The following is a 279,380-nucleotide window of genomic DNA, read 5'->3' as shown; positions in this document are numbered from 1 at the left end:
ACAACTTCTTCGAGATTTTTTAAAACTTTATTCAACAAGTAGTTGCCATGCAAGATACGCCCACATTTTGCAAGAGATGGACAGAAAACAAGCTAAAAAAGAAGCGATTTTTCCTACGATCAGGGGACATAATTCGTCAAGTTATGGTGCGATATGTGCGAATATCAAAAGGAATCGAAATCTGTGGGATATAAACATATATATTTAGGTTTCATCAAAATCAGATAAAAATTCTGACCTCTACAGGGCCAACAAACTTGGTATGACATACTTTTACACTATTTGTGTACAAGAAGCAGTCATTTCACGAAATTCGAACTCAACCGTCATTAGGTTGTAACACTGATATATTTAAAATCGGATAAAAATTGTGACCTCTAGAGGGCCCACAAGCTAAAAACGGGATTTATTGTGCAATCAGAGCCATAATCCAGGAAGTTACGATCCGATATGCGTGAATATCGAAAGGAAACAAGATCTTTGGGATACAAACATATATTTACTTCAAGTGTTATCAAAATCAGATAAAATTAAAAATTGTGACCTCTAGAGTGTCAACAGGCTAAAATCGTGATTTTTCGTACAATGCCAATATCGAAAGGAACCGAGATCTTTTGGACACAAACCTTTATTATAAGTTTCGTCAAAATCGGATAAGAATTGTGACCTGCTGTAGAGTGTCCACAAACAAATTGTGAACGGACGGTCAGGGGCGACGGCAATATACGTCCACAAAATGTGGGCGTATAAAAACGGTGTACAGAATTGTGTCCACAAGTGTTTATAAGTTGGAACGATGATTTTCGGCAGGATCCACAGAACGATCTGATTTTGACAATATACATCCACATAAACACTGGCAATAGGGGTTGCATGGTCTAAGTTTAAACTCACTAAATTTAACTGTAACAAGTAAAAAGTGTTTGTAGCCCCTGGGTGAATTGTCACTGGGTCGTTTGCATCAACAGTGAACTCATACAAATGCAATTTGAAAATTTTATGCCCCTCTTGTAAACCCCTACCGTAAAAAAATGACATAATTTCGGGGACCTTTTAATATTGGGTCCCCTGGCTGCATCCGGGTCAGCCCCACCTTTAATCTGGCCAGTCCCGGGCACCTTTATAGTATTATGAACACAAACATGCAGGTTTTACGATATTTTGGATATACAAGATTTCTGATATAAAACAACACACTGATCACATTATACGTTTATGTCTGTTTTGTGTGCAATAACAAAGTTTAAAGGGGCTAAATCGCTAACATTCTGGATCTAGAAATTGACACAAATGTGTCGCAACGTATATACATGTAATAATGTAATATGAACGAATATAAACTGATTTACATTCAATCGTTTCTGTTTTTACTGTAATTTCTAAACAGTTGTGTTCAGCGAAATACGCCGGAAGTCTCAATCGAATGGCAATCTCTAGCGTCAGGTTATTTCAGTCTACACAGATAGTATTTATTGCGCATGCTCTCAAGGGCAGAATATGACGTCACCGTTTGACATGACTTGTGGAATAAATGTCTAGCCTCGTTCTTCGAGTCCCTTGTTACAAATGGCGCTGACACGCATTATGGTACACGAATCGTGTACCAATTGTAAAATGTTTATTTTTTCTTAAATATTGGATATCAGAAGCCCATCTTTTCCCGGTAAGGTCACAACAGCAATGTTGATTTAGATTGACAAATAATTTGTGTTTTCATTGTCAAAGATTTTGGATGATTTTGAGTTAGAGACTTAGCTACTTTAAAGATGAATTCTTACTTTAAATTGGCTGTATATCGTATTACGCTGATCTAGAGAATTTAATTGCGTGTATTTTATATTATTAAAAGTGGACTAATGGCTGCATATACTATTAGTAACAGGGAGAACTCGAGATAAACGAGATCACTGATCTTATTTGATTTTACCATTGTACTAAACTTGGATAAGATTAGTGTGTTTAATCTGAGACCAATCCATTAATGAGATATCCAGGTTTCTTTCACTCTCAACACAGAGCCAACTTTACTTCCATTCGGATCCATCTTTTTTTCATCCTCTGGTAGGCCACACCAATTTGATTTTCAGTCCTTCAGTCAGTACAGCACAACCAATTACATTTGTTTTTAAATAATTCTTTTCTGGAAGGACAGGGTTTCACCAAAAAAAGAAAATGAAATTAGTGTGGCCTAGTGGAGATTCAGCAGGGTAAACATTGTGCAATTAAATTATGGGTGCCCAGGAAACCTTACCTTCCACGAATTACACGAAAAATAATACATCACGAATAGCGTGGGACTCGTAATTGTTTAGAAAATACTTTGTATCAGGGAAAAATGCCAAACAGCAACTGTATCAATTCAGGTGTTCCAGAAAAAAATGTTTAGTAATTATAGTTACACCATATGCTCTCTGCTAAAGTGGAATAATTCCTGGTAATAGAACTGTAATAATTGAATTCTTGCCAACACATTGAAAATATGCACTTAAATACAGATCTGTTTCCAATAAATTACAAACAAATGTTCAATTTTCATTACAACAGATACTTAAAGAGACATCACAGAAATACATAAAATGTTCAAGACACACCCATGTATAGTAAGACATGATTTTATAAAATGCATTTACTTATTTACTTTCATCTCTTTTTTCGATGTTGTTTACATTTACAGTAAACTCTAACAAAAATAGGAGAGAGAGAGAGAGAGGTCCAGACACAAACTAGGTCATTTCAGGACTAACATTGTTCAATTTTATTTCAATAATTCGCTTGCAAGTAGGGGTCTTTAGCAGTGGGAGGAAACTGGAAGAACCAGAGAAAACCCACAAGGCAGGACAGGCAACCCTACTACTCCTTGTCAGGTTCACGCAGGGAATTGAAACCATACCACTTGACTCAATGACAGACCTTATGATTTCATGTGCACACTTAAACCACTAGACCACCCAACCCAAAGAAGATGTCATATTGTGTTTCCTCCCCTACCTTCTCTTTGTCAAATTCCAACGGCCAAGGGTTGTTTTTTTTTATGTGCAGGCCAACATTGATATACATTGGACGTCAGGTTGGGTTGTTTTTTTTTTGTCTCTTCCATCCTGCATCCCAAGGTCCTCATAAATTGTAGGCAGACCAAAATTTTAACTTCACACACGCAACAGTAATTGTATTAAGCAAATCTAGTGATACATTCTAAACAGTGGCAGAGCAAGGATTCTCAGCTCCTACGGCTGAAGACATTCTTGGCACTCCCACATAGTTAAATGTTCACCCTATTTTATTAAATTTTGTTATGAAGAAAAAAAGCAATACAACAATATTTAATATTTGTATCAAAAATGTTTTAGAACTTTTAATGGGAGAACTGGGCGAGGGCATAAATATTAATTAATAGATATTTGTGCCCCTCCCCTCAGGGGCAACTGCCCCCAACCTACTATGCCACACTTCTGAGCTTAAACAAGATATTGATGTTTACTTTGTATAAACCACATTTATCAATGGATGTAAGAGAGCTGCAGTGACTCAGTGAGTAAGGTGCTGGCTCATTAACCAGGTCTCTGGTTCTTTCTCAGTGTTGGCAAAGAAAGTTCCTCCGGATTATCTGGTGTGAGTTTCTGGGACAGAGGGCCTGACAAGGATGTTTCTGGGACAGAGACCTGGCAAGGATGTTTCTGGGACAGAGGGCCTGGCAAGGATGTTTCTGTGACAGAGGGCCTGGCAAGGATATTTCTGGTCATTTGCATGGGACATATGCACATTGGCATGCAAGTAAAGGACACTTGACAAAAATAATAATTTGAATTCAAAAAAGGGGAAGGCCATGGCGCCACTATTCCAAGCAAAATTTCTCTCATAGCACACTGTATTTCCTATGCCTGTTATCATTAGCCCAGTTGGTACAGAAGAGTACAACGTTAAACCCCATTTCTGTTCATTTCAATTCATGAGACCTAACTAATTTTTATTTATTTATAGCTATCCCTGATTTTAGAAGGTAAACCACCATTACCACCAATGACCCCACCAACACCAGCTGCGAAGTCAGCCATTAAATTTCCACCAATCAAATCAAGTAAAATTAATAAAAGGCCTGATCACTTTCCAATGAGCACGGCTCAACAGATTGGTTGGCTAGTTGACAGTGGTGTTAGAGACATGAACAAGAAATGTGATACGAGAACAAAAGGAAAAAATGGAATGCTAAAAATGTTCAACTGGTCTGTGGAGTGCGTGTCTTGATTAAAATATTGTTTGGAAATTTGTTAATTCAATAATTGATTCCTTCTAAATAAATATAAAAATTATGAAAATAAATATTTATTAGGTTTATTTACACACAGAGTTTTATTCTATTATTTAGAAAACATTACCAAACCAATTTATGTCAATCCTACAACAGTACATGTTATATAACTTCTTTTAAAATGATTCTAATAATTTGAGAGTGTGTAATAATTTGAATTTAATCACATCCAGTTATATTTTTCCTCATTATGTGGATATTGAATAAATAAAAATACCAAATTTGTCTGGTTATTCCATGGACCGTATGGTTATTTTTAAACAGTAGAAGCTCAGTTAGATGGTAAGCAGGGAAGTTGATATACCCATACAAAATAAAATACAACTAATGTTATTAAATGAACATAAATGTAAATTTGCTGTAGTGTCTCCTTTATAACATTTGAATAGAACAAACAATTTAACACAGCCATGCAAAGCATATAAATATGTCCATACAGCAGCTATGTCTCGATAGCAGCTTATTTAAAAGGAAAACTTGGATGTTGACCAAATTTGATTAGTATGATCCCTCAAGAAATCTTATCTGTTAAAAATTGTTGACTCACTGGGTTTGGGGAATATGGGGGGTAACTCTGGAACAGAATATTTTGAGGGTTCATCGGATCAACTACATTCTCTCATGACCCCAATGCTTTATACCAGATTTGATACAAATACATTAAAGATTGTATCCTCTATCAAGTTTTTGGAAAAGGGGCTGTAAGTCTGGAACAGAAGGTTGAATAACACTGAATATTGATAGGATTCATCCTCTTAAGACCCCTATGCTTAACAATTATAGCCTCTATCGCGTTGCCGATAAAAACGGACGCATTCACAAGATTTCCGGCAAAGGGATGGTAACTCCAAAATAGAAGGTCGTTGAACCCCAATGCTTTCCATCAATTTGAAAAAGTGCTGTTATAAACTATAACCTCAATCACATTCACAAGGTTTTCAGAAAAGGTGCATGTTATAACTCTGGAGCGGAAAGTCGTGGAATGTTGAATATCAATAGGGGTTGTCCCCTCGTGACCCAAAAACTGTAACCTCTATCGGGTTCACAAACCGTTTGTTGACAGTAGGACGGACAGATTGACGGACAATGTGACCACATAATATACTCAAACTGAAAATGTGATGAATTTAGAGATAAATTATATGTATATTGTGTTTATTCTTCGCTAAAATATTAACACTGTTTAGAGCAAGAGGTCATGTGACTTTTCAAAGCTACATAAGCTTGAAAATGGTGGGATCTACAATATAGATATTTTATATAAATTAAAAAAATGTCTAATTAACAAAAATCTAGTAAGAGCCCAACGGTATACATGTTGTAGTAATCAAATTTAATGTACCTACAAAAACCTGGTAAGTAAAAACAGTAAGCATATAACTTTTATAAACACTGATATTGCCCTGGATTATCCCCCTCCCACCCCCCCCTCCATTTTCCACATTGAAATCATAGGTCATAACTTCAGTAATAATATGCAGCACTTTGATCATGCCATGTGCATGTGTAGAACTCACAGATTATAATATCACCATCAACTTGTATTAACAATATTTATACCACATGTATTTGTATTTCTATACACTTCCATGTATTTCAACATCTGAAACCTTGCATTACCCAGGATAAAAGGGCTACACATTCTTTGATTTGTGCTTTTTTTTTTATGCACACTAGAATCTCACGTCACAATGACAGCACAGAACTCAAGTAGAACCAGTAGACATGGGAGTGTCAGCATCGATGAGCTCACGTTTGGTAGTGATTGGGGTCTGGGGGGGGGGGGGATCTTCCCCCATGAAAATTTTGAAAATTGACAACCGCAAACCCATTTTTCAAGCATTTCAACCCAAAGCAGAAGAAGGCAAATTTTTGATTTCCTGATACAATTAGATAACAGAATGACCTAAGAGCACTATCATTAGATAAATTTGAGAATTCTCTTCAGTGTCAAAAACAAAAACCTTTTATTCTCCTTTCTTTATAGGCTTAGGCCCACTTTTTTTAATGAGCTTAGGCCCACCTGTCACGAACAGGTGGGCAGGTGGGCCCAGTCCAGCACTGTTTTGAACGTTATAATGACTGTCCATTGATTTAGGGTGGTATATACTATTAGAATATGTGATATCTATGACTAGTTTCTACATGCTGTCAGCTGACATCAAGGAGAGTAAAATGTCCGACAATGGAGAAAACACACGGTAATCACATAGACTGAGTTTTTAATTAAAAGTCCAACAAAGGAGAAGCAACAACTTCTTTTCAGGAATGGATTGATAATTAGTTAATCAAGGTATAGGTTGATCACTTAAATACCTAATCAATCCAGATTATTATAAACCATAGTCCATAATCAACATGAGTAGTAGTTATACATGTACATGTACACTCAGTACAGTCAATATATTTTGGAATTTTGAATATTATTCACCATATCTTGATGTCTGATTGGACATATTCTTGGTCAAACGTTTGGAAAATTGTGTAGAACATGTCCGGAATATACAGGCAAAGTAGCATACCTGCATCACATTAAGTTATATTAGATAACTTAATTAATTGCAATCTAATAGAAGGCATATATATGGCACTGATTATCAAAGAAAGAAGACAACCATCTCTATAACATCACCATTAACTCCAGCATTTTATCTGCAGTGAGCTTCATGTATCCTATACTCCAAGAAAACAAAACACTGGTCCTGTACAAGCAAGCTTTGAAATAAGCTTTGTCAAGCAAATTATCTCTTATGACTGTCATTCAATTTCCTTTGGTTATATTCATGGTTGTTATTCATATCCCTTACATTGTCAATTTGCCTGATATTTACATTATTTCCTGACCTGTATATAAGTCAAATCCCTAATAAACAGTTGAATATTATCCATCCTCTTTCTCACTATCTTCATCAGAGTCTGATTCATCCTCTTCATAATAAACTTGAGGTCTATTTACATTACGTACCATGTCACCAATCTCATCATCGGAATCCCCTGAATCACTCGGTGGTAACATATCATCTTTTAAATCTTCATTTTCTTCTTCATTAAATTGTTCAGGCCTAAATAAAAATAATGAATATTTTTGTTTTAAATAAAACAAACTTTTAAAAACATAAAGTATTACTAAAACAAATTAAGAAAAAAAACCAAATAGCCATATTTTTAAAACATTATTTGAAAAAAACTAAAAACATATATTTTTTAAAAAGAAACTAATAATAATATATATATTTTTCAAAAAGCTAATATATATATTTTTCAAAAAGCTAATATATATTTTTAAAAACCTAATCTATATCTTTCATATTTACAAAAATATAAATATGTAAAAAAAAAAAAAAATCAAAAGATATCATTCAAAATAATTTTTCATAATTTCACACTCATCCTCAAAGATCGCTGACATACATGGATGTCTTACAGAATTTTAGTGGACTTCATCGGACCCACAGTACTTGTAATTAGGTGAGTCTAGGACCCTGTTGAATATGACATTATATAAAATGAATTACTTTATTTTCGTATTGTACATGTGAAATGATAGTTCTACATTAAAACTGCTGATAATCATTTGAGGAATTTTGAACACATTGCAAATTATAACATTGTGAAACATGAATCTCTAAAAGTAATATCAGTCCAAAATTGGGTCAAATGCGCCACATTTGGTATTCTAGGCAGACAACAGATACAGAATATGGTCAAAACGGACATAATCCAGAATGGACAAAATTCATGTTGGTCCAAATCGTCTAAAATCAATCTAATTAAAATACAGATCTATATTTCGTTTCATTTTTTATACTTTCGGTGACAAGTAAAACGAAATTTTGAACTATAAGAAACGAAACGAAATACGGTCTGTATTTTAAACAGATTGGTCTAAAATTGGATGAAAATTTACGAAAATTTAAATATTACTGGTAAATATTTAACCGGTTGCTTTTATTTTTTGATGAATGCTATGACCGATCTATGGCTGTTTTCACTAAAGGTTATGACCAAATTTGAGTTTTTAATACTTCATCTATAACCCATATAGACAAGCCAGGGTCTACTATAAGTCTTAGATAATATGTTCTGATGGGCCTCTTCCTAATTCGATTGAATCCCAGCCAGGAGATTATCTGTCATTGATATTTTGATCATGTTTTCTTAAAACAATCAATTTGGCCAAGAGTATTCAGTAAAATCAATAAGAAACTGAAAAGTGAGATAAAAATTGATAATATCTTTTTAAAAATTATAACATCACAACTAAAACAGCTTCTCATCCAAGTAATAAGCACAATTATGCAAAAAATTGGTGAAATTCTCAATTTAATTTTACAACTTTACTTTCGTCAGATTTCTTGTAGATACATGTATTACTAAAATTACTACAAAAATACAGACTTTTCTGCTTCTTGTTATTCATAGATTCATACAGAATAAGATAAGTTGTAATTTGATTGACAGTAGACTATAAATGACACCAAAATAAAGCCATATAACACAGCTATAATTACTGATTGGTATCAATGAGACTTGAAGCCAACATACAAGGGGAGATAATTGATGAATAGGTTGCAATGATATTTCAATTCCACATAGATCTTAAATCTGAGATCAAGTCTTGAAATAAGGCACTCCTTACAGACATTGTTAGACACAATTCCTCTGGTGTCTTTCATATTGTCCACAACAGATATGGCTTTTCAATTTTGACATTTTAATACATATCTGGCATTAAGTTTAAAATGTCTGGCACAACTGCCTAAGCTACTAAGGTATTGATGTAATTTTAAAACTTTTTATAAGGAAGATGAGGGATATAATTTGACACGTACTTAAGGGATAGAGATATTTGACGTCAAATTTATTTAAATATTACAATAATATTACTTGATTGCAGACAAAATCAGTGATAATTTTACCATCAGAATTCAATATCGTGATATTTAAATAAAACGATTAGGAGAATCGTTACTAAAGGTTTCTTTTCCACAATTGTTTATACAGCATTATAAAATTATTGCCCATCTCTAGTCAATTGGGACGACAAGACCAGTGCTACAGTGAAGCCTACATACATTATAAATAAACATTAATTATTACCATTTTCCTTCTTGCTTAATATATTTGATTTGATCTTTATATAATATTGTTACTATTTCTGCCTTAACTCGATCTCCTTCTTCTATAGGATTTACTATAATAAAATCACCTGGAATACAAAACATTTAAACGCTTTAATGACAATATTCCTTTTCAGATTATACTAAGGCCAAAAAAGAAAATATCTGTGTTTATGGTTGCCTGACTCTAAATTTCCCCTCCTAATTTACCACGCCCAATAACTCGGTCTGGTTGTGATTTTCTCTACTAGACAACTTCCAACACTGCAATTTCTGTATTATTTTCAAGAATGTTACTCAGTAATACAGCTATAAATGCTTGAAATAGATAGAAACACCTAAAAAAAGAAACAATTAAAAGATTTTTCGACCAACTGACTATATTTTGTTGAGCCATGTAACCGTAAACACAGGTATTTTATTTCTTTGCCTAATAACACATTACTTGCTAAATTATAATATAATAATAGTAATTCATATTATTTGGACAAGTGTGCCAATTTTACGTGATAAGTAGTATGAATTTTCTGAATATTTTAGAAGCCTGTGATAGCCAATGGTTTCAGTGGATTTCAGAGAAATTTTACATATCTTCCTTGCCACTAAGACAATTATCTCATGCCTATTTGGTGTTTCAGGAAAGAGTAAAAAGGTCTGGGAATAGAAGCTCATTGACCCGAATTCAGGTAACTGTTAATCTCAACTAAGAATGTCAGACGAGTAAATTTTTAAAATGGAAACATTAATCTGGACTAATAGGAGAGGAACTAAATCTCGGCAATCCTTGGAATCATTATGATATGCACAAATACAGCACTGATACTAGCAACGGCTAATAGGAATCAAAGAAAAATAATAAACCAATTCAAGATTCCAGTATACTGTCACCACCACATGGATTACAAATCGCAATTTTTCTTGCACAGTACTTTAAAACTATAGATAAGACAATAATTATGAAAAAATGTATTTTTGTATTTTTATTCACTTCCCATAGCTCCATTTTAACATTTCTGTAAGTGCTGTATTTGACAGAGATTTTAGTCCAAAGCAAGTTAATGTTAAAACGTAATAAATCACAAGGCATATAGTATTCATTAAACACATTTATGATTCTACTTAAAGGGGCATTAAGGTAAGATTAGATAAAGAGCTGACAGTTCTCGCTATAATAGTTAAAAAATTGATAATGAAAAGAGAATATGCTTCACTCTCAATCTAGATATATTAGCGATTCAATTGTGATTACTATCGTTGTTACAATAATAAACAAAATCTCGATAATCCATTTGTACAGTCAATTCATTCAGCACAAAACGTATTCAAATCCACTAAATATCACAGACATCCGATGGCATCGAGAGTTGATTATGGTCTTGTAATATAAGTAAATTAATGTCTAATAGTAATTCTACTTATAGGGGCATTAAGGTAAGATTAGATAAAGAGCTGACAGTTCTCGCTATAATAGTTAAAAAATTGATAATGAAAAGAGAATATGCTTCACTCTGAATCTAGATATTAGCGATTCAATTTTAGGCTAGAATTGATTGTGATTACTATCGTTGTTACAATAATAAACAAAGTCTTGATTATCCATTTGTACAGTCAATACATTCAGCACAAAACGTATTCAAATCCACTAAATATCACAGACATCTGATGGCATCGGTCTTGTAATATAAGTAAATTAATGTCTAATAGTAATTAATAATTTAGATAACATTAAGGGCTAAAGAAAGACCTGCAATCGGCAGATTTAGCTTGTGCCTAATGCATGTTCAATATCTTTTATATCAGAAAATAATAATTTATTAAATTTCGAACAAATCCAGCTTATTGTTTTAATTAATTATGCTCACCTCTTTTTATCCACACATTCTTTCTAAATTTAGTTGGCATACTGACGAGAAATTTTTCACCAGTGGCATTTTGAACTTCATGTAAATTATTTCCTCTACCAGCTGTAACCTGATTAAAATAAAAACAAAGGTTGACATAAGCAGCTATATTGTCCAATCAGCTATGAGCTAAATTGTTTCAATGGCATTTAGTAATTGAACTATGAGCTAAACAACTGCTAAAATTTTAATGGTTGGATCATAATTGAAGTCTATATGGTGCTAAAGAGATTCTGTAACAAAGAGATATTATCCAGGAAGTTATAATGAAAATTGGTGAAAATAAACATGATGGTCATACTCATTCCTTCAATATCACAGACAACCAATATAAATTTAATAAATGCAGCCTATAAAGTGATGATAATGTTTCTGGGAGTGATTATCGATAGGATTCTTCATTTCAAATAACAATCTTACAAATGGCATTCAGTTTGAATGGGGCTTGAAAATTTCTATTTTGTGAAATCTTTTCTGTTAAGGCTAGTATGAGACACAAACCTAAAATACTTATTGTCAAAATATTCAATAAGAGTGAAAACTAGTTCAGGAACAGAAGAAAAAAAAGTGACATATTTAGGTTATCTGATCATGAGGACCACAAAATGTCCCCAAGAGTATTATTTGGCTGATTACAATATGTTAAGTCCCAACCGAACGACAAGACACTATTCCTTGCCAAACCCTTTGTTCTGCACAACTGACAAAGGGAAAGCATTCTACAAAATCCCAAGGAACTTTAAATAACATTAGACCTACAATGCATAGAAAAGAAGGAAAATGAGAGTTTACAGAAAAACCCAGCAAAACTTGGAATGTTAGAACAACAGACAAAGGACCAGGTCTTATCACTTTCAATCCGATTAAAACACAGACCTTATTTCGTTTTGTTTTTTATAGTTCAAAATTTCGTTTTACTTGTCTTCACAACATTAGGATCTGGAAGAGTTGTTATACAACAGGTGTTCTAATTAATGTGAGGAATTAGCCAACTGACTATTACAGTGAGTTCTTGGCGTGCTCTACACGGAACTTTGGGTAAACCCCTAGAAGCGTCAACGCTGATTGATTAATCAATGTCTGACGTCATAGGGTCAAAAGCCACTTGTGTGACCCCTGATGTGACCTCCCAGTACAAATGGTCAGATCTTCATGTTGCGTAGGCCATCGAAAGTATAAAAAAACAAAACGAAATATAGATCTGTATTTTAATCAGATTGTATCACTTTGACTTTCATAAGAAAAGCAAAGGAACTGGCCTAACATTATGGACTATCCACATTTTTTCCGCTCCGGACATAGAACAAGATAAAAAGGGGGTTAAATCAAGGTCATTTCGGGACTAACATATGGTTCAATTTTTATTTCAATATTTTGTTAGCGTGTATGTACAGGTCTTTAGCTGTAGGAGAAAACCCACAAGGATGGACAGGCAACCAAACTCCTTGCCAAGGTGTGGGAATGAAACCAAGTCACTTGATTCATTGACAAACCCCATGATCTAAAGAGCATGTGTAACACCATTCAGTCACCCCCATTTCGGACATAGGCCTACCATACCGTAATTTAGCTAATGACATATATGTAGCATATGCTCGATTGTCAGTCTCGAATTGACAGAAGTGCAATCGAATGATACAGGATCAGTCCTGTCACATGGTGTGAGTAGAATCGTGACGCAATTAAAGACAATGAATATGTTTGCGCTGTTGTGGCTTGGTTGAGCTATTTTCTTATACCTTATACTTGAGAATGAAAAAATTCAATTCCGGAACGTTCATTCTAGTAATATCAGTAATATTCCTCAATAATTACTGCCTTCGTTTGTACAATAGAAAAAGGAAATACTTGTAGTTCATAATGTCTAAACATTGTTTACATTCTTTATAAAATAGTATTTTAAAATTCATCAATAGCTAAAATCACTCGTCAAATAGCATGACAATCAATTTCCATGTATTATCCAGTCTTGTTTGTTATTCACTCTTGTGTCAAATTTTCGTGCCAAAATTAACCGTTTTACCATTTTTGTAGTATGAAATGCATGTATCTAGATCCCTGGTGCCTTATTATGGTAATCAAAGCGTAGTATTTTCATTTTCATGGGTCAACTAGCTAATAATTGAGAGCGCTTTCGAGTTGGTAGCCTATATAGTATAGTGTTGGACTGTTGGTGTGTTAAGCACATTTAGTTGCCCAGTGAATGTTTCTTTGGGTTCGAAATTATTATTAAAATAGCATGATGACGACCACGTAGGTGACCCGATCTTACAACAGAAAATAATAACAAATTAGAATATTGTGTATTGACATCGGTACTGAGCTAATTATTGGGAAGTAAATACAAAGTAAACATGAACAAATTTCTAACAACTTTTTTGGTAATAAAATACGCAGTTGGGAGAGGGATTACGGATGATTGAGGAGGGCAATCAAATATGCACCTAAAATCCTAGATTGGGATTTAGGTGAGCTTGGATAGGACTGAAATGATACGCTGTGCCACAATATGATACAGTACCATGTCCTAGCCCAACGATCAGGTACATCACGATACACAGCTTTTATTGTGAAATTGACCAAATATTGCTTGAAGTAAAGAAAGAATACATAATGTTTCAACGTTATATTGTTTATTAGATCTAATAGGTAAAACAATATGAAGGTAGTTTTTCAATGTTAACTCACCCAGTGTAATACTACTGGACGTGGACATAATAGTCAAAAGAAAAATACCGCTGAAAGTTAAACAAAAATTTCAACACACTTTTCGTAAGGGCCACCGGCATCGCGAAGATGAAATGACTGTAAAATGCAATTTAACTGGTGTACAATTGATAGCTTCAGGTATTTTGCACGAGATTAGTAGGTCAGTTTTTGCAATTGTGTAGTGCGGACATATTATTCTACTGCAGTTTTCTTTACACGTAATTTCTATACGTCCCGTCGCCTAATTTATTTAATAAATATTGTGATAGAGTATGAAATATATCGTGAACCTCACATTGAAAAAAAAATTGCTGTTATCAATTTTCTTATAAAAAGTATCATTCATCGTTTTTATGGAAAAAATTGACGTACACCAGTGAATCGTTTCTGCCCTAGTGATGAAGCACGAGAGCGACAGGGCATTTCAAAACTGAAGGCTTGGAAATGTGCAAAAGTCTATTAGTGTAGAAAATTAAACATCATTTCAGTTATGCTTTAAGGATTAATTTCGTCAGCATGAAGGAATACCTCAAATTTGAGGTCCATATGTGAATTATATCATATCTTTGACGCCAATTAACCAAATTCGTTTTATTTTTGCATGTTGCAGACACTTTACTAAGACAAATAAATAATTTACCCCTAATTTGAAATTCCAACCGTTTGTGAATTGTCGGAAGGATATTTCCTGAAAATTTGATGCACCATATCGGTACTATTTCAGTAACGTACCTCTACCAGTTCCCATGATCGTAGAGACTTGAAATTTTCAGGGGATATTCATGGGGCCTAGCCATGACCTCACACCAAATTTCAGCCGAATCTGTCAATAACTTTTTATTTTACCGTAGTTTAGCTTATAACGAGAGAAAGTTTATCCGATTTTGACGCCATTTTGTTTGTTGGCTATTTAGACTCGAATAACAAGACAGGGTTAGGGTTAGGGCTAGCCCTGTCTACATCTTGAGACTATGACGAAATCTACAGGTCCTAGCCCTTAGCCTAACCCTTATCCTAACCCACAATCCACATATGACGTCATTCTAGCCTAAATAATCAACAAACAAAATGGCGTCAAAATCGGATAAACTTATCTCTTATAGAAGCTAAACTACGGTAAAATAATCAACAAACAAAATGGCGTCAAAATCGGATAAACTTATCTCTTATAGAAGCTAAACTACGGTAAAATAAAACGTTATTGACCGATTCGGCTGAAATTTGGTGTGAGGTCATGGCTAGGCCCCGTGAACACCCCCTGAAAATTTCAAGTCTCTACGATCAAAGGAACTGGTAGAGGTACGTTACTGAAATAGTACCAAATATCTTCAATAGTTGCTGAGAAATGGTCTTTGGTCACTTTTTTTTTACAAATGAAATTCTAAAAAAAAGTTTTATTTCTTAATCGATTTTGAATTTTTTTTTTAGTTTCTTAAATGGGAGGAGGGTTGGAATGCTAGTAAATATCCAGTTTTAGTCTAATTCAAATTTTTAAAAAAAAACCTGCATGGGCTCTGTTAGAAATGGTTCCACTACTGATGTCTTCGGCCTTACTCCAGCCACAGTAGTGGCTTGTCCTACAGAGTTCCTTTGCACAAGTTTTTTAGTGAAATCACTACAAAAAGATTACTGACCTATAGCTCCCTTAATTTACACATAAACTGACCCAAAACAGTACTGCACCTAGCTTAACATATAATAAATCAATTCCTATTGAAATAAAGGTGAAGCCTAACAGCATAATTATATGATTTGATGAAACCCAACTGCTATGCGAAATTTCAACTGGCTGGTGTCATGGCGGCTTGTGTAAAACGTCATTACAAGAAACATCGCTATGCAAATGTAGAACGCATAACCACAAAGAAAAACTGTTCGGTAACTATTTTAGTGGTCCAGTCTTCACTATTTGTCGTAGAATTACTTATTCCAATACAAACTGTAATGATATGTGTTGACAATTGTGCGTTTGAACCTATTTGAACTTGCGTAAGGATTCTTAGACTGTATCAATTGTAACGTTAAACACACAGTTTAACGTTACAAGTATAGTAACTAGGGCTCTGTCTGGTCACTCTGGACAGATCGCAGGCCGGTGTGATAGTTTGAGTTGACTCCTGGTGTGTGTTTTCTCCTGGACACTTGCGCATGTCCGAAACTGATGTTTGCCTTAACAACGAAACTATATCTACTTCCTGCAGTGCGAGTTGGTTCCTGGTCAGACAGTCCAGGAAAAAGTATATCATGTACTTGATTAGAGTTTTGTCATTAATAAACATACTTGTTATCGTGATTAGCTGTTGTTTTAGTGATGAGTAGTTACACGATCAACGGATCTAAGTTGATTGGCTTGAAATTGATACTTCTATCATTCGTGATTTGTTGCCGTTGTTTTTTTTTTAGTGATTAGTCGTTCTACACACATACGATCAGTGGAAACCATACAAATTGATGATTGGCTTGAAATTATCAATTAATTCACCTTCAAAGGAAGATTAAGGTCTTTGATATTTCGTGGCTTCATTTATCACAAATATAAAAGTATGGAATTTCTTATTCCGATTTCTTTAACATAAATATAGATTTATTATACCATCCCATACATTCCAACATGCATGTAGGACAGCCCAAACACAAGAGAGAATGTTCGCATTGTGGACGGGTATATATACTAAATAATAATAATAAAGATCGTCAATTTGCATCCTCTCGTGGTGGTAATACTGTAAATATCGGTACATAATAATCTGATTTGACCGTAAGAAAATCTTAGGGGAAATCCTATATGAAACTGCCACACCGGAGAGAACAAACATTCGAATACCTTTACAATAAATTCATTTTCTTCAGGCAGAACAAAGTCGTCTAATACTTCTTTCGTGACATGTTTCTTTTTTGTAGCTTTTGACATGGTAAATAGTGTTAAAACGTATAAATATAGACAATAACTTCTAGTGCAGTAAAAAAAGAATTATTTCAATTATTTCACCATGTGCAATCATCAACAAAGGGCAACTAACTCTAAACACGATATTTACCAACCCGACCAAAAAAAATATTTCTTTCATTAAAAATTAATGTACCGGTAGATCAAGCTGTGAAACATACTTCGCGCAACCAAAATAAAAGTCTAAAAATTGAAAAGTAACTTTTCGATCCAAGGCAAGGTCAAATAACCATATCTTTAACTTGGCTAAACAATTTTAGAAAGTCTGGATAATTAGAGATATTTTAATTCAAAATTTCCCCCAGGATCAATCATAAATCTGCAAACTCTTTGACATTACACTTACTTTCAAATATCCTTGACAACTGCTGAAATAGATAAAATAAAATGTTGACTTTGATCATGTATGGTTTTCTCTTGATACGTTGTCTCTTTCTTTTCCGTATCGAAATTAGTCTATATAAAAAAAAAACTAAACCAACAGTTGTGTCCAAGTACATAATTTGTATTAAACTTTGGTTGATTCGCCCATGACCTTGCCTCAATTGTGACAACTGGCCGGAAAGACCTTTTATCTAAACCTGTGTCCTAGTAGACCCAAGTTTACCTTCAATTTATTGATTAGTCACGGCAAATATAAGCCACAGAAGTAATTAAAATGGTAAATTGTATATTCCGAGATTACTCCACATTATTTATGTTGAATCACGACATTAGAATTGATTTTACTCATATTATTTCCGTAGAAAATCTAATTTTTGATCCTGTGCTGTAATTTACTGTAAAAACGATTAAGACGTAGTGTTAGAATCAACGCCCTTTACCATATCCACGCCTGTGGGGTACATTTTCTAGAGAAGACTTTATGAAGGTCATGTTACATCCTTATTTCCCTTATATAATCAACATGATGTAATACCATACAGTCTCCACCAATGGATTACCCTACAAATTACAACAGTACAAGTTCATGAAGTTGAAAGTTGAAGTGAGAAATGTAGAATTTAGTGAAATTAGATTGACGCCACAGAGAAAATTGTTGAATGTCACTTAGTATTTAGTATTAAATAGTAACTGTAGTTCACAGAATTGATTCCTGTGTATTACATGTATTTAAAAAGTGGTGTTAACTGTTAAAGATAAACATGTACTAACCTGCATTATTCTTTCATTATGTATTCCAGATTACAAAGAAGTAACTGATGTGGAACAGCAATGACTTAAACTACAGTAATAGTGATTTAAACATTTGTCCTCATTACAATTGTTTGGCTCTGGACTATATCAATGTCTACAATGATAAATGTAGATTAGCTTTTTTTTAGTTAATTATTTACTCTTTATTTATCTGAACTGATCAATTTCAAAACTTGTACATTTCGCACAACGATCACAATGAGTTACGAAATAGATGAGATAAGAGTCATAGAACTCAGTATGATGGACAAAAGAAAGTATTTTCCACTCACAATGTTGAGTGGATTTTGTATTCGTGGCTTGCTGTATCCCGTAACTTTAATCAAAACCAGACTTCAGATCCAAAAGAGTCAAACAATCTATAAAGGCACCATGGATGCATTTTATAAAATTTCCAAACACGAGGGTGTTATTGGATTATATCGAGGATTTTGGGTCAGCTGTTTGCAGTTATTTCCTTCAGTGGCTTATATTGGAACATACGAGACTATTCGACATCATTTAAAGGAACACACTACAGTTAAAGACAGTAAATCACGTTCTTTCATAGCTGGTGGATGCGCGTCTGTGATTGGTCAAACTATGTCTGTACCTCTAGATATTATTACGCAACATATTATGTTACTTGGTCAAGAAAGTTCGGCACGAAGTAAAACTGAAGTACCATTAATCAAAGCTATCGACAATAAAACCAGTAATAAAAGATTTGGTACTGTTTCTGCTGTTATACGAGAAGTTTATAATAAGAATGGTTTAAAAGGATTTTATAAAGGTTATTTTGTATCATTAACTGTGTTTGCTCCAAACAGTGCATTATGGTGGTTTTTCTATGATACATATTCAAGTAAGTAAAATTTCTACAGACAAAAAAGGAAAGATTTTTTTCTCAGACGTTCAGGTTTGTTGACATGCATATTTTATAGATTGAGTAGATGCATGAATAAAGTGAAGTCAATGTCTCAAATAGTTCAGTCGTTTTTAGGTCTGCCAAAAAATCAGGGGATTGTGGACTGTGTCCAAGAAATAGAAAAAAATTGAGAGTAACATTACATTTTATAGACGTGTACATTAGGTAAGATTTAGTTAAAGAGCTAGCCATTCTTGCTATAATAGTTAGAAAAATGATAATGCAAAATGAATATATCAAAAATTTCATTGAAAATACTCTGTGGCAAGCGAAGATGTAAGCCTTTGAAGGTTTGACAAGATATGTGCTTTATTTCTAACCACAATACTGGTTGTTTGAAGCTAACCCCTTCTCCATTTTTAGATTAAATCAAAATATGGGTGAACCGTTCAGATCTACTTAAAAGCAGAGATATCCAATGGCATCAAGAGTTGATTATTTACTTGTCATGTTAATAAATGTCTAATTAATAATTTAGATAACATTTCAAGCCTAAAGAAAGACATGCCAGCAATAGGCAGATTTAGCTCTTGCATAATGTATATTTAATAGACTTTGTATTCTGAAATGTTCTGAGAAAATAAGTAGATTTATTTCAATTTTATTTGATATATTTCAGATTTATTTATGGATGTGGTACCATCAAATTTACCTCGTCTACTTATACAATGTGTGGCAGCTCCATTAGCGGGTATATCTGCAGCAGTTATTACAAATCCTTTAGATCTTATTAGAGCTCGTATACAGGTAATAATTTAAAAATGGAAGTAATAAATGGAATAGGTTTTAATGTCTCGTCAACACATTACTAAACTCTATTTCTATGTAACCCCTCCCACGCCCCCAAAAAGAATTTCATTTCAAGTGATTTGTTAATCAATCCGTTTAGTTTGTCTACAAATTTTGTATTACATTACAAGGAAAGTATTCATGATCTTTTAGAGGCATTTAGTAACTGGATAGAGCAATAAACTATAACACATACTTATGGAAGAACAATTACTGATTTATTTGGGCGACGTTTCGAAGAGTATTCTCTCAACGTTTTCAAGCAAGTACAGTAACAAATGTGTAGAGCAATTATATATAGACAAGCAATAACAGCAATTCAGAAACCATGCATGACAACAACAAGATCAGAGGATTAAAAAACAACATGATCAAAGGCAATATACATATGACGGATTATAGGGGTAAATAATTTTAATTGGACAGCCAATCATGACAAATGAGAAACCATACATGATGTGATTGGCCAGGTGAGGGTACATCAAGGGAGTAATAAAAGACTGATAATAGGGGTAAACATACCATTAAACCAAACAAAAGGGAAGCCATACATGTTACGAAAACATCAGAGGAGTAGTGAGCTACATAGGGATTAAATGTTTAAGCCATATTTAAGTGAATTACAAAATATTAGTATTAAAATGCACACAACATAGCACAACTAATGATAGTCCAACATTCTTTCTTCCGACAGACTCACACATACATTTATTCCTACTATAAGTACAAGAGACACTTAACTGTTTACAAAGGATAATTACATAAATGACCATAAATAAGTGGTAAATTATAAATATTGGAAAGCCACACCACAGTCCTATCCACAGGCTTCTAAGTAATTATGTCCTGCACACTCCTTCCCATTAGACACACACACTTATTAAAATTAGTTCTACAAATGGATAACAAGAATAAACAAGTAATACACATGATACGCGAACTGAGTAACTTAAGCACGTATGGAAGTCTAGGCATGTACACATTAGTTAAGAATTAGTTCATCATAGGCTCTTGGGAGGAATATTCCTGTGTCGCGATTGAGGTCTGGTTTGGATCTCCTGATGTGTATTGCTTCCATGATTTTCCGTGTCTTTTCGTTGTGTTGGTTGAGGGCTAGGGTCTTAGAGGACTGGATTTTGTGGCCTGGATTGGACTGGAGGTGCTGGGCAACTGCTGATTCTGCTGTGGGGGACCTTGAGTTATACTGGGCGAGTCTTTTAGGTAGGGGTTGTCGAGTTTCACCAATGTATGTCATATCACACGAGCACACAACTTCATAGACACATCCTTTAGGTGGCAGTGGAATGGTGGGTTGCAGTTTACCATTCGCTTTCAGGTGGTCTTTAAGTGTGCGTCCTTTGGAAAAAATGACTTGGATGCTCTACACATTTGTTACTGTACTTGCTTGAAAACGTTGAGAGAATACTCTTCGAAACGTCGCCCAAATAAATCAGTAATTGTTCTTCCATAAGTATGTTATAGTTTATTGAAAGTATTCATCATGACTAAGAACAGAATGTAACATTATTTTCTGTATTAAAGATACATTAGGGAAGATTAGTAAAAGAGCTGGCAGTTCTCGCTATAATAGTTAAAAACTAGATAATGTAAAGGGAATTTGCTCAATATTTCTGTCAAATTGATCCACTCTGAATCGAGATTTTAGTGATTGAATTTTCGGCCTGGCCTTGATCGTCATTACTTAAGTCGGTACGTTAAAAAACATAGTCTTGATTATCCATTTCATGATTAAATTAAGAATGAAAATGGAACAGCAAATGGTATCCTAATCCAGTAAACATCGCATTCTAGCGTTGACATCGAGTTGATTGTCTGGATACGTTAATTAATGTCTAATTAATAATTTAGATAACATTTCAGGCCTTAAGAAAGACCTGCAATAGGCAGATTTAGCTCTTGCATAATGTATGTTTAAGTTACCAATACAATAAAATCAAGATAAACTTGAAGGCTGTTGTGATTACATTGTAACTGTTGGAGATTAAGATTAGTAATAATAATATTAATGCTCTGTTTATATGATAAGAAAAAGAAGTTTCTATTGACTGATAATAGGACTATCTAATTGTTTTTTATTCTAATTGATTGAATGCTACCACTCTGATCAGCAGTGAATATTGGCTAGGCCGCTACAATCACTGATAAGGATGACATCGATGTAACTTAATGAGCCCCAAATATTAACTTTTTTCCTCCGACAAATTAAATTCTAAAACATTTTACTTTTTATAATGTATGTATTCGTAGGTAAAAATTATTTCCTATTTAGTGTAAATGGGTATTAAAATGAGTAAAATGCACCATTCTGCCTGAACAGTAATGTCTTATTTAAACAATGCACGTGCCATTGAGCCAATGATTGACGCCGTTTAATGTGTTAAAGACAGTCATCTTTTACAGAGATATTAGAAGACTTTCGTAACCCTCTGTGAAACAGATTGGAATGCTACATGTATAATTAACACTAATCTTTGATTACAATATTTACAATCTACATCTATTCAAAAATGCGCTTTGTTTAAGCATACATATCTAAAAAAAAATGGTCCTAAATAAAACAAATAATAAATTATTATTATGTCTTGATTATTATACTTTGTAATTCTAAAAAAAATTATTTTTTATTTCTGTCAGATATGCATAATTTATTCCTTTAATGCTAAAATAAGAGGCTTGACATAGTTGGAAATATTGCTATTTGCTATAAAAAGTGATTGCAGTGTAATTTGACCATTACCATTACATGATTTTCAGAATGTAATTAATTATATAACCATTACTTTTGAAATCTTCCATTATTCATTATGTAATGATAATATTATTATTCCATTACCATTACCCTGGGTAGGAAAACACTTATCTAATGTTTTCAATATCGACTTTCAGGTGTACCAAACCAATTTACCACAAACAGTACAGCTCTTATGGAAAGAAGAAAGATACAGGATTCTTGTCAAAGGACTTTCTGCACGTCTTCTTCAATCAGTCTTATTTTCATTCTTTATTATCTTAGGCTATGAGACAATCAAACGTTTTAGTGTGTTAGATAAACATAAAAATCAAATACGATGGTAATTATAAGGCAGTTAATTAGTTTGTTTAGGAGATTCAAGTGATCTGTGGTACCAGTAAATACATACCCTATTTGATTTAATCATAATCTTTAAGTGGCATTTAGCAATTTGGAAACACATCAAAACATAAAAATTGTGTTATGTTAATTGATTTAATCAGTGCATGTTTTACCCCAGTGAATGTATTTTATTTCATTATCTCCCTTGAACTGTGCAGACCAATCTGATTAAAACACAGATCTTATTTCGTTTCGTTTTTTTATAGATCAAAATTTTGTTTTACTTGCCTTTACTACACTAGATTCTGAAGAAGTTGTTATATAACCTGCGTTATGGTTGATGTGAGAGATTAGCCAATGAAAAGGTCTGTTGCAGCGAGTTCTTGGTGTGCAATACACAGAACTGTGGGTATCCCACTAGAAACATCAATGCTAATTGGTTAATCAAATGTCAGATCTTCATGTAGTAGAGGCCATTGTAAGTATAAAAAACGTAACGAAATATGGATCTGTATTTTAATCAGACTATATGCAGAGAAGAAACCCCAACAAAATTATAAATTTTTGATGTCAACCAACTGAATTCTACATGTAGCATTTATGGTACATTTTTATATGTTATGGTATGTATGGATATGTATATGAGGATATTAAATGATTTTAAATGTTTTAATTTTTTACAAGATGATTATTTATTTATTTTCATTAGTTGATATATTCTTTATTAAATGTATATAATCATAATTTTAATATATAGCTCATTAAACTATCAAGATTATAAATATGATTTGCATAAAAATTTAATTAAATATTTTAATAGTTGTATATAGAATGAGAGAAATAATTCTTTGTGATGTCCAGAGAAAATAGTGATGGGTCAACAGGATGCGGTATACTTTGTGAACTGGTTGAAATATCGCAGACAAGACATAGGAGAGCCGAAGCTGATTCCTGTTTTTTAGAATATGATTTTGCAATCTTTCCATTTGGCATTAGGCCATGGACTTTGTTTATTGGGAAGGTCTTCCCTTTATTTAATATAAAACATATCGTTTGGTAGATGATTTCGTCTGCTTCTGGATTGGTAGATGTCATTGTTTGGGGTTAGTGTTTAGGTGCCAGGCCCGTCTTATCGTGGCCTCCCCTTACTCCACTATCCCACTCTTTGGGCTTGGTATCAGTTTTATTTGCAGAATAGTGTTTAGGTGCCGAGTTCGTCTGGTCGTAACTCCCCCTTACTCCACTATCCTGCTAGTTTGGTAGATGTCATCTTTGAGGGGTTTGTGTTTAGGTGCCAGGCCCGTCTTATCGTGACCTCCCTTTACTCCACTATCCCTCTCTGTAGGTTTGGTGTCTGTTTTGGCGGAATAGTGTTTAGATGCCGAGTCCGTCTGGTCGTGACTCCCCCTTACTCCACTATCCTGCCAGTGTGGTATAAATCGCCTTTGTAGTTTAGTGTTTAGATGCCGGGCCCGTCTAACCGTGACCCCGTCTTACTTCACTATTCTACTTAGTCCAACTGTCCATTAGGGCGTGGATTTGTTCGAAGATTTGCAGTTTCAAATCTGGTCTCGGGAAGAGTAGATTCTTAGTGTTGAATGGTATGTTGTTAGTCTCCATTGTTTTCACTAGTTCCCTTCTCTCCTCCTTGTATACCTCGCAGTCTACCAGGACATGGTTGGTGGTACATTCTTCTCTGCACTCACAGATGATGACTTGGTGTTTGTAGTCTCGCAGCCGCTCTTTCACCCTTAGCTTCGATATAAGTCTACATATATCTCTTCTAGGGTGATTGAGTGTTGTCTTTGTATAGATCTTGTCATCCAGCCGGAATCTGTATGTGTCAAGTTCAACGAGATTTAATTCCCAGATTGAATTGACCTGTCTTTTGACCATACTGTAGATTTCCGTGGTGCTGTAGTCTATGGTGCGGATTGGTGCTGTGTCCTTGAGACCTTCATTGGCTAGTCGATCTGCCTCCTCAACTGGTTGATTGAGACAACATTTCTTATAATACATGTAAGTCCTTGTGCAAACAGTGATCAATAGACAGTAGGCTACTTTTTCCAGACCAGTATTCTTTGTACTTGTAGTCTCAGCAGTGAAACTTGGCCAGAGATATTCAGTAAACTGCTTACTTCTAAAATAAAATACTATGCAAATTTGACCTTATAATATGATGTCATTTGTTTGTCAAAATATCGCTGCTTGAATATTTATGTCGTATCATGGTTTTCTGTTTACAGTTTATTTAATGGTTGTAATTCCATACAAATATTTCAATACATCTGTTCAAAATTGTGGGTTCTTCCAATAAACTATAGATTAAAATCTACATGGGGCATTGTTTATTTGGTTGTGGTTCTTTAAAACTACTGAAAATAACCGAAAAAGATGTCAAGATTTTGTAATGTGATTCTCCTAAAATTTCGAATGTATTATACCAGATGTTATAATATGTGTATACAATTTTCGTATATATTTTAGGAATCTGTTATTGAGAATTATACATCGATTATTGTTATTTATTTTGGAATCTGTTATTGTGAGTAAAGTTATACATCGATTACTATTATCTGACTGTGTAAAGACTCTGTTATTGTAAGAAACTAGTCTAAAATAATTTGATATATTATTATATATAAACGCATGGAACACTCTTATGGACAGCTACCAGAATTTATTATCTTCAGAAATGATGTCACTATTTCAAGTAGTTAAAACCGGATCACAGCCTAATCTAAAGTTAATAAATGCAAATTAACACAATTTAAACCTATGTCTAAAGTTTGTATTCATCGATTCAAAAACATGATACAAATGGTTGTGTATGTGTGTAAATGGTGTGCGTTTTTAAATATTTTGTTTTAATGGTGTTTGGATCCTACAAGTATCATTTTTATCTGACTTTTTGGTATGATATTCATATGTGGTTAATCCATTTATATATAGGTTGGAAAAATTGGTCTCCTGATATTTAAATTCAGTCAAAATAATACTATGCTTGTAATAGAGGTCTTAAATAAAGGTGTTGAATAATTCAATATCCAGGGTATACAAATATATATCTATATTAATCATATTTTTACAATGAATAGTAATCATTGATGATATAAGTGAATTAAAAAGTTGTTATATGAAGAGATTCAACTTCACTAGCTTAGTGCTTAGTTACCATTGTTTACCTGCATTCTTAAAACTCAGGAATAAAAAGATCAAAGAGCTTTATATAGGTATTGTACTCCTTTATTGTCCTCTGCCTTTCGAAGAAAGCAGGGGACTATTAAAATGGGTTCGTCTGTCTGTCCGTCCTTAGGTATTTATTAGAGTAAGCAGAGATAAGCAATTTGTTTGGTTGATGCTTTGGGACACGATAACTTTAGTTCTAATTAAGTGAGAGTGATGAAATTTGTTGGTGTATAGTTTTATTACATCAATACCTTGAATAAGTTCGATAATGAGTATTTTTTGCTCAGGGTAAGCAGAGCGATAAGTAATTTGTTTGGTCGAGACTTTGAAACACAATAACTCTCTTTCTAACTGAGGTAGAATGTTCAAACTTGGTCATTCATTAGGTGAATGCCTTGATGGAGTTTGATGATAAACATTGTCTGCTTACTGTAAGCAGAGATAAGCAATCTGATTGGTTGATGCTTTGGGGCAGGGCAACTTTGGTTATTATTAAGGGACAGTGATGAAACTCTGAGTATAGATTCATTATATCATTACCTTGACTAAGTTCGATGATGAGAATTTTCTGCTTAGGCTTAGGAGCGATAAGCAATTTGATTGGTCAAGAAATTGGAATGTAACAACTCTGCTTTTAATTGAGGTAGAATGTGTAAACTTGATGTAGAGGTTCATTAGGTGAATGTGAATGTCTTGACTGAGTTCAATGATTAACATTTCGGGCTAAAGCTAAGCTGAGCTAAGCAGTTTCATTGGTTGATGCTTTGGGACAAGATAACTTGGATTCTATCTGATAGAGAGTGATGAAACTTAGTGTATAGTTGATAATCAGTTTGATTGCTTGATACTTTTGAGATAAATAAATGTGCGATTAATTAATATGTGTCATCTTTTTTGGGATTTCGGTGGGGGACACCAGCCTCACTGTTGGCTTGTTGTAATATGTAATGTTGGCTTTAATACAAATAAATATATATTTGTAATTTTTGTATGCAGACCAAGGCTCTCGTCTCCATCAGATTTGCCAGTCAAACTTACTGGCAGGGAAATTGATCAAATACATTTAAATGTATAGTTTTTATCTGCATGCCCTTCTTTTATTTCCAGTGTCTTTAGCCAATCTAATTAAAACAAGATGTTATTACTGTTCTGTTATTTTAATTGTCATTTCATTGACATCTAGAGACAAGTTGCCTATTGCAGGTCTTTCTTTAGGCCTGAAATGGTATCTAAATTATTAATTAGACATTAATTAACTTATCCAGACTATAATCAACTCTCGTGGTCATCGCTAGCCTGCGATTAGGATCTGGTTTGCTGCTCAACTTTCATTCATGATTTAATCATTAAATGGATAATCAAGACTATGTTTTTTATTGTACCGACTTTAGTAATGATGACCGAGGCTATGCCGAAATTTCAATCGCTAAATTCTCGGTTCAGAGTTGATCAATTTGACTGAAATTTTCAGCAAATTCCCTTTACATTATCTAGTTTTTAACTATTATAGTGAGAACTGCCATTTCCCATAATGTATCTTTAATATACTATTCAAAAAAAGTAGGGGATATTTGATTTTTAAGTGTTATTAAAGTCACCTAATGAAACTGATGAAGAAACAAATGACAAAATGAAATGAAGTTCACATTCATCGATTTATTCCAAATGATCGTTAGACTAAGTAAGGCACAGACTGACCATTATAAGGGTAAAATGATACCCGGGGTCAAACAGCAAAGTTACCACAGCATCACAACCAAGTCAGTAACGGGTAAATCCTCCTCTGTTTGCCAAACAAGCATTGATCCGACGTGGCATACTCCTAATGAGACGTCTAAGGTCATTTTGGTCCAGATTGTTCCATTCCTGTTGCAACGCAGCAGCAAGTTCTTGGACATTGGCAGGACGTTGTTGACGTTGACGTAACCTCTGTCCAAGCATGTCCCAGACATGCTCGATGGGGGAGAGGTCGGGACTCAGTGCTGGCCAAGGTAATGTGGTGATGTTCTGTTGTTGGAGGTAACCTGTAACGATCCTGGCCCTGTGACATCTTGCGTTGTCATCCTGGAAGATGAAACGGCGGCCATGACGTCGTGCGAACGGCACAACATGGACTGCCAAGATGTTGTCCCGGTAGTACTGGCCTGTAACACGCCCTGCAACAACATGTAAAGCCGTTCTTCCAGCAACAGTGATGCCTCCCCACACCATAACAGAACCACCTCCAAATCGATCATGTCTGATGACGTTAACGTCTTGGAAGCGCTCGTTTCGACGACGCCACACCCTCCTACGTCTGTCCAAAAAATCAACAGTGAACCTTGACTCATCTGAAAACATCACATTGCTCCAGCGTCGATTATCCCAGTGTTGATGATCCCTACACCAACGACGTCTTGCCTGAATGTGATGATCTCTCAAACAAGGGATCACGCGAGGACTTCGGGCGCGAAGGTGACCCCTATGCAGTCGATTCCGAATCGTCTGGCCACTCACTCTCACACCAGTGTCTGTTTGAAGACGAGCGCTGATCTGATTTGCTGTGATGACACGATTTCTCAAGGCCAAGGTACGGATAAATCGATCCTGGGCTTGAGTTGTCGCCCTTGGTCGACCTGAGCGTGGTCTGTCCTGTACAGATTGTGTATCACGGTATCTGGACCATAGCCTGCTTATGACAGACTGAAAAACATTCATCGTCCGCGCCACAACCGCTTGTGTTGTGCCGATCTGTAGCATGCCAAGGGCACGTAACCTTTCATTTTGGGTAAGCCGACGCATATCAAAATTTGTTTTCTGGTCACTAAAACAATTAAACTGATGTTTCCACCCTGGAATTCAATGCCACAATGACTGTAACATTCAAAGTCAGAGTCGTGCAAATCTTGGGTTGGACCCCCATGATGATCCCAAGCATCACCTGCATTCCATGCGGTAGCTATTGGTGCGTTTGGGCGTCACATGTAACTGGAAATGTTTCTTCTGTTAGGTTCTATAGTGACTTTTTTCGTAGTCATTTGCATATTTTAGTATTATGCCCCCAAAATCAAATATCCCCTACTTTTTTTGAATAGTATATATATCGAAATTTTCATTCAAATTACTCAGCTAAGTTATGACTTTGAATATGTAGTGTAGATTGTTTATTATTGTAGCAGTGGTAATTGGCAAACGAGACTAAGTCTCAATTATCGATTTTATCGGTAAATTTTTATATGCCCACATTTAAGTGTGGTCGCATATTGTCGTCGCCCCTGTCTATCCGTCCGGCATCCACATTTGTTTGTGGACGCTATAGAGGCTAAAGTTTATATCCTATTGATTTCTGATAATTACGCCAGTGTTATGGCTCGTGATCACTCTAAAAAATCTTGTGGACGCTCTGGAGGCTAAAGTTAATATCCGAGTTATGGCCCTTGATCACTTTAAAAAAAATCTTGTGGACCCTCTGGAGGCTACGGTTAATATCCAGTTGACTTTAAATTTATACACAGTGTTTAAAGTCATGAGATGAAGAAGCCTATTGATTTTCAATACTTTCTGACAAATTGACAAAGGGGACTAAGTCTCGATTATCCATTTTATCGTTAAATATTTATATGCTCACATTGAAATGTGGTCGTACATTGTCGTCACCCCCATCTGGTCAGCAGTCTGGTGTCTATAATTGCTTGTGGACACTCTAGAGGATGAAGTTAATATCCGATTGACTTTAAATTTATACACAGTTTTTAAGGTCATGAAATGAAGAAGTCTATTAATTTCTGATAATTACTGCCAGAGTTATGGCTTGTGATCACTCTAAAAAATCTTGTGGATGCTCTGGAGGCTAAAGTTAATATCCGATTGACTTTAAATGTATACACAGTGTTTAAGGTCATGATTTCTGACAATTACTGCCAGCGTTATTGGTCCTTGATCACTTTGAAATATCTTGTGAGTGCTCTAGACCAGTGGTTCTCAACCTTTTTTTGCCAACGGCACAATTGGAACACATGACAAAATAGCGGCGCACCTGGCTAAATATATACTATTCAAAAAAAGTAGGGGATATTTGATTTTTAAGTGTTATTAAAGTCACCTAATGAAACTGACGAAGAAACAAATGACAAAATGAAATGAAGTTCACATTCATCGATTTATTCCAAATGATCGTTAGACTAAGTAAGGCACAGACTGACCATTATAAGGGTAAAATGATACCCGGGGTCAAACAGCAAAGTTACCACAGCATCACAACCAAGTCAGTAATGGTAAATCCTCCTCTGTTTGCCAAACAAGCATTGATCCGATGTGGCATACTCCTAATGAGACGTCTAAGGTCATTTTGGTCCAGATTGTCCCATTCCTGTTGCAACGCAGCAGCAAGTTCTTGGACATTGGCAGGACGTTGTTGACGTTGACGTAACCTCTGTCCAAGCATGTCCCAGACATGCTCGATGGGGGAGAGGTCGGGACTCAGTGCTGGCCAAGGTAATGTGGTGATGTTCTGTTGTTGGAGGTAACCTGTAACGATCCTGGCCCTGTGACATCTTGCGTTGTCATCCTGGAAGATGAAACGGCGGCCATGACGTCGTGCGAACGGCACAACATGGACTGCCAAGATGTTGTCCCGGTAGTACTGGCCTGTAACACGCCCTGCAACAACATGTAAAGCCGTTCTTCCAGCAACAGTGATGCCTCCCCACACCATAACAGAACCACCCCCAAATCGATCATGTCTGATGACGTTAACGTCTTGGAAGAGCTCGTTTCGACGACGCCACACCCTCCTACGTCTGTCCAAAAAATCAACAGTGAACCTTGACTCATCTGAAAACATCACATTGCTCCAGCGTCGATTATCCCAGTGTTGACGATCCCTACACCAACGACGTCTTGCCTGAATGTGATGATCTCTCAAACAAGGGATCACGCGAGGACGTCGGGCGCGAAGGTGACCCCTATGCAGTCGATTCCGAATCGTCTGGCCACTCACTCTCACACCAGTGTCTGTTTGAAGACGAGCGCTGATCTGATTTGCTGTGATGACACGATTTCTCAAGGCCAAGGTACGGATAAATCGATCCTGGGCTTGAGTTGTCGCCCTTGGTCGACCTGAGCGTGGTCTGTCCTGTACAGATTGTGTATCACGGTATCTGGACCATAGCCTGCTTATGACAGACTGAGAAACATTCATCGTCCGCGCCACAACCGCCTGTGTTGTGCCGATATGTAGCATGCCAAGGGCACGTAAACCTTTCATTTTGGGTAAGCCGACGCATATCAAAATTTGTTTTCTGGTCACTAAAACAATTAAACTGATGTTTCCACCCTGGAATTCAATGCCACAATGACTGTAACATTCAAAGTCAGAGTCGTGCAAATCTTGGGTTGGACCCCCATGATGATCCCAAGCATCACCTGCATTCCATGTGGTAGCTATTGGTGCGTGTGGGCGTCACATGTAACTGGAAATGTTTCTTCTGTTAGGTTCTATAGTGACTTTTTTCGTAGTCATTTGCATATTTTAGTATTATGCCCCCAAAATCAAATATCCCCTACTTTTTTTGAATAGTATATATGAGAAATATTTAAATTTTACAAAATAAAAACATGGCAAGTCATAAGACAGCATACAACAGCAGACACAGACTAGTCATAGACACATAGAATGACGCAAACTTAATAAAACAAAACACAGCTATTAAGTTATTTTTTTGCAGTCAAATAGCTGGCTTCTTTAGTGAGAAATTTTCTGAGTGTGCCGTTCAAAATTTTGTGGCACACTGGTTGAGAATCACTGCTCTAGACTATTCAAATTCATTCCTGATAATTACTGCCAGATGATGAGCATACACTTAAATGAAAATAACATTTTTGGTCAAAACAATTTAATATTAGTTTTATTGCACTGGTAATTTTATGTATAAAGTACTGCATATTATTTTTTTTGTCCCCCGCCTTTCGAAGAAAGCAGGGGACTATTAAAATGGGTTCGTCCGTCTGTCTGTCTGTCTGTCTGTCTGTCCGTCACACTTTTTGGGACACAATAACTCTCTTCCTAATTGAGCTAGAATGTTCAAACTTGGTGTATGTGTTTATTAGGTCAATGCCTTGATGGAGTTCGAAGATGAGCATTTTCCGCTTAGGGTAAGCAGAGATAAGCAATTTGATTGGTTGATGCTTTGGGACACGATAACTCTCTTCCTAATTGGGCTAGAATGTTCAAACTTGGTGTATGTGTTGATTAGGTTAATGCCTTGATGGAGTTCGAAGATGAGCATTTTCCGCTTAGGGTAAGCAGAGATAAGCAATTTGATTGGTTGATACTTTGGGGCACGATAACTCTCTTCCTAATTGAGCTAGAATGTTCAAACTTGGTGTATGTGTTGATTAGGTCAATGCCTTGATGGAGTTCGAAGATGAGCATTTTCCGCTTAGGGTAAGCAGAGATAAGCAATTTGATTGGTTGATGCTTTGGGACACGATAACTTTAGTTCTAATTAAGTGAGATTGATGAAACTTGGTGTATAGTTTCATTACAGTAATACCTTGACTAAGTTTGATAATTGAGCATTTTCTGCTCAGGGTAAGCAGAGCGATACGCAATTTGATTGGTCGAGACTTTGGAAAACAATAACTCTCCTACTTTGATTGTCCCCCGCTTTTCGAAGAAAGCAGGGAACTATTAAAATGGGTTCGTCCGTCTGTCTGTTTGTCTGTCTGTCCGTTCCGCTTATGGTAAGCAGAGATAAACAATTTGATTGGTTGATCTTCGAATTGAGTAAATGTTCATGCTTATTGTCCCCCGCCTTTCGAAGAAAGCAGGGAACTATTAAAATGGGTTCGTCCGTCTGTCTGTTTGTCTGTCCGTTCCGCTTAGGGTAAGCAGAGATAAACAATTTGATTGGTTGATGCTTTGGGACACTATAACTTTAGTTCTAATTAAGTAGATAAACAATTTGATTGGTTGATGCTTTGGGACACTATAACTTTAGTTCTAATTAAGTGAGAGTGATGAAACTTGGTGTATAGTTTCATTACAGTAATACCTTGACTAAGATCGATAATGAGCATTTTCTGCTCAGATTAAGCAGAGCGATAAGCAATTTGATTTGCTGAGACTTTGGAACACAATAACTCTCCTTCGAATTGAGTATGTTTTCCCCTTAATATGCTATAATTATTCCATCAAAAACATTGTATGCTTAGACTATAAGTAAAGATATACTGTTTGATTGTTCAATACTTTGTAAAAGATAATTTGTGATAAATTTATATGTGTCCTCTAATTATTTTCCTATTTCGGCGGGGGACATCAGCCTCACTGTTGGCTTGTTTTATCCAAACTGAACTCATTAAGATGGAATATTTTTCATTTTGAATAGCAGTAGGTGTAAAGTACTATTTTGTCTTACTTTTAATATAATATATTAATTATTTGTGATAAAAGTAAAATAGATACATTTCAACGATTATTACATAGTTTTGTGAATAAAATTAATTGAAAACCATAATGGTGTTTTCAGTTCCTAGTATCTTTCGTGTAAGTTATTGACCCCCTCTTCATTAGCTCAGTTGGAGCAGAACAGTAGTACGTTAAACTCAATTCAATTTCATTTCATTTCATTTGTAAGTTATTGGGAAGATGCGGTGGCTCAGTGCGTAGGCAGTAGCCTGCTAGCCTCGAGGTCCCTCGTTCGATCCTTGTGTTGTCCGAGAAAGTTCCTTGTGATTTTGCAGCCTGGTTTCCCCTTGTCTGCGGTGCAGAGCAGGAGGTCTGACAAGGAACAGTGCCTAGTCCTTCAGATTGAATGAAAAATACACTGCATGGCATACGCCCCTTTTCATTAGTTCGATTAGAGCAGAATAATAGGATGTTAAACCCCATTTCATTCATTCATTCATTTATTAATTCATGTAAGTTACTGGACTTGTTTATGGTTAATGAGCATGTTTGGTGAACAAAAACTACATCCTTTTTAGATGGTATTAGAAAGCACTCAGTCACCAAACTGAACACTTTTGAACTAAATTTATTAAAATAGTGTTAAATATATAATTTGATGATAATTAGGATTTCGAATATCAACAAAATTTAAAAATAACCATTGACTGGAAAATATATTCAAAGTTCCTATGTTAAACCCCATTTCATTCATTCATTTATTCATTCATGTAAGTTACTGGACTTGTTTATGGTTAATGAGCACGTTTGGTGAACAAAAACTACATCCTTTTTAGATGGTATTAGAAAGCACTCAGTCACCAAACTGAACACTTTGAAACTAAATTTTAATAAAATAGTGTTAAATATATAATTTGATGATTATTAGGATTTCGAATTTCAACAAAATTTAAAAATAACCATTGATTGGAAAATATATTCAAAGTTCCTGACGAAAATACAACTGTTGCCCAATAAAATATACAAATGAATCTACAATTTTTTTAAGGATATTCTGTTATGTATACATGCTAGCACACATGCAAGACAACCCAATGATAAATGCCAATTTTACCAAGTAACATATGAATAGGCCTATGGCACACACTCAGGATGGCACACAAGCAGGTATCAGTAATAGTAGGAAATGAAATGGAGTTTTAAACGTCCTACTGTTCTGCTCCGACTGGGCTAATGAAGACGGGCATATGCCATACAGTATGCTATAGGGGAAATTTTGACCGGACAGAGGCGCTATGGCCTACTCTTATATCAAATTCCAACTGCCAAGGGATCTTTTATCTGCATGGCAATGTGCATGCGGAACCTATCTGAATGACTATACATGTTGACACTTGACAGGCCCTCTGAAATACTAAGCATTGCTATACGTCGCTGGTCAGATGTAGAAAGGTCGCTGGTTAGATATAGAAAGTACACAGGAAATCTCCCTACAGCCGACGGGTGGCGCATACTCTCTTCTGCTACTTATTTTAATACCCATGTGATCGTCTAGTATTGTCTTTGGTTTTATTTTTCATTCTCTTCTTATGGCTGGGACCCTTTTTTACATTTTGTATTTTCTTCTTACTATCTCAGTAGTTAAGAAGTTTGTCTACTAGGTACATCAATGCAGCAGTTCATTTTAACATTTTATATCAAGCACTGGATACATAGGTTGCAAGCATAGGTTGCAAGCATAGGTTACATTACAATGCTTAAAATTAACATGTCTTTCTCTCCACCTCTTTAATTCGCAGATCGAGTTTACTGACGGAACACACTATATCATATGGCTCTCCTACGACCTAACAGAGCATTCTGAATCCAGATGGTGTCTCTTCAACCTCAACTGTATCTCTTAACATAATATCTCTCTCTAAGAATCTAGCGGCTGTCTGTCTATTGCCCAGAGCTCTGATGGTTTTCTACCCTTGGGTTTCAGTTTTCAATTATCTAATTGGTCAAATATGACGTAATTAATTATAATGATTGGTTACTTAGCCAAATGATGCAATAGTAACTTTCCTATCACAAGTGATCTGGTGATATTTTGTTTTCACACAGAACCAGCTATGTCTTGGTTTTATAAATCTTTTTATGTATCAACCCATGACTCATTCAATTTAAGTGCGTGAGATATGACTTCTCTACAAAATGAAAACCCACAAGAATCTAGTGTCTGTCTGTCTATGTCTTAATTTTATAAATCTTTTTATGTATCAACCCATGACTCATTCAATTTAAGTGCGTGAGGTATGACTTCTCTACAAAATGAAAACCAACAAGAATCTAGTGGCTGTCTGTCTATGTCTTAGTTTTATAAATCTTTTTATGCGTCAACCCATGACTCATTCAATTTAATTGTGTGAGGTATGACTTCTCTACAAAATGAAAACCAGCAATTAGTTAAATTGTTTTGTTCCTTATTTTGACCTGAACAGTAATTGCAATTTCCTTACTGGGTTATAGTGACCCCAATTAAAAAAAGATCGGTTGCCAGGCAATGAAACATACGCCCACAGCAGCTAAATCGTCCGACGGTCGACAAGTGTTGTCACATATCTTTTCTTTTGTAGGTAATAGGGTCTTTTACAAGACAATTTCATACAGATCAGATTATAATTTTCATCGTTTGAGCATTTAAAAAACGAAACAAGGGCTATAACTCTAGAAGTAATTAAGTGTTTCACTAATTTAAATGATGCATGTAAATTTCACATAGGATCGGATGACAACTTTTGTCATTTGAGCATTCACAAAGTCCAACAAAGTTTCACTAATTTAAATGAAGTATATAAATTTCATACAGATCGGATTATAACTTTTATCGCTAAACCGTTCACAAGGTTCAACAACGTGAAACAAGGGCCATAACTCTAGACATTGTTAACGACATTTGCTGAAGTTCAGTAGGCGTCTTCATTTCACTAATCTTAATGACGCCTATAAAATTCATACAGATTGTACTATAACTGTGCATAATCTTCACCTTTTAAATAGAGGCAGTCTTAATTAATTCTTTGCAAGGTAAAGACATTTTAAATTTCGAGTCCAAAACGGTTGGAGCACTAAAAGCCATGTAACGATAAGAATGGACCGTTAACAGTTAGAGAAAGGACCGCTTAACTAATTCAACCAATAATTTTATCATTTGCTGTATTGATAGATTTGTGACTATACAATATATTGCTACAGCCACCGGTATTTAATTTGTCATAATTATTTTATTTTTAGAGACCTTACACAGGCTACCGGCATATATAAACAAAATCAGTTTGCATAGTGAAACTACAGTGCTCCAATTTTGGCTATAAATACAAACACAAACACATCTGTCATCTGAGACACGTTTTCACAACATTCTTGTAATGTCTGTTCTTTGTATCAGAGAAATTTCTTTGAATGAAGAAATTTTTCTCTTTGACGTCTTGATGATAGGGACTACCGTCATTATTTCAAACCGGAAGTATAGACCCGTCACTTCCCGCCAAAGTGTGTTTGGTAAACGTGCAAGGAAAGAAAATTCAAAAGCGTCGAGATCATCTTATTTTCTCCTAAAAAGGTAAGTATGATACTACGAGTATTTTAATTTTACCCATTAAGTTAAGCGGTGATGGGTGTAATTACTCACTGTAAGTTGAATGAATATATAATCAATAATCATGGAAACTATGGTCATGGATGTTATGATATAATGATGATATGATGAGTTATGTTGAATGTTCGACATCAGATTCAGTCATCCCTTCTTTCAGTTTCATTTTTAATCGCCTACGGCTTCATTCATATATAATTAACAACATGTTGTCTTAACTGAATTGTCTGTACTTTTCCCCAGTTTTTTGATACTCAGATACTGATATAGACAACTAATTACTATTCTAAAACTAAAATAAAGATAATTAGGATTAAAATGTCGATCGATAGTATCGAAACAAACTTATTTTCACAGTCAAAATCAAGACTAGAGTACGTGTTTAAAAGTCAAAACCATATGATGTTGCGATAGATATTATTTGGTCGTCTAATTAGTAATAAACTGTCGCATAACATAATACGTATGTAAATTGTTGTTTATTTTTAAAATAATATAGCCTTGGTTCTGAATGAAGAAACACTGTTGATAGGCCTATGTGGAGGAACCAAAATAAAATGAACATGAGTCGATTCAAAACATTGCAAACGCGAGGCGACAAATGTCAATGTGGCGAACAATTCGTTGTCGATTCGCATCCCACAAGTGTAGAAAAATTAATAAAGAGCTTGTTATCATGAATTCTTAAATTGTTTATTATTATTAATATAATGTACATGTAGCCTTGATTCCAAATGAACAAATATTACAAATGTTTTGTCATCCCTGAGTGCTATGATGTATTTTATTATAATAATGAGCAGACAAATTCTGAAAAGGGAAAAACTCTGAATTATTTACACATCCGGGTAGATCTCCGATTTGTCAAATTCCACGACATGGCGTTTCAACAAAAATTGTTTCAAACCCAAAGTATTGTTCAAATGCTACATTGAGACTTTGAAGTAATTAATGTAACCGATACGAAGGATTAACTCGCAGAAAACATCAAGTCGACTCCTACGCAAAAAAATAGACGAAGAGAACGATAATCGATAGCAACATACCTCTATTGATAGTGCTTTTTTTGCATGTCTAATCGATACTAACGATTTATATCAATATTTTACCCAGCTCTACCGATGATATTATAATACTTTCAATAGGGCTACAAGTACATGCCGATTTTTTATATTTTTATATTGTTGAACAATTCTTCTCTGTCTCTCTTGCAAAATGTGGGTGTATCTTGCCTGGCAACCGCTGGTTGATATGGTAATAATTTTTTTGATTCTATAGTTTCAAGATTTCTGGGTGAGTCTGAACATCAGATTACAAGTCGATATTGTATTTCTAATTAACTTTTTCTGTTCATTGAAATTTAATGAAATAAAATAATTTTTCAGATAAATAACAAGATGTCTTCTACATCCCAAAAACACAAGAATTTTGTTGCTGAACCTATGGGTGAAAAGGCTGTAACTGAATTATCAGGTATTGGTGAAGCCTATGGTAAAAAATTAGCAGATGAAGGTTTTGATAAGGTGAGTCTGATTAAAGGTTAATGGTAAGTGCATGGGGACCGAATTTTGCACACGAACAAAACTGTGGACAAGACACATGTCACAGATATTGCAAGTAAGGATGTAAATGGCTACTTGGTTAACAATTCACAGTTTGGTCGCACAGCAGGGAATATGATGAGCAGTATCACGATGAGTGGTAAACTACACTCAAAGCCATTAAAAACGCTATGCCAGATTCAAAGTTTATTTACTGCAACAACTTTTAACAAATGTACATAACAATTGACAAAATCGAGATAACAAGCATCTGTGGATAATTTCATGAAAGAATTCACTACAAATGCACAAAACCGAAACGTCAGAGAACTATGAAACAAAGCAGGGGTCATCTGAAGTCAGTATCGGGTATGTCCACCCTGAGCTCTTACACTTGCCTGAAGTCACCTTGGCATGGACTGGCATAGTGACGTCCATCAGAAAAACCAAGGTTGAATCAGGATTCATCTGAGAAGATGACATTTCACCATGGTGTGTTGTGCAGATACCCCTGATTTGCGGTCCATTGCTGTCTGGCAAGTCGATGACGATGCAAAAGGATTTGACCTTGATAAGGTCGACGGCAGCGTAAACCAAAAGAAGCCAGACGCCTTCGGACTGTTTGGGGACTGATCTGACATTGTCATGTTCCAACAGTTCCCCTGGCAGTAGCTGGCAGGAACCTGTTGCCCAGATGCTGTAGTCGGATGTGGTGATCTTGAGCAGCGGTTGTTACGGGTGGCGCTCCAGGTTAGGGCCGATCTGCAACTCTTCTAGAGGCGTGGTTGCGTTGTCGGAGGCGAGCAATGGTCGATGGGTGGACTTTTAAGTGTCTGGCGACCTATGAACCCCCCTGATCCAGCAGACATAGTGAGCACTAATCTTGTGTACTTATGTATTGATCTAATGGCTAACGGTTGTCGATGGGTGGACTTTTAAGTGTCTGGCTACGGCTACCTATGAACCCCCCTGATCCAGCAGACATAGTGAGCACTAATCTTGTGTACTTATGTATTGATCTAATGGCTAACGGTTGTGACAACATTGAAAGATTTTAACTTTCAGTAGGGACTAGGGATGGAAAAGTGGGAGTCCGCAGAGGATACTCAAGGAATTTACTTGGGCTTCAATGGTAAATGGAATCTCCTGCAGTCAATATGCAGCTTACTGCAGACTTATTCCCCCCTCCCCTCTTTTGAAAGTGATAGAGGCTATATTATTAAACAGAATTGTTTAAATTTGATGTGAAGCATTTGCAGTCAAGAGGGACGAACCTTGGCGATAATCAGCGCTCCGCGAGTACCGGTAATCCCCACTTTGCTGTTGGGGGCAACAGTTTTTAACAGAATTGTTCAAACTTGTAAACACAATAAAATGGTGAAGGCATCTTTATTTCCTTTTGTGTAAGATGATTTATTTCCACATTTTGCATGGCTGTCTTTTACTAATCGACTGTTTTCTATTTTAGGCATACACTGTACTGGGGCAGTTTTTACTGCTGAAGAAGGAGGAGGAAATGTTCAAGTGTTGGTTAAAAGATACATGTGGCGCCAATTCTAAACAACAAAATGATTGTTACACGTGTTTAAAGGAATGGTGTGATTCCTTCTTATAATTCTAAAGAGTTGTATAATATTTAATAACTGTCTATAGTTTCAATTTTATTGTGTGATACATATGTTCAAGTATGTTGTATTCTCAAAATCGAAATCACTGCAATGTTAAATTGTATTGGTATAATAATGCTTTGAATGTGTCTATTATAATGCTTTGAGAAAAACAATGTTCTAGAGATATATTATAGACATGTCATCTGGAAAAAATGTCTAGAAAATAATATATGTAGTTTTTGAAGCTTATTAGGATTAGTTCAGTTGAATGCTCATGGTTATTGATCTACATTAGCTCACACTATTATATAAACTGAAGCATAATTTGCACATACACAAATCTATAGGTATGTTAAATAAGATGACAAAGCAACAAAATGAATACAAAATTTATGGAAAAATTTGTTTAGTCAGTCTTTCTGATATGCTAAATAAAATGTAAAGTTCTTATGAAATTGGATCGAGGTTAAGCAACAAATTTTAACATTTATTATCTATGTAATGTTTTCTTTTAAATCAGTACACTGTTTGCCTAGGCTGTACTGCCCTGTAGCTTGTTGAATATTATGATCAAATATTTTTAATCTTAATTCTGACTTAAATATAATAATTTTTACTGTCACCAGGATGAGAATTTAGATGTAAATTGTTAAATTTCTGTGTTACACTAGTATCTTCATATCTTTGTTTATAAAAATCAATCATAAATAGTTTTTAATCATGCCGTTACGTGTTTTTTTTTCTTTTTTGAATAGGCACTGTCAAAAGTTGTTAATTTCTATACACCCAATTGTTTTAACGTCTACTAGCATTGCTGTTATAATTCATAGAGAAGGGTCAACATTTCTTGGGATCGGTCATCACAAACTTCACATTTGGATAAATGATGACCGAGTCATTTATTTTAGAAGAGGATTACAAAAGTCTCCTAATATCTCTGTAAAAGATGACTGGCTTCAACAAGTGACGTCACATCACGTGGGTCAATCATTGGCTCAATGATGCATACATTGTTTACATAAGACGTTACTGGTTCGGGCAGAATGGTGCCTTTTACTCATTTTAATACTTATTTACATGAAATATTTTGAACTACAAATACTCCAAACGTCTTTATTTATTTTTTTAATACATAAAAAATGTTTTAGAATTTAATTTGTCGCAGGAAAAAGGTTAATATTTTTGACTCATTAAGTCGCATCATCGATGTCATTCTTATCGGTAATTTCTGGCGGCCTAGCAAATTTTCACTGCTGATCAGTGTGATTTACTATTGCCAGTACTGCACTTTCTTCTAGTGAATCTAAAACCCTGTTTACATTAACAAACATTAAAGCACGGTTAATTTTTTAGGAAGTGGGTCAAACATAAACAGTGCCAAATTGAGTACAGTGCCAATTCAGCCCACTGAAGTGAGAGGGTCACAGCATGGCATCATGGTTAAATTTTCAAAGTGTAAATGCTGTCCATTCTGAGAACGATTCTCAGTACGGATTACTGCTCGTGCCAAATGAACCATGACCATTTTCCCCTGTGACCTTTGACAGTTCTGCTAAAATGGCTGCCCTAACTAAATCAAAACACTATAATTGTTTTCATCCTGGTATTTGCATAGGAACTGAAATTAACGTTTCTGTGAAGAGTTCCACATTTGGCATGCCTGGTACAGTTCCGAGACCGTTTATTGTAGAGTAATGTAAACGGGTCAATTTCTTGAAATTTATCGATGAGAGATACCAAGCTGAGAACCGCATGCTTATCGCAGCCAAGTGTAAACAGGGCTTAATTGGCTGTTTTAAACCTTTCCCTTGCAACATATTTCATGCCTGATCCCTGACAACTGGGTGTAACACACCCGTCCGTATACTAATTATATAGGAATAATATTTTATACCTGATTCCTGATAAAACAGCCGATTTGATGATTTACTGGGATTTATTTTTAGCGCACAATGTGAGTGATTTGGCTAAATACATGAAATTTCTGTTTGCAAGTTCGAGCTGCCATCTTGGATCTTTGTTAACCCTTATCCCTGACAACTGGGTGTAATCCACCCGGGAGCTCCGTATTTTTGTAATTACTTGAAATGCATGTTTATAACCCAAAACCCATGGTTCCTTTCGATATTCGCCCATATCGGATCGTAAAATCCTGAATTATGGTCCTTGATTGTACGAAAAATCGCGTTTTTAGCTTGTGGTCCTTCTAGAGGTAACAATTTTTAGCCGATTTAAAAAAATAAAAACGTTTGAATATATCACCGTTACACCCTAATGACGTCCATCAGGAAAACCAAGGTTGAATCAGGATTCATCTGAGAAGATGACATTTCACCAAGGTGTGTTGTGCAGATACCCCTGATTTGCGGTCCATTGCTGTCTGGCAAGTCGATGACGATGCAAAAGGATTTGACATTGATAAGGTCGACGGCAGCGTAAACCAAAAGAAGCCAGACGCCTTCGGACTGTTTGGGGACTGATCTAACATTGCCATGTTCCAACAGTTCCCCTGGCAGTAGCAGTAGCTGGCAGGAACCTGTTGCCCAGATGCTGTAGTCGGATGTGGTGATCTTGAGCAGCGGTTGTTACGGGTGGCGCTCCAGGTTGGGGCCGATCTGCAACTCTTCCAGTGGCGTGGTTGCGTTGTCGGAGGCGAGCAATGGTCGATGGGTGGACTTTTAAGTGTCTGGCGACGGCTACCTATGAACCCCCCTGATCCAGCAGACATAGTGAGCACTAATCTCGATTATCCATTTTATCGTTAAATATTTATATGCTCACATTGAAATGTGGTCGTACATTGTCGTCACCACCATCTGGTCAGCAGTCTGGTGTCTATAATTGCTTGTGGACACTCTAGAGGATGAAGTTAATATCCGATTGACTTTAAATTTATACACAGTGTTTAAGGTCATAAAATGAAGAAGTCTATTAATTTCTGATAATTACTGCCAGAGTTATGGCTTGTGATCACTCTAAAAAATCTTGTGGATGCTCTGGAGGCTAAAGTTAATATCCGATTGACTTTAAATGTATACACAGTGTTTAAGGTCATGATTTCTGACAATTACTGCCAGCTTTATTGGTCCTTGATCACTTTGAAATATCTTGTGAGTGCTCTAGACCAGTGGTTCTCAACCTTTTTTTGCCAACGGCACACCTTGGAACACATGACAAAATAGCGGCGCACCTGGCTAAATATATATGAGAAATATTTAAATTTTACAAAATAAAAACATGGCAAGTCATAGACGGCATACAACAGCAGACACAGACTAGTCATAGACACATAGAATGACGCAAACTTAATAAAACAAAACACAGCTATTAAGTTATTTTTTTGCAGTCAAATAGCTGGCTTCTTTAGTGAGAAATTTTCTGAGTGTGCCGTTCAAAATTTTGTGGCACACTGGTTGAGAATCACTGCTCTAGACTATTCAAATTCATTCCTGATAATTACTGCCAGATGATGAGCATACGCTTAAATGAAAATAACATTTTTGGTCAAAACAATTTAATATTAGTTTTATTGCACTGGTAATTTTATGTATAAAGTACTGCATATTATTTTTTTTTTACCCAAACTGAACTCATTAAGATGGAATATTTTTCATTTTGAATAGCAGTTGGTGTAAAGTACTATTTTGTCCTACTTTTAATATAATATATTAATTATTTGTGATAAAAGTAAAATAGATACATTTTAACGATTATTACATAGTTTTGTGAATAAAATTAATTGAAAACCATAATGGTGTTTTCAGTTCCTATTATCTAATTACTTTCGTGTAAGTTATTGACCCAGTAGTTAGGTCGCTGTTATAGATATTTTGCACTTGATGACCCCTGTGACCGAGTTCTTGATGACCCCTGTGACCTAGTTCAAGGTGACCTGGTGACCCAGTTCGCGGTGACCCAGACGACTTGACCTAGTTTATCGTAACCTTGCACTGAATGACTTTGTTGAGGCCATTGCACTATGACGTCGTGACCCCTGGGGAAAGAGAGGGCGCGCGCGCGGGAAAAGGAGAGAGAGAGAGAGAGGGAGAGAGGGGAGGGGACAAACTCTTTTATACATTTAAACGTGGGAGAAAAAAACAGACACGTGATATGTTGTCGACATTTTATTGAACTACGGTTACAAAGAAGTGGATTATATGAAATGGTTACGATAAAAGAAATCTTTAAATTAACGAAAAAAAAGCATGCATTAAAATTAAAATAAGCACATTTACAAAGCAAAAAAACATTGGCATCTTTGTCCCTTCTTCTGTTCCGGTTGCAATTCGGGAACATGATCTCTAGCCCATTGTTCGACGAGTGTATCGTTTACACGGTACACATGTCCGAAAACGGAAAAAGCACAAGGGGAAGGAACGTGAAATCGATGACACAGATAATACAAGCAATAATGTCCGCACACCACACTGTTGAGTCCTTGAATCCATTGGGATTGGTAGTGAAGTTGTCGATCTCGCACGAAACGTCGAAAGGCTCCTCCGTAGACATCAGGTGAATTGCCGTAGGAATCAAAGAAGGTAACGTGTTCTGGATTTTCGCACACAATCACGGTCCAGTGTTTACCGGGTTGGTCTTCGTCGTCCGTGTTGATGATGTAGGCTTTGGGGTACGAGGTCGGGTGCAGAGTATCCAAATGATTACGTGACCACACGCCCCCGAAAATACTAGCGGGGAGATGTTTTTCTAAAGCCCGTGTCAATTGTTCATTGGAAAGAGCTTCACCAATCGGTGATGACTTGTCGGTTAGCGTTGATTTCCAAGACATTGTCGTATTCGGCAAACAGAACAAGATCGAGATGAGTTGTCGGGGCCCTACCGAACTTGAGTTCCAATGACAGGTTACCAGTCACTTTCGGATGAAAGTAGTTACCATCGGCTCCGTGGTCGTTGGTCAAATCGAAACAATACAAAGTGTACCCATTGATATAGTCGTTGAAAGTGAGGTCTAGATCTTCTGTGGTGTTTAAGACGGCCACTCCTTTCATCAAATCCAGGTAGGGGGTGATGGCTTGTCGTTGAGGAAAATTCAGGTCATATTCGTCCACTATTTCCCCGTTCTTGGTCAGTTTGATGTTTTCCAACTGATTGTGTTCGAAATTGAACGGATTTCTGTTTTTTCTTCCGTCACTGGCCACGTTATGTACCAAACCCACGATTAATCTCTTCGGTAGGCTTTCGCCGTGAAAAATATTGTCTAGTACGTGACTGGTGCGATTGTCGAGGATGACCATGTCCTGGACCTCCACACGCTTCAGAGTATACTTGGCGTTAGACGATTGAAGTTGCGTGGCCACCCGTGTGTAGGTGCTGGGGGCCAGGGTGACGAACGGTATGTTCAGGTAGGCTTTGGTGAACACGACTTTGTATTCTTCTGCATCGTTGCCTTCGCCATACATCAGAAAAAATTTAGGGTCTTGCTTTATCAATTTCAATCGCATATCCACACCGTCAATCAGATACCGATTTTGTAAACACATGTCCAAGTGCAAGCATGACTGCAGTTCAAAGGTACGACTTTCAGTGATCATTTTCTGGCGTTGTTCCAATCCTTTATTAGTCGGGACCAGACGTGCATTATCCCCATCGGTGGCAACGGATCGCGTGGTATCGAACTGTCCGGCGGTGTCTTTTTCCCACAGGACTTGTTTCGACAGGTGATCGTTCTTGGCTCCCTTACCGAAACTCAGCAAATTCTCCAAGTAAGCCCGGTACGGGTAGTTCGGCAGAGAATGGGTGACAAAGGTTTCGGCATCTTTTCCCATGCGTAATTGGACTTCTCTGAACAACGAATGAAACAGGTTGTTGACGGTTGCGACTTGACTCCCTACATCCAGGTCACCCCCGTCGTTCTTGGTCACCTTGAGGGCCAAGTGCAGTGTCATGTTGGCCAGATCGATGAAATCGGTGGTGGCATTGGAAATATAAAATTCGATGGGTCCATCGTGATTCAGGTCGGGTGTCAGAGGATACTTTTTGATTTGGGTCACTTTGTGGATGGCCGTCTGCGTGTCGGGTACACTGAACAAATCCTGCAATTCGTCTCGCGCACAGGGACAGGAATCGTTACGCATTACCTGGGTAGCCATGATCGAAGATATCTGGTTTGCGTTGTTTGTGAGAGGTAACCTGTTTCTTCTTCTTCCTCTTCCGACGAAGTGAAGTGGACGGGTATCGTGGGGGTTCTTTTATAGGTGCCAGATGGGCCACCACATTCTTTAGCGTGTCAGACATCGTGTTTGCCACTGCGGGTCGAAGCGTTTCCTGGGCGACTTCCTTCCAGTTCCATTTTTTCCGACCACTGATGGCGTCGAGCACACTCTGTCCGACCGTGGGTAACACTTGGGCTACATTCTGTTTCACGGCCGCTTTGCCGGCCGACCACAGAGTCTTTCCAATGGATTTGACGGCATTCAACAATCCCGACCATCGTCCAGCACCCCGTTGTCTCAGAATTCCTCCCTTGTACACCATCAGACCGGCCTCTCGTTGTCTGAGCATACCGCTTTTGTACACCCGAATCATCGTCGACGAAAATGAAGTTGGAGTACCACCTTACCGTCGATAAATGGCACGGCTTCACCCAATCCATTCCTTATATAGACTCCAATGGTGTTTAGTATATTGTACTGCAGCGGATAGTAATGAATACTGGAAGGGCGGTGATACAGTTGATCAAAGGGAATCACATCTATCAATGGTGCCGTCATGTCACCCACAATCTGGTTTTCGATAATGTCCGTGTACAGGTAAAACAGATCGTACTTGACTTGCAAGTTTGGAGGGTAGTCGGCGTAGAATGGGATGCGACTTTTACCATCCGTGCCGGTCAAAGCTATTGACTGCAGGGAAATCAACAGTTCGCTTCCAGGCCAACCTAACATGGACACGACGGGTCCACACAGGCGGAGTTCGAGTTTCGGCAACACCTCAAAGTAGTAAAGCGCTTCTTCGTGATTGATCTGCAGATACACCCTGTCTTTGGTGGGGTCTTTCTTGAAAGATACGAAGGGACCTACTTGTTCGGCTCCTTGTCGCATCATCTCTCGAGTTTCGTAATCGCTCTGCTGTTTCTTCTCGTGGCTAGGTGATTGCGAATGGGAAACAGTTTCCACAAACCGTCCAGTTGAGTATTCAGGGTTTCCATGATATGCTCGACCGTCTCGTAGTCGTCGCTCTTGATGTGCGTTTCCATTTCGATCGATCCCTTGATCTCTGCACCCTTTACACCCTTGAAACAATACGAGGAAATCATGTCTTGGCCTTCCAGGCATATCTTTCGTTCGGGTTCTTCGCTCGGATGATCCCAGGGAGAAACGCGTAGGCCAATCGTATTGTATAGGTGATCGATGTTGTTCCATTTTTTGGGTAAGCTGGCCACGGCCAGACCCACTTCCCATTTCTGATGATCGAGACGAAGAGGAGGGTCCAAGTGTGTTTTATACGTCGACATAGTGTTGTCGGGATACCACCTACTGGAACTGTCACTAGAGAGTGTGACGTAAAACGGTAGTTCGCTGTTCATTATGTTTGGTTTTCAAGGTCGGAGAAGGTAACAGGTAACCCAAGGTACTGGAGAGTAAGGCCGTCCACAAGGTAGTCTGCGATCCGTTGGGTTTTAAGGCCAATTGGGATAAGGAAACACCCGCCACGACGTACACTAATATCACTTGACAGAAAAAGACGATTTCCGCTTGTGGTACGCGTCTCCCCAAGAGTGACCAATGGTGAGATGTCGCCTGCGATGTGGTAGACGTGGTTTCGTCTTGCATGTTGACTGACACCGGCGTCTCTCGCTCTTATTTATACGTTTTGGATACTACTCCTATTTATACGTTTTGGATACTACTCCTATTTATACGTTTTGGAGACTGGTCCTATCGATCCACGAATTAAAACTCGCCGGATAGCCGAGCCATTTCACCAATACTTTGACTTTTTTTCTTTCGAGAACTCTTTCGATGGGAAAGATCTCATCATCGTTGACTCGAACCGCTTGCAATTCTTCGGGATAGAAGGTACCCTGTATGGGTTCACCTCTATCGTCCAAAAGTTTATAACCAGTACCGACGTTGGGTGCAACGTTGAATGTTTCCAGAGTCCAGTTCGGCCAGTAACCTTTATCAAAGGCACCTTGTTTCGGTAAAGCCAAGCGCACAGTTGTCCCGGTGTCCATGGTTTTCTTTTTCTTTTTGATGGTACGTGGAGGTGTTGTCAACATCCATTCGTGTTCGGGGCGAACGTCTTTGGGTGCCATGCCGATAGTACGATGTCGTCTGGCGTTGTAAGCCCTAACTAGTTCGTCTAGCACGTCAGTGTACCGTTGTGTTTGTCGATGAGTAAAGTATCGCCACATGCGTTCTTTCAATGTCCGTTGAAATCGTTCCACCACACTGGCCTTGGTTTCGACGTTCTTCAGGTACGCTTGCATTTTTCGATTGAGGAATTCGGTACCTTTATCCGTTTGAAGTCGCTGGGGATCTCGACTTTGAAAGATTCGACGAAACGCGTCCACCAAACTGTCTCCCGTCTTGTTTTTGAGGGGCAACACCCAAGCGTACTTGGAAAACACATCGATGACGCACAGCAAAAACCGGTATCCCTCATTCTGTTTGGCCAAGGCCGACATATCGCTCAAGTCGGCTTGCCACTGGTGATCTATATCTGCCACCACCGTGGGGGACCGAGAGAATTTCCTTTTCAGTGGTTTGTGCAAGGTGTACGCCCGTTGTTGTTTCAACCATGTCTTGACTTTGTCCAAGGACACACCAGTAGCTTTGTGGAGACCCAGGGCCCCACCGAAAGCGGCTGGGTGTTTCGGGTCGTAATACACTTTCTTCAGCTTTCGTTCCATGTTTCAATCGATTGCCATATGAACAGGCTATTTATAGGTTTTGCAAGGACAGCCATCTGGGTCGCCTGGGAGGTGTACTCGTAGTAGGGGTATCCGTACTTGAGATTTTCTTCTTTCTCCGACGTCGCAGCAGAGTACGCTGCGGAACAGAAATTCGTGAGGGTGGCGTGGACAATACGTTCCATCGTTCTTGATTGCCGATGGCTTCGCGCGGTACGTTTGTGGCCTTCAAACTTTGCATCACCCCAAACCATCCCATGGGAGCCTGGGTATTCTTTCGCCGACGAACCAAATCATTTACGATGTCGATCACATTGGTACCGGGTACGGGTACGCCATTCCGAATCAATTCCAAATCCTCATTCCACGACCAAGGTGTCTTTTCCTTCATGTGTTTCAACAAAAGACGAGCCTTATGTTGATAGGCTCGGGGAATCAACTCCAGAATGGGTATCTCCGACACCACGGCTGCTTCTTCTTTGTGCTCGGGTATTTTCTCGTCCGGCAAGGGAATGACCTGTTTTCTTTTCTTTTGCATCGTTTGATAACGCTGTAACAACTGTCCATACCGTTGCATTTTATTTTCGTCGCCCAGTGTTGGGTCGTTTAGCACGCGTTGCATGTCTTGGTGAACATTCTCGACGGTCTGCAGCAGTAGATCTCGATCGTATGCGGGTTCGACTTGCATGACTTCGATGATGGGTCTGACGTCGGTGGGTCCGTCGAAGGGCACCAGTTTCATTTTCTTGGATAATTTCATCTTTTGGAAAAGACCGGATCAACCTGGTGAAGAAGCCTCCTTTTTGTTGTTTCAGAAGTCGCCGACGGGTCTTCCAAGGTGTTTTAGACGTGCCCAAACGACGTAACAAGGGGGCGTCCTTTTTCAAACGTTTGACTTCGTTCTTGGTCACAGGAACGTTGCCGCGAATCAGGTTTCCAATACACTCGCACACACCGTCGACAATGGGCTGGGTCTCGAGCAAAAGTGGGCAGTCTTTGGGTGCAGTGTTCATTAGATACCGTAGTGTCTCCATGACTGAACTCGGGCCGTTTACCGGTTCCTTTTTTATACCTTTCTGTCCAATAGGTTATCCACCAAATAGTTTTTTAAACTCGGCAAACATAGCGTTCGCTCTTTCGCTCCTTCTTATGAAGGGATGTTTACCACCCTGTTGTCCTCCCAATAGTTTAGATACCAAGGGGACTAAAGCTGGGATGGCCATAGCGAGCAAGGCACCAAAGGCACCACCCTTTTGGTTTAGAAGCCTTTGTTTGACTTCGGGTGATGTTCGTGGATTAGTCAATTTGCGAAGCAATGCTCGATGTTGATTCAACTCTTCGGCACTCGGACCCTTTCCACGCTGAGCGGTCCGTCGAACGAATTTATTTCGTTTCTTGTTTCTTTCCTCTTGTAGTCTTTCCTTTAACGCACCAAAATGCGATTCAACACGCCCCCGAAAAATCCACGTCCTCCGGGTTTCATGATCAGGGAGAGTTTTTCGGTCGTCGGCATGTTTCTCTCCGTCAGTTGGGTCAACACTTGTCGATTTCGTTCCACCCATTTCTTGTGCTGGGCGTGCAATGGTTGAATGTTACCATTCAGCAAATGGTTGGCCCCCAACTTGAACCACTGCAGCAATCCAATACGCGCCCTGCCCGTATTCTTGGCCAACTTTCCATAAGCCATTTCGGGAGTCAGGTGTTGTAACTTGCGAATGAACGCCTTCAATCCTTTCATAGAACTCTTCTTTTCTCTTCGTGGTCTTCGAATGATCGGTGAGGGGGACCGAGAAGGGGGTCTTGGTGACGTGAGGCGTATTGGTGTGACCGGAAAGGGAGACAAAGGACTCGCGGGTGGTGTTAACGAGGGTAACAATTTTGGTCTGGGTGCCCTCATGCTCGGGCGAGTCTGCCTTCGTACCGTGGGATCGCGAAGATCCGGTGCCAGGGTCTGAAATGTTGCCCTGGGAAGACCCGGAGGTGGGTGTTTCCTCTGCGTATTCTTCGTGCGAGCCATCGTTACTAACAGAGTCAATTCGAGGTACAGGTCCCCCCTTTTATACTTTTTGGACGTAGGCAACGGAAGGTTCCTCTTCGGGTAAAATGTTGGATCTCAATCGTAGAGTCTCAGGTGTGTCGGGCTTCACATCAACGAGTAAGTAACTGCGAGGGGTACTCGTCGCATCCTTGAAAGCCTCCTCCATATACTTGACATTTGAGGGGTACATCTGACGGGCCAACGTACTAATTTGCGAGGCGTCTCGAGGATTTTTGAACAAAACAAAGTAATGGGCATTCAGGCTGATGGTGCGCTGTTTCTTGTCGAACAAGTTTTGCACAATGTAAATGATACTCGTGTCGTGGTGATGACTCTTTTTCGTAAACCACTGTTGCAATATATCTGTGTCTTCTCCCATCAAATCGTCCACGATTAAACATTGGGGCCCTTTGACTTGCCCCATCACATCGTCAATATCTGTCAATCCTTTGACATAGGTGTATGGAAAGTGTTCGTAACTCTCTTGCCATTCTCCGTAGGCCCACACGATGCGTTGGGGAGGGATGTCGAACAGAGACGCTTAGAGAAATTTCTGTACAAAGACCGTCTTGCCAACTCCCGTTGGACCGCTGACTAACATGGTAAAAGGATGTTTGAACGTGACATCCATCTTGCACTGTCTCGCCTTGCATTACCCCATATCCTTTTTTCCCCCGCCTTTCATACCTTTGCACCCATAAAACAACAGACAAGAAGTAAAATATGAATAATGTTTATGTGACAATAACATACAAATTCAAGATATTCAATACACAAAAAAAGCAAGGTACAAAAGAAATAGAAAAAAACAATGTTAGTTTTGACTGTTCATCTTCAGGATCTCTTGGCTCATCCAGGGTGCTTCTCTCAGGACGCGAGGAATCCAATATACTTTGCCAAAAGTTTCTGCATCATGTCCTGTGGGTGCCAGTCTTCCACTTCAGCAAACGTTACTACAACAGGCGCCCATTCGCTCATACCGAAAGTGGGAGGATACGACAAATCTTCGGTCATATCTCTCGGACCTGCATATTGAATGAGTGCTCGGGTCAAACTTTCCACGTCCTTCTCCGCCAATAAGAGACATTGGGCAACTGGCTTGACGACGGCTTCACTGTTTGTCGGGAGAATAGTAGGCGGTATAGTAAGCTTCGTCGGTCGTTTTCTTTTTCTCTTTGTATCGCCTGTAGAATTCGAATGATTCTCCACACCAGTACCAGTATCGCTGACCATGGGCGTTGTCTCTGGGCATATCAATGTTGTTGTCGAACATGCGACTGACAAAGGCTTCAAACTTGTCTTCGATTTTGATCTCTTGTGGGCACTCGAACAGACCGTGACCGAGCTGTTCACAGTTGAGGCATTTGTGGTTATCGTCGGTGGGTCCGTAACACTTTCTTTTGACTGTCTCTTGTCTTTCTTCGCCGTTCTTCGCCTTTTGGGCTTCGGTTCGTTTGCCACACTGGGGTGACCAATGGCCTGTCTCGCCACAGATGAAACAACTTCCGTAGGAACCATAAGCTGGTCTGTCTTGTCTTGGCTGCGGTTGTCTTGGTTGTGGTTGTTGTTGTTGTCGGGGACGAGTTGGACAGTCTCTATACCAGTGGCCGACATCTTTGCAGAAGAAACAAGCTTGACTCGCCATCGAGAGAGCAGAGGATTTTCGGCTGGCCCTAAGGCACCTGCTTTACTTGCCTAATGGTTAATCCGGCACTGCCAGCTGTATGCCAAGTCCAACACAGAGACCAAGAAGGCAAGATGAAATTATTACTTGGATTTAATAAATAAATGTCCTAAATCAGTTTAGTGTTATTTCTGCTTCTTTGTTTATTTTTATTTTTGAGGTCTAAAAGAGAAAGGAAGGTATGCACATGCTGTGTGTGTGTCAATTGAATAATGGCATAATAGTTTATCGTTTACTTTACTGAGTCCTCTCCAATTTATAATACATGTATTATCACTTCTAGTTCTGTAGTCAATCCGTTAAAATAATTTGGTGTAAATGTAAACTGTATGTTATGTTCAAAATCGGTAAATGAGAGTCTTGATGTTCGAGTGTGTCTGAGTGGAAGCGCGTATTGCTAGGTGATTGACTATTATAGGATGTGAAAGCAGACGCATGGTGACCGGTGAGCCAAGCCCTCGTGTGTGTGTGTGTGTAATGGGGGTTTTGATATCGTTTTTCACGATGAATTTGATGTTGACACTCAACTTTCCTTTATTATAACGGTGAATTGTGAACTCAATATATATTCTGTGTGAATGAATATGTATGGTGAATCTTTTATAAGGTGAATTTAGACCTTTTACTTGGTCATTTGTGTGATGTGATCAAACCGTGAACTGTACTTTTCTCTGAACATTTTCCTGTTTTGTATGACATTTATTTAGTTTATAATATACTATAGTTGGAAATAATATTGGTTTGTTATTGTTGATGTCGAATCACCAGTGATACAGCAAAACTACGCCCTTAACACGACCCACGGCTCACCAGTACTATAATAGGTGAAAAACGTCAAAATCTGGTCATTTTGTAAACACGCGATCATGAAGTTAGCAAGCGTGAAGCGGTGACACTTATCTTATTGTTATGTACTTTCGTACTGCAGCAACTTTTTGTTTTCTACTTTTGTGTATGATATATGGTGAAAGTATTGACTATGATAAATTAACTTTGAAAATGTCAACACGTGATAGTGATCCTCCACCAGTTTTGGAACCGGTGATAAATATTGTGAATGTGAATGAAAATGATACTCCTCCAGTGTTGCAGAGTGAAATAAACAACACTGAATCGACAGGTAACAATACAGAGCCACACGGGGCCGGTGCGGGTGACAATACAGAGCCACACGGGGCCGGTGCAAATGACCATGAACATTCTATTATAAACATTACCCCAAGTGAAGATAATTATCAATCAGTTGCCAATTTTGTGCATCCGCGAGATGACATTAGACCCCAAGATAGCATTTCTAATGTACCTAGTAATAGATCAAAATCAACAACGTCTTCAACTCTTCGATTAATGAACATAAAAAGACAATTAGAGTTAAAATATCAATTAGAAGTATTTCAAGAACAAAACAAAATCGAAGAAGAGAAGTTGACATTAGAAAGAATACGGAAAGAAGAGCAACTGAAATTAGAAAGAATACAGAAAGAAGAAAAGATGAGATTAGACAGAAAACAGAAAGAAATCGCACTTAAAGCAAAATTGAAAGCTGCTACAGATTTAGTTGAAATACAGAGTGCCGGTAGATGTAAATCTAGTGCAAAATCATCCGTGATCCCTGAACGTTCTGTGACACATAATAAACACAAAGAAAATGTTGATAAACCCTCAGCTGTAACAAATACATCCATCTTACCACAACCTGATCATACACCTACAAATATTACCATGGAATCGGTGTTGAATAAATTAATTGACAATCAAAGGGATCAAGCCTTACCCTTACATGAAATCAAACCATTTGATGGCTTAGATGTTATGACATACAGAACTTTCATTAAAAACTTTGAATTAATAGTGGAAAGGAACACTGAAGACAGTGCACGACGCCTAGAATACTTGTTGAAATACACACGCGATGATGCGCATGAAATTAGCAAGAACAGTCCATTAATGGATCCGCCTTCAAATGCATATAAAAGAGCCAAAGCATTGTTAGAAAGAGACTTTGGAAATTTACCACTTTTAGCAGCTGCTTTTTCGTCGAAAGCTGAAAGTCGGCCTAAAATCGCGTCTGGTGATCGTGTAGCTTTAAGAAAATTCTCAATATTTTTGATAAACTGTACTAATTCAAAAATTAACAATAGCGATATGAACTCAATGGATGGATTTGAATTCCTTCATATATTAGCATCAAAATTGCCAACCGCTTTACAGCAAGCTTGGATAAATAAAGTCGGTGATATTCGTGATAAAGAAGTAAGATCTCCTAAGCTCATGGACTTTGAAAATTTCGTCAGTCATATATCTCGCAATGAAAACGATCCACGAATAACAGGCCTAGGTTATCAACAGAAATCCTATCAGAATAAACAGAATAGTATGAACCCATCACATTCAAAAAGAGCCTACGCAAGTGGACTGCATCCAGTGAACTCCAGTAGTAACAGTACCTCACAAGAACCAATCAACAGAGCTTCAATACACCCATGTTTATATTGTGGTAATAACACAAACCATTCCATATTAGTATGTCGTAAATTTGGTAGTTTAAGTCCACACCAGAAATCAGATGTGGTGAAGAAATCCGGTTTGTGCTTCTCATGTTTAAACCCAGGACATATGAAACCAAATTGCCCTAATCCCCAGTGGTCAAAGTGTATGAACTGTTCTAGGTCACACCCAACAATAATGCATGACCCCACCCGTGATTCTTTTCAAAGTAACAATAGAAGTGATGTTTGTGATAAAGCAGAAAATAAACCAAAAATTACCTCCGGTTGTGCTGAAATAATAGGAAACGAACCATTAATGGCAGTGATTCCAGTTAAAATCAAAACTACATTGAACAGTTATCCGATTACAACATTAGCATTTGTAGATAATGGTTGCAGTGCTGTGTTTATTAGTAAAGTGTTATCCGATGCACTTCGTGTTAGAACCAAAACAACTAAAGTTTTATTAAAAACATTAAATTTAGAACAGTGGACAGATACAGAAATGGTGTTTGATTATTGGTGGTGTGAACAACAATGATTATATAGAATTACCGCAGTCTTACGTTAGAACATCAATGCCAGTGAACAAGTCAGATGCTCCAAGTCAGCAAGACATAAACAAGTATAAACATTTGCGTCATGTACAGGTGTCTGAATTGAGTGGAGAATTTTGCATTCCAGAAGTAACATTAATGATTGGTAGTAATATGCCCGCAGCTACAATGCCTCTTGAAGTTGCGATTGGTGATATCGGAGAACCGTATGCAATTAAATCTCCTCTCGGTTGGTTATTATATGGACTCCCAGGAAAATTAAGTAATGTAAACAGTTTCAGTGTTAACTTTTGTCAACTTGACTCGCGATTAGAAAAACAAGTCAAGTCTTATTTTGATTTAGAATTTGCTGAGCGCCTTAATGATGATCAAGTGAATTATTCCATTGAAGATAAACAATTTATAGATATTATGGATAAATCTGCAAAACTTGTAGATGGACATTATGAATTAGAATTACCATTAAGAAATAAAAATGTAAATGTACCTAATAACAAATTACAAGCTGAAATGTATGCTGAAAAACTTAAGAAAAAATTGTTAGTAAATGATAAGCTTCATTGTGAATATACTAAGTTTATGAATGATTTAGAATCCAAAAATTATTGTGAACATGTTCCTATTTATGATATTAATGGTTTAGATAAACGATTATGGTATATTCCCCATCACTCTGTCAAACACCCTAAAAAACATGATAAAGTAAGAATAGTCTTTAATTGTCCAATTGTATATGATAATTTCTCTTTAAACAACCACTTGTTACAAGGTCCAGACCTAACTAATAGACTTTTAAGTGTATTGATACGTTGGCGACAAGAATTATTTGCAGTCATGGCCGACATAGAATCCATGTTCTACCAAGTTAGGGTAGCTAAATCTGATTGTGACATGTTACGTTATTTATGGTGGCCAAAGGGAGATTTGACAAAACCCTTATGTGAATATAGGATGCTTGTACACGTTTTTGGTGCGACCAGTTCCCCTGCATGTGCAAATTATGCTTTAAAGAAAGTAGCATTAGATAATCAAAATGATTATAATCCGTTTGTCATTGATAATATACTTAATGATTTTTATGTAGATGATTTTCTAAAGTCAGTTAGTGATGAAATTATAGGTATTTCACTTATTCGTGATGTTTGTGAACTCTTATCTAAAGGTGGTTTTAGATTAACTAAATGGATAAGTAATAGTCGTAAATTGTTAAATTGTATTCCTGAGCAAGATCGTATTGAAGAAGTGAGAGATTTAGATTTATGTAATGATTTACCTGTTAAAAGAGCATTAGGTGTGCAGTGGTGTGTGGAAAGTGATATAATTGAATTTAAGGTTGAAATTTTAAGTTCATTAGCAACTAGACGTAATATTTTGTCTGTAATGAGTTCTATTTTCGATCCTTTTGGTATTGCCTCCCCATTTATTTTAAAGGCTAAAATTATATTGCAAAACTTATGTCGTGCAAAATTAACATGGGATGAACCCATTCCTTCTGAATGGAATATTAAGTGGTGTGAATGGCTTAGTCAATTAAGTAATTTAGAACAATTAAGAATACAAAGGTGTCTTAAGCCTTATAATTTTGGCAACATTGTAAATACTCAATTACACCATTTTGCTGATGCAAGTCAGGACGGTTATGGTACAGTGACATATATACGATTCTTAAATGACAGTGGTAGTGTGCATACCGCTTTTGTGTTAGCTAGATCGCGTGTGGCACCCTTAAAGCCCCACACTATTGTGAAGTTAGAGCTTTCTGCAGCAACTTCTCTTGTAAGAATAAATACTATGTTGAATCGTGAATTCTCAATTCCAATAGACCGTGAAATATTTTGGACTGACAGTCAAACAGTGCTGAAATATGTAAACAATAATACGTCGCGATATCCAGTATTTGTGAGTAACAGAATCGCTGTTATACGTGATGGATCCAATGTTAGTGATTGGAGATACGTTCCGTCTAAAATGAACCCTGCAGATTATTGTTCAAGAGGACTTGGTGCAACTGAACTCTCAAGTAAAAGGTGGCTTGAAGCACCAGAGTTTCTACATAATCCTGAAACAGAGTGGCCTGAAAATTACAATGTAAATAATGAGACTTGTGACAATGAAATCAAGGTGAACAGTGTGAAATGTGAAAATGACTGTGTGACTCAGTTATTTCAGAAGTACTCTGATTGGGTTAAACTAAAACGTTGCGTGTCGTGGTGGATGCGCTTAAAGGCGATTCTTAAACTTAAAGCAAAGAAACAGTCAATACCCGATGATTTGTGTAAACATTCCTTATCTCATGAAGAAATTGTCAATTCAGAAAGTGTAATTTTAAGATATGTTCAAAACTCATGTAATTCAAAGGAAATAGATGTCCTTAAGAACGACAGCAGTGAGAAGTGTGTGACATCGAATAGTGATATTTCCAGTTTAGATCCCATATTAAAGGACAATCTTTTACGCGTCGGTGGTCGATTACGAAATAGTAATATTCCTTATAATGCTAAGCACCAAATAATATTACCCAAAAATTGTCATATTTCGTGGTTAATTGTGAAACATATTCACAAAGTTGTAGGACATCAAGGTATGAATCATACTGTATCAGAACTTAGACAAAAATTTTGGATAATAAAAGCTGGACTTCTAGTGAAAAACTTCATTAGAAATTGTGTGACATGTCGAAAATCTAATTCCCGTGTATGTGAACAGAAAATGGCAGACATTCCAGTGTCAAGACTTATTCCGGATGAGAAACCATTTAGTAGAGTGGGCATAGATTATTTTGGCCCGTTTTGTGTAAAAGTAGGTCGTTCGGTGAGGAAGAAATATGGTGTAATATTCACCTGTCTCGCTTCTCGTGCAATACATATAGAGGTGGCAGACACGTTGGACACTGATTCGTGTGTAAGTGCAATTCGCTGATTTATTGCTCGACGAGGTTATCCAGTTGAAATATTTTCTGATAATGGGACCAATCTTATCGCTGCAAACAAAGAATTGAAATCTTCATTACAACAGTTAGATCAAAATGTGTTAAATCATTTCTCTGCTAGATATAGTTTCAAATGGAACTTTAACCCTCCTGCCGCATCCCATTTTGGTGGCATATGGGAAAGACAAATTCGTACCATAAGAAAGATTTTACAAGCTATTTTATGTGATCAGTATTTAAAAACGTGTCAAAGTGAAGAACAATTGCGAACTTTCATGTGTGAAGTAGAGGCTATAATTAACAGTCGTCCACTTACCAAAACTTCAGACAATCCTAATGATTTAGATGTAATTACCCCAAATTCCATATTATTGTATGATAATAATGTATTATTTCCCATAGGTACTTTTAGTGACAGAGATCTTTATGCTAAAAGACGGTGGCGACAGGTACAATACCTGTCAGACTTGTTCTGGAAACGTTGGACTAAAGAATATTTACCCTCCCTTCAGAAACGCCAAAAATGGTTAAAACCCCTTAAGAATATTGCAATAGGTGATATTGTCTTAGTTGTCGATAGTATGTCGCCAAGAGCTTCTTGGACTATGGGTAAAGTAGTTGAAACTTATCCAAATAAGCTTGGATTGGTAAGAAGTGTCAAATTGAAAACACAGACTGGTTTTTTAGTAAGACCAATTGATAAGTTGTGTCTCTTGTTAGAACAAGAAAATTAGTGGTGTAATTGTAATCATTACTAGTATTAGTTATATTTATACATATACATACAAGTAAATGTCTTTGGTGAAAGGTGTAATGTGGATTTGGTGACTATAACTTACATGTAATTAGAATCAGAATTTGAATTATGCTATTAGTATTTTGTAGTTTATTTAAAGGTCAAGTGTGACAGACTTTAATATGATATATTAAAATAACTCAGTATTTGTGTGATGGTGATAAGATGTTATACATGTTCTTAAGTGTAAAATAATATCTAGTTATTATTATTATTAACTACAGTATTCATATTTAGTGTAACATTTTGTGTTAAAGGTATTAATATTTGAATTTAGTTTTAAGTTAATAATGATGATTCATTATTTGTTTATATTTGAACATATAAGTATTTGTATCTCATTATGTATAATTCGATAGGGGCCGGTTATGTTATGTTCAAAATCGGTAAATGAGAGTCTTGATGTTCGAGTGTGTCTGAGTGGAAGCGCGTATTGCTAGGTGATTGACTATTATAGGATGTGAAAGCAGACGCATGGTGACCGGTGAGCCAAGCCCTCGTGTGTGTGTGTGTGTAATGGGGGTTTTGATATCGTTTTTCACGATGAATTTGATGTTGACACTCAACTTTCCTTTATTATAACGGTGAATTGTGAACTCAATATATATTCTGTGTGAATGAATATGTATGGTGAATCTTTTATAAGGTGAATTTAGACCTTTTACTTGGTCATTTGTGTGATGTGATCAAACCGTGAACTGTACTTTTCTCTGAACATTTTCCTGTTTTGTATGACATTTATTTAGTTTATAATATACTATAGTTGGAAATAATATTGGTTTGTTATTGTTGATGTCGAATCACCAGTGATACAGCAAAACTACGCCCTTAACACGACCCACGGCTCACCAGTACTATACTGTAAGCCATTAGGTTTTTAAACACTGGGGTCTTTGATAATTTATCGATCTCTAAAATAACATAACCACACTATCTAGCTACCTAAGTAACGGTATACGGCGTACATATGTCCGGGATTCCGTTTGAATGCTCTCACCTTAACAATGCCCGAAGTGGCATCCTCCGGTTTCTAGTCCTTGTTCGTTCTGCAATCTCTGATTATTATAGCATTCTCCAATGATGTCGCAGATCATAAGACTTTGTCCAGTTGGATAAGAATAATATATTTTGTATTATCATGGAATAAAAAATGTTGTTGGATGTTACTCATCGTGTATTCTAGCACCAACTGTTGCTGCATTTGTTTACTGCTATTTTTGTTCAGTGACCCACCATGAACTTTATGACATAATTAGGCCCTCGATCTAACGAGGGAGACCAGCAAAAGTCGGAGCCTCCAGACGTGTTATACTGCACGGAGATTGTATTTTAACCTTCACCTTTATATAATAGTAGGGTGCGCTGTCATCACGTAAACAATTACATGTGGAAAAGAAGGTAGGTAGTTGTGTTATTTCTTCTACAATTGGGGGGTTGGATGGCTGAATGGTTAGCGTGCGCGCGCTGTATCACAAAGTCTGTCATTGAGTCGACTGGCGTGGTTTCGAATCCCCGGTTGTACGTGGCAAGGAGTAGGGTCGCCTGTCCAACCTCGTGGGTTTTCTCCGGGTCCTCCGGTTTCCTCCCACTGCTAAAGACCCCTACGCGCAAGCGAATTATGGAAATAAAATTAAACCATATGTTAGTCCCGAAATGACCTAGTTTGTGTCGAGTGGACGTTAAACCCCATTTCTCTCTCTCTCTTCTACAATTATGTAATGTATACGAATATATCATTGTAGCATTTGTGTATAAAAATGTATATTATGTTCTTGCGAATTTCACTTTATTCAACTGTAAATCATGCCAGTACATTTACGCAGTCGCAGTTAATGAGTTATAGTTTATCCAAGAAAATGCCAACTTTTATTACGTACCTCATGACATGTACATCACCCAAAATCAAACGAGACAAAGTTTAGTAAATCTAAATAAGTAAATAGTCTTATTTTTGTTACAGTGTGTACAACAAACTCGACATACATGTTGTCATGGCTCATTGTACATGTACTTTAAAGGCTCAATACCACTCGATCTTGTTGTAACTGAATTTATAATATGTCCCAATCTTTATTCTGCCAATTCTGGTCAACAAATTGTACTATTTTACAATATTCCAATTAATTGGTGATATAAATTTCATCTTAACACACCAAATTTAAAAAATTGGAAAAATTCAACTAAATGATTTGAAAAGCCTGACGTAAAGCTTTTCAAATGTGACTTGGATTTAAAAATATTTTTGAACCCTCTGGACAAGTAAAATAGGATTTAATGGATAATTTACACAACAGGTAAGACACTAACACATCTAGTACTTAGAATAAGGCTATTTTTTTATTTTCTGGAGCTGTCGAGCCAGCAAGAGTGTTATTGTCCCTTTAAAGCAGCATGTGTGCTGTGGTATGTTTAATTACTGTCTGAGCCATCTACATTGTATCTTAATTAGTACATGTATATTACTATCTTATTTTTTTTTAGTACATGTACTTTTACTACCTTAGAGGTTTCGATTTATTAAAAAAAACACTTCTAAAACCTTGTCAATCTGAATCGAAACAGCCTTGGGATCACATCATTGACAAAACCAATCGGATAGGTTGAGTAATGAGAATCTTCTAATGAAACTTTGGCATAGCAATAGCCTGAGCCTAGTACATTATTATTTTTTGATTACTTTAGTATTGGAGTACAAATGGCGATATCAATTACTATTCATTGTGGAGGGATTGGATGACCGGTTAGCACATGCTAATAAGGTCCGTCATTGAGTCAACTGGCATGGTTTTGATTCCCCGGTTGTTCTTGACAAGGAGTAGGGCTGCCTGTCCAACCTTGTGGGTTTTCTCCGGGTCCTCCAACTGCTAAAGACCCCTACACGCAAGCGAATTATTGAAAAAAAATTGAACCATGTGTTAGGTCCAAAATGACCTAGTAGTTTATATCGCATGGAGGTTAAACCCCTCTCTCTCTCTCTTTTCTCTTCATTGTCACAACTGGTATGGAGTCTCATTGGGGTCATGAGAGGATGAACCTTATCCATATTTATCAATCTGTGACCTTCCATTTAGCAGTTAGAGGATGAAATGAAATGAAATGGGGTTTAACGTCCTACTGTTTTGCTCCGAACTGGGCTAATGAAGACAGGCATACGCCATACAGTGTGCTATGAGGGAAATTTTGCCCGGACAGCGGCACTACGGCCTACTCTTATATCGAATTCCAACTGTCAAGGGATCTTTTACGTGAACGCCAATGTGTACACGGGACCTCGGTTTTTCGTCTCATCCGAATGACTAGACAGCTGTCCTTGTCAGGCCCTCCGTCCTGCATCACTGACAAGGGGAAACCACGCCGGAAAATCTGGATGAACTTTCTCGGCCAATGGAGGGATCGAACACCCGACCTCCAGGCTAGCGAGCCAGCGCCTTACACACTTAGCCACCGTGATCCCCCAGTTTGAGGATGAGCCCATTGATTTTTCCTGCTTTTCATCCAGGAAATATTATATTAGGTTATATAGAAATTGTTTAGTTATATGTATGTATCTTAACATATTTATCTTGTTTTTAGAACTGATAAAAATAAGTAAGAAAATGAATCAGATTACTAGAAGAGTATTGTCACATCATTTGTTCAAGAAACTGAAGTTTGTCCGACAGCTCAAGCATTCTTGTTGTAATGTCACATCCACTGGTCAATGGGATATAATCAAAGATCAAAGACATTTCTCCACGGCATCATCCAGTGACAAGAAGATTTTAAGTGTTTCTACCTTATTATTACAAGATGGTCTGGATATTGATGAGTTACCTATTATTATACGACATTCAGACAGATCAACATTTCCTTTTACTGATACGGGTAATACCCAGTCAGAAAAGACTATGAAGCATGAATCTCAAGAAGACAAACAGTTCAAGTCACATATTCAAGAGTGTGCCTCAGTAAAACAGATCTTTCAGCTTCTTGAGATTCCATCCGATTTTGTGAATGTGCTTTCTGCAACTAATGCACTTTTTAAAATTTGTCAGTTACAAAATGACAATAAAGGTTTAGATGACTTACATTCATTTATTCACAAAGCTATAATGAATGAATTGTGTGACACTGTAAGTAATGAGATTTGTACATTAACAAAAGACACGTTAATAGCAGTATTTCAGTGTTCGAAACGATCAGAAGGCATATTAGACAGATGTTTTTCTTCTGTTGTGCAAGAAATTGAACAGAGGATAGGTGACGGTAGATTTTCCATTGATGAACTATGTCTCCTCGCTGAAATTTTACATACTCCACATAAAGACAAAAGACAACGACAATTACACAAATATTTGTGGATTCACATTGGTAATCGGTATAAGGACATTTCTGAGACAAATGTTGCAAAAGTCTTACGATTATATCCCAGATCTATAAAACATGAACACTACATAAAATTGATTGGAAATCAGATTGCTGTATTTTGGTGGAAACTGAAAGGGGAAGATTTTGCTTCCGTTGTAACATCTTTAATCCAGCTCAATTATCATGACAATAGACTCTTCTCAAGGCTTGCTCGTTGGTTTTCTGTAAATGTTCATGCTGTAAGAGAAATTGATTTAATGGTTATGTTGACAGCATACAATCGTTTAAAGCATCCTGTTTTACATTTCTTTGATACACTAGAGAAGTACGTTGCTGCAAAAATAGACAAAATTGATGTCAACCTATTGGCACTAATTGTGCAGTTGTGTCGTACAAAAAAGTATTTATCACCTGTTATTTTAGACGCGGCTGCATCACATTTTAAACAGCATGGACAGGAATATACACCATTACAGTTGTTGACTATTCTCAGATGCTTTGGACATTTAAATTATTTGCCAAATGAACCAACAGAGTTTCTTTTCAAAGTAGAATCAGTGTTAGATGAAGCTTTCGAGGATCTTGGAGTTGAACGAATATGTGCTATTTTGTCCTCCTTTGCAATGATTGGCAAAGTGTCTATGAATTTAGCCCCCAGAGTATTTGATGAATTGTTTTTAATCAGAATCAAAGGTACAAATATGCACACCTATTAAAACATTAAACATTTTTATACATGTAGGTCCATATGTTTAATGTGGTTTATATTGTTGTCACCCCTGTCCATTTGTCCAAAGCCAGAGTTACTTTCTTAAGCAATTTTTCAGGCTTAATTAATATTGGGGTAAATTGTTTTTGATTGTTTTTGCAAAAGTTGTTCCTAAATGATAATACAATTATTGATAAACAAACATGCAATCCTACTTTTTTTTTTACATAATTCAATTCTTGGCTGATTTTCATCCATAAATGTAGATTACCTTACGCACACTCACTCCATAGAGTTCAATTTTCGAAAGATTTAAAAGGGGGTTGAATGGCCGAATGGTTAGCACGTGCGCGCTGTATCATAAAGCCTGTCATTGAGTCAACTGGCGTGGTTTTTTCGAATCCCCGGTTGAACGTGACAAGGAGTAGGGTCGTCTGTCCAACCTCATGGGTTTTCTCCGGTTTCCTCCCACTGCTAAAGACCCCTATGCACAAGCGAATTATTGAAATAAAGTTCAACCATGTGTTAGTCCTGATATGACCTAGTTTGTGTCGAGTGGACGTTAAACCCCATTTCTCTCTCTCTCTCTCTCTCTCTCTCCTTTTCCCCGCGCGCGCACGCCCTCTCTTTCCCCAGGGGTCACAACGTCATAGTGCAATGGCCTCAACAAAGTCATTCAGTGCAAGGTTACGATGAACTAGGTCAAGTCGTCTGGGTCACCGCGAACTGGGTCATCAGGTCACCTTGAACTAGGTCACAGGGGTCATCAAGAACTCGGTCACAGGGGTCATCAAGTGCAAAATATCTATAACAGCGACCTAACTACTGACCCCCTCTTCATTAGCTCAGTTGGAGCAGAAGTTAGTACGTTAAACTCAATTCAATTTCATTTGTAAGTTATTGGGAAGATGCGGTGGCTCAGTGCGTAGGCAGTAGCCTGCTAGCCTCGAGGTCCCTAGTTCGATCCTTGTGTTATCCGAGAAAGTTCCTCATGATTTTCCAGCCTGGTTTCCCCTTGTCTGCGGTGCAGAGCAGGAGGTCTGACAAGGAACAGTGCCTAGTCCTTCAGATTGAATTAAAAATACACTGCATGGCATACGCCCCTTTTCATTAGCCCGATTAGAGCAGAATAATAGGATGTTAAACCCAATTTCATTCATTCATTCATTCATTCATTCATTCATGTAAGTTACTGGACTTGTTTATGGTTAATGAGCATGTTTGGTGAACAAAAACTACATCCTTTTTAGATGGTATTAGAAAGCACTCAGTCACCAAACTGAACACTTTTGAACTAAATTTATTAAAATAGTGTTAAATATATAATTTGATGATAATTAGGATTTCGAATATCAACAAAATTTAAAAATAACCATTGACTGGAAAATATATTCAAAGTTCCTATGTTAAACCCCATTTCATTCATTCATTTATTCATTCATGTAAGTTACTGGACTTGTTTATGGTTAATGAGCACGTTTGGTGAACAAAAACTACATCCTTTTTAGATGGTATTAGAAAGCACTCAGTCACCAAACTGAACACTTTGAAACTAAATTTTAATAAAATAATCATCAAATTATATATTTAAAAATATATAATTTGATGATTATTAGGATTTCGATAATCAACAAAATTTAAAAATAACCATTGATTGGAAAATATATTCAAAGTTCCTGACGAAAATACAACTGTTGCCCAATAAAATATACAAATGAATCTACAATTTTTTTAAGGATATTCTGTTATGTATACATGCTAGCACACATGCAAGACAACCCAATGATAAATGCCAATTTTACCAAGTAACATATGAATAGGCCTATGGCACACACTCAGGATGGCACACAAGCAGGTATCAGTAATAGTAGGAAATGAAATGGAGTTTTAAACGTCCTACTGTTCTGCTCCGACTGGGCTAATGAAGACGGGCATATGCCATACAGTATGCTATGGGGAAATTTTGACCAAGGGATCTTTCATCTGCATGGCAATGTGCACACGGAACCTATCTGAATGACTATACATGTTGTTCTTGACACTTGACGGCCCTCTGAAATACTAAGCATTGCTATACGTCACTGGTTAGATGTAGAAAGGTCGCTGGTTAGATATAGAAAGTACACAGGAAATCTCCCTACAGCCGACGGGTGGCGCATACTCTCTTCTGCTACATATTTTAATACCCATGTGATCGTCTAGTATTGTCTTTGGTTTTATTTTTCATTCTCTTCTTATGGCTGGGACCCTTTTTTACATTTTGTATTTTCTTCTTACTATCTCAGTAGTTAAGAAGTTTGTCTACTAGGTACATCAATGCAGCAGTTCATTTTAACATTTTATATCAAGCACTGGATACATAGGTTGCAAGCATAGGTTACATTACAATGCTTAAAATTAACATGTCTTTCTCTGCACCTCTTTAATTCGCAGATCGAGTTTACTAACGGAACACACTATATCATATGGCTCTCCTACGACCTAACAGAGCATTCTGAATCCAGATGGTGTCTCTTCAACCTCAACTGTATCTCTTAACATAATATCTCTCTCTAAGAATCTAGCGGCTGTCTGTCTATTGCCCAGAGCTCTGATGGTTTTCTACCCTTGGGTTTCAGTTTTCAATTATCTAATTGGTCAAATATGACGTAATTAATTATAATGATTAGTTACTTAGCCAAATGATGCAATAGTAACTTTCCTATCACAAGTGATCTGGTGATATTTTGTTTTCACACAGAACCAGCTAGCTGTCTTGGTTTTATAAATCTTTTTATGTATCAACCCATGACTCATTCAATTTAAGTGCGTGAGATATGAATTCTCTACAAAATGAAAACCAACAAGAATCTAGTGGCTGTCTGTCTATGTCTTAGTTTTATAAATCTTTTTATGCGTCAACCCATACTCATTCAATTTAATTGTGTGAGGTATGACTTCTCTACAAAATGAAAACCAGCCATTAGTTAAATTGTTTTGTTCCTTATTTTGACCTGAACAGTAATTGCAATTTCCTTACTGGGTTATAGTGACCCCAATTAAAAAAAGATAGGTTGCCAGGCAATGAAACATACGCCCACAGCAGCTAAATCGTCCGAGCGGTCGACAAGTGTTGTCACATATCTTTTCTTTTGTAGGTAATAATGTCTTTTACAAGACAATTTCATACAGATCAGATTATAATTTTCATCGTTTGAGCATTCACAAAACGAAACAAGGGCTATAACTCTAGAAGTAATTAAGTATTTCACTAATTTAAATGATGCATGTAAATTTCACATAGGATCGGATGACAACTTTTGTCATTTGAGCATTCACAAAGTCCAACAAAGTTTCACTAATTTAAATGAAGTATATAAATTTCATACAGATCGGATTATAACTTTTGTCGCTAAACCGTTCACAAGGTTCAACAAAGTGAAACAATTAGGGCCATAACTCTAGACATTGTTAACGACATTTGCTGAAGTTCAGTAGGCGTCTTCATTTCACTAATCTTAATGACGCCTATAAAATTCATACAGATTGTACTATAACTGTGCATAATCTCACTTTTAAATAGAGGCAGTCTTAATTAATTCTTTGCAAGGTAAAGACATTTTAAATTTCGAGTCCAAAACGGTTGGAGCACTAAAAGCCATGTAACGATAAGAATGGACCGTTAACAGTTAGAGAAAAGACCGCTTAACTAATTCAACCAATAATTATATCATTTGCTGTATTGAGAGATTTGTGACTATACAATAGATTGCTACAGCCACCGGTATTTAATTTGTCATAATTATTTTATTTTTAGAGACCTTACACAGGCTACCGGCATATATAAACAAAATCAGTTTGCATAGTGAAACTACAGTTCTCCAATTTTGGCTATAAATACAAACACAAACACATCTGTCATCTGAGACACGTTTTCACAACATTTTCTCCGAAAAAGGTAAGTATGATACTACGAGTATTTTAATTTTACCCATTAAGTTAAGCGGTAATGGGTGTAATTACTCACTGTAAGTTGAATGAATATATAATCAATAATCATGGAAACTATGGTCATGGATGTTATTATTTATTTTGTTATGTCATGATATGATGAGTTATGTTGAATGTTCGACATCGGATTTAGTCATCCCTTCTTTCAGTTTCATTTTTAATCGCCTACGGCTTCATTCATATAACAACATGTTGTCTTAACTGAATTGTCTGTACTTTTCCCCAGTTTTTTGATACTCAGATACTGATATAGACAACTAATTACTATTCTAAAACTAAAATAAAGATAATTGGCATTAAAATGTCGATCGATAGTATCGAAAGAAACTTATTTTCACAATCAAAATCAAGACTAGAGTACGTGTTTAAAAGTCAAAACCATATGATGTTGCGATAGATATTTTTTGTTCGTCTAATTAGTAATAAACTGTCGCATAATACGTATGTAAATTGTTGTTTATTTTTAAAATAATATAGCCTTGGTTCTGAATGAAGAAATACTGTTGATAGGCCTATGTGGAGGAACCAAAATAAAATGAACATGAGTCGATTCAAAACATTGCAAACGTGAGGCGACAAATGTCAATGTGGCGGACAATTCGTTGTCGATTCGCATCCCACAAGCGTAGAAAAATTAATAAAGAGCTTGTTATCATGAATTCTTAAATTGTTTATTATTATTAATATAATGTACATGTAGCCTTGATTCCAAATGAACAAATATTACAAATGTTTTGTCATCCATGAGTGCTATGATGTATTTTATTATAATAATGAGCAGACAAATTCTGAAAAGGGAAAAACTCTGAATTATTTACACATACGGGTAGATTTCCGATTTGTCAAATTCCACGACATGGCGTTTCAACAAAAATTGTTTCAAACCCAATTTAAAGTATTGTTCAAATGCTACATTGAGACTTTGAAGTAATTAATGTGACCGATATGAAGGATTAACTCGCAGAAAACATCAAGTCGACTCCTACGCAAAAAAATAGACGAAGAGAACGATAATCGATAGCAACATACCTCTATTGATAGTGCTTTTTTTGCATGTCTAATCGATTTATATCAATATTTTACCCAGCTCGACCGATGATATTATAATACTTTCAATAGGGCTACAAGTACATGCCGATTTTTTATATTTTTATATTGTTGAACAATTCTTCTCTGTCTCTCTTGCAAAATGTGGGTGTATCTTGCCTGGCAACCGCTGGTTGATAATGGTAATAATTTTTTTGATTCTATAGTTTCAAGATTTCTGGGTGAGTCTGAACATCAGATTACAGTCGATATTGTATTTCTGATTAACTTTTTCCGTTCATTGAAATTTAATGAAATAAAATAATTTTTCAGATAAATAACAATGTCTTCTACATCCCAAAAACACAAGAATTTTGTTTCTGAACCTATGGTTGAAAAGGCTGTAACTGAAATATCAGGTATTGGTGAAGCCTATAGTAAACAAGAGCATCGCTAACGCAGCAATATACGTCCACATTCCTGTTTTGTTTGATATGGTCCAGTTTGCATTGAGGGTCTGTGAAATAAAACTGGGTTGTAGGACTGCTATCAGTTTAACACTTCGTTCACATTAACAGAACACAATTTTTATTTTAAAACAATCGATGTCTTTATTCCAAAAAAATGACGTTTCGAATAGGTATGCAAAGTTTCAAAAGAATCTGTTAAGAATTGCGGTCTGTAGGCAAAACACAAGACACACAAACATTAGGTGTGGCTCTGTCCCAAGGGGTCGAGCATGCACCAAAAATAATAATAGAGGTCGGCCTTAGGATTAAGGAATAAGTATAAAAAGTAGCCTTAGGCTATAAGGAATAAGTATAAAAAAGTTTTCAAGATGATCGATTAAGAAATGCGGTCTGCAAGTGACACACAGACATAAAAAAAGAAAATGGGCGTAGCTCTGCCCCTGGGGGTTGGGTATTCACCACAAATAATAGGGATGTTCCTTAGGATAGAAGGAATATGTATGCTAGGTTTCAAGGTGATACGATAAGAAATGCGATCTGTAAATATAAGGGATGGGCGTGGCTCTGCCCCTGGCGGTCGGGCATGCACCAAAAACAATAGGGATCATCGTTAGGGTATAAGCAATTCATATGAAATTTTTTCAAGACGATTGATTAAGAATTGTGGCCTGTAGGTGACACACAGACATAAAAAGAAAAGGAAATGGGCGTGGCTCTGCCCCTGGAGGTAAAAAAACAATAGGGATCATCGTTAGGGTATAAGCAATTCATATGAAAAAATTTAAAGACGATTGATTAAGAATTGTGGCCTGTAGGCGACACACAGACATAAAAAAGAAAATGGGCGTGGCTTTGCCCCTGGGGGTTGGGCATGCACCCAAAACGATAGGGATGTTCCTTAGGGTACAAAGAATAAGTATGCAAAGTTTCAAGATGATACGTTAAGAAATGTGGCCTGTAGACGACAAACAAACAAATACAAAAAATGGGGGTGGCTCTGCCCCGGGGAGGCGAGCATGCACTAAAAACAATAGGGATCATCCTTAGGGTATAAGGAATAAGTATGTAAAGTTGATACGTTAAGAAATGCGGTCTGTAGATGACAAACAAATAAATAAATATAAGGAATGGGCGTGGTTCTGCCCCTGGGGGTCGGGCATGCACCAAAAACAATAGGGATCATACTTAGGGTATAAGCAATTCATATGAAAATTTTTCAAGACGATTGAATAAGAATTGTGGCCTATAGGCGACACACAGACATAAAAAGAAAAGAAAAAGTTCGTGGCTCTGCCCCTGGGGTCGGGCATGCACCCCAAACGATAGGGATGTTCCTTGGGGTACAAAGAATAAGTATGCATAGTTTCAAGATGATACGTTAAGAAATGCGGTCTGTAGATGACTAACAAATAAATAAATATAAGGAATGGGCGTGGCTCTGCCCCTGGGGGTCGGGCATGCACCAAAAACAATAGGGGTCATACTTAGGGTATAAGGAATAAGTATACCAAGTTTGAAGAAAATCCAGTAAGAATTGCGCCCTGTAGGCGACACAAAGACACACGAAAAGAAAATGGGAAATGGGCGTGGCTCTGCCCCTGGGGGTTGGGCATGTACCCCAAACGATAGGGATGTTCCTTAGGGTACAAAGAATGTGTATGCAAGATTATAAGTTAAGAAATGTGGCCTGTAGACGACAAACAAACAAATACTAGAAATGGGCGTGGCTCTGCCCCTGGGGGTCGGGCATGCACCAAAAACAATAGGGATCTTCCTTGGGGTATAAGGAATAAGTATACCAAGTTTGAAGAAAATCCAGTAAGAATTGCGCCCTGTAGGCGACACAAAGACACACGAAAAGAAAATGGGCGTGGCTCTGCCCCTGGGGGTTGGGCATGCACCCCAAACGATAGGGATGTTCCTTAGGGTACAAAGAATGTGTATGCAAAGTTTCAAGATTATTAGTTAAGAAATGTGGCCTGTAGACGACAAACAAACAAATACTAGAAATGGGCGTGGCTCTGCCCCGGGGGGTCGGGCATGCACCAAAAACAATAGGGATCTTCCTTGGGGTATAAGGAATAAGTATACCAAGTTTGAAGAAAATCCATGAAGAATTGCGCCCTGTAGGCGAACCACAGACACACACACACACATACATACATACACACACACACACACACACACAGACAGGGGCGACGGCATAATACGTTCACATTATGAATGTGGACGTATAAAAATTAGCAGATAAAGGTTTTGATATGGTGAGTCTGATTAAAGGTTAATAGTAAGTGCATGGGGACCGAATTTTGCACACAAACAAAACTGTGGACAAGACACATGTCACAGATATTGCAAGTAAGGATGTAAATGGCTACTTGGTTAACAATTCACAGTTTGGTCGCACAGCAGGGAATATGATGAGCAGTATCACGATGAGTGGTGAACTACACTCAAAGCCATTAAAAACGCTATGCCAGATTCAAAGTTTATTTAATGGAACAACTTTTAACAAATGTACATAACAATTGACAAAATCGAGATAACAAGCATCTGTGGATAATTTCATGAAAGAATTCACTACAAATGCACAAAACCGAAACGTCAGAGAACTATGAAACAAAGCAGGGGTCAGCTGAAGTCAGTATCGGGTATGTCCACCCTGAGCTCTTACACTTGCCTGAAGTCACCTTGGCATGGACTGGCACAGATGTCTCACTACACGCTGTGGGATTGTTTGCCAATGATTTTGGAGTGCCTGTGCCAACTCTGCAACAGTTCGTGGTGACATGGCTTGAGTAAGAACCTGTCGTCCAAGTTCTTCCCTTTCTAGCACGCAGTTAGAGCAAAGCGTTCATGTCGATGTTGGTAGATACAGTGACGTCCATCAGGAAAACCAAGGTTGAATCAGGATTCATCTGAGAAGATGACATTTCACCATGGTGTGTTGTGCAGATACCCCTGATTTGCGGTCCATTGCTGTCTGGCAAGTCGATGACGATGCAAAAGGATTTGACCTTGATAAGGTTGACGGCAGCGTAAACCAAGAGCAGCCAGACGCCTTCGGACTGTTTGGGGATTTATCTGACATTGCCATGTTCCAACAGTTTCCCTGGCAGTAGCAGTAGCTGGCAGGAACCTGTTGCCCAGATGCTGTAGTCGGATGTGGTGATCTTGAGCAGCGGTTGTTACGGGTGGCGCTCCAGGTTGGGGCCGATCTGCAACTCTTCCAGTGGTGTGGTTGCATTGTCGGAGGCGAGCAATGGTCGATGGGTGGACTTTTAAGTGTCTGGCGACGGCTACCTATGAACCCCCCTGATCCAGCAGACATAGTGAGCACTAATCTTGTGTACTTATGTATTGATCTAATGGCTAACGGTTGTGACAACATTGAAAGATTTTAACTTTCAGTAGGGACTAGGGATGGAAAAGTTGGAGTATACTCAAGGAATTTACTTGGGCTTCAATGGTAAATGGAATCTCCTGCAGTCAGTATGCAGCTTACTGCAGACTTATTCCCCCCTCCCCTCTTTTGAAAGTGATAGAGGCTATATTATTAAACAGAATTGTTTAAATTTGATGTGAAGCATTTGCAGTCAAGAGGGACGAACCTTGGCGATAATCAGCGCTCCGCGAGTACCGGTAATCCCCACTTTGCTGTTGGGGGCAACAGTTTTTAACAGAATTGTTCAAACTTGTAAACACAATAAAATGGTGAAGGCATCTTTATGTCCTTTTGTGTAAGATGATTTATTTCCACATTTTGCATGGCTGTCTTATACTAATCGACTGTTTTCTATTTTAGGCACACACTTCACTGGGGCAGTTTTTACTGCTGAAGAAGGAGGAGAAAATGTTCAAGTGTTGGTTAAAAGATACATGTGGCGCCAATCCTAAACAACAAAATGATTTTTACAAGTGTTTAAAAGAATGGTGTGATTCCTTCTTAGGCTGACCTTAAAAATATCTTTGTTTCACCAAACCCGACCCACAATCGAGGAGAAGGGTCGGTAGGTCGTTTTTTTTTTCAGATTTTTTTTTTAAAGTTAGAGAAATCAAAACAGAAAACTTATTAGCTGTATACTACAGATTCATTAATTTTGTTTAATGAATTTGGGTTCTGACGTAAAAAGTAACGAACTGAAAGTCTTTTTATTAAACTTAAGAGCTAATTTGACAGCTTAACAATTTTCCGGGTGGAAACATTCGTCTTCTTTATTCAATTGGCAAAAAAATCAATGACATCGGGAATTTTTCGTGATGCCCGACTCGCACACGATTTGCCACGAACTTGAAGTGTGAAACTCCTTCAACACGTTTTTAACGATAGTGCGGGTTGTGCCTTCATTTTTCTCGAAAACGGATATTGATAATATCGTCGTTATGTTTAAAACTACGCACCACAGACAAAGAAGCAGAATCATTTCGTGGGAATGGACGTGTATTCGTCTGCAACCATTTTGTTGAGAAGCGACACCTATGACGCTATCGTCTTGATCAACCAGTTTCAATAATGAATCAAACCGTAGCCATAGTAAAGGGAAATAACTCTTGTGATATATTTCAGGTTGACGCACAAAATAAAATAAAAAGATCGTGGAAAAGTGCAATAAAATAATTTAAGTCGGGGGTGGTTTTAGTTAGTCGGTCGCGTTAGGCGAAACAAAGATATTTTTAAGGTCAGCCTTATAATTCTAAAGAGTTGTATAATATTTAATAACTGTCTATAGTTACAATTTTATTGTGTGATACATATGTTCAAGTATGTTGTATTCTCAAAATCGAAATCACTGCAATGTTAAATTGTATTGGTATAATAATGCTTTGAATGTGTCTATTATAATGCTTTGAGAAAAACAATGTTCTAGAGATATTATTATTTACATGTCATCTGGAAAAAATGTCTAGAAAATAATATATGTAGTTTTTGAAGCCTATTAGGATTAGTTCAGTTGAATGCTCATGGTTATTGATCTACATTAGCTCACACTATTATATAAACTGAAGCATAATTTGCACATACACAAATCTATAGGTATGTTAAATAAGATGACAAAGCAACAAAATGAATACAAAATTTATGGAAAAATTTGTTTAGTCAGTCTTTCTGATATACATGTACTAAATAAAATGTAAAGTTCTTATGAAATTGGATCGAGGTTAAGCAATAAATTTTAACATTTATTATCTATGTAATGTTTTCTTTTAAATCAGTACACTGTTTGCCTAGGCTGTACTGCCCTGTAGTTTGTTGAATATTATGATCAAATATTTTTAATCTTAATTCTGACTTAAATATAATAATTTTTATTGTCACCAGGATGAGAATTTAGATGTAAATTGTTAAATTTCTGTGTTACACTAGTATCTTCCTTTATTTGTTTATAAAAATCAATCATAAATAGATTTTAATCATGCTGTTATGTGTGGGTTATTTTTGTTTTTCTTTTTTGAATTGGCACTGTCAAAAGATATTAATTCCTATAAACCCAATTGTTTTAACGCCTACTTACATTGTTGTTACAATTCATAGAGTAAGGGCCAACATTTCTTGGGATCCGTCATCAACTTCACATTTAGATAAATGATGATCGAGTCATTTATTTTAGCAGAGGATTACAAAAGTCTCCTAATATCTCTGTAAAAAATGACTGGCTTCAACAAGTGACGTCACATCACGTGGCGTCAATCATTGGCTAATATCTCTGTAAAAGATGACTGGCTTCAACAAGTGACGTCACACCACGTGGCGTCAATCATTGGCTCAATGATGCGTGCATTGTTTACATAAGACGTTGAATGGTGCCTTTTACTCATTTTAATACACATTTACACTAAGTATGAAATATTTTGAACTACAAATACTTCAAACGTCTTTATTTATTTTTCTAATGCGTAAAAAAATGTTTTCGAATTTAATTTGGCGCAGGAAAAAGGTTAATATTTTTGACACATTAAGTCGCATCATCGATGTCATTCTTATCAGTAATTTGAGACGGCCTAGCGAATTTTCACTGCTGATCAGTGTGATTTACTATCACCAGTACTGCACTTTCTTCTAGTGGATCTAAAACCCTGTTTACATTAACAAACTTTAAAGCAGGGTTAATTTTTTAGGAAATGGGTCAAACATAAACGGTGCTGAATTGAGTACCGTGCCAATTTGGCCCACTGAAGTGAGGGGGTCACGGCACAACATCATGGTTATATTTTCGAAGTGTAAATGCTGTTTGATCTGAGAACGGTTCTCAGTACGGATTACTGCACATGTGCCAAATGAACAATGACCATTTTCCCCTGTGACCTTTGACAGTTCTGCTAAAATGGCTGCCCTAACTAAATCAAAACACCATAATTGTTTTCATCCTGGTATTTGCATAGGGACTGAAATTAACGTTTCTGTGAAGAGTTCCACATTTGGCATGCCTGGTACAGTTCCAAGACCGTTTATTGTAGAGTAATGTAAACAGGTCAATTTCTTGAAATTTATCGCTGAGCGATACCAAGCAGAGAACCGCATGCTTATCGCAGCCATGTGTAGCAGGGCTTAATTGTCTGTTTTAAAGAGAAAACAAGTTTAATTGTGTAAACGCACTTTAACATTTTCAGGCTTTCTCCTAATTTAATTTTCATGACTTTATGTACAACCCTGAAAACAGGGCTCTATAACAGAAATTGTCCGACACAATCTCTCTGTTGACTGCCAATTTGTCTTGAGACGAAGAAGCCTATTGATTTTCAGCGATTTCCAATAATTATTGCCGAAGTTATGGCCCTTGATCACTTTGAAAAATCTTGTGGACGCTCTAGAGGCCAAAGTTAATATCCAATTGACCTAAAATTTATACACAGTGTTTAAGGTCATGAGACGAAGAAGTTTATTGATTTTCAGCGATTTCCGATAATTACTGCCAGAGTTATGGCCCTTGATCACTTCAAAAAATCTTGTGGCCGCTCTAGAGGCTAAAGTTATTATCTGATTGACTTTCAATTTGTACACAGAGTTTAAGGTCATGAGATGAAGAAGCCTATTGATTTTCAGCGATTTCCTATAATTACTGCCAGAGTTATGGCCCTTGATCACTTTGAAAAATCTTGTGGACGCTCTAGAGGTCAAAGTTAATATCCGATTGACTTTAAATTTATACACAGTGTTTAAGGTTATGAGACGAAGACGTCTATTCATTTTCAGCGATTTTGAGGTCATGAGACAAAGAATCCTATTGATTTTCAACAATTTCCGATAATTACTGCCAAACTTATGGCCCTTGATCACTTTGAAAAAACTTGTGACATTCTAGAGGCTAAAGTTAGCATCCGATTGACTTCAGATTGATAATTACTTCATGAGTTGTTACTCTTAATCAAATTTTAGTGTATTATAAATGTTTCATTACCAAAAAAAGTAAAAAAATGCGACAACACTTGTTGACTGCCCGTATCGTTTAGCTGCTGTGGGCGTATGTTTCGTTGCCTGGCAACCTATCTTTTTTTTTTAAAGCTTGTTCTCTATATCCATCTCGCGCAAAATGGGGCGTATCTTGCCTGACAACCGCTGGTTATCCAATTTTGATGAAACTTAAAATGTATGTTTATAACGCACAGATCTTGGTTATATATGAACATAGTACCGTAACTTCCTGGATTATGGCCCCTGATTGTACAAAAAATCGTGTATTTTAGCTTGTGGAACCTCTATAGGCCAAATTTTTTTATTTGATTTAAAAAAAAAAAAAAAAAAAAAGTTTAAATATATCACCATAATAATCGTTAAGTTGAATTTGGCACGGTGGCTAAGTGGGTAAGACGCTGGCTCGCTAGCCTGGAGGTCGGGTGTTCGATCACCGTATTGGCCGAGAAAGTTCATCCAGATTTAACGGGTGGTTCCCGCTTGTCAGTATTGCAGGACGGAGGGCCTGACAAGGACAGTTGTCTGGTTGTTTGGATGGGACGAAAAACCGAGGTCCCATAAAAGATCCCTTGACAGTTGGAATTCAATATAAGAGTAGGCCGTAGTGCCGCTGTTTGGGTAGGGCGTTAAACACCATTTCATTTCATTTTGTGAAAATCGGACAGAAACTGCCTGACAAAGTGGCGCTACTTGTACGCAAGTAGTGTAAAAGTATATACCAAGGTTGTGAACCCTCGAGAGGTCACAATTTTAGCTGATCTTAATGAAACTTAAAATATATGTTTATATCCAATTCCAAACGATATTGATTCCATTCGATATTCATGCATATCGGACCGTAATTTCCTGGATTATGGCTTGTTCTCTTCCAAATGTGGGCGTATCTTGCACGACAACCGCCTTTTTAAATCATGTATCAGAGATGGATCCAGGAATTTTTGCAGGAGGGGGTTTTGCAGGTTCCTGAGACAATGTATCATTTGGGGATCCGGTGGGTTTTCTCCCCCGGCCTTGACATTTTATTTAGAAATACATGGTCTCTATCGCCATTTTGGCGAATATATGGGGTAACCAGAGGTCACTTTATGACAAAACACAGAAACTGGGATTTTACATAAAAACATACTGTACCTAATACGATTAACATTGCATGATGCCACCACTGTCTATAAATTACGTAGACGTACATATACACTGAGAATTTTAAAGAGACAAACCCATCATCCCGTTTGATTGAAATTTATAGTGAATGAAGAATCCTATGTATTTCAACATTTATTTTACTAAATTACTTATAGACACGCTGATGATATGCTGTATAAGATTTTTGAAAGATACATGGTCCCTAGCATAATTTTGGCGTATATCTGGGGTAACTGGATGTTTTAACACAAATGACATACCAAATACATGTACTACGTTTTAGTTTTACTGATGTCACTAGGTACCCACATTCAGAAAAGTCACAGGTTTTCTTCTACTTTATAATCAAGTAACAGTGTATTTTTTTTTATTAATTTACACCAACATTTTTTTTTAAAAATACAAACAAACATTACTCTGCATACTTCCGGGGCGCTCTAGGCTCTTGGTCCCTGAACAAGTGTCTCAGCGGTCTCCCGCCACCCTCGCGGGCCCTGGCCTTTTTAGAATTTATACCATTTTATATAATATAACGACAAAGCAGTAACAAGTTAATTGACAAAATCTTTGGGACATTTTCTTGTGCTTTTTAAGAGAAAAAACCCAAAAAAAACAAAACATTGCAAAGTGGACTAAAAAAGTGTCATTTTATTGCATGTTACGTATAAACAGTTTGACATTTTTATTTCCGTTTCATATGTTCGCACAATATTGTCCATTGAGTTTTTATTTCTTACCGATATGTTAAAACACCAATCATTCCCAGCCAAGGGATATAAGAAAAGAAAGAACCTCGAGCGGACCTAGCCAAATACTATTTCTCTGGTTCTTTGAATCTTGATATAAATACAAATATATACTTCTATGTTTTCATATAATAAAGGACATGTTGATTTATTGTGCCTTTTGGGATTGTATAACATTTTAATATAATAAAATATATTGACAAATAATTAGTACCGTGGATTAATTGCATATTTATATATAAAAGTCGAGTGACGCGAAACAATCTTCTTAAAATTTAAATTTTAAATTTCCAAATGATCGGTCTTAGTTATAATCCATAGCTCCAACCCAAAGACTACCCAGTTTTCTGATGGTCCTGGTTAGTTGGGTAAACATATTACGAGAACCCTAAATAAGGATAAATAATTGAAGAATACGCAATTGTAAGTTTATATAGAATTGACAAATATATTGATGGGGATAATATTGTAAACAGTGTTAATCCCGAGAAACATTTTTATTGTACTGATAGTGAAGGATCCGCTTCTGCTATTGCAACTTCTATTCCCGATATGACTATATTCCACAAACCCATTTCATTTTTATAAATCATTAATGACGAATGAGAAAATCATAATGTATTTTTATATTTTTCTGGTGTCTTATCCCTTTAAATTATAAATAAATAAATGGGAGTGGAGCTTCTTCGTTAGCCTCCCATAATATATATTTATTCAATCCACCATTCTGTTCTCGGAATGCTACACATTTCACAGAATTGAAAATATTTTTTAATTGGCAAGTAGGGCTTAATAAAATAACACATTTTGAATATATTTGGAATGGTAATAAAACTTAAAAGTATCCAGATTAGCTTCTACTCCCGCGATTTTGATTGCTCAGAAACGTGACCTGGAAATCGAGACTACAAGAAAGCCTCGCCCTTTTACTTCAAAGGGAGGTAATTTTGTCAACTAAAAAGTTGAGAAAAAGGTCAATGTTTATTGGGGAAGTAAGAATTTGGATGAGGAAGAAGGAGTATACAACATAAAGTTTTAAAGCATTTGACAGAAGATTGTTCAACTAAACTTATGATAAGTTGATTGTAACATGTATGTTTACATAGTATGAACGCAATGCCCGAAATCAATAGAGCACCGTTGCAACAGGGAGACTGGTCTTCGTCGATACAAATTCATGGCACACTGTTGAAAAGACCGCTGGGTCACCAATCGAACAACTGGTCTCGAAGGTAGTATTATTTAATATAAAAACTTTTAGTTCATATTTGTTAGCTCAAAACATAAACATTATTTTGATTATTTAATTATTGTATTATTTAATTGTTAATAAACCAAAATACGGTAGTGTAAACTTGCATCTCAAGTGTAATGTTATGTAAATCCCATGATGATCAATCTGTCAAATTTAGACATATCTTTCATTTCATGACCGTGTCAAAACATCCATTATGGTTTGATACTTGATAGTTATCATCTAGTTTATTTATATCAGTAGTAGTAAATAGCCAACCTAATGATATTAATTGAAAGGGTAATTGAAAAAAAAATGTGAGTTTTAATCGAAGGGCACACAAGATCATTTCAGGAATTAAAATTAATAAATTGTATTTTAACATTCGTTAAATATGTTCATTGTTTAAAGGAGGCAAGTCGCTAACTCAATATCAAACACGACTTAAATCAACATTGATGTTGTTAGAAAGATGGGCTTCTGATATCCAATATTTAAGACAAAATAAATTTTTTAAAATTGGCACTCGAATCGCGTGCCAGAATGCTTTCGAGCACCATTTGTAATGGAGTGACTTGATAAACGAGGCTAAACATATCCCAAACTAGAATATTACTAGTGTAGACTGGAATAACCAGACACCAAAGAATGCCATTCAATTTCCAGTCTTCGCGTTATTCTCCGAAAATAACTAATTAGAAATTACAGTAAAACAGAAATGATTGAATACATTCATTTTACATTATTGTATGCATTACGACCCATTTGTGCACATTTCTAGGTGCCAAAGAAATGGGATTTTAACTCCTTTGATAATATAATATTTTTAACTTTCAAATTAAATATAAATTATAAAGTTTGTCCAGATGGGCAATTAGCAGTCATTTTGATTATCTTTCATTTTTAATAGATTTCTATTAAAATATTTTGACAAAGAATGTGGGTAGGCAGTGGCATAAGCTATTTGAGGGTTCTGCAGGTTTGTGAGAAAAGAATTTTCAACTTGGCTTGATTTAACTATAGGCTACAGTAGTATTGGGGGGTTCAAATTAGTATGCTAATAAAGGCTATAATAGTTGACCAAATAGACATTTTAATTTTCAATTTACAAATCGCACAAATTTTTAGTGGTTTTTAAAGTGTTTAACACTGTACAGAGATGTTGCAATCTTAATACTCTGGATACCGAACCCTGTCTTGTTGTTCAGTTTGGACAAAAACCTGAGGTCAATCTCATGTGTAGACTACATGTTGATATGCACGTAAAGAGAACCCTTGATGATATTTGGAATTGGTTGAAGAGTAGGTGCTGGCTGTACACACAGCATGGAATGTCCATGTCTTCATCAGCCTGGTTAGTGCAGAAAAATAGCACAGTAAATGTAAAACACCAGACGAATACACATGTAGACATATGCCGCCGCCTCTGTCCGGATGTCAGTCCACAATTTGTTTGTGGACACTCTACAGGTCACAATTTTTATCCAATTTTGACAAAACTTGAAATATAGGTCTATTTCCCCTTAACCTTGATTCCTTTTGATATTGGCATGTATTGGACCATAACTTCATGGATTATGGCCTCTGATTGTTCGAAAAATCACGTTTTTAGCTTGTGGACACTCTAGAGGTCACAATTTGTTATCAATTTTAAAAAATATATCACCGTTGCACATCAATAAAGGTTGAGTTCCAATTTCGTAAAAATCTGACCCAAACTGTCAAACAAAATGGCTGCTTCTTGTACGCAAATAGTGTAAAAGTATTTAATATACCAAGGTTGTGGACCCTCTAGGAGTCACAATTTTTATCCGATTTGAAATACATGTATATCTTTATATCCCACAGATTTCGATTCCTTTTGATATTCGCGCATTTCAGACCATAACTTTCTGGATTATGGGCCCTGATAGTACGAAAAATCGCTTTTTTTAAATAGGTTGTTCTCTATCTATCTCTTGCAAAATGTGAGTGTATCTTGCCTGGCAACCGCTGTTTTAGGAATGTCACTGACATGAATTTAAATTCTGTACTGTAATTGAATATGAAAAATAGCGAGGTGCACCTATTTCTTTGTACTACCGGTAATCATAAAAATTATTAAGAACACCATATGTTACAATAAAACTTTATAAAGTAGTTGAAGTGTATTAAAGGGAATGGAAGTTTATTGGCCCTATTTCTTGAAGCTAACAAACGACTTCTGGTGACCTAATTCCGTCCTCTATGAACCCCAACTAAAAATGTCCCAACGAGCAAAATTTTGAAACAACATCCCTGATCTAATCTGTTAATATGCATCACATAATTATGTTTTTTTTTAAATCATATATTATCAAAGCAGGCATAACATAGGATAGTTTGTGGTAACTGATAATTACTTCCAATTGGTTATACCAAATCTCAGATACTGCTGCTCATGTACTTGGCATAAAAATGATTTTTAAACAAGAGGGTTCACAAATTATATAAAGTATTAATACCTCTATGCTTTACTTTGCTTTGCAGATTTTTCATGGTCAAAGATGGATTCCTGATATATTATCCTGAAAATGAAAAGAAAGAGTTCGATAAACGCGTGCATTTTAATGTTCATCCAAAGGTAGGGCTAATAACAATTATTTCCCTTTGTTTTTCAATTTATTTCCAAATGCCCCCATTTGTAGATTTAAAAAGAATAATCAAATGGAATTTATAGATCTTAGGAGGTTGTTAAGTACATGCGCATGCCAATTGTTTGTATTACTCCATAAGAAATTGTGTACGACTATGTTGAACATGTACATTTGAAATGAGATATGTCGATACATGTCATATTATGACAGTAAGTCATGTAGATGTAAACATACCCTAGCCAATCTTACTTTATTCATATTTAATCTGTAGATTTGTGTTAAACTAAACAAAGTTGATTTAAAACAATTGTTGTGGTGTTATGTCAAAGTGGGATTAAACTAAAGCTGCTGATCGTTTTTTTGATGGATTTTAAATCCCTTGCAAACTACAACTGTGAATGTTCAATCTGGTGACCTAACAAAAATGATTCAGTTTTGGTCAATATTTTCAAAGACATGAATAATTTAAAATTTTACAACATTCATCTTTTTCTTAAGACAATATTAAAATGCAGTTTCACCAATAATTGTTGGGTAAAATCATTTGATGAGGCTCTTTTCAATCCAGTTTACAAATTTATCAGTATACCAACCATTGATATTTTGACTTTCATATTTATACACCACATTTTCATATGGACGTATTTTGACTGCCCCCTTTCTGTCCATTTACATTTTGTTTGTGGATACTCTATAGTTCACGATTTTTATCTGATTTTGACGAATCTTGAAATATAGGTTTATATCCCAAAGATCTTGGTTCCTTTCAATATTGGCATAACTTCATGGATTATGGCCCCTGACTGTACAAAAAATCATGTCATTAGCTTGTGGAAACTCTAGAGGTCATACATTTATCCGATTTTGATGAAAGTTAAAATATGTATGTTTATATCCCAAAGATTTCGGTTCCTTTTGATATTGATGCGTGTCGGACTGTATCATCCTGGATTATAGCCCCTTATTGTATGCTTTTTTAGCATGTTCGCTGTCCATCTCTTGCAAAATCAGGGTTCCTGCGGTCCTTGAAAATCCTTGAATATCCTTAAATTTAAAATTTAATTTTCAAGGTCTTGAATATCCTTGAATTTTGCGGAAATAGGAAAATATCCTTGAATTTCAGTTGAGATCCTTAATTTTGTTTCAAATGTCTTCAATTCCTTTTAAATATGAGATTATAACGATAGTTGGTAATGTTTTGGTTATTTTTAAGATGAAAAATTGTAACTTTAGGCTAAAAAATGTCCTTGAAAATCCTTGTATTTGACGTATATTTATCCTTGAATATCCTTGTTTGACGAAGCCGCGGGAACCCTGAAAATGTGGGCGTATCTTGCATGACAATCGCTTGTTTAATTGAATGTAAGTACATTTTAGCTTGGATTAATCTGTTAAAAATGAGATATTGTCCAACAAATGCAAATGGAGATCAGTGGCTTTACAGTAAATATTTATTTTGTACGCCATAAATGAATTATAGTAGTAGCCTATAAGAATTCAAGAATAAATGTTAACTAACGTTAGGTTAGACCATAAACTTACACAATGATATAGGACTGTACAATCTGATTAAAATACAAATCTATATTTCGTTTCGTTTTTTTATACTTTTGATGGCTTACACTACATGAAGATCTGACAAGTTATAGCGATAGGTCATGTCAGGGGTCAAAAGACCGACTTATGACCCTATGACGTCAGACATTTAATTAACCAATCAGCATTGATGTTACTAGTGAATTACCCACATTTCTGTGCAAAACACGCCTAAAGCTCGCCGTAACAAACCGTTTCATTGGCTTATCCTTGACACCATTCAGAACACAAGTAAAATAACAACTCTTCCAGATCCAAGTGTAGTAGAGACAAGTAAAACAAAATTTTGTACTATAAAAACGAAACGAAATAGGATCTGTGTTTTAACCAGATTGGACTGTAAAATATTGTTTTGTAAAACATTGGTTATTTTAAACATTATTTATTGAAATTTTAGTTTTATATTTTACAACATTACCTAATCAAACATTCTAATTCCAAAATTTATTTTTTAATATTTCATAAATATGTAGGTATTAAGAATTGTTCTTACAGATAGCTAATCTAAAAAACAAAGGATCTTTTTCCTGAAAATAGTTTTCACAAAAAGTATTTTAGTTTTAGTCTAGAAATTATTCAAATATTTATTGAAAATTTACATTGCTTTCTATTGATTACACTCGGCCATCTTATTAGACAGGTATATTGAATTCTCTTGATTTGACAATGCCATCTTATTTAACATATTTGAAGTAATAATAATTCTGCTATCTGTTTCATACAAGCCAGCTCATTATTTATGAAGTATTTTATACTTGATTACGTGATTAATGACATAACAAATTAACAATCTTTATGTTAAAATAGTACATGAACAATCTAGCTGGTTGTGACTGTAATCGAGTCTTAATTCAATAAAATGCCATTTCTGGTTTGTATAAAAAATTTTTATTGAAGATGCATAATGTAAGACTTCGATAAAAGTTAAGAGCTGACTTGGTTGCTGTAATACTTTCATAATAGTTAAAAATTAGATAATGAGAAATTAATTTATTGAAAGTTTCAGTCGAAATACTTTATTCTGAGCGAAGTTAAGAGTGTTTTTGAGAAGATTGTCTTGATTGTCAAATACCATTGCTACGATATAAACAAAGTCTTGATTACCAATTTTAACGTTATTTGGCGAAGGTGTTCTAATCCATTCAGTATGTTAGGGAGAGGGGTTTTACATACACTGTAGGCTAAGTCTATTCAGTGTTCCCCATTCAAGCATCCTGAATAAAAATATTGTTTTAAAAAAAGAAACTTAGCCATCCGATGATCTAGAGAAATGATTTTTGGCTTGTCATGTGAATAAATGTCTAAATAATAATTTATGTAACATTTCAAGCTAGAAAAAGACCTGATTTAGCTTTACATAATGCATCTTAAATAGTCCATATCCCAGTTCTTTAAATTTCATAAATTCTTGAGAAAAGAGAAATTTATAGGAATAGTGGTAATTGATTCGAAAAAACATCAACCTCTCTATTTCATTTTAAGATATTTTATTTTTAATGTTCATCCAGGGAATTATACCATTAGCAGAATGTGAATTTAAAGCCATACGAGAACCAGGTCATCCATTTGCTTTTCAAGTAGAGAGTCCAGAAATTCGTGTAAGTATATATATATAGGATAGGCTAGTTGTTAATTTGATTGCTATTACATGATTATTGTTAGTGCTGGTACTCACTTGACCAGTTTCTTAATTAATTATATCCCATTAATCTTCATTAATAACTGTGTGGTAGCAGGTTTATTGTGAAGACCAGTAATAACATTTTAAAGGGACATCTCAACAAGATATTTCATGTCTAAACACCAATGCAGGCATAAAGAGATATGTAAAATAAAAAAATATGTTATGAAGTTTACACATGACCTAGACTGTTCTCATATCCAACAACATTATATTACATGTCTTAAAAGAAAAGGAGAAAGAAAGCATTACAAAAGAGTGTTTATGCTGACTAAATCCTACTATCAATGTGAATCCTAGTCTGCTGGCCAAGTGAACTTGCCATAATGTAACATTCCCCTCCCCCACCTCCATATGAATGTAAATATTTAGGATATACAGCAGTTTGCACTAGATTTGTTAGAAGAATAATAAGAGTAAAGAATGTGGATCGACTATACGTTTTTATTAAAAAATAGAGGTAGTAATTAAATCTGTTAAAAGTACACTGTCCTTTCGGGTTCCCCTTGTAATTTTCTTGAGCATCTACCAACCATGCTACTATAAAATCATGAGCAAGAAGTTAATGTGGTAAATTAAATTTAATTCTCTGATTTAAAATAAAGTAGTTATCCTATGTATAAATGAGTTCTACAGTCAAACATGAAAGTACATGTAACACCCCTTGATAATCAAATGTGATAATTAGATAAAAGATTTAGGCCACACAATTTGATTTTTCGTTTTTTGCTAATTTAAAGTAGCTATAAGTTATAAGTCTCTAACTCAATATCATCCAAATTCTTCGACATTGAAGACACAAAGTATTTGTCTATTTAAATCAACATTGATGTTGTGATCTTACCGGGAAAAGGTGGGTTTCTGATATCCAATATTTAAGACAAAATAAACATTTTACCATTGGTACACAAATCGTGTACCATAATGCGTTTTAGCGTCATTTGTAACGAGGCTAGACATATTCAATAAGTCATGTCAAACGATGACGCTATATTCTTATCTGGAGAGCATGCGCAATAAATAATTTTGGTGTAGACTGGAAAAACCAGACGCTAAAGATTGCCATTCACATGAGACTTCTGGCGTATTTCGCCGAACTTATCTGATTAGAAATTACAGTAAAAACAGAAATGATTGAATGTAAATCAGTTTATATACATTCATATTACATTATTATATGCGTTGTGACGCATTTGTGTCAATTTCTAGGTCCCAAATATTAGCGACTTAGCTCCTTTAAGTTCTGAAATTTTGAAACAAAACATCTTTCACCTGATTATTTGGCTATTTATTTATGAAAAACAGAGGACCAAATTGGTTTGGCCTTATTAATAATAGCATTGATGACATAACAGTGATGTCATTATCTGGTAAATGGTGTCTCTAATCAGATGTTTCTATTTAAACTACTGGTAGTTCAAAAATGGTTAAAGCTTAGAGTTATTAATGCATGGGCACATAGAACTTACTACCTGGCCCAAATCTAGGTAGAGCCGCAGTTTTTAAGGCAAGCTGTTAAGAAAAGCCTTCTCAAAGACAGAGCTGAAGTTTTTTGTCTAATTTATTTGCTCCACCTTTGCATTCAGATGACAAAGTTAAATTAGAGAGGGTATTAACCCACTAAACACCCATTTAGATCGACGTCTGACATTATGCAACTCTGGTCCATCAGTATTAATCAATATGTCTCCAAACATGGGTAATTATTGTGTTCAAGAAAAGCTAGACAGAATTTACTTCTTACAACAAGTGTAGTAAATCTCAAGAGGTCAATATTTCTTCAACAATTCAGCCGTGGCTTAAAATGAATTTAGAGAATAGACACTGGAGTGGACTTTTGCCAAAATATTTTTCCCAATGGTTTTGTAAATATGTTAAGCTCTACATTTTGCTCAATTTTAAACAATAGCAGAGCTCAGAAAGAGTGTGCAGTACTCTGTTAATTTGAAAAGATTCAAAAAAGAAGCTCAATATAAATAAAAGAATTGATTCAAAACCCTAGCCAAACACACTTGAGAAGTAAGATAAAATTGGACATGATATACCGGGACATACTTGTGCAGTTATCTATGTACCATATCAACAAGGAGGAAGTTAAAACAGCAATGAAATTTTTATTCTTCATTGACATTTTCTGTTGATCAGAAAGAAAAATATTAGCTTTTGATATTTTTCAGAAAGTGAAACGTGTATGACAGGCTCTCTCCACATGCTAAAAATTTGTACCTGCAGTAAATTTTCACTTGTTTTTATTTTAGTTTACGCAGTGGATATTCAGCCGTCCGACGGTTCTTTACTTTATTTACTATTTAGCCGTCACTTCCGTTTGACATGCGCAGTTGTCTGATTCCTGGACTTAGCGGTTTTCGCTTTGGCAGTGATGCCGGCTATTTCAACTTGTGGCCTATTTTACCGTCTGACATTAATTGCCGTCGGTCATTTCAACTATTTTACCGTCTTACGACAAATTTTATTTTACCGTCTCACGACAAATTTTATTTTACCCTAACCCTGCTCGAAAAGAGTCAAATTCGCTTCCAATTACGCCCGAAACATCATTTTAGTAAACGCACTAGCCGTCAACATCTTCTTTGGTCGCCATATTTAATCACGCGATAAGGGTGTGAGATCTCGCGAGAATCGGACAACTGCGCATGTCGAACGGAAAGTAAATAAAGTAAGGAACCGTCGGACGGCAAAATATACACTATGTTTATTTTAATAATAGGCCTACATCAGAACAAGCCAATCTCAACCCATGGACATTATATACATTTTAACTCAATATTCCGAAACATCCGAAAAGTAGGACGTTAAACTCCATTTCATTTCATTTCATTTCTGAAACATCCATCTAACTAGTCTATGAGAAGTTGTGTATGTATGCAATCCTTTTATACTCTATGTCAATAGAATATATTTCAAACAAACCAATGATGCTCTGTGAATTTAGTTTGCAGTTTTGGCTTTAAACGTCCCCACCATAGCAGTTAAAACTCACTAGTAATACACACTAGTTAGTTAGGAAGTCTTCATAAAATGATATACTCTAGTATAGCACATTAATTGTGAAATATGTACCCCCTAAGATGGTGATTGAGGGTATATTAGATAAATTGTCTAGCCACAGAAGGTGTGATTTGTATGGGAAGATGTTTTAGAATATTGTCCCTTTGAATAGTTAGCCAATGTTCATTAAGTAGGCCCTACTCTTTTCCATAGCATACATGTATAAAGTTTATATTATAAACACAGTGTAAACATTACATAAGGGATACTCCCACTTTAAATGTACATTTCAGAGGCGTGAGTGTATGTCACAGGTATTGATTGACAGTCATAATAACAAAAGTTATTTAGTTTTTGTCAGGTACTGCCCTTACGTAAACAACCTAAATTCTGCAAATTGTGTGCCACTGTTCGCATGCATAGACAAGGGGATTGAGTGGTTGATTGGTCTAACATGGTAGATCCAAAAGACATGGATTAGGATCACCTGCCTAACCTCATGGGTTCCCTCCCACTTCTAAATATCCATGCACATGGTATTGAAATAAGAATATAATGTCAATTAGTCCTGAAATGACCTAACTGTAGTTATTAATATGTGAATGTTAAAGTCCATTTCTTTCTCCTAAACACACACAAATAGACCCCTTTCGCATTAAAGATTGAATATTAACTTTTCATAAAAATGGATTGCTATTTGTCAGTTGTTGGTACAGGTAGTTGGTTTTCTTATATACATAGCTTATGTCATATGGAAGAGGTATAATGATTTAGTAAAGGACAGAGGTGGGAAAAATTTGCGGGACCTTGAGTCTTGAGTCGAGTCCCTAGCCTCTGACTTTAGTTCCGGGCCGAGTTCCAAGTCTTTACAAAGCCTGAGTCCTGTTCAAGTCTTCAGTTCATTACATGAGTCAGCAATACGTGGTGAATAAGGGAGGCCCTAAGTTAGAGTTATGCTCCCTAGCTGCGACTCAAATCCTAAGCTTTCAAGTTGCGAGTCGTCACGACTTCCGAGTCGAGCCTCGAGTCGCATTAAATATGTCAAGTTGAGTCGCAAGTAATCTCATAGGCCTCGAGTAGGAATCACTCGACTCAAGTTCCCACCTCGGGTAAATTATGGGCGGATCTTTGTGTTCGAAAATTTCAATAGTAGGTACATGTAGTTTGTTTATTAAAACTTATGTTATAAAAAACAAAACCAGAAAAAATGTTCACCTTTTCATTAAGTAGCTAGAGGAATTAAATATCCAACAGTGAACTATATTTTTTTTCATGGGTACTTTACCATTTTTGTTATTTAGTAGATTGACTTCAATGTCTATATTATTAATTTTAGTACGTGGTTTAAATTATTATATCAGCATGTAGCAAATAGTTAGCATTCACAAATTTTATTAAACAATTTGTGGAAATTTCATTTTATTTTTAACTTCCTTTAGTCAATGTAGAAATAAAGAATGATATAAGTTAACTTTTGAAACAGTGCTTGTTTTTGAGCCAATATTTTAAAGTCTTTATTATGTTCGTTTATGATACTGTGCCAATATTAATAGTCCAATAATAATTGTAACTACCAACATAATAACTTTTATTGCATCATAAAATGAACATTTGGCAATACTTCTCTTCTAATCTATTATTGGATATATTCCTACAATATCAGATTTCTTCAAAGTTCTTTTTTTTATTTCTTGTCATTTGGAAACCCATCATCTACAGTCAATCAAGTGAATTACATGTACATACCTACTTAACTAGCCAGAAGTTGGCCAGAAGGCCTACTTAGTTTAATATGTATAGCCATGTGTTTGGGCTATCAATGTTTAAGGATTAGTACAGTCCGACATTCCGGTGTTAATGTATTCTATATCCATGTTTATTGTAACATTTTTTTGTTACATTTAGATCTGAAATACCTTAATAAAAAGAAAAAAACCTTTTGACATCTGAAGCTGAAAAAGCCATGCACTCTAATTAAATATGACTCACCAACGAACATTTAGGTTGATAAACATTCTCAAAATTTGTTTTTCTGGTCAATGCTTGACACTTTGTTTGATTAAAAAGGTTTGAGATTAAAATACTGGTAGTATTACCAGTGGCATACATGCATATTATTCTGTAGTACCGAGAATCCCACTATAATATCATCAAAATTTACAATAAAAAACGTAAAAGTTATTTTTTGTTATAGAGAAGTTCAGACACCTTAACCCGAGTTCACAAAGTATTCTCAGATTTAAGTTAAGAATTTACTCAAAATTGTTTGCCTTAAGTTATCTAAAATATCTAAAATATAGCCCTTTATAAAACGTTTGTTATTTTAATGTATCAAATACATCAAAAAGAAACTATGTGCAAAGTTTTGTGTTTCTGGATCAAAGATATTAAAACAGTGATTGAAAGTTGAGTAAATTCTTAATTTAAGTCTTTGTGAAACCGGGGTCCAAACTTGCTCTCTCCCCATACTCAATTAGTCCTATACACCTACATGTATCAGACAGTATTAGATGATAATTCGAATGTTATTGATAACAGGGTGTTGGATGGTCTAACGTATGCTTTTGATGAGCTCATAAGGTTTGTCATCTAGTAAAATTCGTGGTTTCCATTCCCATTATGTTTGACTTCCTGCCTCATGGGTTTCCTCTGGGTCCTCACACTGCTAAAGACCCTTTAGCACAAGCAAATTATTGAAATAAAAATCAACCATGTGCTTGTCCTGAAATTACCAGGTACCTAGTTTAAACCCCATTTCTGTCTCTCTCTCTCTATTACTAATATTTAGATAAAAATTCATACAAAATCCTACAAATGCACAAAATGAAAATCAGTTATGGTATTAAATGTGTACAATCTATATACATTCATATACTATCGTTTTGTTAAAAAAAACAAAAAAAAAACATTTAAAAAACGTAAGTGGAATAACAGTCAGTGTTGTAAAAAGTGTGAACCACATGTATAAAGAGGTTAAAATAAATAGAGTTTGGTGGAGTTTTGTATTTCAAGTAAACATAACTTGTCTGTATCCTATTCATTAGTTGGTATCTGTTTTATTTATAGCAACCCCAAGTTCAGCTTATCTGCCTTTTCTTTGCACTATAAGGCGTAACAAGTTTTATTTACATTGTAAAATGTTCGATTAACCGCTGAGTACTTAGAAGGTGCAGTTGTTTAAAATTTAGAGCAGCATTTCATTGTTCCTTCTTCAAATATTGAACGTTAAATGTTTCAAGTAATGGCCTAAAACTTAACCTTTTTGACACACAGTTTTTTTTGTTGAACTGTGAACATCATTTTATTTACTTTGAATATGGAGATTTGTTTAATGATTACCCCAAATAAAACCAGATATATTTTCTGAGGACAAGAAATTAATGCCTTAAATGTGGCCTATTATTACCAATCACATTAATTTCCATAAATATTTCTGTTCTATTATATGTCAAAATTCTTGTTGTTGCCCCATAAATCAGCATGAAGTTAACACTCATCAAAACAATAAGGTAATCAACATGATTAATTAGGTGTTTATCAAATCTAAGTCATTGATAGCATAACCATAACTACATGTATTAATGCCGCCCAGCCATCATTTAGTTATAGGTAAACATGTGTACATGTGTCACATTGATTTCAATAAGCATTTATGTCTACACCCTTTAATTTCAAGATGAACTAATTCCTTGTCCTACAATAAAATAATATATGATTGGGTTTTTTTTCTAATATCAATAATTTTGAAGGTCCATAAATCCCCTTTCCATCCCCCCCCCCATCTTCCGAAAATCATATTTTTACTTAGCATTCTATATTCTTCAAAAAAAAGTAGGGGATATTCAGAAACAATACAAAACTGCGGAAATGCTCTGCTGTTTTTATTAGAGGTATCCAGTGTATGTTAATAACAGGCCAATTGCCTACACATGAACATAAACAGTTCATATGGGCGGCTTATCTGACGGCCCCATTTCTTTTAGTGTTGTCGGTAGACTTTGACGTAGACGAACACGTCTCCCGATGAAAATAAACGTAACACACTAAAGCAAAGATAGCTAAACAGTAAATCTTATGCAAGAACCGATAGGAATGCTAACATGGATAGATAAACAAGCACGCTGCAGTTTTCATCAACCCCTCCTTGAAGTGTCAAATTTGACAATGACCCCCTCCCACGTGTTCTGTTGGGGCGATAAGTTCTTCATCTGTAAAGTGTCCATGACTATTTATCATTCACAACCTGCATAGGTATTTGCATTTCAATATCCCCTACTTTTTTTGAAGAGTATATTATATATAAAGAAAATACATTCAGAACGTCATGGAAGCTGTGATATTTCGCCATCTACTATTTATACATTTTTGAAGTGAAATTTGAGATAATAAACAAGGGATAGGATATCACTTGAGATAGTAGAGTATAGATCAGTTCAAATTCCAATTTTAGAATGCTTCACTTCCTCTTTACAATCAATCAAGGATATAATTTACTTAAATGTTCTTTTTATATTACATGTAGTTGATATATACTATTCAAAAAAAGTAGGGGATATTTGATTTTGGGGGCATAATACTAAAATATGCAAATGACTACGAAAAAAGTCACTATAGAACCTAACAGAAGAAACATTTCCAGTTACATGTGACGCCCAAACGCACCAATAGCTACCGCATGGAATGCAGGTGATGCTTGGGATCATCATGGGGGTCCAACCCAAGATTTGCACGACTCTGACTTTGAATGTTACAGTCATTGTGGCATTGAATTCCAGGATGGAAACATCAGTTTAATTGTTTTAGTGACCAGAAAACAAATTTTGATATGCGTCGGCTTACCCAAAATGAAAGGTTACGTGCCCTTGGCATGCTACAGATCGGCACAACACAGGCGGTTGTGGCGCGGACGATGAATGTTTCTCAGTCTGTCATAAGCAGGCTATGGTCCAGATACCGTGATACACAATCTGTACAGGACAGACCACGCTCAGGTCGACCAAGGGCGACAACTCAAGCCCAGGATCGATTTATCCGTACCTTGGCCTTGAGAAATCGTGTCATCACAGCAAATCAGATCAGCGCTCGTCTTCAAACAGACACTGGTGTGAGAGTGAGTGGCCACACGATTCGGAATCGACTGCATAGGGGTCACCTTCGCGCCCGACGTCCTCGCGTGATCCCTTGTTTGAGAGATCATCACATTCAGGCAAGACGTCGTTGGTGTAGGGATCGTCAACACTGGGATAATCGACGCTGGAGCAATGTGATGTTTTCAGATGAGTCAAGGTTCACTGTTGATTTTTTGGACAGACGTAGGAGGGTGTGGCGTCGTCGAAACGAGCGCTTCCAAGACGTTAACGTCATCAGACATGATCGATTTGGGGGTGGTTCTGTTATGGTGTGGGGAGGCATCACTGTTGCTGGAAGAACGGCTTTACATGTTGTTGCAGGGCGTGTTACAGGCCAGTACTACCGGGACAACATCTTGGCAGTCCATGTTGTGCCGTTCGCACGACGTCATGGCCGCCGTTTCATCTTCCAGGATGACAACGCAAGATGTCACAGGGCCAGGATCGTTACAGGTTACCTCCAACAACAGAACATCACCACATTACCTTGGCCAGCACTGAGTCCCGACCTCTCCCCCATCGAGCATGTCTGGGACATGCTTGGACAGAGGTAACGTCAACGTCAACAACGTCCTGCCAATGTCCAAGAACTTGCTGCTGCGTTGCAACAGGAATGGGACAATCTGGACCAAAATGACCTAAGACGTCACATTAGGAGTATGCCACGTCGGATCAATGCTTGTTTGGCAAACAGAGGAGGATTTACCCGTTACTGACTTGGTTGTGATGCTGCGGTAACTTTGCTGTTTGACCCCGGGTATCTTCACCTTATAATGGTCAGTCTGTGCCTTACTTAGTCTAACGATCATTTGGAATAAATCGATGAATGTGAACTTCATTTCATTTTGTCATTTGTTTTTTCGTCAGTTTCATTAGGTGACTTTAATAACACTTAAAAATCAAATATCCCCTACTTTTTTTGAATAGTATATATATCTTTAAAAGTTCAAAATTTAAATCTTAAAGGTCAAAGCATTAGAGAAAATGCAAAATTTTAAAATTTGATATAAAGAATGGTTTGAAACCCTCCAGTATTGGACAAGCTTGATTAGTTTGCAAAACTGGTATTAAATTAACTACCCAGTAAGTTTGATTGCAGCTACAACCCCCTTTCCTTATCAAATTGTTTGTTCCTGTAGATTGTTAATCTGAACATAACTAAAAAGAAAATCCCAAACATGATAAATCATAAATTCCCATATTTACACGTAAAACCGTGAATATTGTTACTGTTAGTTTGAAATAATGTGAAATAATTTTGTTATTTACAGGGTAGACTAATTTTAGCAGGTGAAAGTGATTATGAAAGGAAGCAATGGATGGAAACAATGGTCAACTGTCGCAGAGTGTAAGTATTTAGCAAGTGTGGAATCAGACAGATCAAAAATATTTTAAATCAATAATATTTTTGTACCTGTTTTGACCAATGGTTTTAGAGGGAGATTCCACTGTTAGGACTACAGACTGGTTAAGACTTAACTATATTTTAAGCTACAAAAATCTGTGGTCCTATGTTTACGTTGGCAGTACACATGACTTGGTACTTCAAATTTAGTTCATATACTGGCCATATTTCACCTTGTACATGGAGCCATAGCAAATATTATAAACCATGAAATGTTTAGGTCTGGGTGTTCTTATAGACCTATGTGTGCGTTTAAGATCATAAGGTCTGTCATTGATTCGAGTAGTGTGGTTTCAATCCCAGGCTTGTATTTGACAAGGAGTAGGTTCGCCTGTCTAACCTTGTGGGTTTTCAACAGTTTCCTCTCACTGCTTAAGACTCAGCGTGCAAGCCAGTTATTGAAATAAGATTTCATCCATAATTTGTGTTAAGTGCATGTTGAATCTTGTTTCTCTTCTTCTCTCTGCTTGTCGTCAAATTTATAGAAAATTTTTAAATTTTTATTTTAGAACATGGAAAAACACATGTTTAGCTGATGAAATGATTAAAAGACTTGAATCTCAGGGATTAGAGATGGCTAGGGAAAAACAAAATTATTTTGGTAAGGAATTCTTCCTATTTTGGTTACTTATAACCATTATATTCTATTATTTAGTAAAATCTATGGATCATGGTATAAAATCTATGGATCAAAATGTATTTTGACTGATTTGATCTGTCAATGTCCTGTTTTCATTTCTGCTGGATTATTTCCAGAATTGGATTAGCATATTGACAGCCAGACATTTGTTACCCTTTTTTTAGTTATTTTCTCTTAAGTAAAATTTACCAAAATTCAAACTGAATGCCTGGAATTCTGAGAAAAAAAACTTTTTACTGGCAAATGATAGTTTCTTGAAGATTTTTCATTGTCAATGCTATCTGTTTTCATTTGAAATCATTGGTTTGGCATGCACATGGAATGCTTCTAAATGTAGAAGTAAACTCATGTTTGGCAATCCATTAATCAAAGTAGATAAAATCAATTAAAAAAATTTATGTATAAGCTCATCGAAATTTGATTTATTTTCACTTTTTTCCCCTAAATAACAGATAGATTAGTATCAGAAGTAAATGCTTTGTCTGAAGAAAAAATTCGAACAGAGGTAAGTATTTCAGATTATTGTATGGGTAATGAATATGGCCATGTGCGCAACCTCTTTGTGTTGAACTGTGTTTCAAATCAAAATAATGCTTTCAATTTTTCATGAGATCACATGTCCTTTAAAAGTCATACTTATTTTAAGCATTGTTTCATATGGTATCAATTTTAGAAGCAGATTGATAAAAAAATATATTATAGTTAACACAAGTAAACACCAGTAGACTGTTGCACGGTTCATATCTTAACAAGTAAACATCAGTGGACTGATGCATGGTTCATACACATAGATAACAACTGAACGACCATACACTGTAGCACAGTTCATACACAAACAATAAATGAACATCAATAGACTGTTTCATGGTTTTGCACATGCCTTGGTTATGCAGCTTTTTCTTTCATATTTTCACATTACCGGTACATCACTGTTTTTATACGCCAACATATATGTTGTTTACATTAGTGAGATGAAGAATCCTATTTGATTTCAATAATTTCTGTTAATTTCTTCTGGAGTTATGACCCTTGTTTCACTTTGATGCTCTTGTGAATGCTCTAATGACAAAAGTTATCAGCTGATCTGTATGAAATTTATATGCATAATTTGAATTCGTGAAACAAAGAAGCCTATTGAATTTCAGCAATTTCTGTTAATTACTTCTAGAGTTATTGTCTTGTAAATGCCCCCTTGTCGACTGCTCGGACAATTTACCTGCTGTGGGTGTATGTTTCATTGCCTGGCAACCTATCTTTGTAATTAACTTTAGACTTTAGAGGCATGTATATTTCTTTTTACAAGACCATCTTTATTCTGCTGTGTCTAAATGAATGCAATGAATTTATACTATAGACAGAAGGAAAATCAGGAATGATTGAGAGATAAAATAAGTTTTTATTGAACTGAATTTTGTTGATTACGGTAAAAATAAATTATTGAATTAGGGTGATCTGATGGATCAATACGATTAAGTTTTGGTTTTGAAAGACTAGGCAGTAGTCAGCTTTTTTTAAAGTTAATTTTAGATTTATCTATGGCACACTGTGTTGACAGTGGAACACAAAATTACTTGTATCTTAACCCTGGATTTATCTGTAGCGTAGCTGTAACTTTTTCAATAAAGATGGATTTACAATTTTTTTAAAACCAAATCAAACAAGTGTAGCCATTTTAAGCTTATTTCTGATTATTTTATTCATAGAACAAAAGGATTATTTTTGTCTTGATTTAATTGATATGTTTGTATATTACAGGAATTAGCTAGGGTAAATACTGAACTAGAGAAAGAAAAAGAAAAATTAGAAAAATTTACAGAAGAGATCAGAGAAGAGTATGCTAAATTAAAAGAGTAAGTTGATTAAAATTCTGTAGTGTCTATTAAAGCTGTTATTTGTGACAGTAAAAAAGTTATAAAAATCATTTGCCACTTTGATTTAGGTATCCTCTATATTTCAGTAGAAGCAAAAGTGTCAATATTTATGAATCCACAATCTACATTAGTAATGTGGACATCAGACGACATTCCTCGATAAATTATGAAACTTTAAATTTGTTCTCGGACATCTATAGGCGGCAGAGAGAGAGAGACAGGGTTTAACACTCACTTAATACAATCTATGTCATTTTGGGACTAACATATGGTTCAATTTTATTTCAATTATTCACTTGCTTATAAGGACAGTGATATGTTTTATGGTTATTCAAATATTGTATAAAGTCACATGGACTTGCAGGGTTGTTGCCGTTGAATTTGATAAGAAAATAAAAAGTAATCAATTTCTATCATTTCAGTGAGTTAGACGATACAAGTCAAATTATGACATCATTAGATGAAGACAGACAAAAATTATCAACATTACTTTCTGAACAACAGTCACAGTTACAGGTTAGTTTAAATCTCCTAAATTAAATCCTTTAGAATTATTTTAAGACAATTATAGTAGAAATCTCCTCCCTTTGTCTTCCAAGATAGAGCCGCAGTAGCTCAGTGAGTAATATGCTGGCTCACTAGCAACGAAGCCGTGTCATCACTCAGGATTTGACTGAGGGCCTGACAAGGACAGTGTTTAGTCATTCGGATGGTACGGAAAACCGAGGTCCCCTGTACTAGGACTGCAACGATATGCTAACCTCATGATAGGATACGTATCATGGTATGGAGTTCACTATATGATACGTATGGAGGTATTTTTTGTTTCCAAATTGACATAAAAAATAAAAACACGTACCGGTACATGATATTTAAATTATCTTTTTTCCATCTGGTATTTTTAATCTAAAATGTTCACATATCCGTGATTTGTGGTTCACTGAAAGCAAATGTAATTTCGGCAGGACACCTGTTTCAATACCGGAAGCCATCTTTCCTCCTTTTCACGTGAACTACAAGGGGACATCAAAAAACGAACTGTTAAAAAAATCTGTACTGTGTTTACCGAACCGAGGTACAGAATTTAAAGTAGCCTGAACCGAACCATGGTATACCCTCTTACGGTATATCGTTGCAGCCCTTGTGTACACATAGACGTGGACGTAAAAGAACCCATGACAGTTGGAGTTTGAAATAAGATTAGTCCATAGTGCTGCTTTCCAGGCAAAACTTCCCTCATAGCACACTGTATAGCGTATGTCCGTCTTCATTAGCACCAGTTGGTGCAGGAGAAATAGGGTATTAAACCACATTTCATTTGTCTTCGTTGGCAGATTCGTAATTTGTAAAAAATATTATATAACCCGTTTGATTTAGATCTCTTAAAATCAAATTACTGCTAGGTGTATCAAAAGGCAGTGTAATATTTACTAAAAATTGGTCAATAAGAACAAATTACCTATTTCTGTTTAGAATTATTGTAAGAGGATGTTGACTTATGATCCTGGTTTGCCCGGGGGTTGGGATAGCCTAGTGTCACACTTTACGCTCTAGCTGGCCGATCACCACTGGCTTTGGGATTGTGGTTTCAGTCCCTGGTGTGAGTGTTATGTGGCTTTGAGATAGGTTTGCTTTCTCAACCTCGTGGGATAGCTCTGTGTACTTTGGTTTCCTCCTTGCACTAAATATACTAAAATTAGATAATTTGTCTGTGATATCACCTTTGGTGGAAGCAGTTGTTCATCACTACAAACAACAACCGGGTTGACCCTGTGGGCAAATATGTGTTAAAAGTTAAAAGTCTTTATCTTTGAATTCAAGATTCTAGTAGGAAATTAAGAATTTTTTTGAAGATTTATATTGTTACTTGACAAAGGTGAAAGATTTACCTACTTGAATAAGGCGTGTAATTACTGTGTGTACAACCTTGTTATGTTATTTTTCTATTGTACTTATAGTAACTAACAAACAAGGAAGTTATTTCTATGTTTTATTTTTAACTATGAATGAGACATCACATAAATGATACAATGTCATACATTTTCCTTGTTTTAAATTAGACATTTCACAATAGTGTATTATCTTATAGCCATTACAAACAATAACTGTTTAAAGCATTTACTTCAAATATGTGTCTAGTTATACTATAGACTGTCTGTACTCTGTTCCCACAAATTATTGTGCATTATGCTATATTTATATTATGATATTCCTTCTATGAGTTAGGCCACACCAATTTGATTTTGCCTTCTTATTTCTTTGGCAGTAAGATTTATTTAAAAATCAAAAGTACGCGGTTGTGCTGTTCAAAAACTATCAGTTCCAAAGTATTATTTTTTGAAATTTTAAACAAAATATCTTTCATGAGATTCAAGTGGCTATTTATTTATCAAGAGCCTAGTCTCTATCATCCAGAAAAATATTCTACGATTGTCTGGATGAGTTGTCAACATTTGAGAATAATAGGTAATTGGCTAGATTATCCGGTCATTATCATAAACAAAGTCTAAGGGAGGTAACTAGTCCTAAAACAAGATGTTGACGCCCATGAAATTAATTTAAGAATGCCATTTCAGAAAATCCATTTGATTGCATTGCCAGTTCAGTATCCAACACTCTTAATTTTTTTTATTGTAAAATTTCTTTCTTCATGGGCCATTTCTATGTTTCTTTATATTAAAGGACAATATTGGTGCCAGTCATTATCACATATGTGATAGAACTGGTTAAACACCTTCCAAATATTATTTTATCACAGAGATCATTGCTGCGATAGATGCGTAATCAATGCTTGAACAATCGGAAGTGACGAACGCAAAAGGAAAACCTGAGTTATCCCTCTATATAACTGACTGAAGTGACGGGTGATAACAAATACATTGGCGAATTTCTGCTCACTAATAATTCCTTCGAAGACCAAAAGTTGTTGTGGGAGCCAACCCAAGATCTCTAGGTTAGCAGTTCAGTGTCTTACTAATTGCCCCCTCCGGCTCTTGCTTCAGGCGTTTCTAATCTAGCATCCAACACAGGATCTAATTATATTATAAATCTATGTTGGTAGAATTGGTGCCAAACTTAACACTGGCTCACAAATTTTAACAGGAATTAGAAAAAGACAAAGAAAAGATTCTCCAAGATATGAAGAATAGGGAAAAAATGGCTTCCCAGTTATCAAAAGAAAAGAAACGGATGTCCGATGCCAAAAATCAGCTACACCAACAATTATTGGAAATTGAAAATAAACAAGAAGAATTGTTGAATGAAAAACTGTGTGCTGAAGCCAAGTAGGTTTTCTATGTTCAATATTTAATTGTAAAATAATATTTGATTAATAGATATATTTGAATTAGATACTTTGTTTCTTAATTTGAAATGAATGACTTTAAATTTAATAATTTTAATAAACATATCTCTAAATTTGAATAGAATTAAAGAAAATCAAGAAGCTGTGAAACAAATGGAAGAAGAAAAACAGACATTGAGTGAACATGCTCAAGAATTACAATCTACTATAAAGGTATGTTGTCTCTTAATCCTGTATAATGTGAACATGCTCTAGAATTACAATCCACAGTATTACAAAGGTTTATTCTCTCTGAATCCTGTATAAATTGATCATGCTCAAGAATTACAGTCTATTATAAAGGTTTGTTATCCCTTTAATCCAGTATAATGTGAACATGTTCTAGAATTACACTCTACTAAAAAGATTTTTATCTCTTTAATCCTGTATTTTGTGAACATGCTCTAGAATTACAATCTATTATAGAAAGGTTTGTTTTCTCTTGATACTATATGAATTGAATATACTCAAGAATTACAATCTACTAAAAAGGTTTGTTGTCTCTTTAATCCTGTATAATGTGAAAAAGCTCTAGAATTACAATCTACTTTAAATAATGTAGACTTTTGCGAAGTATGATACTGTAAACAAGAAATTAATACATAATCAAAGTACAGATACTGTAAACAAGAAATTAATGCATCATGAAATTAAAGGGGCCTTCCATTTTCCCAAATTTTGTATAAAATGAAACAGTTCTTCGGGGTCTTGTTATTTTAGGAGATACTTAGCAGATACTTACGTGTGTTTTAATGGTCAAGAGTGAGACATTAAGTAATATATTGAAACAACAAGAGGGACGTCATTGCACATGCTTTGCAATGAAATACGTCACACGGGTCCAAAATTTCAACTAGTATAAATAGTGTACGCTTGGCACATTTCCTGTACCATTATTTGAAATAATGGTACGCCAACATCAAAGAATGACATCACATCTGTATTTTAAATCTATTTAATCACCTTAGTTATAGTATTGTTTTGTTGGGTATTATGTTTGACAATATGACTGATTTACAGGAGAGCAAAGTCAAAAATATCCTTTGAAATTAATGCCACTGGCGAAAGGTTGCATTTAAAACATTAATTTCTTTCTGACAGTACAGTAACCTATTTCGAAATTTGTTTTATTAACCCATTCTGCGACTGGCTTAATATATGATTGGCAAGAATTGTTTTGTGTCGAAAACCTCAGAGTCTTCATTGAGTCAAAAACTACTTGACCATTGTACTTATGTTGATATACATATAATGCTATATTTGGTTGTATTTAATTGTTCTATTGTAGGATTTAGTAGTACAGAAAGAATTAACAGAAACAGAGCTGCGAGTAAGTACATAGTCACCAATTAATAAGCTGCTTAAAACTGAATTAAAATGGAAAATAATGTTGCTAAACAGTGGCTTGTTTTTGTTTAGATTGTCTAACATGACAGGTATCCAACCATACTTAAGTGAAATGAGGATCCAGCCTACATTAAGACTAAAATGTTCCTTCATCTGAACACATTGCTAAACATATAAATAATCTGGCATCCACGGTGGGTCATTTCAAAAGGCAGGAACAACATAGGAATAGTACCATTTTGCTTAATGTTACAGAATTTAAAGAAAGCTTAAAGAGAATTTGTGATGAGAGTCTTTACTCATTGCAAAGAAAAATCTCTTCCATAGATACAAAATAAAACAGCCCATATTGTTTCCAGAAGAGAATGTGTTATGTTTTACATATTGTATGGAATTTAAAGTGTCAAACTTACTTATATTTATAAGGATTGTTGAAGTATATTCCCAAAGTCTTTTTACTAATCAAACTGTGATATGTTTTAATTGATGTATCCACACAACAGACCAACTTTAAGTGTAATTGTGTTTTAGCTGAATTAGATTATTATTATTCATTATTGAAATTTGTTACTATTACTTATAGGATGAGATTAAAGCCCGAATAGCTGCTGAATTAAGATTAAAAGAAGCAGAGATGTCACTAAATAAACTGGATACAGCAGTTAATGAAAAAACTTCATTAGTTGATGCAGAAACAAAAGAAGAAATGGCTGTTAATGTGAAAAAGTTAAAGCGTAAGTTGTGTGTTCAATATGTCATTGGTTAAACATTTTTTCGCATGACCAAGTTTGACTAATTTGTGTTCTTGTTATCTTTTTTTAAATATAGTGTTTAATACATATTAATTTTTTAAATATTAAATAGTTGATTATTGTAATTCAATGTATAACTTTTACTAAATTAACATGGTATATAAGATTTGATCCTTTAAATGTCTGCACTATTTGTACTGACTGTGGTCTAAGGGGAGATAATCAGTGGTCAAGGATAGTTGCTTCCCTTTTAAGATAGCAACTAAACATTTTTCCCCAAATTTAATATATCTGTTGTAGAATTCTTTGAAGATTTGGCAGAAGAAGCGAAGTTTGCTGCAGATAAACCAATTATTATGAGGAATGCTGTATATGCTAGGAAAACTATGGCCAGAAGGGCAAAAACTTTAAAATTTGAGCGTAGAAAAAGATCAACTAGTAAGTACATGTATTCGGATAAAACTATTTGATTAAAATGATTGATAGGTGTCATTCATCTTCTATATCACTGTCTCTATTGCTGTACATACTATATTCTTTGTCTTAAATAGCCTATGTCTATATTTTGTTATTAAAGTGTTCCACAGTTACTTTCCTTGGAGAAAAAAAAGATCAAACAAATTTAGGCAATTTGGTTAGATTTCTTTCAAATTCGATTTAATACTCTTAGAAATTATCTTTTAAGAATTATAAAATATTTGTCTGGATAATTTAGATTTATATTGAGTTCAAATATCCTATCTTAATGCCCTCTGCTTTAGTTTATGACTAATATCATACTAGTACATGTTTCTTAGATTTGTTTTTATATTCTATATATTATAAAGTGAATGACCATGTTGGACTATTCCTTGGTGGAGTGGCTTAACTAACAGGATCAAGATTTATAGCCATTTTATAGCTTCTTGATTTATCGCTAAAAGATAATTTAATTGATCTCACCCAAGCTGCCACATGCTGACTTGATTTGATTGCATATATTTTGTTGTTGTTTTATTCCTGTTGACTTTTGTATTATGGAATCTATAAAATTTTCTAATCCACTTCAATGTCACATATGTAAGAGGAATAGACAGACAATAATGTTTTATACTCAATCAATTTAAAGATTGAGACAATAAAATTTTAATTTCATACATAATATTCAATACATATGAGTGAGAGTTTTGTAGGCATCTTTGTTTGACATAACAATAAAACTATAATAGACCCAGGTGGAGTGTATTATTAAATGCTGCTTCTTCAGACTTCCCTGGCTCACAGTGATCAGGGAATAATTTAGCATGGTCATTTGCTTAAATATTATTTCCTCTCAATACTTATATTTATTAATTATGACTACCTTCTTTTACTACCTACAATTCTAGGCTCTCTAGGATCGCTTTGTTCTCTGACTGATACTGTCACCTATTGGGCTTTAACCCTATAAAGGGCAGGTAATTCAGTTAGCCTACCATCCAGCATGGTTCATCTTTTTTTTCTGTTGATTTTTCTTTTTCACTATATTTCTTTTCCACTGTATTGATTAACATTTTGTTTATGAGACTGGATGATATTGATAACAGTTTATTTTTGTTTCCAGTCAACTTTGTCCAGGTACTTTTCGTGTGTGCCTACACTGAGTTGACTGCGAACGGTGCATTTTGCAGTCTTAAAAGTTTGTTGGGAGTGGGACTAAAAGGTTTTTAAACAATTTTGCCAATGGTGGGTGTGAGTCATTTAAAAAAAAATCATTTTATTATTTTAAACAGAAGTTTGTGGGTTTTAATATAAAAATATTTCTAATCAAACCTGCTTTTAAAACTGAAATTCAAAATGACAGAACAACGCTAAGCATTAGCCTCTTTTTTTGTCATATTTGTCAGTACTACATTGAAATGAAACAGCTGACAAATTCCTCTGTCAGTCAATTAACTTGCTATTAAGGTGTTTTTGTTGTTTTTGAAGAAGTACAATTTAAATAATACATAAGTTGTTTTTGTTTGAGAAAACTTAAAGTAAAACAATAAGAAGAGCTATAATTTCTGTTAATTCTTAGGGTGATGATAAATTGTTTGGCCAGGTATGATCAGATCAGTTATGATGGGGCTTGATACCAAATTTTTTGTTTATTTATTGTTAGAAATACATGTATATTTGATTTGCATGAGAATCAAAATTATATAGCATTATTGATTGAAGACTTCTGCATGCGACAACTATATAGTACAGCATCTTCAAGTTTAAGGGAAGTTTGAAATCTGAAATATATAAGCTTACATATCAAATTCAAATTATCTTCAAGAAATCAAGCCCAGGCAAACATTTTACACCAACAATGTGCAATGGGGTCACATTTAAAAAAAAATTATTTCAATAAATTGCTTGTTTATTATTATAACTGTGGTTGTATGTGACAAGGAGTAGGGTCGCCTGTCCAGCCTCGTGGGGCTTTTCCGGGTCCTCCAGTTTCCTCCCACTGCTAAAGACCCCACGCGCAAGCGAAAAATTGAAATAAAATTGAACCATGTGTTAGTCCCGAAATTACCAAGTTTGTGTCGAGTGGATGTTAAACCCCATTTCTCTCTCTCTCTCTGTTCATTATAAATTAAGATTATTTGTAAATTGATTCACCAGTATTTCAGATTTTCCCTTGTTCATCATCATATTGATATTAACAATAGTATGTATATCCTTTGCATGATTTGATTCTTTTTTCATGATCATTCATTTCATATGTGATGTTATTTTTTAACTTTTTTTTTTTTTGTTAAAAAACAATTCTTTCAAATATGTGTTTTTTGGATTGATTTTGCAAATGTATTAAATTGGAATTATATTCTGTTTGTTAGATTATTGCATGATAATTTTTCTGGATGCAAAATGATGTGGTCAGGAGCTTTTATATAAAATACACATACTTGAAAATGTTGAAATTCAAATTTTTGTATTAAGATGAGACATATAGAAAATAAAACTGCATTATAGACAATTATTATAATTACTGAATGTCAAATATTCTAAAATATGAATATTTAAGATAGTCGTGAAGCTATAAATTGAATAAATTCAAACTCGTCAAAAGTCTGACTTAGCGACAGTAGGAGGTATGAAAACAGCTTCCAGTAATATTGTCAAATATGAATAGGTTTATTTGGTAAACAAGAAGGTTCATGGGATAGAATTATATGCCAACCCCCCATATCACAAATATGATTTTGACATTTACCCTCATAATATTGATAAAAGATGTGAAATATTATTAATAATACTTGCAGCTCCGCTTGAATCTTTATTTTCTGAGGTAATTTGGTACATATATTTTGATTACGTTCTCAATATGGTGGTGTCTGATTATCACCCTTGCATGCTATCTATCTAATACTCTTCCTATAGTTGTATTTAATTTAACTAGAATTGTAGTTGAAGTTCGTCATCTTTGTACCTCCATTTTCTAATGTGGTTGAATATTGCTGTCAACCATCTTCACAATTTGTCCGTTCATCGATTGGTCCAACATTATCTATTCTCAGAAACCCAGTTTTTGGCTAGAATTATTTTTTGGGTGTCAATGAAATATACAGGAGATTTAATAAATTTTGTCAGCCAATGTCTTGATCTTTGCACTTGATTGAATTTATTTTTATCAACCCCTGGTTGTCACAGGACTTGATTGAGGGAAATGAAATAAAATGGGATTAACGTACTACAGTTCTGCTCCCTTGATTAAGGGAGAATCCATTTTCAGCCTGTTAGTCGTTGTCCATTTACCATAAATATCGAAACCCTAAATAAATTATTTTATTATCCTTTGCCAACTTATATTCCCGCTGTTTAATAGCAGACTCTACTGGACATTTAAGTCCCTCAATGTTTTTGCTACTGTTAGGTTAGCCATTAAATCAACACATAAGAAGCGCTCCTTATATCACTTGAGCTGACAGGCTGTCAGTTAGGGACACCTTTATATTTTTGTCATGTTGGTGCCCCATGTGTATTTTTCAGAGAATCCAATATCTTTCTATTAAGATTGAGTGTGTTTATTTTCCATATATACCAAATATGCCATACTTTTATTAGAAATAACTACCAAATAAATACATTTGTGGAAATGTATCTTTATTTAAGTAATAAATTGGCTATAGGCAACAAAAATGTTTTTAAAACTTAAACCAAAGGTGACTAAATTCCTGGGAGTGTGTGTGTGTGTGGGGGGGGGGGGGGGTATGTTTTGTTTACTGGCAACTTCTATTTTGTTAAAAAGAGAACTATTTGTATTCTTGTGTACAATGAGTTTGTTCAGTTCACTGATTATTAGTTCCTTATTGTCAGCTCATTTTTTCTAAGGAAACATTTTGATTCCACTTCCTGGTATTTGACCATAGGAAAGACCGAAAAAAACAGGTAAACTGGAAGTCAATATCATGATTACATAGATTAAAAGGTCTTCCTTAGATGGAGGCTTGAATTGTAACGGGAATACTTGGTTGCTTGACCGACATTTATGTCTATAAAATAGAATTTTGTTGAGATATCCCATAGATTGCCCTGTATAAATAAATATTGTAAAATAAATTAAAAAAAACCAAGAAAACTCTACAATGTTATTCATTGAAAACAAAACAGTTAATACCAGTTTATATAAAAGCAAAATAAATAATATTAGCAGATTTTCTGACAAACCAAGGAATAATTTGATGACAATGGTATTAGTATGTTAAAAAGCTTGAAAATAAATATACCTTAAACACTATTATTTACTGCTAATATGGTACTAAAAGCGTTTTTATATGAGGTGTTTCAGAAGTTAACCCATAGTTAATACTCTCCCTACCCGTTCCTGATTACCATTTATTAAAATAAAATAGTATTATATTAGAATAACTTATTTTGTACTTCCTGTTCCTTATTAAAATTTATTAAAATAATAAAGTATTATGTTAAAGAGACTTACTGCATGATTAACTGTATTATATTTACCCTAGCTCCTATTTTAAAAGCATGGTGAATATTCTATTATTCTCAACTTTTTGTTAATTGTTATCAATTTGACTGTGGTAAGTTTATTTTGTCAGTTTATGGTAGCATGTGGTTTTGTTATTGAATTAATATTTTTTTGGGGGAAATTATTATTTGGTATTTTTAAAATCCATGTTTTGTTTTATTTATTAATGGCAGCTTGAAAAACAATTTTATTATTTTATTCCATTTTTTAAAGGTTTATATATATAATAAACAGCATGGACTAAAGTTATTGACTGCTAAATTTGAATTAAATTAATCAAAACATTTAAAAAAATTAATTGCTTGCATGATGCTTGTGTTTGCTTTTCAGAGTTTCTGTGGTTCTGAATACAACATGGGACTTATTTTTTATTTCTTCTTAAAGCTTATAAGAGACTTAAACCTCACTGAAAGTAGATTTTTGTGTTTAGTGTGCTTTCCTTCGATATAGTAAATGGACTTCAGGGCAGATAACTAATCAGAAACAGCACTTTACCATTGTGAGTTTAACAATGGTCAATGAGCTGATAATGTGTGTAACCATTGTTGCAAGAATATGGTTTATCAGGGTCACCTTGAATCAATGGTGGAGCCAGTGGAGAACACTGTCAACATTATAGTAGAGTTCCAGAGTAGTACCATGACATAAGATTTTTGCTTTCATTATCCAATGTGAACATGAAATTTCTCTCATGAACTACTGAAGACCACTTTGTGGTTTGAGCAAGCCTAGTTGTACTCTGTTGCTTAGGGAAGAAATAAATTATGGGTTCCTTGCTGAAACTTAGGTATTTAGAATTTTAATTTGAAACATTCATCATCATTAATAATTGTAATTTTATAATTACAGGGTGCCAAACTCAAATAGTAACCATGGATATCAGTAAATTAAGCAGTTCAGAGAAGATGTTGAGGCGTTCACTCAGTAATATAGATCACTCAACAAGAGAAAGAATTCATGCCAATTCTCTAACTGATGTGGAAGAAACTTTTTAACAGTGACGGGCACATGGTGTGTGAATGTCCCATGAATGCCATGATCTGAACTGATGAACAGGAATTCATTTTTTTTCATTCATTTCTCTTTTGAGAATAGAACATTACGATAATTTAAAAAAGAGATTATCTATATAATTATATCAACTATAAATATAAGAATGGTGTCTTAAAGAAGGATTCCTTGATTTGGTTGGAAAATATAATTTTAGATTTGAATAAGTCTGTGTTCAGTTGTTTTGCAGGGGGAAAACCTTTCTGCATTTAAAATTTTTCCATAGAGAAGGTCAGTGCTATGCAAAGATATTGAAAACAAAACCAAAACCAAGGATTTTCTGTTCTATTAAGACTACATTTTTTGGTTGCACCTCTATTATCTTTTTACGATGTCTAATTTATCTCTACACAGTTTTGCACTGATGCATTGAATTTTAGCATATTATTGCACCCAAATATTTATTCATTAAGACACAAATATTAAAGTAAGTTCAATAGATTTCATAGAAGAATATTAAATACATTTATCCCATATTAAGTAAATAAGTCTTTCATGTATAAATCAAGTCATACTAGAATCACTAAGGTAAACAATGACTTGTTAGATCAGTTGCTGTATTGCTACAATTCGAGAAAAAGTAAGCACAGGATGTTTAATCAATTCAGTTCTTAAACTAATCCTTTCATATTTTGACAAAAACATTTTTTTGCCAGATGATTTGAAAACCCATTAATAAAATTCCCCAAAATGTTTTTTGCCAGAATAGTTGAAATAGCATTAATCAAATGCTCCGAACCCTGTTGTGTAAAATAAGTACAGTAATTGATAGATAAAACTACAATGAATACTTCCAAAATGGTTTGAAAGTTGTTTCCTCAATAGGTTGGTTAGATTTGGTCACTTCCTACTTTCTGTCAGAACATAGCATTAAAATCTCTGAAATTTGTTACATTGATATTGCCTAAATGATGCCTGCATCCCAATATAACATTTGGAGTTAACTAAAATGATATAGATATTAACACTGGTTGTATACCTTAGTTACGTCAGGATGAAGTGTATGTTTGCTTAGATGAATATAAGAGAGTGTATGTGTAAAATTATAACTCAAACATATATAACACGGGATATGTTTAGGGCAATGATACAATTTTAGGATGAAATGTATGTTTGCTTAGATGAATATAAGAGAGTGTATGTGTAAAATTATAACTCACAACATATATAACACAGGATATGTTTAGGGCAATGATACAATTTTCCATTTGGGGTATGTAAGAGGCAGGGTATGCTTAATATTATTAGAACACTTAATGTCACTATCAATCTTAGTAGGCCCTATATGTAAGAAAATGCAAAATTTTCAATTTTATGAACTTAATGAAGCTTAATATCCATGTCTTACTTGTTTATAGCCTGAGAAAAACACTTTGAGATAAGTAAGTACCTAAAGATTCAACCATATCTAGGAATTAAGCAGATCAACGTTTAGTAATTAAACAGTAACACATTAAAAACTATTTGCTTGATAAAGACAGAAGTATCCTTGTCATCTTCATCGAAAAGTAGCATATTAATAAACCAGTAATTGTTATTCCATAAATAGTTTTTAGAGTGATATTGTTATATTGTCTCTGGTGTGTGAATGTATGTTGTTAAATGTATTGTTCATTACCTCATAATAAAGATTTATTAATGTTACAAAAAAACATATTTTTCTAATGTTGAACTATATGTATGTTAGAAAGGGAGCTGTGAACAGGCATTGAAATTTTTGTTATGGTTGAATATATGTATTTTCATAGCATAGTTTTTTATGCAAGTTATATATTGTTGAAATTGTACAGTTCATGGAGCTTTAGGTTTATTTTTCAAATATAGAATATAGTTTAATGCTTATTTCTAATATCTATTAAAAATATCAATTATACATATATATTATGCCTTCTTTTTTTTCCTGTTGTATATATTTAATTAATTTGTCTTGCTGGAAGGATGTTAACTTTTAAGTTTGACTAGAAAGTGATTAGTTTTAAAGAACTACAGACAAATACTCAGTGATGCTTAAGTGGAATGTCTTCCATTTAGAAAGTTCACCTACCTATTTCATATTCCTCCAAGGAAATTATTTAGTGTTTGTTACGGTTCTGTTGTACTTCTTGTGTTATTATTATTATTAGATATGAATATTGTTCTACAAGAAGTTCTTTCTTAGCAAAACACCACACTTCTTAAGTTATACAGTTAAACTACATATTTGTTATTTTTTAAGACACATGTATATTCCAGTTCACTATATTTGTTTGCAATAATTAAAATAAGGTGAAGGGAATACATTATATATCAATTTTCTTTTTAATCCTACAAATATTGAAGAAGGGTTTTTTTCATAAAAGTTTACTATATTATTTGAATATTGAATTTCTCAAGTGATTTGCTACAAATTTCAAAATATATTCTCTTTTCCTATTTCATGAGCAATTATTTTTAAAATACTAATTTTGACTAATTTGTGTGATTTCTAGTGATATTAATTTTCTTTTTAATCCTAGTACCAGTATTAAAGTAGAATTAAATTTAGTTTAGTATAATGTACTACTAATTGTGTAGTGATTTTGTAATAATGATTTACCGCATTGTTAAAATTATTATTTTTACTTAGTTTATTATTAGTGTCAACTTATTAGAAATGTAATTTTATTAATTATTTAATAGATATGAAAAAAAGACTTTAGCTCCGCAGAAGGCTCAACTGTAAGCTCACTACTTTTAATATTATCTTGAGAAGCGTTAATGTTATTTCTTTTTACCGGTATAGCACTAATTTCAGTGTGAGCGTATTTTCGTCACCCTGTCTGTCAGTTCGTCTGTGAACCGTTTACTTGTGAATGCGATATAGTCTACATTTTTAACTGATTTTTTTTTTTCACATCTAGTGTGAAGCATTTCGGTCATGAAAGAATGAGCCTTATTGATTTTGTGTGTTCTGCGACCTTCCGTATTGATGTAATGTCCAGGCTACTGTTTTTCAAATTTTGTGTGAGCGTTGTATGATCGAGCATGAACCGTATTGATTTTTAGCATAATGGATTTAAATTTGGTTTGAAGTTTGAACCATTGGGGTCATGAGAGGAAAAACTTGATTTTCTGCATCTATGGCCCATTTTCTGTCAAAATGTCAGTGTGAGAGAATGAAACCTATTGTTTTTCAGCTAGGGGATGAACCCTGTTGAATTTCAGATAAAAGTGTAAAGCATTGGGCTCAGAGAGGATGAATCCTAAAAATTTTCAGCATTCTATAAATTTCGTATCCAGAAAAGCTTGAGAACAGATAGAGATAAGATTTCTTTGAGGGCACCCTTTTCAAATTGGGTCAACATTCAACTTTTCCTTTCGCAAATGCTGGTGTCTTTTTTCTTTTTTTTTTAGATATAGCTGCTGCGTGGGTGTATTTCCAAACTTTGCATGGTTATCTTTATTTATCAGGGCACCTTTCAGCATTGATCTCTTCATATATATTGATTACCCATTTTCATATTATTGTTATTAATCAAAGTTACCTCTAAATAAATGTATGAACCACAACATACTGTATCAACAAATAACACTTCACTATACATTATCTTCATTTATATGTTTGTTGCATTGATAGAATTTATACATTCATATAAATAACTAATTGTTTATGCATGTAGGTAGTTGGTGTTACTATTCAGTAAATGTTTTTGTCAGTGTTTAAATTAACATAGTTTCATCTATTTCCATCCAATATAAGAAGAAATATAGTTTTCACAATAATTTAATTACATATTGTAACCATTTGGCCTATGAAATGCTCCTTCCACTATTCTTACATAATGGTTTTTCTTTTAATTTTTTTTTTTTTGCAATAAACACCTTGTCACCTGTTTATTGTTTAATTCAAATACATATATTTGAAAGCACTGGCTGCCTTTACTATATTTGTCCACACTTGCTGTGATATAAATATGTAGATAGTACATACATACTTTGTAAACTCAGTTATATATATTGAAATCAGTTACATATTTGAATGCTGTGCCCAATTGAAGCCCACTAGAGTGAAAGCTCAACCAAATTTCTTATATTGAAATAAACAAACATAATTAACTGAATGATTCCAAATGTGGCAAATTTTATTTACTTCAAAAGCTTGAAAAAGCCCACTAATGGTTGTACCGGTACAAATTCTTCAAATTGCTCATTTATTTGTTTCATGCTTTTCGCTTGTGTATATTATTGGTGGTAAATTTAACAAGATTGTGCTGGTTGCTAAATTGTATATAATGATATGTTATAAGTAATGTTAAAAATATTAAAAGATTTGTGCTTATAAATGTTTACTTATATTTTTTCATGAACAAATTCAGGGTGGATTTCTTAAGATGCCGAAAACAGAATATTTCTTAGTAATGCAATGGTGGTTATTGCAAATGCAAATGTCCTACTGTTCTCTGCTGGTTCTATCGCTGGTCATTTATTTTAAGTTTATCGTTATTTGGTCTTTATGAAATTTGTTGACCAGATTGGTGAAAGGAAAACAACTATTCATTTGCAAAACTTCCCGTCTTAAAGGAGCTAAATCGCTAATATTTGGGACCTAGAAATTGACACAAGTGGGTCGCAACTCATATAATACTGTAATATGAATGTATATAAACTGATTTACATTCAATCGTTTCCGTTTTTACTCTAATTTCAAATCAGTTATGTTCCGTGAAATAAGCCAGCAGTCTCAATCGAATGCAAATTCCTAGCGTCTGGTTATTCCAGTCTACATACACCGTTTGGTTTGGTGCAATATGTCTAGCCTCGTTCCTCGAGTCTCTTGCTAGAACTGGGGCTGAAACGCATTATGGTACATGATTCGTGTACCAATGGTAAAATATTTATTTTGTCTTAAATATTGGATATCAGTAGCCCATCTTTTACCGGTAAGATCACAGCATCAATGTTGTTTTAAATTGACAAATAATTCGTGTTTTAAATGTTGAAGATTTTGGATGATATTGAGTTAGAGACTTAGCTCCTTTAAGTCTAACCCCTTTGCAGTTATTGTGAATGGTGTTTTTGTTTTGTTTTGTTCACAAAGAAATGTACTTTACAATATATAAAAATACACATGGTTGTATCGCAGTGTGTATCTTGTAAAATTATTTGGGGATGCAATACACAGCCCTAGTCTAAGCCCATGTTAATACTACTCCAGAGACTGCTGATATTCGCATTTGAAGAATTTTTAGTTCTGTAAAAAGGAAGCCAGCCAGGTTCAGGGTGAGGGGATGCAGCCGATACATCGTTCATTGCGAGTAAACAAATTTCAGTTACTAAGAAATAAAGATCGTTAAAAATAAATATATTCTAGTGTATTTTATGGTCTGAATGTCTTTACTCAATGTCAGGCGTGGAACGACCGGCAAACACAACTCTACAGTTAAAAATACAAAATAACACGCGTTGATTTATGTAAAACAATGTCACGAACATTTCTAAAGAATCACTTAAAACCAAATAATATCATGGAATAAAAATTAAGTTTACATTGGATAATTAATTTTTATTAATTAAAATATAGCGTTGGTGAATACTATTACATGTTATCGTGTACCTTCGAGGAATCGATAGATCAATAGACGGTATTTATTATTTATAAGGAAATATAGGTGATTCTCCGAGCATATGGCTTAATCAACATTTGTTTTCTTCGTAACAATGCGTTGCTGTACATCATTAATTATTGTGGAGAAGTCTTTGCTCGTATTGGAATTTATACAATAAGGCTTCTTCAGGTAGGCAAAATTATTTGAAATGAAACTGTTCATAAATATTACCCGATGGGGCTATATATTTGTGTCATAATTTCCCTTACCATAACGCTAACCCTTACTATGTTGCCTTTTATGTTATGTTTTGGGTTTACTGATTTTTTACTGGTATTGAAATTTATACAATAAGGCTCCTTCAGGTAGGTGAAACGAAAAATCAGTTATCTGCATATCTCAATTTTGCCTTTATGCGTTGTGCTGTGTCGACAATGGAACACAAGACCATCAGTTGACGTAAATTTTTAACAAAGAGAAATCCAATGAAATCGATGATTTTTATTTTTGACCCATGCCAGTGATGTCAAGTCATTTTAATATCGCACTTACACCAGAGAAATGTTTTTATTATCGTCCTAAAATCCACGAGAACGCCTTAATGGAAATGGCGGGTTATTTGTATTGTCACGAAATTTTAACTAAGATAAAATCAATCTAATATTATCCAATCAAATTACTAAAATTTTGATTTTATCTTAGATAAAATTTCGTGAAACATGCCCCAGGGTTTGGTTTAAACAATACTGGTATAAGTTGAGATTGGGACGTCACTGCCCTGGCAAAGCAACACGCCAACCAGAAAAGGAAATTTGGGCACCTTGCACTGCAGGAAGATTGGTCAATTCATCTCAAAGAATATCTTTTCTAATTTATTAACCAAGATATATTTATAACTGCAGTTTTGTTTTACGAATAAATATTAACTCATATATACCGTATTTATGAATTACAATTTCCCCCCAAATAGTCCGGTGGCTGAAGGGGGAGAATCGCCACCCGAGCTGTGAATTTATGAGACCTAGTTTTTTGCATAGATTCCGAATCTGGGTGGTGATCAGGCGTTTGAGGGGGCGTTTTCAAGATATGGGGCGTCCAATGTCTACAATTGGGGGGAAATGTCATTATGTTGACATAAATGATTATCATGTTATATATTAATAAAACATAAATTTCTGGGACTGCCCATCTCTAAATAAGTGTTTATGATGCGGCTGGACAACTGTTTTGATTTGTGGTGAGGTGGCGTGGGTGGTTGCAGGTTTGCGTGGGTGGAGGGGGGGGGGCGGTAAAATTAGCGGAAAATGAGTTCACTTCGATTTAAATAATGATTTTCTTAGAGCTTGGTAAAAACATTTCTTTTTGATTCCGCTGCACATCTCTAAATATGTGTGTAAGATTCCCATTGTATGGGAATATTAAATTTGAATGGTACTTTGCAAGAGATCTGTTTATAAGGTTCCCATTGTGTGTGTGTGTGTGGGGGGGCAACATTTGTTTTTGCGGATAGAAATCATTTGGTTCGTAAGACCTTAAAAGTTTAAAAGTGATTTCTCGTTAGCTTTTTCGTTCAGTACCTATTTCGTCATTCAATATATCAAATTATAATGGTACTTTTCAAGGGATCTGGAAATGTAGTACATAAAAAAACACAGTAAATCAGAGACATGTTTAGATATTAGTTTATTCTTCAAAGCCTTCACGTAATACCTTGGATATTTCGGCAGTAATTTCGAGAGCCTATCAGATTCCTCGATCATCGAGAATACCAAGTTTCGCGCTTTCAAGCTAAAATGTCTACCTGTGATAATCGAGTTGCAAAGGTCAGGGATCTTTCAATGTGAAGGCTTCCGTGGAGGTCGCTATATTTGATTTGAGCGTCTTTGTGTCACAGACTTTGATTGGACGCTACTGTTCACGTGTGCAATAGAGAGAACGTAGCTATATAAGTTCGGGAATTGTAAAGCAGTCTAGCAACGTCCAGATATTATAAAACTCGCAGTCGTTGCTTCAGGAACATGTGAAATACCAAGCACTCCTTGTGTTTGTTTATTACAGGCTGTCCAAATAAAAAGTTGCAGTGGTTAGGAATAACCTCCTCCTCAATTTTCTGTAAGAACCATGCATATTTATATATTATTAGGTGATATCAAGCTGGTACAAAAATGTACATGCGTGTATTTGTCATTGGAATCATCCTGATGATTATCGTACCATTAATGAACACCATGTTTGAAGATAAAACTGAGCAATTTCTACAATTTAATATAAGCCATACATTGAATGGAGCAGCCGTAACAGACGTTGATAATGATGGAGAATTTGAATGGATCCTCACAGGGCAAGTTTTACGTTAAAAAATGTCGAATGTTAAACTTATATGTGTAGGCGTAGCAAGTCTGAACTCTTATTTGCGGTATTCAGGGACAGCCAGGGGCATTCTCCTTTTAGAAATGTCAATCCATTTACACAAGTGAGCCCGCGAGACACAAACTAATACCCCACACCTTAGCAAAGATTTTCCTTTTCTTTGGAAAAAACATGTAAAATATCAAAGCCGACCAGCCGGTTAAGTGGTGGTAATTCTCCACAGCTCTGGTAAAATACATTAAGCAACAACTACAAAATTCTCACATGATCTGTGTCAAAATAGGCTTAAAGAACATCAATTGATTCGAACGAAAACGATTTAAATGCATCAAAAAATGGAAGAGCTAAAAAAAAGTTCTTTAAATAAGCCAGAACCAGACATATGCCAGAAGTTAGTTTGACGTGGATGTTAACAGATAGGCTACAAATGCAATGGGGTTTAACGTCCTGCGTTTCTAAACCGACTATGAGGGAAATTTTGCCCGGACAGTGGCACTACGGCTTACTCTTGTATCGAATTCCAACTGTCAATATTTGACATACACGCCAACGTGTAAACGGAACCTGAGGGCGTTTGAACCATCCGAACGACTAGACACTGTTCTCCGTCAAGGAGAAACCACGCTAGAAAATCCCAGAGAATTTTCTCGGCCAACACCGGCTTAGCGAGCCAAAGCCTACTCACTGATCCACCGCGAGTTCTGATAACATACAAATCAAATATTGTTGTAGGCGTATATACCTGGTGGCGTATGATAAACAAAGACCTAAATGTAAACTTCAAGTGCCAATAACTTACGATAACATTGATTTGAATAAATAAATGTGCGGCAAGATGTTTTCTGTTATGATTTTACACACCAAGTTAAAGGTTGTTCTTATACGCGTGATTTTTTTGTAGGTATAATGGACCAAATTTAGTATTGAAACTAAAAGAAGGTAGATATATTAACATAGCGGAATTAGATTCACCTTATGAAGCACTGAGAGATACAACAGGTGAGCCGTTCAATATTGTCATCTTACAATTTTAGAAAAATCAAGGATTGTCGCCTTCCTTACAGCAAGAAATGACGCGGGATTTAATGTCCGACTGGGCCAAAGAAGACGTGCACACGCCATAAATGAGAGAAATTTTGCCCGGACAACGGCGCTACGGTCTACTCCGTCAGGGGCCAGTTGCTCAAAGTTCTGTTATCTTTTAACGATCCGTTAACATGGAGTTAACGGATCATTAACTTTAACGGAGAGAAAGGTTGTTGCTGGAAGCCCCGTTAACTTTAACGTGTAGTTAACTTGGCGTTATATTTAACGGAGGTGTTGGTCTCCGTTATCTGTTTAATGATGGCATTAGTTGGCTGTAGCAAAAAGTCATAGATTACATTGTACCTATGTAATTTTCTATAGAACATTCTAGAGGGTTGGGCGATGCGGGACTATTCCATTTTCTATAGGATGAAATTCTATACTATTTTACAGAATTTTGGTGGCCTGTAGGAAATAATGGCCCCATAATTCTGTAGTGCAAATCCCATATTTTTTCCTACAGATTTATGCTAAAATTTCTAAAGGAAAAAATAAAGTATTCTATGGTGTTTTCTGTAGTAAATTCTAGTTATCTTTTTGTCTTTAATCAAGTTTTGTGAACAGACCGCACAGTTAGTTGTCTCACTGTCTTCAGTTTCTTGTTAATACTAACTTCTATGAAGTTGTTATACATGTACATTGAATTCAAAAATTTAAAATTCAGCCAATAAACAAACAGTATTATCTTGGATTAACTTTAATGAATCCGTTAGCTAACGGATAATGAAATTGACTTTCCAGCAACAGAAATTTAACGGACCGTTAACAAACGACAAGTTACCAAGATAACGATCCGTTAAACTCTAACGGATCGTTAAAATAACTTAGTTTTGAGCAACAGGCCCCAGGAGTTCTTTTAGAAGCACGCCAACGTTTGAACGGGACCTCTGTTTTTCGTCCCATCCGAACGACTAGAGACTGCTTTCCAGGCCCTCCGTCCTGCATCCCTGACAAGGGAAAACAATGAGCCGTCGGTATTCTCGGCGATATCACTAAAGCTATTTCACACATAGTATAGCACCGCGCACAATATATAAGCCGGGACCAAAATGGTTCCGAACAGCGTTATAATGAATCCATCATCTGTAATAGTAGAAGAACCCAGCAAATTATTACAGAGAAATTGTATATTTACAGTCCTGTCTATGGAGCAGAAAAGTAGGACGTTAAACCCCATTTCTTTAATTTTTTTAGGAGCAGGACGTGGTGTGTGTGCCTGTGATATAGATGGTAATGGGAGAGAAGAGATTTACATATTAAACACTAATCACCATTACTCTGGTCCTAAAACATATAGAGATAAACTGTTTATATGGCGAAATGGTAAATACGTAGATCTATTTAGTGATGTGGTAAATGCTGGGTTACCAATGTTTGCCGGTAGATCTGTCGCTTGTTTAGACAGAAATGGTGATGGAAAATATGGCTTTGTACTCACTACATACGCTGATGGTATGTATTATAGCCTGGCTATTGCATTTAATTTTCAAAAAATAACACACCCAGGTCTTCTAATAATTTTGTATTGACCTTTCTCATTTCAATTCCCGCACACTTTTGAAATACACATCAGTCAGCCTGCGCTAAAAACAATTTAAGACACGAAAACAAATAACGTATATGGAATAATTTGGCTTTCTGTATCCAGGATATGTTATATATACTGAAGATCATATAAAAATAGCGTCAGCATTTTTATCATCAAAAATCATTTCATTTGATTTTTAAAAGCTTATTGGAAATTATACTCTCATAATATCTACCGTTTAATATTGAAGTTGTGAAATATGGGAGATAACTCATCTGACCAAATCATCTGTCGTAACAAAAAAAATTCAGCTTACTAATCGAAATAGAAGCCGGTTCACTGCTTTATTTTGACCTAATTCAAAGAGGTTTAACTGCTTTTGAGGGTTTGAATTAATTGGACATACCAATTGACGATCGATCGAATAATAGCCTACGAGGTCTGATTAAAAGTAATCCTTTATTCAACCATTGTATTCACAAACCTGTTAATGTTATCTTTGCGGATGACCCTTAAGAACTAAAGTAATGCTACTTATATTGGTTTGTATTTTGTACATATCTATGCGGATGAAATTCGCAGTTAATATATTGATAAAATTAAGAACTTTCATTAAGATATGTTCGTATCTATATAGTCTTGTATTTTATGTATGTTATTTTGATTTGAATATTAATTATTGTAACCCGATTCTTCGTTTTAGGCGGTCGAGGTGCTTTTCGCCTGATTGAAATGAATATTGCTGACCACAAGAACAATATTTCTACCGGGGATATTGTGTTGATAGATTCGGCTGTAGAAGCTGGCATAAATTACACAACAGGTATGCCAAACTCGAATTAAAGTAAAGTCATAATATGTTTAAGATGTGCATCGACCCTTTAAAAAATCCCACATCTATCTATCTATTTATATATATATTTGTGACTGTCGTTTGTCTGTCTGTCTGTCTGTTCGGGGTTGGCGGCTACACTAGGTCTGCCCCGAGTCTGAAATTTGATGTATAGGGTTAGCTCGGACCGGGGAGTAACATAGGCCAGGTGGCGTTAGGCTACCACTTCCGGTTTCGGAGTTATGACCCCCGAACGAAGCCGGTCTGATCAGGGTTGGCGGCTACACTAGGTCTGCCCCGAGTCTGAAATTTGGGGTATAGGGGTAGCTCGGACCGGGGAGTAACATAGGCCAGGTGGCGTTAGTCTACCACTTCCGGTTTCGGAGTTATGACCCCCGAGCGAAGTCTGTCTGTTCGGGGTTGGCGGCTACATCAGCCCCGGGTCTGAAATTTGGGGTATAGGGGTAGCTCGGACCGGGGAGTAACATAGGCCAGGTGGCGTTAGTCTACCACTTCCGGTTTTGGAGTTATGACCCCCAAGCGAAGCCCGTCTGTTCGGGGTTGGCGGCTACACTAGGTCTGGCCCGAGTCTGAAATTTGGGGTAGCTCGGACCGGGGAGTAACATAGGCCCGGTGGCGTTAGTCTACCACTTCCGGTTTTGGGTACATTGGGGGTGTAAACGTATAACAGAGTCTGCAATAACTAAACGACAGGGAAAGAAGTTGGCAGAAAATTATTTACTTATAGTAAATGGACAGTAAGAAATGACGTACATTCTGAAAAAATGAGCTCTCTTCAATCAAGTTAGGTGATATACGTGGCTTCTAAAAATAGATTTTTTTATACAACGTTTTGAGAGGGAAATGAATGAAATGAAATGGGGTTTAACGTCCTACTGGACAGTGGCACTATGGCCTACTCTTATATCGAATTACATCTGCCAGGGGATCTTTTACGTGCACGCCAATGTATACATGGGTCCTCGGTTTTTCGTGCCATCCGAATGACTAGACAGCTGTACTTGTCAGACCCTCCGTCCTGCACCACTGACAAGGGGAAACCACGCCGGAAAAATCCTGATGAACATTCTCTGCCAATGCAGGAATCGAACAAATCTAAATTTGAAATTAGAAGGAATTTTAACGGGAATTTCAGCTCTAAAGCGGAAAGAACTGACATAAACCTAAAACACAGGACTTACTTAGGGGCAGACAGACCCCTCACTCTCTAGGGAGTCAGGGTTTGCCCCCCCCCCCCAAACCTGGGTACACGAATTTGTTTCCACCAATCTTTTATTTTTCAGGCGGTCAAGGTATAGCTGTCGGATCTATTTTTGGTATCCGTGGACTTTCTGATATTTTTATTACTGCTGAAGGCAGAACAATCTTCAGTAACATTGGTAACAACAATTTATTTCAAAACACTGGCAATGGAAAATTTACCAGTATAGCGCCATTAGAGGGTGAGATTGTGTTATCATTTTTTTATCAGAACCACCAGGGCTCGTTATATGGGCAGTTTCACCAACCAGGGTGTGTGTGTGTGTGTGTGTGTGTGTGTGCATGGGGGGGGGGAGGTCGAGAGGGTTCTACTGGATTTTCAAGTCTTTTTTCACCGTGTAAGTGGTTCATTGCGCGAGGGCCTGGCGACGAAAAGCGTCTAGTCGTTCGAATAGTATGAACACACCGAGATCCCGATTATGCCATTGCCATAACCTTAAAGATCCCCTGGCAGTTAGAAATCGAAATAATAGTATCCGTAGCGCAAAATTTTCTCTCATAGCACACTGTGTATGCGTATGCTAATTAAGCTTAGGGTTATTTTAAGTATTATATTCTTCAAAATATTTTATTACTTTTTTATGGTAACGGAGATAATACTTCTTTAAAATAAAAAAAAATGATCGAACACAGCCCACAGCAAGCGCCTCCATATTTATATTTGCATATTTCGTTCTATTTTTGTAGTTGCTGATAAAAATCAAGATGGCCGTGGGGTATCGCTATGTGATTTAAATAATGACGGTTTTATAGATGTAGTGTATGGTAATTGGCTAGGCCCTCATCGTATGTTTTTACAACAAAGAAATTCAAATGGTGATGTAAGATTCCAGGTCAGTGATTAAAGGCGTGATTATATATATATATACCAAGGTGTTTATAATTTTCTTTGATATACTCATATATTTACCATTCACACAACCTCGACGACTTACTTATAATAAATTTCTCGTTAAAGTAAAAATAAAATCCCATCAAAACGCGAAGATTTATTTATCTTTATATTAAAGCAAGTAATACCAGTCTTAAATCGTGTTAAATCGAAAATTTTATTTTTTAACAACCTACCCATTGCAGACACTCGCTAATACCCCTCCTGCTTGTATTATCATTTGGGAGCCGTGGCAACTCAATAAGTAAAACGTTAGGTGGTTAACCTAGGGGGTACTATGTTCGAGCCCGTGTTTATCGGTATTTTCCGGCGTGGTCATTCCCTTGTCAGTCATTTGAATGGGGCCAAAAATTCGATATAAGATTAGGCCGTAGCGCCGCTTTTCTAACAAAATATTCCTCATAGCACACTGTATGGCGCATGCGTGTCTTCATTAGCTCAGTCGGAACAAAAAGTAGGGCTTTAAACCCCATTTCATTTTATTTTCATTTTGTATTATATTTTTTCTAGAATGTGGCAACTAAAGACTTTGCCAGAACATCACCAATATCATCGGTTATAACAGCAGACTTTAATAATGATGGTTATATAGATATATTCCATGGTAATATGTTTTATGTTCTGGATAATATTGAACATAAATATGTTGTAACAAACAATCGTCTGTTTACCTCCAAGTCAACTAATAATGTTCTGAGTTTGGAAAACGTAGATATTGGTGACGCAGAAGAATCAACTAGAAGCACAACTGGTAAATTTTCTACGGATTTTTGTTTCTTTCTGTGGACCCAGTTCCATCATTTTGATCGCCCTCACCTTCATATCTTCATAATTTGTATCAAATATGCCTAAATGTACGTACCCCAGTGCTATTTATCTGCGGTAATTGTTTTGCTATTGAGGAATTTCAACTGTCAAGGGCTCTTTTATGCGAACGCCAACGGGTACATGGGACCTTGGTTTAACGTCCCATCCAAAGGACAAGACACTTTCTTTGTCAAACCATCTGCCCAGCACCAGTGGGAAGGGGAAACCACGCTTTTATATCCCGAGGAGCTTCCTCGACCAACACCTGCAGCGAACACGGGACCTCTTGAGCCAAAGCCCCCCCCCCCCCCCCCCACACACACAAACAAACAAACAAAAAATCCACACGCACGCCACATTATAAAAGTCATATTAAAGACTGAATTACTGGATTAACACTAAACGTATTTGCTGTCGCGTAAATGTCTTCATAATGAGGGTAATTTGTGTACGGGGATTTTGTGCTCTTTGCAAGATCTTTCTTAATCAGCTCCAATAGTTTACTCCATCAATATTATTTGCTAAGGAATTTATATATATTCAGGTGCATCTATAGCTGATTTGGATGGTGATGGGTATCTAGAATTAATAATTTGTCATAACGATCTGAACTCACCGACTTTAAGTCTCTACGAGGCGAAGAAAGTTGCAGGAAACCATTGGTACAGAATAATGCCCCTCACAAAATATGGTGCTCCTGCAAGAGGGGCTACCGTAACATTGACGTTAGATGGAAGTATAACGTTGAAGAGAGTAGTAGATTCTGGATCAGGATATATGTCTCAAATGGAACCAGTCGCCCATTTTGGTCTGGGTAAAAGGTTACCCAAATCTGTGTCCATTGTTTGGACGGATGGTCGCTATATAAGAAGATCCGTATCAGAAAATGATATAGATACATTTTACATTATAACTTACAATGGTATCATGGAAGCGCAACGAAAGGAATGGATTTTAGCTGAACCAGAAAAATTAAATGGTGAGTTTTGTTGCAGCACTTTTATGGACAAATGCAAAGGGCCCACGATGTGTGTTTGTGTGGGTGTGGATAATCTGTTGTTATTGTCCGCTTCCACAATTATTAAGCCATACCGCAGTCAATGCCCACAGTGATAGATATACAGCCTGTATGTCACTGAAAATATCGATGCATCGGCAGTGGAATGATACGCAGTAGCTTTGTACTTCCAAGGTTAATTATACAAAGTTTGTTTGTCGAAATTAATTTGATGTAAGTTTAATCATTTAACTTTTAATTTCATTAAAGATGCATTATGTACGAATGAGATAAAGAGTGGACCATTCTCGCTGTAATAGTTTAAAAATAAGCAATGCGAAAGAAATATATTGAAAATTTCAGTCAAATTACTTTATTCTGAGCGAAGCTATGAATGTTGGAAGTTTTGATAAGAATACCATTGTTACCATAACAGTTTTGATTATCCATATTTATATTAGATTATTAAATGGCGATCTTGTTTCAATCCATTAAATATCACAGCCATCCAATGCTCTAGAGAGTTGATTATGGTCTTGTCATGTAAATAAATGTCTAAATAATAATTTATATAACATTTGAGACAAAAAGAAAGACCCACAATAGGCAAATTTAGCTCTTACATAATGCATGCATCTTTAACCGGAGGATTGGGTGGCCGAATGGTTTAACGCGTGTACGTTTGGTCATAAGGTCTGTCATTGAGTCGAGTGGCATGGTTTCGACTCCCCATTTGTGCGTGACAAGGAGTAGGATCGCGTGTCCAACCTCTTGGATTTTCAAGATGTGTTTTTATAACATAATCTGTCTTTCTATTGTCAATTTTATTTGCCAAAGTCTATGTTTTCTATTTACAGATTCCACGACCATTCACGTCATACGCCATGTTTCTTCCATCGTATCAATTTTGTTTTTATTTTTAATGACATAGTATTTGAAATAAATATGTTTTATAAAATCTTTTCGGTTAAATTAATGAAGTTTTCTCCAATTTCTATGGAATAGCCACGCGAGGACAATGACCTGATTGAAATAAACTTTCATTTTTATATGGAGAAGGGATTTGTGCAGCTATGACCGAAGAGTCCTATACATGTATATTCGTTGGGAAGTTGGAAAAGGGGGGGGGGCGCCTCAAAATGAGGGCACTGACCGCGGAGACGGGGCACGCCGCTGAGAGGGGGTTGGGGGGGGGGGTCCCCAAGAAAATTATCCTTCATTTGCTTGCATCTGTAGCCACTCCAAGAGCTATTTGGCTGATATTTTCGTCTAAGTAAACGTTCGGAAATCGTTGAAAAAGAGCCTTAAAATCGAGCAATAAAGCTAGTTGAACATGCGACTCGAAGATTGTCAAGGCGAGCGAGGCATTATGATGGGAAAAAGGACGAATCTATTCCCTAGCCACTTCACTATTTAATCCTTGTAACTTGTACTGTGTACTGTCCACACATGATACAATGCTACATTCTTCTCGCGCCCCCACTTGCCTAGTGGAGGGGCTGACAACTAAAGTGTTGACTTGTCGTTTGGATGAGATGGAAAATCGAGGTCAACATTTGAAATTGACTTCGACGAAGAGTAGGCCGAACCCAAGCTGTACGAACAGTGCACATACTAGATCATTTCAGGACTAACATATGGTTCAATTTTATTTCAATAATTCGCTTGGGCGTAAGGGTCTTTAGCAGTGGAACCGGAGAAAACCCACGAGGTTGAACAGGCGACCCTACTCCGACAACCGGGGAATCGAAACCACGCCAGTTGACTCAATGACAGAACGTATGATACAACGCGCACGGGCTAACCATTCAGTCATCCAACCCCCCGCGACTCAGAGAAAACCCTCGAGGTTTGACAGGCGACCCTACTTCTTGTTGCGTACAAACTGGGAATCGAGCAGTGTATAACGTGGCATAGATAAAATCAACAGTATGTTAGTCTGAAAATACACCAGTATTGTGCTGAGAAGTTTAATTCCACTGTTTTTCTTTCATCTATTTGGATTGTAAGCTTTATCAAAACAACATATAGTAAACAATTATACCTAACATTGCAATATCTTGCCCGGCAATGCGATTATTTTCAGTTTAATATCAATACACTCTTTCCTTATGGAAATATCTCATCACGGTACACGCCTTAAAAATTTCGATTTTTTCCTCCTAATGTCATTAATACTGATTTGTAGGGCGTTGTCTGTACGTTAGAATTGTAAATATTCTATCTAGATACAATATTCACATATATTCTCCTGATACTAGGTCAAATAATTTAAATCAATACACCTTGCCATACATTTGCCTTTACGCAGCGGTTAATATGCTTCTGTAGCCCTTGTCCAATCACAAAGCCCCCACCCCCACCCCCCGCACCCAATCCCCTCCCAAAACTAGACATCAGGTCCTTGTTTCTCGAAATTTTAACTAAGATGAAATCCAAATTTTAGTAGATACTTCCATTTTGATTGGCTAAGCACTAAAATCAATCTAATACTAGAACTGCTATGCAGTAATGACGGGTTTCACCGGTGCCACGTTACCCTTGAACTTAAGCCACTTCCGTTAAACAGATTTCCACATAAGCATTGAACACGTGTTATAAAATGGACGAAGAATCATTTAAATCCAGCAATATCAATTCCATTTATACATTTGTTACCATGTGTTACATGTCAAAAAAGTGATCCTGGCAAAATTTGTTACTAACTTACCGCTAATGGGAAATTACAATGCGAAAAAAATCTTAAAAAGTGACCCTTACTGGTTATTTCTCAGAATTAAATCATTCTATATGTTGGATGGGATTAAATATCATAATTTTAAAGGAATATTGAATAACACTCATTTGAAGGGATATCTGTTTTGAAGACTAAAATACAGTTTTTGTCAAAATGTTGTGATTTCTAGTACAAAATGGCATTAGGCATCAAATGGTGAAACTTTTATGAAAATCAAATAACAATTAACACTTTTATGGACCAAAAACCGTTAAAAGTGTCTTGCAGACAATCATCTATTTCTTCGCAACGGAACATGATCGTATGGTTTCATTCTATTTGTTGAATGGACTTAAATATCATACGTTTAAACACATAACAATTAGGACTCATTTGAATAAAATATCTGTTTTGAAGGCTAAAAATACAGTTTTTGCCCAATTGACGTCATTTCCGGTGACAGTGAAAATGTCAAATTGGTTTGACCTAGTTAAAATTGGTATTAGGCATAAAATGATAAAACGAAAATGAAAATCGAATAATAATTGACTCTTTTACGAGCAAAATAACGTGAAAAGTGAAGCATGCGAAATTGCCTAATTCTCGACAACTGCTCATAATCACAAACCAATTTTCACATACATTATCTTCGTATGCATTAAATCGATCAAGAAACATGAAAGTGATCCATGCAAAATTGCCTATTTCTCGCCAACCGCTCAAGTTGCAAACTAACTTTATATAGATTGTGTTCTTATGGATTATGGCTACAAGTTTATAAAAGTTACGAAGAAATATTTTAAAATATGAAGATGCTGAATAGCTACATTTTACACACTTTTTCCACCTTTTATTCGACTGGCCCGAAAATGAAATCGAAATTAATCTGACAAACTTTCCGAGTCTGCAAAGCTTATAAGTATGTTCACAAAATAAGCGCCATATGCAATGTCGATTTAAACTAGAGTTTATTTTCAAATACATATTTATCTCATTATGTCATCGTGCCTCAGGCTCACAATAGACCCACCTTTAAGCTACATAGGCGTGGTCCTTTTATACACAATTTATTGTTAAACTTGCAGTAACACAATAATCGATAAACTGCACATTTTACAACTTAACTTATGCAATTAAAACAGTTCTGTATGGGGTGGCACATAAAAACTAGTACGCTATATTTAAAGTGGAAATAATTAAAAAATTAAGCTCCTTTTCCACCCACTTATCGAATTTCTTATTTCTTCTAAGCTTATGTCTGCCCATTTTATTCGAATTGTATCCTTCAGTTCATTTTCCATAAATGGCTTCGTGCGATTTTCACAAACCTTTCCCCAGAGACTTTTCCAAATGGCGTAATCCATCGGATCTAGATCCCAGACGGCGGCAGCCACTGATCTATTTTTAGGTGGCCTCTTTGAGAAAGTTCAGGGTCTGTCTGCTTCTAAGATTTCTGGGTGAAAAAAGCATATGGGCAATATGTAAATTGACGTGAGTGTGAAGTAAGTTAATGAATGATATAGATATAATTCTTATAGAATTGTTCCACTTTAAATGATGTACTCGTGTTTTTCTGGGCCACCTGATATATATGTTTATGTATCTACAGGTTCTCGTGTTATTGTTACTATTTATTAATAAATTATAAACTCAGCATGACGAGTAATCTAAAAGTGCAGTCAGAAAGTCTTTATTTATGAAATTGTGTAATCATATTTAAATCCTATACATTGAATGAAAAGGGATTTATGGTCCTACTTACATCCTATCTGACAGACTAAAATTTACTAAATAATTTCTCAGCTCCTACTTGTCAGTTGCTAAAAAAGAATGTGTGCAAAGTCGTTCGGATGGTACGAAAACCGTGTGCATACTGGCGTGCACATAAAAGAACCTCTGACAGTTGGAGTTCGATGAAGTATTATGTTGACGAGATGCTAAACCCCGTTTTATTTTACACAGAAAGGTTACCTCTTCGAAAAAATGAACTAAAATTTGGAAATAGACAGATATAGACACCTATATCACAAATCTGAACAACAGACCCACCCTACCTGCAGCAGCTAGCATTTAGTTTTCGAACGTTAGTTACGTATCCTATGTTCCTATCACTTTCTAACGATTTCATATGGCGTCATCTTTTCTGATTTGGGAGCTGTCGTGGCATAGTGGGTAAGACGTTGGCTCGCTAACCTTGAGGTCCTTTGTTCGATCCTGGTGTTGGCAGAGAAAATTTCTTGGTAGTTTTCCGGCGTGGTTCCCCCTAGTCATTGGTGCAGGATGGAGTGCCTGGCAAGGGACAACGTATAGTTGTTCGGATGGCACGAAAAAACGTTGTCCCGTGTACACATTGGTGTGCACGTAAAAGATCTCTTAACAGTTGGAATTCGCTGTAATAGTAGGCCGTAGTGCCGCAGTCCGGGTAACATTTCCCCCATAGCACACTGCATGGCGTATGCCCGTTTTCATTATCCCAGTCGGGGCAGAAAAGTAGGACGTTAAACCCCATTTCATTTCATATCATTTCTTGTCTGTTTTAGATTATAAGACAGAGACTAATGAATAGCACAGGGGACAACAAGAGAGGGACTGTGGCTAATGTCCTGGTTTAGAGTCTGGGTTCCAAACGTCTCAGTCTTAACTGAAGGATTGTTGAGATTACTTCTTTAAATCCACTTACTAACACTGTACTAAACTATTCTATCGATTCCTAAAACAGGTTTAAATAGCCGAACAAATATTGAAAGAAGAAACCTAAGTCACTAGACAGAAATTACTGGCATTAAAGGTTTATAGCCTCTTAACGGACTTGTTTCCCACATTTTTTACAAAGAGATTTCTTGATAAATATGGCGAAGACTAATCGGAGGAAAATGTCTATCTTATGATTAATAATAAGTATTTACATCAATCCTCCCTATGGTCAATTTAATTTTAGAAATCTGATTCGTTTATTATTATTCTAGAAACGTTAATGGTTAGCTAACCTGGAGGTCTCTTGTTCGATCGCGAAGTTGGCTCAGAAAGTTCATCGTGATTTTCCGGCGTGGTCCCAACCCCACCCTTTGTCAGTGGTGTCGTTCGGATAGCGCGGCTGTCCGGGGAAAAGTTCCCTCATAACACACTGCATACCGTATGCCCATCTTCATTGGTGTAGTCGGTGTATAAAAGTAGGATGTTAAACCCCATTTCATTTCATTAAACGTCATTGTTGTAGTGGTCAACATAAATATGTGATGACGAGACATTGAACTACTTATTAGACCTCTTCAGAAAATATTTGATGTTCAGCATGCACTCGTTTGATGTTTGTTGTCATCAGTTTTTTCTAAGTGTTACCTTCACGCAACTAAATAAGACCATTGATTTTTCTACTGTTTCTACAACTCGAGTTTCCCCTCAAACAGTTTCAATCTCTTTACAGTAATAAGAAACTGTATAAGTAATTTCTTCCGACGACAAATTAGGAAGCTCTCGATTTGGCGGTTGGGGTAAAATACCTTAGAGTGCTTTCTGTTCCGCAAAAAAGATATTTAAAGGGTGGCGATATTTTACACCAAACCTATCTTATATTAGACAATACAGAAAAACTGTACAACAAAACACAAATAAAGCTACGTGACAAGTTTTATTTCGTTTCGTTTACGGATTCTGAAAAGCTGTACAACAAAACACAAATAAAGCTACATAATAATTTTTATTTCGTTTCATTTGGGGATTCTGTATTTCTACATATAACGATAGCCACCCAAGATACTGAAAACATTTTTTATTTGACTTTAACGAAATAAAGGTTCGAAAAATGATCTGTCATTGACTCAAGTAGCGTTTCAATTCCTCACGAGAAAGCGGGCTGGGGTCTTATAGGAGTTTGATGCCATTGCAAGTCAGATTTCCCATATTAGATTAAGAGCGCGTGTCGTCACTTTTGACATATATCTTTGATAAACATTAATATTTATTGATCTGTAAAATTCAATTATGAAACAATATGTATTTTGATAACATCGCGAACCCCTGTTTGTCGACAGTTCACATCCACACCTGGATTTTGGCACGATTTTAATGCAAGGAATGTCTTGATAACATCACGGCTTCCTGTTTGTCCACAATTCACATTCTGATCAAATATATTTTCATCTGATTGGGAAACAATGACCGACATGACAGGTCAGTATATGCCTATGGAACCTGTTGATATTTAAACAGTTTTTAAGGTCATTAACATTGACCGTCATGTTTATCAGTCATTTGTCACAGCTAATTTGTAGTGCAAAAGGCATTATTATGTGGGCTACACAGGTCAAGAAGGGCATATTGCTCTATTCTACGGAACCTCAAAATAGACGAAAATATGCTTAAAACACGTGAATTTCAATTAATTTAAAAAAAACCCAACAAAACATTTTAATTTCTATTCAATTATGTTCGATGATATACGCAAACAGTCCAAATTGACCTGAAGTTGTTTGAGCCTGCTTAGTCTTTTCTATACGTTTTTTTTTTTATGATTATTGGTTTGTGAGTCAGTCATTTTTAATTACTTCCGCATTGTCTTCTGGGATATGTGTTTCTTTGTTCATTACAAATATCGCTCGAAACCATTATGTCTGTAGAACACATGACGTTTATTCATTTTAAAATGTTCATTGTGTCTTATATATATTGGGTTTAAAGTTACAATTTCATATTTTCAGGGCAAATTAACAACATCAAAATTGATTGAAATTGACCAATATTGAATTCGATTTCGTGTTTTTAATTTCAAATATTAGGCCTATGGATAATATTGAGCATTTAAACTAAGGTGAATAAATACGGAACGAAAACAACATCTAGCTTAAAGCTGGACAAACATTGACCATTTATTTACTATAATGTAAACAGTATGTAGGACATTGTAACGTAAGATCTCTTGACCTCTGTTTGATTTGGGTATTGAATGAACTTAGCGTGTTGATTTGACGTGTGGAATAGATGTATCTAAATTTAAAATGAATGTTCCACAGTCCACAGCCTAAGCAAGTCAACACGGAAATGAAAATTAGTAATATTTCGAATCGAAAATATATTAGTATGGATTTCGTGCAATCACTAACCGAAATATTTCAAACAGATCAGAACTGTATATTGACCTGACTGAAAGAGGGTCCGGTTTCTTATAACTCACCTTTTTCAATTTTAGTATTATGATTATTGTGGCTAGTAAATTTTTTTGAATGAGTCACTATACATTTCCGCAATGAGATAAAAAAAACTGAAATTAAATCTTTAAATTCAGATTAGGCCGCATCAATTTAATTTTCTGTTCTTCGAGGTCTTTAAAACGTAAATAGCCACTTGAATCAAGTGAAAAAAATTTAAATTAAAATTTCAAAAATTAAACATTTAGAATCTGGAACTAAAAGCTATCGAGATGAGCTACTAAGTACTTATTGTTTCTAAATTAGTATTTTTCTTGAAGAAATTAGAAGCAGAATTTTTAATTGGTCTTCCCGAAGAACAGAAAAATAAATTTGTGTAACCGTATGTAGTTCTGCATTGAAAATATAATTCATATAGGCCTTATTCAATTTCCATCCTGTTATGAAGTAAAATGTCAACCTGATCTGTGCTGTATCAATCGAACGCACCCCAAAACAACGCTTCAAACGACGTGAGCCGCACTGTCGTGAATAGGTGTGAGTTGAATACGGCTAACACGACAGACACACAAACCTAAATGACATACTAGCTAGCAGACGGTAAAAGTTTGTCATCATAGTAAGTAGGTTGACTGTTGTCAAACCAAGCTGCTAAATTCAAGCAAAAATGAAGGCAATTTTGGAATATGTGAAGCAATTTTTGCTACAAAGAGTGTTTATGTACGGATTGATTATATTGGCAAGTTTATTTGTGGTTTCACCGCTTGGTTCCTTACAGGTGAGTTGAAAGTTCACGGTATATCGTTAACCGTTATCAATATACTATAGTGTGTTTATGTATTTTTACCTTTACTATATTGACCCACTGTTGGCGTTTACTTTTTTTTGTGAATGGACGGGTGTGTCGCTTTTGAATAGTAAGCAAGTTTGAAATTTTGACGTTACATCCAAAACGTACGAACGTTTATCGTTTGTGATTATTATAGTTTAAACCGCCATACAAATTACTTTGGCAGATGTATCATCATGTCATCGGCCTCGGCATACTCATAAAAATGAGAAGACTCTGGCAAAGTATATTACTGAAAATATAATTCACCATTTATTCTGACAAGAACACCTGATACCATTTCTGATTTAAGGAGTTTCTATAGCTAATATATTTTTGTAGCACTTTCGTATTTTTATTAATAAAAGACCGAGTCAGGGGGCATACCAACGTACAGTTAATACAATACAGATTATAGTCAGTTATAAACCAAATATTACATCACCGAATGTATATGTATACAAAAAAATGAAGTAAAGATATTTTACATATAGGTAGTTTTTTTGTTTGGTATACACAGGTAGTATTCGATGTCCTAATCCTTAATCTACTATACGTGATAAATAATAATTTTTATGGATTTTAACTCTACGTAGTTTCTCTTTATTTGTATATTATCACAGGTACCTAAACTATGTTTGTTTACTGTCGGCTGTATAATATAGTTACAGTAACGGTATTGACAATTAAGCTATTACGAAATGTAAATATTAACTCTTTATAAAACCTACTAATAGGCCTAGTCATTATGTATTTTTGGTGACAATATCTCTCAACACTTTAAATTCCCAAATGCGCTATAATCGTGATTATAGAGGCAGGAAGTTCAATTTAATCGGTGAACTTAACAGTAGGTGCGACAAATAACCTAAAGAGGGGATTATTTAACAAAATTAGTTGACAATATCATCTGCCAATTTCAAATCTATTTTAAACCTTGGGAATTTTTTTTCGGGATCAGGAGATAAATATCGTGTTATGTTGGGATATTTTAACGTGTCTATATTCATTCATGTTATATCAAAGGCCTTTCATTCATCCATTCCTAGATTTTCGTTACGGCAACGTCAGTATTTACAGTTCCATTACAATTTTTGTGTTTTTAAACATAAATCACATATTTCTTTCTTTAATAAACGTATTTGAATGTATTTTCGACACGTTTTGATTTTCATTTCTTATTAAATTCATATCGGTTCTATATATCTTCTACATATAATTCTATATCCCGTTACACTTCCCCAATTCGATTTTCGTCCTGGCAGTGGAGTTTCACCTTGTTGTTTAGGAACCAAATTAAATTTTTGTCTCATATGAAATTCTTATACTACAGGTACGCCTAAACCAAGCGTGTTAACCCCGATAAAGGTCATAGCAGGCCATTATTTTTACTTAATATTTCTTGGTATAAAGATTTATATCTATAGTTATATATTACTTAATAACATGTATTTAAGATGGCTGTGTTACTGTGATCAATCAATATGTTTTATGATAAATTACCTAGAGTAGACAGTTGTATGGTTTAAACAGCTTTCTATCCAGGGGAACATGAGTATTTACAATTTGTCACATTGAATAGGATGTAGTAAACAGCAAACATACTTTAATGTGATTAATGTGACATTGACTCATACTAAAAATGCATCCGCGCTATATTATCGGTTAACTATAAAATGAACGCAACTCAACAAAAGAACAGACAATCGAGACTTCGTTTATTGTCATGGCAATGGTACTTGACAATCGAGATTATCTTGCAAAAACTTCAAACACTCATAACTTTGCCAAGAATAAAAGAATTTGAATGAAATTTTCAAAAATGCATCTTTATAATGTCTCCGCCGTAAATTGCATAATTAAACATGAATGGAATCAGATAAAAGACAGAGAATGTAACGTGTTTGAACAACAGGGGAGGAAAAAATCTCAAAATACTCTTCTCAGGTTTAGGTATCTCAAAAATTATCGAAGTAAAGACAAAACATTATCTAAATTTGCGTTAAAAATATTTGGGTTTGGTTTGTATAATGTTGTATGCTATATTCTCACCACGGATTCCGTTTCTAAACAATAAAATAGTGTACGGTTGTTTGTTAATGGAATTTCAGATTCATTTTTTGTTCCTAACCATTTTAATATCTGTGTCGGATTCATATCGGTCCAGACATTCTTCAGATAGCAATTGTTGTTAAACAATTTAAATAAAAAACAACCTTCAAGGATAGTGCGAATTGTCATCAGGTATGGACTGGGAAGGCGTCTTCATGGTATGGCTCAAGGGACCCTAAAGAAGGTGTCATGGTCACTGAGATGTAAATAAGGTTAGGGAACGTGATTGTTGGCGAGATTGTAGGTTCGGGTTAGGGTTAGGATAAGGATTAGGGCTAGGTCCAGGGCTATTGTTGGGATTAACGCTAGCCCTGTTTACATCTCGTGATCTTTGACCAAAGTTGGCCCTATTAAAAATATCTAACCCTAAAGAAGTTAATGTTCTCACGAAGTTGGTGGCGGGGGGGTGGGGGGTGGGGGGTGGGGAGGGGCTTTTTAGTCTTGATTAAATGATAAGCTTGCCACACACTGAATTTGTGCATTAGCTCTAGAAACATTAGGATGTACTCTAGAAAGCAACATTTACAGTCAGTGTTTCAATGTTATTCGCTTCTATACGATAAATCAATTGTCGGCCTCTCTACATTACATGTATATTATTATATTATTATATCACAACAAAAGAAGGTATAATAAAACAGTGATATATTAGAAATCTTTAATGTAAAGTTGATTATCTGCCCATCAATCATCCGTTTAAAGTTAAATTACCAACGTTTTCCTTGTCCGTTTGACGTATAAGTCGTGTAGAGTAGCGTGTCATAAATACTTATTAATTACCTGTCCGTCAAACTTATGTACTAAGTATTATTAGTTTTGAATGAACAGATAAATTTAGACATTAAAGAGATACTATATTTAGTTTTAAATTCTACATTAAAGAGATACGGCATTTAGTTTTAAATTTTACATTAAAGATATACTCTATTATTTTAAATATTGGAATCCTTGAATTTAAATTTCACCGCGTACTCACAATTCTCGTATAACTGTCGTCATGATATCAATGTGCTACTAAAAAGATTATAATGTTTGTTAGCTATATGAACTCCTCAAATGGAAACTGGTAAAAAGAGTAAGCACATATAACCATCCGGAACGATAGTTGGATTAAGATTTCTTTACGAAAGTATGTGTGTACCTTAGACCCTCGTTTTTATTGGTATATTTGAAATTCGTGGCTGTGTAGCGTGTGTCTGACACCAATTAATTGTTTGTCTGGCAAAGTAACGTTATGCAAGTTAGAAATCATAGAACAAAGATAGAACAATGCCCTTAATTCGAAAATAAAACTTATTGGTGTACTCTGTTGTATCATTATGACACTATTTTTCTAACCCAAATGAGATGTTCCACCTATTTCTTTATCCTAATATTAGATATATACCGGTGACAGCTATAAGAATCAGCTTTTAAAATTGAGATTAAAGATTGTTTGGTGGAATCAGGGCCAGCAATATTGTCAATCGGAGAGCGTGGAAATAAAACTAAGTTGGTAGTCAGTAATATATTCTTTAATTACGGGCAGTGCTTAAACTTGTTAAAGGTTGACCAAAGTAGCCAAAATCTGTCTTTTGTTCGAACATAGAAACAGGTGGACCACCCTCGGTATGCTTACTCTATTCGTAACGCCTTTCTTCGGAGCCCGTGACTTTTTGTTTGAAATAATCAAATTTAACAGGTGGCTTTTGTCGAAAATTCGATTATAACTAAAGTATTTGATATGATCGAGTTCGCCCGGGAGATCTTACAGTGTCGTGATCGAGCCAGGGTATGCTTACTCTATTCGGAACGCTTTTCTTCTGAGCCGATGAACTATTGTTTGATAAAATCAAATTCCACAGTTGGATTTTATTATCATCGAGTTCGTCCAGCAGATGGGAGGTTGGATGGCTGAATGGTTAGCATGTGCGTGCTGTAATATAAAGTCTGTCATTGAGTCAACTGGCGTGGTTTCGAATCCCCGGTTGTACGTGACAAGGAGTATGGTCGCCTGTCCAACTTCGTGGGTTTTCTCCAGGTCCTCCGGTTTCCTCCCACTGCTAACGACCCCCACGCGCAAGCGAATTATGGAAAAAAAATTAAACCATATGTTAGTCCCAAAATGACCTGGTTTGTGTCGAGTGGACGTTAAACCCATTTTCTCTCTCTCTCTCGTCCAGGAGATTTACATTATATTATTAATGTTACTGGATGATAGTTCTCAAGTGCCTTTAGTAGAAATTTCCATAGCGTGTTACTTGTTTGTAACTTTAAGCCAATAAAGGATTTTGTCTTTTGAAGTATGATAATCATTTGTGACAGATACACACATAATGTGATGGATGGAAATACGCTTATATATCTTATAGTAAGGTTTGAATTATATTCATTATGATTCATTATCTAGGTGGGATGTAGAAACGAGTTTTTCGTGGTGTTTACTGAGACTCAACAACCGGTTTATCTCCATCCTACAGAGAGAATAGTTTACATAGTTGAAGTGGTATTTTTATATGCTCGAATTGTCAGTAGATTTAATTGCTATTGTTTTGACTGTTTAGTTATGACCAATTAATTTTATAATCGGGTATTTATCTTTATTTAAATATTTACATTTTGTTGGGTCGATTCGTACACCGTAATATTTAACACAAGTATTTGTATATCCCTTTGCATTTTAAAGTCTCAGTACGCCCAATTAATGTTATTTTTCTTTCGTTTTATGTCATAATAAGGTCATAATATATTCTTGTAAAGATTGGCTTTAAAGAATACAACAAAACATTCATAAACAAGGGGGATCACGTGACTAAGTGGGTAAGACGCTGGCTCGCTAGCGGTCGGGTGTTCGATCCCTGCATTGGCTGAGAAAGTTCATCCAGATTTTCCGGCCTGGTTTCCCCTTGTCAGTGATGCAGGACGGAGGGCCTGACAAGGACAGCTGTCTAGTCGTTCGGATGGGACGAAAAACCGAGGTCCCGTGTACATATTGGCGTGCACGTAAAAGATCCCTTGGCAGTTGGAATTCGATATAAGAGTAGGTCGTAGCGCCGCTGCCCGGGCAAAATTTCTCTCATAGCACACTGTATGGCGCATGCGCGTCTTCATTAGCCCAGTTTAGGAGCAGAACAGTAGGACGTTAAACCCCATTTCATTTCATTTCATAAACAAAGTGTGTCGAACAAGTAAGAAAAATCCCCAGAAAATTCTACCATCCTAAAAAATTAACGCTAATGAAATTGCGCCATTTTATTTTTATATGGTATGTGGGTGGTAAAATTAATCAAATTTGCTTCGTCGCCCTTTTACAATATTCACCGAGGCGAGGAGTGATTTTAAAGCTGATTAAAAAACTAAAGCTTTATTGGAGCCCAAAGATAACGAAGAGAATCTATAGATATCTGACATATCACTACAATGACAATATGACATATACCTGTATCGATGACAATAGATGACATATTATTACCATCAAGGGCATTAGATAACACACATCGTTAAAAGACCACGCCTTGCTATCGCTAACATCAAATACTATGCATCTTACTGTAAGCTGACTATCTACAAAAAACGGGATACAGCTACAATCAGGTACCATCCCCACTATTCATGACACAGTTACAATCAGGTATCATCGTCACAATCCAGAACACAGCTGAATATAAGTTTTACATAGTCAGGTAATAAGATGCTGGCTCGCTGACCATGTTAGTTTCCGGTGTTCCTCGGAATCTTCCGGCGTGGATTCCGCTTGTCCGTGTGTCCGTGGCGCATAGCGGTGGTGTTGGGGGGTTGGGGGACTGACAAGGAACAGTGTCTAGTCGTTCAGATGAGACGAAAAGGCATCAAATTGCAAATGGAATCTGAATAATTTGGCTAGTTTCATCGCTTTGTGTTTTAAAGTGACATTTTGGTATAATGAACTTTATTTTATGTTCTTATCCATTTTTTACATTTTTATTACGCCTTCATACGTTAATAACTTAATTAAATCAACTTGTCCATAATAATATACTGAACGTGAAATTTATAACAACAATATCAACAACGTCAACAGAAATTGGTGTGAACTTTAGACGGTCATGATTTACTTTAGCGTTATCGATTTTAATAATGTTTGGATTAATATGTTTTAGGTAAGGCTAATTTTTATTGTGTAAAGAAGGAAAGTCTATATTTGTCTTTAAAATCTGTGTTTAAATCCCCCAATAAAACAAATGATATTTGAGCTATGCTAAAGCAAACGGGTGATACATGCACCTGGGAACATGTTTTCAACGCATTTATTGTATCATATCACGTTTTACTATAATAGAAGAGGGCAGAAAATCTAAAATCAACCCTGCAGTATTCATGCAACTTTTTGTCCCTGTAGAATAGGAAATATAATAAACAAACCCATTAAACGAATATAGTTGAAACGGTTTTAATAAACACGTTTTCATTTCTGCAGTTAAAATGTATTTTACTTCATTTCACTCAACAAAGACCTTATTATTTTTTTTATCTAAAATGAAAGGCGCAATGGATGGTTCCCCCTCTTGAATTCAATATAGATAGCCATTGTGTATTGTATTAAGCGTGTCTTTATGCGAACATTAATTACATACAGCGCATCCCCCTCCTACTATTACTTATAATAGCTTACTTATATTTGGATATCCTGCCAAAAGATTCACTCCATGGGTTGACGAATAAGCTTTTCAGTGAGATTGAATTCCGCTCCGCTAGCTTTTAAGCTTTAAGATACAGTGAGTGGGCGCATATAATATTTAAACCGAATCTGTCAGTATTAAATACCGTATAATTTTGTCTGTATAGCGGGTTTGGTTATTTAAAAGATATAATAGGAATGGTTTAGTATTATATAAGTATCGTGCATGTTACTTTCTGTTTAATGGGACATTACATGCAAGGAGTTGATATTTTCTGCAATGAATTAATAAAAGAGGAAGACACTAAGCTGACGACAATCTGAATGTCAAGATGGATACTAGTCTCGATCACTCAGAACCTCCTTTTGTTTAACGTACGGAGAATATTTGTCTGAATGATAGAGACTAGATGGATATAAAATTAAAATCGTTAGATCCCCCTCCCCCCAACTTGGATGAGGGAAGGACATGGGTGTATCAGAAAGAGTAAGCCTATATGAACTACATCCGTTATAACTTCGCGCTATGATCAGGTCGAAAATTAAGATGAAATATTTGTACTATGATAGTAATTTTGAAATATCATAATGGACCAAATTCTCTCCTGTTTATATCACAATAAAGCACAGGATGGAGTTGATCTGTGGTAATATTTCGATAAGCAACCCGGCGTGCCCTGTACTGCTAATTTTTCGTTTAGTCAGAGCAATATTTGACAAAGTGTGCCGAATGGCCAAATCTGTTTTCATACAGGTACATAAAATTTTAAAGGTAGAAAGATTTATAAATCACAAAACAAATAAACGTATCAGATTTATTCAAATGACATTTTTACCCCAAATTATATATTATTTGGCGTCATTGATTCATTTTATTTTCGTGTCCCTTTAAGATTACTATAGATGCATGAATGCGAATCAGGATTGGTAATTAGGTAGGACTAACAGAATGTTGTTATACACGTTTAACTCCTCTAATTAATTTACATTGTAAATATTTGATGTAGTCCACTACACATCATTTCAACTTTTGACCTACAACATATCCTTTATCCTGTGATTAAATTCTAAGAAACATTGATTCCTAAAGCGCGTAACTGTCAATTTGGGGAACCCCTTCAATAGGTGTATTAATATGCTTATATATTTTAATAATTTATTGAATATAGCTCTCTTTCAACACAAGTATTATTCCCCTCCTCTGTTCGGTCCCAGTTCACCGATATTTCTCATTATCAGGTGTACAGGACAGAGGGCCTGGCAAGGGACAGCGTACGAAAAACCGACGTGTACGTAAAAGAACACTTGGCACTTGGAATTCGATATAAATTAGGTCGTAGCACCGCTGTCCGGGCAACATTTCCCTCATAGCACACTTTATGACGTATGCCAGTCTTCATTAGCCCCGTCGAAGCAGAACAGTAGGACGTTAACCCCATTTCATTTCATTCTTCCCGGTGTTGGCCCAGAAAATCCATCGGGTTTCGCGGCGTGGTTTCCTCGTGTCTGTGGTGCGGGATGGAGGGCCGGACAAGAACAGCTGTCTAGGCGTTCAGGTGGGACGAAAAACCGAGGTCCCATGTAAACATTGGCGTGCACCTAAGAGATCCCTTACCAGTTGGAATTCGATATAAGAGTAGGCAAAATTTCTCTCATAGCACACTGTATGGCGTATGCCAGTCTTTATTAGTCCAGTGGGAACAGAACAGTAGGACGTTAAACCCCATTTCATTTCATTCTCCGACTCTTGATCATGGTTGTCATCGTTGCTGCTGCGAGTTTCACATAAAGACGTGTCGTTCATATACTGTGGTATATTTCTTTCGTTGCAACTATGAGGGTCATATAAAATGGTGGTGGTTTTGTGTACAAATAAAGTTTAATGAGAAATTAAAACATAGCAATAAAGATTTAACTTTCAAGGCTCTGGTGCATGTTTGTGGATATAGTGACCCTTGGTCCACAAGAAATAGCTGTTTTGGGGTATATAACGCTCCATTTAACATCAATTTAAAGTTACAATTTCATATTTTTTAAGAAAGTCAAAACATAATTATTTCTATGTCTTTTGCTCAATAGGTTGTCAACTCATTATTATACAATCATAGGTGTCATTCTCACACTTAAAACTCATTTACACGGGAAATAATAACACAATTACCTCCCAATTACCTCCCTTGTTTTCTATTCTCCACCATGGAGTAGCTATCTTCAAACGTTTGAATTTGAAGATGAAAATCATATTTTTGCCAATTTCTCAACTGACAATAGTGAATTATAGGATTAATAGGATTATTCTTTAACAAGGTAGAACTGTTTATAGATACCATCTATTTTAAGGCTTTATTTTAATAAATTTTAAAAATATAACTTAAAAATATGAAATCGCAACTTTAAGATATGTATTAAAGAAACTGTGCATCCCTGTCCCAACTCAAACTTGGGGTTGCGCCCTGCCTTAGCGCACACTGGATCCGTTCCAGGTTTATACGCGTGATCATTAATAAAGGTAAGCATGAACACATTTGTCAGTGTGTTGAAGTGGTCTTTAAAAATCAGCCTGCATGACAAACATTGTTGGTATAGTATAGGAGAGTAAAAAGGTGACAATTTAATGTTACACTTTACGATATATAAGAGGTTATATTGATCCCATACAAACATTCAACCGACACCTACATAGTATAGTAGTCTACATAAATTTTATTAGCATATATACATAATATATAGGTACGGGGATTTAACCTCAAGTAGCCACTTTGACCCCATTCTTGATCAAACTCCAGAGCGTTCTGTGGTATGTAGAATCTAACCCACCCTTATTGACACTATTCTTGACTAATCTGATTTAACTTCACACGGATTAAACACGCTGAAGACACTGAATACTATACTTATCGATAGATTATACACAGTATAAAAAACGTGTAAAGTTTGCATATTCTCGGTGTAAGATTCGTTCGTGAAAGGGACTGATTGCATCCGCATATTTCATATATTTGTTGTCTAGTGTGCTTTGAATTATTATTTTTGGCGCCAATATATGATTCATAACAAATATTATTCTACTTAAAAATCGCATTATAATAACTCCAGGCCGAAAATAAAATAATATGGATATTTTGTAGTGAAATCACTAGAGCATGTATACACTTTGATTATACTTTCATAATATAGGTAAATAATACTTAGAACATATACATCATGCTGAGATCTAGCTATCCAAACGCGGCGGTGGTCAGATGCTTGAGTGGTTTGCTCTCCGGTTTGTAAATATTAAAGGACCTCTGTCCAGTTAATATATTTTAATGAATAAAACTGTCAAAAACTCTTTGAAACACTTGGCCTAGTCCCTTGCCATTATCTGAAGCTCTGTGAAACTATATCGAGGAATACCAGTCCAGTTTTCATGCGACTGGTTCCAAACGTACATCATTTTGCACCTACATATGGCTACATATATATTGAACATGGTAGCTTTGTTATCAGAACTGCCTAATATTTTGAGGTGAAAGTAGCAGTTAGACACATTTTGGCGTTGGATTTACATACTTAATCCCACTTGTAGAAATGCATACCCTTTAAATGATATACCTTTTGAAAACTGGAACTGTTCCTTTAAACGTCTATCCAAATCTAAAGTTATGTAGGTTTAGCTTTCATCTTAAAATAGATAAACACGAATTCTTCAAATACCAGGGAATTTAGGCTTACACGTAAATCCGAAACGAAATGAAATGAAAGGGTGTTTAACGTCCTACTGTTCTGTGCCGACTGGGCTAATTAATACGAGCATACGTTACCCGGAATTTCGAATTCCTGTTAAGGGTTCTTTTTCGTGCACGCCCATGTGTATACGGTACCTTGGATTTTCGTCCCATCCGACCAATTATACACTGTTCCCTGTCAGGCACTGAAAAAAGGCAATCGCGCTCGGAAATTTTGGTAACTTCTGTTTAGTAAGCCAACCCCTTACCCATTGAGCCATTGAGGCTCCCAGGTAAATACGATATAATTGGAGTATGCAGACTAAGTAAAGACACATGACACAATTTAAATGTCGACTACACTGTTCTTTAAACTGAAAAAAAAGTACCACGAAAATTTTGGCCATGGAGAATCTCAAATAAAATAAGAAATGGTATTAATTAGTTGTTTTCCAGAAAAAGTAATTATACCCTGCCTCATTCATGACACCCATCGCCACTAACCATACGGAAGACATTTGAAAGCTGACGAAATTACATTCATATCATATCCCAAACAAAAAGACGACAGCCTTTCATGTTACATTTTATTGACAAGTGTGTGAGTGATGGATGAAATTCAATCTGGCAGATGAATATGTTTACAATACGTGTTGTCTTTTTTTATATTGATCAACACAGTAGGACATTAAACCTTATTTCATTTCATTTATATTGACCCCTGTACACGACATTACAATTTAACCCAACATAAAACCCTTTATGTAATATTATATTAATTGAGAAGTGTTCACTTATCTCTATATTAGTCTAAAGCGCGTTGAGTAATGATCAGGCCCCACTTAAGAATTTACTCAGTATTGTTCAATTTAACTTAAATAAATTTGAGATACTCGGGGCCAGATAACGCCCGTGGACTTTAATAGACTTAGATCTTTATTTAAATCATGATACGGCCAGATTGAAGCACGAGTCTATATTAGTATCTAAAGTAAAATTGTATCAGAACCTAAACTTCACTAAAGCGATATAATTTATCATGTGGTTATATGGTAATCTGTGTCAATAGATCGTTCAATAATCACTTTAAAACACATTTATTATGTCCTTGATATGTATTTATTCAATATAATTGAACTCTGTCATTGGCCTAGTGCACTGAGACTAGTTTGAAATGCTTCTGTTATTATAGAAAAGAAAACCCTTTTCAAAAAGACCGAGAGTTGAGTTATACAGTGGCATTCTGGGTGGGCTATAAATGAAAATCCTTAGGGCGGGTGTCTATCATAATACACTCTACAACACCCATAGTTGCACTCCTACCCCAAACCTTCTAAGCTTAACATTCGGCCTGTTAATTAAATTTATCATGAAATTCTTTATAATATACTTTAATCTTTCCCCAGCACTGAAATAGTTACAACCATCATCAATCCCGACGTACAAATCGTTTCGTCTTTAAGTTACAAATCCCACACCGGTTGTGACCTTACGGTGGACCCGTCATCCACTGTAAACAACTAAACACATAGGTTACAAAAGCCCCACTTTTAGAAATCAGAGAGTCAAGAATGGATATTATAGCATGCGCACATGGTTTTGTTTGTAAACAGTGACTGGCAGTTACCCCCACAACGTAACAAGCGACCTTAATTTGTTAATTGAAAATGGGATTCATAGTTTGAGTTCTGTGTAGCGGAGACCATTTTAATACTAGATATCGATAACAATCTGTGATAGCCGACTTCCTTTAATCATGAACATGCCAGGTCTATCTTCAATTCAGATCAAATCGAGGATCTCTTTAACCAGTCGGTGATACAAGCCTAATGTAAATCTCTCTCACCCCCCCCCCCCACCCCGCTTCTAACCCGCCCCCAAAAAGTATTTACCTATTGTCATGTATTGTCTAGCGCGTCTCTAAATCTAGGGCATCATGTATCGAAAAACTTAGAGCCTTTCTGTAGAAAAAGGCATTTGAAGTATACAGGCTTACTTTAAATCTTTTCTTATTGAAATATCTGTGTACTTTCCAAAACAAATATGTTCCTGATGGTTTGAAACCATATTTTATAGACAGTCTTTTCTCTCTAGTAATATTGATGATTGAAGCCGGATTTAGTATTGATCGTGTTCGGATAAAATATTGTTTAGATGTAGATTAAGGTAATCCTCGATAACAAACATACTAATCTCCACCAAATATCACAAACCTTTCATAAAGATAAGTTTACATTGTTTGATAAATTAGTTAATCCCGAATACTATGTAAACAAACCTCATTCCAGTTTCTGGCACATTTGCTTGATATAAGATGTATTTTTAATGCAGGGTTTCACGTAAAGAGGTGACCTTTTTCTAAATTTTTTCTAAAGTTGTTCGTATAATGGATTAAAATTGGTTGATGTCATGGCACGCACACTACAATAACTTGTCTGTATATTTGAAACACGACATTGCTTTAAAGAACATTCCTCTAACTTCCCCGGTATTTCTTAGCTACTTTCGAACATTACCCGTGTTTTGTCATTGTTATTGTTATAGGACCGTCTTAACACATGGGTACACCGGGAAGTTGATAGGGAGCTCAACTGGCATAGGGGTCCCATTCGTTGATTAATCTTTGCAATACAGCTAGAGGTACCAATAAAATAAATATATATTTCATTTTATCAACCATTTACTTATTATTTCTGTCAGTGGTTGTGTATGTAGCGGTCCAAGTGAACGGCTTTATCAGGAGCCACCGTGGCTAAGTGAGTAAGACGCTGGTTAGTTAGACTGGAAGTCGCCGGTTTGCTCCTGGTGTTGGCCGAGAAAGTTCATCGGGATTTTCCCGCGTGGTTTCCTCTTGTCAACAGTGCAGGACAGGGGGCCTGACAGGACAGCTGTCTAGTCTTTCAGATGGGACAAAAACTGAGAACCCGTGTACACATTTATGTGCACGTAAAAGTTCCTTTGCCAGTTGGAATTCGATACAAGAGTAGGCCGTAGCGCCGCTGTTTGGGCAAAATTTCCCTTATAACACACTGCATGGCGTATGCCTGTCTTCATTAGCCCAGTCAGAGCACAACAGTAAGATGTTATACCCAATTTAATTTCATTTTACACTGCTTTATCCAAGGGCCTAAAATGCAGTGAAAGGGTCAGCTAGCCAGATAACAGAGACCGCGTGTCCTATATTATATATGATGAAGAATCGTGTTCCTGCCACTGGATCGCTAGTCATGAATGAGGGAAAATGTCAAAAATCGCAAACACCACCTCTCTAACACAATTTCATTCATTCCTTTGTTTTGTATATTTTCAGACGACGTTTAATGAAAATTGCCTGCTGTATTCTGATGTGAACTATACAACATGGAATAATGTACATTATTTTGCTGTTAAATTTGGTTCCAGTTCTATCTGTGATTATGATTTAGCTGTAGCTGTTATATTTTGTATATTTTATCCAGCTATACTTATCGCAGCTAACATATTTCTCTTCTTTAGAGAAAAGGCCGATAAAAAGTAAGTATGTCTTACGGTTGGTTGACAGCGTTAAATTTCGGCGTTATTTCGAATGTGGCGGAAATCCGGAAAACAATATAGATTGTATACAATGATCGTTGCATTTGAAACCGAGTTTATTTGAAACACCCCACTACATATTATTATTACATATTTCATAATTTATATTACAGAATATCATAACAAATTTCAAACTGTTTTGTCATTTTTTTGTTTTCAGAGTGGATCTTTCTCATTTCTTATTTGTTGGTAATTGTATATTAGATATGGTTATAACTATATTGGTGTTAGTAATGGCGTGTACTATTAGCGCTGGTTTCACGTACCTGTGTGATCAACTTATGGCGGGACAAAGTCTAGGCATGCCAATATCAAGGTAACATGCGCTTTAGATCATACATCCCGATGCTCTATTTTATCTGTAAACTTTTAAATTGCCGATATGTTCTAATCTACTTACAATCGGGACCATTCGATGGCCCAGAGAGTGTATTATGTTAATAAATGTTTAAATAATAATTTATATAACATTTGAATCCCCCAAAAAAGACCCGCAATAGGCAAGATTAGTTCTTTAAGCTTTGGTTATTTTTGTTTGATAATTTGCTTGACTTTTCAGTTGCTCTGACGCCCAAAGGTTTGAAAATTGGAGAGAGCTAGATGGTTCTAATTTCCACCTTGATTTATCAATAGCAACGGTAGGTGTCCAATGTTTACTAACCTGTATGTATTATCTCCCCTTCTGCCTTCTGTGAATCGTGTTTGATAAATTCATTAACTTTGAAAGCAGACTTTATTTCACATACTACCAATGTGCCAGCCCTTAAACCCCTTTCCCCATACCCCTCAACTACAATATGCAACGGGAGTGGTCGTGGGGACAGTAAAGGGTGGCGGGGGTCGTTCCTGTTTCGATGTCTCGGGTTCCCAAATTTACAGTCTTGTATACATATTATGAGTATTATAAACCATTGATCCAATATGGTAAAATAGTGTTTCGGATTAAATTTTGTCTAGAAGGCTGGAACCATTAGTGTCTATTAACCAACGAAAACAGTGTCCATTCATGCAATGGTCAATGAGCTGATACTATTACATGTAGTTACCATTGCTTATTCAGTTAACTTTAAGCCAAACTAATTCAAAATAATAGCATTAGATTTTAAGAGGTGTGTTTATCTCTGTTTTCAGGCGGGAAGCTGGATCACGTTCATATTCTGGTTTTTACAAGCATTTTTTGGAATGTGGAAATTATGGAGATTAAATATGTTACCAACAGTGCCTGAAAAATTCAAGTTTTGTTTTAAGAATTCTTGAAAACGTTCAAGAATATAAACAAAAACAAAGTGTTCGATATTCAAAGATATTGTATTCCAGGAATTAAAATCAGAGATCCGTGGAATCGAACCAATTCGTATAATTTATTGTGACTGTGAGACTGTTCAATCCCTCTACGTTTAGACGGCCATTAACGATTTTTATTTAATCATCATTGAACTCATACATAACCTGTGTCTTCGGGAATGCCGAGTTGGACATAACGATGTTTAACTGTATATTGTAAGAACAATTATATCACAAACTATTTACATTTCATATTGAACGTTGAAACCATTTTGTGTATTCAGTCGGTAGGCCTGTGCATATTTGTCAAAAGTTTGGTGTAAGCTGTTATTGCCAAGATGTTTTCAAAGCTGTGGTTGTGAATGGACGGATGTAGTTTATCCTCCAGATGAAAAACAAACTCCTGCACAACAAACAATTTGAACCATATACTGGGTCTTCTTGGAACATCATGGAATATGCACTTTTACTTTATGCAAATTGCATAATGAATAATAAGTCATGCCGAAAAGTGCTAAAATATGACAATTATTAAGTTTGTGTTTGTGAAACGACTATGTATATGTTTCGTATATTATGAAATGTACAGAACAGACGTCCCTTTATCTAATTCTAATGTTTCAATTTGTATCCGACAGCCCATACGATTTGAATCATTCGACGTAATGTGTTTACATTAGAACCTCTAAGCTCCTATTTCGACGAAATTCTATGTGTTCAGGCTTAGACATGTGGTTTTGGGTGGTGGTAATTCAGGTGCGCATACCACGGATTTCATTCGTACCCAAAAGAAGAAGGTAACGTGTCTGTCGGGTTAGTCCCCCCCCCCCTTAAAATAAAGTCAAGAATCCGTACTTTAATAGCAGAGTTATGACTAATTCCTAGGAACGGTCTCTGATCTCCGATTGAACGCTGTCCACTGGCCGTTCCTGTTCATCCCTATTAAGCTGCAATATGAAAATACCGCTCTACCTTCAACTCTGTTCTAAGGCTATTTTTCACCGTGATTCTTCTTTTTTCGACAAAAGGAATCATTTCTCGCCACATCTGACACAAATGTAGGCTATCCAACTCTATTTCCAAGTAGAATTTTGCGATTCAGCCACGAAACCGCGACCTCCTGTCTGCGCAAACGCGAATTTTGTTTATGTTTTTTAATCGCAAAATTCTACTTGAAATAGCGTTGAATTATTATATATTTTTGTCAGATGTGGCGAGAAATGATTCCTTTTGGCGAAATAAGAAGAATTACGGTGGAAAATAGAAGGTAAGGGTTACAAAATAACCCTAGAACAGAGGTGGGGTAGAGTGGTATTTTCATGCTGCAGCTTAATAGGGATGAACAGGAACGGTCAGAGGACAGCATCCGATCAGAGACCATTCCTAAAGGAACCAAGTTATGACTACTGAATTGGATTGTGAAGCAAGCTGAACCATACGATAAAAATTGATAATTTTGATGCTGTACATTAATATCATGGAATCTATCCTGTGGTATCATACAATTTATAATAATAACAATATCTGGTACATCTATTACTGTATTACTGTGTTATATTTATGTATTATGAGTTATGTATATGTACTAAAAAATAAAATTATTGTAAAGAAAAATAAAATTATTGTAAAGAAAAATAAAAAATATGCTAACGTGTAAATTGAAGGGCCAAAGTTATTTTTAGTCTCTCTCTCCCTTTCCCTCCTTTTGCATGGCTATTTTTGTTGACTTTTTGGTGTAGAATCGAAAAAAAGGGTTTGAAAATACATTTTCTGCCAGGTTTTGGTGAATATTTATGATTTTGAGGCGGAAGGATACAAGAGTTGTGAGGTTGGTTACGCTGAAATGTAGGGCCGGAAATTGCATGTTTACTTGTCTCTACTTCCAGCTTGTGTATCTCAAGTTTTTCATGATGAACTTCATACATGCTTTTTGGGCAAGAGACGAGAATTAACATTAAAGTCAATGGGTAAATAATTAGTGATCTATGGCCTTGTACACTGGAAATTTCTACAAGGACGATGTACCACCTTCTGGTGGCTCTTATTATTAATTCGTTGAGGTTGTTGAAAAGCTTTTTAGCCATATGTTACTTAAAGACAATGGAAACATGGTGAAGCAACATGAAATGAAATGAAATGGGGTTTAACGTCCTACTTTACTAACCATGTGTTACGTTGAAACGGGTATAGGCCATAGAATGTGTGCTATGAGAGTATATTTGCCTGGACAGCAATTAAATTCCAATTGTCAAGGGTTCTTTTATTAAGTGCACGCAAACGTGTAGGCTACACGGGACATCGATAGTTCGTCCCATCCGGACGATTACACGTTTTTCCTTCAGGCCTTCTGTCCTGCATCACCACTGATATGGAGAAACCACGCTGGAAATTCCCGGGGAACGTTATCGGACTGTCCATGCGAAAGGAGTCTAACCAGGAAATCGGACTGTGACATTCCCACCCATACTTCATAATAGCTTTCAAATTATCTTTCGTGGGCCATTAAAATGGAACACGCAACATAAATTTTGCGGAGGCCTGAACATGTGAACTTGAGTTCGTGAATTCAGGGCAGCCATAGACCCCATTTAACTACCAAAGACTAACCTAGAGGTCCCGCGTTCGATCCCTGTGTTGACCGAGAAAGTTCTTCGTGAATTTTCAGGCGTAGTTCTCCCTTGTCAGTGGTACAAGACGGAGGTTTATTCGAGGTAAATTCAGAACCCCCAAACTCTGTATTTTAAAATCTAAGTCGAGATATTATGTCTGTGATGTTGAGGTTGTGGTTAACGTGGGCACCATTTTCTCATGTATTTTATCCAAAGAACAAACTTCTACCAAGGAACCTAGAGAGATTTCTATGAAATGTGGAATGAACATCATACGTGAATTTATCGAAAGAATCACTGATGACGTTGTTGATATTTCAAAATTCTAAGAAAATTGTAGTTTCAAAGTTGCATGTGAACTTCATGGCTAGCTCTTTGATCTATACCCATTAAAAGGTAAAATCAGTTTAGTGAAAGCTTGGACGATATTATATATTTGAAGTGGATAAAAAATCAATTTTTGGAATCTTTATCCAGTGACAATCAATACGCACATGACATTCAATCCCTAAAATTTAGACGTAAAAAAATAGAAACGAAGAAGCATTTTGTTTTCTGATTACTATGAAAAAACCCCATTTTTTTCTTGTGCAAAAAGCTTATTGAAATTTCGAAATTTTAAAGATGATGACATACCGGTAAATGTTATTGAGAAGGAATTAATCGGTAGTTATGGGCACTTTAGGAGAGACGATGTAAGCATTTTCACTTCCTGACAATATTTTTATGAAATTATTTAAATTTTGGATTTGATGTTCAGAATATATGCACATCTATATCTTTCCTTGACGGTCACTTTTTTAAAACACTTGAGACATATTGTCGGTAATTATTGAAATTAAAGTAGCTAAGTCTCTAACCCAATATATTCCTAAGTCTTCGACATTGAAAAGACGAATTAATTGTCAATTTAAATCAACATTGATGTTGTGGTCTTACCGGGAAAAGATGGACTTTTGATATCCAATATTTAAGACAAAATAAACATTTTACCATTGGTACACGTAAAATGCGTTTCAGCGCCATTTGTAGCACGGGACATATTCCACAAGTCATGTCAAACGGTGACGTCATATTCTTATCTGAGAGCATGCGTAATAAATACTATCGGTGTAGACTGAAATAACGCTAGAGATTGCCATTCCATTGAGACTTCTTTAACTTAAACTGGTGTAAATTAAAGCACATAGGCCAATTTTAAACTTAGTTAAAGATAGGTTCCCAGAAAAAGTATTTATCGGTGGTTATTTCCAATAAAAGTATGGCAATTTTGTAATATGGAAAGTAGAGATATCCAATCTTACTAGAACTGGATTCCCCGAACAACCCTCATGGGGCGTATACAGGACAAAAATGTAAGGGTTCCCCTAATCTACAGCCCGACGATTAGGAATACCTACGCGAAGAATGAGCGCTTGGTGTACATGTTGATAAACTTTATGAAGATTTAGACGTACAACATTTTCTGAGATAAAAATCACGGAAAAAGACGCGGGCAGTGGATAATATTTTTAATGCGAGAATTTAATTAGGATTCGATATTTGTAATAAATAGTCAGCGATTAAAGACAACATCTGTGTATACAATGAATTATCCTTCTACTTCGCACCCGTTGCTATAGGTACCGAGAGAGGTAAGTCACGTGACACAAACATGACCTCTTTTGGTCGATTTTTATAGCAGGATATTCCTTGGCAATTTCAATGTTTTGAGAAGGATTTGAAGCAAAATTATGATAAATTACTTAGTTTGAATATGTTTTTAGTCCAAATATATCATCAAATCACCCAGTGTTCTGGTAAATTTTTCTATCATAAATATGGACCCAATGATGGACGACCGAATCGGCCAAATTGTGGCCCGAATGAGTCATAAACATAGTCCGAAATTTCTATATTCCCAATCAGCTTGATTTCATTAATTGTGTTTAGGCTATAGTTTAGGAAACAAAATCTGACCCGCCAGTTGGGTCACTGTCGCCAGTTGAGTCACTGACGTCCCACAACATGTGTGTGTAAATACTCCACCATTGCTTAATTGGTCATGTCAAAGACCTCGTTAACGAAGTAAAACAAAACGAAGACTTTCGATTGCCGACATTGCTTGATTAACCAGCCTGATATTATTCTGGAGCTATAAATAGATGGATACACATCACTAAAGATTTCCCCATTGACTCCAATGTTAATTCTCGTATCTTAGACCGGCTCTAACTTTTTCCCAAATTTTCGTTGGGTAGAACGCTTTCTACCACAGATGGAGCAACATGTGGCAACCACTTGCCCAAAAGCACGTATGAGGTTCTTCATGAAAAACTTGAGATACACAAGCTGGAAGTAGAGACAAGTAAACATGCAATTTCAGGCCCTACATTTCAACGTAACCAACCTCTCAACTCTTGTATCCTTCCGCATCAAAATTATGAATATTCACCAAAACCTGGCAGAAAATGTATTTTCAAACCCTTTTCCTCGATTCTACACCAAAAAGTCAACAAAAATCGCCATGCAAAAGGGGGAAAAAGGAAAAGGGAGAGGAAGACTAAAAATAGCTTTGGCGTAGGAAAATTTGGTGATCTGTGTCCAGATATCATATTATAATGGACTCCGGCTAGCAATTATTTGCCCATTGACTTCAATGTTAAATGGCTGTAACATCACAGGCTGTAGCTTTTTGCTCACCATTCCGTTGTTTCCAATCTTTATAGGCACAATGGGGACCACATTTGGCAATCTCGTCATCATAATTTTGTAGGGGGTTCACCCATTAAATTTTTTGCTACGGGGATTTAATGTTGACTGGGAAAAATTGTCTATTTATAATTACTAAAATACTAGTCTGAGTCCATGATATAGACGGGTAGTGATTGTATGCGATATCAGTTCTGTTGAAGCGGACGTTAACTAAACTTAAAAAGCTATTTCACACACACGGATAGTAACTGTCTACGATACCACCTTGGTGGAAGTGGACGTAAAACTCCAGGAACGAACAAATCCAAACGGATCAGGCCTAGTGTTTTTTTTTATTGTCTGCGATATCACCCAAGGTGGAAACGGACGTGAAACCCTACGAACGAACGTAGTGTGTTTTTTTTTATGAGTGACAGTTGTTTCCGTAAGAAGAGGAATTGTCAACTTGAAAACTCCTAAAGATGGGATTACCTACAGAACGTTTGTTTCTTGTAATAAGAACAGCATTGTATGCCCTCATTTTCTTGCTGGGCATGTTTATATTTTCACCATTATCTTTGCAGATGGTAAGGTTTAATGTTCATTTGTTAATTGTTTGTACGTAATTTTAATCTAGCTTCTATTATTTTATCAACAACTTGATTGACCTACTTTTGTGGAGGGCCTCACTGGATGTTCGAGACAATAATCTTAAATTCTAAATAAATTTGTTTATTTTAGAAAGACACAAAGGTAGACACTAACTATAAGGGAGTGGCTATTTTTTAACAAATGTTGTAAGCAGGAATTCTATAATAGTCTTAATGTAAATGGCTTCAGAACGTAATTATAATCTATAGCTACTGATTATTTCAATGAAATTTTCAGTTATAGCATGGTAGGTAAAGTAGGCTTAGCATTAATAAAGGGGCCAAAGAATAAATCGCTAATATTTAGGACCCAGAAATAGACACAAATGGGTCATAACGCATATAATAATGTAATATCAACGTATATAGGCTGATTTACATTCAATCTTTTCCGTTTTTACTCATAATTTCAAATCAGTTATGTTTGCTGAAATACGCCAAAAGTCTCAATTGAATGGCAATCTCTAGCGATTGGTTATTCCAGTCTACACCGATAGAATTTATTGCGATGCTCTCCAGATAAGAATCTGGCGTGACCGTTTGACATGACCTGTCCTAGTTAATTAATAATATGACGATATGATAAACTCACAGGTTGGTGGTTGTAAATTACTTGCAGGTTGGGGTTTTTTGCCCAAATTAATCGATTTATGTGATATATTATTTGACAGAGATTATAAATTATATGATATGCCGCAAAATCACATGTTTGGGGTTCATTTTTCAAAATTTTCACGGGGGAGAGCTCCCTGCAGTGACGCCGCCAGTCGTCGGTGGTTGGAGGGGCAAAGCTGGGGCAAAGACCAAGGTTAAGGGGGCAAAGGCACGAGCTTCAACTAGGGTAGGGGGCTCCCCCAGAAGATTTTCAGTCACTGATCGTTGAGGTAAAGTGTCAAACGAACGGACTTGCGAACCTAGACGTAGCCCACTCATGAGTGCAAAGTAGGGATCTCCCCCAGAAAATTTTGAAAAATAAACTGCCAGAAATAATGTCTGACAGTATCCAGTTGAGATAAATAGATCTGACCAGATACCGTCCATCGCCTGATCACTAGTTTATCCGACCAGAGAACAAAATTTCAAACGAACGGACTTACGATATTCAACGAAGTAGCGAGTCCTTGTGGGGGGGTATTGGCGACCTCCCCAAGAAAATTTTGAAAAAAAACACTGTCGGAAATGTCGTCTGACAGTATTCAGGCACCGATTAGAGATAAATAGAGCTCAGATGCCATCTGTCACCTGATCACTAGTCTATCTGACCAAATACTTTTTTTAATTGCCCCTCCCTGGCGCCGCAACTGGCTCCAAGACCCACCGTCTGGGCTCCTTGGTCAGTAAAAGGGGCCGCTCTGACACGGGAGCCCGGGTCGGTTCCGGCCCCAATCAGCCCCTAACTACACACAGACATAATGAGTGTGTAGGGATTCAGGCTTCACTAAAATATAAATGTAGTAGTTAACTGAATTGCCAGACCCCCTGTCCTGCACAACCAAACAGAAACACAGAAGACAAACACTTGGACAAGACACATAGCTTACACTACTCACAGACATTTTTAATAATAAATGATAAAATATGTTCTGCACTTTCCCATCCATGACCGGTAGTGATACAGGCATCACTAGAAAAGTAAATGTACATGTAGTAGTTAAATGAAATGTGGACAGATGATGTTTAAGATTATGAATATAGTGGGTAAATTTAGTAAAGATAATTTGATCTGTTTACAGTTGAATCATTATAATAATAATAGTAATGACTTTATTTTCTGAAGGAACATATTTAGTACACGAGTTCTAACGTGTCCCTCCTACTCTATAAAAGTTAAAACTAGCAACTACACAGTAACAATATTTACACATATTTACAAACAAGAAAGAAGAAATGGCAAATAAATATACATTCAGAGGACGACAGCTGAGTAATTACCAAGGGTTAAAAGATTTGACATGTTTTACTAATTCCTTTTTGAAAATAAAACATGAAGACGCATGTTTCACACTTTGAGGTATTGAATTTCAGAATAAAAAAGCGGTATATTGGAATGTTCTCCTCATTGCCCTTTTCTTACTTAATTTAAGTTTGCTAATTTAAGTTTACTTTCTAATCACAATGTCATGGTAGTTGAACTTAAAGTAGCTAAGTCTCTAACTCAATATCATCCAAAGTCTTACACATTGAAAATACGAATTATTTGTCAATTCAAATCAACATTGATGTTGTGATCTTACCAGGAAAAGGCAGGCTTCTGATATCCAATATTTAAGACAAAATAAACATTTTACCATTGGTACACGATCATGTACCATAGTGCGTTTTAGCGTCATTTGCAACAAGTGACCAGAAAGAACGAGGCTAGACATATTCAACTGGAGAGCCTGCTCAATAGATTGGAATAACCGGACGCTAGAAATTGCTATAGGGTTGAGACACATGCCGTATTTCGCTGGATATAACTGATTTGAAATTATAGTAAAAACAGAAACAATTGAATGTAAATCACTTTATATACAATCAGATTACATTATTATATGTGTTTCGACCCATTTGGGTCAATTTCTAGGTCCCAAATATTAGCGATTTAGCTCCTTTAAAATTGCCATAACTGATGCTTCGAACGATCTATGTTAAATTTATCATACCATGCCTATTCTTTAATCATGTATTTGATATTACATTGTTATTCATATAGATTATTCCAAGCATCAGTTTTGGCAATTTGAAGTTCAGTCATTCAATTGTAAAAAACATGCCAGGTTTGTTTTTTACTAAATTTAAGATCGGTAATCTATTATTGAATATTACTCATAATCTTAAACATCATCTGTCTGCTTTTCAGTTACATGTATGCCAATTTAAATGTTAATTTCAAGTGATTTCACGCGACAACCATCTTTATTCATCTTTATTTGTCTGTAATACAATAGAAAATGACAATTCATAAACTTTTATATAATGTATACAGTAAGTTCCTTATTTTTTTTCTAGAATGTACATGATGGGAATTGCATATTGTATGCCGAGAGAGAAACAGACTATCCCAGTAAATCAAATTGCAGTTTCTGTATTGCCATTGGAGTTTTGTTTTGTTTTATATATGGTGGCCTCATGACAGTAATAGGAGCTCTCAGACTGTTTGAAATTATCAGCGACAGGTAAGAATCACATTTAGGCTTATATGATGTCACTGAAGTGTTCAGTCTGACTGATTGTCTGGTGTAATAAACAGTACCTTTTAGGTTTCTTCTTAGCTGTTCAGATGGCTTAAAGATGCATACTGTTTTGGAGGTGTCGACCAGTTCATAAAAGAAATTACTTGGATTGGTCTGATTTGATTAGTAAGCCTATATTTGACTGTGTTTGAATTAGATTATATTCATAGTGTGAGAAAATTGGTCACATCATCAGTACTTATCTGAAATATACATGATTTAATTTTCAATATAAATGTACAAGTGGTACAAAGTTTTCAGTAGTTGTTTGAATGCTTATCAAAAGTGCGTAATTTCACGTAAGCTTACATATTAGGGGAATCCAAATACATGTAGGGTTATTTTGAATATGGTATGATTTAAAAGTAATTCAATTTATTTTCCTGCCTTTAAATTTTTATACGCCCACATTTTCATGTTTACCTATATTGTCGTCGTCCCTATCCGTCCGGACGTCCACAATTTGTTTGTGAACACTCTACAGGTCACAATTCTTATCCGATTTTGACGAAACTTGAAATATAGGTTTATCTCCAAAAGATCTCGGCTGCTTTCGATATTGGCATGTATCGAATCGAAACTTCATGGAATATGGCCCCTGTTTGTACGAAAAATCACGTTTTTAGCTTGTGGACCCAATAGAGGTCACAATTTTTATCTGATTTTGTTGAAACTTGAAATGTAAGTTTATAACCCAAAGATCTTGGTTCCTTTCGATATTCGCGCATATCGGACGGTAACTTCCTGAATTATGGCCCCTGATTGTAGGAAAAATCGCGTTTTTAGCTTGTGCACCCTATAGAGGTCATCATTTGTATCCGATTTAAAAAAAACGTATTATTGTATCACCGTTGCACCCTAAGAACGGCTCAGTTCGAGTTTCGTGAAAATCGGCCCAAAATTGACAGACAAAATGGCTATCAAATACGGTATATCAAGGTTGTGGACCCTATAGAGGTCACAATTTTTATCCGATTTTGATCAAACTTGAAATGTAAGTTTATAACCCAAAGATCTCGGTTCCTTTTGATATTCGCGCATATCGGACCGTAACTTCCTGAATTATGGCCCCTGATTGTACGAAAAATCACGTTTTTAGCTTGTGGACCCTATAGAGGTCATAATTTTTATCCGATTTAAAAAACCGTATTATTATATCACTGTTACACCATAAGGATGTCTGAGTTTGAATTTCGTGAAAATCGGCCCAAAATTGACAGACATAATGGCCGCCGTTCGTTCTCAAATAGCGTAAAAATACGGTATATCAAGGTTGTGGACCCTATAGAGGTCACAATTTTCATCCAATTTTGTTGAAACTTGAAATGTAAGTTTATAACACAAAGATCTCGGTTCCTTTCGATATTTGCGCATATCGAATTGTAATTTCCTGAATTATGGCCCTTGATTGTAGGAAAAATCACTTTCTTTTTAGCTTGTTCTCTATCCATCTCTCGAAAATGTGGGCGTATCCTGCCCAGGGAATTGACTTAAACTTATACACAGTGTTTAAGGTTATGAAATGAAGAAGCCTTTTGATATTCAATGCTTTCCGATAATTACTGCCAGAGTTATGGCCCTTGATCACTTTGAAATATTTTGTGGATTCTCTAGACACTAAAGTGAATATCCGACTTAGCTGCTGTGGGCGTATGTTTTTTTGACTAGCAGCCTATCTTTGAACTATTTAGCTTTTATATTACGTGTATTATATATTGCATAATATTATGTGTTTTTTTTGATTTCAGTGAAAAGTTTAAAGGAATTTTATTTATCGTAAATGTTGTAGTTGATGCTGTATCACTGTTTCTGGTATTAGTTACAGCCTGTATTTTATCAGTAGGATTAAAAACACTTTGTGATAGTTTTACCCCAACTGATTATCAGTAAGTATCTAAGAACTTTAATATTAGCTCCCATTACATGTAACTACCAAAGAATAGATATTTGACAAACTTTAGCTGCTCTTGCCATACATTTTTTAACCTATCTTCTTGACAAGCTGACATACCAAACTGGTCCTATTTTGTCTTCTGCCATGGCGCCTCGTTGGCTTAGTAAGTAAGATCCTGGCTTGCTAACCAGGTCTCGTTTTCGATCCCGGTGTTGGCTGAGAAAATTTGCCAGGGTTTTCAAGCAAGGTTTAACGTTGTCAGAGGTGCAGAACGGATAATGTCTAGTTTTTGGAGGGGATGAAAAAAATCTGCGGTCCTGTGTACACATTGGTGTGTTCATAAAAGTACAATTGACAGTTGGAATTTGATATAGTAGTACTAATAGTAGGCCATATTTGAGTAGTCCATAATGTCGCTATCTGTGCAAAATTTTTCCGCATACCACACTGTATGGCATATGTCTGTCTTCATCAGCCCAGTCGGTGCAGAAAGTTTAACGTCCCCACGACTCGAACTAGGTCATTTCGGGAATAACAGGCGACCCCATGCCAGTTGACTCAATGACAGATCTTCTGATAAAGTGCGCACGTGCTAAACATTCGGCCATCCACCCCCCCTAACACTCTACAGGCTACATTTAGCATCTGATGGTTTTGGAATTGATATATGTTGTTTACATTAGTAAGATGAAGAAGCCTAATTAATTTTAATTCCGTTAATTTTTTCTTGAGTTATGGTTCTTGTTTCACTTTATTGCACCTTGTGGACGCTCTAACAACCAAAATTATCATCCGATCTGTATGAAATTTATATGCATCCTTTAAGTTAACCACAATTTTGGACAGGGAGTCACAGTGGCTCATAGAGTAAGACACTAGCTCGCTAGCCTGGAGGTCTTGGGTTCGCTCCTGGTGTTGTCGAGAAAGTTCCTTGGGATTTTCCGGTGAGGTTTCTCCATGTCAGTGGTGCAGGATGGAGGGCCAGACAAGTACTCCTGACTAGTTGTTTGGATGGGACCAAATGAAATGAAATGGGGTTTGGGTTTATGGTGGTGAGCATATGCCATGCAGGGTGCTATGAGGGAATGAGCCAGTTGGTAACAGAAATTCTATTTGAGAAAATATGTGGTTGAAAGTCTATAGCCGAAAGCTGAAAGTAGACATTCTGTTGATGAAAGTAAAATTCGTGTGATTTAAATTTAAAAAGATGTGAATTTTTCAATAATACCTTTCAGAGTTATTCCTATGTCTACATATATCTGTCTGTCCTTAATATTTCTTGTTAGTACACTCACTATAGGCTACAAATGCTTCGATCTTTTAGAAATTCTTATGGTAGCCAAATTGTTATGTTTTATATATGGTACCTGTTTTAATATATGTTAATTGTTTTATCTAGTTGCAGGGATATATTTTTAATTGTAAATTCAAGTGGTAAACATGATATGTTTTATAACAATTTAGCTATAGCTGAGGTAAGTAAAAAAATATAAATAAGCATACTAATTGCCCCCCCCCCCCATTCGAAGAAAGCAGGGGACTATTAAAATGGGTTTGTCTCTCCGTCTGTCTGTCCGTCCGTCACACTTTTTGGGACACAATAACTCTCTTTCTAATTGAGCTAGAATGTTCAAACTTGGTGTAGGTGTTTATTAGGTCAATGTCTTGATGAAGTTTGAAGATGAGCATTTTCTGCTTAGGGTAGGCAGAGATAAGCAATTTGATTGGTTGATGCTTTGGGACCCTTTAACTTTAGTTCTTATTAAGTGAGAGTGATGAAACTTGGTGTAGAGTTTTATTACATCAATACCTTGACTAAGTTCGATAATGAGCATTTTCTGCTCAGGGTAAGCAGAGCGATAAGCAATTTGATTGGCCGAGACTGTGTAACACAATAACTTTCCTTCTAATTGAGCTAGAATGTTCAAACTTGGTGTAGGTGTGTATTAGGTCAATGCCTTGATGGAGTTCGAAGATGAACATTTTCTGCTTAGGGTAAGCAGAGATAAGCAATTTGGTTGATGCTTTGGGACACGATAACTTAGTTCTAATTAAGTGAGAGAGATGAAATTTGGTGTATAGTTTCATTACATCAATATCTTGACTAAGTTCGATAATGAACTTTTTCTGCTGAGGGTAGGTGTAGGCATTCATTACCTTGACTAATTTCGATGGTGAGAATTTTCTGTTTAGGCTTAGGAGCGATAAGCAATTTGATTGGTCAAGACTTTGGAACATAACATCTCTGCTTTTAATTGAGGTAGAATGTTTAAACTTCATGTAGATGTTCATTAGGTGAATGTCTTGACTGAGTTCAATGATTAACATTTCGAGATGAAGCTAAGCAGAGCTAATCAATTTCATTGGTTGATGGTTTGAGACAAGATAATCTTGATTCTATCTGATAGAGAGTGATGAAACTGTGTATAGTTTGATTGCTCGATACTTTTGAAAAAAATAAATGTGCGATTAATTAATATGTGTCATCTATTTATTTTGGGATTTCGGCGGGGGACATCAGCCTCACTGTTGGCTTGTTAAGATTACATTACAATTTCATTTCATATTTTTTTTACTTTTATAATGAACAACTTTCTATCACAGTCACACATGCTGGGTGGACAGATGGTTTAACACGTACAGGAGCCACGGTGGCTAGGTGGGTAAGGCTCTGGCTTGCTAGCCGGGAGGTCAGGTGTTCGATCTCTGCATTGGCCGAGAAAGTTCATCCCGATTTTCCGATGTGGTTTCCTCTTGTCAGTGATGCAGGACGGAGGGCCTGACAAGGACAGCTGTCTAGTCCTTCGGATGAGACGGAAAACCGAGGTCCCGTGTAAACATTGGAATGCACGTTAAAGATCCCTTGGCAGTTGGAATTCGATATAAGAGTAGGCGATAGTGCCGCTGCCCGGGCAAAATTTCCCTCATAGCACACTGTATGGCGTATGCCCGTCTTCATTAACCCAGTATAGGAGCAGAACAGTAGGACGTTAAACCCCATTTCATTTCATTTCATTTAACACGTACATGTTAGATCATAAGGTCTGTAATTGTGTCATGTTTTTGATTCCTCGTTTGTATGTAACAAGTAGTAGGGTTGCCATTCCCAAACTAGTGGGTTTTCTTCGGCTCCGATTGCTAAAAAAAACACCTATGTGCAAGAGAATTATTGAAATAAATTGCATCATATGTTAGTCCTGAAATGATCTAGTGGACATTCAACCCCCACAATAAACTAAATGACTAAACATTGTATTTAATGCTATTTTTGCTATTAAATATTGCAGGGTGGTGCATGGATATGTTTTCTTGCATGGGTAGCACAGACAGTCCTTGGACTGTTCATCATGTATAGAAATAACATCATACGCATACCATGCCTAAAAAACAGCGGATCTACAGACATTCCAAGTCCTTCAGCAGATGGAAATAAATATTAAATAATCTGTAAACAATCCATCAGCTCAGCAGAGTTCTTGGTAAATTGTTTTCATTTAATACTATTTAAGAGTAATAATAATGGTTTTTGCATGAATGGTAAATGCATATTGTAATAATTTTGTGATATCATTTTGTAAAAATAGACAAGAATTTCTGCTAAAGTATCTTAATTAATGATTTAGTAATACAAGTACAAGCTTTTTGAGACAATATACATGTAAGATGTTTCATTGGCGTTTAATACTGGAGATGTACAGGTCACAATAGTATGAAATACAATTACTGCTTATTACTAAGCGACATTTTGTCTATCAAGCAATGCTCAGTAATAAGCAGTAATTGTATTCCATAGAATCGTGACCTGTGTATAATATACATGTAATAACTGACATACTTCAAATGATCATTAGATAGTAATGCACCAAGTGAGAAATTCTTTCGGATAGTTAGATATAGGTGTGTCAGCTTTAAATCAAAACACTCTTAGAAATATTTGTATTGTTAAGCTTCCACCATTGAAAAACCACTCCCCTCTAAGCCTGTATAGGCATATATATAATCATTGTTATTATGTATAGGCATATATATAATCATTGTTATTATGTGTCATATATACTCTTCAACAAAAATAGGGGATATTGAAATACCTATGCCGGTTGTGATATGATAAATAGTCATAGACACTTGACATGCTTTGGGAGTATGTTCACAGGTGAAGAACTTATCACCCCGTCAGATAAGCCGCCCATATGAACTGTTTATCTTCATGTGTAGGCAATTGGCCTGTTATTAACATACACTGGTTACCTCTAATAAAAACAGCAGTGCATTTCCGCAGTTTTGTATTGTTTCTGAATATCCCCTACTTTTTTTGAAGAGTATATATTCATTCACATACCCATAGGTGCACAGAATAAGAATGGTAGGGGGGGCTGGAACTGAAATGCCCACCATAACTCAGGATTACAGACAGCCGTGGCGGTCGTTAGCGGAGCTTACCGTGTAGCAACCTCCCCAACTAAATTTGGAAAATTCCAATCAACCAATCAATCGTTTACAGTCCGCGGAGATGTGACGTCGGGATAAAATTTTGAACATTGTTGTTCAAGCCCATGGTTCAGTATAGTCTAAATGGAATTCCAAATAACCAATCAGTCGTTAAGTCAGTGGAGCCGCAGCCAGCAAAGCCGGTCTTTCCTCTGTTAGGGGGCCTAGTCCTCTGCGACAAAAATATTGAAAATTTATCTGCTGCAAAGGCATTTTTCTGTTATTCTAGTCCGTGAGTCAAGCAACTTCAAAGTTGTCCAATTGAAACCGAAATCCAACTCCATGCCGGCCTGAATTCGATCATCCAATTAGACTATTGCAGCTGCATTTACAAATAATAATCGATACCTGATAAATGTTGCACAAAGCAGTGACCCTAGACAAAAGGTTTTAATCAATTCAGTATAAATATGCAGTATTCAATGAAAAGAAAAGTAAATTTAGTGTTTTATTAGATTTCGGCCACTTAATTTTGACAACAAGACGAAATAGTGATTTTTTTCACTTTAATCGTCTGCCCGTAAAGTCAGATTTGAGATTATAATAAACAAGTATTTCTAATAATTAGTATTATTCAGTTATATATAATTAGCTATTATAGGGTAAATGCATAAATTTTAATATTTTTCCAAATCAAAAAAAGCTGCTAGGCCTATTGACATGGGTAAAATTAGTCAGTCTATGTTATAAAGAATCTTTTTTATATAAATCATATATTCGCCTATTAGATATAATTAAATTATGTGAAAAATCAAAATCAAGAGACATATTACATTGACCGTATGAAATGAGCTAGATCTGCCAACTCTAAAAAATTAAATGTTATAAATAAATAATCTTTTGTATATAAACCATATATATGGTTATAATCAAATTACACAAAAATATAAATCACGAAATCAAAATTAGGAGGCATAATAAAAAGGCCATATGGCTTTAGCTAGATCTGTCAACCCTAAAACGATAAATGCATTGAATCTCTAATATTAATCGAAGTTAAACCATCATGCTCTCTGAGAAAAAGTGCATTGATTATTCCCCTTTAATCAAAGTGAAACAATATCAATAATTGTAGACTAAATCATTTTTTTTCTCCTTATTCTCTTGGAATAAGTGTATTTAGTCTCTACATAAAACGTTTATTGAGTCAGTTTAAGTTTAATTTAAATTGGTTTTCAGTTTGTCGTAATAATAACAGTTTCATTATTCTCTCAGAATGCAATGGCTTCATTATTCTTTCAGAATAATACTATTTTATTTCCTCAGTATAGGTCTTATTCTCTCAATTTATATTAGATATTCAGCATAATTATTTAATTTGTCAGAATGTATATTGATGTTTTGTTAGTTTATTATGTTTATAAGATCATATTAATCAAATTTTAAAGCTCACATTGTTAAATTGACCATTGTATAATTTATTTTGTATAGTATTGTTTTCTTGTTAATATTGTTAACATAATTATTGCATAGAACCTTGCTTTTTATTATATGCTACATTGAAATATGGCTATATATTGTTTCGTCGCCATTGGCTCTCCAATTAAACAAAGAGACTTATTGAATTTCAGCGAGTACTTATATTGTAATATTCTGAGTTATGGCCCTTGATCACCTTGTTGAAAGAACACTGTAGTGAAAAAAGCTGTTACCTGATGTCACCGATGTGCATTACTCAAAGTACATGTAGTAAGGTGAAGCAGACTACTTAATTTCAACAATGTTAATTTCTTCTTGAGTTTTGTGCCTTGTTTATTTTATAGAGAATGTTGAGAACTCTCTAGCTTCAAATTTATATGCATTGTTTTATTAGATTAGTAATATCAATAAACCTACCAAACTTCAATAATTATTTCTAGAGTTATCTGCCTTTGCTCACTTTGCTTTAATAGCTGCAGTGATTGATATTTTATATATAAAAGGTTTTGCTGTGACAACCTGTATGGTCAGCTCAGATGACTTAGCTGTTGCAAACCTATGTTTCATTGCCTGTTAACTCATCTTATTGTAATAAATCTGGTTATGCTAAAACCAATTTCAGTCAGTACATTCTTTGTCAATTTCTAGAGTTAACTCAACAAAATCTTATATTAACTATCTTGTAATCCATTTTATAGCTATTGTAATGGCATCTATAATAATGGTGATGAACAATTTCTGATGTTAATTTTTGGCAAGAGCTTAAAATAGTGGCTTATTCATCATTCTTTTCCCACCCCACAACAAATGATTAAAGACAAAATGCCAGATTAGAGACCGGTGTTATTTCAGTACCAGGTTGTTGGATGGCCGAATGGTTATCACATGTGCGTTGTATCATAAGGTTTGTCATTGAGTAAACTGGCATGGTTTTGAATTTGATTCCCCGGTAGGGTCGCCTTTCCAACTTTGTGGGTGTTCTTCGGCTCCTCCGGTTTCCTCCCACTGCTAAAGACCCCTATGCGCAAGCGAATTATTGAAATAAAACTGAACCATGTGTTAGTCCCTAAAAGAACTAGTTTGTATTGAGTGGACATTAAACCCCATTTCTCTCTCTCTCTATTTCAGTACCTTGTTTGACTAGGGTTGCTATACATGAAACTATGTCAGTTATGTGTCTTAGAGTCCCTATTTTCATATGGTACATGCAATCACCAAGAATTGGTTTATCTTGTTTTTTTTTTCTATTTCTGCTCAGGGCTTTTTTTTTAGCAAATCCAACTGGTTATTATTAGCACTATTTGTTAATCAGATCTTTTTCTGTTTTGCTTATTATTGGGCCTACTCTGTGTTACATATTACAAACTTTTTACTTGCATTGGTTTTAGTTTTTGTATCTGTAAAAGGTGCCGAGCCAAACTGCATAATATATATACTTTTTTTCATAAGCTCAATTGTGAACTGTCCATTCATTATTTTTGAGTTATACACAATTACATATAAACCTGGGTCACTAATCTTTTATCATATATGAAGTGTCATTGTATAAATAAATACGATTTCATGAAATGCCTTCTATTGTCTATGTATTATTGTATAATTTAATATTTTGTATTTTAATTTGTAATATAACATTAAGAAAGAAATAGATCTAAAATCATTTCCTTCAATGTACTAACACAACTGATAATGATATATACCAAAATAATATGTGTGGGAAATGCCTGTCTTCATCATCCCATTTGGTCTAGAAAAGTAGGAGGCTAAGCATCAAGCTCAAATCTAAGGTCAAAATAAAGATCATCAGCCTAGAAATACTTTCAGAGAGATTTTCTGATGGCTAAATTGATTGCTCTATTGATTTGATACACATTGTTTATGTGAAGAAGCCTATTGATTTCACAAGTGAGAAATGTTTCAGCACGGTGTTCCCTTGTCAGTGTTGCATGGCAAAGGGACTGGCAAGAAACTGTGTCTAGTGGGTTAGATGAGATGAAAAACTGAAATCGTGTACATGTAAAAGAACCAGAGTGGGAGTTTGAGTTCAAACTCTTTTCCATTTCATTTCTATTGATTTTCAATGATTTCCAAGAACAACTAAATGGGGACGTATATTGCCATCACTCCCGTCCGACTGTCGGTCCGTTGGTCTGTGAATCCTATTTAATTTCAATAATTTCCGTTCATTACTTCTAGAGTTATATCCCTTGTTTCACTTTGTTGCACCTTGTGAACGCTCTAACATCAAAAGTTATCTGCCGATCTGAATGAAATTCATATGCGCTATGAGTGAAAAGAGGAATCGTATTGAATTTCAGCAATTTCCGTTAATTACATCTAGAGTTATGGCCCTTGTTTCATTTTGTTGAACCTTGTGAATGCAGTAAAAGCCAAAAGTTATCATCCAATCTTTGTGAAATTTATATGCATTATTTAAATTAGTGAAACGAAGAAGCTTATTGAATTTCAGTAATTTTTGTTTATGGCCCTTGTTGTCCCCCATCTGTCTGTCAGGTGTTTATTAGGTCAATGCCTTGATGGAGTTCGAAGATGAACATTTTCTGCTTAGGGTAAGCAGAGATAAGCAATTTGGTTGATGCTTTGGGACACGATAACTTAGTTCTAATTAAGTGAGAGTGATGAAACTTGGTGTATAGTTTCATTACATCAATACCTTGACTAAGTTCGATAATGGGGAGCCACGGTGGCTAGGTGGGTAAGGCGCTGGCTCGCTAGCCTGGAGGTCGGGTGTTCGATCCCTGCATTGGCCAAGAAAGTTCATCCCGATTTTCCGACTTGGTTTCCCCTTGTCAGTGATGCAGGACGGAGGGCCTGACAAGGACAGCTGTCTAGTCCTTCGGATGAAACGGAAAACCGAGGTCCCGTGTAAACATTGGAATGCACGTAAAAGATCCCTTGGCAGTAGGAATTCGATATAAGAGTAGGCGATAGTGCCGTTGCCCGGGCAAAATTTCCCTCATAGCACACTGAGCTAGAATGTTCAAACGTGGTGTAGGTGTTTATGTGGTCAATGCCTTGATAGAGTGTGAAGATGAGAATTTTCTACTTATGGTAAGTAGAGATAAGCAATTTGATTGGTTGATGCTTTGGGACACCAGTGATGAAACATGGTGTATAGTTTCATTACATCAATACCTTGACTAAGTTCGATGATGAGAATTGTCTGCTTAAGCTAAGAAGCAATACGCATTTTGATTGGTCAAGACTTTGGAACATAACAACTCTGCTTCTAATTGAGGTAGAATGTTTAAACTTGATGTAGATGTTCATCTTGACTGAGTTCAATGATTAACATATCGAGCTAAAGCTAAGCAGAGATAAGCAATTTCCTTGGTCGATGCTTTGGGACAAGATAACTTTAATTCTATGTGATAGAGAGTGATTAAACTTAGTGTATAGTTTGATTACTTGAAACTTTTGAAAAAAATAGATGTGCAACTAATTAATATGTGTCATCTATTTATTTGGGGATTTCGGTGGGGTACATTAGCCTCACTGTTGGCTTGTTCTCCTAATTGAAGCAGAATATTCAAACTTGTTGTAGGCGTTTATTATGTGAATACCTTGATGGAGTTCGACGATGAACATTGTCTGCTTACGGTAAGCAGAGATAAGTAGTCTGATTGGTTGATGCTTTGGGGCACGATAACTTTGGTTATAATTAAGCGAGAGCGACGCAACTCCTAGCATAGATTCATTATATCATTACATTGACTAAGTTCGATGATGAGAATTTTCTGCTTAGGCTAAGGAGCGGTAAGCAATTTGATTGGCCAACGCTGCTTCTAATCGAGGTAGAATGTTTAACTTTATGTAGATGTTCATTAAGTGAATGTCTTGACTGATCAATTTCATTGGTGGATGCTTTGGGACAAGATAACTTTGATTCTATCTGATAGAGAGTGATGAAACTTAGTGTATAGTTGATAATCAGTTTGATTGCTCGATACTTTTGAAAAAAATAAATGTGCGATTAATTGATATGTCGTGTTATCTATTTATTTTGGGATTTCGGCGGTGGACATCAGCCTCACTGTTGGCTTCTTTCACTTTGTTCAACCTTGTCAATACTCGCCCGACAAATGTTATCATTCGCTCAGTATGAAATGCATATGCATCATTTAGATTAGTGAAACGAAGAAGTCTATTTAATTTCAGCAATTTCCGTCGATTACTTCTAGATTTATGGCTCTTGTTTTACTTCGTGAACCTTGTGAACGTTTGAATGACAAAACTTATCATCCGACCTGTATGCATTATTTAAATTAGTAAAACGAAAAATTAAAAGTAAAACGTAAATTACTTCCAGAGTTAAGGCCCTTGTTTCAGATTGTAGAATCTTGTAAACCCTCAAACGACGAAAATTATAATCTGATGTGTATGAAATTGTCTTGTAAATGCCCCCAATTACCTACAAAAGAATAAATATGCGACAACCCTGGTCGACCACTCGGACGATATGTTTCGTTGCCTGGCAACCTATCTTTGTTTTGTATAAAGGGAAAATACTAGAAGTCAATCAAACTTTAAATTAGCAAAAATTTGGAATAGTCTATCCGCTTCAATATTTTTATCAGGTGACTGTAACCTGTTGGACGCTGTGGGGCTGTAAAAATTAAGATCATTGATGTATTAAAAAACAATGTCATGGAATTACTAATGGTGAGAAATTCACTAGTCTGAATCCTGATTGACTTTCAGAGTTATGTCCCTTCATAGTCAAATGGACACAGATCACTAAAGATTTCCCCATTGACTCCAATGTTAATTCTCGTATCTTAGACCGGCTCTAACTTTTTCCCAAATTTTCGTTGGGTAGAACGCTTTCTACCACAGATGGAGCAACATGTGGCAACCACTTGCCCAAAAGCACGTATGAGGTTCTTCATGAAAAACTTGAGATACACAAGCTGGAAGTAGAGACAAGTAAACATGCAATTTCAGGCCCTACATTTCAACGTAACCAACCTCTCAACTCTTAAAGTATCCTTCCGCATCAAAATTATGAATATTCACCAAAACCTGGCAGAAAATGTATTTTCAAACCCTTTTCCTCAATTCTACACCAAAAAGTCAACAAAAATCGCCATGCAAAAGGGGGAAAAAGGAAAAGGGAGAGGAAGACTAAAAATAGCTTTGGCCCTTGGGTGACGGCGTAGGGACGGCGTAGGAATATTTGGTGATCTGTGTCCAAATCACAAATTTTAACTCTTGAGGTTAAGTTTATATGCCCACAGATTTTCACGAAATTCGAACTCAACTGACATTCTGGTGTAAAGGTGATATATCCGAACGTTTGTTTAAATCGGATAAAAATTGTGACCGCAGTGGGACCACAAGCTAAAAACGCGATTTTTCGTACAATCAGGGGCCATGATTCAGGAAGTTACGATCCAATATGCGCGAATATCGACAGGAACCAAGATCGTTATATAATTGGGTTATAAACATGCATATCACGTTTCGTAAAAATGCGATGAAAATCAGGGGCCATAATCCACGAAGTTAATGTCTGATACATGCATATATCGAAAGGAACCGCGATTATTGGGAAGATATAGGCCTAGGCCTATATTTCAAGTTTCGTTAAAATTGGATAAAAATTGTGACCTGTAGAGTGTCTACAAACAAATTGTGGACGTACAGACGGACGGACAGGGGCGACGGCAAACTACGTCCAGTGGGAGTATAAAAACAAAACTTTTATGTCTTCGTTTAAATGATTATCTATATTATTCCATAAATCTTTAAATGTATATCTAATAAATATCTATACATAAAAAAATTAAAAATATGTTCAGTTAAACAATCAACCACTTTTTCTTCTTCATTCTGATACATCAAATTATAAGCTAGCTGTTTGTGGTCTGCCTTTAATAGGCGTCTTCAAATGTTATAAAACACAATTTAAAAAAACCAAAAAAAACCAAAAAACAAAAACAAACAAATAGTCCACTTAAAACAAATTCAACCACTTTTACTTCTTTATTCTGATAGACATCAAAGCATAAGTCTTCAGATGTTATAATATACATACATAATTAAACATCAGTAATAGTTTTATACATACAGATTAAAATAGATAAAGTACTTCCTTGTTTTATATATACACTATGTTTATACATGTTTACCAATCCTAAACTTTTGTCGAACAAAGGTTACAAATATTGGAGCATTCATTGACAATTTATGTATGGACACCTTCTTTTACTATTATTCAAGTGACAGATTAAACATACATTATGCAAGAGCTAAATCTGCCTATTGCAGGTCTTTCTTTGTGCCTAATAAGTAACTTACCAAGACCATGATTAACTCACGGCTCCATCGGATAGTCTAGATTTTCAATAGATTTAAATACGATTTGCGGTTGATGATTTAACGTAAAACTGGATAATCGTAACAAGGGTAGGGATGATAATCAAGACTACACAATAACTGTATATGGGCGATAACTCGGCCCAGAGTGAAGTAATTTGACTGAAATTTTCAACATATTCCCTTGTCATTATCTATTTTTAACTATTATAGTGAGAACTGTCAGCTCTTTATCTAATCTTACATAATGCCCCTTTACCACATTTTTATACGTTATCATTGGACAAGTATTAAAGGTGGTGTCTCACCTTGTGCAAAGAGTAAAAACAAATGGCACACTCCATTGACATTATTTGGCGTAGTGCTGACTCTGGACTCCCATGAATTGGTCTGAACAACGGGTGTCAGAATTAATAGGAACTTTACTCCCTGCCATACCGGAAGTGGAACGAGAGGCGGACAATACAGATGACACCAGGAGTGACTATAGTTATAACCAGGTGTTCTGGTTGTTTTTGACGATGATGCTTGGAAAGTAAACCAGAGAGACGAACCCTTATAAGTACTTATCTGATGGTGGTTAACGTACTCATTAAGCGGTGGACACACTAGCCGAATGATTCGGCCGAATCAATCGGCGTCGAAATTCGCCTAGTGTGTCCACTGTCATTCGGCCGAATTTCTATTCGGCCGAATGATTCGCCCGAATCAAACAGGTTTGATATATTCGGCCGAATATTTATTCGGGCGAATTATATTCGCCTGGTGTGTCCGCTTCGCCGAAGCATTCGGCCGAATATAGAATTCATTAGCCAATCACCACTCATATCGAGAAGTCACATGCTAGATTGAAGACATAGACGCCGTCATGTTTAATCATGTGACGTGAAAGGTGATGCAATCGGCAGGCTAAATCGGGCGAAGCATTCGGCTAGTGTGTCCACCCATTCGGCCGAATAAAATTCGGCGCCCATTGATTCGGCCGAACGATTCGGCTAATGTGTCCACTGCTTTAGGTACTCTATGCATATAATTCTACGCATTTAGTATTCCCAATACTTGATCCTACACAGTCTGTGATATCATGTTTGATACTTACATAGACAGTTGTTTTGCCTTATAGGGACTAATCTTTAAAACGATATACTGTGATATATTTCATAAGGGGGTATTATGCAGTCGCCAATGTCCGTTCGAAAGACGTCCGTTCACATTTGTTTGTGGACACTCTACAGGTCACAAGTTTATCCGTTTTTGATGAAACTTAAAATATATGTTTAAATCCCAAAGATCTTCGATGGGTTATTAGCACTGATTGTACATACCCTCTTCACTACAGCCACTTTCCTTACAACGCGGCATATTTAAACCATGAGAGTCTTGGGGAGAAAGGCACTGCCCCCCACCCCCGCCCGGGAAAATGAAAACTGACATGAAATGAAATGGGATTTAATTTATTAACATCGTACTTTTCTGCACTAATGAGAGAGATAGAGAGAAATGTGGTTTACGTCCACTCGACACAAACTAGGTCATTTCGGGCATATGGTTCAGTTTTATTTCAATAATTCGCCTACGCGTAGGGTCTTTAGCAGTGGGGGGAAACCGGAGGACCCGGAGAAAACCCACGATGTTGGAAAGACGATCCTACTCCTTATCACGTACAACCGGTCAATCGAAACCACGCCAGTTGACTCAATGATAGACCTTATGATGAAGCGCGCTAACTTTTCGGCCATCCAACTCCCCTCTGCCCTAATGAACCCCAAAGAGCGGCATTTCCGCCTACTTTTCATCGAATTCCGGCGGTCATGGATTCTCTGTTTATGGGACCTCGGAAAATCGTGAGAAACTTTCACAGCCAACCACTTGGTTGGTGACCCAGCGCCTTACTCAATGAGTAACCCTGGTCATGTTAACTAGAGAAACAACGAGAGAATTGTCAAGTGTTTCTCTATCCAATCACTGTAGTATACTAGACAAGATAATAATTAGAAATTTTAATGCCGCAAGTGCCTGTGACTGAAATGTTCTACTGTGTGTGAGATACCAATGGCATTATGGAATGAAATTAATGAAATGTATGTCGTCTGGCTCTGTAAATCATCACAAATGAGATGAAATGGCGATGCTTTCCTTGATGCATATACCAGTATTTTCTGTCCAAATATACTGTACAGTGGTATCATGCCATCTTCCGCATAGTATATCGAACGAAAGAGTACTTTCTTTTATTTAAAGAGATACTATTTAGGAGCTAAACCTGACTATTACAGGCCTTTCTTTGGGCCTTTAATGTTATATAAATTATTAATTAGACATTTATTAACATGACAAGGCCATAATCGGATTGTAAGTACATTTGAGGCAAAGACTCGAATAACCAATACCGTGGTTACGATAATAAACAATCAATGCACACATCTTGTCAAAACTACAAACATTGATAACTTTGCTCAGAATAAAGTAATTTAAATGAAATTTTCGATATATTCATTTAGCATTATGTATTTTTTGACTATTATAGCTTTGCTCAGAATAAAGTAATTTAAATGAAATTTTCGATATATTCATTTAGCATTATGTATTTTTGAACTATTATAGCAAGAACGGTCAGTTCTTTATCTAAATCTTACATAATGTATCTCTAACATTATCAAATTTGTAGTCTTAAGCCTGGTTACTATATGCAAATAAAGTACATGTATTCAAATGGCCGTTGACTGACAATGATTACATGTCTGTTATGATGCAATTTGTCTGTAAAATTATTCTAGTATAGATTACAAGAGATGTCTATTCCAAAGCGTATGTGCCATCAATGTCCGAAATTTGCCTCTGCTTGTTCCCCTCTAGCTAGTAGTCTTTTAGCTGTAACGCATCGTAAGAACCGTTGCCCAAGAATCTTAATGAATTGGCTACATTGGGTATCGAAATATCGTAGGTTATGATTGTATTGGGAACAATGACTGGGTTTATAAGTGGCGAAAATTTTCTCGACAGTACAATTCAGCCTTCTTATAGCATTTGTCTTCGTAATTAACACATTTGTCTTAATTAACACATTTGTCTTAATTAACACATCTGTCTTCTTAATTAAAACATCTTGTCTTCTTAACTAAAACATTTGTCTCTTATTTAACACATCTTTGTCTTCTTAATTAATTTTTTTTTATGTTTCAGTCACTACATCTATTTTAATATATTATTATCTCGGTTCGACATAAACAGATTATGAAACTTCACAGAATATCAGATAACAGCTACAAAGTCAAAGCGACGACGACAAATCAACGCCAAACAAGATGACCTTATAGAACCACCTCAGGTCTATGGATTTCAACAATATTGTCCCGGAGATATTCCAGATCCTCGACTTAAACGATTTCGAGATTGATAACGGAATAAACTAGAGTGCTTGATTATCGGGATAGACTAGTGTGCTTTAGACAATTTAAAGTAAAGAATAACCAATTTGTTGCCACGAATGGTCGCCCCGTTTCGATATCCTGAACACAAAGACGAAAGGCGTAAATGTCGTTTATGGCGTAAATTTCATTGGTTTCTTAACCGATATTTTCATATTTTTCATATCGTTTACGTTTTTTAATGGGAGATAACCAAGTTTATTGTAGACTGTTGAGCAAACATTGTCTATCATTGTAACCACGTCAAATTTTAATTTTTGACGCCATTTGTACGCGGTTGCTATAGAGCTATTACGGGTTGTACAAATTACACAGTTATCAGGGTGGCCTGCCGATGTTATATTCCATATATAGTCCCGAATTGATGACGTCATATTTAAACCTATAAATTTGTAGATCTCGTCTGTAGCTTTTATAGGCGCTTCGGCTATATCTTCATAACGGACAGTTTTAATTCTTCCAGGGAAAACTTTATAAAGTTCAGTCGATGCTTTCAAATCGTCAATAACGCGACTGCAAAATTTAACCGTCGCGTTGATAGCGTCTTTTATTTTGAATTCGCCGACCGTTTGTTGAGAACGAAGTGTTCCACGGGGATCCCGAATTAAATGTACTACTTTTAGAGTAGGGAACTTGGTCATCAATGGTTTTAACGACTTCACACTCATTCGAATAGTTTTCATCACTGACACTTTAGAATTGGCGCATGCATTTTGAAACAGGGGCAAGCAACTCGCAGTTCCCATCACACCTTGCGAAATTTTCAAACATTCCAAATATTTCTTTGTTGTTTTGCTACCACCGTAGTGGTATTGCCTGAGCGTATGTATATCTATATCGTAAGAGTTGCATGTTAACATTGATTCCATGAGTTCCCGTGCGTTAAGGTCATATCTTTTGGCAGTATTTTCTCTGTAATAAATAAAAGAAATATAAATAATATACCATTTTAGTCAATAAATTTATAGAAAATGAATTAACCCGTTTTGAAGATTTCCCCTTTGTGAAAATTGTTGGCTTTATATGTGTTTCCGGTAAATTCAGATTATGTGGTCACTCTGTCCGTTTTAACTGTTTTTGTTAGAGACAGACACGCTATGTCTCGAAAAATAGATAGTCATAGACAGCAGTTAAACGGAAAGGAAAACTTGAGTACTAAATGCCCTCAAGAAATCTGATCTCTATCGTAATAAGACATGGGTCCAATCATTAATTTAGGGGACACGGGGCCTGAAATGGCATGTACGTCCTGTGCTTTTCGCACCTTGCGCTCGCGAATTGTCACTACAACACTTCAATATGAAAATCGAACTCCGGACCTCCTGGTTAGTAAGCCAGCACAGTAATCACTGAGTCACCCCAGCTCCCATAGAAGACAGACCTTATGGTCTAGCTAAAGCACAGACATTAGACCCCCCCCCCCACAAACAAACAAAACTGTAATTAATTAAAACTTACTTATCTGGTTTATTAAAGTACGTTAAATGAGTCTCGGTCTTCCTTAATTTAGCCAGAGTGTATAACGGTTCATAGACATAGAAAACATCGGGACTTTGCTGTATCAGATCACCAGTTAAAGAGGATCCACTCCGCATATAAGTTAAAATTATAACCATAGTTCTAGGTTTTGTGGAGAGAAATAATGACCTGCTTGTATTATTAACTGTAGTTTTAACAGTTCCATCATCTATCAGACTACGAGATAAAAAAAAATTCTTGGACGTGTTTAGATCTCCACCTGAAATATGAATATGGAACAAATAAAAATAAATTAAAGATGCAACATCTTAGAACTTAAGCTGACTATGGCTTGTCTCTTTTCTTGCTGCAAATGTTATATAAATTATTATTTAGATATTTATTCACTCTTTAGATCATTGACTGGCTAAGGTATTAAGTGGATGAGACAATGTCCGCCATATCTTCCCTAAACGTTAATCTGGAAAATCGAGACTTCTTTCTTTTTTTATCGTAGCATTGGTACTTGACCGAATTGGTCCTAGTTTTAATAAGTATAATTGGCAGAAATACAAATGAGGTGGTGGTGTTCGGAGTTGGGGCGGCGGGGTGGGAGCTGGATACGAACCATAAGCTGGAGATCATACCCTGTGGATTCTTCAAAAGTTTACTAGAAGGGCAATTAACACTTCTTACCTGATTTTGAGAAGAGAAACAGTGTCAGTAAAGCAAAACAAATTAACACTAATTTTAATCTCCAAATTTTTCTGAACCAAAACATATCGTTGATACACGGGCGTGTGACACGAACAGCCAACCTCTCCTGAAATGGAAGAATAAACCGATTTTCGTAGGATAATACACTGGGCAGGATATGCTTACACTGGTCCAGATGTTATCTCCTCCATTTAGCTGAAAATGATAACTATTTTCTCGCGTCAAGAAACGTGTGTACTGGGCCCGAGTCAAGTTCTCGCAGAAGAAAACTTTTTCTTTTGTCAATCGGCAAACATATCGTAATCTGTGTGCACTTAGAAAGCGCCGTTGTGTGTTTTATTTGGATTAAACGTGCGCTGTCACCTACTAGACAACCGTAACTTATTAAAGCTAATAGGAACTAGTCCCAGGCCGAAATCAGTGGATAACCGGTAACAGTGAGACAATGGCCCCAGCAGACGATTAACGAGTAGAAAGGACCAATCTCACCTATCGTCTTGTCTGTCCCTAAAATTTAAATGAACTTGAATTTGCTAGGTTTGGTTTAACGATGTTTAAACACTCTAATTATGCATTTTTGCTCGGTCGGTCTAATACGATTGGATGCAATGGCAGTATTACACGACACGCCTAATCACTTCATACGTTAATAAATAGTATTTAAGTAGCTGATATTAGACATAAACCTTATCAATTGCGTATTCAAGATCCAGATGCACTCTCTCTTCATACTAGATAACCACCCAATCCCTTTTACATATCAACAAAAAAATTGCATGGAAGACATATCTTATCAATCAAAAACACACACGGAAAATAATTCTCTTGTTTCCGCGCCAATGAAGACATACGCGTACGAAGACCCATAGTTTCAATAAATCTTTTACCATCATACCAGCAATCAATTAAATCACTTCTTTTTGGCATAGATAATCTGGTTGTATCTAATAACGTCATTAAAATTGTACATGAATACTTCGATGTTACCAGACACTTCGATATCTGATTCTATATTTAAAGAACCTTTTGTATCATGTTATAAAACACCACTTCCTCATCTGTTTTAAATAGTGTGTATATAACTTATTCAATCTATATGATTTTCATCATTATTTTATAGTATGTACATAGCAGATTTGTATATTATATGTTTTATATTCCTTGTATGAGGAGAGGGGTGATATTATGGCGTTATATTCGATTCAAAATTCTAACGTGCTATCGTCTAATTTCTAACTTCTGTTCATGCAATTTTTAACTTCTATTCTTGTAATTTCTAACTGCTATTCGTGTAATTTTAAAATTAAGACAATATATTACGGAAGCGTATAGGGGTCATGCGAAATTTTGTAGAAGACCTCAAGATCCTGCGATCCTGTGATACTTTCTCGAGATCTCAATTTAATGTTCTCGAAATCTACTAATAATCTTCTCGAGAATCTCCCATCCTGTGTTAACGATCTCGAGAATTCGATTTAATGTTCTCGGGATCTTGCAATCCTGTGTAAATTTTCTCGAGATCTCGGGTATTTTTATGTGTGCGCGTAGTTTTAACGTATTCTCAGCCCCCCACAAGCTGTCGTTTCGGAGTTGAATCCCGCCCCCTCCCCACACACACACTTTCCCGAAAACCTTAATAGCACGATAGAGCCTACAGTTTTTAACGGATTTGTTTCAAATTTAGTGTAAAGCATTGGGGCCATGAGAGGACGGTCCCTGTCGCTTCTAGCGCACCTTGTCGTTCTGGAGTTATCTCGCTGTTCCGAAAAACTTGTTAACGCAATAGAGGCTACAGGACCATTCAATTTTCAGTACTCCGCAAACTTCTGTACTCCGCAAACCCCCTTTGTCCGTATTTTTTTTCCAAATATGTGACTATGAGAGGACGAACCCTATCGATATTCAGCATTTTGTGACCTTCTGTTCCTTAATATACCCCCGCCTCCGCCCGCTCCCTGAAAGCCTTGTTCACGTCATAGAGGCTTCACTTTTACAATTTTGTGTGAAGCTTTGGGGTCATGAACTTTATTGATATTCAATGTATAGCGAACTTCCGTTCCGGAGTTATACTCTCCATTCTTTGAAAATCTTGTTTTTAACGGATTTTCGGTATTCAGTGTTCCGTGACAAGGATGCCCCCTGTTATTTTTCAGAGATTAGTTTTCCTTTCGAATAATCTGCTGTTGGGGCATAGATGCTGCGTGGGCGTATCTCCACATTTTGGTTGACTATTGTTCAAATTTCTTTTGAATCATTAGTGTCATAAGCAGAGGAACACTATTTATTTTAGGCGGAACAATGAACCTTATTGATTTGCGGCGCTCCCTGACGTTTTGTTAAGGGGTTATTCCTATTTTCCAGTAAACCATGCAAAAAATGACATTTTCAATTAAACGTCACCCACACTTTAAATTGAAATAATTTAACAAACATGTCTGTAATTCAAAGCTTCACACATTAAAGCTAACGTGGTAGGGTTTTGAATTTCATATTCGGTGTGAAGTATTGGGGCCATAAGACGATAAACCCTATCGATTTTAATCATATTTCAAATTTAGTGTAAATCATGGGTACTCTATCGATTGTCTGTTTTTTCTTTCATAAGTTTTCCTTTGTAACAAATGTTAAGAGTATTTTTTTTTATCAAATTTGGTACGAAGTATTGGGCCAATGGTTGCTTCACAATGTGGAGACACGATCATATAAGGTTTCATATTAACTCGGGATCTCGAGAAAATTTACATAGGATGTCAATATCTCGAGAACATTAACTCGAATTCTCGAGAAAATTTACACAGGATGTCAGTATCTCAGGAAAATTATCAGGGGATTTCGAGAACATTAAATTGAGATCTCGAGAAAATTACCAGGTGATCACGGGATTTCGAGAAAGTATCACAAAATCGCAGGATCTCGAGACCTTCTACAAAAGTTTGCATGACCCCTATACGCTTCCGTAATATATAATCCAACTTCTTTATTTGTCCAGGATAAATTTTAATTCTATTTCATCTTATTTATATTATTTAAACGAAAAACGTCTTCTTCATTGATACTTTACACGTTTAGCATGAACATCAACGAATTTAGAATTTTTACATTTATGCCTAGCAACCGTCATTATGAAGTTTGGTGTCGCCACTACGTGCTCATTTGGCGATTTGCCACCTGGTCGGGACCATTAGGTCCGGGGTTCGATCCAGCGTAGTTTCCCCTTTTCAGTGGGTATAGGACGGAGAAGACAGTGTCTAGTCGTTCGAATGGGACAAAAGCCGAGTTCCAGCGACTGTTGGAAATCGAAATCAGTGTAAACCATAGCGCCGCTGTCGTCCGTCTTCAGTCGGCGCAGAAGAATTGGGTGTTAAACCCCATTTTACCCCCCCCCCCCCACCATATTATCATTACCATGATTCTTATTTTATTCCGGTTAAAATGTCTTGTTGGTCTATACATGCAGAATCCTTATATGGGATTTGACTTCTGCTTTGACTTTGACGTCTTAGCTGGTTGGATAAAAACAATATTTTTGATTTGACGTGATTTAACTGTACAGAAACACCGTGCATGTTCGATTTTGTATTTTAACACTACGGCATTGGTATTGTGGAGCAATGGAAATTGCAAATTTTAATTGTAAAACTAAAAAAAGTATTTTGAACTGCTGACATATGCATTTTGGACGATGAACGTTGAAATAATAGAAATGAAAATGAAATGAAATGGAGTTTAACGTCCTACTGTTCTGCTCCTAACCTGGGCTAATGAAGACGGGCATACGCCATACAGTGTGCCATACGGCCTACTCTTATATCGAATTCCAACTGCCAAGGGATCTTTTACGTGCACGCCAATGTGTACACGGGACCTCGGTTTTTCGTCCCATCCGATTGAAATCATAATGGCAATGTTATCCTTCCATAGTTTTTGTGAGCAACTGAGCATTTTATTATTTTTTTTTTTTAAAAAAAGCTTGTACAAATATAAGCGACATTCGCGTAATAAAAAAGACAATTCCATATCGCCACCTGTAGAGTATTTACTGATAAAAACTAACAAAAAGTGGGTGTGATACAACACCCCCGGGGGTCGGGACATGCACCAAAATTAATAGTTGCTATCCTTACAGTATAAGGAATAAATATGCCAAGTTCCAAGATGATCCATTTAGAATTCCAGTATGTAGACAAAAAAACCCCACAAAAATTGGGCATGACTGCCCATGAGGGATGAACATAGACCAACATATACAGGTACAACCCTATGCTGGTCATTCCGAATTGGATCCAAATCTGTTAATAATTGCAACCTGTATATCATTTAGAGACAAAATATCAACAAAAAGTGGGTGTGGCGCCGTCGAAAGGGCAGGGATGGGGGTGGAGGAGGGGGTCGTGCACTAACATCAATAGTTGCCGTCCTTAGGGTATAAGGAATAAGTATACCAAGTTCCAAGATAATCCATTCAGAATGTGGCCTTCGGGCGCTAAAGGCAAAAATTGGGCGTGGCTCTGCCCCTGGGGGTCAGGGCATTCACCAGCTCTGCCCCTGGGGGTCGGGGCATTCCCCAAAATCAATACTTGACGCCCTTGGGATATAAGGAATATATGCAAAGTACCAAGCTGATCCATTCAGAATTGCGGCCTGTAAACCATAAACACAAAAATTGGGCGTAGCTCTGTCCCTGGTGGTCGGGACATGCAGTTGTCATCCTTAGGCGATAAGACGATCCCTTGAGAATAGTGGCCTGTAGGCAATACACAGAGACACAAGGAAAAATGGGTATGACTCTGCCCCTGGGGGTTGGGCAATCACCCAAAACCCCAAGAGGGGTCATCCTTAGGGCATAATGAATAGGTATGCAAAGTTTCAAAAGGATCTGTTAAGAATTGCGGCCTGTAGACGAAACACAAGACACACAAACATTGGCGTGGGTCTGCCCCAGGGGGTCGGGCAGGCACCAAAAATAATACAGGCCAGCCTTAGGGTATAAGGAATAAGTATAAAGAAGTTTTCAAAACGATCAATTAAGAATTGCGGGCTATAAGTGACACACAGACACACAAAAAGAAAATGGGCGTGGCGAAATGAAATGAAATAAAATAAAATGGAGTTTAACGTCCTACTGTTCTGCTCCTAACCTGGGCTAATGAAGACGGGCATACGCCATACAGTGTGCTATGAGGGAAATTTTGCCCGGACAGCGGCACTACGGCCTACTCTTATATCGAATTCCAACTGCCAAGGGATCTTTTACGTGCACGCCAATGTGTACACGGGACCTCGGTTTTTCGTCCCATCCGAACGACTAGACAGCTTTCCATGTCAGCCCCTCCGTCCTGCATCACTGACAAGGGAGAACCACGCCGGAAAATCTGGATGAACTTTCTCGGCCAATGCAGGGATCGAACACCCGACCTTCAGGCTAGAATGGGCGTGGCTCTGCCCCTGGGGGTTGAGCATTCACCACAAACAATATGGATATCCCTTAGGATAGAAGGAATAAGTATGCAAAGTTTCAAGGTGATACGTTAAGAAATCCGGTCTGTAGATGACAAACAAATAAATACAAGAAATGGGCGTGGCTCTGTCACTGGAGGTCGGGCATGTACCAAAAACAATAGGGTTTAAGGGTATAAGGAATTCATATGAAAATTTTCCAAGACGATCGATTAAGAATTGTGGCCTGTAGGCGACACACAGACACACAAAAAGAAAATGGGCGTGGCTCTGTCTCTGGGGGTTTGGCATGCACCCCAAACGATAGGGACGTTCCTTAGGGTACAAAAAATATGTATGCAAAGTTTCAAGATGATACGTTAAGAAATGCGGCCTGTAGACGACAAACAAACAAATACAATAGCTGCTTGGAATATCTGGGTGAGCTGTTCCCAGACTCACCCAAGGCTCTCTTTTTAACCCCCTAATTTCTGCACGTCATAGACAGCCTTGACGTTAATTTCCATCCCAAATATGGAATAAATCTCTTTATTTCACAAGACCAGAGGTAGAAACATTATCTAGAATTTGGTCATCCAATCATAGGTCAATAAACAGATAGAATTTGATGGATATTTTGACAATGGTTATGATTTTACCTTAATATCACTGGTTTTTTTATGTATGAATATATACTATTCAAAAAAAGTAGGGGATATTTGATTTTTAAGTGTTATTAAAGTCACCTAATGAAACTGACGAAGAAACAAATGACAAAATGAAATGAAGTTCACATTCATCGATTTATTCCAAATGATCGTTAGACTAAGTAAGGCACAGACTGACCATTATAAGGGTAAAATGATACCCGGGGTCAAACAGCAAAGTTACCACAGCATCACAACCAAGTCAGTAACGGGTAAATCCTCCTCTGTTTGCCAAACAAGCATTGATCCGACGTGGCATACTCCTTATGAGACGTCTAAGGTCATTTTGGTCCAGATTGTCCCATTCCTGTTGCAACGCAGCAGCAAGTTCTTGGACATTGGCAGGACGTTGTTGACGTTGACGTAACCTCTGTCCAAGCATGTCCCAGACATGCTCGATGGGGGAGAGGTCGGGACTCAGTGCTGGCCAAGGTAATGTGGTGATGTTCTGTTGTTGGAGGTAACCTGTAACGATCCTGGCCCTGTGACATCTTGGGTTGTCATCCTGGAAGATGAAACGGCGGCCATGACGTCGTGCGAACGGCACAACATGGACTGCCAAGATGTTGTCCTGGTAGCACTGGCCTGTAACACGCCCTGCAACAACATGTAAAGCCGTTCTTCCAGCAACAGTGATGCCTCCCCACACCATAACAGAACCACCCCCAAATCGATCATGTCTGATGACGTTAACGTCTTGGAAGCGCTCGTTTCGACGACGCCACACCCTCCTACGTCTGTCCAAAAAATCAACAGTGAACCTTGACTCATCTGAAAACATCACATTGCTCCAGCGTCGATTATCCCAGTGTTGACGATCCCTACACCAACGACGTCTTGCCTGAATGTGATGATCTCTCAAACAAGGGATCACGCGAGGACGTCGGGCGCGAAGGTGATCCCTATGCAGTCGATTCCGAATCGTCTGGCCACTCACTCTCACACCAGTGTCTGTTTGAAGACGAGCGCTGATCTGAGTCCTGTACAGATTGTGTATCACGGTATCTGGACCATAGCCTGCTTATGACAGACTGAGAAACATTCATCGTCCGCGCCACAACCGCCTGTGTTGTGCCGATCTGTAGCATGCCAAGGGCACGTAACCTTTCATTTTGGGTAAGCCGACGCATATCAAAATTTGTTTTCTGGTCACTAAAACAATTAAACTGATGTTTCCACCCTGGAATTCAATGCCACAATGACTGTAACATTCAAAGTCAGAGTCGTGCAAATCTTGGGTTGGACCCCCATGATGATCCCAAGCATCACCTGCATTCCATGCGGTAGCTATTGGTGCGTTTGGGCGTCACATGTAACTGGAAATGTTTCTTCTGTTAGGTTCCATAGTGACTTTTTTCTTAGTCATTTGCATATTTTAGTATTATGCCCCAAAAATCAAATATCCCCTACTTTTTTTGAATAGTATATATTCCCGTTCATTAGGTACGGGTGATTTGACTCTATATACAGGCCTTCCCTCGTAGTATAAATGTACATGTACTGTCGATTACAACCGAGCGAGACTCAAAAGCGTGATACGGTGAAGTAAATAAGTAACCACACTGATCCGCAGTGAATATTCGCTAGGCCGCGACAATCACTGATAAGGATGACATCGATACGACTTAATGAGCCACAAATATGAACTCTTTTCCTCCGACAAATTAAATTCTAAAACATTTTTTTATGTATTAGAAAAATAAATAAAGACTTTTGAAGTATTTGTAGGTAAAAATTGTTTAGTGTAAATTGGTATTAAAATGAGTAAAAGGCTCCATTATGTTCGAATGAGTAACGTCTTATGTAAACAATGCACGCGCCATTGAGCCAATGATTGACGCCGCGTGACATGGCGTCATGTGTTGAAGACAGTCATCTTTTACAGAGATATTAGAAGACTTTCGTAATACTCTATGAAACAGATTGATAAGTAACCTGCAGTAAATAAGTAACCGAGGTAAGTTTAAAAAGGTTGTCAAGCCGTATAGGCAGCTTGCATACAGTACCTATAGGGTAATCCGCCTCTGACTACTTGCATAAAGTACCTATAGGGTAATCCGCCTCTGACTACTGTACCACCACTTTAAATCTCAGTGATATTTTATATGATTCTTTCATCTTGGCGTTGGGAAATAACGCAGATGACTATGTTTACTTTAAAATTCACCAAGTGACACGCAACAAATATCTCTGTTTCAATATACACAAATCAAAAGAACAAACAGTTTTCCTTTTATAGAAATCTCTAGCAGACGATCAAATAGTTCAAGAAGGTTCAAATGCCTAAATCACTCAAAAAATACAAACGAGTTTATTACATACTTATCTTACGACAACAACAGTCCTTTGACAATCGTGATCATTATATTTGGCCAAATTTTACATTTCAGACCTTGGAAGTTTTAAATGTTTAAAAAAATTTATCCAGAGACAGTTCAAAATAGGAAAATAAACAAAACATACCAAACCATAAATACTTAATCGAGATAGATTTCCTTTTCTAAGGCAGCATGTCAACAAATGTTATGTCACCCTGAATTTTGAGTGCTATATACTGGTCATTTAAAGTTGTATTCCCTTTGTCACCCGGGTTCTCATTAGAAAATAAAATATTGATAATTATGCCACCATATTCATATATACTCAAAGCCATTAAAAACGCAATGCCTAATTCGTGAAATATTTCTGGTAAACGTTTTCTTGGGCTTTCCTATCTTATGGCACATAGGTGAAAGTTGTGATGGGTCTCTTTTTGTGGAGTTCTGGGTTTGAACCCAATATCAGTTCTCGGTAATGAACTTTGTTCGCGCAATCCCGATTCAACCTCAGTTTTCCTGATCAACGTCACCGTATCTACGGACGTAGACATGAACGCTTTGCTCGTAACCCGATCGAACACCTTTGGGATGAACTTGGACAACAGGTTCGAACTCAAGTCGTGCCCCCCACGAACTGTTGCAGAATTGGCACAGGCACTCCAAAATCATTGGCAAACAATCCCACAGCGTGTAGTGAGACATCTGTGCCAGTCCATGCCAAGGCGACTTCGGGCATGTGTAAGAGCTCAGGGTGGACATAGCCGATATTGACTTCAGCTGACCCCTGCTTTGTTTTATGGTTCTCTGACGTTTCGGTTTTGTGCATTTGTAGTAAATTCTTTCATGGAATTATCCGCCTTGTTATCTCGATATTGTCAATTGTTACGTACATTTGTTAAAAGTTGTTGCAGTAAATAAACTATTGTACGTTTACTAATGACTTTCTTTTTATAATTGTAATCCCCAGGAAATATATCGTTAAGCCACACCCCCGTATATCAACGTTTCTGTGTTATTGCCTGACCCCATTAATATTATCAGACGGAAAATAAACCATGTCAAACCATCCAATGCCATCAAAGAACAGTTTGCCCCATCATCCGAATTTGAATTTGGATTGGGATAGCAACGTTTGTGTTATCCCATTGCCATTCCCTCCGTCATGGACCACGGACAAGGGGAAACAATGTCGGAAAACGCCACCGTGGCTCCCTATTAATCCAAGAAAGCTCCGGACAAAAGAATATATAAAATATTTTTTCTTTAGTTTTATTTTGTAGACTGCTAATTCACTTGACACGCTTCTGTGTTTCCTGTTTTGTCGAAAATTGAATTGTGGTACCTTTGTTGTGTCTATCGCATGTACATTCGGGGTTGGTTGTGAAATGGCAGCTTATGCCCAGTCGACAGTATTTTCTACACAATTATTCATGAAATCTTATCGCGTGAGCCGACGACTGGGAACTAGTGGAAACACTCTGCTAGTCAAAGACAGATATTCTAAAGCGCCTGATCATACCTATTCAGGCAAGAGACATGGTTGACTATACCATTCTTTTACTGATGAAGTAATTATTGCCTAATTCTATTACCTCTCTTGCGCTGTATCATAAGTCCTGTCATTGAGTCAACTGGCGTGGTTTCGAATCCCCGGTTGTACGTGACAAGGAGTAGGGTCGTCTGTCCAACCTCCGGTTTCCTCCCACTGCTAAAGACCCCTACGCGCAAGCGAATTATTGAAATAAAATTAAACCATATGTTAGTCCTGAAACGACCTAGTTTGTGTCGAGTGGACGTTAAACCCCATTTCTCTCTCTATTACCTCTTCAGTTCCACAGTCATCACCACTGACAAATGGGAACTGTGTGTTAAACATCACGAGGACAGTCATTCCCTCGACCGCTCTATAGGCGGTGAGGGACAAGGTTTTACCGTATTCTAATTGCAAAAGAAATCAATGCAGTTTGGTTCAATGATACATAATTATACTATATGTCATACAAAATCATAGCCTACTCACATTAATTCGATTATCCATTTCATGACCTGCAATAGGCACATTTAGCTCTTGCATAATGTATGAAAAGTTAATCGTCATTTTTCCAAGATGGATATGACTTTTAATATGTCATTTACATAATTTTCGATGTCGCCGGGTTCAATACCGATCTCAAAAATGAATTTCGAGAATCTATGATGGCAGAAATTCAAAATGTCCGCCAAAATGAAATCCAAAATTGCTGAATTTTAATAAATCGTTATTTTCTTCCGTCGGATATGGCTTGTAATAATTATCTCATATATTATGTGTTTTCGGGATGCTGGGTTCAATTCATATTTCTGAAATCAATTTCGAGAATCCGTGATGGCAGAAATCCAAGATAGTGGAATTTTAATTAATCGTCCTTTTTTCCGTTGGATATAACTTATTATGTCTTATATATGGTTTGGATGTTGCTGAGTCCAATTTCTACCTAAAAGAAACTAATAATTATTATGAATAGTCCATATGGTGTAAATTTAAAACGGCAATCAAAATATAAACCAACATGGCGATGTTTGCTCTTGTGGATATTACTTGTAAAATAAGGTTTTTAGGGTTACTGATTCAATATATTGGGTTCAAAACTTAATTTCAGATAGGATTGTCAAACACCAAGTGTGCATAGGCTAGAAATATCAAGACAAATTACGGAAAACATTTTTTACGGTCAGTTTTTCAAAAGCAAGGAGAGAGCCCCACCGGACCCCCAAAAGAGTGTCAACCCGTTGTGGTCTTGTTTGTTGTGTAGAACATGATTCATGTTAAGAGCAGTGGAACTGGAAAAATCAAGTACATCATCACTAAACGAGTTATTACAACCTCTACAAGGTAAAAGTTAATTTTGATACAATGTATTTAAAATCTTTATACATGTATTCCATAAATTGTTGTATTTACACAGACTTCCGACTGCCATCCTAATATACTATTCAAAAAAAGTAGGGGATATTTGATTTTGGGGGCATAATACTAAAATATGCAAATGACTACGAAAAAAGTCACTATAGAACCTAACAGAAGAAACATTTCCAGTTACATGTGACGCCCAAACGCACCAATAGCTACCGCATGGAATGCAGGTGATGCTTGGGATCATCATGGGGGTCCAACCCAAGATTTGCACGACTCTGACTTTGAATGTTACAGTCATTGTGGCATTGAATTCCAGGGTGGAAACATCAGTTTAATTGTTTTAGTGACCAGAAAACAAATTTTGATATGCGTCGGCTTACCCAAAATGAAAGGTTACGTGCCCTTGGCATGCTACAGATCGGCACAACACAGGCGGTTGTGGCGCGGACGATGAATGTTTCTCAGTCTGTCATAAGCAGGCTATGGTCCAGATACCGTGATACACAATCTGTACAGGACAGACCACGCTCAGGTCGACCAAGGGCGACAACTCAAGCCCAGGATCGATTTATCCGTACCTTGGCCTTGAGAAATCGTGTCATCACAGCAAATCAGATCAGCGCTCGTCTTCAAACAGACACTGGTGTGAGAGTGAGTGGCCAGACGATTCGGAATCGACTGCATAGGGGTCACCTTCGCGCCCGACGTCCTCGCGTGATCCCTTGTTTGAGAGATCATCACATTCGGGCAAGACGTCGTTGGTGTAGGGATCGTCAACACTGGGATAATCGACGCTGGAGCAATGTGATGTTTTCAGATGAGTCAAGGTTCACTGTTGATTTTTTGGACAGACGTAGGAGGGTGTGGCGTCGTCGAAACGAGCGCTTCCAAGACGTTAACGTCATCAGACATGATCGATTTGGGGGTGGTTCTGTTATGGTGTGGGGAGGCATCACTGTTGCTGGAAGAACGGCTTTACATGTTGTTACAGGCCAGTACTACCGGGACAACATCTTGGCAGTCCATGTTGTGCCGTTCGCACGACGTCATGGCCGCCGTTTCATCTTCCAGGATGACAACGCAAGATGTCACAGGGCCAGGATCGTTACAGGTTACCTCCAACAACAGAACATCACCACATTACCTTGGCCAGCACTGAGTCCCGACCTCTCCCCCATCGAGCATGTCTGGGACATGCTTGGACAGAGGTTACGTCAACGTCAACAACGTCCTGCCAATGTCCAAGAACTTGCTGCTGCGTTGCAACAGGAATGGGACAATCTGGACCAAAATGACCTTAGACGTCTCATTAGGAGTATGCCACGTCGGATCAATGCTTGTTTGGCAAACAGAGGAGGATTTACCCGTTACTGACTTGGTTGTGATGCTGTGGTAACTTTGCTGTTTGACCCCGGGTATCATTTTACCCTTATAATGGTCAGTCTGTGCCTTACTTAGTCTAACGATCATTTGGAATAAATCGATGAATGTGAACTTCATTTCATTTTGTCATTTGTTTCTTCGTCAGTTTCATTAGGTGACTTTAATAACACTTAAAAATCAAATATCCCCTACTTTTTTTGAATAGTATATATTGTAGTTTAATTTTCTAAATAAGACATTGTTCCTGACCATGTTTAATGGTTTATTACTTTATGTACATTATATGAATTGTAAAATTTTTAGTACAAACAGTACTTAATCTTACTTGCAATATTTTGGGAGATGTTTTATAATATATGTTTTAGACATAACTATAGAAACAGTTGATGCATGGATTGAACAAGAGAAAGCAGAATCCAACTTTATCATAGGGCAACATTTAACAAATTAAATATAGTAATTATCAAATTGTTAACATTAATTCTAACTCTCATCACTTTCACTTTATCATATATATAACAGCATAATATACTGTTTAAATATAATGGTCGTACACAACTCTTTGGATTATTTTATTTGCAAAATAAAGTCTGATTTCTGAAATAGATATTATAGGTAAAATTAATTATATTTATGATATGTTCGTTAAAAAAGTATTAAAATTAGTGTTACTTTGCTCTTATTTTTTTAACAAATTTTCACAAGTTGATTTCCTTTATTTTGTTAATGTAGAATGGTAATGAACTGCTCTTTTCATTTTCTTTGTTTTATTTGTTTCGTTTGAATTTGATTTATCAGTTTAGTTTTTGATTGTTTAATTTTTGTTAATGAAGTTGATTCTTTTAAACTTCGTTTTTATTTTTGAACTCTACTTGGTGTAGGTGTTCATCAGGTAATACCTCGACTGAGTTCAATATAGAGATTAGCCGGTTGATTTGTTGGATATAAACCTTTGAAGTATATGTTTGTGATATGCGCTTAGAAACACTTCACGTGTAATGAAGCGCTATATAAATCGAACAATAATAATAATAATAATTGTCTTGCTTATAATCACAGTGTTAGACAATAAATTATATTCTTCCATAGAACTGAGTATTATAATTATAGAATGTAATGATATTGCAATTTATATTTCGTCTTCGAATCTCTCTCTGGAATCTTGGAGGGATTTCGGCAGATGTCATAGGTAGATTTTCTTACCTCACTGATTTTAGAGCTCATTGTGCGTAAGTCACGTCGAGTAAATCAATATTATTATTTGTACAATGATCCGATTATAGTTTTGAATTACACACTGTTAACTTATGTTCCTATACATGGAATAAAACGTGCGAATCATTGCCACCGTGTTGGCCACACTACACCCTCATCATATACATATATGTGTATGCACCTAAATGAGCAGAAAAATTGTCTCAGATTTTACCAGATTCTCCGGTAATCCCCTAAACCTCTGGTCAAACTTGACGATGCCCCAACCTTGGTAACCAAGCTGCTAAAATTCCCGAACATGCCCTGGTTGGGTGCAACTTCAAGGTGAAATTGTTGTATTGTTCTATTAGTTTATTCAGATTTGGTAACATGAATTTACTCACCCCGCATAGTTATGAATTTTCTTGTTTCACTGGACTTGGCTTTTATAGATTGAACACTAAGTTTGCGATATTATTGTTGGCGAAAGCGGGCGCTAAGCCTAACGCATGAACAAAAAGCGGAGATGAGGTTTGAATCGGATGATCTCAATTATTCCTTAAAACATAGTAAAGCTTGAAATATGCCAATTAGCGTTAGATAAAAAAGATATATACCCTTAATCCCGATGCCGATAAATGTATAGGGTTGTGTGGACCATGCTTGAGGCGATTTGTAACATATCTGAGACACGATATATGTTTGATACTGGTTAAGAACAAAATCAGAACACGATTTCTTTCTGTCTATCTTTGGAATAACGTGTATTTGTTGCACAAATTATTTAGGATGTGTATTCTAAACGACTGGATATACCGAAACAACATTTAACTCCGGCGAAGATGGTGCAAAGACATACCAAATGAAGAAACAAAAATTGCACTAAAGAAAAAGAACGCTTAACAGAAGTTCGGATTTCTTAAATTAATTTTTAAACCCGAAATAGAATTCAATAACCCCGAAAACCTGATTAGATTTAAAAGCAATGGTGCCATTATGGATTCTATTTTAATTGCCGTCTTCAATTTACACAGTCTAGGCTGTTCAAAGTTAGATTTTCGGGACGAAATTGAGCTCTGTAACTACAAAAACCTTATATAAGACATATTACAAGCCATATCCAACGAAAGAAAATGACGATTAATTAAAAATCCGCCAATTTGGACATCGATAACCATGTTAAAGACATCCAACAGGAAAAAATGACAATTAATTAATTGACTTTTTAATTTCTGCCATGTTGGATTTTCCAAATTCATTTTTAAATTCAGAGACATCGAAAACTATATAAAAGATATACATGTAGTAAAAGTCATATCTTACAAGATAGTGACTAGTTATGTATGGGGACAATGCGATTTTATTTTCATCACCAAACTTGTCAGCCACTTTGAAAGAAATGACTGGCGCAATATGAAAAATACATTTTTTGAAATTTGTTTGGTCAAACTTGTTTTCTACGGTACATATTGTTTCTATATCTAATTTTCATTGTAAAAATTTAAAAAAATCTATTTATTGTCCCACCACCACTAAAACGCACTGGTTACGAGATACTTCCTTGAAACCTCCGTTGAATTATGCTAATTACGTCATTTCACCTTGGTCGACTTCGGCCGAATTTGAGTATGATGTCTGATGATACCCAATTGCATTGGTTTCTATTGCAATTTGTTTGAGGTTACTCCACTTTTGTCACACCTAATATACATGTACTACCATACGTCATCGTATAACCTTCTACAGTACATGCATAGCGCAGCATTCGGCCCTGGGAGGCACTCAAGGTGCGATAAGGGCATTCAAATAGTTTGTATAGTCTCTGTGGCACAGGGTCCATTGTAGCTTATATCTGAGAATATCTCTAAACGGTACTTCGATGTTTTGTTTGGACTAACAAATCCACCACATCCTTATATAAGTTAGTGACGATCTTGTGAATGTTCTGTTTATGAATCATGTACCCCACCCAGGACTCCAGATCCTGCTTAACGCTATAATTACGTGACTGGCACAATATAGGTCTATTATATAAAACTGAATAATATCATGAATGAGGACGTTTGTACAATTTGACACGATACTTTGTTGTGTCTCTTTAATGACAAAGGCATCGTGATTGAAGACAAAACAAGATATCAACATGGTGACAACAATTAAACTGTACACTTGTTGTTCAACACACATAATTCAACAACAAAAGAAGAAAACACCACAAAGGATGAAGTAGGCGAAATCTACGTCCAGTTGTACTTCTCCAGACATTTGCATACACTGTTCAAATTTACACACCAAACAATCTAAACAAATCAACATCTTTGTCTCCCTTCATTTTCATCTCACCAAGCAAATACACTTTTTTTTACTGTCAGTAGAATAAATTGTGAGATATAACAACTGGTTTTAATGATATCGGAAGGAAATTGAATATACATACATTTCTTAGTGATTGATTTTATATGACATTTCCAATATACATTTTGACGTTAAACCCCATTTCATTTTATCCCCCCCCCCCAAAAAAAAAACAAAACCAACCCCCCCAAAAAAACAAAAGACAAAGTGTACAAATGCACTATTTAAAATGTATTATCATTTTGATATTTTGAATTATGTATTCGTAGCTTTCATAAACTTACAGCAACCTTTGCCAAAATTACTTTCTAACTTGAGCTGTTGTCGAGAAAAAGACAATGTTGCATGTCCCTATTTTTAAAAGCATTTCACATTTATCAATCGAGCTTCATTAAAGTTGAATCATACGTGGCTATTAATATTATCTTATTAAATTATTTATTTGGCAATTTAACAAAATAAGTATCTTTACTGGTGTGGTTTCGAATCCCCGGTTGTACGTGACAAGGAGTAAGGTCGCCTGTCCAACCTCGTGGGTTTTTCTCCGAGTCCTCCGGTTTCTTCCACTGCTAAAGGCCCCTACGCGCAAACGAATTATTGAAATAAAATTAAACCATATGTTAGTCCCGAAATGACCTAGTTTGTGTCGAGTGGACCTTAAACCCCATTTCTCTCTCTGTCATGAGACACCTTTTCAAATGCGAAAATGTTTAAAAGTTAACCTATATTTCTGTCGGTGCAGAAACGTATGACGCTTAACACCATTTTTTTTTTTCTAATCCATATTTACTCTTAAAAGGATTTAATGTATATAATCTTTTATATGTAGATGACAAAGTGGGTGTTATTTCCGTGTTTACTGAAAACCGTCAATATTTACAAAGGTATGTTCAATTCCATTCTGTATTTACAAAAACATGTTTAATTGAAATTTCATCGATCTATGATGTTCACTATTTTAAAATCCCATCGCCATTTTCTTGTTGGTGAACAGAATTAATTGGCATATTTTAAATTCGAATCAAAGCTATGTAGGTGTTATCTAGAGTTGGTATTTTGATTTTGCTTTCTTAATCAAATTATGGTAAATAATAAATCTGAGTACATTAGCGTGGATTAAACCGTGAGAAATTTGATATTTTAGCGAAAAATGCAAATTATGCATCATTACTTTAATTAATCTGGATATATGTTGAAAGATTTCAATGACGATATAATGTTGAAAGATTTCATTGATGCCATAAATGGGGGGGGGGGGATGGCCGAATGGTTAGCACGTACGCGCTGTATCATAAGGCCTGTCATTGTGTCAACTGGCGTGGTTTCGAATCCCCGGCTGTACGTGACAAGGAGTAGGGTCGCCTGTCCAACCTCGTGGGTTTTTTTCCGGGTCCTCCGGTTTCCTCCCACTGCTAAAGACCCCTACGCGCAAGCGAATTATTAAAATAAAAATTAAACCATATGTTAGTCCCGAAATGACCTAGTTTGTGTTGAGTGGACGTTAAACCCCATTCCCCCCTCTCTCTCTCTCTCTCTCTCTCTCTCTCTTTGATGCCATAAATGACGATATTAAATTGTTAGACGGCACCTGGGCTTCAAGGGTCTAATTTGCTTTCTTAATTAAATGTTAATTCATCAATCTAAGTACGCATATGGATTGGTCCGTGAAAAATTTGATGTCGTAAGAAAAATGAGAATCAGCAGCGTTGATATATAAAACAAGGCCACGTAAGATGTTTCATTATCCTTAATCCAAGGTATAACACATTTTGTATATGAAGTATATCTACGGACGGTTATTGCAAGATACATCATTATGGTTTAAACAATATTTTATTTCGATTACATGAGTATATACAATACTGATACAAACTTATATAAATTCATGTCCCATGATTTAGTACGGCTAACATCTTTACAACTATAAACCAACAAGGGAAATCCTAGATATTTTAAACTCTAGCATACTTTGCCGTAATATATAAAATTACCATTTGATAGTCACGAAAAGCAGTGCAATTTTATTATGCGCGTGCAATTATAATCAAATACGTGTCTTAAATCTAAGTAGATATAAAATTGACTTACCATAAATTGTTTGACTCTAAAAATCATTAAATTGATGTAGTGCTAGCGCGCATGACGTAATAATATCGAGACTACATAATATCCTATATTCCGCTAAAGGGTTTCAGCTGATCTCAACTCAACAGAAAGAATGACATTGAAAGTTAATAAAACGTTAACATGGAGACAGAAGTAGAAAATCTATCTGTGTCCTTGCCAACTTTTACCGGGAAGAGGATTAGTGAGAAATCTAGTGATAGACGATTTGATAAACATTACCCACGAGCCACCGTTATAGGGGAATGCTCTCAAACTTAAAGTGGCGTGATCGTGAAAATACAACTATATGAACGCAGTCAAATTATAGTTTTGGTTCACCATTTTTGTAGGATTTATCATTTTAAAGTATTCAATGAACATACATGCCTGACAATTTTGTAATCATTATTCAATAAATTAGACCAAAGGTGCAGCATTCAAAAACGAGTAGCCCCACCCCAACGCCACATACTCCCACCAAAGCTGCGCTTCTGGGGTTGAAAGATAGTTTCTTTTGGATTCTTTAATTGACATTTTAGAAATCCGACAAACGAGCTACAATAAGACAAAATGAGTGCATGCTTGATTTCAATACCCTCCTTCTTACAAGACACCCAACAACTTACAGCAACTCGGGATTCGATTCCACATGCCGGATTCTTTAATGCATGACATCAAGAGTAAGTGATTTATTTGTCTCGTGTAAATAAATTTAAAATATTATCACAACTAAATGGGACAACATTGTTTTTAGTGAAGGTTTCCCTTTAAACCCGTTATAACCAGTCAGAGAAATCGATGTGTTAACATTGAAGGTATGCTGTGTCCCAAATATGGTTTAAATTAACTCGCTGTCCATTGTTTTCAGCAGGTGTATACTGTTATGTTGCCATATTGTATCCTTACATGAGTTTAAATTGAGGAAGAATGTTATGGTAGGCGGCAAATTTTCCGGTATAAAACTATATAGAGACAATGTATGGGTACTTTTTGGTTTGTTTACTCAATTCCGCTCATATTTTTTTTTCTGAAGTTAAACAGCAATCTGCAAACAAACTGAATGACACAACTTGACAACAGAAGCAATATTTGTTGCAAATCTTAAGCCCTGTATACACCAGAGATTCTTGCTGACTGTCTGATTTCTCGCCATAGTCTAGAGTCTCAGTGCGGGGGGAGGGTCCATCAAATGGACACAAAACCAAACCCACCTTTCCTATGGGGAGTTTTTGAGATATTCGGGGTCAAAGGTCAGATGAGGTCATTTACACTGAAAGTGAATGTGTGGCCATTCTTGTATCATCAAAACATGCTGTAAATGATCGAAAGTAATCACACTTTCAATAAAAATTTAAACTTGCTAAATTCACCTTTGTTCTTTGTGACCCCGGAGGTCAAAAGGTCAAATTTTCCGTTTTTGCACTTGGACGATTTAAAGCAATAAATGTCAGCGTAAAATATAAAAACTAAAACGAAACCTGTTCTAATTAATAATAGGAACATTTAAAATGTATCTTTTAGGTGGTCTTAGCACCGAACTTTTACTTTGGAACGTCGAAAAATATCTTGCACAACAGAACCAAAACACTTCGAAACCGGTTTCAAAAATACGTAAAAACTGTCAAATCAAAATCTCTCCGATGTGTTATCGACGATGGTTTATCGTGCACGAGAATTGCTTATTTAACGCAGACACTGATGTGAAGCAATCTGTAGGGCTGTATAACTTATGCAGTTTAATGGCGCAGATCAACGAAAAAACTTCACAGCGATGGAGAGGGGTGCAGAGGGAATTTGCTTACTTTTAGAATAGCACAACAACGATCCACATATTTATATAGGATAACACAAATCAAACATGTGCCTATACTTTTATTTATACATATAATATATTAATATGTTGAAGGAGTTATGTTTCTAACTCATTATTTTCCATAATATTCGAAATTAAAAACACAAAGTAAAATTCAATATTGATCTAGTTCAATTAATATTGATATTGTTATCTTGTTACATGTAAATGCTATCATGTTACATGTAAATGCAATAATAATCGTGCAGTATATAAATAGCGGATATTTGTTTTTTAGAGTGAATAACATATCCTTTTCGGTAGTAAAGAAATGGGCAGCGGAATTTAAGCGTGACAGAGAGCCTTGACAATGACCCACATCCTAGAAGGCCATCGACAGCAACCATTCAAGAAAACAAAACTATAACAAAACTATACAGTTATATGGGACAACAATCACTGGTTTATTATACACAAGCACGACGTTTCGATTATATTCAAGAAAACATTACTCGGGTGCATGACATGACCGATGGTTGATCGACGATTGACCACTGGACATATTGCGTGCATCTCTCATGAGATGGATGAGCATATTTTCGCCAACGAGTTAAGAATGACAAAAGTGTCTGCAAGATAGGCGCCAAAGCTCATGACTGCGGATCAGAAACATGTCAGATTCGTGACGTCCCGTGACAATCTGCGTCGTTTTGAAGCAGATCGTGATCCGCTTTTTAAATATCCCCAACTTAGCTCAGAATGAAGTAAATTGACTGAAATTTTTAACATATTCCATTCTAATTATCTGGGTTTTTTAAAACTATTATAGCGAGAACTGTCAGCTTTTTATCTAAATGTTACATTATTATGCATCCTTAGAACTTGCATTGTTAGCAAATTGTAAAAAAATGGACAATTAACGACTTTAATGACTTTCAATATTAAAAATGTAAAAAGACGACTAAATGCTTGAAAAAGAAACGGTACAAATGGATAAATCAAGGTTATGGTGCAAAAAAAAAACAACCTAAAACCTGGGAGAAGTCCTAACTTTACTGATGGTTTCTTCACAAAGGTTTACTTTTTATTGTGTTTAAAAGAAGGACGTATAACCCCATTTCATTATATTTGTCACGTACGTGAAGCGTCACGAAAAAAGGTGCATTTTCCAGATAAAGAATAAATTAAAAATGAAATGGGGTTTAACGTCCCAATGTTCTGCTCCGACAGGGCTAATGAAGACAGGTATACGCCATACAATGCACTATGGGGAAAATTTTGTCCGGACAGTGGCGCTACCGCCTACTTTTATATCGAATTTTAGCTGCCAAGGGTTCTTTTACGTGGTACACCTCTGTTGGTGTACAGAAGAAAGTTACCTCGAAAAATCAAATGAAATTGCCGAAATCGATTTATGTGGCATGATACTTCAGCGCAGACAAAAGATTATTCGACGGTGACATAGAACATCCTTGACAAATACAACTCGACTATCTAATAATTGTTCTTTAAGACACAGTATCTTTACTTCCATGACAATCTATGGAATCGTTTACAGAACAGAACGGAAGTAGTCACGATTAATCGGATGTCTTTTTTTTGACGCCAGAACCTGTTTTGTGCAATCTTATGTAAAATGGTTTTAGTGATATGGAATTCATTAGTAATTTGCATTGGTAACTCTTTGAAAAAGAACATAAAGAAAATAGTTAACTTTGCTTTGATAATGTCGCATAAAAACAACAATTGGGCTATTGTTAGACTAATGTATGTTAAAGTATTTAATTCTCGTTTCTTAGACCGGCTCTTTTCCCAAACTTTCGTGGGGTTGAGCGATTTCTACCACAGATGAAGCAACGTGTGGCTACCGCTTGCTCAAAAGCAGGTATGAGGTCCATCATGGAAAACTTGACATACACAAACTGGAAAGTAGCATACAAAAAAAAAAAAAAAAAAAAAAAAATACAACTGTCTGCCCTACATTTCAACATAACCAACATCTCAAATCTCGTACCCTTCCGTCTCAAAATCACGAATATTCACCAAAAACCGGCATAAAATGTATATTCAAGCCCTTTTCTTTGATTCTACGCCAAAATGTCTGCAAGGATCGCCAAGCAAAAGGTGGAAAAAGGGAAAGGTATAGAAAGGCTAAAAATAACTTTGGTGAGTTGCGTCTATTTTGCTATAGCAACGCGGCATTGCTATGCACTGTATGCAATATTCGAGCAATACTAGTCTATCTATACCTCCATGTGCATAAATGATTCGTCATACCTATATATCATTAAATAATACAGGCTGCCCTTTACTCTAATACAAATGTTCACGAAAGTTTGTTAAATATACGAATTGGTGAAATGAGAAGTGGTATCAAGCGTCCACAAAGTATAAAATAGAAATCGATATCGATATACCATCGAACCACTTCACCCTCGTGGAGTGTTTTTAAAATTAAAATCTAAAAATGGGAAAACGAGGCTAAATTCGAATATACCAGTGCCCTGGGTTACCACTATGTGATAACTTGGCTAAGAATCAAGTAATTTGAATGAAATTTCCAATATTTTCATTTTACATTATCTATTTTTGAGCCATTATAGCAAAATTCTGGGGTTCGATCCCGTAATTGGTCGAGGAAGTTACGCGAAATTTTCCGACGTGGTTTTCACTTGTCAAGGCCAAGCTAGAAAAAACCCCAAGGAAAATAACGCTTGACAGTTGGAATTCGAAATAAGCAATCTGCTCACAAAACAACAATTCATTTCTATTAAATCAATTCCAAATTACCCCCCCCCCCCCCCACCACCACGCACGCACTCTTAAACTTTTTCAGAGAACTGATACACCTTATATTTGGTCTCTATTTTATTAGCGATTTTATTGTTGACTGATGTTTTTTTTTGTTGGCTGGGGTTTCTTTACTTTAGACAATGGTCATATATTTACCGATTCTCTCAGTTTGGTTACGTTCACACATAATCACTTGTCACATAAGTACAAAGGCTAATTGTCTAACTTTGAGGGGATTTAATTTTGGCAATTTGATGAGAGATAGTTTGTTTTCAGATTTCAAAATGTTTTTGGTTAAGACGAATGGGGAATTTCTTTTCTGACAAAACAAATTTATTAACCAACACAAAGCCTGCTACTGGAATTTGAGTTGAGTTAACATGTTCTTTTCTGTCAGCGTGTGCACGTCATCAGATATGGTATCCTCCGAACCATCGATTTTAAGTCTGTGCACACTGAAATCATAACTTACATAACCCATTAAAGATTCATGGCAAGGTATTTGAAACATTTTATATGTGCTAACTACGTGAAATATGTTAACTTTTGGAATACGGTTTAAAGAAGTTCAAAACATAAACAAAGCTGATTAAGATCTTTTGGGAAGCTTAAAATATAATAAACCGGAAATATTAATCTATTCTCATGTCATAAAATCCAATAAAAATGTATAGGTTTGAAAAAACAAAGGAGCTTGGTGTCGGTTATACCGGAAACGTTACTTTATTCCCAAGCTATGATATCCAATAAAAAGTTACATGTGTTACATAGTGTGAGAGACAGTGATAGGTAAAAGATTATAATTATCCTTTGACCGCATGTGTAATAAACTCTCCACTGTTCTCTAATTGACCACACTATTGTTCATTTAATAAAGAACCAGATGCTGCCATATGTATAATTATAATCTTTTACCTATCACTGTCTCTCACACTATGTAACACATGTTTCAAAAATACAATACATTAAAGATGAAGAGCTGGCAGTTCTCACTATAATAGTTTAAAAATAGTTAATGTAAAGGGAATTTGCTGAAAATTTCTGTCAAATTGATCCACTCTGAACCGAAAGTTTAGCCATTGAGTTATAGGCCTAGCCTCGATCATCATTACTAAAGTCGGTACGATAAAACAACATAGTCTCGGTTATCCTGCGTTGAACAGAAGGTCGGATTCCAATCAAGTAAATATCGCAGGTGAGCGCTGACATGGAGAGTTGATTACGATCTGGTTAAGTTAAATTATCTCTAATTAATAATTTAGATAACATTTCAGGATTAAAGAAAGACCTGCAATAGGCAGATTTAGCTCTTGCATAATGTATGTTTAAAGTAACTATGCGTCATTTCCATTTTTCGCTAAAATATCAAATTTCACACGGCTTAATTCACGCTAATATGTACTCAGATTGATTTTCGATATCTAATTAAAAACAAAATCAAAATAATAACACTAGACGGGATTTAAAACAGGTCAACCAATAAATTATCGCGGACGGGGTTTAACGTCCACGCGACAGAAACTAGGTAATCTGTAAATAGATGGGCAATCTGTAAACACACCGGACAATGGGCATGAAAATGAAATGGGGTTTAACACACCGGACAAATGAAGAAGGAAAACAGTGCTTATACAGCGACGCTGAAGCCTGCCTTTTTTTTCGACTAGCAATCGCCAGAGAATCTTTAAAGTGTTGCCAATGATATACGCGGACTTCGATTTTTCGTATCACTGAAACGATTAGACCCTTTCCCTTGTCAGGTCCTCCATCAAGCATTACGTTAGATAATCTCCCAATCAGATTTAAAACAGCCCCACCAATTTGGTTCACGGTAAATAAAAATGGCGTTCGTCTTGTTACATAGGGATAGCATAGATCGATGGAATTTTCAATTAGTCATATCTTTGTAAATACGTCTAATTAACGTAATTGAATCATTTTTGGATTGATATTCCTATTAGAGATTCAACGTTCACAATATTATTATTATAGTGTAGTTTGCAGGGAATTAGCACGCATAGCCCTAAAGTCACATATAGAAACGTTATGTATGATGTCTGAATATGGCTATTTACCTTGTAATCCATTGCTCCTGGTAGAAAAAGATATCAGCCAAACCATCATTTCCGTATGCAAGTCAATTTTTACAGGTGAAAAATTAAATATAAGTGCTTCCGCCTGTGTCATAAAATCCACATTTTATGTACGACGGATTTAATATAAAAGTATGTAGATTTGGTAAACGTAGGCCAAGACCGACATTTTAAATTTTATATTTACTTTCTGAGAAGTTTTAAACGTTAAAGAAAACGGCCCCTAAATTAAAACTTTGACGTATGCAGGCTTGTCGGAACTAAATTCATATTGGGGGAGGGTGTCTTTAACAGCGTAGATGGCCAAAAATCGGGTTCCGGGGGAACAGCATCCTCGGTTTCCCCAGTGGTATCGTTCTGTTCTACTCCACTGGGCCCATTAACGGCGGAGACACATAGTCAAATTATCCGACCTCCATATAATTGTGCTATTTGTATCGACCCATCAAAAAATTCTCTAGCAGGCGAAGAGAAGTAACTCTCATCGGTGTTGCAAACTTTTTCAAAATATTTTAGGACATTGTTTTGTGTACATATCACTCCTTTGGCATTAAATTTCTTGCAACCCTTCTCATAATCGATTACATTATGTATGTAATAATCTTATTTTCTTGATGCGATGCAGGGATGCCGGTATAGTACCCAAGGCCCTAATTATAGATTCCCTTTAGGCACATAGGGGTATCTCTGGTTGGTCAGCATTAACTAAGTATTGTTGTGTACATGTATATATTGTCTTGTCATACTTTGATATTTTATCATTGCTTGATAATGACTAGAGAAGCCTAGTCTAAACGTCGCTCGGTATAAAGCAGTAATTGTGACCTGTATAACTGCTTTTTTGTGGTGAACATAAACAATGATGCTAAGACTGGTATGTAAACTATTTTTTTTATTGGTTCGTAGAATCAACCTATACATGGCCAATGAAATCATCATATATTTGCATATTACTGTGGTTGGGGTATGTGGACTGCATTGACTGAATGTTTAGGTTTGTTGTTATCAATATTAATCTTATTTTTCAAATGTCTTTTTATCTTCGTGTTTGTCCTTCACGCCGTGTTCTTATTTTGGATGATAATTAATGTTGAGAGGTGTTACACAAGTTTGTTTTTCAATGGCCTAGCACAGTGATTCTCAACCAGTGTGCCGCTGCACACAGGTGTGCCGCAAGATCTTCCTAAGTGTGCCGCGAAATTTTGAACGGCAAACTAAGAAATTGCGAAAAATCACATGATCCCAATTGACTATTCACTGGTGTCTACTGATGAGTTCATAGCTGAGTTTTTCTTTATTTAGCTTGAGTCATTCTATGTGTCTGTAACTAGTCTCTGTCTACGGTTGTTTTCCGTCTGACTTACCATTTTTTTATTTTGAAAATTTCAAATATTTTTCTCATACATTTAGCCAGGTGCGCCGCTTTTTTTTCATGTGTTCTAAGGTGTGAGAAACACTGGTCTGGCAAAACATTTTATGTTGAATTTAATTTTTGCAACAAAAACAGTCATATGTTTGTTTATATTTATGATCGAAGGCGTAGGACAAATATTTCCTTAAAAGAAAAAAAAAATACGGGGTTAACGTGCATATTTTTATATTTATTTGATGCCCTTTCACAACTCTCCTCACAGATTGCAGTTATCAGCATCATTTAATTATATGTGTTTATTTGTTTTGCGGAATGACAGTCTATCTCCACTGCTATTACCGACAACTGATTTTGTGTTCCAGTGCCGACACTTAAAGGCAAAATTTAAACTAAATGTAGTAAACCAGCCGACTACTGTTTAATCTCGCGGAACAAATATTTAATGGTAAACAGCTTTCCAAATCTCTAATTGAGTAGCATATCAGATCAACCCAATTTAACACTTTGGATCTTTAAAGTAAAATGATACAATCTCACATGTGCAGTGTTACTTTTTAACTTGTGTGTTTCCTAACTTCGAATTTCCGAAACATCGAACATTCAGATTGTCAAAAAGGAAGAACCACACGACAACGCCTTAGACAACACAAACAAGCACACATACACGCAATACATACGAACAATTATTATTAGAGGAAGTAATAAACATTCTAAACCGGCAACAAACATCATAGCATAAAATTCTGAATAAAAAAAAGACTAACGACTACTCCACTTACTCAAATCTTGTTGTTTGAAAGAACAAAGGATTCACCGGCGATACGTAATACCTGAATCCCCACCAATAAATCACCCTTGTTTGTGAACTAAACAGAATGTGACAAAAATAACAAATAATAAGGTAGACAAAAGGTTATTTGATTACTACGGTGGCTGATAAGGGACATGAAAAATAATATAATTTGTTTTTTTGAATATTCACCCAAGTCAATTTTAATATAATTTGTTTTTTATAATTTTCACCCAAGTCAATTTTAATTTTCACCCAAGTCAATTTTAATATATTTTGTTTTATATAATTTTCACCCAAGTCAATTTTAATATAATTTGTTTTTTGTATTGATATTGTCGTTCTGTTACATGTAATTAACAATAAACTAGATTGCAGGAATAACCAAGCTGTCGTTTGTATTGATATTGTCGTCTGCCCCCAATCGCCATTTCAATGATTGGGACGAACTAAATCTGAAATTATATGATTGGCAGTTCAGGTTTAGAAATGAAATCAGATTATACGGGGTTTAATCTCCTACTTTTTTGCACCAACCGAGCTAATGAATACAGGCATTTGCCATGCAGTCTGTTACGAGAAAAATATTGCCCAGACAGCGGCGTTTCAGCCTACACTTCATCGATTTCCAACTATCAAAGGTTCTTTAACGTGCTTGCCAAATTGTTTCATTGCCTGATAAAGACTAGAGAAGCCTAGTCGAAACGTCGCTCAGTAATAAGCAGTAATAGTATTCCATAGAACTGTGACCTGTATGTGTTTACCACAGTTTACACGTGACCTCGTGCTCTATAAATATATTAATTAGCTATCTATTTGAATAGTGACCCAATCTATATACACCTTTAGTACGGGGGGGGGGGGTGTTGGTTGGGGTGTATGGCTTAATGGTTAGCGTGCGCGCGCTGTATCATAAAGTCTGTCATTGAATCGACTGGCGTGGTTTCGAAACCCCAGTTGTACGTGACAAGGAGTAGGGTCGCCTGTCCAACCTCGTGGGTTTTCTCCGGGTCCTCCGGTTTCCTCCCACTGCTAAAGACCCCTACGCACAAGCGAATTATAAAAATAAAATTAAACCATATGTTAGTCCCGAAATGACCTAGTTTGTGTCGAGTGGACGTTAAACCCCATTTCTCTCTCTCTCTCTCACCTTTAGTACGCATAGACTATTAATACTACTATGGCAAAAAGAAACGCTATTCTATGTATTCTGTGTAAAATTTTCTAAGATGCAGACCACGTTTACTGTTTTTATGAGGACCTGTACCCCATGGGACGGCCTACTAAGTCTCAACCCGACTCTGAATGTTATTGCACACAGTGAATGAAGATAACATTTTTTGTGTTCTTAAGCTTTAATCTTCGGTGTTAAACCTGCATACATTCATCCAATTTTATTTTAGTGTGTAAAGTGAATTGCTATGATGTGTGTATCCCTACATATCCACCATTACTATGACGTTTGTATCCCTACATACCCACCATTACTATGATGTGAGTATCCTTACATACCTACCATTACTATGATGTGTGTATCCCTACATACCCACCATTACCATGATGTGTGTAATCCTACATACCCACCATTACTATGATGTGAGTATCCTTACATACCTACCATTACTATGATGTGTGTATCCCTACATACCTACCATTACTATGATGTGTGTATCCCTACATACCCACAATTACTATGATGTGTGTATCCTTACATACCCACCATTACTATGATGTGTGTATCCCTACCATTATTATGATGTGTGTATGCCTACATACCCACCATTACTACTATGTGTGTATGCCTACATACCTACCATTACCATCATGTGTGTATCCCTACATACCCACCATTACTATGATGTGTGTATCCCTACATACCCACCATTACTATGATGTGCGTATCCCTACATGCCTATCATTGCTATGATGTGTGTATCCCTGCATACCTACCATTACTAATATACGTGTATCTCTACATACCTACCATTACTAATATACGTGTATCTCTACATACCCACCATTACTATATTGTGTGTATCCCTACATATCCACCATTACTATAATGTGTGTATCCTTACATACCTACCATTACTATAATATATCCCTCCATACCTACAATTACTAGTTATGTTGTCCCTACATACCTACCACTACTAGTATACATGTATCCCCACATACCTAACACTACTATATCATTTCCACATACCTAGAATTACTATTATGTATGTATGCCTACATACCAAGCATTACCATAATGCATATGTCCCTGATGATAATATTCAGATACCACTACACACCTACCTTTGTCACTCAGAAAATTGTGGCTTATAACCCGTCCTGATTTTTACTGAAACTGCCCACTACTATATGTACATTGATCACGATCCGATGCTCATCCAAGACACAAACGAGATATTATTCTCAACCTCTAATGTATATATGTTTTCTACGTTTCATGTTTGTTACTTGAAATATGCCCATCTTGTATTATACCCCACTTACATTGTAAACATTGTTTACATATACAAATACTTGCTTCCATCAAACCTTTTACACTTCTATAATTCTTGTTTATATGTTAATTTACTTTGTCAATGTATCTGTATGTACCGTCTACATTCAAATCATTGTTTACATATAAATGATAAGTACTTAATTTCATTCAATCCTACTCTCACAATTTACATGTTCAGTAAAAACGTAAGAAAAGTGGATAAAATCATGTTGCTACTTTTATTACTTTTATCAAACTCATCTTATTCCGTGGTAAGCGAAATCATTACGTCAATTTCAGAGGTGACTTGATCACCCTGAGTATTCTAACTCCGCGTTGTGGTAACCCCTCCTTCTCCACTTCTCGCTCGATGCTACTTCTGCTTATATTATGCGGTGACATTCATCAGAATCCAGGACCAAGATACATTAAAATTATTCACCTGAATATTCGTAGTCTTGAAAATAAAGTGGACAATCTTTTGGTTGAATTTGACGGTGTTGACATCATCACACTATCAGAAACATGGATAGGTAAAAACACAAACATAGAGAAAATATCATTGCAAGGTTTTCATTCGCCTATTCTCTTAAACAGGAACGACGGTTATGGTGGCGTGGCCATTTACATCAGGTCTTCCATACACTTCATTCCAAGACACGATCTTCACGTAAATGGCGTCGAAGCAATCTGGACAGAAATAAGACTAAATACTGGAAATTTTCTTATAGGTCCTTTCTATCGTAAGCCGAATTCGTATAATCTGGAACTATGAATGTATGGACATTGTAAATATAAATCGGTTTTATAACAATTTTAACTGGAATCAATTATACGTTGAGAAGGGCTTAGTCCCAAATGTCTTAGTAAACAATATTTCTAGCGTCATTTTAACTGGTATTGATTTATATGTACCACATAAACAAATAACTGTGCGTCCCAAAGATTGTCCGTGGATGAATGGTCACATTCGCCGTATTATACGGAAGCGAAATCGTCCCCACGAAAAAGCTAAGCGATCAAATAGGCCGATAGATTGGGCAAATTTTAGACATCAGCGGAATTATGTGACTGGCGAAGTTAGGAGAGTAAAAAATGAGTTCTATCAAAAGCTTGATCAAGAAATTAGTGAAAACCATTTTACTGAAAAGAAATGGTGGAAACTAGTAAAAACAAATATCCTAAGTTCTAAGAGGAACAAAAGTCTTATCCCCCCTCTTGTAGATGAACAAGGCAAAATCTTGTACGACGCAGTCGAAAAGGCTAATGCCCTAAATGATTATTTTACTGCGCAGTCTAACGTAGAAAACCCAAACGACAAACCACCATCCATTCCGACAAATGACTTTGAGTTAGATAAAGCTTCAGGGCCAGATTGTATAAATCACAAAGTCCTTAAATCATGTTGCTCAAGTTTGGCAAATCCACTCACAAATCTGTTTAACTTTCTCTTAGAAAACTCTGTATTTCCTGATCAATGGAAAGAATCGCATATCACGCCGATATTAAAGAATGGACCACCATCGTCCATTAATAACTACCGTCCCATATCCTTATTAAGCTGCATTGGTAAAATTTTCGAAAGATGCCTCTACAAATATATATACAACTTATTTCTCGATTTTAAGATACTAACACCACTCCAATCTGGTTTCATTAAGAACGATTCCACACTTTATCAACTTTTAGATCTATATGACCAAATATGTAAAGCTCTTGACGAGGGCAAAGAAGTTCGATCAGTATATTTCGACATAAGCAAAGCCTTTGATAAAGTCTGGCATCGAGGTCTTCTTTCCAAACTTCATGCTATTGGTATTCGTGGGAATATCCACGCGCTTCTAGAAAGTTATTTATCAAATAGACAACAGCGCGTAGTAATCGACGGAGTATCTTCGAACTCGTCAATTGTGTATACCGGAGTACCGCAAGGATCAGTACTCGGTCCTTTACTAATCGTTGCCTACATAAACGATCTTGTTAATGATATAGAATCAAATATACGACTTTTCGCAGACGACACTTCCCCCTATCTTGTCATTGAAGACCCCGTCTCATCTAAACGAATTCTAAATACTGACCTTTCAACCATTAGCAAATGGGCTTCTACCTGGAAAGTAGCATTTAACCCCACTAAAACCACTAGTATTACTTACTCCAGAAAAAAAACCCCTTCATCCTTTCAATTGACATTCAACAACATTGCCCTGTCTGAAGTTTCTTCTCACAAACATTTAGGAGTCTATCTTGAAAACTCATGCACCTGGACAGATCACTTAAACTACATCATATCCAAAATCAACAAAACTGTTGACCATTTTCGAAGTTTTAAGTACAGACTATCTAGAAAGTCACTCGAAATAATATACAAGTCGTTCATCCTTCCCCTGTTTGACTATGCAGACGTTCTATGGGACAACTGTACAGGCCATGAGGCTTGAGAAACTCCAACTTGATGCCCTACGAACAGTAACTGGACTCGTTAGAGGAACGTCACATAACATTATATACAAAGAATCCGGTTTTATTTCGTTAAAAGAACGACGTTCCAGACATAAACTAATTGTTTTTTACAAGATGATCAATAAGCAAACCCCCGACTACCTTTCACTGCTCGTACCACCCCAAGTCTCTACATTAAATTCTCACGTTACAAGTAACCAATCTCACTACCGAAACATATTCGCATCAACATCGATATATAAACAGTCCTTTCTCCCTTCTACTATTTCATCCTGGAATAATCTAACAGACGACATAAAGAAAAGTTCATCCTTGAAACACTTCAAAGATCATTTAGGCAAAAACGACCAAGCTATCCCAAATCATTACTATCTAGGAGACAGAAGATTGCAAATCATTCACACTAGACTAAGATGCCAAAAAAGTACTCTAAACTATCACAAATTTTTAATGCATATTTCAAACAATCCATCCTGTAGTTGCGGTCACACTATTGAGGACAGCGAACATTTTTTATTATACTGCTCTAATTTTACTAGAATAAGACAAGAAACTATACTATTACTACCAAGTACTCACCGGGAGATTAGAACGCTATTATACGGAAACGACCTTCTCGCTTCTTCGACAAACATGGAAATATTCACCACAGTTCAGTTAATCATAAACCAATCCAATAGATTTAAGTAAACAATAACCATGTTCCACATATTCCATTCTTACTGGGTATATACTTGATTCTACTCGCCTTCGAGATATATGATACATATCGTTTCATGCTGGGTATACTTACCGCCTTTTTGCCTTCCACTCACTGTTCGGTGATATTTTTAATACCCACCGCATACTTACTTGTTATTATCTTATTACTTACCACTTTTTTTTATATACACTTTTTATCGTCCTTTTACTTACCACCAATTGTTTGTTGATACTTACCGTATAAACTTGCGGGTTGGTTTACTTACCGATTCTTGTTTGTCTAAACATATTGTGTACTCGCCGTTTCTTGATTACCTATTCTTATCAATAAACTTATCTAAATTGATCATACTAAACGGCGATTCATATCGTTTTCGTGGGCATATATACTTCTTACCGTCCTTTTACTTGCCACCTACTATTTGGTGATACTCACCGTATACACTTGCGGGTTGGTTTATTTACCGATCATACTAAACGTGTACTAGTGGGTTTTACTTGACGTGTTTTGATGGGCTTACCTTTGATGCAGCATAGATATTTAAACTTATCTTAACACTAATCATATGACAATTAGTGTCTCTCGATAGGTTGGAAATACTTGTCCATGTTCAAATCGTGTACTTAATATTAAATATTAACGATTAATATATGGCATTTTTTTTTTTTTATAACCATGAAACACCATCGCACGCCAGACGCCTCCCATCCCAATAATATTTTCTTTCTCCTAAAACCACAACCTGAGTTTCGCTTACCCTTTACGTGCTAAGAACATCGGATAATCATTTCGCTAACCACACAACATTTCTACTACATTACGTACTTTAACTGATTATATTGTATCCAACATAACGTTTTAAATTAATCAAATGAGAGTAAACCCATTTACCTTGTAATTCTATACCAATTTGTTATTTATGATTATAATCTTGTACAATGTATTTATATTTTATTGTAAATAATGTCCTCGGGAGATGAATTTATATAAGCCCCGGCTTGTTTTCAGATCCCACAAACATTAGGCCGCATTCCATGGGCACAAATTGTCGTTGCAAAAATATTTTCGTTCCTACAAATCCGGTCTAGAAGAAATTTTGTCAGTGTATAGTTCATATAGAGATATTCGTTTGTTGTAATGTTCCCCAAAAAATTCCATAGTTCTTCGGTGATATTCTTCGTTGAAATCCGGACTATTTATTGATAGTAAAATTCATAGTGCGCGAGGTCACTGGACAGAATTCAGCTTTGTTCGCCGCGTCACGTGATCGTTTTTTTCCACAATCGACCAATCACGTTATTGTCTACATTCGCGTGTGTTGTTGGTAAACACAAAATGGCGTGCTTCACGAGGAACACATTGCAGTTATACATGTAGAAGCTACACTAAATGGCGACAAAGGCTCAATTAACTTGTATTGTTCACTTAGACAGTGTTAATAAGGGAAGTGCAGAACCCTTTACAAACACAAGGTGAGATAAATGTCGTGAGGTAGCTATAGACTGGTTTCAATTGGATGGAAATGACCAATCCATTGCAGCATTTTTCGATACAAATGGATATTTTATTACGAAGGATATTATATTGAAGATACAGTCGGCAGTGGTTTTGGATTTCATCCAACGTTTTATAGATGTTTTAAGAACAAAACAGTTAAATGATGCGAGAAAGAAAGAGAGTGACTCAGTGATAAGGCAGCGTCTACATTCAGTCCAGCCGAAACTAAACTGTCACGACATACATACAGACTATTAGTATTAGTATTACTGTGATGTGGTCATAATATATTTTACCAAACATTATTTAACAACTTACTATTAGTATATTAATCATTCGACAAAAAAAGCAATTCACTCATAACATAATATTTTATACACGGTTTCACCAAACCTTCAACAAGATATGACCACTTCTATTCCAACTAGTAGAAGTAATAAATAAATGTAATAAATAAAGGTGCATCATATATAGGCTGCAGACCATAAGTCCAGAAAAATTTGTGAATGAAAGAATTGAATATAACCATCCAAGTCAACCCAGAACATTGCATGCTGTGATTCAAAGGAAAGAGGGGATTAATCAAAGTTTTTGATAATCCCTAATTAAGTCCTTCACACCCCACTGATAAAGTAACATGAGCTGAACATTAATGTCCAGTCGACACGGTTCCTTTTTATTTAAATAATTTGCTTGCATGTAAGGGTCTGTAGCAGAGGAAGGAAACTGGGGGACTCGGAGAAAACTCACAAGGTTGAACAAGTGACCCTAGTCCTTGTCACGTACAAGCAGAGAATTGAAATTAAGTCATTGACGCAATGACAGACCTTATGATTTCATGTGTACATGTTAAACCATTCGCCACCCACCCTCCATATTAAATAGATGTCTTTGTAAATTATGTATGTTATAGTTATACAGTGTATTAAGTATTAAATGTCTACAGTGTTTTTATATTTATATATTAAAGAAATGTATATGAAAATATTATCTATTAAGAAATATTGATATTTATATTATGCAATATTTATATTAATAAATATCATTTGATACATAATATATCAAAATTCAAATGTTCTTTTTGGCCATTATGACCCTAATGTTTTGACCGTTATGTAGTTTTGACCAAAATGTTTGACCGTTATGACCAAATACTTGAGCCATTTTGGTTTAGGGCCTTTATGTCCATAACCCCTACTACTAGGCCTAGTACTTCAACAAATTTAAAAACTAAAAGTGTGTCTCATTCACCCCTACTCCTTCATTAATATCACCAAAGGAATCACATCATAGTGCAGTACTTGTTACTACTTCATCAGAGTTAAAAAAGTCAGTTTTATCAGAGAGCTGTATAATTTGCAAGAAAAAATCCAAGTATGTTCGAGCGGGGGCCATACAAAAGAGGGACAATTTAGTCCAGTGCGAAATAAAAACAGCATTTTTATTATTTTATTTAAAGCACCAATAACACTTTTGCTGTTTTGATAAGTCCAGTGAAACAAATACCGGTAGCCTTATTCTAACTACTAAATGAGTTAGTGTCTTACTCTTAGTGTAAATCCTCCATTAAATTGTATTTTATTTATCTTAGGTGATCAAAAATATTTTTCAAATCAAAGGTAATTAGTTTTGGATTTGATCGACTACATGTACAATATCTGTTATAATTGTTTTAAAAAATCAGAATATTTATTAATCAGAAGCAAGATTCCAACATTGAAAGTGTGTTTGGCACTTTTATCGATGATTACATGTAAACTATGTCGTAGGTGAGCCCGATATTGATGGGGGGGGGGGGCATCTGGTTCATTTGCAATTGCAGACAAAACGCATTTTGAATTCATATATCTATTGTAAGCTTATACATTGTAAATGCAAAATTTTATTTTGTCCATATGGGCTTTTCCCTGACAATTCTGAGCTAGTTCAAATTATTTAAGCATTTCTTCTTAATATTTCTGCAACTTTTTAAGTTTTCAACCTTTATTTCAAAATATGTTTTTTCATTCTTAATCTTAGCTATACACTAGCCTATCCATGATCATTATCAAGACAGCAGGCTAGACAGGTTTTAAGTATTTTGTTATGTAAAATGAATGATTTTATTAGAATTACACTTATAGAAGCAGTGACCTTGTTGCATTCTCTGTAATCTCCCTTGATATTAAGGCATTTTTCTAGTGAAATAGACCGGTCCAATATCCTTAATCAGTGTCGAAAAAACCTGACTGACTGCCACATTTTATGTCAGTGTGATCAAAATACCTTTTGTGGCTCTCATACACCACTTCTCTACACGGTTGGGACGTTTTTGGGGTTCATTTGATCTCTGTTCGTCCCAACCGCGAGCGATTTGCAAGGTAAATCGTTCGCATGGCTTTGTTTACAAATGCTATGACCTGGCACTTGACCCCAGAATTTTTGACCGCAACCCCGCAAGCGAGACCGCTGATTGGCCAAATTTTAAATAGATGCGCAGGATCCAGCTCACATCTACGCAAATATGGCTCCGCACTATAAAGAAATAAGTCATCGATTTATAGCCTATTTCGAGCTTGAACTATTAAATTGGCAGATTTTATTGGAGAATTTTGTTGACATATTGATTGCACGATTATTGATAGTCCGATTTGTAGACCGGTTTAGCGGGAGCGAAGGTGACAAGATTTTCACCCCGAGAATACGGCCTACATATAGTGTACTTTTATAGTATGTAAATATTTATTGAATAAATAGTGTCAGAAAAAAAAGTGAATTGCCTTACGGTACTGTGATGCCCTTAGATTACGTGTTCATTTATTATTGGGTTTGCCTTTTAAACCATGGAAAAGTTTGGATAAAAGATTCTGCCGAATCGACGAATATATGACGTATATGATTAAAATGTCCATGATAAAACAACCTTTTTTGATCTTACAAAGTAACGAATTGGGGCGAATGTGATTTGGGAGCCACCATGGTGGCTATTAGTGAAGACGCTGGCACGCTAGCCTGTAGGTCGCGTGTTCGATCCCTTCATTGATTGAAAAAGTTCACCGGGCATGTCCGACGTGGTTACCTCTTGTCAGTGGTACAGGAAGGAGGGCCTGACAAGGACAGCTGTCTAGTCGTCCGAATGGTACGAAAAACCGAGGCAGTTGGAATTCGAAATAAGAGTAGGCCGTAGCGCCGCCGTCCGGGCAAAATTTCCATCATAGCACGTAAGCCCGTCTTCATTAACCCAATCGGATCAGAACAGTAGGACGTTAAACCCCATTTCATTTCATTTCAGCAATAGCTCTTAAACCACCAATCCTAGAGGAATATTATCAATCATGGTAGGACTATATTATTTATCTTAATATTAATATGTATAATATGTGACATCTGTTTGACTTTGACAGTTGTAGTCTAAAAAAAATAGATGAACGTCAAGTATTTGACATCTAAACTGTAGCACTCTGATTTGAAATCTACAACATTCTTTTACTGTCTGTTGACTTTGTACTGTCTTTTGTTTGTTGCGATGTTGTCTATCAATAATGTCAATTTGTTTATCTTATTGCCATATTTTGAGAATGGCTAAAGGTATTGATTGACGTCTACACGAAATATAATAATTTAATGTCATCGAAAGCTGCTATGTAAAGACACTACTTTTGTTAGTTTGAAATCTCACGTCTAGATATTGTAATATAATTATTGCAAGTATGTAATTGTCCAATTTATTTATTTTTTTTATTTTTTTTTGAAAGGCTCAGTGAGTAATGCATAAGCTCGCTGGCCAGCAGATCCCGGCTTCGCTCACGGTGTTGGCCGAGAGAGCTCCCCGGAATTTTCCATTTTCCGGCATGCTTTCCTCTGGTCTGTAATGCTGGACGTAGGGCCTGGTAGGAGAAAAAAAGAGGCGGCGTGCACGTAAAAGAACCATTGACGGAACAGTAGGACGTTTAACTCCATTTTTTTAAATTTCATTTTCCAATTAATTCTACTCATTTGACTAGACCGGAAGATTTGACACAATCATTCATAGTCTTAAATATCATAACAGAAACAGTAGGCCTACTGTCGTCTGTGCCCTTTATTAATGTCTGTATTGAAATTTGATATGTGTTCACCGACAGATAATTTCTTTTTTAATTTATACTTTTGCTTCAATATGTTAAATTTAATAACACATGATTTTATTGATTAAAGAACTAAACCACTTCGATTAGTGTCTAGAGGGACGAAGCCATGCTCGGTTCCAGGTTAATGTGGTTGTACTAGGATTGTACTATGGTACTTGATATTTCGAGTAACCAAAACTAATTTTAGTTCTATTTTGGCCTCCAATGTGTCGACACAGAATCAATTATATCTCAACGTTGGCTTTATCTATAAAAGTAAAACTTTGAACATAAACAAATTGTTATTTCACAAAACACATCAACACAAATCTTCTAATGAATGCGAAAATTGAGGTGATGCATTGCAGTTATGCATTATGCATGTCACTTGCCATAAAAGACAAATCTGACACTGAGAGATTCAGAAAAGGACGAACACACCAGACATAATGTTTTCATATATATATATATATATACATATATATATATATATATATATGGATATACATGTGTGGTGTGTGTATATATATATATACACACACACATGTATATCAAAAAAATATTAGCAAAACCGTAAAGCCTAGCTTATTTCGCCTACGACGCGATAAAACTGACGGCGACTAACGGCAACTGACAGCTTATGTCGCTAAGACTTAATTTATCAACGACTGGACGCAATCACGAGCAACCAGATCATAGTCTTAAGCGCGCCCATATCGCCCCGCGTCAGTTCAAGAATAGGAGCCACAACTGATCACATGACTGACACGTGATAACCTTCAAAATGGCCTCCTTCCACTTGTCCGCCATGGTTGTTACCACCCCCTGGGTACCACGTGACTAAATAACCGAATCCTATTGGCTACGTCAGCGAGGCTCCGCCTCAAGCCAGTCGAAGGTGCGCTCATGTCGCTTGCAACTAGGGACCACTAGTAGTTTACAGTCGTAGGAGTAGAACATGTCGTAAGAGCGCCCAGGTCGCCCAAGTAGTCATGACTGTTAAGTTCCACTTGATCGTAAACCAGTCACCGACTTCGAGTCGCCGTCAGTTTTATCGCGTCGTAGGGCGACATAAGCTAGGCTTAAAGCTGCACTACTTTGTTTCACGATAAACAATGAAAAGATATGCCGACACAAACTGATTTCAACACTGGTTTAATAACATTAATAGAACACAATTTTTATGGGAAACAATCACTGGTTTATTCTAAAAGCACGACGTTTCGACAAGTATCCTCTTATCGTTATCATTGTGCTTGATAACGATAAGAGGATACTTGTCGAAACGTCGTGCTTTTAGAATAAACCAGTGATTGTTTCCCATAAAAATTGTGTTCTATTAATGTGTTTTCCAATCGCTAAATGCCACTTAAAGATTATGGTTTAATAACACTTTAACAATTTAAAGTACTTTTTGCCAGTCTTGGGACTCTTCATAAATAATGTCATTGCATAGAGATGGAGACTCTAGTATAGGCCTATTTATAATTTACAAAGTAACACTGTGGTTTTAATTGGCTATATTTACCATTGTCTATGGTTACATAACATAGTATATAGATAACTAACAGAAAACGTGTACACGCGTGTGTTAATCTGTTGTATATGGGTACAATTTAGGAACAATGAGTGGGAGATAATCCTGGGATAGATTTAAGAAAATTAATGAAGTTAATAGCCAATTGTTACTTATTGGCTATTAAGTCGAGGAACGTAATTTTTAATAAAATGGTTTTCCATTAATTTCCTTTTCGTGATGTCATCGACTTTCATTTTATAAAAAGGAAAAATTTGGAATTTTTATTGTAGGTGTTGTGCAAATCTAAAGATATGTCTATTTACAAATAAGGGTCCATATTCAATATTACAATCCCGTCTATGGTTTTGTACTCTATCCAGTAGATGTTTGCCTGTCTCGCCGATGTAAACGGCATATATGATGCAAGTCCAGACATATATGAGATTTTTTGTGTCCCAATTTATATTGTCGTTGACACTAAAAATAAAGTTATGAAAATTATATGTTATTTGGCGTAATATGATCGCAACATTTACGTCGAAGATCCGGCAGTTAAGTACATAAAAACCGGTCCTTGTGATAGATGAATTGAATTTTGCTTTGGTTAGAAGGCTGACTTTGTGATTTAATCAATTGAGCATTATTAAATTTTGTTCTGGGGTTGTCGTTTAATGCCAGGTGTGTCCTGCGCTCGTGCATTGTTTTAAAGAAGTTGAGATGTTGGGGTTGTGATCAGCGACAAAGGTAATGCTATTACCCGAACTGTCTTTTGCTATAGTAGCCCTCAATGTTTGGATATCAATTGCCAAAGCCGTATTTATCCCAACTTCTATTACCTATAATATATAAAGATTTTTGTTTTTCAAACATAATTATGTGAAATGCACATTGCTGACGGTAATACGAGGACTGGCTGAAAACGATCGATCAATTGGGTTGAAACAAACTATTGCCACCAACAAACACAATTATAGAATGAGTCTTAGATATAAGAACTGCAACTGTAGGGTTATTGATATCTTCGTACCAGATCATGTTATGAGCCTACCACTGAAATCGCCAGCAATGGACGATACTGAATATAGGACAGTCATCAAGTACCTGCAACAGAAAGGATTAGCCCCATACATAGATACATGCCCATATGGTCTCCTCTTTAGCGGATGATGGCCCTTCCTTTTCCACAGTAAAAAAGTGGGTTATGGAATTTAAGCGTGACAGAGAGTCTTGGCAATGACCAGGGTCCTGGAAGGACATTACCCGGGTGGTGGATAATCGACGACTGGCCACTCGACATATTGCCCGTGTTGTGGACATCTCTCTTTGGATGGTTGAGCGCAATATCGACAACGAGTTAGGAATGACAAAAGTTTCTAGAAGATCGTACCAAAGCTCTCTCCTCGCGAAAAAAATCAAAGAAATTGAAAAAATAAAACGGGAGAAAAATGCTTAAACCGATGAGAAAAATGAAAATGTACCCTAGTTAGGGAGGGCCCTAAAGGCAGACAAAAAGGGCCCCACGTCTGACAAAAGGGCCCCTCTGGCCAAGGGAAAGGCCCCTGAGTCCGAGTCAATCGTTTTCTATACACTGTTACTGTCGACTCCACTACTGAATGAGAATGCAGTCATCGCATTGCGGTTAATATCGACATTTCACAACATATATACGACATTGCGTATTTATTTGTCGATCATGGTTATAGGCGGGTCAAACGACGGTTAAATGATGTAGTACGTAAAACAAATTGCAACAAATGTTTTTTTGTTTTCTATTGACTCATTATAATGTCCTAAGTAAGGAAAAGAAAGTTTACCAAAATCGGAGTCCAAATAAGGACAGGGGGCGTGGCCAAATCCAAGATGGCGGCTGTCGATCAAAAATTGCAAATATCTCTAAAACTATTGGATTTAGATACCATAAATATATTGCGGACAGATAGGAAGTCGGTACCAGCGAGTTAAAAAAATGGCAACGTTATGTCTCTACGACGTCATGACGTTACTGTGACGTCAAAACGGCATATAAGACGTCGCATTTCTTCCATAAGTAGTCCATTTATGCATGTTAGCACTAGAAACGAATTCTGATTCAGAAAAGAGGATTTGCCCATTATGGGTTGATAAACAAGAACAATGTGTTACAATAACGTAGAAGGAAGCTAAAAGTATATAAATGTGGCTGCATTGTCGAAAGGTGATACTATTACAGTAGCCGCAGGAACACAGATTCATTTTAATTGTTGACAAAAATAGCCTACGTCAATAAAAAGAAATGAAATGAAATGGGGTGATACATACGTCCTACTGTTCTGTTCCAACTGGGCTCCATCAGTAGGCTATGAGGGGAATTTTGCCCTGCAGTGGCGCAAAAGCACTCTTATATCGAATTCCAACTGCAAAGGGTTCTTTTACTGGAGAAGTGCATTAAAGGTTGAATGGGCGGGGCTGACCAATTTTCATATTTGGGCCACTCAGAAGTAGGCTAATCCCCAAAATCCATTGGTAAGATTAGAATCGGATTCTGTCAGTTCAACTTTTTTGGAAAAATTGGTAAATTTAAAACTATAAGTCACCTGCCCAGGCCTTAGTGCCGTGGAGCCCTGACCCGTTCTCGTTCCGTTTGATGATATCGTCAACGTCAGGGTATCTAATCCAGCATCTGACTATGGTTCTGTAGGAAAGTTTGAGTAGGGAGATTTTGTTTAGTGGGTGCCGAAGTAAGTATTCTGAACTTGGGTGGACACTCACCACAAGGTACGTTATTCCACAATGACGTCATCAAATATGGCCGCCGATATTATATCAATTTTATGGCCGCCGATATTATATCAATTTTATCCTACCCTCTAGTTTTCCGTCAATTTCTATGAAATAAAGGCCAGAATGAAGCTGTTTATTTGAACTGATTTGAAGAACATATTTTTGGTAATTTTTGTTATTAATTTTCAAGAAAACACATACCACATTTTTAAGCGAAAACGTGGAAAAAGTTAAAAAAAATATAAGAAAATTAGCACATTTACAATGCTACAACAATAAGAATACTTTAATAACACTCAAAAAAGAAGTTCTGTCTTTTTATATATAAAGAACTATCTGTGCATACTAATTAATGATGTCAAGCATAGTTACTGCAACACGTTTTAACATCCCATCTTTCCCCTCCCTTTTTAGGGATGGGTTGAACAAGAGTATAGTAGTTTCAGGGCTCTCAAAACCAGTTTAGGTTCTTGGTGTCCCCGTTTAATCATGAATTTATGTCGTTTTTGATGAATTGCTAAGGTTGTCGCAAGTTTGATGTGCAGAAGCTAGAAACACCAAGATATACTCTATAAAGCACAATTTACATTAAAAACGAAACTGAAAGCGAAATTTTTACTTTCGTCTTCGTTTTATTAGGCGCTAAAAATCTGGAAGTTTTTCGATATTTTTGGCAATTGCGGACCTTTTTCCAACCAATGTGCTTTAGCAAAGTGACCTCCAGTTACCCCAGATATACGCCAAGTGACGCTAGAGACTATGTGTCTTTCAAAACGTTTCGTCGAGTTGCTTGTCCCAGGGCCTGGATGTCGCTGTCACGGACCATGAAATAAAGTCCAACTTATGTGTTTTGATGGATTATATATCTTTAATATGTGCCGATTCAGAATCCGGATGATGCCAATACAAATTAGTATTCCAATATGACGACTTTATGTTGTGGCATAATATGTTGTGGCATAATACGTCAAATAGTAGGTTTTCAGGGTAGGCAATATGGTACTCAAATTTGACAAAATATCTATGTTCAGTAGCCCATGGAAGAAAATGTTACATTTAGCAGTTCAGATATTAATTCGGCGACCTCGAAAACCACCACCATCACATTACTACAATTAACATTGAAATGTCCCTCCGTCTTCATTATCCCTGTTGGGGCAGAACTGTAGGACGTTAAACCCCATTTCATTTCGAAATGTCCGCCAATCGTGACCGCCAATGCGTATATAGTGGTCATATTGGAATACCTTTATGTGGAACATATTTTATGTTAATACCTGAATTAGGAGACCACGAAAAACTATACAGGGGACTTTATGATTTTCTCTCTAAATTGGGTCCCATTTTGAATTTGGCTTCCTAGCGGAATTTGCCGTCACTTTTGGGGGCGGGGGGATGCCCAAGCTCTTAGGATTCAGAGAGTCACTCAACCTTAGTGACTTGATTAAGGTATCGAATCAGACGATTCGAACAAAAAGCTGTAGTGGTGTGAAACTTGACCATCAGAGGGTTCGACCAATACCAAATAAGGCATATGGTGATAGGGCTTTTTCTGTTTATGCACCCAAAGTGTGGAATGAATTGCCAGTTGCGATGAGGGCCATCTGTGACTTCAATGTATTTAAAACAACACTGAAAACTCACCTCTTTAAATGTCACTATTTTTAAGCTATCAAACAATATTTTAGGCCTTTATGTTTTTTAAGTAATCTTTTTGTATATATTTTGTATCATGTGATTTATGTATTATTTGTAAAGCGCTTTGTGATAATGTATTTAAAACGCTATTACGAATAAATCATTATCATTATCATTATGTCGTATTCTTATAAAAACCAACCTTCAAACCGACGTCTTAGATAAATAACCAGATATTAGAACTTCTTCAAAATGTGGCCTAACATAACTAGTATAAAGACGATATAATCAATTTTAAGGATGAAGCCGAATGAGAGCGACGATGTAGTGGCCAAATAGATAAAAAAAAAAAGAAGCGACATTAAGGAGCCCAGCGACTCACTGTTTGACACCCATTTTGTGCTTGTACTGTGGAACTGCATTGAATGTTGCATGGATAGGGTCGACCGATTTTCACCTTTCTGGTATTCTGTTCCTATCTGTCCACATATGATCTGGACCCACAAAACGCCACTATAAAGTAATGCTTTTGTGGACACCACCAGGGGTGCTGTTCACATTACCGCGAAAGTTGGTTTTGTAACACATCTCGGGTACATCTACGAAACTGGTGTCAAAATATAAATCTTTCTGATGATTTTTGGGGCAAATGTAACAATTGATCAGCCCCACCCATTCACCTTTTGATGCACTACTTCTCCAATAAAAGACCTCTTGGCGGGTGAATTTCGATATATGAGTAGGCTGCTGCGCCATTGCAAGGCAAATTTTCCCTCATAGCAAACTAAGGGAGCCAAATCGGAGCAGAACAATAGGATGTATAACCTCATTTTATTTCATTTCTGCAACAATTGAAATGAATCCGTCTTCCTGCAGCTACTCTGATAGTATCACCTATCGGCAATGCAGCAGTAGTTATACTTTTAGCCCCCCCCCCCCCTCTCCGTAATTGTAACACATTGTTTTTCTTTATCAACCCAACATGATTAATATATTAATTTTAGACTCGTGTCTTTCTTATTAAAACGACCGTCTTCAGCAGGCCGATTAGTGTATAAAAGGAGGACGTTTAACCCTAGTTATTAAAAAGGCATTTCACGTGTAAGATTTTAGACAGAAATTACAATTAATCCAAAGTGAGGCAAAAAAAAGTTCTATTAAGTAAATCTAAACCGCAAATAAACCAATACCAAAGATAGGTTGCCAGGCAACAAAACATACGCCCACAGCAGCTAAATCATCCGTGCAGTCGACAAGGGTTGTCGCATATTTATTCTTTTGTAGGTAATTAGGGGAATTGAATAGACAATTTCATACAGATGACATTATAATTAATTTTCGTCATTTGAGGGTTCACAAGGTTCTAAAAACTAACACAAGGGCCGTAACTCTGGAAGTAATCTACTGAAACTGTTGAAATTGAACAAACTTTTTCGTTTTACTAATTCAAATAATGCATATAAATTTCATACAGATCGGATGATAACTTTTGTCGTTCGAACGTTCACAAGGTTAAACAAAGTAAAAAAAAGGCCATAACTCTAGAAATAATTAACGGAAATTGCTGACATTCACTAGGCTTCTTCATTTCATTTCACTAATTTTCATACAGATTAGGTGATAACTTTTGTCGTTCAAGATTCAACAAAGTTAAACAAGGGCCATAACTCTAGATGTTATTAACGGAAATTTGCTGAAACTCGATAGGCTTGTTCGTTTTACTAATTCAAACGATACATATAAATTTCATACAGATCGGATAATAACTTTTGTCGTTAGAGCATTCACAAGGTACAACAAAGTGAAACAAGGGCCATAACTCACGGCGTAATTAACGGAAATTGCTGAAATTCAATAGGCTTCTTCGTTTCACTAATTTAAATGATGCATATCAATTTCAAACAGATCGGATGATAACTTTTGTTGTTAGAGCGTTCACAAGGTGCAACAAAGTGAAACAAGGGTCATAACTCTAGAAGAAAATTAACGGAAGTTATTGAAATTAAATAGGTTTCTTCATCTCACTAATGTAAACAACATATATATATTTCAAAACAATCAGCTGATGATAAATGTGTTCACAAGAAATTGTGGACGACGGACGGACGGACGTACGGGGGCGACGGCAATATACGACCGCATTTCCATGTGGGCGTATAAAAATTCCTAGGTATACTTCAGACACCCGCAGGATACCACCGCTTCTATATCCGCTTCGAGTAAAATCGAAATTTGAATTTGCACCTTATGAAAATCATATAGCATTTTTTCCCCTTTATTTGGTAATTAATCATTCGTTTGGTAATACATGAGACCTAGTTAATGATAAAAACTTACCTTAAATATTTACAGTAATTTAGCAGGCATATGTCCTTTTCTCCCAGATTAAGATGAATTATGATTTAGCTAACCAGGTAATTTATATACCGTTATAAAAGTAGTAATCTATAGGAGGATACTTTAAAACTTATGATACATGTGTAGAGGCGGGTATTATATTGATTATAGTACATGCAAATATAAAGTAGAATATCGATCCGACAAACAAGTGGTCGGATTGTAAATACAATTAGTATGTATTAAAGAAATATCGCTATAAACCAGGTAGCGCGATGTTGTGGATTTCGACGGGTGTCTTGTAAGGCCCGCTTTCCATACGCGTTCCGTCAACGAAAAAGAGCGGTCCGCTCCAAACTACTGGATGAGGGACTTTCGCAAATATTCGAAGTATTTTTCTCGCGTCTACTATGTGCATGCGTGCAAAGCGGGATGTTTATCTACGCGTTTTCGCTCAAACATTTGGAGAATCCTGCATAAATAACGCCATGAGTGAAAAGTGAGGATTTCTCTTTATTATGGAAGCCTTTAACTGTAATTCGTGATTTCCACTTTTTGTCCCTTCAGTACGCGTTAACAGAATGGTCTATGTGATAAAGTCAAGTATTGATGGCGCCCATTTATTATAATATAAATTTACATACCGATAATCTTGATCGGGATAATATTATTACCATTTTCGTAAATGACCGCCACCAATACGGGGTGTTTTCAAATGTGACGTGGAATGTGGACAACAACTTCCGAGACGAAACTCGAAAAGTCGACAGCACGAAAGCAAGCCAAAATGATGAGGCTAATATCGCCATCAATGCCAATGCTAGTCTTTATCACATTTTCTTAACGTGAATCGCACGTATTCAAATGTGACCTGGAATGTGGAGACTACAGCAACTTCCAGGGCAAAACTTGAAAAGTCGACAGCACGACAGCAAGCCAAAATTATAGGTCGCTAATATCGCGATTTATTAATTTCCTAATTTATACTTTTCGGGTTGCATTTTGACTTAGTATACATGTTGGTATCTTATTACTGACATGAATAAATACAAAAATATGATTAAGTCGAAAGTCAGCATCACGCTAGACAAGCCAAATTGCAAGTCAAAAAGTAGAAGTCACGACAAAACGAAGGGCGCTATTATTGCGGTGTCTTTATTTCTTAATTTCTTATTTTCGAGTCGATTTTGGCTAATGTAGCGTGCTGTCACCTCACGTTTTGTCGTAACTTCTAATTTTCGACTTTCGCGAAAAGTACAAATTACGAATGGAAAATACAACGGAGAGACTGACATTGTTTCCGTTCAATAACCGCCTTTTTGTAATAACACTAACATACACCATGTTCTCATGATCTGCGAATGAAAATAAACACCTGATTTGGCAGAAAGAAAAAAGAAGAAAAGGAAAAAAAAAACAAAAAAAAAACCAAAAAAAAAACAACAAACGCTGCAAAAAAGGCGCTAATTACATTTGCATTAAAGGACAATATTTGTGTCAGTCATTGTCACATATACTATTCAAAAAAAGTAGGGGATATTTGATTTTTAAGTGTTATTAAAGTCACCTAATGAAACTGACGAAGAAACAAATGACAAAATGAAATGAAGTTCACATTCATCGATTTATTCCAAATGATCGTTAGACTAAGTAAGGCACAGACTGACCATTATAAGGGTAAAATGATACCCGGGGTCAAACAGCAAAGTTACCACAGCATCACAACCAAGTCAGTAACGGGTAAATCCTCCTCTGTTTGCCAAACAAGCATTGATCCGACGTGGCATACTCCTAATGAGACGTCTAAGGTCATTTTGGTCCAGATTGTCCCATTCCTGTTGCAACGCAGCAGCAAGTTCTTGGACATTGGCAGGACGTTGTTGACGTTGACGTAACCTCTGTCCAAGCATGTCCCAGACATGCTCGATGGGGGAGAGGTCGGGACTCAGTGCTGGCCAAGGTAATGTGGTGATGTTCTGTTGTTGGAGGTAACCTGTAACGATCCTGGCCCTGTGACATCTTGCGTTGTCATCCTGGAAGATGAAACGGCGGCCATGACGTCGTGCGAACGGCACAACATGGACTGCCAAGATGTTGTCCCGGTAGTACTGGCCTGTAACACGCCCTGCAACAACATGTAAAGCCGTTCTTCCAGCAACAGTGATGCCTCCCCACACCATAACAGAACCACCCCCAAATCGATCATGTCTGATGACGTTAACGTCTTGGAAGCGCTCGTTTCGACGACGCCACACCCTCCTACGTCTGTCCAAAAAATCAACAGTGAACCTTGACTCATCTGAAAACATCACATTGCTCCAGCGTCGATTATCCCAGTGTTGACGATCCCTACACCAACGACGTCTTGCCTGAATGTGATGATCTCTCAAACAAGGGATCACGCGAGGACGTCGGGCGCGAAGGTGACCCCTATGCAGTCGATTCCGAATCGTCTGGCCACTCACTCTCACACTGTAAAAAAAACTTGTGTTGAAACAACAAAAACTTGTGTTGTGTTTTTCCCCAATTTATATACAGTATAGCAACCTTTTTATGCAGGACCCATCTCTTTGCTCTGTTAGACCTGTAAAGTTTGATAAAAGAAGGAAACAAAATTTTTTTTTGTTTTTGTAAGATTATTATTTATTCATAAAATCATAGGAAAAAGTAAATTAATACATCAAAACTAAATAGATATTTGAAATGTTAACAGAAAAACAGAGAATTCTAATACTAATTATATTGTGTTATATATAATGACCCCCCCCCCCCCCCACCAAACACACACACACACACCCCATTTTACCCATCACAAAATATAACATAGCTATTTAAATTGTTCTTAACCCCACACACTTTACCTATCACAAAATATAAAATAGCTATATAAATTGTTCTTTACCCCAAAACAAGAACTGAGAATATAAAGATATGTACACAGTATCCCTACCCCATACTCCAAAATATATAATTCAAATAATATCTAAATTTAATAACATCCAAACCAAGCACTAAGATTAATTATGCACTAAATTGAAACAATTTCAAAAACTGAAAAGTGCCACAAAATCACACTACAAGTGATTTGTGAGACATATAGAAATAACTAATATACACAGAAAACTAACAAATGAAAAATGCACTATTTTGCAGGAGTAATAAAATGATGTAAAACCTTTTCCTCATTAAAAAAACCCCAAACAAAATGAATATTTTGTAAATAAAAGAAGCAAAGCATCAAGATTACAGGATTGAAATAAAAAAATATCATATGTACAAAAAATTTATATACAATCACAAGTCATAAGCCACAGTGGTTCAGTGAGTATAAGGTGTTGGCCGAGAAATTTCAACTGGATTTTCCGGCATAGTTCCCACTTGTCAGTAGTGTTGGATATGGCAAGGGATAATTGGGTACAAGCCCGGAATCGAAAGAGAGAGAGAGAGAAATGGGGTTTAACGTCCACTTGACACAAACTAGGTCATTTCGGGATTAACATATGGTTTAATTTTATTTCAATAATTCGTTGCGCATAGGGGTCTTTAGCAGTGGGATGAAACCGGAGGTCCCGGAGAAAACCCACAAGATTGGACAGGCGACCCTACTCCTTGTCACGTACAACCGGGGATTCGAAACCACGCCAGTTGACTCAATGACAGGCCATATGATACCGCACGCACATGGTTACCATTCGGCCATCCACCACCCCCTCCCCCATTTCCGGAAACGAAACCATCCCCACTGCGTTCACTTAGAAGAACCCTTGACAATTGAATTATTTGACTCAATGACAGACTTCCTGATCAAATGTGTGCGTGTTAATCATTGCCCCCCCCCCCCCGGGTTCCCGTTAAAGAACCCTTGACAGTTGAAATATTTGATATAAGAGTAGGGTGTAGGGCAGAATCACTCTAAGAACACAGAAAAGTAGGATACTAAACCGTATTTCATTTCATAAGCAAGGGAAAGTCACCTTTATGTAGGTCAAGGTTTTTTGTAATTCTGGGTGTATTTGATCTACATTTGGTTTCTAGTAATGTCTATTAAATACTTTATGATTTCTGACCAAATTCTAAGTGATTTATATGTCACTTTACTTGCTATATTATACATACATTTCTGAAGAGAATTAAAATCTAATTGTGTTTTGGAAGAAAATTTAACATTAATAACAAAAAAAAAATATTTAAAAATTGGGTCAAATGCATTCTTTCCCAGAAGTATAAAATAAATTGATGCTTGGGTTTTCTTGTTGTTATCATACAGCAAATACTCTTTCAATGGTGTTCCAGCCTAAAAAATAAAAAGTAGGCAATAAGAATACTTTCTATGGTTCACAACGTTTAAATAAACAATTTATTTTGCCACATCGAGACCGAGTCTCTATTTGGTTTCAACTTTGCGTAACGCTTATTGTGTCTTGTCCAGTTACAGACCCAGGCAGATTATTATGCTCAAATCAAATGAGTTAGAAGTCAGAAAAAAGTCTTGAGATTTGGGACTGTAGTCTCATAATAGGTCAACTATTCACCCTTTCATACATGTATTGTCTGCAAATCCAGATTCCCTACTACATCATGGCAGCACCTATTTACTTGGCAATGTCTAATTATTTTTGGACCCATTCTTATTTTATTTCCATTGACAACAAATTGGATATTACCCTTTAAAATCTATTGAAATCTATTTGAAAGTAAAATACTGTCCATCATTATTTTACTGCTATTTACTGTAAAAATACACATACATGTAGGGCCTATCACAACTTGAAGGAAATCAATGGATGTGATTGGCAAAAATCAAGCATGCCAAGTACTTGAAACAGCAGAGTCCTAGGCATAGCCCCAAGAAGAATAACTAGATTACCAAGCAAGTGTATAGAAGTACTTCCTGATTAAAAATACAAATATATATGTTACTTACATTTTGCGTGTTTTCCCCTTGTCAGTGATACAGGACGGAGGACCTGACAAGGACAGCTGTCTAATCGTTCGGATGGGACGAAAAACCGAGGTCCCGTGTACACATTGGCGTGCACGTAAAAGATTCCTTGGCAATTGGAATTCGATATAAGAGTAGGCTGTAGCGCCGCTGCCCGGGCAAAATTCCCTTCATAGCACACTGTATGGCGTATGCCCGTCTTCATTAGCCCAATTTATGAGCAAAACAGTAGGATGTTAAACCCCATTTCATTTCATTTTCAAAATTATAAAATAATTTGATGGCTTAATATTCAAAAGGTACAGTCCTTCATGTTTATAAAATTGTACGGGAGCCATAAAAAGCTCCTGATACCTTGAATAATTGCAGTTTAAAAGTAAACAAAAATCTCAATATTTAGGAGAGAGAGAGAGAAATGGGGTTTAACGTCCATCCAACCCCCCCCCCCCACCAAGTGTATAGAACCAGTTCCTGATTTAAAAAGCAAATATGCATGGTACTTACATAGTCTTTGTCTGATAAGCAAGATCTGTGAGAAAACGTCTCCACAATATCAATAGCCCATTCCAACTTGATCTTCCGAGGTGGGTAACTGAAAAAAAAAAATGGCAATGTATTAGTTGGCTTAAATTGACTAGACAGTTTTGATTAATTAAAAAAATGTTAATTTAATTACATTTGTTTTGTTTCATGTGTTGGTTTGCTTTGCCACAGATGAGACAGTGATATCTACATATAACTAAGATTCTGTCTCTGCTCATACATGACGTGTACAGTTTTACTATACTAAACTGAATTTTAGATTTCAAAATAGCATAACAATCTTTTCTATTAGAATTGAATAGTTACCCACCAAGAAAAAGCTGCTCTATCATCATTTTTTCCAGCCATTTCTTCTTCCATTTTTTTCTTTTATAATTTCTTTTGTTATTACATGATCTTTTTCTGGGTGATTTGCATATACATCCAATATTGAAACTGAAAAAATAAATACATGATATGTAATTTACGATTAAAGCTACCTTACCATATATACAAACTGTGTGATATGAAATTGAAACTAATGTATCTATATGTATCAAAAGTTTTAATCCCAAGGAACTACCTAAGCCGTAAAAGTTTATCTTAATAATCCTTGTTTGTCACATGGTTTAACTGTCGCAGTAATTAGAAGACGGCCATGGTGACTGAGTAAATTAGGTGCTGGCACACTAGCATGGAGGCCACAGGTTATCTCTTGGGGTTGACCGAGAAAGCTCATCTTGATTTTGCAGAGTGGTTTCCCCTGAGATCCAATGTACACATTGGCGTACACATAAAAGTTCTCTTGGCAGTTTGAATTCGGTATGAGAGTAGGCCATAGTGTCGCTGCCCAGACAAACATTTTCACTTAGCACAATGCATTAGACCAGTCGGAGCTGACCAGTAGGACGTTGTCTTTAAACCCCATTTCATTTCAGGTAATCTAGTATTTTTCTAGTAAGATTGAAGTCTCTCTACTTTCTTTATATGTAAATATCATATTTGAAATAAGTCATACTTTTATTCGATATGGGGTGGGGCTGGGGGGAATGGTCTAGTAGGTAATGCATGCGCATGAAATCACAGGGTCTGTCATTGTGTTAAGTGGCATGGTTTCAATTTCAAGGAGTAGAGTAGCCTGTCCAATCTCTTGAGTTTTTTCGCTGGGTCATTCGGTTTCCTCCGTTTTCTAAATACATGTACCCCTACGCCAAGCGAATTATTCATATTAAATTGAAGCATACCTTCTCTGATCTCTGGGTCCTTTTGTTTCCTCCTTTTGCTAAATGCCCATACCCGCAAGCGAATTATTCATATTAAATTTAACCTTACCTGTCCTTTTTCCCGAAACGACCTAGCGTCTGTAGGCTAAGTAGATATAAGGACCCATCTTGCAACAACTCTACATGTAGGTTCGTGCATAATTAATATTACACTAACATACCAATTTTTAATACATGTAGAATGAGACAGTGTGCAGGGAAAGGGTGGAAACGGAAGTAGGCTAATCCTCGTCGTAGTTGATTACCGGTATGCATATAGGCACAGCATGGACTACTTGATTCTTCAAATACAAGTACATGTAAGGCCTTGTTTATGTCATTTCTCTCTCTCTCTCTCTCTCTCTCTCTCTCTCTCTGTTGCATGTAAGTGCCATATAAATACTTTATTTTGGATTGTATGTTCACATACACTAATCATTGTAGGACATTGGTAAAAAAAAAATAGAAAATATAAAAATTAATTGAAATTTTTACCTGTTTTTCTTCGATTCAATGCCAATGGAGTCCTTGGTAAATTCTCAATAATTATTGCTGGAAGGTGGAAAGAGTCACATATCATCATTGACTGGAAAAAATAATAAAACTATAGAGAAACTTCCACAGGCTGATTCTAGTTCCATTATTTATTAACTGTGACTGAATCAGGCAAAAATGGGGCCTAATATTAAATATTACACAGACTCACAGAGGTTGAACAACGGATTACATGTCATTTGGGACTCGCGTCATTTGGGACTCAAAAAAATATGACCACGACATTTGGGACTCGGGTATACGACGTTTGGGACTTTGGTAAAAATGTCGTTTGGGACTCGGGTTAACCGTTAACGACGTTTGGGACTCGGGATAATTTATTAGAAATAGGCCAATTCAAAACACGAAAGAAAATATTTATTAACATGAAACACGTGGTTAGTAAAAGGCTCAACCAAACGATAAAACATTAGTTGCACTTACGGTTCTTTGATAATCATCGTTTCTCATAAAAGTTTTATATTTATTTAAAACGAATAATATGCTGATGAATTTATTTGAAAATGACCTACACAAAAAACAAAATAAATATTTACACGACATGCAATCTTTTTTTTACAAGCCCCTAGAAATTGTTAACGATAATCCGTGAGCTGCACGGTGACATGCTTGTCGTAGATGGCAATACCAATTGATAAATTAGTGCGTACAAGGCAAAGTTTTTTTGTGGAAAATATAAGAAATGGCAACGAACAAAGCGGGATAATTAAAGCTGATTAACTGATAATCCCAATGTTATTACAGTATGTTCAAAGAAACCTAACGGTTCTTTGGTGGATGAGGAAAAACGTGAGTTGTCAATCATCGAGAATGGCGGCCGTGTGTTGATTGCAGTTATACCGTTTCACGAAAAAACGGTTACATCTCACTGTGCACACTTTCGATTAATCCAATTAAGGTCTAATTAGGATTAGTGTATTAAGCGGGTTAGGATTAGGTGTTATAGGTAATTAGATGGAAAAAAACAAATATTGAAAGTGACTAAATATTCAGTCTTATAATTGGTGAGATGAACTCACTGTAATCGTTAAAGTGATGAATTTTATTCAAAAAATGACACTTGAATATAATATGAATTATGTTCAGTAAGCCTACACATTACACGGTCTTTATAAGGACACACAGAAGTCAGTCTGTCATATTTCATCATGGCAAACGTTCAAGTAAACATCCAGTACATCCCCAATGCTCAAGGTGGAGAAAACTTAGTCCATAAGAATACAAATTCCGAGTGAAGAATAGGAAGGCAGAACGAGTATACTGGAGATGTTGTATAAAAGGTTGTCCAGAAATCCCGAACACCCACCAAGGCTTTATTACCAAATATTCAAGAAACCACAACCATGTTGCTAACCCACACAAGGTGGCAGTCGACAAATTTCTCGTTGCCATGAAAACCAAGGTGCAAGAGGAAACCAAACCAGTCTGTGCCATCTATCAAGAAGAAGTATCAGGTATGTATTTATCTCTAATGTTGTGTGCCGTTGATTTAAATGATTCAACGTTAAAGCATACTGAACATGTTCTTCCGTAACAAACCAATCGAGTGTCTGGTCGAGTATTAATGATATAATAATATGTATAATAAATATTTTCTTTTTGTTTGTTTACAGCCCTTCGATCTGACCGTGACTCAGGTGAGATGATCAGAGAGATTCCAACATTCTATAGTTGCTGTGCTTCCCTGTATAGAGCCCGAGCAAAGATCCTCCCAGCACTTCCTCAGACCCGCAACGATATCCAGCTTCCAGATTCTTACACCAAGACCACATCCGGAGACGACTTCCTTCTCCACGCAGCAGCCGACAACAGGTTTCTAGTGTTTTCCACACAAGAAAATCTTTACCATCTCGCCAATGCAGACACTATATACTGTGATGGAACATTTAGCATGAGTCCTACCTTATTCACCCAGATCTACACTATACATGCCTTTGTACACAATAAAATGTTCCCTTTGGTGTATGCACTATTACCCGATAAGAAGGAGGCAACATATGTTGAGTTCCTCAGATGTGTTAGAGACAAAACATTGGCACTTGTCAATGTTAATCTTAACCCAGGCCATGTGTTTACAGATTTCGAAGTTAGTATGCAAAATGCTGTGAGAACTGTGTTGCCGAGGTCAGAACTAAAAGGTTGTTTTTTTCACTTTGGTCAGTGTATTTGGCGCAATGCGCAGAAATATGGACTACAAGCAGATTTTTCTCGGGTGCCAGAAATCAATAAAATCGTCAAGCAAGCAGCAGCATTACCATTAATTCCAATACAGCAGGTTGAAGATGTATGGCTGCATGCCCTTGATGATGCACCACTCCAAGATGCCAGAGTGTTGCAATTTGCAGATTACGTAACCGAGTTCTGGGTGGAGGGGCAGCATGGCAGAATGATGTGGAACCATTTCCACACTGAAGGTCCACGCACAACGAACCATGTTGAAGGATGGCATTCCAAGATAACATCCATTATTGCCACCCCTCACCCAAATATTTTTAAGTTGGTGGCTTTTTTTAAGAATGAATAAGCTTACTCCGAAGTAACCATTCTCCAGTTAGGTGCCAACGGAAAATTACGGCCTAAGAGAAGAAAGTACAGGCAACTAGAAACCCGACTCCAAACTCTGAAAACAGATCTTCAGAACGGTATAAAGACTGTATTCGAGTATGCCGATGGCGTAGCCCGTTTAACTACATTGTAAATTTTCATTGTTTATCTTGTTTTTGTGTGATGTATGATATACCCATGTATGTTATACTTTTATTGCATATTTTATATATAAAACATCGAAAATTGTTATATTTTCATTAAATTATAAAGTGCTAATGTGATGTATGATATATCCATGTATGTTATATTTTTATTACATATTTTATATATAAAACATCGAAAATTGTTATATTTTCATTAAATTATAAAGTGCTAATGTGATGTATGATATATCCATGTATGTTATATTTTTATTAAATATTGTATATATAAAACATCGAAAATTGTTATATTTTCATTAAATTATAAACTGCTAATGTGATGTATGATATATCCATGTATGTTATATTTTTATTAAATATATATAAAACATCGAAAAATAAAAAAAAAATTACATAAAATATTTGGGTTTTTTTTCCATCTAATTACCTATAACACCTAATCCTAATCCGCTTAATCCACTAATCCTAATTAGACCTTAATTGGATTAATCAAAAGTGGGCACAGTGAGGACACACCGAAAAAACATTAGCAGTGGTCGGTCAATCAAGCTCGTTAACTATTTATAACGCAAATTTTTCGATTCGGTTAAAACAAAATATACGTCCATTTTAATTGGCCGAAGGATGTGTGACTAATAGAAATATGGCGGGCGGACAAACTGACCAAATAATAATTGTATTTTTCCACTTGCATAATAATAAAAACTTGACTTTTATTATTTTATTTCTTCAGGCCAAGAACATGGAAAATTGGTAATTGCCTTGTATCACTTCTAACTATAAGGCACAGGGAGTCTTGGGCAGAAATGATAATAATATGGTTCTCAGATATGTTACTGTGTACAGACTGAACAAAAAATATTTATACACTGGGCAAAAATAAGATCCAATTTTAGTTTTTAGTTACACACTGTTAACCACCAATAGATGACAATAAATCATAAAATGTATTCAGCTCGACGTAAGACTTAAATAAATAGATACAGTTGGTTTAACTTGAATAGAAGTTTTAATTATCTATGCTGCATATATGCATATATCACCTTACAGCTGAATCACATTACATATCTTTTTAGTTGATGTTCATATCGTCTTACGTATTTGTCAACATCAATGTGACCTTGTTCTATGTCACATTAGCCTTTTCAGACTTGTCTCACCTTACAGCTGAATCACATTACATATCTTTTTAGTTGATGTTCATATCGTCTTACGTATTTGTAAACATCAATGTGACCTTGTTCTATGTCACATTAGCCTTTTGTAGCGACCTTACAAGTGCTGTCATGGGTGGTCTGCTATGAATGGGTTCTTCTGCAGAACCGACACTGGATAAAACTCTCTCCGCTATTGAGGAACATGACTTGGTAAAAACATTTCCTTTGGCTTCATGCTTTGCCTGTAATGATAAGATAAAACATATTAAACTACAAATATATTATTGGTTTATTTATATTTTATTTATTTACACACATATATAAATTTTTAATTTAATTGATATATATTTTTAAACCTACTGTAACTTTTATCTTGGTAGCCGTGTGTATACCGGGTTCTGCTGGGTGAAGATGGAACACCTCCAAATCGTAGTTTTCTTCTCTGTCTAAAATATATTAAATTCATTTATTATTATAGGGTTAACTAGAGTTAATTATCTATACATTTTGTAGCTGAAATACATTTCTATACAAGGTAGTTAACTAGGTAAAATAAATCACCCTACCTTAATTGTATAACTAAACCCTTATGGTTGTCAAACAACTTGGACTTGCCACGGGAGGAACCAGCTTCTACCTGCGTATACACCACTACGGGTTCTTCGTCGCAGAAGACACTAACGTCGGCATCGTCTGAGATGGAGGACTCCATGACCGGAACTGGCACATCGTATCGGGTTTCGGCTGTAAACGATTCTTCTACTTCCATAGGTTCAGTTGTTGGGACCTCCATAACTTCTTCTTGTTGTTCGTCCATATCTTCCGTCTGCTTATTAGATTTAAGGTTGTTTTTTTAAACATAAATTAGATTACAATTCAACTAACACAAAAGTGTAAAAAGATTTTTTTCTAGTCTGTGCCCGCGTTAATGTCTACTCTTGGCAAAATCGTTATAATATAAAAAAATCATGAAACAAGAATCAAAATGGCCGCCAATCGGGTCTCCAACGCCAATCCAACCTCCCAAGATATAATTTCAAAACAGATTCTTACCTGCTGGTTCAAGTCGAGCCGTTTCTGCTTTAATCATAATGTGATTCTGTAATGTAAGTATTTGAACAACATCGTAGCGCCGAACAACTAATGTTAATTAAGCATGATTTCAGAAAAATTGAACAGATTTGATAATAACATGCCGAAATTTTTTTCCTGACCGCGCCATATTATAAACATGAACTTCCGGTTTCAATTGTTGGAGTTTTTTTTAAGGAACAAAATACTAACATTATACAGAGAAACAATATCGATGCTAAATTACATACATGGTATTATTTTTTTTATATAAATATTCACAAACCTGCGGTCTTGTATTCTATGTGACCATTAGCTTACATTTGTCAAACATATCACTGCTCCAAAATCATTTCAGCACGTTGTTAAATGTTAAATTAATTGTGTGAAATCACTTCATTTAATGTCCGCTTCCACCGAGATGATATCGCAGACAAAATGTAGCCTATAGTACGTTGATTTTATCAACCAATCACATTCAATAACAGTTTTACTTATTTTCTTGTCAACGCATTTGGAGTCAATTGTTAAAATCACACCGGGCATGAGCGCTCAACAGGCCTTTGATCTACCAGTTTATTGGGCCCAACTTTATTTTAACTACAGACATCTTAACACCAATTAGCATTCAAGTCTGTCTGGCTATATTGTCTGAGTAAAAAATACCTTTCTCTTACTTGTGGACCCCGGATTAAGACTTTGTATGGAGTTCAAATTTAAAAAAAAAAAATTTGTTGACGGTACACATTACTTGTGTTAATTATATGGAAAAAACACAAGATTTGTGTTAATGCATTAAAAAGAACACAAGTTTGTGTTAATGCAATGAAAAACAACACATAACTTGTGTAGAATAATTTTCACACAAGTACTTGTGTTGAGATCCAACACAAGTTTTTTTTCAGTGCACACCAGTGTCTGTTTGAAGACGAGCGCTGATCTGATTTGCTGTGATGACACGATTTCTCAAGGCCAAGGTACGGATAAATCGATCCTGGGCTTGAGTTGTCGCCCTTGGTCGACCTGAGCGTGGTCTGTCCTGTACAGATTGTGTATCACGGTATCTGGACCATAGCCTGCTTATGACAGACTGAGAAACATTCATCGTCCGCTCCACAACCGCCTGTGTTGTGCCGATCTGTAGCATGCCAAGGGCACGTAACCTTTCATTTTGGGTAAGCCGACGCATATCAAAATTTGTTTTCTGGTCACTAAAACAATTAAACTGATGTTTCCACCCTGGAATTCAATGCCACAATGACTGTAACATTCAAAGTCAGAGTCGTGCAAATCTTGGGTTGGACCCCCATGATGATCCCAAGCATCACCTGCATTCCATGCGGTAGCTATTGGTGCGTTTGGGCGTCACATGTAACTGGAAATGTTTCTTCTGTTAGGTTCTATAGTGACTTTTTTCGTAGTCATTTGCATATTTTAGTATTATGCCCCCAAAATCAAATATCCCCTACTTTTTTTGAATAGTATATGTGATAGAACTGGTTAAACACGTTCCAGATATAATTTTAACACAAAGATCATTGCTACGATAGATGCCGTATGAAGATTTCAAGAAAGGGAAGTGACGAACGCAAAACGAAAACACGAGTTATCCTTCTATATAACTGACTGTGAAGGGACGAGTGCTAACAGATAAACGGGCGAATTTCTGCTCACTGATAATTCTATCGAAGACCAAAAGTTTTTATGCGAGGCTGTAAGAGAATATCTGATAATTCAAAAAACTAGATAATAAATTAAAATATTCTAGCTTCAAATGTTATATATATTTTTGAACACCTTCGCCATTTGATAAACATTAAATTATTTGACTGAAATTTTAAATATATTCATTTCTTATTATCTATTTTTGAACTAATTAGCAAGAAATACCAGCTCTTTGTTCAAAATCTTACATAATGCACCTTTAACTAAAGTCATGCTATTACTAGTAGTATTTTTTTTAATTTTGGAAACGTTACAACTTTTCAGGGCCCTCACATGGGAGGAGGCAGAGGGGGTGGGGGTATATGCCCGGGGCGACACTACTTCGCGCGGGGGGGGGGGGGGTATCTAAGTGTATATCAAAAATATTAAACCTGTGCACAAGGGCGCTACGAGGTATTAAACTGGATGGAAAATAGCCCAGAGACCATGGTCCGATAGGGACGAAAAGGGGCGGGGTTTATGCTTTAGGGGCGGGGTTTATGCTTTTTAACCAATCGGATGTGAGAAGTAGTTATATCTGCGGATCCTCGCGGGTTATTTCAAAACATAAATAAATAAGTATTATTTGAGATATTTTACTATTTATCCGACGTTAAACATCAACGAGAAAAGAAGGCACTGATATTTAATTATTCTGAATGAACAGGGTGAAACCAGTGAGTGACTTTACATTACTGGCTTATTTTGAAATAACAAATCGCTCGTGCTGGAACTCAAATCTCCAACTAAAAAGTAAAATGTTACACAGTGTACAGGGAATGGGATAGCCTACAATTATAACTTATATGTTAGACATAATGGTGGTAAAGCCTATAAACGTATGTTAGAACATAAAAGTATAGATTGTATTTACAGGCATGAAAATTTTTATTATAATACCTTGCAGATCTTTCAGTGTTAATACATGAGACCACATCCTATAACATAAGACCTTGATGATATCTTGAACAGTTTTAATGTACATGGGTCCTTTTCCTATAACACTTGAGCCCATAATGATAATGTACCTAGGTTGGTCTTTTTAATAGTTTTAATACATGAGACCATACTCTTTAACATACGACCACATGATAACATGATGGTCTCTTTAACAGTTTTAATTACATGAGACCATATCCTATAACACAAGAGACCATAATGTACCTTGATGGTCTTTTTAATAGTTTTAATACATGAGACCATACCCTTTAACATACGACCACATGATAACATGATGGTCTCTTTAACAGTTTTAATTACATGAGACTATATCCTATAACACAAGAGACCATAATGTACCTTGATGGTCCTTTTAATAGTTTTAATACATGAGACCATACCCTTTAACATACGACCACATGATAACTTGGTGGTCTCTTTAACAGTTTTAATTACATGAGACCATATCCTATAACACAAGAGACCATAATGTACCTTGATGGTCCTTTTAATAGTTTTAATACATGAGACCATACCCTTTAACATACGACCACATGATAACATGATGGTCTCTTTAACAGTTTTAATTACATGAGACCATATCCTATAACACAAGAGACCATAATGTACCTTGATGGTCCTTTTAATAGTTTTAATACATGAGACCATACCCTTTAACATACGACCACATGATAACATGATGGTCTCTTTAACAGTTTTAATTACATGAGACCATATCCTATAACACAAGAGACCATAATGTACCTTGATTGTCTTTTTAATAGTTTTAATACATGAGAAGATACCTTTTAACATACGACCACATGATAACATGATGGTCTCTTTAACAGTTTTAATTACATGAGACCATATCCTATAACACAAGAGACCATAATGTACCTTGATGGTCTTTTTAATAGTTTTAATACATACGACCACATGATAACATGATGGTCTCTTTAACAGTTTTATTCAGACGTGTATACATGTATTGTACCTTTATGGTCTCATCACCCGTTTTAATTACATAACACAATATAATATCTAACTGGTCTTTAACAGTTTTGATACATGAGACCATATACAGTAGATCATATTGTTCCTTAATGGTCCCATCAACTGTTCTAATAGAGACCCTATACATGAGATCATATTGCAGATTTGATACGATACATGAGACCATGTCACATCAACTGTTTTAATTACATAACATGAGACCATATAGTTCATTGATGGTCCCATCAACTATTTTAATTACATAACACAATATATCGTACTCGTCTCTTTAACAGTTTTGATACATGAGACCATATTGTTCACTCATGGCCCCATCAACTGTTTTAATTACATAACACCATATGATATTTTACTGGTCTTTAACAGTTTTGATACATGAGACCATATTGTTCACTGATGGTCCCAACACCATGTAATATCTTACTGGTCTCTTTAACAGTTTTGATGCATGAGACCATATACAGGAGACCATATTGTTCCTTAATGGTCCTATCAACTGTTTTAATATATGAGACCATATGCAGGAGACCATATTGCACATTGCACATGGTTTCATCAACTGTTTAAATTATTACTTGGGAGATATGATAGGTTGATGGTCTCTTCAACTGTTTTAATTTTTTAGTACAAAGCCCATAATGATTCCATGTAATATCTTGATGTTCTCTGTAGCAGTTTTGAATGGGCTTTAATTGTTTTACAGGGTTAAAGAGGTCTTACCTTTTCTACTTTTCCCTGTCAAGACAACCTTCCCCTCCCTATACCAACTTTTTCTTAAAATTTGCTGTTTTCTCTACCTTGCCATACATTTTATATGCTCACATTTCACATGGGAATATATTGTCATCACCCCTGTGGTAAGTCGTCTGTTCGTCCTCCGTCACTCCACAAATCTTGTAAATGCTCTACATATCAATTCTTTTTAGATTTTTTTTTTAGATTTTGGCTCATCATAAGGATTTAGACTCACGTATAAATTTGGTGTGGACCCTGTTGCCTATAATTGTATGCATAGTTATTTTCACTCACCCTAAACTTTGAAAAAAAAGACCATATATTGAGCTATTATACCATTTGATAGTCCCATCTGACATGGACCTTATAATGATAAGATGTAATCCATTTTCATGTTTATTTCATTTTAAAACATTTTATCTTTCAGTTAATTAAAAGATGTCATCTGTTAAGGCTTGGAAAGCCTTGAAATTAAAGGTTAATATACATTTGATTATTCACCCATGACAATAGTCTGCAGAGTCAGGAACCAGAGAATAGGCATCAATGCCTTATGCCCAAGCCAAGTGCAGCGGACCCCACAATTATTTCATTTAAATGGGGGCAGAATGGTCTCAAAAACTAATGGAACAAGTGTCAATTTTGCCACAAATTTAATATTTCTGGTCAATTACCAACACCTACCATGTTTTTCAAATATAATTATAACAGTCTTTAGCACTATTGGTTTAATTGAAATTCTAATTACTCTGAGCATATTTTGTAGATTAAGAAATACAACGACAAGAATCCAACGGCCAATGTCATTTGCATTGGCATGGTAAACAACAATTATGTTGGCTGTGGTATGTATTTCAATTTCTTCCTTTAGATTTGTTTTCACTCTTTGTTTCGAAATGAGTTATGTGTCAGATTCAATAACATGTACATGTTTCTAGTGAATCACCATTATAAGGATCACATCAGATAAAGTACCAAGAACATTGCTCTGAACCTAATAATGCTGCATCAATATTTATGAAATGATAAGGAATGAATCACTGAATGAAATGGGGTTTTTAACGTCCTACTTTTCTGCTCTTACCGAGCTAATAAAGACGGACATCCGGGGTGCTATGAGGGAAATTTTCCCCGAAGAGCAATTGAACTCCAACTGTCGTAGGTTCTTTTACGTGCACGCCAAGGTGTACACAGGACCTTCGTTTTTTTCCCATCCAAACAAGTACATTCTGCTAGAAACAATGCTGGAAAATGCCGGGGAACTTTCTCTGCCAATCACCGGGATCGAACATGGGACCTCCTGGTTAGCGAGCCAGCGCCTATCTTACCCAGTCAATGATATGGAAATGATTGAATGACTATTATGACGTATGATCAGAAAAAAAAAACGATTGGTAAGCTTACTCTTACAAATTTGTTCAATGAGCTGCAATAACTGTCTTTTAATTAAATATTGATTAATAATTTACATGAAATTAGACAAGTATTATTTATTTTCTTTTGAAGGCAGCTCAAAAATGATGAGCAAATTTTATGAAAATGAGAAAGTTGTAGAGCTGTACCGAGAAGCAGTAAACAGTCAACAATTTTTTGGTGATGGTTTGTATAAAATTATTTATTCAATATCATGCTTTTATGCATCCTCAACATGTGCCAAGATATTACTGTATTCATCTGATACCATAGCCTGGCTGTGTTACTGAGTTTTCTGTAAATTGAGAGATTGACGTCTTTGGCAGGTTTTGAAGCCTGAAGTTACTGAGACATGAAAAACATTAGCGATGTTAGAATATTAACGGGCTTCTCAGGCCCCTTATACGCCCACAAACAGCAAACACACCCAAATTCCACAGAGTAGGTTATTAAAAGTTTTTTGAATAAACGCTGTACTGAGCTTTAAAAGTAGAAAGGGAAAAATAACTTTCAAACTTTATGATCCTATAATTTAAATATGGCTTTTCCATATGACCCAATTAACAATCTCACCACGTTTTAAAGACTTACTTTGAGAACTTTGTATCACATTCACAAGATTTCTATTAATTTTTTTCTTACTTTGATTATCATCTTGGGATTGCAAGGTAAACAGTTGTACTGTAGCTGTAAAGTACATTTAGCCGAATTCTGATCACTACAGCATGGGTAACATGCCCACTAGAATTTGTTAAAATTACAGTAATGTTATTTAGATATTAGTAAGTAATCAGTTCTGTCCTTATCCAGGTATCCTTATTAAATTTTTTGCAGTCCCAATTGAATTGATATTTCAGAGCCTAGTTATATGCCGAAAACAACTGTATCAACCTATCTAAATAAAACTGCGACTGAGATGGATGTGCATGAGATGCGATCGGTCATCACATCTTTACTTTTAAAATCAGATGCCATTACTAGTAAGTCATTTGTAATTGTACTTTTCCTGCTTTCAGTTTTTTCTTTTGTTATTGAAAAAAAAATGAGTTTATAATGTTGATTTAAACAATATTTTATTAGAATAAGATTCATGTTAAGTGCATACATGTTAATTAAATAGTTAAGATTAAAAAACTACTTTATGAAAGCTTTGTGTGAATAATAGTGTACACACTTAAACTATAGCTAAAATAAATGGTTCTTAGTTTATTATCTCCCTAAGAGAAGCATTCAACAAACAATATTTATAGACTCATACATTATATTCTATTATTAAAGATGCATTATGTAAGAATTAAATCTTATTTCTGGCTTCAAATGTTACATAAATTATTATTTAGACATTTATTCACATAACAAGCCCATAATCAACTCTCTAGATCTTCCGATGGCTCTGATTTTAAGTAGATTAGAACATCGTGCCCACTCAATAATTAAATCACTTATCAGTTAGTTGGTGGATAATCGAGACTTAGTTTATTATCTTGGAAATATAGTGCTTTGGCAATCGAGACTACACTATTTCTTGTCAAAATTTCAAACCGCTCATAACTGCGTCCAGAATAAAGTAATTTGACTGAAATTTTCAATATTTTCATTTTACATTATCTATTTTTAAACTATTATAGCACGAATAGTCAGCTCCTTGTCTACATCTTACATAATGCATCTTTAATTGTTAAGTACCCTATATGCATGCTGCCCTAAATGACTGTTTTGAAGGAGAAACAAAGTTTCAAGTTCAAGTACTGACATTTTTTATTTTCAGTTGTTATTCTTTGATTTATGTTAAATATGACGAGTTATCTTTTTTAAACAAAGTTTGTTTTTACTTTAAAGTTTATTGTTGATGTTGATGTTGGATTGTACTGGATCACTGACATGGTGAGTTACTCAGTCATATGCATTATATAGTGCTGTATTATATCCATATGTATATATTAACATTTGGCATTTCATATCACTATTTAACACCAGTAAATCCAGATGGTATTCATATAGGCTATGAATACTATTTGGTCAGCTGATCAGATGTAAGAATACATGCACATCATTCCAGAACTACTTTTAAAATTATTAAAATATATACTGGACAAACTTTTATTAAATTAAATTGATACAAAAAAGTATTGATACATAAAATATTATGTCCATTGATTATTTATGGGGGGGGTTTTCTCTCCTTTTTCCACACACTATATTATGTATCACGATGACGTAATAAGGTTACAGAGGGAAATTTGAATGTTTTCATTTAAAATAGAATAATAATAACAGAATAAATGAGTCCGAAAAAGAGAAATATAAATATAAGCATTGAACTTTTACCAAATGGTGGTTATAGGCAGTATGAATACCATCTGGGTGACAGGTAAATAATCCTGAAGTCCTAGCAAACTTCATTCTATTTACCTGTCACCCAGTTTCCTGTCACCCAGATGGTATTCATATTGCCTATAAACACCATCTGGTAACAGTTCAATCCTTAAGTGGATGAGTAAAGATTTCCAAAATAAACAATAAAATCATCATGATGTTAATCGTCATATCATTTCTTTGATGGGTGTTCTTTTTATTATGCATCCACATTTACAGTTTGTGGTGTCCATATAAGTAATGTCCTGCTGAAAATAGTAAACTTTCAGATATTGATTAATTCATAACCAGTGTGACCCCTTTAATTAATATAGTTTTCACAAATTATTACTGTTTTCAGAGTTATAACCCTAGTTTGTCTGAAATTGGTCAAAATTCACAATATTTCCAGACCACTATTCAAAATGAGATTCTTTTAGCTGTTTAGAGAGAGTTTTAAAATGATGATGCATGTAAATAAAACTAGATATCAAATGATTCCATATATTAACAGTGTTAATTGTTTTAAGGGTGGGTGTCTGCCATCAAGAATTTTTATTTCTTTGTGTTATTTGAAATCAAATTTACATATCTATTTATGAATCTTTTAGCTAAAGAACAAAGAAGAAATTTTTTTGATAAGGATAGTAATTGTCCAGTATGGTGGGGGATCACTGATGTCCCATTCTGTTCTTTAAATCACCCAAAAGGTATGTTAATTTTGTAATCAGTTAGTACAAAGATAGAATCTATAAAATACTGGGTTATCAGTGTAAATAGAAAACTATTTAAAGAGTTTTTATTTCAATACTACTGAAATTAACAAGTATAGCCTGCCGGATTTAGATTATTTCCTGGAAAAAAGTCCCATCAAAGCAAACTTGGTCTCAAATGAAAGGTGGGATCCGTAGGTACTCCAGAAAAAAATGACCCATCATGATCGCTTGGGGAAAATGTTTGGGGCGGGGTCAAAGGTCAAAGTTGACCAATCAAAAAATAGCAGTCAATGTCTCAAAAACTATCAATGTTAGACCCTATAAATTTATTATTAACATTGTGTACACAATTTCTACTATGTTAAATGAGTGAACAGCGAAGTCCAATACTCTGAAGGTTATTTAAGGTTATTTAAAACATAAGCAGAAATACAAAACAAATTCCACAAAGATGCATCAGCTAAAGTGTTAGTACATGTTAATGGAAAGTCAAATCTCACAAACCCTACATTCCTGAAAGGCTGTGTCTACCAAATTAAGTGTAGATGTGGAGAATAATACATTGATGAATTCAAACGACCCTAGACTATGTGCATGTGTCCAAAGCCCCCCCGTTTCCTAGCTCCGTTACTATAATCTTACTTAATGGTCCTCTCATTTTTTTTTAAAATGAAATATGATTGAGTTAAACGTTTCGTCGACAGATTAACTCGGTCATTTTGAGACAACCACATAGGCCTAACTTATCATTTCTATGGTGAAACTTTGCAAAGGTGGAACTTTGTCCAGACACTCACATTTAAGTCCATTGGTATAACATGAGAAATCTGTTATAATAATATAAAACACGACGCCCCGACAAGATTTCAGTGTTCGCTATCAAGCCAACAAATTTAAAAATAAGAATCGTCAGTTTTGGCCATTTCACCCTGGCCTCCGCTTTCTCGTCCTTATCAGAGATAGAAGGAGAATTCGCACACTTAAAGGGACTATCTGGATTTGCACAGAGTCTGAAAAATAATCGCCAATATATATAGTCGTTTGAATGTGAACATCAAAACTGCTTATCCGGACACGTAACCCTTTTAAGATTTCGGGTCAATTTTTTTTGTTGGGTTACCCGATAATCAACATTAGTAACAAGATTAGTAATAATTATACCCTCAGTACAGTCAATATTTTTTGGAATTTTGAATATTATTAACCATATCTTGATGTCCAATTGGACATATTCCCAGTCGGATGTTTGCCAACTAGTATAGGACATGTCCGGCATATACAGGCGAAATAGCATCCCTGCTCTGTTGCAATTGTAGATATCAGCCCCTGAACCACAGTGGTGACGTCAGAGGTATTTTGTCCAGTATGATTACCATACAGCTCAGTCCTAACACTTTCCAATCCACATCAATAATATTATGATAATAAGTAGGCATATTGACTAGAAAACAATCTTAGTTTAAATACATCAATGCTTTTAAGTACACATACTTGTTTGGAATTTTGAGAGTTTATTGAATTTAACCTCGCGACCAAGTGATGTTATATATCCATAAACCATATAATACAGCATTCAATTCTTAAATGAATTTACAGACGTTGAAGTAAATACTGTTGATCATCTTGGAAGCATTTAAAAGGTTGACTATTTGAAAAGCACTTCTTTTCGTTTAAGCATGTTATAATTGAGCTTTAGCTAGAGAAATTGTGTTGGAAATTGCAGTGCTAATACACTTTTCCGCATTCCTCCACATCTTAATATTACTGTGTCTTTAAAATTTGATGTTAACTCATTCCAGAAGTACAGTGTAACATGAATTTAGATGAAGATACTTAAACATAGATGTTTTATTCTCATGAATTATTCAAATCCTGCACTATTCATACAAAACCCTTTGCCCCTTAATTGAGATTTGAAAACATTTATTTATGTTTGAACATTTTGTAAATTTATATATATTTACAGGAGGACAACCACGGGCAAAAAAGGAACAATTGGTTAAATTAATCAAATCAGCACAGGAATATTTTAATATTAAACCAAATAGGTTTGTATGATTTTTGTGTTATCACCAGATGACCTTTGACTGACAACGGGCTGAAGAATTTAATGACAAATTAAGCTTTGCCCACTGCTGAAATATAGGGTAGAAAAGAGGGATATTTTTGTTATGACATCAAAATATTATATACTGATGAGAGTTCATGAACTCAGAACTAACCTAGCATTTCTTTTATCCACAACCATGGGATATCTTTTTTTGCTCCAGACACACTCCTATATATTCTACTTACCTGTACCTACCATAGTAGCTAATTTATTGGCTGCCCCTATTATAATAATTAATACACTAGATTCAAATGCCATTGAGGTTACATTAAAGCGAAGTAAATCTGAACTAACTTTTTTCATTTTTTTTAGAAATAAGCTTACACCAAGTGATGAAATTAACGCTGAAGAAATTGAAGAAATTAACGCTGAAGAAGAAATGAACGCTGAAGAAATTGAAGAAATTAACGCTGAAGAAATTGAAGAAATTAACGCTGAAGAAGAAATTAACGCTGAAGAAGAAATTAACGCTGAAGAAATTGAAGAAATTAACGCTGAAGAAATTAATGCTGAAGAAATGAGGTCAGTTTACTATTATTAATTTGAGTTTAATTTTACTGTTAATTTTTCACACTGATCGATGTTTTACTCCGTTGTATATTAAAGATGATATTTGAAATAATTTAGGAGTACGAGATGAGGTCAGTATATCAGAAGTCCTAATTTGTAATCAATCTTGCTTATTTTATCTGCATAAATGTATCGTTTTACCGATTTATTGAGTAACTTTTACCTTTTACAAAATTACCATATTCTTTTGTGTGTAATCAACATATGATCATCATCCCCATCATCATCAATTATTAGGCCTAGTCAAGAGAACTAATCAAGTTAAATGATGTTGTTCTTTATTTGATTCTTATTACATGTATACACTTACTGGTACATTTAAATGTCAACATTTATTGTTGTCAATTTTTCTGTTAATTTCCCTGTTTTCTGATGATTGATTTTACAGATAGCGACTATTTATCAATTGATTGTTTATGTAGGCGCTAGGAAAAGACCTATTTTAATGATTTCCAATAATTACTTTTTGGGTTGGTGATCTTAACTCTTTATAAATGCACAAGTGAAAACCTTTATGGACTGTTGAGACGATTTCGATGCTGTATTTTGCATGGCCTGGCAATCTATATTTTAATATATTTTAATATATTATTCAATTTTCTTCAAAGAGCAGTCCTGTCAGCATATATATTTAAGAAATTAAAGCATCTGTTAAAAGTCTTTCAATCACTCTAATATCTCATTTTATTTACAGTGACAACTCTGAGAATATAGAAAGATGTAAGTTCAATTTTTATATTGTTGTCACCCGTCTACAGTCTAAATAGTAAGTGCAGGAGGACCGCACCACACATAAACAATCATCCAAGACACAGTGTTTAAGGTCATGAGACGAAGAATCCTATTCATTTTCAGCAATTTTCCAATAATCACTGCCAAAGTTATTGCCCTTGATCAGTTTTCACAATCTTCTAGATGCTCTAGAGACCACAGTTATCATCTGATTGACTTTAAATTTATACACAGTGTTTATGTTCATAAGCTGACGATGCTGATAATTGCTTTTGGAATTGTTGCCCTTAATAACTTTTTAAAATTGTGTGGACCCATTAGTTAAATCTGTCACTAAGAGAGATCTGTGATAAGAACTATACATCTAGAAATGGAATTTTAACTTGTCAGTAACAACTATAGATATAGGTTCTGTATACAAAATGCATTATTATTGGGAATTGCTGTTGAATGGATGACACTGTAGAACTGTGAACAGAATGTATTGTTATTTTGCTTGCATATTAAGCTGTGAATAAGGAAAACAATTTGGATAGTGTTCAAATTAGTAACAGAGAGGTAAAACTTTCATAGTTATTGGATATTATCAGGTTGAATTGATGGTTTTTAACATTTTAATTATAATATATTTTCAAAAAGTTATTTATGCTTTAGGTTACATCTCTTAGTCTTCATAAGTTAATCAGATTGTTTTAATTTGCAATACATTTAAAGATTGCAATTTATTATCGTGTGTTTTCTTTAAGGATATGTAATGTTTTCTTTCATAGTGGTAACTTATGAGTGAATAAGCTTAATTGATTTTTTGAATAATCTTGTGGACACTCTAGAGCCTAAAGTTATCATTCAATTGACTTAAAATTTATACACATACAATCAAATTTTAATTATTTCTGATAATTACTTTATGGATTATTACTCATGATCAGTTTTTAGTGTCGTATGAATGCTCCCATTATCCACAAAAGAATAAATATGCGACAACCTTTGCGGATTGCTTGGACGACTTAGCTGCTGTTGGCGTATGTTTTGTTGCCTGGCAACCTATCTTAAACATATGGGGGGGAAAATGAAGTTAGATGCATAATTGTTCGTAAGCTTCATGTTTATATTTGTATATCACTAGTCCAATATGTCCTACTCTTTTCCTGATGCTTGACTTCTCTGTGCTATTTGTATGGTCAGCGAGGTTGATAATAAAAGGTAAACTGAAAAATCATGTAAAAGTTATAACCTTTGTGAATATATTGTATACATTTCAACACTTTTAAATGAATATTTAGTTATCTATCATGTCAAATAAATGCTTGTCAAAGCTCTGATTTTATATTTAAATGTTTGAGTGCTTAAATTGTATGTATATTTTTACATATAGATATACATAGTATTTGGCAGAAAAGACACAATACTAGAGAAAACCATCTACTATTCAATATTGAAAATATTAATATCTATACCAACACGATACGTTTTGCTAAGGACAAGATACCTGATGAGGTTAGTAATATTTTAAAAAATAGCATAAGTATGTTTTATGTAGTCATTTATTTATTTATTTATTTAAAATATTTATATATTTTTTTTGTCATTATTCACTTAACTGTTAAATAGCTGAATTGCTTTATTAGCTTGATACAAGCATTTCCATAACATTTTTAAAATGTGCACCAAGAATTATGATCTACATAATGAAGTGATTATTGCCCTTGTCAAAAAATGTACCCAATTCGTTCGAAGATGACAAATCTTGATCATTCTTTAAAATCGTGCATTTATTGATCTAAGGTACCCTATGTAAATTCTGCCCTTTTGCACACTCTGGAGGTCACAATTCCTGGTCATGAATGTGATTTTATTTCATTATCTGGGTCCTTGGAAAATGGGAAATAGAATTAATCGATGAAACATTGTTTGACAAACACAGAAAATGTTTCTGGTAGGAAAATAATGGAGCTGCTTTTGAGAAATCTGGTGTATGATCACTTGAAAAATTGAATAGGATGTCAATTTTTTATAATACATGACACTTGTTTGCACTTGTTGGCTAGCTGCCACTACAATTTCGCTTATGTCATAAAGACTTGCCATTACTGTCTATAAAGTTTAATACATTTAGCTTATATGGTATTATTTCTTTGATCATAATTATTCACTATAAAGCTTGATAGATTTACACAGATATATGATTTGGATTTGGATTTATTGCAGGTGATTGATGCATACATGTTCTCTATTATAAGGCAGCAAAAGGTATATATTTTTTTCACTTTTTTCCAATATCCATTTATTATTGGTATACAGAAAATCCATGTAGAAAAAAAATGGAATAGAACAATTAGACTATAGTTCTGTTGTTTATTGTGCGGACTGTAGTGCCAGAATGTTATGATAAGACCTTGAACTTCTGATCAATATTTCTGACGTAGATGTAATAACATGTCTGATTAATTTTCTGTTTAAGAAACTCTATCACTAATTTAATAGATGTAAAATTGTTGTTTCATAATGCTTATTATTACAGAGTAATTACCAATATTTAAAGTGTACATTGATGTCAATGATATTTGATGTCAGGCAACAAGCTGCAGTATCAGAGGTAACAAAATATTGTTGACTTTCTTGCTCAAATAGAAAATATGACATGTTTAAATTTTATAGTTAGATATTGAAATGGTAAAATGAATTATATGTGTATAAAATACAATTGTAGACTGTTCATTGACGTATACAGGGTGGGGGGTCACTAGAAATTTAGAATATTTTGATCGTAAATCACAGGTTTTTCTTTAAAGTGTGCTTGGATTAGTTTTTGTTGATTTTAGCGCAAGCACAGATGACTTTGCTGCTAGTTGGTGCATTGGAGACCAGAGAAGCCCTCATCTATGTTTTGTATTTAGTCTTAGATGACAGAGGTTATTAGTTGATCTATGTTTCATTACCTGGCAACATATATTTTAGGAAACATAACCGTTAAATTATATTACTGTTATTCTTGAAATTTCAGTTGGAAATAGTTGGCGAGACAGTAATTGGTGTACTGAATATTGGTTCCAACCACTGGATGCTAATAGTAGGTTCTAAAATATTCTATTTCAAATGTGATATAATATGTTTCATCCCAATCTCTTGCAACTAACTGAAACTTTGGTTTAATTAGTACTGCAATATTTTTTGGTTATTTTGTTCATTTCCAACTTTTAGGATCTGAAATTTCAAAATCTTAGAAACGCTAATCTAATTGATATTCCAAGAACGGATATAGAGGTGTAATTCTTCAATGTATGTGAGAAAGAGAGAGTTGGATGATAAAATGATGACATTTGACAACTGCCGTTGTAGTTTAAAATAGTCCAGAGTACATGTTGCCAATCTGTCACTTAAGATGAATAGCGTAGAAAATAGGTCTTGTTTGTGAAATGATGATCCCCAGTTGGGGATTAATGTTTCTTTCTTTTTGTTATGAACAAATGATAATTTCAATAGATATGCATACTAAAATTGTGTTAGCAAATATCAGATGGTAGCATTGCATTAAAATCATTCCCGGTACATCTTTTTTGACCTTACCGTCTACTCAACATCCGATGTTCTTTTTATTGCAATAAAATATTTGGTTATTCTCTGTGTGCAATGCAAATTGTACCTTAAATTAACAATTCACGCTCCAGTCTAGGCACTTCTATATCTGCAAAATTAACCACAGGGAGGAACTGGACTGGGAAAATACATGTGATCACAAAGCTACCCCTTCCAGTATTGAACATAAAATTTGCAAACTTCTAGACATATTATTTGCATGTAGTTTTATATTTTTAACTGTGTATAAGTGATTGAATTTCCACGGCTTCAATTTAAGGTTATATACATAAACACGAAAACAATTCTACTGGTTGATCCATTGGGAGAGCTAGAAAGATCAAAAAAAGAAATACTACAGAACTGGAGGTAATTTTTGTAGACAGTTCATAGCCAGTAATTGTTAGGCTTTAAATCTTTGTCATATACTGTCATATTGCACATTTGTATATTATGAATCCACTGTGATTTGGCAAGATATACTTAGAAATTCTCTTTTTGTATACCCACATTAAAGTATGGTTGTATATTGCTGTCACCCCTGCCCGTCTTTTGGTCAGTGTCGAAAATTTCTTGTGAACACTCTAAAGACTACATTATCATCAGATCTTTATAAAGTTTATTTGCATTGTTTAGATTAGTGATATGTAAAAGCATACCAAATTTCGTTAATAACTTATGACTCTTGCACTTATTGTAGGATATTGTAAACACTTTAGCGACAAATGTTATCATTTGATTAACTTGAAATTTATACACAGTTTTTATGTTCATTAGACAAATAAGAAGAATCCTATTGATTTTTAATGTTATGGCATTCATATTGTTGACATGTAGTCCCCACAAAGTATTCTTGAATCAATGGGAAGTTAAGACCTTTGTACCTCTTGTTCATTATTTATATACCTTACCTTTTTATTCAGAAATTTCATCAATATCAATGAATCAGTTTGTTCAACTGTTGATGGTTGGGTGGTAAATGGTATTCCTCACCCCAAACAGCCTGATAGTATTTCTTGTGGAGTGCTATGTCTAAAGGTTTGTATTATGTTTGCCAATCATTTCTATCAACTATGGTTTTGTAGGTACAGATAATATAAAACATATTTAACTGAAGAAATTTGTATTGGTTGAGGCATGTTGCTAGCATGTTTATAATTATCGATCTTAATATCTGAAAATATGAAATAATCTATTTCTAGTTTGCTGAAAAGATAATTAGCGGACTTGAAGTGTCATTTTCTGTCACTGATAATGATTTATCCACTTATAGAATGGAAATTTTAAAAACCATTTTTAAAATTCAAGGTAAGTTTTGGAACAAATCTCTGATCTGTCTAGATTTGTTTGCAATTCTATTTTAGTATTACATTATATTTTAATGATATACTGATATTGTTCTACACAGGGTTAAAGTTAAACAGTCCTATATTTTATTTCGAGATGTGTAAAACCTCTACCAAACATTGTGTCTCTAACCAAGATATCATCTTGTCAGATATTTCTCACACTATTTGGCTGTAAAATTTTAAATAGAAATTTCAATTCCTTGATTAGGAAAACCTGGGTTTTCTGGAAAAAAGTTCATTAAGTATGCAAATTTCAAACCAAATGTCAAAATGTAAAGAAATAGCCTACTTACCAAGTTTGACGGTTTCAGTTCAATTATTGAGGCATTTGAAATATTGCTAAAACAATTAACTCGTTTAGTTAGATACTTGCCTCCAATTATTTTTCATTGATTTAACTTCACTGGAGATTTCTGTGTGTGAAAATAACTTTATTTAGCTTGGTTTCCATGATTACATTTGAAATTTGCCATTTGATTTTCCAGGAAGCACCGTTTCAGATATCTGTAGAATCTGCAGTACAAAATATCCAAAAGGTCAAGTTAATAATATACAGTGGGTAAGAAATATTAATCATTCTTGTGCTCTTTAGGGGGAGGAATGTATATTGTGATGCCGCATTACATGAACCCCATGTGGCTTAGTCATTGTAAGAAATAGAAACTTCCTATAGTATAATAATACCGCTTCTTCCTTAGCCCTGTTGGTGCAGAAAAGTATTACATTAAACTCAATTTCATTTCATTTATACTTGCATACTAATACACCTCCAGTTTTAAAAGTACTCAGTTTCTTTAAAATGTTAAATTATGATAGAACAGCTTAGACCAGCACTCAAAAAGCTATCTAGAGGTTTTGTGTGTTTAAAGTATTCTATATCTCATTCACATTTAAGAATCATGATTTTTATAGGTTGTTAAATTTATTATTTTAATGTTGACTTTTGTGTTTATTTTTTTTTTATAGATTGGCTGTGATAAATGCATGGTGTTTTGGGTTCACTATAAATGTATGAGAACACTGAAAACATTCTCTGAGCTTTCTACCTTGGTATATATATGCCCTTTATGTACATACATACCATCAAATTGGTAAGAGTTCATAACCTGGAATTCTAAGCTATTGAGCATTACACGATTATCTTATATCAATGTATAAATTATTATATAATATACAGGTTGTATGATATATTGGCAATATTTAATATCAATGTATAAATTACTTTACTATCTGATATATAGACTATATAACTATATGATAATACTACTACATTTACTCTCTGGCTTTATTTAATGTCAATATATTTATCCCTATACATGTATCTAAGCTATATTTAATATCAATTATTACTGTATAATATAAGGACTTTGTTTATAATGATGTACAGGTTATATTTCAAATTGGTATATCAATTACTATATGATGTACAGGTTATATTTGATATCAATCATTAAATTACTATATGATGTACAGGTTATATTTGATATCAATATGTAAATTACTAAATGATGTACATGTTATATTTGATATCAATCGTTAAATTACTATATGATGGACAGGCTATATTTGATATCAATATGTAAATTATTATATGATGTACAGGCTATATTTCAAATCAATATATAAATTACTATATGATGTACAGGTTATATTTGATATCAATCGTTAAATTACTATATGATGTACAGGTTATATTTGATATCAATATGTAAATTACTATATGATGTACATGTTATATTTGATATCAATCTTTACATTACTATATGATGTACAGGCTATATTTGATATCAATATGTAAATTATTATATGATGTACAGGCTATATTTCAAATCAATATATAAATTACTATATGATGTACAAGTTATATTTGATATCAATATATAAATTACTATATGATGTACAGGTTATATTTGATATCAATATGTAAATTACTATATGATGTACAGGTTATATTTGATATCAATCGTTAAATTACTATATGATGTACAGGTTATATTTGATATCAATATGTAAATTACTATATGATGTACATGTTATATTTGATATGTAAATTACTATATGATGTACAGGCTATATTTCAAATCGTTGTATAAATTACTATATTATATACAGACTATATTTGATATCAATATGTAAATTACTATATCATGTACAGGTTATATTTGATATCAATCGTTAAATTACTATATGATGTACAGGTTATATTTCAAATTGGTATATAATTTACTATATGATATACAGGCTATATTTGATATGTAAATTACTATATGATGTACAGGCTATATTTCAAATTGGTATATAATTTACTATATGATATACAGGCTATATTTGATATGTAAATTACTATATGATGTACAGGCTATATTTCAAATCGTTATATAAATTACTATATGATATACAGACTATATTTGATATCAATATGTAAATTACTATATCATGTACAGGTTATATTTGATATCAATATATAGATTACTATATGATGTACAGGTTATTTTTGATATCAATATGTAAATTACTATATGATGTACAGGCTATATTTCAAATTGGTATACAATTTACTATGTGATATACAGGCTATATTTGATATGTAAATTACTATATGATGTACAGGCTATATTTTAAATCAGTATATCAATTACTATATGATGTACAGGCTATATTTGATATCAATATATAAATTACTGTATGATGTACAGGTTATTTTTTTCTATCAATATGTAAATTACTATATGATGTACAGGTTATATTTGATATCAATATATAAATTACTATATGATGTACAGGTTATATTTGATATCAATCGTTAAATTACTATATGATGTACAGGTTATATTTGATATCAATATGTAAATTACTATATGATGTACAGGTTATATTTGATATCAATATATAAATTACTATATGATGTACAGGTTATATTTGATATCAATATGTAAATTACTATATGATGTACATGTTATATTTGATATCAATCGTTAAATTACTATATGATGTACAGGCTATATTTGATATCAATATGTCAATTATTATATGATGTACAGGCTATATTTCAAATCAATATATAAATTACTATATGATGTACAAGTTATATTTGATATCAATATATAAATTACTATATGATGTACAGGTTATATTTGATATCAATATGTAAATTACTATAGGATGTACAGGCTATATTTCAAATTGGTATATAATTTACTATGTGATATACAGGCTATATTTGATATGTAAATTACTATATGATGTACAGGCTATATTTTTAATCAGTATATAAATTACTATATGATGTACAGGCTATATTTCCAATGGTATATAAATTTCTATATGATATACAGGCTATATTTCATATCAATATATAAATTACTGTCAGTATATACAGGCTATATTTAATATCAATAATTAAATTACTATATGATGTACAGGTTATATTTGATATCAATCGTTAAATTACTATATGATGTACAGGTTATATTTGATATCAATATGTAAATTACTATATGATGTACAGGATATATTTCAAATCGGTATATAAATTTCTATATAATATACAGGTTATATTTCATATCAATATATAAATTACTATATGATGTACAGGCTATATTTCTAATCGGTATATAAATTACTATATGATGTACAGGCTATATTTCCAATGGTATATAAATTTCTATATGTTATACAGGCTATATTTCATATCAATATATAAATTACTGTCAGTATATACAGGCTATATTTAAGAGCAATATATAAATTACTAAATGATGTACAAACAATATTTGATATCAATATTTAAATTACTATATGATATACAAGCTCTATTTTATATCAATATTTTCACTATAATATGATATTTAATATCAATAAACAAATAACTCTTATTTGTGGTTGAATACCATTCATTTGAAAAATAATTTCATTATTCCATGACATTACTATTGTATATTTACTTTGGAAGATGCATGTAATTCAATTAGATTATATGTATTTTGAATAAAAAAGATAAATTGATCATAAAAATAGTTTGTTATTGATTTGTAACTTGACTTTGTGGATAAGGAATTTCAAGTTCTTATAGTTTGAAATGTTGTGCCACAAATTATCACTAGGGCCCGGGTATCAGTTACATTTGATGAAAAAAAGGTGAGAAACTGCTCTTACTATCTAGAATCTGGTACATGTAATCAGTTAATAGATTGCCACTAATTAAGAAAGCATTATTCACAAACAAGATTCATAAAAAAACGTCCGATTTGTGCTACCGTGTAATTTAAGAAACGCCGTTTAGTTTTGATATCGGCCGTCCAGTTTCTAGGGTTGCTTTTAGAAATGAACACTACCATTCAGATTTATATCTAAACGGGCTTAAGAAGACGAGCGTACGGATATGTTGGTTGTATATTATAATGCATAATATGAATATTAACAATGGCGAGATTGAAATAGGCGTGCTTGTTCATGGACCCACTCAAGGGCTTTAGTCGTTATTAATTTCAAGAAGCAAGAATGCTTCAGTGCTATCACTTGCATTGTCTTTGCTTTACAGTGAACTTTGATAGATTCGGACATACACAAACCCCTTAAATGTTTACTGTACCTTTGGCAAGTAATATAAACCCGAATATTGTACAGTAACATCTCTTTAGGAACATATATAGTATTCTGTAGATTTTGGTACGACTTTCTGTTGGAAATTGTACAGTTATACACAGGATTGATTACTGCATTTGGGATTTGGGTCAGTACCGAACGGTTTTCCATAGAAATGGAGACTGTACTATTCATGCAATTCCTTTGAGCGAAAATGGTCCGTGGTTTCTTTTAAATCGTGTTTTAATTTTCTCTCTGTAGATAAATTTAAATTCTGCGGTGGGTCCACAGTTCTGCTTCATGTCAAGTTTTCTTCTTCATATGGCTTAAATTTAAAGAAATATTTTTTAATTTAGTAAACTATTATATCCATAGATATCTAATTTGGGGAATTATATCTACAAAGAGTATGTCAGTGCATCAATAAATGTCCAGATTACAAAATCTGTAGTTAGCCTGCTGTATATAATATTTTTTCTACAGGATGTTGTACGAAACTATAGTTTTGGTTTGCATCTTATTAGCACAGAAAACTACAAAATATATGGAACCAAATATTTAAGATTACAAAAGTTCTCTAAGAAAGTATAATATTTATAGCAAATTCTATAGCAGCAGTAGATGATTGATGGATGACAAAATAGTTCTATATTTTTTTTAATTATTCTGTAAAATTCTATACGAAATAACACTTTCTTGAATATGGAATACATATTCAGCTACAAATCTTATGTACATCTATAGTAATTTCCGTTTGATCAATTATATAGTTACGTGAAAAATCTCTCATAAAATTCTATAGCAACTGACACTTTTGATATTAGACTTTTGCACAATTATAAAAGAGGCAGTTTTTTTCTTTTTACGGCCGTGTTTCTAAATAAAATTGTTTCCGAAAATGTGGTCTATATATCAACCCATTCCTTAAATATCGATGTTCATGTAACATTTAATATAAATATACATAATGCACGTCACCTATTTATAGATTAGAATTAAATACAGAGCATGTGCGTTGTTCATCCATTTGATTTAAAACGCGGATAACGTGTTCTACATTATCATTAAGATTTCCGGGGCATCTACAAACACAGGTTTTGCCAAATTCCACCAGGATAAGGGCTATTTTGTGTTAATTCTCATCAACAGTCACCAATTATTGCTGGGAACAACCATTTAACTTGATATTTGATACTATTTTCCCCACTTTGGTTCAGAAGAATTTCAACTTAGTGGTATATCAAAGAAACTCTAAGCATAGGCGTACGGGCCAGGAGGGCAGGGGGCAGCTGCCCCCTAACTTTCGGGCAAGCTGACTTTTCGGGCAGACGGACGAAGTGAAAAAAAAAAATATTTCATATATTTAGCAAAATAAAGTTCCAGAAATCTAATAAAACTCTATATATAAGGACTGGAAGAGCAGGAAAACGCGTTTTTGCGACTGTCAAATATTCCAAAATTTTCTTGGGGGATCCATACAACCGGCGCCGCTGTCTGTAAACCCGAAATATTTCGGGCATTCCTAGTTTTGCTTCCCTAACTGCCATTGAGCCCTCACATAAAACTAATTTTACTTTTCTTTTAATTGAATACCACGAATTTGTAGGCCTACAGCCGTCAAATATTCCAAAATTTTCTTGGGGGGGGGGGGGGCATACAAGGTAAGCCCCGCTTTCTCGCCCCTCGAGGAAGACCGGCACCGCTCTTTGTAAACCCGCAATTTTTACGGGCATTTCGGGTTCTGCCCCCCTAACTGTCATCGAGCCCGTACGCCTATGAGTCTAAGTTAGATAATGGTCTATGACCATGTGTTATATAATAATGACTAAAGTAGCAAGAGTAATTACAGCAATGCAGATAGTGCAGTAGAGATCTTTCTGAAACTCAACTGGGTTACTTTTACAACTTTTCCAAGGACTGTATTGGGTTTTATCTTATATTCCAGAAACATAAGTCTTACATATTTATATGTAAGTACCGATTGAAACTGCTGAATATGTGTTCATTATATTGGAAAAGTTGTAAAAGCAACCCAGTTATTTAGCCCTAGCATACCAGAAGTTTTAACACAAACATATACCATTAGCTCTGTTCTATTGCGGGAATAAAAGGTTCAAGAAAAACAAAGAACTATTTTAAAGATAAAATTACTATATTTAATATCATTACTATGTGGTACATGTATACAGGTTATATTTAATATCCATAAATTACTATATGATATACTGGTTATATTTAATATCATTACTATGTGATACATGTTTACAGGCTATATTTAATATCCATATATAAATAACTATATGATATACTGGTTATATTTAATATCATTACTATGTGATACATGTTTACAGGCTATATTTAATATCCATATATAAATAACTATATGATATACTGGTTATATTTAATATCATTACTATGTGATACATGTTTACAGGCTATATTTAATATCCATATATAAATAACTATATGAAATACTGGTTATATTTAATATCATTACTATGTTTTCAGACTATATTTAATACGGATATATAAATTACTATGTTATATACTGGTTATATTTAATATCATTACTATGTGATACATGTATACAGGCTATTTAATATGGATATATAAATAACTATGTGATATACTGGTTATATTTAATATCATTACTATGTGATACATGTTTACAGGCTATATTTAATATTGATATATCAATTACTATCTGGCTATATTTAATATTATTACTATGTGATACATGTATACAGGCTATATTTAATATGCCTGGCTATATTCAATATTATTACTATGTGATACATGTATACAGGCTATATTCAATATCCATATATAAATTACTATATGATATACTGGTTATATTTAATATCATTACTATGTGATACATGTATACAGACTATATTTAATATCATATATAAATAACTATATGATATAATGGTTATATTTAATATCATTACTATGTGATACATGTATACAGGCTATATTTAATATCGATATATAAATAACTATATGATATACTGGTTATATTCAATATCATCCTTATCTGATACATGTATACAGGCTATATTTAATACCAACATCTACATTACAATATGACATACAGGCTATATTTAATGTTCATTATTATATGATATACATGCTATATTTAATATCAATATATAAATTACTATATCATATACAGGTTACATATAACATCGGGCTAAATTTAATATCAAGTACTACAGCAAATGCATGCCATATTAAACATATTTAATATCAAAATGTAAATTATTCTACGATATACAGACTATATTTAATATTAATATATAATTTACTGTATGCTATGAAGACTATATTTAATATCATGCTATATTTAATATCAATATGTAAATTATTCTACGATATACAGACTATATTTAATATCAATATATAAACTAGACCTGCATGCAGGAATGACGGGTTTCACTGGTGCCACGTTACCCTTTAACATGTCACTTCCGGTGCCATGTTACCCTTGAACATATGTCACTTCGGGTACCAATGAAACCATTAAACAGGTTCCCCCATAAGCATTGCACACATCAAATAAATTGGACGCAGAATCAACCAAATCCAGCAAATATCAATAATTCATTTTATACATCTGTTACTTGTAAGTGATCCTGACAAAATTACATTACTTCCGGTGATAATGAAAATGTTCAATTAGTTTTATGAAATCCGAAATGGCATATGACATCATATAGTGAAAATTTTATGTAAATAGAATAATAATTGCCACTTTTATAGACCAAAAACCTTGAAAAGTGACTTGTAGACAATCGACTATTTCTCTGCAACCGCACAAGTTAGAAACCATTTTTTGGTGTCTGTATGATCGTATGGGTTCAATCCATTTGTTGAATGGAATCAAATATCATAATTTTGAAAACTTTACAAATCAGACTCATTTGAATAAAATATCTGTTTTGCAGGCTAAAAATTCAGTTTTTGACAAAATGACATCACTTCCGGTGATACTAAAAAAGTTAAATTAGTTCTATGAAATCGTAAATGGCATAAGACATCATATGGTGAAAATTTTGTGAAAATCGAATAATAACTAATTCTTTTAGAGCCAAAATAAAGTAAAAAGTGGCTTGTGGAAAATCATCCATTTCTCTGCAACCGTACAAGTTACAAACCATTTTGTGGTATCTATATGATCGTATCGGTTCATTCTATTTGTTGATGGGAACCAAATTTCATAATTCTAAAAATATTACAAATAATACTCATTTGAATAAAAAATGTATTTTTAAGGCTAAAAATTCAGTTATTGCCTAAATGACGTCACTTCCGGTAACAGTGAAAGTGTTAAAATGGTTTGGAATAGTCGACTGTGGCAATAGGCAACAGACAGTGAAAGAAAATTGAAAATCGAATAATAATTGATTCTTTTACAGCCAAAATAACGTGAAAAGTGACTCATGCAAAATTGCCCATTTCTCGGCAACTGCTTATATAACAAACTAAATTTCACATACATTCTCTTTGTATGGATTATTGCTACAAGTTTATGAAAGTATCGAAGAAATATTTTAATATATGAAGACACTGGATGGGTTGTAAATAGCTTATTTTTACCCCTTTTTTTACCTTTTAACCGAAATGGCCCGAAAATAAAATCGAAATTAAAAAAACTGAGTCCGAGATTTAGTATTTGCTTTCAAAAAGTTGTACCGAACTGTCAATATTGTAGTTTTTGCTGAATTTACGCCACTTCCGGTGCCTACAGGAAACTTCACCGGTAACAAAAAAAATGGCATTTTGAACCACGGAACATATGAACATGGTTTTATACAAATCGAACAATAAATAATTAATGTAGGACTGAAAAACTGAATTAGCCAATGGCGGCCAAGGAAAATTACGGAAACAAAAAATGTTGACATTTTTGTTCAAATCAGATGACTCTTTAACCTTGGTTAAAATGTCATATAAAAATATTAATAAATAAAAAAGTTTTTTGTAAAAATTTAAATTTTCAAAATTTGGCGCCTAATATCTTCCAAGATTCGTCGAAAATCAAAAATCAAAAGTAACATAGCTATGTCTACTGTTTCTGGCTATGTCAAAATGCATCATATGCTAAAATCCAATGATTATTGTTAATATTACGGCAATATTTCAAAAAACGACATTTTCGGTGATTTCGGACATTTCGCAATGTCGCAGAATGCCGGGAATAGCTTTAATCTCTAAGTCACACCCACTTTCCCAGTAAAACTGAAGACATTGTATCGATCCGACAAGAAGTTGCTGAGATATAAGCAAATTGGAAAAAAAAAAATAATAATAATAAGAAGAATAATAATAAGAATAATTTTAACAAAAACAATAGTGTTTCACACAAGCTACGCAGTGTGAAACCCTAATTACTATATGATATACAGATATACAGGCTATATTTAATATCAATATATAAATGACTATATGATAAACAGGCTATATCAATATATAGATTACCATATGATGTACAGCCTATATTTGAAATTGATATATAAATTACTATATGATGTAAAGACTATACCTAATACCAATGTATAAATTACTATATGATATACAGGCTATATTTAATATGTATACATTACTACCATATAATTTACAGACTACATGTATATTAAAATATCAATATGTAAATTACTATATCATATGCAGGCTATATCTAATATCAACAAATAAGTTACTACATGATATACAGGCTATATTTAATATCAATATATATATTACTATGAAATATAGGCTACATTCAATATCAATATATAAATTACTATATGATATACTGGCTATATTTAATATCAAAATATAAATAACTAATACTATATGATATACAGGCTGTATTTAATATCAATACAACCTTTAGAAAACTGGTGTGAATAACTCTTAAAAGATAAATAAAAGCTAACTATCGATAGGGCTAATCAGTCACCACAGCATGTTTCACAAGATTTAAGGAAGAAATGTAACCTCTAGATTGAATATAGGCAAACGTAGGGGAACTAATCCTACAAAGTACCTTGTTATAAAAACACATCATTCTATCAAGTATCATAAATTTTAGAGGAAAATTGTGACCTCCAAAACGATTGCATCCTTTCTATGAAAAAAAAAACTTTGGAAAAAATATTTTCGTTATGCAAAATTTAGATAGAGCTTGTCATTATGACCTATTCAATCACTCCAGCAAGTTACATAAAATTCCATAAATAATAGTGACCCCTAGAAGGGTTATAAGCTCAACTGTTAATGATCAAGGAATGGACAAGGGTGAAGACCATATGAATGTTTGATAGGAAATCATTACAAATATTTGTTCTGTCATACTTTTCAAAGGTAATTTGATTCAATTACAATTTGCTCCTCTTTTTCATGTTTTTATTCCAAAGATAAAATGAACTATGATTCATAAAGTTTTGTGCAGTCATATACGAAACTTGATCTTTGATCCTCTTGAGGCCAGCATTAGCTTGCTCATTTATCTGGCTGTTCAAATTTTTAAGTTCAGGATATAAATTCAAACGATATCCACAACTGCAACCTGTAATCACAAAGACATAGATTAAAGTAACAAGAGTTTAGTACATTTATATGCAGCCTCAATTCAAAGTATGAAATTCATTAAACAATGCAAAATGTGACATCTTTAAAGAAATTTTATGTACATCTTTAGCATTATATATTTTCATAGGAATGGGAACGTAAACCAACCACATTATATTAATATAAATTCATTTCTGCTACAAGAAAGGTTTTCAAGGCTATACGGTTTTTCACTGACAAAACTTTTTCTTGATAATTAACTCCATTATTCACTATCTCTAAGTAAAGTCATTATCGCTTTATGTGTAGCTCATTTATACACCCCATCTCTTTACTCATTGTTACCATATTCAAGTATTATCTAAATGCTATAGTTCTTCTACTAAACAACAATATATGGTCAAGTAGTCATAAGGACATCTCACTGATCACATTATTCAATGAAAACTATCATCACTAAACTAAATCTTCAACCTATGGTCATAAAAGTTAATTATTTTTCTACAAATTATCATTCTAATTTTGTTGTAATAATAAATGTAATTGACATTAGCTCACCCGAATGGTTATCCCAATGCAACCTGTCCACTAAAAATATTGTTTCTTTAAAAAATTCAGGTTCTCTATTTAAACAGTAAGAGTGCAAAGCACAAGCATTGTCGTATATTACAAATCGTGGAGCTAAAATATACAAAAATATGTAAATGAAAAACTAAATGTGACTAAGCTGAATTTCAATGGTGAAGACATACATGTACTGATGTATACTTTTCATGTCAGTATATATTAAATGATTGATTTAACTTATTTTATTCTCGCATTATCTTATTTGAACCGTAAATCTATTAAATTCATCATGTTTGGTTCAGGTACAGGAAATATTTTCTAGTTTGTAAAGCACAACATTCTCAAGAGAAATGGTGAGAAAATAAACAAGGTCTACCAATATAATGGACCAATTTTTTTTTTCAAATATAAAGCTATGCCATTCTAAAAAATAGTTTTTTTCCAATAAATATGCATCAGGAAATGAAAGTAAAATGTTGGTCATTAATATATTGTGTTAGCACTTCCAATTTTAGACTTCAGAATGTACATGTACAATGTTCAATAATTAGTTTTAATATTTGTCAAGACTCACCTTTTTTGAATCTTGTTTTTAATATATTAAATGGTATTTTCGGGGATTCGTTGTTGGGCATAACTTGGAAACCATAGCAAATACCTGAAATATTAAAAATTTAGAACTGTAAAACACATTTTATATCGTTGGTAAATACTTACATTTTTACATGTTATACTCCATAAACGGAGTGATGGATAATGTTAAAACAATATTTGTCAACTGTTAGGAAATTATTTGCCTGTCAATTGACTGGTGGAAGTTTATCTCATATAACTATAATTATTTAAACATAAATTAATCCAATAACTTGTTTGTGTGTTTAACTACAAGTTGCTCACCATGAGGACAAAATAGTGTAAAAACACCAGGAAGAAGAGATGGATGGCCTCGATAGGTTTTGGAACATGATTTTTTTGGTTTGGTGGTGTCCATTAAGTAAGTGTATTTTTTTCGAATTTGAGGGAGCGATGGAAAAAAACTCATCTCTTCTGCATCATCACATTCTTCATTCTCATCACATGGTAGACAATTTTCAAATGGTTTTAAAGATAATCTTAAAAGTTCCTTCAACAGGGGACGTAATTCTGGTGGGGCAAATTTCTCACTAGTATTTTCCATGATGTCAAATAATACAGGAATATTTTCATGCAAACTTTTCCACTTATCAGGGTAACTCTTTATTTCCATTCCAGATATTAACTCGTTCATTAAAAGTTCAACATCTTTAGTTGGATGAATGTAACCGCAAACTGGTGATTTTGAGGCTATAGAAGTTACAAATTTGAGGAATTCTTTTTTTAGTTTGGTACTGCCATCATCAACAGAGTGAATAAAATTGTCTAAATATGGATATTTTTTCAGTTTATCTTTCAGAGTGTCTTTTTCATCAACAGATAATGAAGGGGTGAACTTCCCCCTTATTACTTCCCCGCCAGCAGCGAACCTATAAAGAAGGTCTCTGCATGATGCATCAGCAATATATATTCTGTCCCTGAAACTACATATATCAAGTATTCACATTAATGTGTAAAATATATTTTCAAAAGTTGAGTTATTTATCACAATATAGTTTAAACATTTGAGATCTTGTACACCAGATTGTTCAAAGATTGAAGAAATGAATGGGGTTTAAATGTCCAATCAACACAAACTAGTTTATCTCGGGGCTAACATATGGTATATCTATGTTTCAATGTTAAACCCTTTAGCAAAATATGAATTATCACCAGCCCAGCAACATATCTCAACCAAATATCTTTGGGATCCGATAAGTTGTTCTTATGGGGCTACAAGCGACTATATTTTTCAAAGTTTAAAGAAACACCACCCAAAAATCCATTAAGCAGTTTAGAGAAATTGTCCTAATTGGGATCAAGACACAACATTTGAAGTGATTACAAGGTTTCTGAGGCCATGGCATTAACTCCATAAATAATTGCAGTAATGCTCTGATTTTCAATAGGTTTCACCCTTGGAGGGCACAGTTATTGATGATTTAATTGCATCACTATATTTACAAGGTTTTTGAAACAAGGACAGTAACTCTGTAATAAAAGAAATATCATATACAACTTTTCTACCACAATTCTAAGGTTTCCAAAGGACGGTCAATAAATAAAGAAAACATTGAATTTCGATAGGCTAATACTGGTGATTATACAGTAGTTTTGACAAGATTCACAGAACAATTTTCTCTCTAATATGTTTACACGATTTCATGGTTAGGATAATAACTCTATTATGTTGAAATGTGTTTGGTCAGGTTCAGAAGTAAAAGCAAATAAATACGCTGATTTTGATATTATCACCTTCCAAGCAGCCTTTGTTTAATGTTATCCAGAACCAAACCATCACTTCCATTAGTTACAAGTATTGGCATGTTTCATGCCCGAGGCAGGGTATGCTTAGACTTATGAACACTTTATACCAGTTCTCATCTGAGTTGACACAGCTGTCAAACTTTTGTATTTTTGTATGAATAAACTATAAAAGTTTCAAAAATTAATTAATGCATTACCTTGGAATTTGATTGGTGGTCTTATGCTGAATGCCTAACTCTTTCCATGTCCACATTCGTCTTTGAAATGAAACAGATGTACCATCACATATAATTGTGTCTGGACCTCCATCTCTTTCACAAACAGGGCATGAAAAGCCTTCTGTCATGTTGATGTCCAACAGGTCAAAAAAAGATAACCATGCAAACCTAAACTGATGATAGCTAAACTCATCTTTAATTGATATATTACCATAATCTTCATGGACATCAACAAAAACATTATAAAATGTGAAGAGGGGTCTCCTGAATGAATAAATAAAATAACTAAATGATTGCCAGAATTTTAAGTTGCATCTCCTGACCCTTTTTTTCAGAAAGTTGATAGAATTGGACCAGCAGGGTTATAAAAGTGTTCCAGCATGTGAATGAAGTATGCCTGTAAAAAAATTATATTTTTTGGTTACCATCTAGGGGTCGCCCATGAGACCTGAAAGTTGGCGCCCCATCTGAGGTTGGTCTAGGTGTCCGGTCAGATACTAAAATTATTCAAAATGGACTTTTTATCGTATCTACATGTTGAATGAACTCATCAAGTTGAATTAGAAACAAAACAAATATGATTTCCAATTTAGAATCACTTTCAATACTCATCAATACCTATAAATTGGGACGAGTGTTCAGTCAGTCAGAAATGAACTAAAAACCCCAAATTGACTTTTTAATCCTATCTATCCGAATTAATGATAAATCACATACATGTAATAATAAGATTTTCAATTTAGAACATATTTTCAACACCTATTTCTTTAAATCCACCGGACATCTGGGACAGGTGTTCAGTCAGAAATGAAAAAGAATATACACGGATGATTGTAAATCTCCTAACAACATTAGATCATGATTGTGTAAATGCATCACAGATCAATTCTCTCAAACATAAAAATTGAATCAACAGAATAGGAATGTTGAAAATCATGATTTTACGGAGCAGTCATGGGGTATAAAATTTGGCTTTTAAAAAGGTATGGTCAGTACAACTCCTACAGTTCTGTGAAAGATGCAACTATATGCCATGGTTGACACCTAAACACTGAGAACGCCATATTGCGTTTATTCAAGAGGGCATGAGTACCTGAGCCACTGGAAGCAGCAACAGGAGTGGAGAACGATCTCACAAGCTGCAATTCAGAGGCTTATCTCCTACTAGAGGTGGATGCACATGTTACTGACTTTTGATTTTTATGCCTTGTGCCTACATTTCACTGTAAAGTAAAGTTGTTATGGCCTCTGTGGGTTGTTGTGGATGTTCTTGTGCCAGTAATTTGACAGTAAATGTACGTCCAGCCTACAACCATGCCAAATATTACGTTCCACCTGCATTATGTCTTGATGCCACTTCCCATCAAATCAGTGTGTTTTCATTGTGTATTAGTATATTTGTAAATGTGTGCATATTACATTTCCAAACAAAATAACAAATACCTGCCATGAAGAAATGAGTGCATGTATGATCTTAAAACATCATGACCAACCATATAGTTTCCCATGTTGAGGATACATTTGTTTAAACCATCAAAATCGGTAATGGTATCACAATTCAGACATGGTCTGTAGTACACTGGAAAGTAATACAGGTAAATTAAATATAAGAATATAAATATAAAACGTGTAGCATGTTTACACTGTATTGTTTACAGAAGGAGAATTATGAACACCTAACTAAATTTTAGTAGACAAGAGATGATTAAACAAATTTTAGATCTAACTATATTATCAGTAATTAGCTTTGTCTGTTCTATCAACATATTATAATATGGCGTTTTTCTCAGTTTACAAATGTACAAACATTTCATTTTTAATTTGCACCATGGAAGATTATCATCTTACCCATGCAGTACTTTAAAGTTACACCACCATTTGAGTAATACTTGGTAACTTTTCACTGATTGGTTAAAGACGATTTTAACTACACAGCGAACACTTGATGTTAAAATGAAATAACATCACTGAAGTATCATTTGGAAATATTGATATATATAACCTCTGCATTTTCGGCTTGCTGTCATAAGTGTGTATAATTAATGTCTTTGTTGTTCTAGCTGTAACCTTTCAAATACATTTATAGTCACAAGTAAATACCAGTTACTCGCCCTATAAATCATAAAACTACCCTTGACAAATGAACACAACTTAAAGACCAAAGTTTTTTGCAAGTTCTCAAAGTTATATCTGCCCTTACAAGACTGAGATGCCAAAATAAGTCATCTGCGAGTCAAAGATCAACAAAACTATGGTGTATTTGAGACAAGCTGTCATAACTTAGTGACACACCCAGTAATTTATCATTATGATATTTTAATCATAATTAGTTATCAGAAGGTCATTGTGAACAATACAACACATACATGTAGGTAGAGGGCTGTGATTAAAGGGTAACAGAATAATCACCAGCTATAATTTTTGGGGGTATACAAAATGAATTAAGTGTCATACCATTTGCTTTTTCTAAAATTGTATTTGTTATCACAATCGCATCCTTCACAGCTATCCATTCATTTAGAACAGGATCCCCTCGATCTAATTCACCCCCGCAGTGACAACAGGAAACTTCATCAGGCACAAAAATCAAGTTCCCAGGTAAACTCTTTAAAGTTTCTGAATAGAGTAAATCTGGTTTAAATGGCACTTTCAGATACGATTTACATGTTCCTTTCTTTTTACTGGTATTTTTTTCATCTTTTAAACTTTTTTCAAACTCTTGAAGTTCAATAATTAGTGGCGAAACATTTTCTACATTTGACGGATTTCTGACAAGCTTTGTGTGTCCACAGAAATTTTTTTTACAGCAAAAGCAAAAATATTTGCCTTTCAACACACTTACTAATCCATAACTCTTTTCGTTGTCTGAATATATACGTAGAACAGGTATTCCATTTAATTTGGCAGCTTCTATAACCTAGAATAAACAATATTTGGTTCAAAATATCTTCAAAATAGTTACGATACTATTAAAGTAACTGTGCGTGATATGCATTTTTCGAAAAAATATCAAATTTCTCACGGCTTAATCCACGTTAATATGTACCCAGATTGATTATTCAATATTTAATTAAGAACACAATATCAAAATATCAACGCCGGATAATCTCCTGGCTTGGATTAAATCGGATTAAAAACAGGTACATCGAGTTAGATTTCGCAAAACATAAAGATGGCAGTGGGATTGTTATATATATCACATTCCGTAGACTGCAAAATGGCAGAAATCTCAACTTGAAGACATGTAGACTGGTGTTATTGACAGATTCTGTCACGAAAAGGAAATGAGAAGAGAGGAAAATAGAAAAAGTAAAGTTTACCATTTACACAGGGAGCAGCATAGATTTTCCATTCATCATGTCTTTGTAAATACTGAACGGAATTAAATCATTTTTGGACTGCTATTCCTATCAGAGATTCAACTTTCACACTATTGTAGTTTACAAAGGATTCCTATATCGCTCAAATCACGCTCAGTGACTTTAAATATGGGCTCTATTTATTTATGTATGAAAACTTTGACATTCTCTATGTTTCTTTTCTCAGAAAATTGAAATGTTTTCTTACTTTCTGATCATTCGTGGAGTAAGTATGATCACTCTCATTTTCTGCAAAATATAAATGGTACAGGTAAATTATCATAGATTACTTTAATCCCCCAATCAGCTATAATTTAATATTCATATAATGAGATATAACATTTCATATTAAAGAAAGTAATAACGGCCGATCATTATGACATACATCAATATTAAACCGGCTCCAAAGTCGTCCTTGGTGGTCCACAAGTCTTATCCAAAAATTAAAATTATATAATTATACATTATTGTTATAGTTGCCATCCTCATCAAGTTATCATTTTAATGTCGATGCAACATGTGACAGGATTTCTTGTTAGGCAGATAAAAGCATCCTAATGCAATCTCATAATAATGACTCTGGCCCCCAGATCATCCACACGGAATCAAACACATTTTTTGAAAATACTTGATGAAAATTTGGTTGTCAGTTACCGTAATTCTTGCACTTCTTAAAAAACACAATTGCTAAAGAATTTGGGACATTTAGATCGCAAGATTGATAACTCAGTACATAATTATCCAAACTGTTATAGGATTCACTATTAGTCCAATACAATTATCACCTTAAAATTTTAAACAATAAATATATCTGTTTCAAATGGAAAATAGTACTCACATAAATATTCTAAATCAAACAGTTTTTCAAAACTTTTAAAACCTATTTTTTTGGAATTCATTTTTTGATGTCAATTAAAACTAATTAAAAGAAATAAAATTTTGGTAAGGAAATATTTAAAGGAGCCTTTTGAATTACATGGATGTTGAATGGGATTCATATGATGTGGTATTTTGATGAGTGATGGAGAAAGCTCTAAATGGTTTAACATATCAATAAATAGAAAGCAATCAAATCAAATTTTTTATATTTGACCCTTTAAAAGAGGGAGCACCTTTTAATACTTAATTGATTGAAATTATTATTCGGTACTGTATAGTTTTATACATTTAAGATACCATCATTTATATACATTTACCTGCAACAGAATTGATGTGTTCATCAGGTTCAATATTATGTAGTATATCATATTCTTTAAATATTTTAAATCCAACTTTCCTATGTATACATTCCGGATACTGATTATAAAAGTCTGTAAGTAAATAAGTAAGTAAGTAGGTAAGTAGGTAAGTAGGTAAGTAGGTAAGTAAGTAGGTAGGCAGGCAGGCAGGCAGGCAAGTAAGGAAACAAATGTTTCACTTTAATTGAAAATGCATCATTTGTATCATATTTTGAATGTTAAGCTTGAGCAGATGATATAGATGGTCTGAAGTAAAGACAGAAAAAGTTGTGAAATTGTATGTGTATATGATTCATTAAGCTCAACATCTTGTTAACCTAGAAGTCACATTTAACCTGCGTTCATAACCTCAATTTATCAACAATGAAAATTAAACGCAATATTCAAAAAGATGAAGATACATACCAAAACGTGAAGAACAATACTGGTTGGAAGATGATGACATCTGCCTAGACCATGCAGGTTGGCAGCTACACATGACAACCCATGCCGATTCTCTATTTTCAAACATCACAGCTTTTCTTTCAAGAAGAATTAAGCACTCTTTCTAAACAATTTGATAAATGTTTGATATAGTAGTTTTAAAAATACTGCTAATTTAGTAGGTTGATTGTCAGTAATAGCCCCTATATAGCAAGTTCTTATAACATGTGCATGCTTTAGCAGCAAGAAGGATGCTAGTTGTCAACTTTGGTGTTATCTTTAATTTCTAACAATGGGGTAGATAAAATCTATATAATCACTAAATCTAAACACCTATGAGTGAACTTTTTAAAAAATTTTCCTTTTCATTACAGAAATAGATCAACAAGTAAAGAATTTCAATTAGATGTTGAAATTGTTTGCCTCCAAATTACAGATAGACGAAACGAGTCAACATTTGGAACAAAATTCAGTTAAACATATGTTCGATTGATATTATAAAACATACCTTTAATAATGACTTTTCTAAAGTAATATCTGGTAGGACCATAAAAAAGCTTATTCCATCAGCCAGAGTTACAGATTCTTTTTCTGAAAGACACATTATATGCTACATTTTGCAATATTATTGCAGGAAAGGCAATCAATGCTACCCACGTTGTCAAAAGAAGTTAGAACTGCTTCCATTTATTTAAGTGAAATTCATATATCTTACCTGATTCAAGTAAATTCAGATATATCTCCACCTCTGGCAGAAAGGGTTCTTCTTGTATGCCCTTTGAAAATATAAAAAAATTACATAAAAAGTTATCCATGTCTGTAAAAAAAATTGTGAAAACACAGTAATTTATAAATGTGGGAAAGATCTTTAATTATACCTATCGCTCTTTTAAAATACACACAATTTCATTCTTTTCTATCAGAGAGGTAATATTGGCTAATTTGGAAGAGAATATTGTTTAACAAGTACGATAGTACTATATGGACCAGGAACCGATCATGACGTCATCGCCACCATCTTGGAATTGTGACGTCATATTGAAATCGAAGTCTGTCGATCGATGCGCAATTGTCCAATTGCTGATTTTCATGTCGATCAGACTTGAATTGACGGAGCCTTAGGCTTTTTCGAAGATCGACACCCCAAAAACAACAAGAAGAAGAACAAGATGAGTAGCGCTTGAGGCCCAGTTCCTGGTGCAAAAATCTATAATTAGTACCAAATACGTAATAGTAATTAATAATCACATGACCACTGCCTTCTACCCTAGGTGATTACATCACATTACCAAATACCATGTTTGTACATCCTAATATATTAAATGTAGAGTAGTCCATCATCCAAAGTGTGGTAATAAGACTGGAGGGAAATTGGGAAGACATTAAATGGCCAGTAAACATAGCAGTACAGCTGCTAAGAGAGCGGACGTTTTGGTCCTATACTAGAATCTGTGAGATCCTGATATACGATTCTGTAAAAGTAACTTATATTCCTGATAACAATGAAACGACAGCATATGTGAAGATGCCATATCAAAAATTGTTTGACTAAATATATGCAATAATGCATTTTACAATGTACATGAAAATTTAAAACTATGATTAAACACATACATCCTCAAATTGAGCACATCCAATTGGTTCAGTCAATTTTGGGGCAGACTTGGATGTTGATTCAGAATTATTTACTTCCAATGAAGATGATTGACCAATTTCTTTATTTGTCAGGTGAGTTTCTGTAAAAAAAACAAAACAAACGATACTAAATATATTTATAGTTTAGATAGAAATGATGTGAGTAATGTCTATGAACAACACACTTAAAGATCATCGAGTTGCAATAATAAGGTACAATGTGGTCTTGTGTATTAAAGAATCTGGTCTGTTGAATAGATATGGCCTTATGTATTAAAACTGTTAAATAGACCATCAAGACACAACACTGTCTCTTGTGTTATAGGATACGTTAAATAGACCAGGTCTATGTATTATATCATATGGTCTCATGCATTACTTAATTAGGTCTAGGGGTCAATGAGGTAATGCATGAGACCATATGATATAATACATAGACCTGGTCTATTTAAAGGATCAGTTAAAGAGATCATCAAGTTACAATCCATAATATTCCAAAGCATGAAGATCAGTCTTTGTGTGACTTTGATAATAGACATCAAGCAATGATTGTGCCGTTAAAACTAGATAAACAAACCTTGGTTCAAGGCTGATTTTGGTGAACGCTTTGATAACTTTCTTTTAGAAAAATCATAAAATGATTGCCCAGGTCTTTTAAACCTTCGTTTGTGATACTCTAAACTCAATACCTTTGGTGGTTGCATCTCCTTATCAAGTTTCTCATCCATTTAACTAAAAAAAAACATGGATTAGATAATATTAATTTTTTTTTTCCAGAGTTCCACAAAAAAATTAAAACTATCAGTTAATATATTCCAAAACATACATCATCAAATAGAGCACATCTTATTAACACTGTTTTAATGAGGTCTTCTGTATTACAGGGTATGGTCTCATGTAATTAAAACATTCATGAGACCATGATGTGGTATTGTGTATTATAGGGTATGGTCTCTTATGTTATAGGATATGGTCTCATGTAATTAAAACTGTTAAAGAGACCACCAAGTTATCATGTGGTCGTATGTTAAAGGGTATGGTTCCATGTATTAAAACTATTAAAAGGACCATCAAGGTACATTATGGTCTCTTGTGATATATGATATGGTCTCATGTAATTAAAACTGTTAAAGAGACCATCATGTTATCATGTGGTTGTATGTTAAAGGGTATGGTCTCATGTATTAAAACTATTAAAAAAAATCATCAAGGTACATTATGGTCTCTTGCGTTATAGGATATGGTCTCATGTAATTAAAACTGTTAAAGAGACCATCATGTTATCATGTGGTCGTATGTTAAAGGGTATCTTCTCATGTATTAAAACTATTAAAAAGACCATCAAGGTACATTATGGTCTCTTGTGTTATAGGATATGGTCTCATGTAATTAAAACTGTTAAAGAGACCATCATGTTATCATGTGGTCGTATGTTAAAGGGTATGGTCTCATGTATTAAAACTATTAAAAGGACCATCAAGGTACATTATGGTCTCTTGCGTTATAGGATATGGTCTCATGTAATTAAAACTGTTAAATAGACCATCATGTTATCATGTGGTCGTATGTTAAAGGGTATCTTCTCATGTATTAAAACTATTAAAGAGACCATCAAGGTACATTATGGTCTCTTGTGTTATAGGATATGGTCTCATGTAATTAAAACTGTTAAAGAGACCATCATGTTATCATGTGGTCGTATGTTAAAGGGTATGGTCTCATGTATTAAAACTATTAAAAGGACCATCAAGGTACATTGTGGTCTCTTGTGTTAAAGGATATGGTCTCATATTGGGACATATTATTCAGTTACAACAAGAGTGTTATTGGGGCTTTAAAGGGTATGGTCTCATGTATTAAAACTATTAAAAGGACCATCAAGGTACATTATGGTCTCTTGTGTGATTGGATATGGTCTCATGTAATTAAAACTGTTAAAGAGACCATCATGTTATCATGTGGTCGTATGTTAAAGGGTAGCCTCTCATGTATTAAAACTATTAAAAGGACCATCAAGGTACATTATGGTCTCTTGCGATATATGATATGGTCTCATGTAATTAAAACTGCTAAAGAGACCATCATGTTATCATGTGGTCGTATGTTAAAGGGTATGGTCTCATGTATTAAAACTATTAAAAGGACCATCAAGGTACATTATGGTCTCTTGTGTTATAGGATATGGTCTCATGTAATTAAAACTGTTAAAGAGACCATCATGTTATCATGTGGTCGTATGTTAAAGGGTATGGTCTCATGTATTAAAACTATTAAAAGGACCATCAAGGTACATTATGGTCTCTTGCGTTATAGGATATGGTCTCATGTAATTAAAACTGTTAAAGAGACCATCATGTTTTCATGTGGTCGTATGTTAAAGGGTATGGTCTCATGTATTAAAACTATTAAAAAGACCAACCTAGGTACATTATCATTATGGGCTCAAGTGTTATAGGAAAAGGACCCATGTACATTAAAACTGTTCAAGATATCATCAAGGTCTTCTGTTATAGGATGTGGTCTCATGTATTAACACTGAAAGATCTGCAAGGTATTAGGCTATGGTCTGTATATTACACGATATGGTCTCATGTATTAATAAAGAGCAAGAGAAGTTTTGTGTAAATGCATGGTGCGGTCTAATAAAAATTTTCATGCCTGTAAATACAATCTATACTTTTATGTTCTAACATACGTTTATAGGCTTTACCACCATTATGTCTAACTTATAAGTTATAATTGTAGGCTATCCCATTCCCTGTACACTGTGTAACATTTTACTTTTTAGTTGGAGATTTGAGTTCCAGCACGAGCGATTTGTTATTTCAAAATAAGCCAGTAATGTAAAGTCACTCACTGGTTTCACTCTGTTCATTCAGAATAATTAAATATCAGTGCCTTCTTTTCTCGTTGATGTTTAACGTCGGATAAATAGTAAAATATCTCAAATAATACTTATTCATTTATGTTTTGAAACAACCCGCGAGGATCCGCAGATATAACTACTTCTCACATCCGATTGGTTAAAAAGCATAAACCCCGCCCCTTTTCGTCCCTATCGGACCATGGTCTCTGGGCTATTTTTCATTCAGTTTAATACCTCGCGCTACATAGGCTTGTGAGGACCCTGCTACTTTCTGCGCCACACGGATTAAAAATCACAATTTGGCTTGTGCTCTATAGCGGCATTTATATTTATTGCAAATCGTGTAAGGTATTCATAGAAAAATAGATTTGTTTGGATTTTTGTTTACTAATGGGAAGATTTGTACAAGCGAGGGATCGAAACCAAGCCACATGACTCAACTCAGATAAAAACTGTAGCCTCTTTTCGGTAACAAGATGTTTTGACACTACGGCAAGAAGGGGCATAACTCTAAAAATAATCTGAATTTGCGGAAAAGAAATAAGGATCCTCGTCTTGTCATTTTCAAGATAATGAACTATTTAGGGCACAAAAGTAAATTAATGTTGACTTTGATTTATTAATCTAGGAATAGACATATAGTGTAGCCTTCATTGGATTAAATCAAATCACCGGTTTTGTGTTAGCACAAAAGTCCGTAGTGATACGAGAGCTTTATGAAAAGGGGGAGGGTTGGGTGCCTGGTTAGAACCTGCGCGCTGTATCATAAGGTCTGTCAATGAGTCAACTGGCGTGGTTTCGATTCTCCGGTTGTACGTAACAAGGAGTAGGGTCACCTGTCCAACCTCGTGGGTTTTCACCGGGTCCTCCGGTTTCCTGATACTGCTAAAGACGTGCAAGCAAATTATTGAAATAAGGTTGAGCTATGTGTTAGTCCCAAA

At 35.4% G+C, this 279,380-nt stretch overlaps 9 protein-coding genes and 7 long non-coding RNA genes across 25 annotated transcripts in view; 10 read left to right on the top strand and 6 right to left on the bottom strand.

Annotated features, from left to right (window-relative positions):
- LOC126821726 (uncharacterized) overlaps nucleotides 1-4,114 on the top strand; it is a 24,499-nt gene extending 20,385 nt beyond the window's left edge. Inside the window, exon 3 of one of the 3 annotated variants that reach the window (XR_008788103.1) lies at nucleotides 3,979-4,114. This is a non-coding gene — a long non-coding RNA (uncharacterized LOC126821726). The remainder of the gene's footprint in view (nucleotides 1-3,978) is intronic. The other 2 variants (XR_008788101.1, XR_008788102.1) reach the window with 2 other exon arrangements.
- Nucleotides 4,115-6,282: 2,168 nt separating this feature from the next.
- LOC126821737 (probable RNA-binding protein EIF1AD) lies at nucleotides 6,283-17,040 on the bottom strand. Its single transcript, XM_050550228.1, has 4 exons — nucleotides 16,861-17,040; nucleotides 11,289-11,397; nucleotides 9,407-9,515; nucleotides 6,283-7,368 (listed from the first exon to the last, which is right to left on the bottom strand). Exons 1-4 carry the CDS (start codon nucleotides 16,945-16,947, stop codon nucleotides 7,188-7,190), a joined length of 486 nt encoding a protein of 161 aa, XP_050406185.1. The 5' UTR covers nucleotides 16,948-17,040; the 3' UTR covers nucleotides 6,283-7,187.
- Nucleotides 17,041-17,512: 472 nt separating this feature from the next.
- Nucleotides 17,513-27,305, top strand: LOC126821735 (solute carrier family 25 member 44). The gene is made up of 4 exons (XM_050550226.2): nucleotides 17,513-17,644; nucleotides 18,168-19,024; nucleotides 19,707-19,834; nucleotides 22,784-27,305. Exons 2-4 carry the CDS (start codon nucleotides 18,379-18,381, stop codon nucleotides 22,970-22,972), a joined length of 963 nt encoding a protein of 320 aa, XP_050406183.1. The 5' UTR covers nucleotides 17,513-17,644; nucleotides 18,168-18,378; the 3' UTR covers nucleotides 22,973-27,305.
- Nucleotides 27,306-61,029: 33,724 nt separating this feature from the next.
- On the top strand, nucleotides 61,030-75,667 carry LOC126821729 (uncharacterized). Of its 3 annotated transcripts, XR_007680469.2 has the most exons (5): nucleotides 61,030-61,100; nucleotides 63,276-64,742; nucleotides 68,555-68,695; nucleotides 70,108-70,193; nucleotides 74,050-75,667. XR_007680469.2 is itself a non-coding variant. In XM_050550215.2 (2 exons), exon 2 carries the CDS (start codon nucleotides 63,299-63,301, stop codon nucleotides 64,763-64,765), a length of 1,467 nt encoding a protein of 488 aa, XP_050406172.1. In that variant the 5' UTR covers nucleotides 61,030-61,100; nucleotides 63,276-63,298; the 3' UTR covers nucleotides 64,766-66,019. The 3 variants fall into 3 exon arrangements, 1 of the variants encoding a protein (XP_050406172.1); XR_007680471.2 differs by lacking the exons at nucleotides 61,030-61,100; nucleotides 74,050-75,667 and adding an exon at nucleotides 61,451-61,637 and having other exon boundaries at nucleotides 70,108-70,213; XM_050550215.2 differs by lacking the exons at nucleotides 68,555-68,695; nucleotides 70,108-70,193; nucleotides 74,050-75,667 and having other exon boundaries at nucleotides 63,276-66,019.
- Nucleotides 75,668-80,475: 4,808 nt separating this feature from the next.
- Nucleotides 80,476-114,501, top strand: LOC126821730 (pleckstrin homology domain-containing family D member 1). 4 transcript variants are annotated; one of them, XM_050550219.2, is made up of 15 exons: nucleotides 80,476-80,776; nucleotides 83,287-83,380; nucleotides 86,498-86,587; nucleotides 96,080-96,156; nucleotides 96,723-96,814; nucleotides 97,306-97,358; nucleotides 98,609-98,703; nucleotides 99,147-99,240; nucleotides 101,827-102,008; nucleotides 102,151-102,241; nucleotides 103,356-103,397; nucleotides 103,998-104,148; nucleotides 104,467-104,604; nucleotides 107,424-107,449; nucleotides 110,000-114,501. In XM_050550219.2, exons 1-15 carry the CDS (start codon nucleotides 80,652-80,654, stop codon nucleotides 110,015-110,017), a joined length of 1,368 nt encoding a protein of 455 aa, XP_050406176.1. In that variant the 5' UTR covers nucleotides 80,476-80,651; the 3' UTR covers nucleotides 110,018-114,501. The 4 variants fall into 4 exon arrangements, with proteins under 4 accessions (XP_050406176.1, XP_050406175.1, XP_055956814.1 ...); XM_050550218.1 differs by lacking the exon at nucleotides 107,424-107,449 and adding an exon at nucleotides 105,534-105,602 and having other exon boundaries at nucleotides 110,000-110,133; XM_056100839.1 differs by lacking the exon at nucleotides 110,000-114,501 and adding an exon at nucleotides 105,534-105,602 and having other exon boundaries at nucleotides 107,424-107,438.
- A 5,682-nt stretch (nucleotides 114,502-120,183) lies between these two features.
- On the top strand, nucleotides 120,184-126,517 carry LOC126821387 (cartilage acidic protein 1). Its single transcript, XM_050549797.2, has 8 exons — nucleotides 120,184-120,190; nucleotides 120,415-120,672; nucleotides 121,452-121,571; nucleotides 122,885-123,043; nucleotides 123,549-123,694; nucleotides 124,264-124,504; nucleotides 125,105-125,539; nucleotides 126,415-126,517. Exons 1-8 carry the CDS (start codon nucleotides 120,184-120,186, stop codon nucleotides 126,486-126,488), a joined length of 1,440 nt encoding a protein of 479 aa, XP_050405754.2. The 3' UTR covers nucleotides 126,489-126,517.
- A 7,413-nt stretch (nucleotides 126,518-133,930) lies between these two features.
- Nucleotides 133,931-151,232, top strand: LOC126821739 (uncharacterized). The gene is made up of 5 exons (XR_007680477.2): nucleotides 133,931-134,195; nucleotides 148,012-148,214; nucleotides 148,435-148,590; nucleotides 148,834-148,912; nucleotides 149,406-151,232. It is a non-coding gene; the product is annotated as an uncharacterized LOC126821739 (long non-coding RNA).
- A 3,546-nt stretch (nucleotides 151,233-154,778) lies between these two features.
- On the top strand, nucleotides 154,779-160,591 carry LOC126821740 (uncharacterized). The gene is made up of 3 exons (XR_007680478.2): nucleotides 154,779-155,427; nucleotides 158,482-158,648; nucleotides 160,454-160,591. It is a non-coding gene; the product is annotated as an uncharacterized LOC126821740 (long non-coding RNA).
- An 11,906-nt stretch (nucleotides 160,592-172,497) lies between these two features.
- On the bottom strand, nucleotides 172,498-197,063 carry LOC126821731 (carbohydrate sulfotransferase 1). Its single transcript, XM_050550220.1, has 4 exons — nucleotides 196,826-197,063; nucleotides 178,428-178,554; nucleotides 177,732-178,011; nucleotides 172,498-177,185 (listed from the first exon to the last, which is right to left on the bottom strand). The coding sequence occupies exons 1-4, from the start codon at nucleotides 196,850-196,852 to the stop codon at nucleotides 176,387-176,389; spliced, it is 1,233 nt and encodes a 410-aa protein (XP_050406177.1). The 5' UTR covers nucleotides 196,853-197,063; the 3' UTR covers nucleotides 172,498-176,386.
- Nucleotides 195,483-236,033, top strand: LOC126821741 (uncharacterized). Its single transcript, XR_007680479.2, has 3 exons — nucleotides 195,483-195,621; nucleotides 216,112-216,157; nucleotides 235,905-236,033. It is a non-coding gene; the product is annotated as an uncharacterized LOC126821741 (long non-coding RNA).
- LOC126821738 (uncharacterized) lies at nucleotides 227,984-233,329 on the bottom strand. The gene is made up of 4 exons (XR_007680473.2): nucleotides 232,404-233,329; nucleotides 230,978-231,102; nucleotides 230,629-230,716; nucleotides 227,984-229,476 (listed from the first exon to the last, which is right to left on the bottom strand). It is a non-coding gene; the product is annotated as an uncharacterized LOC126821738 (long non-coding RNA).
- Nucleotides 233,808-235,199, top strand: LOC126821734 (uncharacterized). Its single transcript, XM_050550223.2, has 2 exons — nucleotides 233,808-233,917; nucleotides 234,077-235,199. The coding sequence occupies exons 1-2, from the start codon at nucleotides 233,854-233,856 to the stop codon at nucleotides 234,985-234,987; spliced, it is 975 nt and encodes a 324-aa protein (XP_050406180.1). The 5' UTR covers nucleotides 233,808-233,853; the 3' UTR covers nucleotides 234,988-235,199.
- Nucleotides 236,034-236,102: 69 nt separating the features above from the next.
- On the bottom strand, nucleotides 236,103-236,925 carry LOC130012895 (uncharacterized). The gene is made up of 3 exons (XR_008788138.1): nucleotides 236,895-236,925; nucleotides 236,689-236,774; nucleotides 236,103-236,570 (listed from the first exon to the last, which is right to left on the bottom strand). It is a non-coding gene; the product is annotated as an uncharacterized LOC130012895 (long non-coding RNA).
- Nucleotide 236,926: 1 nt separating this feature from the next.
- On the bottom strand, nucleotides 236,927-238,178 carry LOC130012894 (uncharacterized). The gene is made up of 3 exons (XR_008788137.1): nucleotides 237,686-238,178; nucleotides 237,382-237,427; nucleotides 236,927-237,154 (listed from the first exon to the last, which is right to left on the bottom strand). It is a non-coding gene; the product is annotated as an uncharacterized LOC130012894 (long non-coding RNA).
- A 1,468-nt stretch (nucleotides 238,179-239,646) lies between these two features.
- Nucleotides 239,647-256,180, top strand: LOC126821733 (uncharacterized). The gene is made up of 19 exons (XM_050550222.2): nucleotides 239,647-239,780; nucleotides 242,222-242,271; nucleotides 242,561-242,639; nucleotides 243,301-243,393; nucleotides 244,065-244,187; nucleotides 245,047-245,091; nucleotides 246,174-246,272; nucleotides 248,245-248,326; nucleotides 248,701-248,910; nucleotides 249,653-249,678; nucleotides 251,066-251,187; nucleotides 251,899-251,940; nucleotides 252,212-252,286; nucleotides 252,695-252,760; nucleotides 253,547-253,635; nucleotides 254,190-254,304; nucleotides 254,469-254,574; nucleotides 255,101-255,174; nucleotides 255,582-256,180. Exons 9-19 carry the CDS (start codon nucleotides 248,768-248,770, stop codon nucleotides 255,708-255,710), a joined length of 987 nt encoding a protein of 328 aa, XP_050406179.1. The 5' UTR covers nucleotides 239,647-239,780; nucleotides 242,222-242,271; nucleotides 242,561-242,639; nucleotides 243,301-243,393; nucleotides 244,065-244,187; nucleotides 245,047-245,091; nucleotides 246,174-246,272; nucleotides 248,245-248,326; nucleotides 248,701-248,767; the 3' UTR covers nucleotides 255,711-256,180.
- A 5,166-nt stretch (nucleotides 256,181-261,346) lies between these two features.
- LOC126821727 (uncharacterized) lies at nucleotides 261,347-278,659 on the bottom strand. Of its 3 annotated transcripts, XM_050550212.2 has the most exons (15): nucleotides 278,431-278,659; nucleotides 276,151-276,305; nucleotides 275,553-275,674; nucleotides 274,654-274,714; nucleotides 274,447-274,529; nucleotides 273,921-274,062; nucleotides 273,474-273,587; nucleotides 272,486-272,526; nucleotides 271,373-271,835; nucleotides 270,362-270,497; nucleotides 268,898-269,182; nucleotides 267,219-267,877; nucleotides 266,896-266,979; nucleotides 266,313-266,435; nucleotides 261,347-265,752 (listed from the first exon to the last, which is right to left on the bottom strand). In XM_050550212.2, exons 2-15 carry the CDS (start codon nucleotides 276,299-276,301, stop codon nucleotides 265,562-265,564), a joined length of 2,655 nt encoding a protein of 884 aa, XP_050406169.1. In that variant the 5' UTR covers nucleotides 276,302-276,305; nucleotides 278,431-278,659; the 3' UTR covers nucleotides 261,347-265,561. The 3 variants fall into 3 exon arrangements, with proteins under 3 accessions (XP_050406169.1, XP_050406171.1, XP_050406170.1); XM_050550214.2 differs by lacking the exons at nucleotides 273,474-273,587; nucleotides 273,921-274,062; nucleotides 274,447-274,529; ... (2 more) ...; nucleotides 276,151-276,305; nucleotides 278,431-278,659 and adding an exon at nucleotides 272,663-272,687; XM_050550213.2 differs by lacking the exons at nucleotides 272,486-272,526; nucleotides 273,474-273,587; nucleotides 273,921-274,062; ... (3 more) ...; nucleotides 276,151-276,305; nucleotides 278,431-278,659 and adding an exon at nucleotides 272,239-272,455.
- Between the last annotated feature and the right edge of the window lie 721 nt (nucleotides 278,660-279,380).

This window comes from Patella vulgata, chromosome 5 (genome assembly GCF_932274485.2).
Source record: "Patella vulgata chromosome 5, xgPatVulg1.2, whole genome shotgun sequence".
Taxonomy (NCBI): domain Eukaryota; kingdom Metazoa; phylum Mollusca; class Gastropoda; family Patellidae; genus Patella; species Patella vulgata.
Note: the sequence above shows the minus strand (reverse complement) of the source record. Positions and strands in the feature narration are given on the sequence as shown.

Coding starts and splice junctions, on each gene's coding strand:
- LOC126821737 (XM_050550228.1), bottom strand. CDS start 16,947: ATGTCAAAAGCTACAAAAAAGAAACATGTCACGAAAGAAGTATTAGAC. Junction 11,398..16,860: donor AAAATGAATTTATTGTAAAG/GTATTCGAATGT, acceptor TATTTTAATCAG/GTTACAGCTGGTAGAGGAAA. Junction 7,369..9,406: donor ATTAAGCAAGAAGGAAAATG/GTAATAATTAAT, acceptor ATTTTTATTTAG/GCCTGAACAATTTAATGAAG.
- LOC126821735 (XM_050550226.2), top strand. CDS start 18,379: ATGAGTTACGAAATAGATGAGATAAGAGTCATAGAACTCAGTATGATG. Junction 19,025..19,706: donor TTTCTATGATACATATTCAA/GTAAGTAAAATT, acceptor GATATATTTCAG/ATTTATTTATGGATGTGGTA. Junction 19,835..22,783: donor TTATTAGAGCTCGTATACAG/GTAATAATTTAA, acceptor ATCGACTTTCAG/GTGTACCAAACCAATTTACC.
- LOC126821729 (XM_050550215.2), top strand. CDS start 63,299: ATGAATCAGATTACTAGAAGAGTATTGTCACATCATTTGTTCAAGAAA.
- LOC126821730 (XM_050550217.1), top strand. CDS start 80,652: ATGAACGCAATGCCCGAAATCAATAGAGCACCGTTGCAACAGGGAGAC. Junction 96,815..97,305: donor GGAAAAACAAAATTATTTTG/GTAAGGAATTCT, acceptor CCTAAATAACAG/ATAGATTAGTATCAGAAGTA. Junction 102,009..102,150: donor AAACTGTGTGCTGAAGCCAA/GTAGGTTTTCTA, acceptor AAATTTGAATAG/AATTAAAGAAAATCAAGAAG.
- LOC126821387 (XM_050549797.2), top strand. Junction 120,673..121,451: donor ACTCACTACATACGCTGATG/GTATGTATTATA, acceptor TCTTCGTTTTAG/GCGGTCGAGGTGCTTTTCGC. Junction 123,695..124,263: donor ATGGTGATGTAAGATTCCAG/GTCAGTGATTAA, acceptor TATTTTTTCTAG/AATGTGGCAACTAAAGACTT.
- LOC126821731 (XM_050550220.1), bottom strand. CDS start 196,852: ATGATTTTTAGAGTCAAACAATTTATG. Junction 178,012..178,427: donor GTTTCTCTTCTCAAAATCAG/GTAAGAAGTGTT, acceptor TTCATATTTCAG/GTGGAGATCTAAACACGTCC. Junction 177,186..177,731: donor TACTTTAATAAACCAGATAA/GTAAGTTTTAAT, acceptor TATTTATTACAG/AGAAAATACTGCCAAAAGAT.
- LOC126821734 (XM_050550223.2), top strand. CDS start 233,854: ATGAAAACCAAGGTGCAAGAGGAAACCAAACCAGTCTGTGCCATCTAT. Junction 233,918..234,076: donor CTATCAAGAAGAAGTATCAG/GTATGTATTTAT, acceptor GTTTGTTTACAG/CCCTTCGATCTGACCGTGAC.
- LOC126821733 (XM_050550222.2), top strand. CDS start 248,768: ATGAACGCTGAAGAAATTGAAGAAATTAACGCTGAAGAAATTGAAGAA. Junction 252,761..253,546: donor CCAACCACTGGATGCTAATA/GTAGGTTCTAAA, acceptor CTTCAATTTAAG/GTTATATACATAAACACGAA. Junction 255,175..255,581: donor AAGTTAATAATATACAGTGG/GTAAGAAATATT, acceptor TTTTTTTTATAG/ATTGGCTGTGATAAATGCAT.
- LOC126821727 (XM_050550212.2), bottom strand. CDS start 276,301: ATGGATGAGAAACTTGATAAGGAGATGCAACCACCAAAGGTATTGAGT. Junction 273,588..273,920: donor GTATTGTTCTTCACGTTTTG/GTATGTATCTTC, acceptor ATTTACTTACAG/ACTTTTATAATCAGTATCCG. Junction 266,980..267,218: donor TACACTATTTTGTCCTCATG/GTGAGCAACTTG, acceptor TTAATATTTCAG/GTATTTGCTATGGTTTCCAA.